The sequence below is a fragment of the Odocoileus virginianus genome, chromosome 11 (assembly GCF_023699985.2).
Source record: "Odocoileus virginianus isolate 20LAN1187 ecotype Illinois chromosome 11, Ovbor_1.2, whole genome shotgun sequence".
Classification (NCBI taxonomy): Eukaryota; Metazoa; Chordata; class Mammalia; order Artiodactyla; family Cervidae; genus Odocoileus; species Odocoileus virginianus.
In genome coordinates this window covers 1323699-1604025 of record NC_069684.1, presented here as the reverse complement: position 1 = coordinate 1604025, position 280327 = coordinate 1323699, and the positions used below count along the sequence as shown (strand labels likewise).

Genomic DNA, 280327 nt, shown 5'->3' with positions numbered 1-280327 from the left:
ACCTTTATCAACCCACACAGTAATAATGTACAGAAGTTTCACTGACAATACACAATAAAAATGGTTTAAGATGGTATAACAGATCACTTCTGAGCATTACTTCTATCGTGCTTTCTAATAATGTCCATGAGATTGGCCCCCGTAACCAGGTCGTTCTGCATCTGTCTGTCTTTCTGCTGCTCCTTTCTCTTCTGGTCGTGAAGGTAAGGGGAATTTAACAGCTGCGGGGGGAGCAAGGACCCTGTGGGTTTCACACGTTTTGCAATGTCCCAGAAGAGTCTTTTCGAGTTGTTATTGATGAAAGTGATCGCTGTTCCATGCTGACCTAATCGCCCCACTCTTCCAATCTGAAATGAAATGCAAAGGACGTTTTCAAAATGCTCACGAGAAATCCTCACATCTCTTGAAAGAAAATGAAGACTAGTATTTAAGGAGGCTTCACTAAGATGAACATTTGTCCAGATGGCATTTGCTGAGTTGGTCCTCTCAATATACCTGTGACATCAGTTTAGGGCGCTGCCATTAGCACAGCCCAAATAGAAAATAAGAAAATAGAAACAGTAAGAGTACTCCTGTGAAACTTGTGTTTCAGTCATGTGTGTGTGCGTACGTGTGTTTGTACATATATGCAGGAGGTAAGGACACAAAGACGTTTCTTATTTCGAGTGAGTTATGGTAAAAACTTTTCAAAAGCTACAACAATTAAGGTGAAAGGACTACCTTCTTCATAGTACTTAGATGCCTTGAAGTCTGAGATTGAAGCAAATCCATTTTTCATTTTGACAGAATTAAATACACACAAATTTGTGGAGACCTATGATAAGGAACAAAACTGACATGTCTCCAAATATACTGAGAAACTCTTCAAAAGGGAGAGAAATATACAATCTTGGTCAATTTCTGCTCTTTAATTGAAAATGCAAAACATAAAAGTATATTCAGATTATTTAAATGAATCGATTGTTCCTCCCATTAGGAATTTCTCGTACAGATATATTTGCAGGAAAGGCCTCAGCAGCTGTGTGCCTGGGTGTTTAACAACAACACACTTGAAACATCTGGTCATCCAGCAGTGAGGTATTTGTTAAATAAATGACAGGACATCCGTGTAATACATTCCCATGCAACCACAAAAATAGAATGAGCCAGATTCAACAAGAAAACCCTTTAAAGACCTTAGAAAACAGTGCCTGGCCTTAGGCTAAACACTAAATACATATTAACACTTAGTAAAGGCACCTAGGATGAGTGCTGATAAGGCATGATGTCTAAGATTTATTTAATGAAAAAGGCAGGCACCGACAGATGACTGGATAAAGAAGATGTGGTACATGCACATGTTGTTTAGTCACTCAGGTCATGTCTGATTCTCTGCATCCCCGTGGACGCTAGCCCGCCAGGCACCTCTGTCCATGGGACTCTCCAGGCAGGAATACTGGAGTGGGTTGCCAGGCCCTCCTCCAGGGGACCTTCCTGACCCAGGGATCAAGCCCACATGTCTTGCCTGGGCAGGTGGATTCTCTACCACTGAGCCACCGGGGAAGCCCCATGGAACACTCAGCCACAAAAAAAGGCAACAACGCCGTTTGTAACAACAGGGATCCAACTAGAAATGACCACATTAAGCAAGACAGTCAGGAAGACAAATGCCTATGACATCACTCGTGTGGAACCTAAAAAAGATATAAATGAACTTAGTTCCGAAACAGAAAGAGACTAGCAGAAAACAAGCCTGCCGTTACTAAAGGGGAAAGGGAGTGGGATGAGGGATAAATTAGCAGACTGGGATGAACAGATACACATTAACGTACATAAAACAGGAAAATAACAAGTACAGCACAGAGACGGCTCTTCAATATTCTGTAATAACCTGCAAGGGAGAAGAGTCTGAAAACGAACACACACACACAGAGCATCACAGCGGTGCCCATGACAGCTGCCAGAGTGGGGCTGACCTGGAGAGGGGAGAGGGGAGCACGCAGGTACAACCAGCACACTTCATTTAAGAAGCTTCTTGAGTATTTTAGTATTCCAGACAGACTTCCATCCAAAATTATCAAACTGAAAGTCTGGAAGAAAATAAGCTCCAGTCACTTGAACAGTCAGCCCTGTGGAATAACTAAGCGCCTGAGGCACAGGGAAATGAGGTGGTGTGGAGACAAAAGACAGGGAAGGAGGGAGGGAGGGCAGACCGGCCAGACAATCACGCCTTTGGGAAAATAAAGCGACAGCGCGGTGAAGGCGCTATGAGCGTTTCAGTGGGTGAGCCCCGTAACGGGACATTCAGAGGTGATTCTAAGAACAGCAGCAAAAGACTTCACCCCAAGAGGCGGTAAGTGATGCCGGGAAGGAAGGAGGCAGCGGTCAGCGAGATAACGGCGCTGAGAGAGGCTCTGTTCCTGCCGGAAAGAGGAGAGGCTCTTATCTCTGCAGCAAAGGGAGGGAACAGAACCTCGAGAGGGGAATGTCTAGAGCAAATAAGGACATGGAGAGATGATGGAAGACACGATTCCTGAGACACAAATGCCTCAACAGATTGATTTTGTTTTGGCCAGATGTAGCAGCTTAAAACAACCTTTTAAACAAAGCCCTCTTTTTCTCGTTATAAAGGCCATTTAATACACTCATTGAAGAAAACAAAAAATACAAAGAAAATAAAACTAAACCAAAAGCTAACACTTATATTTTTCTAACAAACATGTCAGGCTGCTATCTCCAGGTAGTTTTTAAGTTCTTATGTATTTACGTCACCGCCGCACAGGCTTTCCTCCAGAGGTGGGGCGCAGGGGCTGCCCCAGTTGCGATGGTTTCTCCTGCCGTGGGCCACGGGCTCCAGGGCGCCAGGGCTCGGGTCTGCAGCTCCCGGGCTCCAGGGCACCAGGGCTCGGGTCTGCAGCTCCCGGGCTCCAGGGCGCCAGGGCCCGGGTCTGCAGGTCCCGGGCTCCAGGGCACCAGGGCTCGGGTCTGCAGCTCCCGGGCTCCAGGGCACCAGGGCCCGGATCTGCAGGTCCCGGGCTCCAGGGCACCAGGGCTCGGGGTCTGCAGCTCCCGGGCTCCAGGGCACCAGGGCCCGGGTCTGCAGCTCCCGGGCTCCGGGGCACCAGGGCCCGGGTCTGCAGGTCCCGGGCTCCGGGGCACCAGGGCCCGGGTCTGCAGGTCCCGGGCTCCGGGGCACCAGGGCCCGGGTCTGCAGGTCCCGGGCTCCGGGGCACCAGGGCCCGGGTCTGCAGCTCCCGGGCTCCGGGGCACCAGGGCCCGGGTCTGCAGGTCCCGGGCTCCGGGGCACCAGGGCCCGGGTCTGCAGGTCCCGGGCTCCGGGGCACCAGGGCCCGGGTCTGCAGGTCCCGGGCTCCGGGGCACCAGGGCCCGGGTCTGCAGGTCCCGGGCTCCGGGGCACCAGGGCCCGGGTCTGCAGGTCCCGGGCTCCGGGGCACCAGGGCCCGGGTCTGCAGCTCCCGGGCTCCGGGGCACCAGGGCCCGGGTCTGCAGCTCCCGGGCTCCGGGGCACCAGGGCCCGGGTCTGCAGCTCCCGGGCTCCGGGGCACCAGGGCTCGGGTCTGCAGCTCCCGGGCTCCGGGGCACCAGGGCTCGGGTCTGCAGCTCCCGGGCTCCAGGGCACCAGGGCCCGGATCTGCAGGTCCCGGGCTCCGGGGCGCCAGGGCCCGGGTCTGCAGGTCCCGGGCTCCGGGGCACCAGGGCCCGGATCTGCAGGTCCCGGGCTCCAGGGCACCAGGGCTCGGGTCTGCAGCTCCCGGGCTCCAGGGCGCCAGGGCCCGGGTCTGCAGGTCCCGGGCTCCAGGGCACCAGGGCCCGGGTCTGCAGGTCCCGGGCTCCAGGGCGCCAGGGCTCGGGTCTGCAGCTCCCGGGCTCCGGAGCACCAGGGCGCCAGGGCCCGGGTCTGCAGCTCCCGGGCTCCAGGGCACCAGGGCTCGGGTCTGCAGGTCCCGGGCTCCGGAGCACCAGGGCTCGGATCTGCAGGTCCCGGGCTCCAGGGCGCCAGGGCTCGGGTCTGCAGGTCCCGGGCTCCAGGGCACCAGGGCCCGGGTCTGCAGGTCCCGGGCTCCAGGGCGCCAGGGCTCGGGTCTGCAGCTCCCGGGCTCCAGGGCGCCAGGGCTCGGGTCTGCAGCTCCCGGGCTCCGGAGCACCAGGGCTCGGATCTGCAGCTCCCGGGCTCCAGGGCACCAGGGCCCGGATCTGCAGCTCCCGGGCTCCAGGGCGCCAGGGCCCGGGTCTGCAGCTCCCGGGCTCCGGAGCACAGGCTCCACAGCTGTGGCGCGTGCGCTGCGCTGCTCAGAGCTATGTGGACCTCCCCGCACCAGGGACCAGACGCGTGTCTCTTGCACTGGCAGGCAGATTCTTAACCACTGAGCCGCCAGCGAGGCCCCCAACTAGTTTTTAATGCATCCAGGCATCCACATACTTCTTCTGAAAAAAACGTATTTAGTTTATATACATTTATCTATTTTTTTACCTTTTGGCCACACCGTAAAGCATGTGGCATCTTAGTTCCTCAAACCAGGCAGGGATCAAACCGGAGGCCCCTGTAGTGGAAGCGTGGAGTCTTAATCACTAGACCACCAGGGAAGTCCTTACATACATATATTTTAAAAGCAAAAATACATGCAGGTTTATGTTCTGCTTTTAAAAAAGAAAAAACAAACTTACGACTATACTGACAACGCCTTGCATGAGAAAATTTACGAGTAGGGTCTTCCCTGGTAGTTTGGTTAGAGAATCTGCTGCCAGTGCGGGAGACACGGGTTCGCTCCCTGCTCTGAGAAGAGTCCACGCGCCACGGGGCACGCGCCCCAACAACTGAGCCTGTCTGTGCTCTGAGCCGGGGCTTCTCAACGAGAAGCCACTGCAACCAGGAGCCTGCACGCTGCGACTCGGGAGCAGTCCCCACCCGCCACAGCTAGCAAGAAGCCCACCCAGCAACGAAGACCCAGCACAGCCGAAAACAAACATCTTTCTAAAAAAAGGAAATTCATGAGCAAAACGGTGCTGGTGAGTACACCCTTTACCTGATGTACGTACTCGTCCATGCTGGAAGGCATGTCGAAATTGACAACCAGCTTGACGCTGACCAAGTCCAGGCCTCTTCCCAGGACCCCTGTGCTCACCACCACGTCGCAGTCTCCTTCGAGCAGCCCCTTTCCAAAACAGCAACAAAATTCATTATGCAGAGTTTATCTTGAGTGGTTTTCTGTCACTCAGATGGCCCCTTCTTTTCTCAACACCGTCTTCAATACTGTGGCTGCACCACCTCTGCAAAAGTAAAGGTCTTGGTACATCTAGGTAACGTAGGGAGCCTCCATTCCTTCCGACCCCCACCCCAAATTTTTTCTATTAATTGATTCAGGTAAACCTTTTCCAAAAGTGAACTACTCTCTGCCCCAGCCCAACGTGACCTGATGTCACAAATGGCAGATTCTGAATGATTAATCTGTTTAGTAGACAATCCCGAGGGAACAGGTTTATTGCTCCCAAAACACAGAAGCCTTGGCAAGAGGGACAATTAACGTCACACCACTGCTCGCCTGAAGTTCTCAGAGTCATTAAAAAAAAAAAAGATCAGCTTTAAAAACAGCTGCAAAAAAATTTTAATAAGTAAATAAAAATAAAAAACAGTTGATAATATGGTATCTCTTGAAAATGAGGCAACACAAAATTTATGGGCAAGAGAACAAAGCAGAAAGCTGGGTGTCACCTTCAGTGTGTTTTTCCTTTCCATCTGTGACTTGTCCGAGTGCATGGAGGTGCTTTTCAGACCCGTGATTTTCTGAACAGCCTCGCTCAAGAGATCTGCTCCTAGCTTGCAGTCCACGAAAACTAACACTGGAGGCTTAAAGAGTTTCTTATCCTAAAACAGTAACAACACATACTGAAAATTACTCCTATAATTTACAATGGGATGCTTTTCTGAAAGCACTAGGATGAGCTAGTTTTCCATAGGTTTATCAACACTGTCAGGGAGGGAAAAAGTACATTCTGTTCAAATGAGTGCCTTCCTTAAAACATGCACAGACAGAAGCCAAACAGCATCTGTCCTTCAGACTTCCCCATCACCGCGTTAATATTACAAAAATAGTTTTACAACTTAAAGTGCAATTTACAATTTCCAATACTGTTCATAAATCAGTACAAACCACATTTAACACTGTGTCTTTAGGTAACTAGGCTAGTACATACCACTCCCTTAACCTGCTGCTGCTGCTAAGTCACGTCAGTCATGTCCGACTCTGTGTGACCCTATAGACGGCAGCCCACCAGGCTCCCCTCTCCCTGGGATTCTCCAGGCAAGAACACTGGAGTGGGGTGCCATTGCCTTCTCCAACTCCCTTAAGCTAGTTACTGTCAAAAAATTCTATTTCTCAAGGACGGAACAGCCAAAAGAGAACTTGTCTTTAGGTTGTTTTTTTTCCAGCCACTCAGTGCGGCACATGGGATCCCGCTTCCCCAGGCAGGGCCCGAACTCAGGTCCCCCACACCCCGCATTGGGAGTGACGAGTCCTGACCCCTGAGCGGCCAGCCCTGCAACACCCTTGATCTTTACATACTGTTCCATAAGACAGAAAAGAAAATTAACTTTGTGTCTACACTGCATGTTTTCACAAAAATGTATCTGAACCCCACAGAACTCTGAAGGAAGCCAAGCAGTTTATGATGAAACCCCCAGAGCAGGTTCCCCCAGAGCCACGTCTGAGCAGCACCGCCTCCAGAACTGCGAAGGGTGCCAACCACGTGTACGACGCAGGGCGGACCACTCTCCCACTCACGTTCAAGATTTCAAACAGTTTTTTCTTTTTGGCTGGCTCTTCCACCCACAGGACGATCTGGCGCACGCTGGGGCAGGGCAGGTTCCTCTCCCCGGCGGTGACCGTCACGGGGTCGCGCAGGAGCTGGCCGGCGAGCTGCTCTATGCTGGCCGGGATCGTGGCTGACGCCAGCACGGTCTGACAGTCACGAGGCAGCTGCTCCAGGACGTCAAGCACTTGCTGCTGAAAGCCCATCTTTAACATGGTGTCAGCCTGGAATAAAACCACTGCAGGTCAGTCTTATGTGGAAACACAGAGCACCCTGGGGGAAAACAGATGCAGTTAAGAACGTAAAACATTAACAACGCTTTACACGGAGAAATACACCACAATGTCAAAAGACACAGGATTAACTGCGGAAAACACACATTTATATCAAACTTCTATTAACTATGTTTACAGTGACATGCAAAGATTTCTAAAATTTATTTCTTCTATTTTTGGCTGTATCAGGTTTTAACCATGACCCCTGGGCTCTCTAGTTGAGACACGCGGGCTCCACTCCCTCAGCAGGTGGGATCTTAAGTTCCCTGACCAGGGATGGAACCTGCGTCCCCCAGACTGGAAGGCAGACTCTCAACCACTCGACCACCAGAGAAGTCCCTACAAAGATTTGTATTATGGTATTACTAATAGTGGCCAAAAAAGGCACAGACCTTAGATATGTATCGGTAGACGATTTGGTAAATAAATGATGGTAAACCATACAGCACAGTGCTATGCTGCCATGAAAAATGACCAGAGAGCTCTTTATTAAACGGTAATGAATCACTGCTAGAAGGAAAGAAGGGAAATACAGAGCCCTGAAACTTAACTGCTAACTCTGGAGAAAAGGTTCATGAGCTGGGGCTGTGAAAGTGAAAGTCACTCAGTGGTGTCTGACTCTTTCCGGCCCCATGGACTATACAGTCCCTGGGATTCTCCAGGCTAGAATACTGGAGTGGGTAGCCTTTCCCTTCTCCAGGGACCTTCCCAACCCAGGGATCGAAGCCAGGTCTCCCACATTGCAGGTGAATTCTTTATCAACTGAGCTATCAGGGAAGCCCAAGCTGGGGTTAGGGGTACAATTTAATTCTTCATTTTATAGCTTTTTTGGCAAAGTTTGACTCTCTTGTTTTAACCACGAACATGTATTTATAATAAAACATGATTTTAAATAAATTAAAGCATTTAATTTGTAGGCTTTCACTCCTGTATAAACCTTTGCATTGCTGACTTTTCAAAAACAATGAATGTATTACTGAAAAAATAGAAAAAAATGTTCAAGTTTTTAATTTTAAAATAACAAGAGATTAAAGCTATCTTGATTTTCAAATATAACCTTGGTGTCTATGGTTTTGGAAAATAAGATATTTAATCATTTTGGTGTCCACTAATGCGCTGTCAGTTAGACTGAAGCTTGATGACTTGTTTTAATATCGCTCACTCTGTAACATTTAAAAAATCTGAAGTAATCACGATGGTCTGGGTTTGATCCTGGCTCTACATGACCTCAAGCAAGTTAATTAACAGTTTTAAGCTGCAGTCTTTCCTCTTACAGGTGAAATTATAGCAGTAACTACCTCCCACGCTGTGATGAGAACTAATGAGTTAAAGTATATGAAGTGTGTGTGTGCGCACTCAGTCATGCCTCTTTTGTGAACTTTTGTGACCCTGTGGACTGAAGCCTGGCAGACTCCTCAGTCTGTGGGATTTTCCAGGCAAGACTATGAAGTGGGTTGCCATTTCCTACGCCAGGGGATCTTTCTGACCCAGGGATCCAACTTGTCTCTTGCGGCGGATTCTTTACTGCTGCGCCACCTGGGAAGCCCGTATAAAGCACCGGCTTGGTCCTTCTCGCGCTTCTATTAACTGTGAGACAGAGAGAAAACGCATCCGCAGGGCATGTGCAAGCATTCCCCCGCTCCTCAGCAGCCCTGCTGAGCCCCACTCATCTCAGCAGATGGCCCTGGTCTCCTGGTTCAAAAAAATAAGACCACGAGAAATGGACTCCTTCCATTTCTCTTCTCGCCTAAGCTTCCTGGAGGGGTTGCCCAGTGCCCCATCACCTTTCCTCGGCCTCCTCGCCTCCCCGCACTGTCCAGTCCAGGGCTCACCTCCCTCCCCTCCCCCTCACCAGCTCCTCTGAGTCATCCGTCACTCCCCAGGTGCCGAATTCTACAGGCAATCATTAGTCTTCATCTGACTCTATAAGATGCAATTATTACCCTTTTTTTTTTTTTAATACTAACAAGAGCACTGCAGAAAATCTGGTAAAGTATAAAAAAATAACTCACCCATCACCCCTGACCTGACACCACACCGCCTCCCTTAACTCCCATCTCCTCCCCTCCCTACAGCCACCGCTCAACACCCCCGCCCCCAATGCCTGGAAACCAGCCTTCCTGCTTAAAGGCTATCCTCCAGGTCGAGAATACAAGCCTGATTATAATACATGCAGGCCTAGATTCCTTTAAAGTTTCCCAATGTCTACAGAATAAAGTCTGAATTCTCAAGGCCAGGAGGAAATGAAAAAGAAATACAATCTCCATGGCTATATTTGGTTATTTCAATGAGAATATGGGTGTTTTTCCTCCTATTTCCAACTTGTCTTTAATGCATTTAATACATGGATTACTCACAGAATACAGTTGCTATTCAAACTGTAGAATGGACCATGAATAGCCTTTTTCAAAGCCACAAAATCGAACAGAATAAAAAATATAGGAATAGGAAAATCACATGTTGCAATGCTAAGTATTGTTTCATCAAAGTTCTGTTTCATTTACACACACAACCACATACACACAATATTCATGACCAGTTCCCACCTACACTGCATTTTTTGGAAACCATTATCAGCCAGAACTTGGGAAAATCTTATTCTTTCCACACCTCAGTTTCCACTCTATTTCCTACATACCCTGAAGGAGTGTTAACGGAGTGAAAAGTGTGGGAAAACGTACTTTTAAAAGCTCTTAGAATTAAAAGCACTACCTAAATTTAAGGTGTTTCGAATACTAGAACTGCTCACAATGAACACAGGCTACTCTAAAGTGGCAGAGCCCCCGGGGGAGACAGAGCTTGGGTCCAGAGTAAGTGGGGGGCACAGATCGAGGAGGAGGTGGACATGGGCGCCCCCGAATTAAGACCAAGCCTGGCCTCGTCTCCTGGGAGCTGTCCCCCGCGTCACCTGAGTGGACGCCCTCGCTCCCAGACAATCTGACTTCACTCCCGGGGGTGCCCGGGCAGCACGCTCGGCCACTCACTCAGCGAGCCTGAGCTCGTCGTCAAGGGTGGCCGACTGTCCCCGTCCGCCCGGCACTCCCTAGGCGCCAGGCGCGCTTCAGGGGAGGACTCTAGGGAGACGGGCACTGGCAGGCCATCTTATAGACGTAAAACCTGAGGCGCGTGACACAGGGCCCCACAGTGCTGAGGAGCTGGGGCCTGGACCGGGGACACGGGCTCCAAACCCACGTCTGCGGTGTGGTGTGGCCGCTAATTACTGGGGCCACGGAGGCAGGCAGGCTGCTGTCACGGGTCAGCACCCAGCACCCCGCATTTCTGATCACTGCTGGGGAACCCCAGGGCTCTGCCCCGTCGCTGCCAGGGGATGAGCATGCAGGCAGGCGACCCTGCCCCTCTGGCTGGCACGTGGTTTTGTGTTCTCACGCTTGTCCACATGGTGGAATAACATCAAACAACAACATGTTTAACTCATGTAGAAAAGTTTAAAAAGCTCCTCCTAGTAAGCATCATTAGCTACTTCCAAAATTCCTGCTAATCATGACTTTCACCAATTCTTTTTTTGTAGATAAATTTCAAGCCAGCATGTTTAAAAAGCTTATCACTGAGAATATAGTATACCTGATCAGTTTATGAGAAAGCCGAATTAAGAAAAGACAGCTGTGATTTAATTTCAGTTTAGCTGCAGTCTAGGCAAGAACTCCAGGAGTTGGTGATGGACAGGGAAGCCTGGCATGCTGCACTCCATGGGGTCGAAGAGTCAGACACGACTGATCAACTGAACCGAACTGATACAAGAACTAGCTTGAGAACCACTACCACCAATTAAAAAAAAAAAAAACAATACCTGCACTGTTTTCCTTTGGGGGAGAAATTGGTTAAATACACAATGCAATTATGTAACTATAATGTGCTTTTCATAACTTCTATAAAATTATGCTTCTAAACACCACCACTTACTTCATCCACTACTACAATTTTTATACTGCCGAGTTCTACAGATCTCTGCTTTATTATATCCAGAAGTCGCCCGGGAGTTGCTATGATAACCTGAATAAAAGAGAAAAAGTAAATTAGAGAGTCAGATGACATCCGTTTATTCATTCACTCCTTCGTTCTACACTTACTGAGTGGCTGAGGCACGCCAGATGCTGTGCAAGTACTCAGAACTCAACCATGAGTCAATCAGACTTCGCCCCTGCTCTCACCAAAGCCGTAACAGAGGGAGAGACAGAACAAACACGTGCTCACACGATCAGGACAGGCTGCAAACGGAGGGAGGTGCCGGCCCCTGCTCAGACACAAGCCGACACCCACAGGAACAGCGGGCGTGAGCACGCGGGGAAGGCCAGGGAGAGGGGAGGGCATCGTGGAGGCGTGGCTGGGGGCAGGGAGGTGACGGCAGAAGGGGGAGCACGGGGCCGAGGCGGGGGCCAGGCTGGGGGGACCTCTGACACGCTGACACCGATCTGGCTCCATGAACAGGGCACCTCCTTGACCTCTCTGGGCCTGCCACTTCACTTTCAAATTACGAGGCTGGGGATGGTGAGTTCTAAGGTCGCTCAAGGCTCTTGGCAGTTTAATACTATAGTATCTGAAGTCGTGGTCCACGTGGGGCTTTCAGGAGTTCCCTGATGGTCGGGTGGCTAAGACTCCGCACTCCCAGTGCAGGGAACCCAAGTTAAATCCGTGGTCAGGGAGCCAGACCCCACGTGGTGAACTAAGAGTCCACAGGCTGCGACTCAGGAGCCCATGTGTCACAACTAACACCCAGCACAGCCAAACAAGTAAATAAAAGCTGAAAATAAGTATTAAAGAAAGTAGGGGCTCTTCAAACTTCGGCAGGAGTGGTGGCTCCGGCCTTTAATAATGGCGTGGGTCTGTTCTCCCATCCATCCTAAGATGCAAACACTAACAGCCACTGTGAGGATTAAAGGAGGAGGGCCAGAGTGACCCTGGTGGAGCTGCCAACCACCTCACACACTCGGCTGTACCCACGTCTCCGGTCCACACCGCCCAGTGCTAACCCCGCTGCGGGTGATAAAAGGCCTGTCACCCCAGAGCACAGGGCTTGGCTTAGCTTGTGTGTCCTTCACGCCCACAAAATTTTAATTATGTTGATGTGACTTCACTCCTCTTCTTCCATTTTCCCCTCCGACGGTTTGGAAGTTATGAACTTTTTTTTTCATCCTTTGAGTGCTCCCCCTAGAATGCCAGTACATCTATAAGGTAACACAAAGTTAATGGACACTTTTAGCTTGTTCTCGAAGCACGGAGGGTGGTGCTTTACCGCGATCCCATCTCACCTGCCCTACGCACTGCTGCTGGACGGTGTCCACCCTGTTCTCTAAACACCATGCTTGCTCCTATCACTGATAGTCAGCCTGTGTCCATTTAGCTTCGCCCACATGCCCACTGCTGCCTCTGCACCAGCTTCCTTCTGCCCCCCACCTTCCTCTCTGGAATCTTCCTTATCTGCAGGACGGCTTCCTCTGCAAGTTCCTGCAGACGGTCCACTGGCAATACCCTCCCAGTTTTGTTTATCTGAGTAGGTCTTTGTCTCATCCTCACTCGTGAAAGAGCTTTGCTGAGCAGACAGACAGTTGTTACTTTTCCCTCCAGGGGTGCATGTCCACGAGGCCTGACACGGGGTGGGCAGGGAGGAGGAGGCCAGATGGAGGGGGTGGCGAGGCTGTGCAGCGAGCAGAGAGGAAGCACTGCTGGGTGGGGGGGGGGGGTGCTGGGGACACCGTGGGGGGGGGGTGGCAGGCAGAGGAGTGACGTCATGGATAAGGGCGGGGGGGGGGGCAGGCAGAGGAGTGACGTCATGGGTAAGGGTGGCAGGTTTCTCACGGTCAGAGTGATAAACATGGAAACTCAGAGCATTAAAGGAGCCTCGTGACGAACGAGAACTGGAACCATCAACAGGAACTCATGGTCTCCAGGTCCCAGAGCAATGACGGGCCCAAGAGCAAGGGGCCCAAGGAGAGCCCAGGTCTGTTTCCGAACACCACTCTCTACACAAAGGAGCCAGGCTCCTCGGAGCGCTCCGGGCAGAGGCAAGGAAAGGATGAGCTCCGTACAGGCCATCTTTTTCAGACAGAAAAGTAAGAAAGGACTCAAACAAGGACAGGGATATGATCAAAGCACACAGAAACCGACTTGAAGGTGCCTCCGTGAGCCACCCAAATAATAATCCTATAAATAAAAAAGGAACCATCAGTCCATGTAAAAAAATAAATACGGGGGGAGTCTGGTGAAGCTCAAAATATTTACCAACTGAAAGTACTCCCCCTAAAACACTTATTCAATATGAAAGGTACAAACTTTACTGCTCCTTGACAGATGAAAGCATCAGTGAAAAGGACAAATTGAAGCCGTGTGCCACGTAAAAGGATGTAATGAGAACACAGCACCTCTCCCGCGATGCTCCCATCAAAGACACAAGACACCAATCTCTGCAGCTGAGGGTTGTTCTTCAAAGGCCTTGTAATCCTTCAAAATGCCAACATCAGAAGAAAAAGAGGAACGACAGGTTCTAAACTGAAGATGCTGAGAGAGGCACGACAGCTACAGGCAATGAATGACTGAACGTGATGAAAAGAAGCTGATGGGACGGCCACCGAAACCTGGTGGGGGGGGGGGGGGTGCCTCAGGCCTGACAGCAACGTTTGCGCCTGATGCATTCCACCGAGGCAGCGGGAATTTCTCGTCTATCTCTGGACTGTGATTATGAAGGATGATGTCCTTGTTCGTAGGAATCACTCTCTGATGTGTACCAGCCATGATCCTGAGATGAAGCCCATCCTTCAGAGATCCATCTTCGAAACTAGGAGAGAGGGGATACGCCCACCCACCTCCAAGAGCAAGTTCAGGGCCCAAAGGAGATAAAAGGATGTGAGACCATTGGACAGCGGTCAACTGTGCTCCTGTCCTTTGTCACACACAGCCCAACTTGAAAATTAAGGCTCATGGAACAAGAGTTCCAAGGCTACCTAAAGCCACACTCCAAAGCTCCTCCTGGGGAGAAAAGCCTTGGTTCCTGCACTGTTTTGGTCCTCGGCAAAGGCGCCCTGTCCAACGGGCCCACCTGAATGCGCTGGCGCAGGCGGTGCCGCTGGGGGGGCGCAGGCAGGCCCCCCACCAGGAGCGCGGTCCTCAGGCAGGGCAGGCCGCTCATCAGCTCCTTGGCCTGCCGCTCGATCTGAATGGCCAGCTCCCGTGTGGGCGTGAGGACCAGCCCCGACGGCGATTTGCTCTGCAGAAATGGAAACACACCCACAATGAGTTGCCGCTGCTGCAGACTCCAGTCTGCAAGGCAATCCCAGGAGCACCTCCCCTCGGAAAGAGATCCCACCACCCCAACTGCCTCCTGCTCCTCCTCCAAAACCCTCAGAAACTACACCCATCTCCCACAGAACACGGGTGCACAAGGAAACATCAAAACGCAGACCAGGGAGAGGCGCCTGCGGTAACCAAGGCGGGAACGTGGACGCTTGGCTCCTTGTCAGCTGGACTGTGTGATCTCGGGCCATCCTCCTCCAAGGAAGAGAGGCCCGCTGGTCTCCATGAAGAGCCGGGTCAGGCCCAGCAGCGCCTATCGGTTTCCCCTTAGTGCCTTGTAGATTCACTTCTTTCTTTGTCCAAAAACCTTATAGTGTACATATATTCTATTGAGTTGGCCAAAAAATTCTCTGTGTTTTTCCATAAGATGTTACAGAAAAACTCAAACTTTTTGGCCAACCCAAAGTTCTGGGTTGAGTTTCATCTATATCTTGACCATCTAGTCCTTCCTTTTTATTTTTTTCTCACATTATCTTCTACTACGGTTTAGTTTTCTGAAATTCCCTTTCTCTCTTCTTCCATCACCTGTTATTTCTCACTCCTTTCCCTCTTGCCATACTTCAAAACTCACAAACTCACCAGTACTTGGTGAATAATCACACAGAATGTCTTTTAATCTCATTATGTGCAGGAATGCTTATAAACGAGCAAGGAAGGCAAGGTGGTATCATTTTCAAGGTGAAACAGAGATCACCCTTAAAGATATATGCTGAAACTCCACAACAGTCTTTTGACTTTGGTATCAGGTTTTTCAAGACACAAACTCAAAGGATGCTAGACTGACACCAAAATCACAGCTCATCTGGTCAGCAGGACTTTCCCCCCAAAGCCAAAGCATGCATGCTCCTTAAATAGAAAATTCGTTAAAAAGAAACCATTTTGGAAGTGATTTCCTTTTTCCAGACCTTCAGTGAAGACATTCGTTCAATATAATACAATTGAGTCCCAGTTACTAACGGCCTAGGTATTCAGTTCCAGCTTTTAAGGAGCTTGAGCCTCACTCTGGGTAAACCCCTCACCTGTTTGAGCTCGTACAGGTGAGCTCTGACTCACCTGAGACAGAGCTCGCACGATGACCGGAAGCAGGAAGGCGGCTGTCTTCCCAGAGCCGGTGTCCGCGCTGGCCAGCACGTCTCTGCCCAGAAGGCCCACCGGAATCATCTGCATCTGGATGGGGGTGGGCACTTCGTAGCCGGAGGCCTTCAGATTGCGGTTTAGGGCCTCGGGGAAGCCGCAGTGTTCAAAGTCAACGATGGGCCTGGGGACACCTCGGCCTCGGACCGTGATCCCCAGCTGCTGCCTGAGGTTCTCAATCTGGTCCTCCCGAAGGTGCGCGACGAAGGCGTGCTCGGTGTAGACATAGGGGGTAGGGCTCGGCGCCACCGGCTCGGAGCCCGCTTTCTGGGGGCGGCTCGGCTGGGACGCCGCTTCCGCGCCCCTCACCTGCAGCAGGTGCTTGGCTTTGCACTCCAGGCTGCACACGTCTTCGTCCGTCTCGTCGCACACGTACTCGCCGTACCGCCCGCACACCACGCATACCGGCTCCCCGGGCTCGGCCTGCCGCTGGGTTTTGGAGAAGGACTTCACCGGTTCTTCGGGGAGATCGCCAGCCTGTGTCCCTGGCTCGGAGTCGGGCAGAGTCCCTTCGGACGCCGGCCCAGTAGGCCCGGGGAGAGGGCGCGGCTGGGCCTCCTGGTGGGCCGCTGCGGCAGCCCCTTTGGTACCCGAGGCATCGGCGAGACCATCCCCACCTGCATCCAGCCCCCGGTCTTCTGCCTCGGATTTGACTTTCTTGGCTACACAACTTCCACTGTCATCGTTAGCGTTCCGCTTGACTTTCAGGGATCTTGGAACGAACATCCTTCAATACTCTGGGGAAAAAAATTATACCCTGGTTTATTTTACCCTCATTAAAGTCACGGATAAAGTACCCTAAAGTCATCACGTCCCTGGGCTATGCCTCCAAAGGACAGAGAAGACAGTGCTGACCTGAGGCTTCCCTCCCACCGTCCAAGTCTCCCTGGTGAAGACAGTCCTGGCTCCACGCTGCACAAGGATTCGCAGCACTGACCTGTCTGTGGGCTGCCTTGCACTCTGACATAACCAGACATCACAGAAATTCTGGGGTAGACCTTTCTGTTACGCGCACACACAGAAAATACAAGAGGGCTATTTCGCAACTGGAGTCTTTACAACAGAAGCGCAAGCAGCATCAGTAACACTCGCCCAGAGGTTACAAGATCCCAGCGTCGCCCCAGGGGCACACGCATGTTCTGTTGTGACCAGTGCTACAAGCTCAGGTCTCACCCGGGACTCAGCAGCGGGGGCCGAGGGACCCGGAGCGCACACCTCCTCGGTGCGTGCAAGCTCCCAACCACCGCTCTTCCCATTTACAACAGAAACTGGGTTTTGCAAAATGACAGCAATTGGGAAACAGGCATTTAACCTAATTTGCGGGCTGTTAAATATGCTGAGAAACAATTTTCCAAAAAAAAAAATTCTTAGGATACATTGCCAGGCTCCATTTTCCCGGAAAAATTCCAACAGAAAAGCAAGCGAGGGTCTAGTCACAACCTCAAGTTTCCGAAAAGGTCGAGGGGGCGGGTGAGGAAGGCGCGACTATACGGGAGCGCGGAGAGCTCGGAACGGCCGTCCTGCAGGCGGAACCGAGGCGGCGCGGGAGCGGCCGCCAATCCGCGGCCCCGCTCCCGGCCCGCGCCCCTTCCCTCCCCCCCGCCCCGACAGCGCCGCTCCCCTCCTCCGACGTCAGCCCCCGGCGGCCACGCACGCAGAGGCGCGTGACGTCACGTCGGCGCCCGCACGCGGGATGGGGGCGGGGACGACGGCGCAGGGGAGGGGACCGCACAAGGCCCAGCCTGCCGCCGCGGCCCGGCTCCCGCAGCCCGCACGAAAGGAGCAGGACGGGAGGCAGGCCGGAGCCGCGGAGCCGGGGCCACGCTCACCCGCGCGGACTGCGGCCGTGTCAGTTCCCGCTCGGGGCAGCTCCCCCTGAGGCACTGGGCCGGGTTTCCGGCCGACGAGCCCGCAGCGTGCGGCCACCCTGCTGCGTGGGGACGGCGCGGAGGGCGGGATCCACGTTTCCGGGTTTTGGGAGGTGCCGCGGCGCGCGAGGGGGCGGGGCCGGCGTGGGGGCGGGGCCCGGCTGGGAGAGGGAGGAAGGGAGGGAGGGGACGGGGCCCGGAGAGAGGGGGCGGAGCCCGGCTGGGAGCGGCTGGACGGGAGGGGGCGGGGCCCGGCTGGGAGCGGCCGAGGGGCGGGGCCGGGCGGCTTCCCGGCGGGCGGTAAGTTCCCGAGCTGCGCTGGAACGGGCAGGTTCCGCGGGGAGGGGCAGGCAAGGGCATCGTGGAAGAATTCGCGTCATCGGGTGGGCAGGGCGGGAGGGAAAGAGTCCGGGAGCCAGGAGTGGGGCGGGGGCGGGGAGCCCGCACCCTGGGAGGCGGGGTGGGGGGGTGCCGGGGAGGGCGGCGCCCGGCGGCCCGGGAGCTCCGATCTGCTTCCAGCCGGCGAATAACGGGAATTAACGGAGCAGCTTTGATCTGCGTGTGGATACCCTGGGCCTTTCCACACACGCCCCCGTCCCCGACGGCGAGGACAGGCGCGCGGTCCGGTGCTGGGTTGGTCCCCGGGGGGTCGCACTTCTCTGCAGCTGGTCCCCGAGCCGCTGGCAGTAAATGAAGGGCAAAGGTGGGGGGCAGGAAGGAGGGCGCAGAATCCAGGACTTGAGCTCTTGCAGGCTGCTACCGATGCAGTGAAATCACACTGTCTGAAAGCACACCAACGAAACACAAGTCCGTTACTCCATGACGTATCCGTACTGAGTACATAAGCCTGCACCTCCTACCCCTGCTTCTTCACTCGACCACCACTGTCCTGAACTTGGTCTCTCTTCGCCATTCTTAGTCGTTTTATCATGGTTGGAGGCATTCCCAAACGCTCTGTTTTATTTTTCTCTTTTTGAGCTTTATAAAGATAACACGTAGCCTTGTGGGATTCACTTTTATCATGGAACGTTTCTCTGATTCTTCCAAGTTGTTAAGTGTGAGGAAGCAGATGATTTATTTTCGCTGCTGTAATATTGATTCTGTGAAGTAGTTTGTGTCCTGTTTATCCATTTTTCTGTGGACGCTTCACTTGTCCTCACTATTTTGCTCCTGGAGGCAGGCTGGCCGTGAAGCTAATGCAATTTCCATGTAAGTCCCCTCACTCCCGTGGGTCCCTTCCATAGCCCTGAAAGGGAAGCGTTGGTAATGTTCCCATGGTCATGTTGTTGTTCGGTAGCTAAGTCTGTCAGACTCTTTGTGACCCCATGAGCTGTAGCATGCCAGGCTTTCCGGCCCTTCACTGTCTCCCAGAGTTTGCTCAAACTCATTTCCATGGAGTTGGTGATGCCATCCAACCACCTCATCCTCTGTCACCCCCTTCACCTGCTCTCAGTCTTTGCCAGCATCAGGGTCTTTTCCAAAGAGTCAGCTCTTCACATCAGCTTCAGCATCAGCATCAGTCCTTCCAATGAACATTCAGGGTTGATCTCCTTTAGGACTGAGGTGTTCTGATTTCCTTACTGTCCAAGGGGCTCTCAAGAGTCTTCTCCGACACCATGGTTCAAAAGCATCCATTGTTTGGTGCTCAGCTTTCCTTACGGTCCAATTCTCAACATCTATACATGACTACTGGAAAAACCATAGCTTTGACTATATGGATCTTGGTTGGCAAACTGATTTCTCTGCTTTTTACTATGCTGTCTAGGTTTGTCATAGCTATTCTTCCAAGGAGCAAGTGTCTTTTAATTTTGTGGCTGCAGTCACTGTCCGCATTGATTTCGGAGCCCAAGGAAATGCAGTCTGACACTGTTTTCCATATTTTCCCCATCTATTTGCCATTAAGTCATAGGACCAGATGCCATGATCTTAGTTTTTTGAATGTTGAGTTTTAAGCCAGCTTTTTCACTCTCCTCTTACACCTTCATCGAGAGGCTCTTTAATTCTGCTTCACTTTCTGCCATTAAAGTGGTATTATCTGTATATCTGAGGTTGTTGGTATTTCTCCCAGAAATCGTGATTCTAGCTTGTGATTCATCCCTGCATTTCACATGATATACTCTGCATATAAGTTAAATAGGGTTTTCTATTTAGAGGGTCACATTTTTTTTTAACTTTTTATTTTGTATCGGAGTATAGCCCAATACAATGTTAACAATGTGACAGTTTCAGGCAGACGGCCCAGGAATGCAGCCGGGCGTGTACACATGTCCATTCTCCCTCAAGCGCCGCCCGGTCCAGCCTGCCACGTGACACTGAGCAGAGTTCCCTGCATTGTGCAGGAGGCAGAGGGTCCCATGCTGAGTGATGACAGCTTTGCTTTTCATTTGCTTTTCTTTCTCGTACCTTATTATGGTGGCCACAGTCTCCAGTACAGAGTTGAATGTTTGTGATGATAGCAGACATTCTTGTCTAGTTCCTGGTTTTAAAATACCTTAGTTCACATGTTTCCCTGTTAGGAATCATGTATTTTGCAGGCTTTTTCAAATACCCTTTACCAAGTTAAGAAAGTTCTCTTTCAAAACAAACAGTTCTCTTTCTTTCTGAATTCGCTAGCCATCCCCTCCCGAGTGAGTGTTAAAGCTACCGCATGCTTGTTTCCTCTCTTACTCTGCGGAAGTCGGCGAAAACACTGCCCCTATCTGTCAGCATTGAGAATTCTATGTATAGGTTTCTCCAATGTTAAATACCTTTGTGTGCCTGCGATAAACCTAATTTGGCCATAATACATATATTATCTTTTAGCTGATATCTTATTTAGGATTTTTATGTTTATGATTGATTTATAATTTTCCTTTCTTACACTTTCCCTGGATTTACAGGCACCAAAGAATAAGCTGGGGAATATTTCCTTTTTTTTCCTCGTTTTTTCTTTGGAATAATGTACACAGTTCTGAAATGACCAGTCTCCTCAAAGTTTGCGGAACTCCCTATAAAATTGTCTGGGTGTGGAGTTTCTTTGTATGAGTGGGAAGATTTTTACCTTTAGATTTATTGTTTTTAATAGTCATAGATATATTCAACATTTTTTAGGAATTCTTGAGTCAGTTTTTCTAAGTTATGTATTTTTTAATGTTCTTTTCAACTGTTTTGTTTTTACTTTTAAAAAGTTTTTCATTTTATCTTTTAAAAATGTTTTATATATAATGTCTCTTTTTCATTGATACTAACTTGATGTTTCATTTTTTTCCTACTAGGTCTAACTAGAAAGTTTGTTTCATTATATGCTTTTCAAGAATCAGCTTTTGACCTTGTTAATATATATTGCAAATTTGTTTTCTGTTTCACTGATACATGTAATTTCTCTGTCTCTTACTACTGTCTTCAGATTATTCTGTTTTTCAGTTAAATGAATTTAGTATATTCATCTTTAATCTTTCTGTTTTTCTAATATAAGCATCTAAGGTTATAAGTTTTCCTCAAACTACTACTTTTTCTGCATCCCACAAGTTTCAATACACAGTGTTTTTACTCAGTTCTGTTATTTTTAAGTATTCACTATTATTTCTTCTTTAAACCGTCAGTTATTTAAAGACTTTTAAATTCAAAATGTATGTATGTATTTTCTGTATATATTTGCTACTCTATGGATGGAATCAAGGATCCTTGAGACTTGCTCTATTAGGTAGTCCATGGGCAGTTTCTAGAAATATCTAAGCCAGAGAAGAGTGTTGATCTCACCAATAGGTAGATAGGTGCAGTGATGTATATCAAGTAAATCAAGCTTGGTAGTTCAGATTTTCTACATTTTTACTAACACTCATGTTCAGATTTGCCTCTCATCCATTAATGCATAATAAAGTAGATCATACAGTCACTCATCAAATGATGAATTTGTCCATTTCTCCCTGTGGTTCCAGCAGTTTTGGTTTTGTGTATTTGGGAGCCATTTTACTTTAGAATCAGTATGTGCAAAGCAGTTTCAGCCTTGCTCTGCCTTAGAGTCTCAGATCTGGATGCATTCCCTGGAGCCCATTCTTGGTCCCTGCCGCTCTTCGACAGCACACGGCCAGTTGCCTCTAAAGTACTTTCAGAGGCAGTGAACTCCTTCCCTTACAAGGAAGTCCAGCTCTTCGTTGGTGATCTCTGCTTGATTATACTTGCCGTTTAATGAGACTCTAAAGCCAGCCTTATGCAAAGCGCTTTACAAACATCATGTTTAATTCTCAGTTGTTGTTTCGTCCCTCAGTCGTGTCTGACTCTTTGCGACCCCATGGACTACAGTCCACCAGTCTCCTCAGCCCATGGGATTCTCCAGGCAAGAGTACTGGAGCGGGCTGTCATGCCCTCCTCCAGGGGATCTTCCCGACCCAGGAATCGAACCTGCATCTCTTGCACTGGCAGGCGGATTCTTTACCATTAGTACTACCTGATTTTTACATTGAGTCTAAAACCATGCCCCTTTCACTTCCAATCATGGGACCTGGCTCTAACCATCATTTCAAGCATCCTCAGCACTGTAATCCCTTGGAAACCTCAGAAATAGTTGAAGCTAACGTGTTACAGAACCCTGCCCAACTCTCATCAGTGTCCTCATGGAAGCTTTGGACCCTTGCCATAGACATGCCTGTTCTTACCATGACTTTTGGAAAAGTAGTCAGTCTTTTTCTTGTTTTTTTCTTTTCCAAAAACAAGTCAATCTTTACATGTGGGCTGCTTCATTCTTAATGTGCAGCCTGATAAGTTAAACCATTTCTGCATGTGAGTCAGGCATGGTAGAGGAAGCCAGTATTTTAACATGAAGTTCTCCATCTCAGGGCTGAAAAGTCAACCTCAGGACCACTCAGGTCTCATATGTGGCTCTCCCCCACCGTACACTCTTGGATAGAGAGCTCAGATTCAGATTTCCTCTCTGGTGTCACCAGAGCACAGTCTAATCAACCTAAACTGAGACTCTTCTTTCTGAGTCGGCACCAGCATGGCTCTGGGGTGGTCTTTTAATTGTGGGGCCGTGGAAAGCCTTACCTGTGGTACTTCACAAGGGAATCAGAGGGCATGATGCACGCCAGGCTGTTACGCATATGTTTTATGGCAGGGAGGGACAGGAAAATATCCAGGGTGACTCGGTCAGACCGGAGTTGTGGAATGCACACACCCTGCACACCGAGCCCAGAGCTTGTCTGAGAACCGGAAATGCTTCAAGACTGTGAGCCAACCCGTGTGGCATTCTCATGCACTGCTGAGACACGTACCGGAATAAGAGTGCCTGGCATTGTCTCCTGCCAAGGAGCTTCAGCCTCACTCCTACTGCTTATAGCTCTCCTCACTCTTTTAATGTGAGAGGCTTGGAAAACCCGTAGAACTTACATCAAGGTGAAGACAGGGAAGCATTTGGCAGCCATGGATGTTTTTCTTTGCTTGTGTCGTCATGATGAATCAGACCACAACTTGGACTCAACTACTTTCTGCTTTCAGTGACTTCCCCTGAGAAGTAGTGTGGCAAAGCTTTCAGGTTCTAAAGATTGATTCACTCATGCAAGGGATTTACAGCATCTGCCACATGGCCGGCCGTGGTGAACGAGGAAGTCGTCGTGTCTGCCTCGCAGTGGACGAGGGCGACGGTTCTGTATTCAGTGCTGTGATGGGGGAAGTACAGACTGTGCCAGGAGTGTGTCAGAGAAAGAGAAGGGCTTGCAGAGAGAACGACATCTAAACCGAGATCTGAAGGCCAGGAGAGGCTAGGGCGATTCAGACAGGGAGAGGAAGGGAAAGGCCCAAAGTGAGAGAACAGCACATCCAAGGAGCTGGAGGAAGTTGGGTGTCGTCTGCTTAGGCCACGGTATGCTACAGTAACAGGTGACCCCAGGTCTCCATGGCTCTCGACAATGGCACAGCAACAGTGTATTTCCCACTCCTACTGTAATGTGGAGAGAAGATTGGGGGGGATGGAACTGAGGGAGGAAGCTGAGGCAGTAATTCAGACTGGAGAAGACGGTGGCCTGAACTCAGGTAGAGGCGCAGAGCAGTGGATGGAATCAAGATGCATAGAGGGGCTGCCATGGTGGCCCAGTGGTTAAGACCCCGAGCTCCCAGTACAGGGATTGATTCCTGGGTTCCACTCCTGGCTGGGGAACTAAGATTCTGCATGCTACAGGGCAGAGCCAAGAAAACAGAAATACATAGAAAGTAGAGTTGCTAGCTCTTTCTGGTTGATGAGACATGGAGGGTAGAAGAAAGGAGCCGTGATCGACACCCAAGTCGCTTTATACCAACCACAGAAAAGGGCAGAGAGATGAAAGCTTCTATAGAGATGAATTTAATATGCACAAGAGCATGATAAATATTTTATTGTTAATAATTTTAGAACCATTTTCCTTCCAATCTGGAACACATCATAGCGTTGATGTTCTCATTGATCTATATTATTTCTTCTGCCCAAATTCCTGGCACAGGTATATTCACAGAACTACATAATTCTTGACAGTGAAGTTTCTGGGACACCAAATGAGATGCCTACTTAAAACTAGGTCTGTATTACAAATCTAAAATTTCATCCTAAAACTTGAACTTACAAAGAGGCCACTAGATGGTTAGAAAAATCAGACTGGTACTGAGCTGTTGTCGAGGATGAAGAAAATTTTCTCTACCCTTCTAAGCCCTCTGGGTGGTCTAAGAATTAAATTGACATGATCCTGGGGCCTGTGGTTAAAACTCGGCACTCCCAATGCAGGGATTGCAGGTTTGATCCCTGGTGGAGGAACTAAGATCCAAAATGCCACGCACTGCAGCCAAAAGTGTATTAAAAAATAATAACAAGTGTTCTGTGGAGAAACTGGAACCTTCCCACATTGCTGATGGGAATGTAAAGTGGTGCATGCCATTCTGGAAAATAATCTGGCAGTTCCTCAAAATATTAAACACAGAGTCACCACGTAACCCAGAAATCCCACTCCTGAACGCCAAGAGACTCGACAACAGGTGTTCAAATAAAAACTTGTGCAGGAATGTTCGCAGGAGCAGTGTTCCCAACAGAACACGGAGACCAGTGTCCATTATAAATGAGTAAATAAAGTGTGGCCTATCCTTACAGTGGAATATTATTCAGCAATAAAAAACTAAGTACTGATACGTGTTACAGTGTGGAAGAGCCTGGGAAACACTGAGCTAAGTGAAAGAGATCAGTCAGAGAAGACCCACATATTATGACTCCGCTTATATGAGAGGTCTGGACTAAGCAGATTCAGAGAGACAGGAAGCAGGTCAGCGGTTGACCAGGACCGAGGAGCGGGGCTGTGTGGTGGGAAGAAATGGGAAGTGACTGCTCTTGGGTTTCTTTCTGGGGTAATGGAATGTTCTAACATTAGATTGTGGTGATTGTGATGTACAGCCCAGTACATATATCTTAAAATACTTAATTATACACTTGGAATGGGTGCATCGTACGGTATGTGAGTCTCCAGAAGGCTTTTTAAAGTGAACATAGCGGCTCTCCCTGGGTGCTGAGCTTTTTTGCTTTTTATCTTTTTGCTCACCTGTGTCTTCTACAGTGAACAAGTGTTTCTAGTTGTCAGAAGAAGGGAAGTTATTAGTTTAAACAGCTTGTCTTGGCAAGGTAACGTCTTAGAATTAAGTGTAGAAGTTTGTGGGTTTAAGACCAGTAACTGCAGAGGAAACTGCTCCTTTCTCCCCGACCATTTCCTGCATCTCATCAGCCTCTACTGTAAAGTAGAGGATGGTTTTTCTTTTTTTTTTTTTTTCCATCAAATAATGAAATCTGGTGGGTGTTCTTACTTTTTTCATCTTGTGTGGTGATTCATTCTGGCTGAACGCCTTTCCATTTTTGATTTTTCATTGTTTGCTGCAGCCCGAGAACCTCTGTGCTTTAAGATCTTAGTTTGGATGGGAATGCATTCATTGTGGTTTCACAAATTGGGTTTAAGACTTTAATCCACTTCAGCACATCCTTCCCTGACTCCATGACCAGTTAGCATTTGGGGTAATCCCTTCACAGTGATAAATACAAGCAACAGTGAATGTGTTTTGCAAAAAAAAAAAATCTTAAATTTCAATTTGACAGCATAATAATATACTGTGGGAATTAAAATGACTGTGTTAAAATAGATTATAAATAGTCTGAAAGATTATATAAAAGTATTTTGAAGAAATGGAGATTTTTCTCTTTATTGTAGCATAAGTTAATATGTTGATTAATTCTTTTTGGCAGGTGGGTGAATCAGTCAGTATCAGATGATAACTGGGTTTAAGGAAAATAAGTGTGGAGTCATACTTGCTTAAAAGAGATATACTTAGTCGAAAGGTTACATTGCTTAAACAGAAAAATCCATGAAGAGGTAATAATATCAGATTTTCTTCTTAGAAACCATGAAATTAGAAATGACTGCATTAATACTGGAGGGGGGCGGGGGACACATATCACAAAATCTGGTACAGTTCATCGAAAGACAATTCCAAAAGCTGAAAGCATTATAAAATATAATTACTAAAAGCATTATAAAATAGTATTATTATGTGAAGCAAGAAGATATATTTGTATGAAATTTTGCAAAAAACTTCAAGTTTAAGGTTTTTGCTCGTGTTTGAATTTGTATCCTTGAAGTCAATGTTGTGAAAAACAGCAGGAGTTCTGCAGAGGCTCCTGGAAATGGGGAATGTGCGTGGCAGCCTTCAATTTTCTACCAAGGGGTGATTTCATTTCAGAACTGGGTCAGGAGTTTAAAAAAAAGTGGGGAAAAAACTTAGAAAGCAGTGCTGGCTTTCAGTGGTCACTTGTGTAAACGTCTACATCTTTGCAGTTTGAATTGGTCAGTGGCAACCTCCCCCTGATCTGAGGTGGAAAAGGGAAGGCCCTTATATGGCGATGCAGGCAGACCACAGCTGGGCTCGAACCCGGGGTCAGAAGTGTTTACGACAGGATAACCCAGACACGTGTGGAGAGCCCAGACCGCAGCCGTGTGGGGGCCCCGGAGACTTGGCTTAAGCCAGGACCAGAGGACGGGGCGCGGGGGAAGTGCCAGCAGGGTCACACAAGTCTCACGTTCCCTCCCAGGACCACTAGGTAATAATTACTCCGGAGGAAAAGATGACACAGGCTTTATCAGAGCCCTTTGCTAAGATCGCCCGCCTGTGTCCTGTCTGCCTCACCCACTCTGCTCAGATTCCTTGGAGGCAAAGACCCTGGAGTTTCCCTTTGTGTCAACAACACCTTTGCAGTCCAAAAATATTTGAATGATTTGCAAGGATTTAATCATCTACCAAGTTACTGCCTACAGGATAGGAATCTATTTTCCAGTTGCACGTAGTCAGTCGTCGGCCCTCAGGAGAGAGAGCTGCGCACTGAGGAGCCTCTCTGGGGAGAAGACAACCAGGCTCCTGCCCCTAAATTCTCCGCCTTCTCACTCGTGTCCCTGCGCCAGGAGCTCCTGTTGCTGAGTCCCTTAGTCGTGTCCAACTCTCTGCGGCCCGCCAGGATCCTCTGTCCGCAGGATTCTCCAGGTAGGAATCCTGGAGTAGGTTGCCTCTCCCTTCTCCAGGCTCTGTGCCTTTTGCGAGAGTGTGTCATACAAAAGATGGCACAAATCTGGCCAACCTGTTTCTCTGGAAGATACTAGATTTAGATCAATGTGGACTTTTGGGATTATTCCCAAAAAAAGCATTACAAATATGTGTGGATTAGGATTGAATTTTGAGAACTGTGAAGATGCTACTAACACATTTCCTAAGTCAAATAAAATTTAATTATGAATATGGCCAATGCACTTTAGCTCACTTGCTTTTTAAAAATAGGCAAGTATCAGTCTGTATGTCTATAATCTCTTTAATTACAATTTTCATCTTGTTAGTGAAAAATCAGCATTTAGTTTATCTTTCTATTACTTTTTAAAAGTTACCATATGCTGTCATCTGAATGTTTGTGTCCTCCCCAAATTCATCTGTTGAAGTCTTAACGCCCAACATGACTGTTCTAGGAGGTAAGACTTCGGGGAGGCTCTGGGGTCATGAGGGGGGCCTTCGTGGATGGGATTAGAGTCCTCATCGAAGAGAGCCCACAGAACTCTCTCACCCCTTCTGGCCTGTGAGGACACGGTGAGAAGGCATCGTCTATGATCCAGGAACGCGACCTCCCCAGACACTGGATTGCGGCACTGTGATGGTCTTAGGCTTGCCGGCCTCCAGGACCATGAGAACTGAATTTCTGTTTGCAGAACAACAGTCTGTGGATTTTGTTAGAGCACCCAGAGATGGCTAAGACTCCGTAGTAGCTGAAATGTGTCCTACAGTAGGATGTAGAATCGATCCCCTTTTATGATGTAAAAAAGTAAAAACTGAGTGTGATAAATAATTTTACTTAGCCTCTCTTTTGTTTATCTTTTATGTAGATAGATTTCACGATGACAAAAAAAGAAGAAAGACTCGCGGGTCAACCACGGAGGATGCTAGGGAACTGTGACATAAGGAGAAATGGGTATTTGGTCCCTGCCCCGGCTTCTAGGCACAGGGCTCCTAAAACTTGGAATTTCTGGAGTGTTAGGGTAAAACAAGGCATCTTTGCTTGTTTATAACTAGCCTCTTTCAGCCATAATCTGCCATAATCTGAGTTTATGTCAATGCTGTGACTTAGAAAAGACCCTAAGGGTGGGACTGAGCAGGGCTGGTTGTCAGGGAAACCAGCCTTGGATGGGATGAGAGGGTCAGACCTAGGGGGAGGGGCGAAGGGCCGGAGCTGGCCTTCATCACCAACAGGCAGTGATTTAACCAGTTGTGCCCAAGGAAGGAAGCCTCCATAAAGCGCCCACACAGCAGGTTTCTGAGGGCCCCTGAGCTCTCTGAGTGGTGGCATTGATGCCCCACCCGCCCCCACGCCTGGCCTGTGCACCTTCTTCCTTCTGGCTGTCCCCGAGTTGTGTCCTTTATGATAAACAGCTTGCATGCTCAGTCGTGTCCAACTGTGACCCTACTCACCGTAGCCCCCCAAGCTCCTCTGTCCACGGGATTCTCCAGGCAAGAATATTGCAGTGGGTTGCCATTTCCTTCTCCAGGGAGTTGCCCTGATCCAGGGATCAAACCTGAGTGTCCTGCATTATAGGTGAATTCTTTACCACTGCACTGCTTAGGAAGCCCCCTTATAATAAAGGGGTGATAGTAAGTGGTTCCCTGGGTTCTGTGAGCAAATGACCAAGCTGAGGAAAGGCTTGTGGGGTCCCCACTGATAGCTGGTTCCTCAGAAGTACAGGCAGCTGGGATTTGCAGCTAGCATCTCAGGTTGGGGACAGTCTTCTGGGACTGAGCCCCTAACCCATCTACACTAACTCTGGGCAGTTAGGGTCAGAATTGCATGATAAGACAGAAAATCCCATACATATGGCCTCAGAAGTTTTGTGAGCAGAGAGAAATAGGCATACTTTCCTTTTAGGAACCAACTCATCATTCTATCAATGATAAATAAAAAGAAAGAGACTTGAACACTGTCTTTCCTGTACAAACTGTCCCTAGGGGAACCACTCGTTGTCGGGCTGGTTTCCCTTTGCAGAGACGGCCCAGCTGAGAGTAAGGGGCCCTACAGACCCAGAGCACCACAGGGCTGCAGCCTGCGGTGAAATCGTGGGTGTGAGCGCAGATCACCAATTGCTGCAAAAGGCATTAGGTGAAGACACGGACAGACGTAACCACGCATGAGTCAGCCTGGCAGGGCCCGAAGCCTCTGAGCATCCCATAATCGCAGAGTCACATGTTCCATGCTTCCCAGTGGAAGTACACAAAACCACTGACCGACACAGTGTCCACGCCAGAGAAAGGAGCCTGAGTCGGACTGAGCCTCTGGATGTATCATTTCCAGAAGATATCAGAGACAGAGGAGGAGGCTTTTAAACAGCCCCAGCCAGCAGTGTGCAATTACCAAAAATCAGACTGTGGAAAAACTTACGGGAAAAAAAATGACAAATACATTTCAGGGGAAAGTGAGAGCGACAGAAACAGTGGAGGAAGCCATGGTTTAGAGGGGAGGTAGACCTCTTTAGTGTATAAACTGAATGTTACATGTGACCCTTTCTTGACTCTTGACTTAAACAAACTGATCATAAAAAAAAAAAAAATTCGAGAACTGCCAAGAAGACTCTTCTACAGGCAAAAACAGGATCTCAAACCCCACCCACTCTCTTTGACTGTTTTTTTTTTGGCGTAAATCCTGTAATTAAAGAGCTGCACCTTTTAGTTAAACCTTCTTGCCCAGAGTTAACACCCTTTAAACCTCATCAATCACTGATTCTCAGATAGGCTGAGATTATGAGCTTGTTTCCCAAGGGTGGGTATCAGTGAAGCATTTAAAGCTTGAAGGTGATTTTTTAAAAGTCCCTGGCAAGGGGGCAATGATGCAAAAAAAAAAAGGAGAGAGAAAACTCAGAAATCAAGTATCACCGATTTCAGGAGTGTCCTGAGCTCCCTGGCCTTCTCCCTCTTGGTTCTTCAGAGCAGATGGCAGAAGACACGATAGGAGGGGGATGGAGCCGGCCTGGTGACGACGGTGAGGTTCTGGATTTTTGTTTGTTTTGTCTTTAGAATTTCTTTTTGCCTGTTTGTCTCAATAGGTATGAACATGAATTCAAAAGACCAAACATTTCAAACCAAACAGCAAAGCCATTTGAAGGCAGCCTCCTGGTGGGCAGCGCCTCGTGCCCTGGGGTCACTTCTCAAATCAAGGTGAAAGGTGAAGTCTACGTGGAGACGGGAGGAAGGTGAAAGGCCCTTCGCCAGCATCCCTGGTAGGCAACCATCCGCTCTCTCTATGGGAGCGCCTCCAGTAGCTGGAAATCTCAGCCACATTCCGCGTTTGGCAGGTGGGTATGAAGTTACTGCCGCATCTCCCAGGACAGTGTTCTCACCCCCAGAGGCCCTGACTCCTGCCTGGGGTCCGGGGAGGCTGCGGGGACAGCCCTCCGGTCAGACCATGTCAGCACCTGGGGGCAGGCAAGGCGAGCGGCTGGGGCTTTTCCGTGGATGCCGTGGGGCCCTGCTGGGCTGAAAGTGTGATTTCAGTGGTTAGAAAGTGAGAGCATGTGCTAATATATTTAAAACTGGTTCTGAAACCACTCTCTTAAGAATGAACTTAAGCTTGCTGGGGGGAAGGGATAGTTAGGGAGTTGGGGATGGACGTGTCCACACTGCCGTATTTAAAATGGATAACCAGCAAGGACCTAGTGTTGACCACAGGGAACTCACCCCGTGTCATGTGGCAGGCTGGATGGGAGGGGAGTTTGGGGGAGCATGGATACATGTGTATGTATGGCTGAGTCCCTTCCCTGTTCACCTGAAACTGTGGCAACATTGTTAATCAGCTATGCCCCAATACAAAATAACAAGGGCTTTAAAAAATAAATAAAATCACTCTTTTAAGTTTCGTCTTCCTCAGGGTAAACATTGCTTGTTCTTTGAAATAATGATAATACATGCTTATGTATATAAATATAATAAATAATAAGTATAAATATTTAAAAATATATGTATGTCATTAGAAAAGAGTACCTAACCCACGCTGACGTATGGTGAAACTGTACACGTCGCTTCTACTCACATGTCGGTGGCTGGGACGTTGCCGCGGGGCCTGGGCGAGGTAGTGTCTGGGGAGCCAGCGGGTCAAGCCTGCCCTGCCCTGGAATGGGGGGCGGGAGGGGGCCTGGGCGTCTCCGCCCGACAGCTCTGAACAGAAGCTGTGTGACCCCGTAGCGCAGCGACAGGGTGTCCTGGTTTTGTCCCCAGGCCCAGCGGCCCGGCCCAGGAGGGGTCACAGGGCTGGAGACACACGGGACGGAGCCAACCCTGACTCCGGAATTACAGGGTTCAGCGCGCACGGTGAGCGGCCGGCACAGGTCAGGCAGAGCAGCGAGAACAGAAGGGGTCCCGGCTGCGCCGAGGAGGTGTCTCAGCCCCGGCCGGGTCCCTGGTAGGTGATGGCCTCAGGACACGCGTGAGCTCAGACAGGGCCTCGGGCAGCACCCGGACCACTCAGCAACGGGGGCGCGGGTCCTCCAGCCGGTGTCCGACTCTGGGGGAGTCCGCCCAGGGCGGGGCTGGGGCTGCCCTGAGGCCTCATGTCTCTATGCCACTGAAGGTTTCCGTGATGTTGCAAAACCAAGTCCTAAAGTTCGTTCTTTAAGTCTATGCGTCTGTCTCTGTTTTGTAAATCAGTTCGTCTGCATCACTTTTTTTGGATTCCACACATATCAGCAATATCATATGATATTTGTCTTACACTGTGGTGTCATATGATCCAATATAAAATAAAAATTTTAAGAATAAATAAAAATTTAAAAATCAAAATTAAAACAAAAAGAAAACCAAAGTCCTCCTGTGAAGGGAGAGATACTCTTAGTTGAGACCCTCGCAGGTGTGACCACACTTCAGAACAGCTAGCCTGGGGGTTGACATCGGTGGTCACCGTGACTCCATGCTGACGGCTGAACAAAGCTTGAGTCCAAGGAGCTTCACACCAGATGAGCAGGAACCAGTGCACACAGCCCAGTGTGACCGCCCTCAACCGAGAGTTTCACTGAAACACTCAAATACAAGCTCCGGGTGTGAAGGACGCGTGTTCCTGGCGGCCTGACGCCCATTCACTGCACCGCCAGTCAGTTCTGTTTTGGTTTTTTTTGACTCTAGTCTTCCTCTCTGTGTGGTTGGGGGCGGGGGCGGCTCCGGTCTCAAGTCCAGGGGTGACTGGTGACCTCTGGAGCCTCTCAGAGCCCCGTCATCCCTGGACAGCAGGCCCTGGATCAGGAGTGGCACCTGACTCATCCCGGCTGCTGGGAAAGCAGGTGCTTTTCACTGTCCTGCCATCTTGGCACGTGGAACACGACAATCAAAGAATTTATCTTTTTAGCCCAGGATCCAGCCACATTTGATGTCTGCCGTACACTGCGGTTTCTTAGCCAAGAAACCTGGCAAATCCTCGTGCCCATCCCTGTCTCGTTTATCTCCTTATACCGGCTCGTAGTGGGTTTTTTGTGCACTAGAAAAAAAAATCCTAACCAATACATTTGAAATTGTTCCTGAGTCTCCTGAATGGAAAACTACACAATAAACAGTTAATTAATTAAATGAGACAATTAAAAGCCAAGTAACATACATGACTAGTTCATATAATTAAATGAGTGAGCTATTACCATATAGCAGAATAGACAAAGCCCCGTTGTTCCCTACTGTACTGCCAGAATGTGAAGCCCCAGTCTGATCACAGGCTGGAAGAACTCTTTCTCACACATTTCTATGTAATGATTTGTATTACTGTAGATTTGAGAGCTTAAAAATTCAGTCATTATCAAGAATTCAGTCTTAAATCTTTCTGGAATGAGGTGGGAATATAAATAAGTTTTAAAAGGCATCACGCCATCCCTTCCTCTTTCTAACAGCTTCTTTTCTAAGAAGTCAGACTCCTTTTACACAGACTCCTTGTCCTCATCCTGTGGTTCTTAAAAAGCACCAACAATAGTTCTTCTTACCACTTAGAGTGAATAAATAATTCAGAGTAAGATAATACCCAGTGGAACTTCGAACTAATAAACTTCTTCCAAGTCCTTGAAGACGGATCCTCAAAAGAGAACACTGAAGGACAATTTTTTGGATTCCTGTGTTGTTTCTAAATGATGTCAAAATAATACAGAACAGTCTTCTTGGCAAAGTCCCATTTGATCGACGGGGTGGTGCTGTTGGGTGCACACGAGTCCTGTGTGGCACCTGCCTTGAGCCGGGTGCCAGGACATTGGCAGAGGGGAGCCGAAAGTTCTTCTGTCCCAGCTTCTCCACTCATGCACGACCACAACAGTTACTGCAGAAACCCAGGCCTTACCTCCTCTCACAGACGGGGCGGAGCTCCACCCCTCATTAGTAACCCATGGAGGTACATAACATGCCTCACAAGAAATTAATCAGCCATGTTTTATTCAAATCCTTCGGGTTGAAATTCCGCTGTCCTTAGCGGAAATAGAAAGCTATTGACAGTCATCAATGTGAGGGTCCTTTGTGTATTTGGACCCTACAATTAAACGCTCCACTTTGGGCTTAATATCTTTTTTTAATGATTTATTTTTAAAAAACTATTTGTATATAGTTTTATGTGAACTATTTTTAAAGTCTTTATTGAATTTGTTACAATACTGCTTTTGTTTAATGTTTTGGTTTTTTGGCCACAAGGCATATAGGATCTCAGCTCCCCCACCAGGGATCAGATCTGAAGCCCCTTCACTGGAAGGCGATGTCTTAACCACTGGACCTCCAGGGAAGGCCCTAAAACCATTTTTTAAATGGAAGCATGTGACTCAGATGGTAAAGAATCTGCCTGCAACATGGGAGACCTGGGCTTGATCCCTGGGTTGGGAAGATCCCCTGGAGGAGGGCATGGCAACCCACTGCAGTCTTCTTGCCTGGAGAATCCCAGGGACAGAGGAGCCTGGCGGGCTACAGTCCATGGGGTCGCAAAGAGTGGGACACGACTGAGCAACTGAGCGCGGCACGTAGCTAATTCACAGCTTGTGTCGGTTTCAGGCGTACGGCGCGAGGACTCAGTACATCCAACTGTACATATGCACATGGATAGAGTCTTTTCCAGATTCTTCTCCCTCATTGGTTATCACAGGGTACTGAATATAGTTCCTTGTGCTATAGACTAGGTCCTTGTTTATCTCGTACTCGTTAATCCCAAACTCCTAATTTGTCTCTTCCCCTGAGGGGACTGTCCTACCCCCCTCATCTAGTCATCCTCAGCCGGGTGACGGGACGCTTGGCAACATCTGCAGACTGTTTTGGTTGTCACAGCTGGAGGGCAAATGCGACTGGCACCCAGCGGGTAGAGGCCAGGGACGCTGCTGCAGCGCGCAGATGGCGCACGTACGCACATGGGCACGCGCACGGACAACCCCCTACAGGGAATCCCCCACTGTTAACAGTGCCGATGCTGATGAACTCTGCTACCTTTCTTATTATAGTCATATTCTCCAGACCTTTAGTAATCCTCTAAATTTGCTTTGCGCCTCTTCTCCAACTGACATTACCCTAGTTGGATTTGGAGCTGTGACTTAACACGTGAGCCTGATTGTTACTGAAAACTAAGGACACTTCCTAATTCCCTCCATCTGTGATACTTGTTAGGGAATAAGCTAAAGTGACATGTCCTGCATGAAGGTTATAGACACAGAACTTCTCTGGGGATATAAATGACCCCCTTCAAATGCATGTGGGCATTTGGGTGAATTGCTAGGGGGGTCCAAATTCTGCTCCAGTAAGATCATCAGGATATCAGAGCCTGATAGGAAAGAAGAGAGGCTCGGGGTGGGGGCAAGAAAGGGAGGCTCCCTGAGCTGTAGCCGGGGCACTAGGGTGACGGGAGCAGAAGGGGGAGCCCCCCAAGGCTAGTGCTGATGACATTCTACATGACAACCGAAGAAAGGCCCGGGAGAGGCCACCCAGTCTCAGCTGCGTTTTACTGCAGCCCAGGGACACGTATTTAAGATAACTTTGGGCAAGTTCTTAAACTTCTGTAACTTTCCCCACATTTGTTTACTTTTAATTCCCTGTTTCTCAATAACATGGACCAGTGAAAACCCTTAAAATGAAAAGACTCGTGTCTGCCTTCAAAAATGGCAGGAGTAAGTCCCTTTGAGGGTAATCTCGGAAAAAAAGGATTTCTGGAAGAAGAGGCAGACTGGGCATGGCCAAGAAGGGGAACCCCCCGGGCCAGCAAGAGGGGGCCTGGGGTGGGCGGAGTGCTTCGGTCTTCAGAGACACGGCCGTTTTTCCTCCACACAGTGCTTCACTGGTGAGAGGCTGTAATGCACCGGTTTCTGACTTGATTAGCATTTTGCTCCTAACTACTGCTCTTAAAGTCAAATTATAGCTTTCTAGAGGATAAAAAAAAGGGGGGGGAAGAGAGAGAGAGAAAGAAATATGCTGAGGTTTGCACAGAGATCAAATAACCATTATGTTCTAAAACCATACATTCTGCCGCTTGTGCTGATTTTATGCCAGGTCCAACGTTTCTCATGATTGCTGTCTGCGTAGAAACCTCGGCCTCGGGGAGTCTGAACACAAGTCGTCTGGTTGGCTGGATGTCTCTACGAAGTCGATAGCGCGTTCCTTGGGGTTTGAGTTCCAAGTATGTTTTTATATGTGAATGACTCATGGAGACCTTATTTGCACACTATCCATTTGGCATGAAAGACTCTCTGGATGAATGTGAAAAAAATCATCAATTTCACATTTATGCAAGGGGAAAGTGGCAGCTTAGTGTCTCTCACATTCCCTCCACTTCCAACTCCAAATGAATTCTGACTGCATCTGCCAGGACCCCTCAGTCGCAGGAGGGGTGGGACCACTGGCCCTGTGAGCCCTTCTTCACTGGGGGCAGGGCCAGGCTGTGGGCGGCTTTATGTTCATAAGGTTGACAGCCTAAGAGAAATGGATCAATTTCTTTCAAATCTCCAGTTACCAAAGTTGAAACAGACAACCTAAATCATTCTATGTGTGCATGTGCTGAGTTGCTTCAGTTGTGTTCAACTCTGTTTGACTCCATGGACTGTAGCCCGCCAGGCTCCTCTGTCCATGGGATTCTCCAGGCATGAATACTGGAGTGGGCTGTCATTTCCTTCTCCAGGGGATCTTTCTACCCAGGGTTTGAACCCACTTCTTTTATGTCCCCTGCATTGGAAGGCGGGTTCTTTACCGCTCATGCCAACTGAAAGCCCACTAAATCATTCTATAACCATTAAAAAATTGAATTTCTAATTTAAAAGTCCCCTAAAAGAAATCATCAGTCTCAGATGGCTTCACTGGAGAGTTTCATCAAACATTTAAAAGGAATTAATACCACGGTCTTTTCCAGAGATAGAAGCAGAAGGAGTACTTCCTAACTCATGTGTTATGAGGTCAGTATTACTTTAATATAAAGTCAGACAAAGACAGTAAAACAAACAAAAACTGCAAAAAAATCTCTCTCATGAAGTGAAGTCGTTCAGTTGTGTCCGACTCTTTGCGACCCCATGGACTGTAGCCTACCAGGATCCTCAGTCCGTGGGATTTTCCAGGCAAGAATACTGGAGTGGGTTGCCATTTCCTTCTCCATCTCTCATGAACTTAGATACAAAACTTCCAATAAAATATTAGCAAATTGATTGCAACATAGTATTTTAAAAAATGATCCCACCATGACTAGTAAATTGGGATTTACTCTGGGTCTGTAAGACTGGTTCAGGATTTGAAAATCCACAAGGTAATCAGCATAGCAACAGACTAAAGAAGAAAAATCATATAATCATAATCATCAATTAACAAATAAGAGGTATTTGACAAAATCCATGATTAAAAAACAAAGAAACAAAAACACAAAAAAATCTCATCAAGACAGGAATTACCTCAACTTCACAAAGACACAGCAGACTCCTACGGCTAAGGTGATACCAATGGTGAAAGATTAAATGCTTTTTCCTTAAGATTGGGAACAAGACAAGGATGTCCACTTATTATTATATTATTATTTAATGTAGTACTGGAAAGTCTAATCACTGCTCTATGGCAAGAATAAAATAAAGGCATACCGTCTAGAAAATAAGAAATAAATTTATCCCTATCTGCAGACAGGGCTTCCCCGGTGGCTCAGTCGTAAGGAATCCACGTGCCAGGGCAGGAGACTCAGGTTCGATCCCTGGGTCAGGAAGATTCCTGGAGGAGAAAATGGCACCCACTCCAGTATTCTTGCCTGGAGAATCCCATGGACAGAGGAGCCTGCTGGGCTGCAGAGTCGGACGTGGGTGAGTACACACACACCATTTGCAACCACGTGATTGTCTACATAGAAAATCCACTCCCCCAAAGAAAAGAAAATCCCAAGGACGCTACAGTAAACAAACTCTAGAACTAAGTTCAGCAGAATCATAAGAAGCAAGATCAACACATGGAACCCTGGGTATCTTTATATACTAACAATGAACATGTGGAAAAGAAACTCAAAGTGGAATACCATTTACAATCACCCCAAAGAAAATGGAATACCTAGGTATATATTTAACAAAACATGTTCATGATCTCTACACTGAAAATTATAAAATGTTGATGAAATAAAGAAGACCTAAACAAATGTGTGATATCCTGTGTTCATGGGCTGGAGGATCAAACAGGAAAGACATCAATTCTCCCCAGTTCGTCTACAGCTTCAATGCAGTTCCTACTAAAATCCCAGCAATCTTTTCAGACATAGACAAGCTTATTCTAAAATTTATATGGAACAGGTTCTAGGATAGATAGACAATGTTGACAAAGAAGAATAAAAAGGGAGGAACCGCCCTGCCTGATGGGAAGGCCTGTAATCTAGCTACAGGGACCAGGAGAGTGCAGGACGTGGAGAGGGAAACCCACTCTGTCGGGTGGGTTAGAACGGAGAACCCAGAAACAGGCCCGCACACATGTGCCGGGCAGGCTCGACAAAAATGCAAAGGCAGTTCCATGGAGGAAGAATAACCTTTTCAATGAATGCTGCTAGAACAAATGGACAAGTATTAGAAAAAAAATAATTGGACCTAGATTCACACCTTACAGAAAAATTACTTCAAGCAGTCATCAGACATAAACGTAAAGAGTAAAATTATGAAACATTCTGGAAAAAATAGAAAAAAAAATCTTTGCGACTTAGGGCTAGGCAGGATGTATGACACCGGAAGTGTATAAATCATAAAAGCAAAAATGAATAACCAGACGGCAACAAAATTTAAAGACTTTTACTCTCCCAAAGCCCACATGAAGCGGATGAAAAGATAAACTATCTGCTAGGGAAAACTATTTTAAAACCATGTATCTGACAAAAGACTAGCAGCTAGAATGTATAAAGATCCTCTCAAACTCAACAGTTAAAAAAAAATCAAACAAACCAATTAGAAAATCAGCAGAGACGTGAACAAGCATTTTACTAAAGAGGATATATTTGTATCAAACAACCACATGAAAAGATGTTCAATGTCATTAGTCATCAAGGGAATGCAGATTAAAGCTGTGATGAAATTTCACTGCACATCCAGCATCGTCATGAAAATAAATATCAGTGACGACAGCGGATGCTGATGGGGATGCAGAGGAACTGGACCACTCCCCCACTGCTGATAGGAATGTAAGATGGTACAGCCACTTTGGAAAACAGGCTGGCGGCGTCTTATAAAACATGCAGTTACCATACAACCCAGCAATTGCATTCTTGAGCATCCATCCCAGTGAAACAAAAACTTATGGTCACACATAAGTCTGTGTATGAATGTCCATAACAACTTTATCCCAGACAGCCAAAAATTGTAAATAGACCAGATGCCCTTCAACAGGTGAGTGACTGAACAAACTGGTATATACATGCTGTGGAATAGTACTCAGCCATGAAAATGAATCAACTATTGAAACATGCAAAACAACTTGGATTGATCTCAAGGGAATTATGCTAAGGGCAAAAAAGTAAATCCCCAAATATTACAAACTATATAATTCCATTTATATATTATTTTGAAATGACAAAATTATAGTTCAGTTGTTGCCAGGGCTTAAGAATGAGAGAGGTGGGTGGGGAAGGTTGCAAGAGAATAAAATGAACATTTCTTATGGTGATGATTTATTCAGTATCTCCCCCCGACCATCTTGACCGTGATGGTGGATATGTGAATTTACACATGTAATAATATTATATAGAGCTAAACACACAAATGCAAGGACAACTGGGAACGTCTATATTGTACGATGTTAATGTCCTGCTTTTGATACTGTGCTACAGTTTTCCGTAATGTTGGCATTGAGGAAACTGGGTAAAAGTCTATCGGATCTCTGTGTATTATTGCTTAAAATAGCATGCTCATCTATCATTATCTCAATTAAATTTTCAATAAAAAAGAATCACTTGTAATATTTTTCAGTATTTCAAAGGGTACTAAAAATGAGAGAAATAGATACCACTTGCTATTGGAGACATGAGCTATATTTTTAAAGGCATACGACCTATATGAAGAAAAATAAAACCTTATTGAAGGGCTTAGATCACCATCTGAACAAAATGGAACAATCTATCACATCCTTGAGTGGGAAGACATTTTAAAAATGACAAATCTCTCAAAATTAAGACAGAAATTCAGCACAATTCCAGTTAGAATTCTCGCCAAGATTCGTAGTTGTTGTTTTAAGCGGGGGTGGATGTAGGATCAAAATATCTTAGAGCTCACAGGGAGGAATAAAGCTCCAGAACATGGAAAGCGTGTAAAAATGAAAGCTGGAGATGGAGAACTTGCCTCCCCCAGCGTCAGAATGCAGCCACAAGACCACTGCAGTCCACTCCCTGTGGCTCTGGTCTGGGACCAGTCAGGTCCCAGAGCCCAGGAACAGTCCCCGGGGCACGGGAGGACTTGATGTGAGCAGAGCTGGTATTTCCATTTGGAGGGCAAGAATTGTTTATTGCCATATGGTGCCGGCAGGACTGGTTCTGCATCTGGAAAGAATACCACCATACTCTATGCCATGGCGTGTAAAGTTGTAAAAGAACAAAAATTCCATGAGAATAGTTAGGCTACAATATGTGGACTCGGAGTGAGAGACCTTCTCGGCTAAGACAGGAAATCCAGACGTTGGTTTTCAAAAAGATACTTTCAGCAATACAAAGATTGGAAACATTTGAATGGCAGGCGATGCCACACACAAATCTACCAATAAATAATGGAGTAGAAAAACACACTCACTGTGCTTATGACAGGAAAAGGGCTAATGTCTATAGTATGCAAAGAACTATAACAAACTGGGGAGGAAATCCCTCACCACACACACATAACCCCCAGTGGGCAGTTTATGTTCCCCTCATCAAAGAGTAAATACAAGATGCCAAAAACATATGCAAAGATGCTCAGACTTTCTAATGGTCAGGGAAATACTGATTAAAAAATGCAAAGAGTTGACTCATTGGAAAAGACCCTGATGTTGGGAGGGATTGGGGGCAGGAGGAGAAGGGGACGACAGAGGGTGAGATGGCTGGATGGCATCACCGACTCGATGGGCATGGGTTTGAGTAAGCTCTGGGAGTTGGTGATGGACAGGGAGGCCTGACGTGCTGTGATTCATGGGGTTGCAAAGAGTCAGACACAACTGAGCAACTGAACTGAACTGACTGAACATAGTCTAGTCATTAGATTGTCAAATGTTAAAAGGTATGATAACACCTATTTCTGGTTGGGACTTGGGGAAAAATATTTCTGGTGGAAATGTGAAGTATTTTGGAAAGGAATCTGGTAATATCTCTTAAAATGGAAACTACAGAAGAAGGAAATGGCAACCCACTCCAGTGCTCTTGCCTGGAAAGTCCATGGACAGAGGAGCCTGGTGGACTGCAGTCCATGGGGTTACATGACTGAGCATGTGTGCACGAGCGTGGAGGGAGATGGGTTGGTAGCAAAACTGGTAGAACTGAAAAAAAAAAGAAAAAAGTGGAAACTACGCACATTTTCAACCCTGCAATCCTTCTGGGAATCTATTTTCTAAAAGTAAAAGTCCCCAGCACAAATCTGAAAAAGAATATATATATACACTCTGTGCTGTACATTGAAAACTAACACAGCATTGTAAGTCAACTATACTTCAATTTTTAAAAGTCTCCAGGGTACACATACAATGATGTTCATTGTAGCATCATTTATAGTGAAAAAGATTTGAAACAAAGTGTATGTCAACTGAGAGATGTGGCTACATATATTACATTCATCTACACTATGGAATATTATGCAGCCATGAAGAAGGATGAATTTGCATTCTGCCAGTGAGCATAAAGGAATTTGGATGAGACATTATTGCATGAGAAAACTAAGATTTGAGAGCAGAGTACAGAACAATCTCATTTTGGTAAAGGAAATAATGATTTTCAATCTACCTATCTTAGAATGGTTATATGAGTCTGGAGAAAAACACAGAAAAATATGTATCATCTTGTTTGCAAAAATTCCCTGGAGGAGAAATGGGTGGACAGAGGGATCAGGGAAGAGGGGAGGAGAAAAGGAGAGGATGCAAATAAATAAGATGGAGAGACTGAGCAGACTGGACGTATTCTAGACGATATGGAACATCTCTAATATATATGGAACACCTCCAGTATACACAGAACATACTCTAGTATAGATTTTTCTCTTCTATTGTAAAATGATGCATATGAGAAATAATTATGTATGAAGAAATTAACATTATTATAGATCTACTAACTTGCAGAGAAATCTATGATAAACTGTCTGATGAAAAAAGTAAGTTGGGGGACGTCCCTGGCAGTCCAGTGGTTAAGACTCCACTTGCCCATGCAGGAGGTGTGTGTTCAATTCCTGGTCGGGGAGCTGAGATCCCGCATGTGTCACAGCCAAAACATCAAAAAACATTAAACAGAAGCAGTGTTGTAACAAATTCAATGTGGTGGTGGTGACATCACTAAGTCGTGTCTGACTCTTACGACCCCATGAACTGTAGCCTGCTGGACTCCTCTGTCCACAGGATTTCCCAGGCAAGAATGCTGGAGTGGGTTGCCATTTCCTTCTCCAGGGGATCTTCCCCACCCAGGGATCAAATCCATGCCTCCTGCATTGACAGGTGAATTCTTTTACAAACTAAGCCATTAAAAATGATCCACATCAAAAAATGTTTTTAAAAAAGTAGGTTGGGACACAAGGGCTGGGGGTCTTCAAATGGGCATCCAGTTCTGTGAACATCTGCAGCTGCAGGAAGTATGATAAGAGATAGCCCCTCAACATATCTGAGTATAGATTTGTCTGTGTGTTAACAAAATACTGACATTGGTTATCTCAGGGGAGGAGCAGTGAAATGATGGCACTGGGACAGAGGTGGAAAAGAGGAGATAACTAGCTTTGTTTGTTCCATGTTATTTTATCTGTTATTAGAAGCATGGGCTACTGCTCTGATGCTCAAAAAATTTAGAAAATTTTTAAAAACACAAAGCCCAAGTTTCCCCATGACACCTCACATGTCTGCCATCAACTGCATGGAGAACACGCATCAACACACGTCAGATACTCATCTTGGTGACAAGATGGGATGCAAGCTTTCGTGGCTGAAAATGGATTTACTTTGAGGACCATAACTTAGGAGAGAGAATAATACCCAAATTTAGGTGCATAAATATTTATTTAAGCTCATCTTGAACTATTAGATAGCAACTGCTAGAAGATAAAACATCAGAACAATCCCCAGGCAAAGTCGGAACGAGGTAGATGGAGTCCTACTGGCGCAGAAATGCGATACCGATGATGCCAGGAGACAAAACCGCAGTCCCTGGGGCCTGTGAGTGCTCGCTTGAGTTCAGTTCAGGCAGCTGCAGCCCAACAAGCCAGCAAGTCAAAGGCGTCATTTAGGTCAGTGGGCAGAGGCTCACACACAGACCACGAGGCTCCCGGGCAAAGTGCAGAACATTTGTCTGTTCTCCGTTCCTCAAGTCTTCCTCTTCCTCAGACTCCCAATGCCCGTGTCACAGGATGTGGAAGGCGAGTTTTCAGCCAAAGCCTCAAGGCAGGGACAACGGAAGATAAACGCACCCATATTTAAGAAAGAGACTAGATACATCGTTTTAGGACTAACTAGGAGGTGACCAAACGGATCCATCAATAATCAATACCATCCCCTGTGTCCAACCTTTATAGGAGGTTCATCAGTGAGATTCCTGGCAGTCAGGGAACTCACGTGAGTAGAAAGTCTCGTCATGTTGCTTCCCCTCCCACCAAAGAAGGGATCTCAATAGACCCGTTTGCAGAGAGTGGAGCTGTCTGCAACGGGGTGCTTTGCGTCTCACACTCCAGCTGGAGGTTTTGCCACAACAATGGAATATAACTTTGGGGGAGACAATGTCTCCAGGAAATTGGATCAGACAGGATGATGGTGAGGAGGTGAGCTGGAACTGCCCCTGGAGTCAGGGCAGGGAAAAAGGCAACTTGCTGTCCTGGGGAGCGGTCATCCGTTTCTGGAGCAAAGATGTGCAGTGTTCCCTGTGGACCCCTGGGTGCCTCGGGGAGTAGCTGGGGAGGACGGCCTTGGGAGGACCCCATCCGAGAGAGCGGCCTGCTGGATGCCAGTGGAGGCGGGCAATGGGCGCTCAGCCAGGAACACTGCTGTGTCAGGACCTCGCTGCCGCTCCTGGGGAGGAGTCAGCCTTTGGATGCCGGCCACGTGTTAGGTGGCCAAATGAGAACTGCAAACATCCCGGCGGCGGAGGCCTCCTCCGCTCTAAGCCTGTCTCCGCCCGGGTCTCCAACCCTGAAGCAGCCCAGAGCCTTGGCGGGGAGGGGCCAGAGCAGGCGCAGACCAGCCCCCCACCCAGGGCTGGCTCCCAAACCTGGGGTCTGGCCCGAGCTGAGGGCGAGAGACAAGCTCTGACTTGGATGAGGGACTGGCGTGTTTATTTAGGCTTAGTCAAAGCCCTAAGTCTGCCCTGAAAGCTGCTCAAAAAGTCCCTCAAGGGATGAAGAAGGGAAATCCTATTTGGAGCTTGTGATTTCAGGAGGTGCTGGTGAGTAAAACCGCTTGCTAATTGCAGCTGTATCCACCCAAGTTCAGCCCATTTGGTGCCCATGAAGTCGTCCGTCCTCAGGTGGCGTTCACAGACCTCTACCACCCAGCTCTTGCGTGCTCTTTAAGGTGATTTTCTTAATGATAGAATCCCTCTATTCCAATGTACATGGCAAGGATGCCATCTCCTGTTCCGACACACCTTCCTTACCGGCTTCCTGCTTGTCCACACGCCAGTGTTCTTTGAAGGCTTCCCCCCAAGCCACGCCTCCTCCACCGCGTCTAACCAACCAGCCCAGATGCTTCAGAATCCCTCCTTCCTCTGAGCTGCCTGCTGCTGATCAGCAATAGAAGAAATTCCACTCCCTTAGATCACACAACCCACATTTCATTTGACAAACGTGCTCGCCATACCCGTAGCCTTGTTACTTTGTCAGCTTCTTTCCCTTTCAGGCCCTGTGTCTCATCAGAAGCTCCTTGTTCATGTTGTGATTACGTGTTCGTTCATTTTGGTCTTGTGTCTCCAGACTGAAGGAGATTCTCGGGACTGTTTGTTGGTGGTGTTGGTGTTGCTGGTAATTCAGGGCTTTCCCACCTCCTGGGAGCAGGAAAGCGCTCATTGCCCCCAAGTTATCATCTGGACCGCCCAGCTCTGAGATATACCAACACAAGCCCAAACACAAGGGCCGGTCATTTTACAACTGCTTCCAAAAGGCCAGGCTGACTAAACTGTGTTTCCAGTGGAGGAATTTCCTGGCTGAAGGCGCGAAGCGTTTCAACACAGAGGAGCCAGGAAATAGGAAAGAGGGCAGAGCTTCAAACCATGGGAGGCAGGGCAGAGAGCCACCGGCTCACTTCCTGTTTGGCCAGCGATCTGTGGGCAAGGATTCTGAAGGGCTTTGTGCCATTTTCTCTGTTTTTGAAATGGGAACAACAACATATTTTCGTGGCATAATCACTAAGCTTATTAGTAGAACCAAATGGGATAATGTGAACTGCTTTGCTCTGTAACTTAATGTCATTAGCCCTTTAAAACATCATTTCAGGAGAGAGACAGGAATGACCTAAAAGAACATCAATTTTTCTGAGAAAGACTTTCACTTTTCACTGCTGTCAATTTAAAAATCGAGATGTCGGGAACTTTCCTAGCAGTCCAGTGGTTAAGACTCTGCAGTTCCAATTCAGCAAGCTTGGGTTCAACCCCTGATGGGGAACAAGGATCCCACATACCTCTGGGCATGACCAAAAAAATTAAAATAAAAAATACAGTCCTGATAAGTTTTATAATAAAGAGACCTATAAAAAATCAAGATGTCAGTCCTTTAGAAATCAAATAGCTGGGCCATGAATCAATAATGACTCATTTCAAAGACTGAAATAAATGTAAAAAACCTTAAGCCAAAGGCTCCGCTTTCTCTAAAGGCTGAGACTTGTGTACTGACTTCCGTTTTCCAGTTCTCCCTCTGGTAGTCACCAGGAGCCTTCTGTGCCCTTTGCCAGCCCAGGCAGGTTAAGTACAAGATCAACATTCTTCCCCAAAGAAGCAAATAGCCACGCTTTGTTTCTAGAAACTGCCAAATGAAAGCTGATGAGATTATCTAGCTGAGATAAGATTATCTAGCGGGTCTTAATCTTGGTGGGTTTTGATTGCCATGCTAATTCTCTGGCTACTTTAGGAAGACGGGACCAGAAATGGAATTGTCTAGATTATCTGTCATCACCTGAATCTGAATTTGCTTATTCCACAGATAAATCAGCCAACCCTTTATTTCCCCTTACTTGTTTAAAATGAATTTGGACGGTTTAGAGGAACCTGTCCAACATGTGATCTTTGTCCCCAGTGGTGAAAAGCCCAGGTTCTGACCTCAGCGAGGAGCATGGGAGGGACCAGGCGTGCCGAGCAGGCAGAGCTGCCTGGGATGTAGCCGAAGAGCAGTTGGGACCAGAGGCCGGGGACCAATGAGGGGTCCTGAGGAGAAGGGATGGACAGCGAGGCAGGGTCAGTACAAGTATGATGACAAGTATTTAATTTTCCTGGTGAAAGATTTCTTTGTAAAATTGGAGCCTGTCTTATATTTCCAGATATGGTGGTTTGGAAAAAGAACTCATCATATCCCTCAGACTTGCATTTAATCTCACGAAGCTCCAGTGATAAATCAACTCAGAAATTAATAGTTTCTTTCCTAAGAGCTTGGTGAGTGAAAATGATTCTAACTTTTCAGATAACTGTTGGGAAAAAAATCACCTGATCTTGAGGCTTCACCCTAGTTGTTAGATGTGAATACAAAACTAAAGAGTTTCTTTTCATGCATGTTCATGTTTTCGCTGTAATTAAGCTAGAGATGTGGAAACATAAGCACCTGAGGGTGACAGGCAGCTGTTTAGACCCCACTGACTGTGGACTTCCCACATTCAAGTCTCATTTCTGAAACTCCTAACAGCACTGTGTGATCTACACACGTCATCTGAGTGAGTCTACCTTTTCCAAATGAAAACAACCCCAAAGCCCCTTTTATTCCTGGAAGTCAGCATGTCCACTTGTGGGGACTGCCCCCGCCCCCCTCCTCCTGGCTCACCCCTGACGTGTGCAGCCAATGAGAGTCTCCCTCTTAGAGATTTGAAGTTAAGCATCAGGTCAACCTCTGTGAGATGCATGCAATGAAGCGCAGTCTGAAGGCAGCACTGGGAGCAAATGCTTGACCATGAACAGAAGGAAAGAGGTCTGGGGGGAAAGAGAGAGATGTAATGAACACAGGAAGCTGCAGAGTCCCTGAGTACGAATGTAGACACTTATTTTTCAGTTTTCCTGTTTAGTTGTCTAATTCTTCACATTGCCACATTCTTGAGGTTCCTTGTGATAAACGTAATAATACATATAATAAATCCTTTATACAGCTTATTTTCAAGATAGCTTGAGTAGATTTGTGTTGCTCAAAACCAAAACATCTGATTAAGAAATCCTGCCATGTCATTGCAGCTGAACATTGAGAAGTTGATTTCACCCAAGCATCACTGAAGGACTTATGACAGTTTTTATTGCTAGTGTAAATGTTTTGTAAGCGAAGTTGCACCTAAATTTAAGTATTGGAAGTTGATTATTAACAGAATGATTATCATTTCATGTATCTTATTTAAAACACTTTCTATAAAATATTTAAAACACTATGTTATTGATATGTCTACAAAATTTTCCTCTCTGAATACTGAACGAGTTCTAATTTCACGTTTCCTTTAAGAGATACTTGGAATTTAGGCAAAACAATTATAATTGATATTTAATTTGTAGGAATGAGTTACAGAATGCATTAAGATGATTTCCTCATCTACTTTACATTGTAGATGCTATGCAGGATGAAACCCTTCTTGCCGTACGTTAGAGCAGTAGCAGAATGATAGCCCTTTGTGTGGGCCTCCCCAGCGGCTCAGACAGGAAAGAATCTGCCTGCAGCGCAGGAGACCCGAGTTCAGTCCCTGGGTCGGGACGATCCCCTGGAAGAGGGCATGGCAACCCGCTCCAGTCTCCTTGCCTGGAGAATCCCAGGGACAGAGGAGCCTGGTGGGCTGCAGTCCATGGGGTTGCACAGAGTCAGACACGACTGAGCACGCACTCACCGTGCTTTTTGTAATGGTTGCCTTGGTTCATTATCAGATCTTCATACCAAATTTATTAGGAGGTGTTTGACTAAATGCTTCTGATAAATTCTCTAAATTTAAATAAATATAAAAATAACCTTGCGTCATTTACCTTACCTCTCACTGCTTATATTGCAGTTTTTCCTCCAGCCTTTTTTATGGCTTATTTGAAGATGGGGTCTTTAGGGAAAAATTAAGGTTAAATGAGGTCATAAGGGTGGGGCCCTGATCTGATGGAATTAGTTTCTATTTAAGAGGAACATCAGGGGGCTTGCTGTGTGCGTGTGCGCACGTGTGCGTGTTTGTGCACCGAGGGAGAGCTCATGTGAAGATACAGCAAGAAAACGTCTGTCTGCAGGCCAGGTAGACAGCCCTCACCAGAAGCCAAGTCATCTGGAGCCTTGATCATGGACTTTTATCCTCCAGACCTAGCAGAAAACACAATTCTGTTGTTTAAGCCACCGAGTCTATGGTGTTTGTCCCGGCAGCCTGAGCAGACTGACACAGGCCACGAGCTACACACGATGGAGAATTAACGCTGTTACTGAGGAGACTTGGGGCCAAGAACGACAGAGGACGTGATCATCCATCGCTCATATCCTATTGTATTAGAAATTTAAGCCACAGCACTCAGAGATGAAAAAAGAAAAGTGAAAAGTTGGGAAGAAATAAACTGTAATAACTCCCAAATGACCAGTTATCACAGTCATCACGGAAAGTCCAGAGAATCGACAAATTGCTAGAACTAACGATAGAGTTTTTAAAAACTGAATTTATTTCTTCTTCCATGAAACATGCTCAGTCACATCTGACTCTTTGCAACCCTATGGCCTGTAGCCCACCAGGCTCCTCTGTCCATGGGATTTCCCAGGCAAGAGTACTGGAGGGGGTTGCCGTTTCCTCCTCCAGGTTATCTTTCTGACCCAGGGACTGAACCCTGGGTCCTACATCTCCTACATTGGCAGGATGAGCCACTTGAGAAGGCCTAGTACCCAAACCCATAAGATTCTTAGTCGTAAATCTAACAAACACGTTGGGCACCTTTTAAAAAAATCTGAAGCTAGTTAAAATAAATAAAAACATCATAAAAGTAGAGCTATATCTTATTTACTGGAAGATTCAATATTGTAAAAATGTCTCATTTTCACCCAATTAATCTCTGAACTCACTATATTTCCAACCAAAATCTCTATAGAGTTTTTGCAAATGAATTCTAAAATTTACATGAAAACATGCTTTCTAATATTAAAGAACAAGGTAAAGGAATTTCCCCTGCCATGTAAGAAAGCTTGTTATAAGCTATGATAATTAAGTGTGGCTATTACAATTAATATTGGTTTAGTAATAAAAAATAGATCAATAGCAGCAAACAAAGGTTTACCAAATGAAATCATTCCTACATGGAAACTGTATATGACATTACAAATTTGGGGAGGGAGGACAAATTCAATAAAGGATGATGTAAAATCTGATTAATCATGTGGAGAAAAAATTACATACCTAGCTCATGCAATGCACAAAGGAAAAATCTAAGCAAAGACAACTCAAAAGCAAAATGGGCAGAAGATACAAATAGGTCACAGAAGAAATTCAATTAACATGAAGCAAAAGCACTCCAACTCACTTGCAATCAGAGAAACACAAATTAAAAGGAAAATGAAGTAGCATTTTCATAGTTGGATCAGAAGAAATGTGAATGTCAGATGATGTCAAGTGCTGGTATGGATGCGGAGCAGGAGAAACCCACACTTTGGAGAACATTGAGAAATACATATTTAGGTTGAAAATGTGCATCTTCATCTCAGCAACTCTCACACATGAGCCTGAGGAAAGAAGTATAAGAACATTGTGTTAATAACACTGTTTGCAGCAGCAAGCAATTAGAAACCATCTAAATATCCACTAGTAGTAAAATGGATTCATAAACTGAGGTTGTTTTTGTTCGGTAGTTCAGTCATGTAAGACTCTTTTCCATCTCATGGACTGCAGCACATGAGGCTTCCTTGTCTTTCACTGTATCCAGGACTTTGATCAAACTCATATCCAGTGAATCAGTGATGCCATCCAACCATCTCATCCTCTGTCATCCCCTACTCCTCCTGCCCTCAATCTTTTCCAGGATCAGGGGCATTTCCAGTGAGTCAGCTCTTCACATTAGGTGGCCAAAGTATTAGAACTTCAGCTTCAGCATCAGTCCTTCCAGTGAATATTCAGGACTGATTTCCTTTAGGATTGAGTGGTTTGATTTCTTTGCTGCCCAAAGGACTCTCAAGGAGAAGGCAATGGCACCCCACTCGAGTACTCTCGCCTGGAAAATCCCATGGACAGAGGAGTCTGCTGGGCTGCAGTCCATGGGGTCACGAAGAGTCAGACACAACTGAGCGACTTCACTTTCACTTTTCACTTTCATGCATTGGAGAAGGAAATGGCAGCCCACTCCAGTGTTCTTGCCTGGAGAATCCCAGGGACGGCGGAGCCTGTGGGCTGCCGCCTATGGGGTCGCACAGAGTCGGACACGACTGAAGACTTGGCAGCAGCAGCAGCAGCGAGGGACTCTCAAGAGTCTTCTCCAGCACCGCAGTTCGAAAGCATTTATTCTTTGGTGCTCAAACTTCTTTATGGTCCAGTTCTTACATCCATACATGACTACTGGAAAAACCATAGCTTTGACTATAGGGACCTTTGTTGGCAAAGTGATGTCTCTGCTTTTTTAACACACTGTCTAGGTTTACTCTAGCTTTCCTTCCAAGGAACAAGCGTCTTTTAATTTCATGGCTACAGTCACCATCTACAGTAATTTTGGAGCTCAAGAAAATAAAATCTGTCACTGTTTCCATTTTCTTCCCATCTATTTGCCATGAGGTGATGAGACTGGATGCCATGATCTTAAGTTTTTGAATGTTGAGTTTTAAGCCAGCTTTTTCCCTCTCCTCTTTCACCTTCATCAAGAGGCTCTTTAGTTTCTCTTCACTTTCTGCCATTGGGTACATAAACTGAAGTACATTCACATAAAAGAATGCTGTGCAACAAGCAAAATGAATGAACTTAAGTGGGTTAACATGGGTAAATGTGAACATTGAAAGATGGTCTGGTATCATCAATACAAAGTTTAAAAGTATATGTCAGTAATGTGCTTTATTTGTTACATATTCATATGTATTAAAATTACAAAAATATGTAAGGGAGAAAACATTTGTTGCATAATAATTCATACGTGGGAGGCAGAGGGTGAGGAACAAGATGGGGAAAGTAGATAGAAGGCTTTAACTGCACCTGTAACATTTTATTTTTAAAAAATTGAAGCAAATACAGCCAAATATTCAGATTTGACAAAGATCAAATGTCTGTACTTTATGTTATTTTCTGTAACTTTCTGTAAAGTTATTGAAATAGTCTAAGTTTCCTAGGTGGTTTAGTCACTCAGTCATATCTGACTTTCTGTGACCCCATGGACTGTAGCCCACCAGGCTCCTCTGTCCATGGGATTCTCCAGGCAAGAATCCTGGAGTGGGTTGCTATATTCTTCTCCAGGAGATATTTCTGACTCAAAGATCAAACCAGCATCTTCTGCGTTGCAGGTAGAGTCTTTACTGGTGAACCACCAGAGAAGCAATATTTTAAATCAAAGTAAAACTAGTCCTGCCTGATTTATATCCTCAAATAGTTGCAGTGGTTGCTGAAGACAAGTCCTGTTATTCTAACACTTTGAACTTGAGCAGGAGTGTCTTATGATACATTGATTTAATACCAGCATTTTCTACTAACAACACAGCCCATGAATAAATCATTTAAAATCAAGCAGTGTTCTCTGAAATTGCTTCACTAGGTTGAAAGCCTGAGGACACGGTAGTATTTCATAAAACTGGGGGAACGATGAAGCCAAAAAGTGAACCATTGAAGTATAATTGATTTACAATGTTGTGTTAATTTCTGCTGGGCAGCTAAGTGGTTCAGTTATATGTATATATATGTTCTTTCTAAAAATATCCTTTTCCATTATGTTTTATCACAGGATATAGAATATAGTTCCCTGTGCTGTGCAGGGGGACCTTGTTATAATTCTATATGTAATATCCTGGATCTACTCACCCCAAACCCCATTCCATCCATCTTCCAGTGCCCCCCCCCGACCGGCACCCACAAGTCTGTTCTCTATGTCCAGGAATCTGTTTTATAGAATAGGTTCATTTTAAGTTCCACATGTAAGTGACAGCATATAGTATTTGTCTTTGTCTCTCTGATTTGTTCACCTTGTATGGTAACCTCTGTTTGCATGCATGTTGCTGCAAATAGCTTCATTTCACTCTTTTTTGTGTCTGGGTAGTATTCCATTGTATATATGGAGTGGGTAAATCTTTATGGAATTATAGAGACCATGTTAGAAGGCAGACTTAGATGCCAAATGTGATTTAATTTAGCCTAGGCCATTCCTAATGCCTTCTTCAACATCCTACTTCAAAATGGGGAAACTGAGTCCCAGAGAGGTGAGTCGCTCTGTGGTGAGTGCAGAGCCGGAAGGACTCACAGCCCAGGGCCCCTGGAAGCAGTGCTTCTGTCTCCACCCCCGCCCCCGAGGGGTGCCAGGGCAGGGGGGCGCGAGGGGTACACCCAGGCTGAGAAGGACCCCCAAATGACCGCAGAGTGGCGCAGAGTAAGGCTTTTTTACTCGTGTGGTCTTCATCTTGTATTATTAAGGTTTTTTTTTAAAAATAGGCTAATTAGACATGCTTCTTCCATATTGGGTACTATTTAAATGACAGTTGATATAGGGAATTAAAAATGGGCACGTGAGAATAAAAGATGTTGAGAACTGTTACATTAGTCCATTCTTAGGCTATGTTTATTTCTGCCTCCCCGGGAGAACACGCACTGTAACATCCCCTGAAATCCCGTGAAGTGCCAGCGAGGAATCGTGTCTACCGAGGCCCTGAGAGGAGACCACAGACTGCAGGGAGACACTGGGCTCCGCACAGCTCCAAGGTGAGCGCAACGACGGCCTTTTTTATTTTTAAAGAGTGGACTATATTTTTAAATGGTAAACCATGGTTTTTGATGACTGCTTGATTTCGATGGTTAGGAAGTGGTTCTGTGCTTTAAGACAGAATGTGAAGTTAAAGGGGAAACACAAACAAAGCCCAACTGGGACATGATACAGTGAGCTTGAAGTGCCTTAGTTCTGTTGAACGGCAAAAGCTCGTTATTAGCTGATGAAATTCACGTGCCAAAATAATATTTGGCCTCTCAGAAGCCCAGTGAACAGACAGATGCCGGGTACGTTTTAATGTGTTTCTTTCTGTGCCCTTGAGTTTCTTGGGCAAACTCCCCTGACAGCCCGGCAGCCTCCTGTTCAGCTGGCGACCGGCTGGGAAAGGAGAGGCCGGAGTCTCCTCAAGGCCCCTTTGTTCTCCGGTTAGGGTTCGTCCTGCCCAGCACTTGCCGTTCAAACCTCTCTTTGCTGAGATGTATAACTTGGCTGGAACACTTTATGCATCACTCAACTTTACTCCAAAGGATTGTCGTTATGGTGTTTTGGGGTTTTTTTTTTTGCTTGTCTTTCTTTTTTAACAAGTTCCGAAAATACACGCAACCAAGTAAAACAAATCAAACATGTTATGTAGAGCTTGACGCTCCCTTCATTAGTTGTGTTCTTCTTTTTTATTTTAAGATGTTTTGGAAAAGGATGCTGTTGAGAAAGTGTGTGTTTCAGTAAGGCCTTTGATCAAAAACCGATCATACTCTTGGCAAGCATCTTTTACATAATGTACTTTTAGTTCCATTTGGAATTTAGAAAGAACTAGGATATTTGCCTGGGAAAACGGTGGTAATTTATTTTCTTTTAAGAATTTCCTCTGCAAAAAAGTACCTGGAACTCTACCGAATCAGGTAAAAAACACCTTGTAGTAAAGTTCATATGTAGTGTTGTTCTAAATTATAATGACTAATTTATATTTTAATTATTTAATTAAGAATTTTTTAAAGAGTGCTATAAAACAATTTTAGGTTTTTATTTTTTTGTTTTAAGTTGGGTTTTTTTTTTTTTAGTTTTTTAAAAGGTTTTTGAGGAGCCACTGAAGTGTCACAGAAGTCCAGGGTTGTTTTATTCAGCATTTTCACTAGTTCCCTTGGACTGTCCAAAGCAACACAACATGGTCCTTGGAATTACCATTGTTATTCCAGCATTTCATCAACTGAAGCTGTGCTGAGTGGTTTTTCTAACTGAGTCTTTGTTAGCTTTAAAATGAAACCAGTGACCCTATTTCCTGATGCTGAAATTCTGCCTAGGCTTGGGCGCTAGGCTGGTGTGCAACTCATAGACTAGCACAGTTCAAACATTTCCTGTGTTTGGTCATTATGTCTCAGACAGACAGTTGTGTGTAACGTCATGCCATAACAAGGTCCTGCTAAAACACATCACTACTTTGAGCTTTTATTGCCATATCACATATAATTATTCTGTAAAACGACTGTTGTTTTGGATGTTTAGTTGGAAGTGATTGGGGGAAAACAGTTTGCTGAAAGAAAGAAATGACCTCAAGACACAAAACATATTGTAGCTGATGGACCCCGGGAAGTATTTGTCAAGAGACCTATTTAAAAAAGGGGAAAGTGTGAAAGTGAAAGTCGCTGAGTCGTGTCCAACTCTCTGCAACCCCACGGACGATACAGTCCATGAAATTCTCCAGGCCAGAATACTGGAGTGGGTAGCCTTTCCCTTCTCCAGGGGATCCTCCCAATCCAGGGATCGAACCCAGGTCTCCTGCATTGCAGGCGGATTCTTTACCAGCTGAGCTATCAGGGAAGCCCCCAAAAGGGGGAAGAGGCAATTAAATGGTTTATTTGCGTGGGTGACAGGAGTGAACGTTGAAACTCTGATTGTCAGGCATCTGTTGCTGTCTCGGACTGCCTGCTCCAGCGACTCCCGCTGCCCCGCCGGGAGGACACGCGGGCGGCCCCGGGTGGAGGGCCCAGGCTGACCGAGCCCCACGAGAACGGACGGTTCTATGAGCCATCTCGCCAGGCCAGAGGCAATCTGAAACGCGGCACAGGCAGGCTTCACTTCTGAGGTTTCAGCTGTTCACCGTGTCTCCGTCAGCAAATTCTCTTCTTGGCAAAAGGCATTTTAGGCCTCCTGGCTCTGCTCTCCTCCTTCCGTTCATCAGTGAAAACCAGGTATCTGAACTGGCTCAGATCCCTATTTTCCTTTATGTAATCTCTAGCGACCACTATGTTTTATCCTATTTACTGATTTGTCTTTTGGCCCTTGGTACACAGAGTCTTAGTCCTCTGCCCAGGCCTGGACCCATGCCCCCTGCAATGAGAGTGCAGAAGCTTTACCATGGGACCACCAGAAGTCCCAGTCACGACTTTTGTATTATGGGTCCTTTTAAACATCCCTTGGACTTTAAATAAAACACCTGTTTCCCAAGGCTTCCTCTGAAATCCTGTGCTTCCCGCCCACAGTGGGCGCAGTGGTGCACGTCTTGGAAGGATGGAGGGCACCTCTGTACCCACGGGAACCTATGCCGTAGAAGTGAACACCTTCAGTGGGGGTAGTGCATAATCACCAAAGCTGGGTTCTCCCTCTCGAACATCCAGAAGCCTTCCCATTGCTGTGGGATTGGGAAGAAGAAAGGGTGGGGGCCAGTGACGGGGGAGGGGAAGGGAGGTCAGGACAGGAAGGGAGGCGGTGAGGCTGAAAGAGAGGCGGGCTGAGGGGAGGGGGCGTAGTGTGGATGCGGGCGTTAGCGGAGCATCCCTGAGGGAGAGCAAGCCGGGGGCCCCGGGGCCACCTCCCGTGGGCTCACTGTCTCTCCAGAACAAACCGACCCAAAGCGTTCTCACAGTCTCTGGGGGTCGGGACCCAGGCGCAGTTTGGCTGAGTCTCTGCGGCTCAGCCCCCCAGGAGGGGACCCGGGACCCGAGGGTCCACTCCCCAGGTGGTGCCCCCACAGGACTGCCACTGAGCGGGCTCCCCCAGAAACTTCGGGGGTGTCCCCACCACCGGGCAGCAGGGCTCCCAGGAGCGGGAGATGAGAGCGGGCAGAGGCTGCCTGCCTCTCGGGCCGCGTCTCCAGGGACTGGGCCATGGGCACTGGCCCCATACTTCCTCCTGGTCTTTGGAACTCAGTCCCTTGCTCCAGCCCACACTCTGCGGAAAGGGCATCATGCTGCGTGTTTTGGAGGGAGTATCACCTGGAGAAGAAGTCGTGGTCATATTTTAAGCCACCACGTCACTCACCATCCCTGGGCTGGCAAAGGGGACCCACTGCCTGGGTGCTAAATGGTGAAACACTGCATGTACATCTGTTGTCACCCATCAGCCTTTTTCATCCACCTCATTATGAAAAGAGTTCCAGAAAAACATCTATTTCTGCTTTATTGACTATGCCAAAGCCTTTGACTGTGTGGATCACAACAAACTATGGAGAATCCTGAAAGAGATTGGAATACCAGACCACCTGACCTGCCTCTTTTTTTTTTTTTAATTAGTTGGAGGCTAATTACTTCACAACATTTCAGTGGGTTTTGTCATACATTGACATGAATCAGGCATGGAGTTACATGTATTCCCCATCCCGATCCCCCCTCCCTGACCTGCCTCTTGAGAAACCTGTATGCTGGTCAGGAAGCAACAGTTAGAACTGGACATGGAATAACAGACTGGTTCCAAATAGGAAAAGGAGTACTTCAAGGCTGTATATTGTCACCCTGCTTATTTAACTTATATGCAGAGTACATCATGAGAAACACTGGGCTGGAAGAAGCACAAGCTGGAATCAAGATTGCCGGGAGAAATAGCAAGAACCTCAGATATGCAGATGACACCACCCTTATGGCAGAAAGTGAAGAACTAAAGAGTCTCTTGATGAAAGTGAAAGTGAAAGTGATGAGAGTGAAAAAAAGTTGGCTTAAAGCTCAACATTCAGAAAACTAAGATCGTGGCAACCAGTCCTGTCACTTCATGGCAAATAGATGCGGAAACAGTGGAAACAGTGGCTGACTTTATTTTCTTGGGCTCCAAAATCACTGCAGATGGTGACTGCAGTCATGAAATTAAAAGACGCTTACTCCTTGGAAGGAAAGATATGACCAACCTAGACAGCATATTAAAAAGCAGAGACATTACTTTGTCAACAAAGGTCTGTCTAGTCAAGGTTGTGGTTTTTTCAGTGGTCATGTATGGATGTGAGGGTTGGACTCTAAAGAAAGCTGAGCGCTGAAGAGTTGATCCTTCTGAACTGTGGTGTTGGAAAAGACTCTTGAGAGTCCCTTGGACTGCAAGGAGATCCAACCAGTCCAACCTAAAGGAAATCAGTCCTGAATGTTCATTGGAAGGACTGATGTTGAAGCTAAAACTCCAATACGTTGGCCACCTGATGTGAAGAGCTGACTTATTTGAAAAGACCTTGATGCTGGGAAAGATTGAGGGCAGGAGAAGGGGACGACAGAGGATGAGATGGTTGGATGGCATCACCTATTCAATGGACGTGAGTTTGGGTAAACTCAGGGTGTTGGTGATGGACAGGGAGGCCTGGAGTGCTGCGGTTCATGGGGTCACAAAGAGTTGGACACGACTGAGCAACTGAACTGAACTGAACTGAGTGAAAAATCATGAAAAGAAATAAGCCACACAAAACTTCAAAGACAACAAGCCAGACTACATAGAGTAAAAATTGCAATAAACAGCTCTTTGGAGAATCCCATTTTTAAACAAAATTAGAAGTATTAAAATGTGATTCAGGAAAGTTGAACTTGTTAAAAATGTAGGCCACAAAAGAAAACTTAAAGTTGCAGGCTGCTGTTAGAATTTGATTTGGCCAAAAATGTCTTACCAAAAAATAAAACCTTGGTTGTAAATTTACATGGAAAAGAACTAAACCCAATAAAAATAACCTCAGTAAGAGATCAAAAAGAAAATGAAAAAAGATGAGAGTGGTTTAACTGCAAAGTGGGGAAAATTGGTCAAAGATGTAGATTAGCTTAATGGCACTCACTGTGAAAATATCTTCATAATCAACATTGTTGGTATAATTCAGACTAAAATGCTTGCGTTTCTACCTAGAATAAAAATTTTCTTAATAATTATCAAAACAGTAAGTATAGTCTCAGCATCTCTGCAGACAACATACCTGTAACGATTCATGTATTCATTCATATGTGTGTATTAATACAGCCTTCAGTGGGGAGGCAGAGGAGGAAGGGCCTTTTAGAGTTTAACGTTTCAGGCAGAAACTGGAAAAGACTGACAGAGTGACTGCAGAAAAACAAATACATCAAAAAATGCTATAAGTAACATTAAAGAGAAAAAGATAAACTTGGAAAAATGATGATGTTTGAGAGATAAAGATCTAATATATTTAATATATGTCTCTCAGAAATCAATACAGGAAGATCATAATAGATAAATGGGAAACTTGTCTTATAGGAGGAAAAAAGGGCAAACAAAATTATGAAGCAATGTATAACGTCATTGTTGTTGCTCATGTTCGACTCTGTGACCCCACGAACTGCAGCATGCCAGGCTTCCCTGTCCTTCACCATGTCCCGGAGTTTATCCAAACTCATGTCCATTGAGGCAGGTGATGCCATCCAACCACCTCATCCTCTGTCACCCCTTCTCCTCCTGCCCTCAGTCTTTCCCAGCATCAGTACACTCTACATATTGCTGGTATATATGAAAATTTATAGTTCTCAGAAGAGCATTATAGCATATATACAAAAAGACTTAAATATAAACTGACAATTCACATTCAAGAACTTATCCATATTTAAGAATAATCAGGGAAGTAAGCAAAGATTTGTGTTCAAGTTTACTGCTTAAAGCATTATCATAAGAACCAAAATTATCAAAATAACAAAAATATCCTATAACAGAGGTTTGGTTAAAAACAAACGAAAATGATACATCCAAACAATGAAATTCTACTATGCATTAAATTGATGTTTTGGATGAATATTTATTAATATCAAGGTATATTAATAATAACCAAGTGAAAGAAACAAGTTACAAATGGAATATACAGTAGAATCTCACTTTGGCACAAAATAAATGGAAGGATAGACAAAGTATATCTCTGGGTGGTGAAATTAAGGGTGTCTATTGTTCCATTTGTTTTTCTGTAGTTTCTAAATTAAACAAATAAACATGGATTGCTTTTACCATATGAAAAAAATGTTGAGTTTTAAGTACCAAAAATATACTCAGTTGCAATGAGAATGTATTCTAATTTGTTTTTAGTATTAGCCTAGGGTTCCTTGAGCTATCTGTACTGTTTTCCCTTTTCCTAATGAAAGAATAACATACTTTCCGAAGTGCTGCCAAGATCTGGGGACAGGCTGAGCCTCCCAGCATCTAGTCCTGACTCCACTCCCACATCCCTGCTACTGCCCCCGCCCTCCCTCCAAACAGTCAACCGAACTAGCTAAGCGGCCCATGAAAGGTAAACAACAACATTCATTTCAAATGAAATAAAAACTTAGATGAGGTGCAGGTGTCAGGCTTGCTTGAACCAGCCCCGCTGTGTGAATATTAACATGGATCCACTGGATCTGTGGCAAAAAAATGGTTTACCGTCTGCTTGAGTCCAGGTGGTTCTGAGCATTTCCAGTCTTATTTACCTTCAAATAAAAATCTCCTGATATCCTCTACAAACTGTTGTTATTATTCTGAATTGTGTTCACTATTGTAACAAAAACATTTTAAAATGCAACAAGAACTAGGTTTAAGCAGAATTGGGATGGATTAGCTAAAGCACCAAGTCTTCTGTTTTCCAAGACACCTCCTTCATGTGGCAATCGTGGAGGACAAGTTCTGCACATTTTTAACACCCTGGGCCGTTTTTCACTTTTCCTTCCTTTTCAACTCCAGGTTTCATTTTGAAGACCCTAATCATAAAGCGTTTCTCATGTGGGATAAATAATGTTGAGTTATCCAAGTTCCATAAAGAATATCATTTTGGATGTCACAAGCATTTGCCTTTTCAAATGCTCAAGCTCAAGCTGTAATTTCCTTCTTCCAGTTTATCCAGAACCTTTAAATCAAAACAGACGAAAGTAAACAGGAAGCTGTGTTTCTCTGATCTAGAAAGTGAGGAGGAAGATGGGGAGCAGATGAGAAAATTAAATCTGGAGAAGGAAGCCACCATATTTTGTTCTGGTTAATCAAAATCATATCTTCAGCAGGCTCCAAGTAGCCTGACCCCAAGGACCACACATCAGAGAGAGGTGCAGTACATTTTTCTAATTGTCTGTAGGGCATAATGAAAGAATGACCATTGCCTACATTCAGCAGTTCAACACCCTTTTAAAAAGAAGTCCGCAAAAGTTGAAGCATAGCTCCTAACTAGCACTTTAACGGAAGGCTTGATTTATATTTTTAGTGACTGGAAAAAAAGGAAAATTTAGCCCATATGCCACAACTTGTTCAAATACCAACATATTTGAAATGAGAGTAATAGCTGTTCCCATAGCAAATATGATACACAAAAATAACACATATGTGTTTTGTTTTTCTGAATGCTATTCGGAGCCAGTTTTGTTTAAGAAGCGAGTCAGGACTAATTCACTTATTTGATCAGAGTGGTGGTCTCCCGCCAGGATGTCACAGAGCAGGGATGGTTCCCAAATGAATGAACAAGCAAATAAACGGGAGAGGAGCAGATATTGAGTTATCAACTTCTCATTTCTCTAAATGAAGATTCAAAAAGCTCAACCACCATCAGTAATCACGACTGTTTAATAAGAGAAAGTACATTTTAACAGAAAAAAATCAGGAAGGGAATAATCTCATAATAAAAATAGTCCTTCAGAGGAAAAAAATTAGTTTATGAAGAAAAAACCCACTACATTTTCTCAGTATAAATTCTAATAAAACATTGTAAACTAGTATTTAGGAACCATTGGAAATGACTTAGTATAGTACTAAGGAAATCAACCTTTCATTTTTAATTTCCATATAAGCTAGTTAAGTTACATGGGTGTGTTTAGGTATATTTTCTGCAGTGTGTGTTAAGGTATATTTTTTGTTAGCTATTAATTCACTGATTCTGTCTTCTATTCAACAAATACTTCCTGTGGTCTATTACATATTAGGCACTGATGGTGGTTGTGACGCAGTATACAGAAAGAATTTTAATTCAAGAAAAAATGTTCCATAAAAGGACACAGATTGATCAGGGAAGCCAAGGGTGGGGGCAAGGAAGGCTTCATGGAGGAGGGGGCATTTGAGTCAGATATGGAAAAATAAGAGAATTTTGATAGCTCATGTTGGTCTGGTAGAGGGTGCTATGGCAGGAGGTTAAAAAAATTATCCAGACCAATAAACCTGGGGAAGGATTAAATATGCTCGATGTCTTGACTTGATATGGACTGTAGAGTATTGGAGAAATACAAACACAATGAAGGGCATTCTGTAGGGGATCCTCAGGGTCAAGGCAAATGTTTAGAGCACATCCAGTAAGCCAGACAGAGCCAGCAAGCAGGTGTGGGGACAGACGGGTTCCAGACCCTGAGATCAGGAGCTCAGACCTTCGAGTGTCAGCTCTGTTCTCCCCACAAAACCTTGAGCAATTCTCTTATGGGTCTCCATTTTCCAGCTGTAAGATGTGATTAATACCTCGATGATATCTATCCTATTATTAAATTCAATCAGATGCCGTCTGTGAAAGGCCTAGGACAGTATGACACACAGTCTGAAATCATGAAAGTTTACTGGTTGTGGATATCTATTGAATCATCAAAATTCAGGTTTAGGAAGATTCTCGCATTGACCTGTGGGCTCAAAGTGAGAAACAGTGGGAGTGGATGAGAGGGGTTGGTAGTGAGGGGCATTTGGGTTGCTCGGATGCAGGGCTCAAGAACGATGACACAGGTTAGCAGAACCGGGCAGTCAGAAGATGAGATCCAGACTGGGAACCATCTGGTCCAGGGGTGAGGGGTGAAGCCATAAAGACATCCTTGTGTCGCCAAGGGCAGGAATGCAGAGGAAGCAGGGGCCTGAGGATGAGTTTGACCATCTCCTCTGCTAGGCTTGGAATGACAGCAGGGAAAACAGAGCCTGGAGTCCATGGAACATGAGAGACAAGACTGTCTTAGGAACAAAGGGGCAGTCATAAGTGCCACGGGCCACAGGTGCCAGAGAAACAGGAGCAAGGCAGTCACAGCAGGAGCTCGGAAGGACTTTGTGAGCACAGCTCCGGTGGTTTGGGGGGGGGGGGGGCCGAAGCCGCCTTGCAGGAAAAAGTGAAGAGGTGAGTTTAAAATAGATCAAATTATATTTAAACTATTAATTTATAAATGTATTTATATTTAAATTATATTGAAAATGAATTAAGTTATATTTGGAACAAGTAAACATGCATATGAATCAAAAGCTACCAAAGCATAAAAAGAGAAACCTAACTCTCTCCCCTACTCCTCCAATCTCTTGGTCAAACTTTCAGGAATACTCAGGCAGAGTCAATGAACGTGTATTTTGTTTGTTTGTTTTAGACTGAGAATTTTATTATTACTTTATGATAGTTTCACACATTTTAAGATATACTTGATTGTTTATGACCTAAATTTATAGTAATACATCAGGTATGTTGGCAACCCACTCCAGTATTCTTGTCTGGAGAATTCCATGGACAGAGGAGCCGGGCAGACTACAGTCCATGGGGTCACAAAGGGTCGGAGATGACTGAGCGGCTGACACTTTCACTTTCATGTTCTTTAAACACTGCCTGAAACCTATTCCTCTGTACCTTTTTTTAAAAAAATGATTTTTTGATGTGGACCATTTTTAAAGTCTTTATTGCATTTGCTAGAGCATTGCCTCTGTTTTATCTTTTGGTTTTTCGGCCCTGAGGCACATGGGATCTTAGCTCCTAACCAGGGATCAAACCCCCATTCCCTGCACTGGAAGGTGAGGTCTTAGCCACTGCACCTCTCTTTTTGCCTGGCCATATGATGTCCTGGGGCTCCCAAGATGGCTCCGTGGTAAAGACTCCGCTTGCGATGCAGGAGACATGGGTTCGATCCTTGGGTCAGGAAGATCCTCTTGAGAAGGACATGACACCCCACTCCAGTGTTCTTGCCTGGAGAATCCCATGGACAGAGGAGCCTGGGGGGCTGCAGTCCACGGGGTCACAGAGAGTCGAATACGACTGGACCAAGCACGCACCTGATGTCTCACAGACATACAGACGTACAGATGTCTCCGTACAATCCCGGAGTACATCATAATTTATTTGACCAGCCCTCCCCTCTACTGGTAGCTGTGTGGGTTGTTTCTATCAAGAACCAGATACAAAGAACAAAAGCTTCATGAGTGACTTGGTGATGTTTTAAAACTCTAGACTTTTGATGACTCAAGCAGCAGAACTACTGGATTTAACCACAAACAACTGCATCCATCCCCCTCCGACCAGATTCCAGGATCCCATTTCCTGCTCTGTAACCTCCCCTAGCTTTTCCACACAATCCCATCGGAGTGCTTTCTGGAAATAAAAAAGTGACTTCTGCTCTAAAGATTACGATCCCGAATGCTAGCCACAGACTGCTTAAGCCTTCAGTTAAGATCTGGTAAAGTACAGAGATGTCACCCTCCCACTATGACAGATGACACTGGAAGCACCTGAGAGGTTGCCTACCCCCACCTCCTGTTTTACAGAAGTGGAAATCCGAGAGTAGAGACGTGAGGTCACGTGGCTGAACGGTCCTGGACCCCAGGGTCCCCGCTCCCAGACCATGTTCTTTCTGTTTCCTCCAGCATCCTTACTTGTCTTCAGTGATTCTAAAAGTGATGGAGGCGCTGCCTGTTACAGGAGACTCAGGTTTGACTAGGAAACACAGGACAAATGTCTTGGGGATCTGGGAAACAGGAGTGCCATCCCTGGGAAGCCAAGGGCCAGGCTTCACAGTTGGGTTTAGGCTCTGACGCACAGCTCCATGCTGGGAGGTTCCGTGGCCTCCCTGAGTCTCAGCTGCTCCAGCTCCACACTTGGCATCAGACCACACAGGCCTTGCTGGAGTCGTTGTGAAGGTTGATGTAATCCTTATAAAACTCTGTTAGCTATGTAGACGAAAGCCACAACTGTGTCTAGCAATGACGGAGTGCCAGCCACTCAGCCACACTCCTCCGCCCAACTTGGTTTATCAGATGCTGCTGTGCTTCAGCCATTTCAACAAATACTGTCATCAGTTAACTAAGCATTCTGTCTTACCAACCCCTCGTCATCCTTAACTCGGTTGATTCAAAGGTGACTTAGTCTAGTCTCTCGCGTTTCAAAATAAGATCTTTACCACTTAAGGTCTTTGTACCTTGGTTACTCCATTTGCTGAATGAGAGAAATAGGACTGTGGTGAGGACTAAATAAGTTAATATATGCAGAACAGGGTCTGATACACAGAAAACGCTCAGTAAGCATAGTACTATTAGTGTAACTAATTAAAGGTGGATGAGAGCGTGTGAACATAGGCACTCAGTTAAGGAAGTAACTCGCATTCTTACTGAAGTGCTCTACAGTTTAGTGTTTCTTTGTTTCCGAGGGACACGCTGATGATTTCTCAGATGACGTAACAAGGCTTCAAGGCTAAAGAGCTACAGTCGTGACCACAGGAAGAGGGCTGGTCCATCCAGGCCTTGAGAGCTCTCAGGTTCCCATTCAAAATTTGCTTTCTGGGCTGTCTTGTTCGACATTACAGCCTCAGCACCCAGGTACTCAGTCAATACTGGCTTATGAATGAATGAAAACATTTATGAATCTAGTCAAAGACAGAGAAGTGGAGGATGGCCGCAAGGAAGGAAGTTTGGCTGACGTGGATTTTCCAGGAAAAAGGAGATCAAGTATAATTGCTTTACAATGCGGTATTAATTTCTGCTGTACAACGAAGGGAATCCGCTATAAGGATACATATGTCCCCTCCCCCTTGGACCTCCCTCCCGCCTCCTCACCCACCAATCCCACTCCTCTAAGTCATCACAGAGCACGGAGCTCCCCGTGCTCCACAGCGGCTTCCCACTGTCGATTTTACACATGGCAGTGTCGCAAGTCAGTCCCAGTCTCCCAGGTCTCCCCCCACCCCCATGTCCACAAGTCCCTTCTCTACGTCTGCGACTCTGTTCCTGCCCTGCAAATAGGTTTATCTGTTTCATTTTTCTAGATTCCACATATATGCGCTAATAAACAGCATTTGTTTTTCTCTTTCTGACTTATTTCACTCTTTGTAACAGACTCCATGTTCATCTGCGTCTCTACAAATGACTATTTCGTTCTGTTTAGTGGTTGAGTAATACACCCAAGCAGAGACATTACTTTGCCAACAAAGGTCCATCTGGTCAAGGCTATGGTTTTTCCAGTGGTCATGTATGGATGTGAGAGTTGGACTGTGAAGAAAGCTGAGTGCCGAAAAATTGATGCTTTTGAACTGTGGTGTTGGAGAAGACTCTTGAGAGTCCCTTGGACTGCAAGGAGATCCAACCAGTCCATCCTGAAGAAGATCAGTCCTGGGTGTTCATTGGAAGGACTGATGCTGAAGCTAAAACTCCAGTACTTTGGCCACCTCATGCGAAGAGTTGACTCACTGGAAAAGACCCTGATGCTGGGAGGGATTGGGGGCAGGAGGAGAAGGGGACGACAGAGGATGAGATGGGCTGCATGGCATCACCGACTCTATGGGCATGAGTTTGAGTAAACTCCGGGAGTTTGTGATGGACAGGGAGGCCTGGCGTGCTGCGATTCACGGGGTCGCAAAGAGTCAGACACGACTGAGTGACTGAACTGAACTGAACTGAATACCCCATTGTAAATATGTGCCACATCTTCTTCATCCATTCAGCTGTCTCTGGACATTTAGGTTGTCTTCATGTTCTCCTGGCTATTGCAAATGGTGCTGCAGTGAAAACTGGGGTACATGTGCTCTTCTGAATCATGGTTTCCTCAAGATAGCAGATCAACTTTTAAAACAGAGAGGAGGAGGAATAGACATGTAGGAATAGTGTCACTGTTGCTTGAGGGATAGATTCCAAGCCTGGAGATAAAACATAGAGGGCTAGCTGTGCAGCTGGACAAGCTGGCCCAAAGAATCTCTGGGTTTTGTTTCTGTTTTTAATGAAGTCAGATACCTCAAGAAGGCAGCGGAGAGCATTTCTTTTTGACCGCGATAGTCTGCAGAGATTTCCAGTCGTTAAAAGGGATCATTCTAAAGGTATCACAAAGAGCACCCTATTACAGTGTCTGTCTCCCTGAAAGCGAATCCTTCTTCTTTGTACTCAGAGTGTTTCTCTGTTAATAACAGCCTCCTCCGATGACCCCAGGTTTCACAGCCTCCCTGGAAGTAAAAGCTGCTCTTTGTATAGGCATTTTATTCCGATTCATACACACACTCCTCCCCAATTGGGGTCATAGTTGGGCCACCGCTACTAAATGCATCAGCACTGAGTCAAAGGACAAGTCAGAGCAACTGTCTGTGCTGCCTTCTCTTCCTCATCGTGTTTATTTAGGTTGACATCGCTATCAATAAAATTCAGCGAGCATTTACACAGCGCCCCACTTGTGCTCAGTCACATATGCGGCATTGAGTTGGTTGGGCGTGGTTTCTGGCCTGGAGCATCTTGCATCGGCTTCCAGATGGTTTTGGAGATTGGCAAAATGCTTTGGCATCTCCCTTCGACCCTTGCAGGCTATGGTGGTAGTAGTTTAGTGGCTCAGTTGTGTCTGACTCTTGTGACCCCATGGACTGACTGTAGCCCACCAAGCCCCTCTGTCCATGGGATTTCCAGGCTGTAAGTTTCTCTTAATTTGACTTGTCACTTTATGATTTGGCTGAAGGTGAACTTGAGTACATTCAATCAAACAGAAGTCTCTATGAAACCGATTCCCCAACCTGTATGTTCCTTCTGTACTTCATGTGCGCTTACCTCTTTTATCAAGTCATGTTATATTTATTTATGAACATGTCAGCCTCCATTATCTGGGGAGGGAGAAAAGGTGCTCAGGGAGTGGAGCCAGAAAGCTTGTGCTTGTTTTTGAAGTCAGACTTAGGTATGAATCAACCATGAAATTTTGCCCATGCAAGTTAATCTCTCTGATTAGTCCCTCAGTCCCTATCTAGAGTTGAAAGATAATGCCTTTGTCACAGCATGGATGTGAGAATGAAGGTATTTATCATATGAATGTGCTTTGTTAACTATTACCCATATGCTGATTTTATTATCCCCCCCAAGTGATCTAGCAAAAGGCCTTGCCTATGAGAAATACCTTATTAATATTCATTAAATTATAGAAAAATGACACCAACCACCCTGTGATGTATTATTCTTGTCATTCACATTCATTTTGTAGCCCACATCCTTAGCTAGGCCTATCTGTAATGCCCTCTATGTTTGGGGAGGGTATTTGTAGGAAACAAACAGGATCAAAGGGGCCTGCTCACCAGTGAAGCTATCCTTTTGGATAGTAGGGTCCAAAGCACTGTTCCCTACCCCCTACTTCATATGTCCTGCTTCTACCTTAAAGGGCAGAAAGTACCAGAGAAGCTCTACTAGTTAAAACATGGTATCTAAGGACTTTCCTGGCAGTCCAGTGGTTAAGACTCCATGCTTCCACTGCAGCGGATGTGGGTTCCAGCCTTGATTGGGAAAGTAAGATCCCACATGCCACATGGCCAAAATAAAAAAAAAAGGACTCTGGAGTAAGACAGTCCTGGGTTCAAATCTTTACTAGTTGTGTGACATCGGGTAATCTTCAAGTTTTTCTTAGCTTTCCATTTTGTGTGTGTGTGAAATGAAGATAACACAGGATTGGACAATGACTAAAATTAGATTATACCAACATTGCAATCCCAAACAAATGCAATATCAAAGAATGCTCAAACTACCACAAAATTGTGCCCATCTCACATGCTAGCAAAGTAACACTCAAAACTCTCCAAACTAGGCTTCAACAGTACATGAACTGTGAACTTCCAGATGTTCAAGCTGGATTTAGAAAAGGCAGAGGAACCAGAGATCAAATTGCCAACATCTGTTGCATCATAGAAAAAAGCAAGAGAATTCTAGAAAAAACATCTACTTCTGCTTTACTGACTATGCTAAAGCTTTTGATTGTGTGGATCACCACAAATCGTGGAAAATTCTTCAAGAGATGGGAATATCAGACCACCTTACCTGCCTCCTGAGAAATCTGTATGCAGGTCAAGAAGCAACAGTTAGAACCGGACATGGAACAACGGATTGGGTCAAAATTGGAAAAGGAGTACATCAAGGCTGTATATTATCACCCTGCTTATTTAATATGTGCAGAGTACATCATGCGAAGTGCTGGACCGGATGAAGCCCAAGCTGGAATCAAGACTGCCGGGAGAAATATCAAATATCTCGATATGCAGATGACACCACTTATGGCAGAAAGTGAAGAGAAACTAAAGAGCCTCTTGATGAAGGTGAAAGAGGAGAGTGAAAAAGCTGGCTTAAAACTCAACAATCAAAAGAATTCATTTGAATCAGTTCTAATGAGATGGATGAAACTGGAGCCCATTATACAGAGTGAAGTAAGCCAGAAAGATAAAGACCATTACAGTATACTAACACATATATATGGAATTTAGGAAGATGGTAACAATAACCCTATATGCAAAACAGAAAAAGAGACACAGATGTATAGAACAGACTTTTGGACTCTGTGGGAGAAGGCGAGGGTGGGATGTTTCAAGAGAACGGCATCGAAACATGTATATTATCTAGGGTGAAACAGATCACCAGCCCAGGTTGGATGCATGAGACAAGTGCTCAGACCTGGTGCACTGGGAAGAGCCAAAGGGATCGGGTTGAGAGGGAGGTGGGAGGGGGGATCGGGATGGGGAATACATGTAAATCCATGGCTGATTCATGTCAATGTAGGACAAAACCCACTACAATATTGTAAAGTAATTAGCCTCCAACTAATAAAAATAAATGAAAAAAAAACTCAACAATCAAAAAATGAAGATCATGGCATCCAGTCCCATCACTTTATGGCTAATAGATGGGGAAATAACGGAGACAGTGATAGACTATTTTCTTGGGCTCCAAAATCGCTGCAGATGGTGACTGCAGTCATGAAATTAAAAGACACTTGCTCCTTGGAAGAAAAGCTATGATCAGCCTAGACAGCATATTAAAAAGCAGACTTGACTTTGCCAACAAAGGTCTATCTAGTCAAAGCTATGGTCTTTCCAGTAGTCATGTATGGATGTGAGAGTTGGACCATAAAGAAACCTGAGTGCAGAGGTTTGGAAGAATTGATGCTTTTGAACTGTGTGGTGTTGGAGAAGACTCTTGAGAGTCCCTTGGACTGCAAGGAGATCCAACCAGTCAATCCTAAAAGAAATCAGTCCTGATTATTCATTGGAAGGACTGATGCTGAAGCTGAAGCTCCAATACTTTGGCCTGAGGCAAAGAACCACTCATTAGAAAGGACCCTGATGCTGGGAAAGATTAAAGGCAGGAGTAGAAGGGGACGACAGAGGATGAGATGGTTCGGTGGCATCACTGACTCAGTGGACATGAGTTTGAGTACACTCTGGGAAATGGTGATGGGCAAGGAGGCCTGGCATGTGGCAGTCCATGGGGTCGCAAAGAGTCAGCCACGACTGAGCGACTGAATTGAACTGACCATTAGATAACGTTCTGAAAGGAGATATTGAGAGAAATGAAGAATTAAAGAAGCCCAACAAGCGTGAACATTACTTGAGCAACTCCTAATGGGCTGGGCCCCACGCGCGTCGGGGAGACAGACGCTGTCACCGGCGGGAAAGAGACGACTGCGTGTAGGAGCCGGTGCGGAGACGACAAGAACACGGGGCTGGGTGTGAGGGGGGCACCAGGGGAGCGCCCGCCTGACAGCCCCGTCGAGGAGGGCTTCCAGCAGGAGGTGATTCCTGTGAGAGATGGGCGGGTCGTGTGGGTGAGCCGAGCGGCCGGAAGGAGCACAGGGAACCGGGACGCAGACATCTGACAGGTCCCCGTTCTTCTCTGACAAGATGGAGCCACGAGGGTTTGCGGACGCTAGCCTTGCGCTCGCAGGAGCTGACACGCCGGGTCTTGACGCGCCGAGGCTGCGCCCCACCCCCCCACCCCCGAGGGAGGCCGCTTAAGCGGAGAGAGCGAGGCACCCCGGAGTCCTCGACCCCGCTCAAGCCCCTAGTCACCCCACTTGAGCTCTGTACCTCTGTGGTCAGCCAGCGATGACACCCACCCCCAGGGTCACTTCGAGGACGAGACGGGACTCTGTTGGCGGCCAAGTGTGCGTCCCCGAACAAGTATTTCAATAAACATCAGCTCTCTCGGCCTCAGCACCGTGTCGCGAAAGCCCGAAAGCCCCAGCGAGGCCCGCGTCCCCGCTTCCTCCCTCCCGCGCAGGGAGGGCCAGCGGGTGCTGCAAGCCCGGCCCGGACGCCAGGACGCGCACTGGCGAGGCCAGCCGCGCGGGCGCGCCCACCGCGCATGCTCCGCGGGCCGCCGGGACCCGGCCGGGCGGCGGGCGGGGCGGGCCGCGCGAGGGCGCATGCGCAGACGGCGCCGCCGCGCGGTCCCAGTGCGGCAGCCGGAGAAAACCGCAGCGGCGGCGGCTGAGGCGGCGGCTGAGGCGGCGAGTGCACGGGCGGCCGCAGGCGGAGCGCGGGCCGGGGCTGGCCGGGCGGTGCCTGAGCGGCGGGCTGACGGCGTCCGCGCGGCGGTGGAGGGCGAGCGCGACGAGGGGCGACTGCCGGCGCCGGCGCCGCAGGGACTTTGACGTTCTCGGCTCCATCAGCGCCGGGCGGGGGCCGCCCTAGTCCCCCGACCGCGTCCCCCCGGCGAGGCCCCGGGGCTCCGGCCGGCGGGGCGCCCCTCGGGCGGGCCGCGCTCGGAGGGCGGCGCGATGGCTGGACGGCCCCCGCGACGTGACCGCTGAGGACGCCCCCGCCGCGCCCGGGCCCGGCCGCGCCGAGACAAAGGGGAGGCGCCCGCACGCGCGTTCGCGGGAGGCTCGCGGGGCGGCCGGACGCGGCGTCGCCTCGCCTTGGGCCGGGCGCGCGGGGCCTGCCCGATGCTCTGAGCTGCCCGGGGACTCCGGCCGGGACCCCGACCCCCCGGCCCCGCGGCCGGCCGCGCCATGTGAAGGGTGGGCCGGCGCCCGGAGCGCGTGAGGATGGGGGATGCCGCGGACCCCCGGGACGGGAAGAGGACGTTCATTGTTCCGGCCATCAAGCCCTTCGACCACTACGACTTCTCCAGGGCCAAAATCGCCTGCAATCTGGCCTGGCTGGTGGCCAAGGCCTTCGGGACAGGTAGGCGGTGGCCGTCCGTGCCTCCCTCCCCCGCAGCTGCGCGCATCCCGGTTTTGTTTCCGTCCTCTGGTTCCCCCCCCCCGCCCCGCTCCCCGCCTGACTCGGCGCACAGGCTCGGCGACGCGATGTGCGAGGAGGAGAAAGGAGGGGGGTAATAACGCCGGCTTGCTCTTCAGTCAAGAGCCTCCGGTTTGGGCAGGTGGGATGCTCCAGATTTCTTTTATTGGATAGCAGAAGTGGGTGTTTGTTGTTTTTGTTTTTTTACCTCGTTCCAGTGACCAATTTTGTCACGTTTTTACACGGGGTGGTTTTAATTTGTGGTATTTTTCTCATGGTGCTGCATTCATTTCCCCCGCAGTCATAGCTGTGATTACAGCTGAGTTGGTTTCGTTATTATTGGAAGGAGGTGGCTGGCACACAGACTACATTGATTCTGACATTTGTAACCATGGCTGCGAGTCAGGCTCCGTGGGCTGTACGTGGCCCGCGGCCGAGTGCAGGTTTTTAGTTTTTGTGGTCCTTCTTTAAGCCTTTGTCCTCCTGTACACGGTCCAGGCTCTGTTAGACCAGTTATTTAAACCCAGTATTTAGCTTGCTGACTGTCACGTACTGTTTTCATTTCGTGTTCAGACACATTCCTTTTCCCAAACATTTTGGCTTCATAAATTAAGAGAAACAACAACTCCCTACTGTGGGATTAAAAAAAATTTTTTTTAATAGAAGAGTTTTTTGAGGGCATGTGCTGTTGACACAAACTGTATAGTCCAGTGGAAGTCAGACACTCCCGCCTTAACCCAGTCTTTGCAAAATAACAGGAAAAGGGCCTCCTGTGTAATTCCTTGGCTGGTGCATTAGGAGCCCCTGTTGTGGAGCTCTGAAAGATTTAGCTTTTCACTGGGAGATTTTTCCATGCAGCTGGTTTCTTCTGATAGCTTTGAGTCATTCTGTAAGATTTCTGTGCCCTAGTTAATAAATTTTGGATATGTAAAATATCTGTTGAAAAGTTTCTTAGTATTTACAGACTTTTCTTCAGATGTTAAATACAGGTTTTTTTTTTTTTTTTTTTTTTTTTTGAGGGGAAGAGGATGGCTTCTTTCCAGTTTTAGGACCATGAAAATATGTGGGTAAATGGTTTAATTAATTCTTAACTGTTCAAACATACACAGTTGACTAGCAGGACTGCATATTTAGTTAACTAGCGAATGAATCTCAGCGTTTAGAAAATTGTTTTAGTTAGTTTTGAGGGAAACTTCACCTTACTGGGATTTGATGTTTATGACAGCTTTTGTCTTACTTGAATTCTCATGCTTTGTATTGAAGCAGAAACATGTTAAAGGTTTTCAAACTCGCATCAGGAGTAAATATAATAAAAAATTTACTTTGAAATAATTTGGCTCTTAGAGATTTTGTTGAAACTGAATGTGTAGAGTAACACATGGGAGGAAACACAAAGTGTTAGAGTATTTTTGTTTCCTGACACCACTGAAGCTAATATCCATTTAGAGGAGAAATGGAAGCTACTTAAGTGTTTGGAAAAGATGGAGAAAGGGAAATTTATATTTCCACCTCTGTGGAAAAGCAGTGTGTACGAAATGGAATGCAGAGGGGATAGCAAAAATATTTCCTTTCCTCCTGAAACTGAGGGAGAATCTTGTAGTACAGATGTCCTTGTTGCCCTGGATTCATGAGGATTCCTGACCACAAAAAGGCCTGCTCTCTGGGTGTGTGTCAGGCAGGTTTAATAGATCCTGGGCCTCTTGAGGAGCAGGCGTTGAGGAGGAGAAGAGGAAGAAGCAGAGCCCGGGTGGAATGTGTTGTGTGTGGGAGGCGTGTGAGATGCTGTGCGTTCTGTTGTACGTTCGGGGCCCACGGCAGCTCTGTGATATAGGTAGCCTGCTCCTCATCTAAAAAATGCGAGGTCCCCAGTGCAGAGAGAGATTAAACAGTTTCCCTACGGTCACACTTTGAGTGAGGGCAGACATGAGCTTTGACTTGAGTGTCTGACTCCGAAGGGCTCGGTGTGGGTGGAGCAGGCACACCTCTTCTGTGTCTGATACTTCAAACACACTGCTCTGTTAGTAGTCCCACAGAATTCCTCCAGAAGGGTAGTGTTCTCGTTTCACAGATGAGGGAATGAGCTCAGACCCGTTCGCTCAAGATTAAACATCTGGTGGGTCCTGCAGGTCTTTACTCCTGCTGCCACTCTGCAGAGTAAGCCTCTTTATCCGCCAGGTGTGCAGAATGTCCATGTAGTACATGTTCAAAGTCTTCTTTACTCACTTGTTTTCTTTGAGTAATGGCAGATCTTACTCCCAGATGGCTTAGATGAATGACGTTGGCACTTATATTTGTCTTGGGAGCGATTGGCCTGGACAAAAGTCATATTCAAAATGGAATGAAAAACAAGCTTAAAAAAAACATAAAGTCACTTAATAAGGAGAAATTAATGTATTATTAAGAAGGTTATGTATGTACATTTTGTTTGTTCTTATTCAACAGTCTTTCAAAATATACATTTATATGGGGTGAGTAGAAAAAAGGTAAGATTTCATTTCTTTGAATGTAAATTTTCTGCATTTGCTGCAGACACTGTTTTATGACAGGTATTAGTAAACAGCGTATTTCAGAGGTATTGCCTAGGGGTATTCAATGAATCATTCAAAACACTAGCCCCCATTTAAGTTATGACTTATGAACATCCCTTCTTTAACGATGGCATGTAGGATTCTTAGGTTCTGATTTAGTCTTTTTTTGTGAGAAACGTTCTAACTTTTGACAAATTAAATTTTAGAACTGTATATCGGAAAACTCATTTAAGAGGATAGCTGGAAATCAGTTGTGGGCTAGGATGAAGTTATTGAACTTTAAAAAAATAAATAAAGCACTGGTATTTAATGCCTAGAAAGCAGGTAATACCTAGGTTATACCTAGAAAGCAGATGGAGTATTTACTTAATTCGAGATTGGAATCATATTTTTTTTCTTTACACTGAAAATGTTCCAGATAACCCAAATCTTAATAGCTTATTTTGTGGGAGGAGGCAGGTACAACTTTGATCAAATGGAGAAGTTTGTTTAGGTGAATTTTAGTCAGTAAGCAGGTAAGATGCTCTAATTACTTGAAGCAAATTGCAGAAGGGAAAGTTGAACTGTGCTGTGTCTGGTGTATTTGAATAGCTTCACCCATTTATGCAATAGTATAACTTTGCTTTAAGTTTGCGAAGTTCTCACACTTGGAGTTCTTTTTTGTTGATCGTGTAACTTGGGCAATGGCAGTGAAAATGCCTCTTCTTTACTATAACACTAGAGTCCTAACCACTGGACCATCAGGGAATTGCTGGCATTTGTTCTTCACGTAGAACATAAGACCCACTTCCTGGTGTCACTTTATCATTTCAACCTTATCAACTGTCATTCTTCCTTTTGTACCATGAACTACAGAATATATATAGCAGAGTATAAAATCATCTGCTATTATGTGTGTGTGCTGAGTCACTTCAGTCATGTCCAACTCTTTGTGACCCCATGGACTGTAGCCTACCAGGCTCCTCTGTCTATGGGATTCTCCAGGCAAGAATACTAGAGTGGGTTGCCATGCCCTCTTCCTAGCCCAGGGGTCGAGCCCGCATCTCTTATGTCTCTCACATTGACAACCAGGTTCTTTACCACTAATGCCACCTGGGAAGCCCATCTGCTATTATCAGTTCAGTTCAGTCGCTCATTCGTGTCCAACTGTTTGTGACCCCATGGACTGCAGCACACCAGGCCTCACCAACTCCTGGAGCTTGCCCAAACTCATGTCCATCAAGTTGGTGATGCCATCCAACCATCTCATCCTGTCATCCCCTTCTCCTCCTGCCTTCAATCTTTCCCAGCATTAGGGTCTTTTCTAATGAGTCAGTTCTTCAAATCAGGTGGTCAAAGTATTGCAGCTTCAGCATCAGTCCTTCCAATGAATATTCAGGACTGATTTCCTTTAGGATTGATTGGTTGGATCTCCTTGCAGTCCAAGGGACTCTCAAGTGTCTTCTCCAACACCACAGTTCAAACACATCAATTCTTCTGCACTCAGCTGTCTTTATGGTCCAACTCTCACATCCATACATGACTACTGGAAAGACCATAGCTTTGACTAGATGGACCTTTGTTGGCAAAGTAATGTCTCTGCTTTTTAATATGCTATTTATCTGCTATTTTTATTTAATATGATTTTTCATCTGTTACTATAAATACTCTTTATTATGTTTCTTTGTATATCCCAATACATTTTGTCAAAATCCTGCATGAGACCCGACTCTCATGCACATGTGGTCTCAGTGGCCAGCACTGTGGTGAAGGGAGCCTGGAACAGAGGGGCCGGTTTGGGAAGTTCTCGCAGGAGTCTGGGTGTCAGGTGGCCGCATGAAAACGCCGGTATTGTTTATTGAGTTCCTCCTTTGTGTCAGTCTCTTTCTGTGTTCCATCTCATTTTGATCCTCATAACAGCCTTGAGAGGTGCAAGCTGTCCAGGATCACTGGTGAAGAAATGAGGCCCAGGGGTTCGGGGACTCACCCAACACCACCTAGCGTACGGCCATGTGTTCTCAGCCTGTTTTCAGCTGCCCTCTTTACCACTGTGCTGTACGGGTAGGAGTTGGATTAACGGAAAAGAGGCAAACATAGAAGAAACACTGCCGAGACCTAGTCCCTGGTGTTTCTAAAGGGCTGAATTTGGGATGCCTGGGGAGGGGACGAGGTCACCTGCGATTATAAGGAGAACGGGGTTGCTTGAGCTTTGCCATCGGTGACTGAGAGGCTGAGTCAAGTGCCATTGGCTGAGCTGGGAGCGGCCAGTGGGAAGGGAAGTCAGCTTTGTTCTGGGGAACCTTGAGCTTAATGTGTTGGCCAAATATGTTATCTGAGAAATCCAGTAAGGTAGGCAGCTATAAGTGTGGGTATGGAGGAGGGTTGACTAGGCGAGGCTACAAAATAGCAATTTGGGAATCTTCTGTGTATGAAGTGTCATTGATCTGGGAAGGAGATGAGGCATAGAGGGAGAGAAGCTTTGAGACAAAATCTAGGGTAGCAAACGCTGAGAATAGTTATGGGAGGAGGCTGAGAAAGAGAAGTCAGAATTAGAGCAATCCGAGTCAGGAGGAGAATTAAGAAAGTGTGCAAACACTGCGGCCCTGGAAGGGGCAAGTTTGCAGTGGGTGGTCTTCTCAGCCGGGTCAGAGGCTGCAGGTGTGTAAACCCGGCCTGTCTTCTGAGAGCTTGTCCTCTAATACAGAGGTGCGGTCAGTGTGTGACCATAGCCGAGCTCAGGAACAATCCTGGAGCCGCGGAGCTGGCCAGTGCCCTGGGGAAGGGGAGGAGCTCTGTGGGAGTGCTGTGGAGGGTTCTCTCCTTCTCAGCGGGGCAGTGGAGATGGTGGAAACGGGGAGGGGACCAGGGAGTGGAGAGTAGGCTCGGCAGGCGGAGCCCCCGGTGTGGTGCAGGCAGGGAGCTCAGAGCGAGGTGTGTCTGCGCAGCAGCAGAGACCTGAGCCTTGCAGGAGGCCTCTGTGCTGGTTGCAGGAGATCCAACTTGAAAGGTAAGTTGGGATTGCTTGAGGGGCCACGTTAAGGAATTTGGTATTTATTTAGTAGATAAGTCAATTATCCTAGGCACATTAGATTTTTTTTAGAAAGCCACTATAATTTATTGAACACATACTTTGTGTCAGGTATAGTTTTGAGCATTTTATATGCGTTTTTAAAAAATTCTGAGAACGACCCTCTTAAGTAGATAGTATGTCTCTTCGTTTACAGCTGTGAGGCAAGGGCCCCTGCCGCAGCACAGCTGTCTGGGGCTTTCCTTGTGGGCAGCGGCCTGTGCGTCATAGGAGTTTAGCAGCGCCCACTCCCAGCTCGCTCTTTCGGACCACTTTCTAGCTCTAAAATGGGGAGTATGAGCAATTTTTAAGTGCTTTAGGCTCTTGAAGTAAAATATATCTGAAATGACATTTGTCCTCAGTAAAGGAAAGTTTCAAAGTAGATGGTTTCATTTTTTTCTGCTGGCATTTTACTGCTTCTTTCAGTATTCTCTTTCAGCTTCTTGTTTTCCATTCTCTTTCTTTTTTTTAAATGACATTCAAATTATGAGATTGCTGACTTGTAAATTTTTCTCTGGTGCATTTTGTAGAATTTTGTATTGTAACAGATTCTGAAACAGCAGAACTAGCTTTTTTTTTTTTTTTTAAGCTATTCACTTTTTTTAAATGGGTTTTAGAGGGCTTGACTGTAAGTCCTTGAAATTTTATTTTTGACACCTCATATTTTCTGAAGAGGTGAGACAGGCATAGATTCATGAATCCAGAGGTACAGAAGGCAGATTTAGTGGGAAGTTGGCTGGACACAGAGAAGGAAAGATGATATTGTGGGGAGTGTTAAGGGTGATTTTTTTTTTTTTTTACTTAGGAATGGACCCTACTCCAGGGCCCTTTCATGTCCCACACAGGCCAGGGCCCTTCCCAGCATCACAGAAAGTGCTCCACTCTTCTCTTAAACCCTTCTTTCTTTTTAAACAGACAAAGCTGCTCAAATATAGGAGATCTCAGATACATACATCAACAGTAAGCTTCCATGTACTCTTTACACAACCTCCACAGTCAATAGCTCATGGCCAGCCTTGATTTATCTTTTCCCTTGCCCGTTATTTGAAGCACATCCCTGCCATCCAGTCATTTCATCAGTAAATATACGAGTGTCTCCAAAGTCAGGGACTCCATTTCTTCTTTGTTGGCGTTGCGTCGCTTGGCAGTGTTGTGTTGGCTCCTGCTGTACACGAGCACTGAGTGGAGACCTCTGCTCGCAGCCGGTCTCAGCGCCTCCCTGTTTCAGGCCTAGTGTGAACAGTGTGTCCATGTCCGTCCCATCCCCCAGTTCCTGCAAAGACTCAGTTTCTTTCCTTTCTGTGGCTGAGTAATACTCCATGGGCTATATGTGCCACATCTTCTTAACCCATTCCTCTGTCGGTGGACACCTAGGTTGCTTCTGTGTCTTGGCCATTGTGAATAGTGCTGCCATGAACACTGGGGTGTATGTAGCTTCTGTTATGGAGGGGCTCTCTTTTTAAATGTAACTGGAGTCCTGCCATCATCACACCACTTTGCCTCACCACTCATGTTTTCACTTCCATTCTCTTCCAGTTCATTTGTTCCAGTCAGTTCCACCACTCATGTTTTCACTTCCATTGTCTTCCAGTTCATTTGTTCCAGTTCATTTGTTCCAGCCCTATCAACATTGATAGGGCTTCACTTCAAATAGGGCCATGTTTGCAATTTGTTATCTCCTCCCCCTTTTTTTGGCCCCCTGTGTTTCTTATATACTGACAGCTAAATTTAGAGAATTAAATGGATTCATGTTTGATTTTTTTTTTTTTTTGCATACTTCATAGATTTGTGTACTTCCACCAGGAGGCACTTAATATCTAATTATTTTTCTTTCTGTCATGACTTCTTCATTTGTTACTTGGAATATTCTTCCCTGAATTAAGTGTCTGGGTACCCTGGAGGAGAAATTTCCTCAATGAACCCTAGTCTCCAGGTGCACTGCCAGGCACCTACCCCAAAGGTCGTGGAGCAGAAAAACTCACAAACCAGATCAGAGTGCTTATATCACATGGTTTGTTAAATCAGTTTACAGTGAGAAGCGAGGGGAAAGGTGGGGTGGGTTGACACATGTAAGACAGAGTGGATCTCCTGTCCTCCGTCCTGAGCTTTGTCCATCGCTTTCTGCTATACCAGCCTCACCTATGGATGGTGTGGTCACACCAGTCAGAGTTGAGGTTGGAACAAGGAGGCCCACAGTGATGCAGGCCACATGCTCGCTCCATCAGGGACTCAAGGGACAGCATGCCTGCCACAGCTTCCCCACGTGTCAGGCATGTCAGGAAGCCTAATGAATCTGTATGGGTCTCATGCTTCTAGGGCAGAAGACGCACAGGCCAGAGTGAGTGTCACCAGTGGGTGGCTCACTTAAGCATTCAGACTGTGAAGTGTTCATGTATATGTAGTGTTCATTGCCTGTTGTTTGTTTAGTCTTATGCATATTTAATGTATCATAAATATTTATAGAATTCCAGCTGAGCTATTTAAAATCCTAAAAGATGATGCTGTTAAAGTACTGCTCTGAGTATGTCAGCAAATTTGGAAAACCCTTCAGTGGCCACGGGACTGGAGAAGGTCAGTTTTCATTTCAGTCCCAAAGAAGGGCAATGCCAAAGAATGTTCATATGATAGTACATTTGCACTCCTTTCACATGCTGTCACACTCAAAATCGTTCAAGCTAGGCTTCAGCAGTACCTGAGCCAAGAACTTCAAAATGTACAAGCTAGATTTAGAAAAGGCAGAGGAACCAGAGATCAAATTGGCAACATCCGTTGGATCATGGAGAAAGCAAGGGTGTTCCAGAAAAACATGCTTCATTGAAAATTCTTAAAGAGTTGGGAATACCAGACCACCTTACCTGCCTCCCGAGAAACCTGTATGTGGATCAAGAAGCAACAGTTAGAACCAGACATGGAACAACTGACTGGTTCCAAATTGGGAAAGGAGTACGTAAAGGCTGTATATTGTCACACTGCTTATTTAACTTATATGCAGAGTACATCATGCAAAATGCCAGGCTGGATGAATCATGAGCTGAAATCAAGATTTCTGGGAGAAATATCAAAAACGTCAGATATGCAGATGATACCACCTTAATGGCAGAAAGCAAAGAGGAACTAAAGACCCTCTTGATGAGGGTGAAAGAGGAGAGTGAGAAAGCTGGCTTAAAACTCAACATTTAAAAAACTAAGATCATGGCATCTGGTCCCATCCCTTCATAGCAAATAGAAGAGGGAAAAGTAGAAACAGTGACAGACTTTACTTTCTTGGGCTTCAAATCACTGCGGACGGCGACTGCAGCCATGAAATTAAAAGACACTTGCTCCTTGGAAGAGAAGCTATGACAAACCTAGATAGCATGTTAAAAAGCAGAGACATCACTTTGCTGACCAAAATCTGTATACTTCAAAGCTATAATTTTTGCAGTAGTCACGTACAGATGTGAGAGTTGGACCGTAAAGAAGGCTAAGCACCGAAGAATTGATGCTTTTGAACTGTGGTGTTGGAAAAGACTCTTGAGAGTCCCTTCGACAGCAAGGAGATCAAACCAGTCAATCCTAAAGGAAATCAGTCCTGAATATTCATTAGAAGAACTGATGCTAAAGCTGAAGCTGTAATACTTTGGCCACCTGATGCAAAGAGCTGACTCATTGGAATAGACCCTCATGCTGGAAAAAAATGAAGACAGAAGAGGGCGGCAGAGGGATGAGATGGTTGGATGGCATCCCTGACTCGATGGTCATGAATTTGAGCAAACTGTGGCAGGTAGTGAAGGACAGGGACGCCCGGTGTGCTGTAGTCCACAGGGTCGGAAAGCGTCGGACACGCCTGAGCGACTGAACAACAGCATTGCCTTTCTATGTTTAATGTACATATGCTGCTCACCACTTAACTTTACGCGATACATTCCTTGAGTTCTGTAGATGGCTAACAGACTTTTTATTTCCTAGTAGTTAACCTATACTTCAAATATCTTTGAAGTTTTCACATCTATTTTACAAACGTATGCATTTTTTTAGTAGAACTGAATAGCCTTTAAAGTAAAAGTACATTTTCTAAGGTACAGGAAAGGCAGGATAACTGCTCTGTTCTTTCCCTTTACTGAGGGGAAATTGGACCAAAGTGATGGGTCAGTGACCCACAAGAATCTGGAAGGGAGTGAAGAGTAGGGAGAAAGAGCACTTTGAGCAGTGGTGACCGGGATGTCAGAGGCTGTGCAGGGGACGGGAGCATGGTCCCGAGGCTGCATGGCTGGCGGGGGCACTGCGCCATCCAGGGATGCAGGCAGGCCTGGGCCACTTACCTGTGGGTCAGAGGAAGGCTCTGAGTCCTTGAAGAAGTTGGACGTCATAGAGAACCCTGAGGCTGGGTGTGGTGGGTAGCTCGGTCAGGTGTGCCCGCGGGAGTAAACAGATTCTGGCTACAGTAGAGAATGGTTTGGAACAGGGCGAGGGTCAGCACTGCAGAGACAGGTGTAGGAGAGAACTGATGCTGAGTCCCGAAAAATGGATGCTTTCGAACTGTGATGTTGTAGTTCAGATGAAAAGTCCTGAGAGCTGGACTGGAAGGTGTGCGCTGAGACTGAGAAGGCAGGGCTTTGGGTTGGGTGTGGTGATGGGTTTGGTCTGGGGCTTGAGGGGCGGGGAGGCGGTAGTGAGGACTCCCAGGCCCCAGGCTTGTGCACCTGGATGGTGCTGTGGAACTTTGATGTAAGGAACACTGGGAGAATATTGATTTTGGGGTTTCATGACTCTTCTCGGCATAATTTCAAATGTCTAAAAGTAGTATGAGGAGCTCCTGAATACCCTTCACCCAGAGTTATCAGTTGTTGACATTCTGTCCCGTTTGTTCTATGATTCCCTTTCCCTGGCACAAGTGTGTGTGTGTGTGTGTGTGTGTGTGTACATACATAGTATTTCGTGAACTGTTTGAGAGTGAACTAGAGACACTGTATCCTCTACCTCTGAATGCTTCAGGCTGTCTTCTGAGATGAGCGGTAAGTCTCTGATAATCTGAAAAGTTTGAGAACTGGGTAATTGAGCGCGTTGTATTATCTAATCCCGCGTTCAGCTTTGCCGTTGTCTTAGTACCCCTTGTTGCTACTTCTCCTCTTCCCAGAGCCACCCAGGATCATGCACCGCGCGTAACTGGCTTGTCTCTGCCGGCTCTGTAACCTGGGATGGCTTTTCAGCCTTGTCGTCACGGTGCTGATGTGGGGAAGTCTGCGCACCCCGCCACATGCGGGGTTGGGTGTCGGGCCCCTGCCTCGGGTGCTGTCTCTTTGCCCTGTGCCGCCGGCAGGAGCAGGCTGGTCCCCACAGGGCCGTCCTCGCCCCCTGGTCTCCTGCCCTCCATGACAAGGTCTGGCTGCTGTCAGTGTCCCAGGAGGAACCCCTAGGTAGTAAGAAGAACCAGTGCACAGACCCCTGCCCCGGACAGGAGGCGATGGAGACCCGGGAGCTCAGACGCTTCCCAGCGCCCCTCCTGTACCTGCTGCCAGCCCGGCGTCTTTGGCTTTCTTCCCTCTAGTCCTCTGACATTACTCTCTTTCCCCTCCACCCCCCTCCCCCCGCCCCCTGCACCTTTTCTCACCTTGGTGCCCCCTGCCTGCCTGCCTGGGGGCCTGGGCCGGGACACCCAGGAGGCCCCGAGGGGCACCAGCGGCAGCCAGGCCACCCCGCCCTCTGCCCGCCCCCCCTCTGGTCCTGACCCCCTCTCTCACACACAGTGAGGCTGGGGGCGGGGGAGACGTGGCAAGTCCCAGGTCTCAGCACCCCGGGAACATCTGAGCCTTCAGTGTCCGTTTGTTTCCTTTATTGAAATGTGTTTTTATCCTAGAAAAATAGTAGGCCACTTATTTTACAGAAGGTCCCTCGATTTGGGTCTGTTGAACGTGTCTTCATGATAGAGTCAGTTACGCTGATCGGGCAGGATGACCACAGAAGGGGCGCTGTGTTTCCGGTGGGTCGTGTCGGAGTCACACGGTGTGCACTCAGTTGGTGAGGTGGACTTTAATCTCTCTCTTTAAAAAAAATACAGTTTATTTAGTTTCGATCGTGCTGGGTCTTTGTTGCGGCCTGTGGGCGCTCCAGCCGTGGTGCTTCTCTCATGGAGCACGGGCTCTCACTGCACGAGCTTCAGTAGCTGTAGCACGCCGGCTCAGGGGCTGTGTCTCGAGGGCCCTGGAGCATGCAGGCTTCAGGAGTGGTGCTGCAGGGCTTCGTTGTTCCTCCTCAGCGTGTGGAATCTTCCCAGACCAGGGATCGAACCCATGTCCCCTGCATTGGCAGCTGGGTCCTTATCCACTGTGCCACCAGGCAAGTCCAGACTTTGATCTCTTGCTTTAGGTGGTATCTACGACTTTTCTCCACTATGAAGTTATTATTTTCCATTTTTAATTAAGAAGCAGTTTGCAGGGAGATACTTTGAAACATCCTGTTCATCAAACTTTGGCCTACCGACTTAGCACCCACAGTGATCCTTGCTTGAGTCAGTTATTACCCTGTTTACTGTATCCCATTTTTGGTATTCTGCTATGAGGAAGAGTTTTCCCTTCTTTTTCTTTCACAAACTTATTCATTTAATCGCTTACATCAGGATGGACATTCTTGTTTATTCAGTGGGTTATAATCATTTGTTGTCATTATTTATTTGCTGTCCAGATTGTCTCAGGTTTGGCTGGTTGGAATCTCCTTCTCGCTGAGTCCTGCGAGCTTCTGACACGGTGCCCTCGCTTGCTGGCTCTGAGCCTTCTTGGCATGCACACACACACGCACGCATTGGCAGCCGAGCGTGTACTTTGCTGTTCCAGCTCGGGAGGAAGCAGCCATTTCTTAAGGAGTCCTGGTCGCTCTCGCGGGAGGGTCTTAGAGACCATGATGCAGGTGCACTCTTGCTGCTGCTGGGGTTCAGCAGACGTGACCTGTGGCTCCGGCGCTCTGTGGCTGCCACAGGTGCGTGTCACTCGCCGTGTGCTCATGCTGACACTTCCCACCCGAGGCCGACTCCACGGAGCTCGCCCTCACCTTCGCCTCGCCCTGTGCGTTTCCATCCCTGTCCCCCAGGAACCTGGCTCTGGTCTTGGGGTTGAGGCTTCCCTGCATCCTGGAGGATGGTGAGGATCTGCAGCTCAGAAGAGGCCCTTGTGTCTCTCAGGGCGGCGGGAGGGGTGGAGTGGGGACTTCACACCTGAGGTGCGGCGTGGAGGGACGGGGAGGCCCTGCCTGAGCTGTGCTCCTGGCGCCCTTCCGGGTGCTGCTGCCGAGGATGGGGAAGGGCCCAGTCTCCTGGAGGCTGCAGTGCGGGGTAATAGCAGACCCGGATATTGTGGGCCAGCAGTCATGAGAACAGGATGACTGATGGGAAGGGGGGTCTGGGGCTCCCGTGGGAGGAGGATGAGGGCCGACTGGGCGGCTTGGAGCCCAGAGACTCGTCTGCGGCGCGCCGGCCTGGCCCAGAGGGGCGGAGGTTGGGGTCCAGAGCTGGGGAGGTGGACACATGACACATGTGGGCAGCAGGGGGTGGCCTGAACTTGGGGAGGGGATGCCTGCACTCAGGGGACCCCATCAAGTAAGACAGGGCTTCAGGGCGCCAGCCTTCCCTGCTCTGCCATGCTGACTCCTGCTGCTGGTGAACTAGGCTACCTGAAGACGACTCAGGTTTTGAGAGGGAATGCTGCTGCAGAAGTCAGGTGGCCTAGAGGGAATTCTCAGGGCTTTCAAAGCAGATAGGAGGAGTATATTGGGGTTGCTAGTGCAGAATCTGGGACTTGAGGGGAAATTTGAAATCTGCGTATCTTTAGAACAAGGCCAGTGACTAAACTTTTATAAAGTAACGTTTTCAACCATCAGACGTCCACTGCGCGCTCCTGTGGGTCAGGCACTGAGCTGCTGGGGTGAGTGGTGGGAATAAGAGGCCTTGGCCTGGGTGAGCGCCTGCTTGTCAGCTGTGGGCTTAGCAACTGCTCCTTATTCTGATAGGCAGACTCTTTGTAACTTAATCTTTGATTACTGGTACTAGGATTTTTTTTTTTTTAATGTTACTGACCATTTTTGTGTCTTTTGCTTAATTTAAGAGTTCAAGGTCTAGGGTTTACTTTCACTTGGAGTTTTTGATACTCACAAATTCTGTCTTAGTAATTAATTGTTTTAGACACAATTTTTAGATTTGGAAATTAACGCAGCATTCCCCTGGCTGAGTAGTGACATTTCTGAAATGCATTCCCCTCATACCCCCCAACCAGTCATTGTTTAAGGAAATTTGAGTTTTTTGCTGGTGTATGGATGCAACTTTTACTAGTACTAACTTAGCTTCTTAGAAAAGGGCCTTGAACAGGACTGTTCTGTGCTCTCTGCCTGTGCCCAAGCCTTTCAGCTGATTGTGAATTTCAAAGCTTTGCTCTAGCCAGGATTTATTTATAATAACATGAGTATGGTAGGTTCTTGCTTAAGTCCTGGTACACAAGAAAAACTTGTCTTTGCCCCTTTGCAATTCTGGGAGTGGAGTTTCAGTTTTCTGAAGTATTAATTTCTTATCTTGTACTCTGGAGATGAGGGGGAGGGTGAAACTTCTTATCTTTGATTTTGCCTATTTATTTTTCTAATATGCGGTTTCAGTTCATTTGTTTTAAAATGTGATACAACTCCAAACTGTTTTTTTAAAGAATGACAGTTTTGTACTGTTTGCAAAATGATAGACATTTTTGAAGTTGTCTTTTCAGCATATGCAGTTCTTGAAGTCTTATTCTTAAAAGTGACCTACTTTACAATACTCAGTATGCAGTTTTGCATTCTTTAGGGATGGAATGATCTGTTTTTGTCATATTCTTAAAACATTCTGAGACTCGCTATGGCTCCTTTCCCTTCTCCTTGCATTGAAATCTTTTTGAAACTTATGCTTTCATAATTTAGACTTGTGGGTACATCATAGCACAATGAAAATAGCCCCTAAGCTGTCTTCTTCCACCTTCCAGTTTGGTGATCCTGGCAGACCATTGTTATTTTTGAATCTGTTTAGCTACATGGTTTAGGGTTAAGATTCTGTATTTATTAGCTGTGTACCTTTAGCACAATACCTTTCTTGAGTTCCTTATATCTAAAATAGGGACAAGTGGATTGGTCGTATTTAAAGACAGAATGCATATTTATGACAGCCATAACAACCCTTTTTAAGTATTAACGCAGTCCTAATATTTTTCTGTATATTGTCTGATTTGACAGTTTCACCGAGTTGTAATAAAGCTCATGGGTGGGGAAGGATGTAAATGTAGTATGTAAATGTAAATGGATGTACAGGTGTGGTGGAGAAGTTTGTAAACAGATGGTGAGCAGTCAGTTTGCACAACTGGTGTTTAGGTACTAAGTTACCTGTATTAATCACTTTTCACTGTTGAGAGGAAAAAATCTATCATGTATACATTTTATAATAATCTTAAAATCAAATGATTTCCCTTTTAAATTTGTTCTACTAGTAGCTTCCGTTTAGTTCCTGGGATACAAGAATTTAAATGAACACTGACCCTGCATTCCGTAGTTTATGACGAAGCTTACCATCACCCTGCGGAGTCTGTCAGGTTTAAGGCTGGCTCACAGCTGGTTAATGCGGCTCTGAAGGAAAGGAAAGAGTTTTCGATTATTAAATGAGGATGATATTTTTAGATGTCTCCAAAATCCCAAATTGGTCCATCTACTCTTGACCTCTTTCCACAGTCCAGTATCCCCAGGGTATTTTTGCTGTTGTTCCAAACTCAGCATGTCTGGAGCTGAGGTCATGGTCCTGCTTTTGGCGTGGATGCTTCCTCTGGCTTCCCTTCGTCTGTCCAGTGATGCGCCTCTTTCCCTGATCATCTCTGGGTGCCGTCTGACCCCTTCTCTCTGCTTTGTGCCTGGGCCCTCGGGGTTTGTCCCTGTCCTTCCCTTCCTGTTGGTGTCGCTGCCCTGCCTCCTTCCCACGTCATTTCCTAGTCTCTGCAGCCTTCTGTCTCTGATTTTTATCACCATCAGTATTGAATACTAGATTAACTGTCCCCAGACATCAGTCATAATGGGTCACTTTCCTCCTGTACAACTGTCGGCAGTTCCTTGTTCAGTTCAGTCGCTCAGTCGTGTCTGACTCTCTGTGACCCCATAGACTGCAGCACGCCAGGCCGCCCTGTCAATCACCAGCTCCCAGAGTTTACTCAAACTCATGTCCATTGAGTCAGTGATGCCATCCAACCATCTCATCTTGTCATCCCTTTCTCCTCCCGCCTTCGATTTTTCCCAGCATCATGGTCTTTTCCAATGAGTCAGTTCTTTGCATCAGGAGGCCAAAGTATTTGAGTTTCAGCTTCAGCATCAGTCCTTCCAATGAATATTCAAGACTGATTTCCTTTAGGACGGACTGGTTGGATCTCCTTGCAGTCCAAGGGACTGCAAGTCCAAGAAGTCTCAAGAAGTCCAAGTCTCAAGAGTCTTCTCCAACACCACAGTTCAAAAGCATCAATTCTTTGGCACTCAGCTTTCTCTATAGTCCAATTCTCACATCCATACATGACTACTGGAAAAACTATAGCTTTGACTAGACGGACCTTTGTTGGCAAAGTAATGTCTCTGCTTTTTAACGTGCTGTCTAGGTTGGTCATAACTTTCCTTCCAAGGAGCAAGCATCTTTTAATTTCATGGAATTTCATGGCTGCAGTCACCATCTGTAGTGATTTTGGAGCCCAAAAAAGTAAAGTCTGACACTGTTTCTACTGTTTATTTGCCGTGAAGTGATGGGACCAGATGCCGCAATCTTAGTTTACTGAATGTTGAGTTTTAAGCCAACTATTTCATTCTCCTCTTTCACTTTCATCAAGAGGCTCTTTAGTTCTTCTTCACTTTCTGCCATAAGGGTGGTGTCATCTGCATATCTGAGGTTATTGATATTTCTCCCGGCAATCTTGATTGAAGCTTGTGCTTCATCCAGCCCAGCATTTCTCATGATGTACTCTGCATATGAGTTAAATAAGCAGGGTGACAATATACAGCCTTGACGTACTCCTTTTCCTATTTGGAACCAGTTTGTTGTTCTATGTGCAGTTCTAACTGTTGCTTCCTGACTTGCATACAGATTTCTCAAGAGGCAGGTCAGGTGATCTGGTATTTCCCATCTCTTTAAGAATTTTCCTCAGTTTGTTATGATCCACACAGTCAGAGGCTTTGGCATAGTCATTAAAGCAGAAAAAGATGTTTTTCTGGAACTCTCTGGCTTTTTCGATGATCCAACGGATGTTGGCAATTTGATCTCTGGTTCCTCTGCCTTTTCTAAAACCAGCTTGAACATCTGGAAGTTCTCGGTTCACATATTGTTGAAGCCTGGCTTGGAGAATTTGGAGCATTACTAACGTGTGAGATGAGTGCAATTGTGCGGTAGTTTGAGCATTCTTTGGCATTGCCTTTCTTTGGGATTGGAATGAAAACTGACCTTTTCCAGTCCTGTGGCCACTGCTGAGTTTTCCAAATTCGCTGGCATGTTGAGTGCTGCACTTTCACGGAATCATCTTTCAGGATTTGAAATAGCTCAACTGGAATTCCATCACCTCCACTAGCTTTGTTCGTAATGATGCTTCCTAAGGCCCACTTGACGTTACATTCCAGGATGTCTGGCTCTAGGTGAGTGATCACACCATCATGATTATCTGGGTCATGGAGATCTTTTTTGTACAGTTCCTCTGTGTATTCTTGCCACCTCTTCTTAATATCTTCTGCTTCTGTCAGGTCCATGCCCTTTCTGTCCTCCTGCCGAAACCCTCTGTCCGCCCGAGCTGTTGGGTCTACTCTCTTCCTCTTCTCTCTGTCCCCTCCTGTTTAGAGACCCTCTCTACCCCCTCTGATGCAATTTCTGCTTGCTCTTCCCCTCCTGTTTTTCTGGATGCAGTTGGGTCAGCCTACCATGGTGCTTACTGCTTTGAACTTGAAGCACACACTTGGTTTCTTACATTTTGTGCTGGGTCGTTTGTTGCTTACTGTTGACTCCAGTTTCCAAATTGACAAACTTGACTTGTCTAGACTATTTGTAGATTATTAAGTCCTTGGGTATTGGGATTATTTCTAAATGCTTGAATTCCCCAGAACCCATACTGGTATAGAAAATGAACGTGCAGTAATTATAATACTATTATTTGATGAAAATATTTTTCTAAATGATTGGACTTCAAAAGCTTTAAGGTAAAATTGCTACAGAGTATATAAATATTTGTGAATATGCTCTTTGGACTTCTGTTCGTGCTGTGACATTACTGAGCTTACACTAAAGCTGTCTCTTCAGGAAGCTCCTGAAATTGGCAGTGGGTGGCTGTGAGCCCTGGCTCTCTGGAGAAGGCAGATGAGGCCTGGCTGGCAGCTGCCTGGGTTCTGTGACTGGGGCTCCACATGGGCCTCCTGCTCAGATGCCTGCCTTTCCTCAGGGGTCCGATGCTCATTCTCGCCGGGCCTTCTTCCTGGGGCATGGCCTGGCCTCCAGAGAGATGCTCAGAGACTGGTCCCATTGCTCAGCTACCTGTCTCCCTCCCCAGAACAGATCAGTCAGGCTTCCGGGAGGGTTTCGGTGGGGTCGGACGGAGGTGGTCAGTGGGTTGGTGTAGTGACCGGGTTTTCTGGTGTTCGGGATGTTTGAGGGTGGTTCTTCCTGAGCCTCAGCTCTAACTGCCCCTCAGCAGGCCAAGCAGGGCGGGAGAGGCAAGGGGACAGTGGGCGGTGGGCAGACGATGTTACACTCTCAGGTGTCGAGGCCTGGGTCCCCGAAACGGCTGTTACACCGCCTTTCCTGGTTAGCCGCTTGAATGGGAGGGGATTCACTGAGACGGGGTTTTCAGACTCTGCACTCATCCTGCGTGTCCCAGTGTGCATGTGGGAGTGCTTTCCCCCGAGTCACTGGGCTCAGCAGACGTGTCTCCATGATGCTTGGCAGTGGCTTTTCGTCATGTACTCGGACAGCATCTTCCATGAAGGAAAGTTCTCTCTCTTTCTCATTCCAGATTGTCTGCCCTGGTCAAATAAACCATCTTTTCAGTTAAAGGGTTATTGTTGTTTCTAAAGGAAATCTTTTAGGACATAAATGATACTGTTAAATAAACTGTGTTTCTTTTATGCAAATCTTGTAAGAACATCTCCCCCTTAATCTTTGTAGAGAATGTGCCAGAGGAGCTCCGAGAGCCATTCTACACGGACCAGTATGACCAGGAGCACATCAAGCCGCCTGTGGTCGGCCTGCTGCTCTCCGCCGAGCTGTACTGCCGCGCCGGCAGCCTCATCCTCAGGAGCGACGCCGCGAAGCCCCTGTTGGGTCACGACGCCGTCATCCAGGCCTTAGCTCAGAAGGGCCTCTATGTCACCGACCAGGAAAAGCTGGTGACAGAGCGAGACCTCCACAAGAAGCCCATCCAGATGGTGAGTCTTCTGTGCCCACAATGATGGTGTTTGACGTGCGTGCTTTTTTTTTCCTTTCATTTTTTTATTAGTTGGAGGCTAATTACTTTACAATATTGTAGTGGTTTTTGCCATACATTGACATGAATCAGCCATGGATTTACCTGTGTTCCCCATCCTGAACCCCCCTCCCACCTCCCTCCCCATCCCATCCCTCTGGGTCATCCCAGTGCTCCAGCCCTGAGCACTTGTCTCATACATCCAACCTGGACTGGTGATCTGTTTCACACTTGGTAGTATATATGTTTCAATGCCGTGTGTGCTTCTGAGCGCAAATCATGTCACACAGCTGAGGGACCTAGGTTTACACTTGCACTGCCATCTCTGCCTGGAGTTTAAAAATCATCTTTTCCTCATAAACCTCATTTTCAAATGGAATTTTTTTTTTAAAGAATTGAAGTATGATTGATTTACAGTGTTGTAGTTCAGGTGTGTAGCAAAGTGATCCGATTAAGGAAGAGGTTAATGAACTATTTTGTAACATTTGGTGCCGTTCTAATACCCGGGAGAAACAATCACATAATTTCCAACTAAAGTGATTTTTCTTTTCCCCCCAGTTTAAAAGCTTACTTTTTTCCATCCCAGAGACTGTAAGAGATGTAAAGGGCATCCTTGTCTTCTCCTTAGGAAAGAGGTGGGAGTTATGAGTGTTCATCTACATGCTTGAATGACCTCTTGGTAGATTTCTGTGTGCTCGGTATTTGACTTTATTTAATAACCGTGAATGCATTCTTGTGGAGAACACGCAGTGCAGGGCTGTGTGCTGGCCTGGGCCGAGCAGGCAGGCCCTTCCTCCCCGCAGCTCCAGGGACACGCAAGTGCTGGGGTTTGCTGTGTCCTGCGTCAGTCTGTGGTACTGCTTGAACTCGAGTTTACAGAATCCTGAGTGTCGAGAATGGCATTAGAATAGTGACTCATTGGCACATTGGGTTAGATCAGGCTCTCGTATGAGACTGGTTGTCTTCCTTGGAGGAGAGGAGAGAGGTATCTGTAGGAGACTATGAAGTTATGAGATTGCAGAAGGATGAGTGAAAATTAGTTTACCAAATATAGCACTAGAAGAGGTGATTGACCTACCTTTGCTTTCTGCCTGTTTTCTCTTTAAAACAACCTATTATTACCTTCAAGAAATGTAGAATAACGTCTCGAGAAAATTTTAGTTAATTTAGTAATAGATTTATTAAACTGCAGAATCATTGAGGAAAACAAAGAATGTTTCTTGTCAGGTAGGAGATCTTGACCTCCTGCTGACAGCTGCAGGTTCACCTCACAGTTCCCTCTGAGGTTTGCACACCTGCGTGGTGCCTGTGAGCAGCTTGCAGGTCCCAGGACTGAGCAGAACTCTGCTTAGGGGACCCCGCGATAGCTCACCATCCGCTCTCTAGAGTGGCTGCACTCGGTGGACACTCCTGCTCTGACTGCTTTTGCTTCCACAGCTCAGGCCAAGGGGATGGTTACAGAGCATGTCCATGATGCTGAGTCTGCATCTGTGTTTGCCCACTACCAATTCTTTCAGGTACCAGTGGTACACGTCACACGGCCTGCTCATCCTCAGAGAAGGTTATCTACTTTACATCCTCTCTAATAAGAATGAAACAGACTTACCACACTATCTTCATTATTTTTCCTAGTGCAGCTTGTGTGTGTGAAGATACAGGTTTGGTAGACTACTCTTTGCATTCCCATTAGGTTACTTTCACTCTGTATTGATCTTGCTATTAAATCTGACTCCAGGAATTGAGGGCTTCCCTGATAGCTCAGTTGGGAAAGAATCCGCCTGCGTTGCAGGAGACGCCAATTTGATTCCTGGGTCAGGAAAGTCCGCTGGAGAAGGGATAGGCTACCCACTCCAGTATTCTTGGGATTCTCTTGTGGCTCAGCTGGAAAAGAATCCACCTGCAATGTCGGAGACCTGGGATCGATCCCTGGAGAAGGGAAAGGCTACACAGTCCAGTGTTCTGGCCTGGAGAGTTCCATGGACTGTATAGTCCATGGGGTCAAAAAGAGTTGAACACGACTGAGCAACTTTCACTTCAGTTTCACTTTCCAGGAGCTGAGGTTTAAGGAACGTGATGTAAAGGGTATGGCCGCTGCCTCTCTGGGTCTGGCTTCTGTCTGTGGGCCTCAGACACTCATGCTGGACTACGTCATTTTCCCCCTTGCTGTGTCACACCTACTGATCTGTGTTTTAACTGTATACTTTCAGTTTTTCTTACAACTGGATTTAAGGTTTTCCAGTTGCTATGAAGTTTTGATTGATGACGTTATACTATTACTATTTTTCTAAGATCTGTGTGAGAAAATTTCTCAAGAGTTCTAGTAAAAACTTTGTTCTTAAGAAATCATTCTTTTTGGTTTTAGAGTAATAAGAATCAGTATCCTTCCTTGTCCTGCATTTTGAGAAGTGTAGTGAAAAATAGTATGTTTAATTGCACTAGATACAATGACCCCCACTGCACCTCCCACTTCTAAATTATCTTGCTTTGGAGTCTTTTATTTCTATATGCCACCTCTCAGCCAGGGAAAAAATATGTAGTGGTAGCAGAAATGTCATTACAAGTATGAGGCAGGTTCGACTAAACAGATATTATGTTTGGGGGTGGGTGGGGTTTGAAAGAAATGCCTCTTTTTTTTTTTTAAAGAAAAAGTGAGAACACCTGTTGGAGAATATATCCTTTCCATTAGAGTGCATTTAAAGACAGATTTTGAGAGTATACCCTTTAAAATATGTTCCTTTATATTTATCTCAATGGAAAAGTATTTTCAGGAATCGTGTATTTGAATAGCTTGGATGTATACTGGCTGTTCTTCAGCACACACTTGTAACCTGTAAGGTGGGCGGAGGGGCTGAACCTGTGACACAGCGTGCCTGTTACACGTCCAGGAGTGGAGCCCAGATGGAACGTGTGCACTGTCGCCCGGCGGAAGCGCAGGCTCCGAGACCTACCGTCAGTGCTCCAGTCGGCGTTAAACCTATGGCGACTTGTGTGCCCTGGAACCACAGCATGCCCTAACCTGAAGCAGGCCGTCTGTCGGATTGCCTGTCCGCACAGGTGCTAGTGCGTAGGAGGACTCGGAGGTTGAGGGACTTGAAGCCAGTGGAGCCAGATGGGGCTTGTAGCTTTTGAACTTTCCTCTGCAGCAAAATGAAGTTGCATGTGTCCTGCGTTTGCTCTCATCGGGTTGGGCTGGTGGATTTGATCCGTGTCATAAAATCTTAAATTCTATGAATTTCATAGCTGGAAAGAGCCTCAGAGATCAGAGCTGACCTGTGTGCAGTAGAAAACTTGCCAGTCCGGAGCAGCCTGGGGAACACAGTCCAGGGGACTTTGAACGCAGACTCCCCGGCGCTCCAGGTAGAGCTCCTAGCCTGGGGCCTTAGAAGAGGGTCGCGTCACCTCGAGGCATGCAGGATCCCCAGCCAGGGATCGAACTCATGTCCCTTGCAGTGGAAGCATGGAGTCTTAACCTCTGGACCACCTGGGAAGTCCCTGGGACGTGTATTTTTAAACAAGTGTTCAGAGTGACTTCTGTGATCAAGAATGTGATCTGAGAAATTTGATCTACTCCAGAGTCATTTCAAATATGTAATACTTAGAATTTAGAGGTTAACCAGTTTGGCTAGGGTAGAAGCATTGTTATTTAGTAGCATGACTGGAATTAGAATCTGAATAAGCTAAAACTGACTTTCTAATTTATAATGCTGTAATCTAAAGCAAATTTGAGCACTTAAATATTTGGATTCATGCTGTGTAAACTGTAGACTGGTTATGAATCAAACTGTTGGTTGTAAATCAGCTTTCCAGTCATGTTTATATATATATGAAAAAGAGTTGATATTCATAAAGCTCTATTAAAGTAAATGTATATGTATGTAGTATGTGTGATATGAAATAATGAGATTGATTTTCATGTTTGATTTACAAAATAACCTTTATTACTTAATCAGATCTTGTTTTGAAGCAGTCATATAAAGAAAAATTTTATTTTGAAGTGCTTTCTTTTAATGAGTACCAGAAAGAGATTTAGTACTCTGTTTGCTTAATGGGAACTAAAGTGTGCTGATAGATCATTTGATAAGGAAGGCATGAAATGTTCTCTCGGTAAACTGTCAGCATTGTCATAATGGATGTTTTGGGTAGTCACACAATATAAACTAAAAAGTTATACTGCATCTCTGGTTCTATCCATGAGGGCTTCCCTGGTGGCTCAGATGATAAAAGAATCCACTACAGCGTAGACCAGGGTTCGTTCCCTGGGTCAGAAAGATCCCCTGGAGGAGGGAATGGCAACCCACTCCAGTATTCTTGTCTGGAGAATCCCATGGACAGAGGAGCCTGGTGGGTTACAGTCCATGGGATTCACAGGCAGATACAACTGAGCGACTCACACACACACACACACACACACTCACACACACACTCACACTTTCCATTACCCTGCCTTGATGTAGTGTAAAACCAGTGAAGCTGTGTTTAAAACAGAGGGATGATGGAAACATCTGTTTACCCTCAGGAAGGATATTACTGCAAGTAAAGGAGTTTTACTTTATCGTGTTTTGTCGTCCACATTCTCCTGACCACGAATGCCTGCACTTGGATGATGTGGACCTTAGAATCCAGAGAGAGAGAAGACTGGGAAAATGCTCGTTAGCATGAAATAGGTGCTCCCTGTGGGCGTGTACGCCGTGGCGTTGGGATCATACAGTCAGGTGTGGTGATTGCTGCCGGCCGGTGAGGAAGGGCGCTGGGGATGCATGACTCACAGGGCTTCCGTGGGTGGGAAAGGATCGGTGGAAGGCGGCAGGCTGAAGAAGCTCCTGACCCAGTCTGAGCTGTGCAGGCATGCTGTGCGTCACCAGCGACATCACCGCCTGCACAGGGGCACCCATGTGAGATGGGCCTGGAGAATTGGCCGGCTTCCTAGACTGTGAAGGGGCTGTGAGCCTGAGTGGGGATTTCTAACTCTTTTGTGTGTTACAGGATCATGGGATAAGTTTTCATGCCGTTTTCCTGGGGCTTTGTTGTGGCAGTAGTGCTGCATGGACTTATTTTTATCCTGCCTGCATCAAACAAACAAAACAGCACAAACGCCCACTGGTCCCTCTTCCTCACTGCTGCCCCGCGCCCAGCACACTGGCCCTCTCCACTGCTGTCCTTGGGAAGCCCATGGCACCACCGTCGCTGGGTCTCATTCACTTACCCATGTAGAAGCTTGAAAACCTTGTCCCCATGTAAGAAGTTTAAAAATTGCCCTTTAGAGAAAGAGGATTATATAAATGTAAGATTTATTACAGTGGTGGTTGAGGAAGGACTTATTTCTAGTCACCCGTGTAGAATAATGTCTTGCAAACTATAAGCAGAGCTTACCTATGAAAAATTATTCTTAATTCTCCTGGCATTTGTTGAACAGGATTTTCTTCATGCATAGTGCTGGGTATTTCTGTTCCATGAATCATTGACCTGGTTTAGATTCCATTAGTATTTCAAGGCTCAAAGTCACATTATCTTTTGATATAACCATTTTTTTACATTTGACTTAGCATTTATTTGTAGTTGTTTATTTAGAACTCTAGATTACTTTCTCCTAGAAATAACTTGATGAATGTGTGTTCGTTTTACCAAATGATCTCACAAAGCCTTTATGTTTATAATAAACCTGAAGTCAGGGCGTTTATTAATTTATTCAGTTTATTGACAGCGCTTCTGCTGCATACTCTGTATTACCTACTGTGACTGGGAGGAGCCTCTGTCCCCCAGAGACTCACATTCTCCTGGGGGTTAGAAAAACAAGCAACTTATAATACGTGTGTTTCAGGAGCGTAGGGGTTCCAGACTCGCTCCTACTCTTGGGCCAAGTCTTGACGGCTGTGAAGGGGCTTCCAGGCGGGCACAGAGCTGCCGCTGGTGTGTGGGAGCGTGCCGTCGGAGCGCAGCTTCAGCCCCAGGCACGTGTCCGGAGACGACGAGCACTGAGGCTGGAGCACTGGGTGGGGATGGGCACGATGACCCCGCGTGTCCTTCATCCCGGAGGCACTGGCTCTGCACCAGGCAGGGCAGCATTGGGCTTGCAGAGCAGACGGTCACTCTGCTGGGGCAGCGAGCATGGAGGCTGTGGCCGTGCTGGAGGGGCGTTGCTGAGGTGGGATCCCCTGAGGTGGGATCGAGGTGACTCTTTCTGTCTGTCCCTCCCTGCACCCTCCCCCCTTGGTAACTGTAAGTTCATTCTCTAATCTGTTTGTTTCGTCAGTCAGTCCATCTGGATCTGATGTAAGCGATACCAGATGATGCTTGTCTTCCTCTGTCTGACTTCATTTAGTATGATGATCCCCAGGTCCATACATATTGGGGCAAATGGCATGTCATTCTGTTTAATGGAGAATGTTCTGTTGTCTGTCTGTCCCACATCTTCTTTATCCATTTGTCTGTCAGTGGACATTTAGGTTGCTTCTCTGTCTTGACTGTTGTGTGTAGTGCTGCTGTGAATGTTGGGGTGCATGTATCCTTTCGAACCAAGTTTTTCTCCAGGTATTTATATGCCCAGGAGTGAAACTGCTGGGTCATATGGTAGTTCTGTGTTTAGTTTTTGAAGGAGCCTCCATACTGCAGTCCATAGTGGCTGCCCCGGTTTACATTCCCAGCAGCAGTGTGTGAGGGTTCCCTTCTCTCCAGCCTTTATTGTTTGTGTATTTTTTGATAATGGCCATTCTGACCCATGTGGGGTAATACCTCATTGTAGTTTTGATTTGCATTTCTCTAATAATTAGTGCAGTTAAGCATGTTTCCATTGCCTCTTGGCCATCTGTGTGTCTTCCTTGGAGAAATGTCTGTGTAGGCCGTCTGCCCACTTTTGCCTGGGTTGTTTGTTCCTTTGGTATTGAGCTGCGTGAGCTGGTGTAGACTTTGGAGACTAGCTCCTGGAGGTGCAGCGGCCACCCCGGCTCTCCCCGACTCCTGACCTGGTGCGTGTTTTTTCTGCACATGCTGTGCTGCCACCCTTGTTCTCATCCTTGTGGATTTTGCTCTGTGTCAATTCTGGGGAGCCTGGCAGAGAATGTCAGCATGAAGCAGGGTGTCCTGCTGAGAGAAGGGTGTGCGGCAGCCAAGAGGAATATGGTGAGAGGAGCAGGTGGGAAACCTGAGAGCAGGGGACGTTGGCTGGAAGGGGACCAAGTCTCTTTGGGGTGCTGTAATAGAATCCCACAGACTCTGTGGTTTATAAGCAATCAAAATTTATCCCCTGCCCCCTGTTCCGGAGTCTGGGAGGCCAAGGTCAGGGAGTCATCATGGTCGGGTATTGGTGAAGGCCTCTTCTGGGTTGTAGGCTGCCAGTTTCCTGCTGTGACCTCCTGTGGAGGAAGGGAGGGAGCCTCCCTGGGGCCCCGCCTCCTGACCTATCCCCTCCCTGGGGCCCCGCCTCCTGACCTATCCCCTCCCTGGGGCCCCGCCTCCTGACCTATCCCCTCCCTGGGGCCCCGCCTCCTGACCTATCCCCGCCTAGGGGCCCCCCTCCTTACACCATCACCTGATGCTTTCTAGTTCCCACATTTGAGCTTTAGGGGGACACAAACATTCAGCCATGAAATTAAAAGACGCTTACTCCTTGGAAGGAAAGTTATGACCAACCTAGATAGCATATTAAAAAGCAGAGACATTACCTTGCCAGCAAAGGTCTGTCTAGTCAAGGCTATTATTTTTCCAGTGGTCATGTGTGGATGTGAGAGTTGGACTATAAAGAAAGCTGATCTCAGAAGAATTGATGCTTTTGAACTGTGGTGTTGGAGAAGACTCTTGAGAGTCTGTTGGAGAAGACTCTTGAGAGTCCCTTGGACTGCAAGGAGATCCAACCAGTCCATCCTAAAGGAGATCAGTCATGGGGGTTCATTGGAAGAACTGATGTTGAAGCTGAAACTCCAATACTTTGGCCACCTGATGTGAAGAGTTGACTCATTGGAAAAGACGCTGATGCTGGGAAAGATTGAGGGCAGGAGCAGGAGGGGACAACAGAGGGTGAGATGGCTGGATGGCATCACTGACTCAATGGACATGGGTTTGGGTGGGCTCCAGGAATTGGTGATGGACAGGGAGGCCTGGCGTGCTGCGGTCCATGGGGTTGCAAAGAGTCGGACACGACTGAGCGGCGGAACTGAACTGAAACATTCAGATCTCAGCAGGTACTCTTCTTGCATAGGGATGTCTCATTTAGTGACAACTGACTTAAAAATATAACAGATTTTTTAAAAACAGAGTGTTTCACTTTGCAAAATAATTTTTAAATTTTAAAAGTGTTTTATACCAGGATTCATTTTCACAACACTGATTTAGAAAAATATGACTTTTAATAACCCAAGTTTTCGAGAATACATAATGTGAAATGAAAAATGTCACGTTTATTGCAATGTTCAATGTAATGTTCATTATTTTAAAAGACTTGCTCTTAATGCAGTCTCCTTTAGCTGTTGAAAACATATTTTATATATCTCATTTCCCCCAGTTTTACTGATAGAAAATGCTTATATTTAAGCAGTACAATGTAATGTTTTAATATGTACATATATTGTGTATATTTATCATATTGAACCAAGTATTATGCCTAGTATAGTGCTTACAAAACGAAATGTTGACTTCCGGCCATAAAAATCAGATGTTTTCGATAGACTGGGATGGTGGGGAGTTTGTTTCCCCAGAGACCACGTCTGTGCTCCGTGCCCGCCACTGCCGGTGTATCTGGGCATTGGCCCCCTGATGGCAGAGGCCACTTGCCTCGTCCAGGCAGCATAGGAGTGGAGCTTGCGAGCGCCCTGCCAGGCCTGGAGGCGCTCTGTGTCTGTCTGTCCTGAGTTGGCCCTTCTCCCAGAGCCTGTGCCTTGCCTCAGTGTCCTCTCAGTAAGTCTCAGGTGTTTAAATTAGCGCAGTTCATTCAGTAGACTGATGCCTGCCATTAAAGGAAATGTAGTGAAACACTATATAAAGAATAAGCCACCCACTTCTCTTTGTTCCCAGTTTAACTGTATCCTAGTTAACTCCGGGACAGAGTTAACCGTGTCAGTGAAGTCTGGAGTGGAGAAAGACCTTCGCTGCCGTCTGGGCTGGAACTCTGGGATTCTCCTGACTAAGGCTCACATGGATGTGTTGTGCCTCGGGACCCGCAGCCGATGTAGCTGCTGCACACGTGTAACAGTTCCCCTTGTAACCTGACTTTTTTCCTGTTCTGTTTGCAAAAAATGAGGACTGTGGTTGATGGGCCCTACTTCATGCTTGACCCACAAATGGGTTATAAACACACATTTGAAATCACTTGTTTAGTTTTTTTATAGGAAAGAGTGGTGAGGTGACAATGTTGGTACTGACAACTAAATGCCATACTTAAATTTTTCTTAAAAATGTATTTTAATCTATAAGTTACCAACTTATATCTGATTTAATGAAAAACAGAAAAGGAAACTATGGGACTGGAGTTTGTGTGTGGACTTGCCACCGTAAGATTCCCTTACCTCGGCCTTTGCTGGCGGCCTGTGGTCAGGGCTCGGGGCGTTCTGTGCTGTGGGTCCAGACTTAATCCCTGCTCTGGGGACTTAGATCCCACAAGTTGCACAATGTGGCCAAAAAAAAAAAATTTTTTTTATTTTATCTAATTTCAATAGTATATACTTCAAGCAGATTAATTTTCCTGAAATAATACTTTGATACGTGTCTTACTTTCCAATTAAAAAAATGTTAGTCATTTTATTTGATTTGAAATTTAGTATATATTGCAGATTCATATGCATATTCTTTTGTAAAAAATTTTTTTCAGAGCTAGTAGCTTCTGAAGTATGATATAACGAGTTACTTCAAACTTTGTCTGTAAAATAAATTTCACTTGTAAATAGTGAAAGTTTTATTGCCTGTTGGTAATCTCACCTTCATAACATATTCAAAGTAGCAAAAGCTAAATATTTAGAAAGTTGTCTGATAGTATAGACCTGCCAGCAGTAATTTTTGATGATTTTTGAAGGTGAAGTAAATGTATATTAATTAAGACTTTTCATCTGTTAAAAAGAGAAAAAAGGTAACTATTCATTGTAGATTACTAAATTTAAGGAAATAGTACTGTTGAGGATACTTTTTCTTTAAATAATATACAGCATTAGCATCAGTTCAGTCACTCAGTTGTGTCTGACTCTGCAACATCAGGCTTCCCTGTCCATCACCAACTCCCGGAGTTTACCCAGACTCATGTCCATTGAGTCTGTGATGCCATCCAACCGTCTCATTCTCTGTCATCCCCTTCTCCTCCTGCCTTCAATCTTTCCTAGCATCAGGTCTTTTCCAATGAGTCAGTTCTTCGCAAGCATTAGCATACATAATTGTATATAAACACATATAATTGGAGCACTAATCCTGAGCTGCTTTCGCAGGTTGGGTGTAGAGATGCAGGTTTCTGCACAGCTCCAGGCCAGCACTGCTGAGCAGTGCGTGGGCCCGCCGTGGTCTGCAGTCGTCCACACCCCAGTCTGTGCTGAACAAACTGACCCCCCACCCCGTCCCCATGATACCCAGCTGTTTTTTTAGCTTGGTAGACTGTAATAGTTTAGCAAATTGTTTTTAATTAAAGTCAGTGATGAGAGTTAAAGAAGGAAAATAGATGATTATTTAAAAACTGTATAAACTGTTCCATTTGGATGCTTGCCTGTGTTTAGACACCTGGATAAATGAGCTTCTGTGATTGGAAAGAAGATCTTTATAATACTCAGATTCCTCCTGTGCTTGCACTGTCCTGTGTTGAAAAGAGGGTTATAGTGAGCTGTGGTACAGAGTGACTGTGCTACAGAGCTGTCCCAGGGGCCTATCTTTTCAGGAAGTCCTCTTGCTCTACTTGCAGGCATCTGAGAATGCTGATTATGAGTTTTGAGTTTTGAGCTGATTCTGAGTTTTCCTGAAGCTCAAATCTTTAGTTTGTGGTAAATAGTCCACCTAGTAAACATTAAAAAGGTAACTTTAGAGAGTGATGAGGGCTATGAGGAAAATAAAAGTGGGAGGATGTGATGGAGCAACCTGAGGAAACGGTGTGCATCCCTCGTGGGTGGAAGGGTTGGGGAAGCCTGCCCAGGAGGGTGCTGTGAGCAGAGCTCTCCACGAAGGGCCACTTAGGCCGAGATGGGGGTGGCCAGCATCCCCGACAGGGAACGAGACTGGCCACCAAGTAAGTCAGCCTCATGTCTGGATGATGGAGTTCCCAGGGAGAGTTTCCTGGAGGGAATGTGTTCTGGAATTTGAGGTGTTCGGCTACATTTGTTACTTTGTGCTTTGTGAGATGTGAGCTACTTGATTCAGTAAGTGCTTGTTGAGGACCTCTGGGGCCTCCATGACAAGGCAGTGATGGGAAGACAGCAGCCTTACTTTCACACAGCGAACATTGTAGCAAAGATGAGCAGTAAAAAGCTAAACAGACTGTAACAGTTTCCGATAGTCATGAATGCTCTGAAGAAAAGAAATCAAGAAGCAAGAGGCAGAGGCAGTGAAGTGTGCTGTCTTCCTCAGAGGCGTCAGGGAAGGCCGGTCTAGAGGACTGACGCCTGAACTGAGGCCTAGATACTAGAAGGACGCAGCACGTGTGACTCCTGGGAAAAGAACAATCCAGGCAACAGAGATGGCAGGCATAGTAGCCTGCAGGTGCATCTCAGGAACTGGAAAAAGCCACCAGATTGGTCGTGAGCAAGGTGGTTAGTGGTGTTCAGCATCTTTCCATGCTGCCTGTTGGCCATCTGTGGGTCTTCTTTGGAAAAAGTATGTATTCAGGTCCTCTGCCCATTTTTTAATATTTTTTTGGGGGGGTTGAATTTGTTCTGTTTTTGATTTGAGTTCTATGGGTTCTTTGTTTATGGATATTAGCCCCTTGTGTGCTAGTAGCTCAGTCGTGTCTGACTCTTTGTGACCCCATGGACTGTAGCCCACCAGGCTCCTCTCTCCATGGGATTCTCTAGGCCAGAATACTGGAGTGGATTGCCATTCCCTTCTCCAGGGGATCTTCCCGACCCAGGGATTGAACCTGGGTCTGCCGCATTGCAGGTAGATTTTTTTACTATTTGAGCCACCCGGGGAGCCATCACTCAGTCGTGTCCGACTCTTTTCGACCTCATGTACAGTAGCCCCTGCTAGGCTCCTCTGTGCATGGAATTCTCCAGCAAGAATACTGGAATAGGGTGCCATTCCCTTCTCCAGGGGATCTTCCCGACCCAGGGATCGAACCCAGATCTCCTGTGTTACAGGCCAACTCTCTGCCATCTGAGCCACTTCCTGTATTCTCTTCTAGGAGTTTTGTGGTTTCAGGTCTTACATTTAGGCCTTTGATTGATTTTAAGTTTATTTTTGTGTATGGTGTAAGGAAACGTTCTAATTCTTTCACATGTAGCTATTCCGTGTTCCTGGTTCACTTCAGAGAGGCTTCCCTCCGTTGGTCTCCTTCCCTCCTGTGCTGCAGGTTGATTGGCTGTAGGTGTGTGGGGTTATTTCTGGGCTCTGTTCTGTTCGGTTGATCTGCGAGTCTGTTTTTGTGCCAACACCATGCTGTTCTGATGACTGTGGCTTTCTAGTAAAGTCTGAAGTCAAAGGTCGTGACACACCAATTTAGTTCTTTTTTTCTCATAAAGTTTTGCTTAAAATAATGATGAGGTACGTAGGTTCTGAAGTGCTCTGGCTACTTTGACAGCTGACTGATCGCAGTACTCTGCGTGGCACCACTGTTTATAATCAGCCTTTCCTTCCCCCTCTGCAGAGTTTGTGCCTCAGTCTTAGTTCCCATGCGGCAATGAGATTACTGAAAAAGGCCTGAAAACGCAGATGTTTTTATTTTTTTTTTTAAATCTTTTTTTTGTTAAACAGCATTGTTACTGATAAATTATTATTTCTTAGTGTTTTTCATGATCTGATTTAGAATTTGGATTTGAATAATCTCAGTATTTAATGATTCATTAAAAATCAATGTTTTAAAGGAGTTACATGTTATGGTCTACCAAAATTATAATGGGAGCGTTTTATGTGGACATTACTTCTCAACTGTTCGAAAAATCAATGCTCATAAGGTATTACCAGCTCAGAGGGTTAACAAAAAATCTTGATGGTCTTTGGACCCCTTCACACGTTTGTTCGGCTTCGTTAGAATGGACAAAGTGGGGATGTGTGTGTGACTGCAGTAGGAGCGCTTCTTGGGCTGTGTCACCAGGTTGTTTGGGAATTTGGGGGCCGACAGCACCCATTCTGCGTGCACTGACTCCTGGACAAGCTCAGACTCCTTTCTCGTGAGTATTTGTTTTCCAGCCAGTTAGCTGGTGAGTTGCCTCCCAGCTCTGCAGGTCTTTACCTCTGGCCGGCATCTGTGTGAAGAGGCCTTGATGCTGGCCTCAGCGAGTTCCTTCCGGCACGCCTTGCCCACAGGCCTTCAGCCGGGAGGGACCATGACCGCTGGGAGCTTGGCAGGTGGGAGGAGCGGTGTTCCCACTTCTTTCTTTGCTGATGGAGTTTCTGCCATGGCTGTGTTCAAACTTGGTGAAATTTTGCCTGCTGTTACTCAGGTTTAACTTGTCTTTGTAGTTTCCAGAAACCTGGGTGGTGACCTCCCGTGTCACCAAGGAGACCTTGCAGCCTTCCTCTCTCTGTCCCACAGACAACACTTGGCAGATGAATCTTGACTGCACGGTTGGAACAGCTATGATTATGTCATAACCTCGTGTGGCTCAATTTCTTTTCTTTTTTTTTTTCTGGTAAAGCTAGTACTGTCAGGCGCATTTTTCATACATACCCAGCTGAAAGAAATTTGCTGACAAATTTCCTTTCAGGCAATTTTTTGAGTGTTAACTGGAGCTTTTACTGATAGTTATTTTTATATGATAAAGCATATTTCAGTGTATTTTGTGCAACTCGTTTTAGATTTTGAGATGTGAAGCACAGTATTTGGCTCAAGATACATATGCCTGGAAAACCTTCAAATCTGGAAAGCTATAAAACACAAAAACACTTTGAAGTACACCATATGTGACTGGTTCAACTATATGAGGAATGTCGTACTGGTTAGCAAATGAAAGAACATAGCTGTCATTTTAGGTCTCTGGCATGAGGTGGCAGCAATTATGTTGAGTGCTGGTGATGAGCCTCAGCTGCCATATATAAACTGTCTTATAAATAAACCTTGCCCAGGTCACCATGGTTAGGACATTTGAAAGACACAGATGTTCCGTACTTGAGTCCTGATGAGCTGGATGCAATCACCTGCTTCTGGGGGTTTCCACAAAGCAGCCCAGGCTTTGCTGTCCCGGTGGTGGTGGTCATCTTTCTGCTTGCAGTCTTTCCTGGCTCCTTGCTGGTCCACTGTTAGTCAGCGGGGCACACTCCTGATTTAATGCCTTAAACTGTTGAACGATGTAGCATTTGTTTGGGGGAAACATAAGAATAAATGATTACAGTGGAGCTCGAAGATTATCTTCAGATGATACACTGCTCAGTAGGCTAATCCCAGAGTCACACACTGACTGATGCCTGAGGTGATAAACCACTGTAACTCACTATGTCACGTAACGTTTCGGGCACTTTGATGTACTTTGATCTCATTTGACCATTTAGGTATGACCTAAATCAAATCCCGTACCAATTGTACAGTGGAAGTGAGAAATGATTCAAGGGATGAGATCTGATAGAGTGCCTGAAGAACTATGGACAGAGGTTCGTGACATTGTACAGGAGGCAGGGATAAAGACCATTCCCAAGAGAAAGAAATGCAAAAAAGCAAAATGGCTGTCTGAGGAGGCCTTACAAATAACTGAGAAAAGAAGAGAAGCAGAAAACAGAAGAGAAAAGGAAAGATATTCCCATTTGAATGCAGAGTTCCAAGAATAGCAAGGAGAGATAAGAAAGCCTTCTTCAGTGATCAGTGCAAAGAAATAGAAGGAAACAATAGAGTGGGAAAGATTTGAAATCTCTTCAAGAAAATTAGAGATGCCAAGGGAACATTTCATGCAAAGATGGGCACAATAAAGGACAGAAATGGTATGGACCTAACGGAAGCAGAAGATATTAAGAAGAGGTGGCAAGAATACACAGAAGAAGTATACCAAAAAGATCTTCACGACCCAGATAATCACGATGGTGTGATCACTTACCTAGAGCCAGACATCCTGGAATGTGAAGTCAATTGGGCCTTAGAAAGCATCCTTACGAACAAAGCTAGTGGAGGCGATCGAATTCCACGTGAGCTATTTCAAATCCTAAAAGATGATTCTGTGAAAGTGCTGCACTCAATATGCCAGCAAATTTGGAAAACTCAGCAGTGGCCACAGGACTGGAAAAGGTCAGTTTTCATTCCAATCCCAAAGAAAGGCAATGCCAAAGAATGCTCAAACTAACACACAATTGTCCTCATCTTACACACTAGTAAAATAATGCTCCAAATTCTCCAAGCCAGGCTTCAACAGTATGTGAACCGAGAACTTCCAGATGTTCAAGCTGGATTTAGAAAAGGCAGAGAAACCAGAGATCAAATTGCCAACATCCGTTGGATCATCGAAAAAGCCAGAGAGTTCCAGAAAAACATCTTTTTCTGCTTTATTGAATATGCCAAAGTCTCTGACTATGTGGATCATAACAAACTGTGGACAATTCTTCAAGAGATAGGAACACCAGACCACCTGACCTGCCTCTTGAGAAATCTGTATGCAGGTCAGGAAGCAACAGTTAGAACTGGACATGGAACAACAGACTGGTTTCAAATAGGAAAAGGAGTACGTCAAGGCTGTATATTGTCACCCTGCTTATTTAACTATATGCAGAGTACATCATGAGAAATGCTGGGCTGGATGAAGCACAAGCTGGAGTCAAGATTGCCGGGAGAAATATCAATAACCTCAGATATGCAGATGACACCACCCTTATGACAGAAAGTGAAGAAGAACTAAAGAGCCTCCTGATGAAAGTAGAGAGCGGAAAAGTTGGCTTAAAGCTCAACATTCAGAAAACTAAGATCATGGCATCTAGTCCTATCACTTTATGGCAAATAGATGGGGAAACAGTAGAAACAGTGACAGACTTTATTTTGGGGGGCTCCCAAATTACTGCAGACGGTGACTGCAGCCATGAAATTAAAAGATGCTTACTCCTTGGAAGAAAAGTTATGACCAACCTAGATAGCATATTAAAAAGCAAAGACATTACTTTGCCAACAAAGGTCCATCTAGTCAGGCTATAATTTTTCCAGTAGTCCTGTATGGATGTGAGAGTTGGACTATAAAGATAGCTGAGCGCTGAAGAATTGATGTTTTTGAACATTGGTGTAGGAGAAGACTCTTGAGAGTCCCTTGGACTGCAAGGAGATCCAGCCAGTGCATCCTAAAGGAGATCAGTCCTGAATAGGACTGATGTTGAAGCTGAAACTCCAATACTTTGGCCACCTGATTTGAAGAACTGAGTGATTGGAAAAGACCCTGATGCTGGAAAAGATTGAGGGCTGGAGGAGAAGGGGATGACAGAGGATGAGATGGTTGGATGGCATCACCGACTCAGTGGACATGAGTTTGAGTAAGCTCCGGGAGTTGGTGATGGACAGGGAGGCCTGGCGTGCTGCGGTTCACGGGGTTGCAAAGCGTTGCACATGACTGAGCGACTGAAGTGACTGACTGACCTCATTTGATGTCTTGTGGGTGAGAAGGTAAGTATTATCCACATTTAATATATGAAGAAAAGGATGTTCAGTGAAATCTGAGTGACTTGCAGGTCAGAGTTTGTTTTTTTGTTTTTTTTTTTTTAAGTAACTTTGTTAAGATATTATATAAATAAAATGTACCTATTTAAAGTAAATAGTTGTTTCATCCTACCTGACTGAGCAACTGAACTGACTGATACTGACATAAACACCACTCCAGTTAGAATGTGAGTGTCTCTGTGGCTCCTTTACTCCGCATAGCACTTTTAAGACTCTTCTGTGTGTGGCATGTGGCCACACTGCTCCTTTTTATCGCCAGCAAGCCTTCTGTTCCAGGGCTAGGACACACTTATCTGCTTGTCAGTTGGCAGACACTTCTACTTTCCGGTTACTGTGAATAATGCTGCTACAATTATTCATTTACAAGTTTTTACTCGAGTACCTGTTTTCAGTTCTTTAGGGTATGTACCTAGCTGGAGAAGTGCTGGTCATAGTGGTCATTCTGTGTCTGACTCCCTGAGGAGCCTGCAGACAATTTTCTACAGGAATTTTGCACCATTTTACAGCCTACCAGCAGTGTCTGAGGGCTCGAAACTCTCCACATCCTCACCAACACTTGTTATTTCTCATTTTAAAAATTGTAGCCATCCTAAGTGGCTGTGAAGTGGCAGTCTCGTTGTGATTTTGTTTTCCATTTCACTAATGACCTCGTGCATCTTTTCATGTGCTTGTTGGCCACTTGTGTGTCTCCTTCAAAAAAATGTCTTATCGAATTCTTTGCCCGTTTTTAAGTTGAGTTGTTTGTCTTTTTGTTGTTTAGTATCAGTTTCAAATTTTAAGCTAATTTTTTTTTATTTTTAAAGTTTTTTATGTTAAAAAAATGAAAGAGCGAAGTCCCCCATGTTCATGCACATGTATGCTTTTTAGGTGCCCTTCATCCCTTTGAGTCAGCACGAGTTTCCATCTGATACTGCCTTCCTTCAGCCTGAAGACATTCTTTCAGCATGTTTGTGTGACAACTTCTCCCAATATTTGTTTGTCTAAAGATATCTTAATTTCATCTCCAGTTTTTGAAGAACGCTCTGTTGGTGATAGAACTCTAGGTTGACAGCTTTCTCCTTCAGAGTAGTAAAGGAAGCTCTTCGGGCCTCGTTTCTCTTCCTGTGTCCTCCCCCACTGCCACGCCTTTTGGTCCTCTGCTTGCATAACTGCTTGCTGTTTCCCACCGGTCACTGGGGCTCTCTGTTCTGGTGTTTGTTGTTGCTGGTGATGATGCTTGTTTCTTTTTTGCTTTAGTTTGGGTAGTTTATCTTGCTATGTCTTCAGGTTCACTTTGTGCTTCATCTGCTCGTAAGCCCACCCAGTGAATCTTTCAATTCCAGTACTCAAACACAGTACCGTGTTTTTAAGCTCCACAAATTAATTAAAAAGAAAAGTAACATATTTCTTTCCTCAATATGTTCATGTTTTATATTGTTTGTTTTAGAGTCTGTGTGATCATCTCTGTTAAATCTGCCTGGTTCCTCTCCTAATTATGAGACATTCCTGCTGCTATGTCTTGTAATTTTTAATTTAATCCTAGACATTGTAACTGTCATATTTTTCAGTGTCTGAATCTTTTCCACCTTTAAAAGTTTTGAATTTTGGTAAGCTTCTTGTGAACCTGTAATTATTTTAAACTAATTTTTTTTTTTAAGTTTTGATTTTTTTTTTTTGGTAGGCAGTTAAGTTACTTGCAGATCATCTTGATCCTTGTGAGCTTGTATTTGGCCTTTGTTAGGGCAGGTCTGAAGTGACCTTTGGTATTTTAAGCCAGTTGTTGTTCAGTGACCTTCTGGAGTCTCGTCTGAGGATCCTGGACAGTCAGTGTGGTCTCCCCATCTTGCTCTCCGGAGATTGAGTTTTTGCAAGCTTCAGTGAACTGAGGGAGTTAGTTCTACCTACAGTGCCTTTGTAGCTGTCCTTTCCCTGGTAGCTGTTTTTCGTCCAGCCTTTTCAAATCTCACCCTGCTCAGATGCAGGTTAGTAGTCTGCCAAAGGGCACCCCACGCGGGTTTCTCTGAGTGGCTTCCCCCTCCCTAGTCCTCTGCTCCGCAGGTGTCTGCTGCCTCAGCCTTCCTGCTCCCAGACTGCAGTTGTTGTGTCTTCGGCCCAGTGAGCCCAGCACACACAGCATAGGTTGCCTCTCCTGCTCCAGTGTTCCAGAAGCGCCTTTGTGTGTGCTGAGGGGACTGTGGGGCTTGCATTCGTTCTGCTTCTCTCAGGAGTCACACCCCTCTCTCATCTGTAGGCCAGTATCTGAAAGTAGTTTTATGCATTTTTCCAGTTTTGAGTTCTCTATGGCAGGAGGACAAGTCTTGAACCAGTTACCCCTTCATGGCCAAGAACTGCTTTTTTGCCATCAGTAGATCGTATCTGTAGAACACTAGGTGCCAGCACTGTTCCGTGCCTAAAGGCATGTTTATTAACTGATGTCGTCCTTAACACTTTGTTTGACGTCTGTGGTGTTTTATCCCTGATTTTATACAAGAGGAAAATGAGCTGCAGAGGTTTGGAGTGCCCTGTGGTGAGTTGCAGCTCATCACTGTGGAGCCGCGGTGTGCCCAGGCAGCCTGACTCAGAGCCTCCTCCTGAACCAGGGCCCGCGGTGCCTCCATGCTGTGGAGCCTAGCCTGGGAGGGTCCAGCGAGGGCTGGAGATCCAGGAGCTCACTGGCAGGGGACGGGGGCGGCCTCGAGAAGCCAGTCAGGAAGATGTGATTCAGGAGATGCATGTGGGCAGTAACTGAGAAGCGGGACCGAGTGTTCAAGGAGTTCAGATACAGGGCTTGAGAGGACAGGGAGAAACTTAATAGTGGAGACTAAGAGAGGTGATGTGTTTACAGGACAAAAGTACTGGTTATTGGGACTTCTTTGGTTGTCCACTGGCTAAGACTCTCACTCCCAATGCAGGGGGCCCAGGTTTGATCCCTGGTCAAGGAACTAGATCCCACATGCTGCAACTAAGACCTGGAGCAGCCAAATAATTAATTAAAAAAAATGAGAGTATTGATTATCATAATACCAAATAATCAGTATCTTAAGCACTTTATTGGAACACTACTCAGCAAGAAAAAAGAATAGCTGATAAATATAGCCCCTTGGATGAATCTCCACAGAAGATGCTGAGTAAAAAATGTTAATCCCCCAAAGCTTTGTAGTATAGGATCATAAGAGAGTTAATTCGTAGGTGGCTTGATAAGGAGTCCGGAGCCCTCGAGGACTTGCAGAGGAGAAAGGGACAAATGCTTTTTTCTACATTGCTTTGTCATGGTCACATAAGACATTTTTTCTTAAACTCTTAGTTCTTATGATAGTCTTTAAGACTAGCTTTCTTTAAGCCTAGAGCTGATGATTACACAACAGAACAACTCATCAGCTCAAGGGTATGTTTTTGCTTAAGCTCTGTGCTAATGATTATATAACATATCTGAACTGAATGATTATATAACAACAATGTATCTTTCTCAAGGACATGTTTCTCCTTCTTAACAAGAACCTTCTAACTGCTCTTGTTATCTTAAAAGGTACGTTGTGGGAGTGGGTCTGGTTCAGTTCAGTTGCTCAGTCGTGTCTGACTCTTTGCGACCCCCCTGGACTGCAGCAGGCCAGGCCTCCCTGTCCATCACCAACTCCTGGAGCTTACTCAAACTCATGTCCACTGAGTTGGTGATGCCATCCAACCATCTCATCCTCTGTCATCCCCTTCTCCTCCCACCTTCAGTCTTTCCCAGCATCAGGATCTTTTCCAATGAATCGGTTCTTCGCATCAGGTGGTGAAAAGTATTGGAGCTTCAGCTTCTGCATCAGTCCTTTCAGTGAACATTCAGGACTGATTTCTTTTAGGATTGACTGGTTTGTTCTTGCAGTCCAAGGGGCTCTCGAGTCTTCTCCAACACCACAGTTCAAAAGCATCAATTCTCTGGTGCTCTGCTTTGTTAATGGCCCAACTCTTACTTCCATACATGACCACTGGAAAAACCACAGCCTTGACTAGATGGACCTTTGTTGGCAAAGTAATGTCTCTGCTTTTTAATATGCTGTCTAGGTTGGCCATAGCTTTTCTTCCAAGAAGGAAGCATCTTTTAATTTCATGGCTGCAGTCACCATCTGCAGTGATTTTGGAGCCCAAGGAAATAAAGTCTGTCACTGTTTCCACTGTTTGCCCATCTATCTGCCATGAAGTATTGGGACCAGATGCCATGATCTTAGTTTTCTGAATGTTGAGTTTTAAGCCAACTTTTTCACTCCCTTCTTTCACTTTCATCAAAAGGCTTTTTACTTCCTCTTTGCTTTCTGCCGTAAGGGTGGTGCCATCTGCATATCTGAGGTTATTGATATTTCTCCCGGCAATCTGGATTCCAGCTTGGGCTTCATCCAGCCTGGCATTTCACATGATATACTCTGCATATAAGATAAATAAGCAGGGAGACAGTATACAGCCTTGATGTACTCCTTTCCCAGTTTGGAACCAGTCTGTTGTTCCATGTCCAGTTCTAACTGTTGCTTCTTGACGTGCATACAGATTTCTCAGGAGGCAGATCAGGTGGTCTGGTATTCCTGTCTCTTGAAGAATTGTCCACAGTTTGTTGTGATCCACACAAAGGCTTTGGCATAGTCAATAAAGCAGAAGTAGATGTTTTTCTGGAACTCTCTTGCTTTTTTGATGATCCAGTGGATGTTGGCAATTTGATCTCTGGTTCCTCTGCCTTTTCTAAATCCAGCTTGAACATCTGGAACTTCACGGTTCATGTACTATTGAAGCCTGGCTTGGAGGAAAATTTTGAGCATTACTTTACTAGCATACGAGATGAGTGTGGGTCTGATAAGACCTTTCTATATATATTGTTAGTTCTAATCTCGTTAATTGAAGATGTGTGTTGTGGGAGTGGGCCTGGTAAAAGTATATACGGCCTTGATAAGACTAGCACGGGGGGCGCTCTCTGTCCCCCTTCTGATGTCTATATCAGAAGCTTTCCTTTGTCCTTGTTCACTGTAATAAAATTCTCTGCTCACAAAAGCTCTGAGTGATGAAGCCTGGTCCCTAGTCCCGGAGATAAATTTTCTTCTTCGGAGATCACGAATCCAACATCATTCACGTAAGCTGTCAATGATATCTGTGTAACATTCTTGAAAGCACAAAATTACAAAAACGGAGAACAGATCAGGGCCTAAGGAGACGGAGGGGCTGGAGGGAAGTAGACTGGCTGTAAGAGGCCCTTGTGACGATTTGACTGTATCATTGTCTGTCTCTTGGTTTGACTTTACGGTTGGGAGAGGGCTTCGTGGCCCTCCTGTTACTCCTTACAATTGCATGTGAGCTTGTAATTATTACTTAATAAAAAGCTTAATTAAAAAAAAACTTGTGAGGAATGGGTATTTAAGGTTGAAAGGAGCAGAGAAGCTCTGTGAGGCAGCCTCGTGGCGGTGGAGCCCTGCGTCTGCAGGGCAGGACAGGCTCGGCCGGTAGCACGTCGCTGTCTGACTTGGGACTGCTTCTGAGACTCTGGCTCCAGTCTCTCAGCTGTGTCAGGAAGGACCCTGCCCTCTGCCCTGCACATGGCGAGGACTCTTTAGATTCAGCCGGGGAGCGTCTCATGCAGCACTTGACCTGTGATAGGGGGTCGGTAAACTTTAGCAAGTATGATCCATTTCTGTTGTCCCGTTTTCTCTTCCTAAGTCTTTCCTAAACTGAATATTAGTGTTATGAATGAATTCAAAATAATATATTTAAGTATGTATTGTTCTAAAAGTGTTTACTGAATGTGTAGTAAAGCAGAATAATGACTACAAAAGTAAAATCTATTGTCACTTCAGACCCTAACATTTCTGTGGCATGACTTGCTCCTGGAGGGGTCCCGCAGAGGCCTGCCTCCTCGGCGGCGTTCTAACCTTAGGGCACTTGTGTCCTTGTGCCCCGCGCACCGGCAGGTCGCTGCGGGGGCCCCTGCGTTTGCTCTGGAACCTCAGCTGAAGGCATGTCACTCTTTAAGGTTTTCATGTTGATTTTTTTGGGGCTTCCCTGGTAGCTCCACTGGTAAAGAATCTGCCTGCAATGCAGGAGACCCTGGTTCAGTTCCTGGGTCGGGAAGATCCGCTGGAGAAGGGGACGGCTACCCACTACAGTATTCTGGCCTGGAGAATCCCATGGACTATACAGGTCGCAGAGTCAGACACAACGGAGTGACTTACACTTTCACTTGATTTTATTTTTTTCTTTTTGGCTTATCGAAACCTCCTCAGTTTCTATATCCAGTTGTAGCAAAAGGACTGGTAAGTATTGCTTGATGAGAACTCCATGAAGGCCGTACACTCCCCTATTCCTATCTGATGACTTGCTTAATGGACAAACAGATATTTGGAATGCTTTCTTTATGAGGTATGGTTTGAGAAGAAAGCCACCAACAATTACTTAGGTGTTAAAAAGGTAAACGGGAACAGCTTATTCTGTGTGTGTATCAGCAGTTCCTGTTTAGGCTGAGTATCACGTAAAGTTTACTCTGCACACAGTATTTTGTGAGATAAAAATATCGATATAAGATCTGTATGTTCATCTTTAGACTTCAGTTGACTTAAGTGTAGTCTATACAAGGCTGCATGTGTAAGCGTACTTCCTCAGGTCTGTGGAAAATGAATATGGTTTTGTTTGCTTCTAAATTGCCTTTTCTTCAACTTTTCATTCTTCTGGACTTAAAGAATAATTGACACTCAGATTTTCCCATATTTGCTTCTCTCCTACCTCTTCCTTTCTTATCTCTCTGCGCGCGTGCGCGCACACACACACACACACACACACACACTCCTTTCAGTATCTTACGAAAACAAGGACATTTTTCTGTATAACCAAAATACCATGGTTACACTGAGAATTTAAATGTTGCTACACTATTATTATTTAATACATAATCCATAGTCTTATTTCTCCAATTATTGTGCCCAAAATGTTCTTTATAGCTTTTCTTTAACCCTTTTCGGACCAGAAGCCAATCAGAGATCATCTACTTCTGTTGTCCTGCCTTTTTTGCTCTTCCACTTCTAGAACAGTTACCTCTCCCCCCCCTTATTTTATTATTAAATCATGACATTAACATTTTTGAGGAATGCAAGCAAGTTGGCTTCTAGAATATACCCTAATCCTGATTTATCTGATTTGTTTCCTCCTGATGAGGTTCAGATTGCAATCTTTAGACACGAATGCCATGACATGAGTAGGTGGTGTGTGTTATATACATGAATGCTATGACATGAATAGGTGTGCGTGATATATACATGAATAGGTGGTGTGTGTTATATATACATGAATGCTATGACATGAACAGGCGTGTGTGTTATATACGTGAATAGGTGGTGTGTGTTATATACATGAATGCTGTGACATGAGTAGGTGTGTGTGTTATATACATGAATGCAATGACATGAATAGGTGTGTGTGTTATAAACGTGAATAGGTGGTGTGTGTTATATACATGAATGCTGTGACATGAATAGGTATACGTGTTATATACGTGAATAGGTGGTGTGTGTTATATATGTGAACACTAAGACATGAATAGGTATGCGTGTTATATACATGAATAGGTGGTGTGTGTTATATATGTGAACACTATGACATGAAGAGGTGTGTGTGTTATATACGTGAATAGGTGGTGTGTGTTATATATGTGAACACTATGACATGAATAGGTGTGTGTGTTATAAACGTGAATAGGTGGTGTGTGTTATATACATGAATGCAATGACATGAATAGGTATGCGTGTTATATGTGAATAGGTGGTGTGTGTTGTATACATGAATGCTGTGACATGAATAGGTGTGTGTGTTATAAACGTGAATAGGTGGTGTGTGTTATATATGTGAACACTATGACATGAGTAGGTATACGTGTTATATACGTGAATAGGTGGTGTGTGTTGTATACATGAATGCTGTGACATGAGTAGGTGGTGTGTGTTGTATACATGAATGCTGTGACATGAGTAGGTGGTGTGTGTTACATGACATGAATGCCATGACCTGAACAGGTGGTGTGTTGTAGGACATGAATTCCATGACATGGGTCGGTAGTGTGTGTTATACACCAGGGTGGTGTTGAATCAGTCTCATCGTGTCCCGTTACTGGAGGCTCTGAGGGTGACCATGTTTCCTTTGAAGCACAGAGGTGTCATGAGGGCTGATGCTTTGACATTTATTGGCATGTTGTGCTCCCCAGTGATCCTCCCTCTTGTGGTTCTAGCATCTCTGGGGTGGGTTCTGCCTGAATCAGTGACTGCATTGGTGGTTGTGATATTGTGATTGAAGAATTCTCTCATTCCTTGTCCATTTCTACCTAGCATTGCTATGTGAAGACAAGCTTTCCCATCCTCCTTTCCCCCTTTGACTGTCACTGTGGACTCATGGATTCTTTTTTCTTTTTTTGAGTGTGTTGTAATTCATTCTTGTCATTCATCTTTTTTATACTCATGTAGGCTTGTGTTTGGCCAGTGGGTGCCCCTTTAGGCCGGCTCCTGTATCCTTTTGACAGTTTTTAAATCCTTTTTTCTTTCTGACACAACTAGATATTCCAAGCTTCCTTTGGGCTTTTCTTGTCTCTGACTTGGAATCAGCTGTTTTCTAAAGAGGCTTGGGTTTATTTTAATGAGGAGATGTTATTTAGAAACCAGGATCTGGGTGCAGGCGCATTTATCGTGTTCTTGCTTCTAGGCCCTTTCTTTAAGATCCCAGGGGGGCTGCTGCACCCCAGTCATGGAGGAACACACAGGCTGTCCCGAGCCACACCACCCTGAACGCACCTGATCTCATCTGAACACACTGCGGTAGAGACAGGGCTTCCCAGGTGGCTCCATGGTGAGGGTTCCGCCTGCCGAGCCATGGGTTTGATCCCTGGGTCGGGAAAATCCCCTGGAGTAGGAAATGGCAACCTCCTCTTGTCTGGAGAATCCAGCGGACAGAGGATCTTGGGGGGCTACAGTCCATGGGGCCACACAGCGTCGGACACGACTGAGGCACTGAGTGCTGGAAGAACATACACGTGTCGCAGGAGTCCTCAGTCACCCAGAACTGACACCCGGCCTCAGTCTTCCAACGAGCGCCTGCCCAGGGCCCCGTCCGAGGGCAGCGCCGGCAGCACGCAGCTCTCGGCGTGGCCGTGGTGCCTCCCCCAGTGCCCCCTCCGCCGGCCCTCGTCCCGGCGCCTTTGAGTCCCCTCGGCAGCCCGCCTCCTGATGTGAACGGCGCTGCCTCAGACACCCCGCTTGTACGCAAGGACACCGAGGGCCCTGTCTGGGATGATGTCGCGGGTGTGGAGTCGGGGTTGAACACCGGCGCTCTTCCTGCCGTCACTGGCGTTGCGGGAGCGGAGGAGGTGCAGGCCCGGGAAGGGGGTGGGCTCTCGGAAGCCCCTGCTAGCCTCGGTTTTGGGGTGATGGCACGGTCAGTTTGCTGTGATGAAGGGCTGTGGAGGCGAGATTCCTGCTAGGAGGTGGGCCTGGGCCCTCTGAGGTTCGGGGCCAGGAGATGCATGATTTTAATGGCTGACCACACTGAGAACCGCTGCTGTAGCCCACTTTCTTTGTTTACCGTGTTTATTTGCTACTGGCTGTCCTTCCTGTCTGTGTCCACCTGACAGAGCCTTAGTTAACGTGTGTAAGTTGCCCTTTGAGGTTGTTTGTTTTGAATAATGTGTTTTTTTAAGAATTTTTTTTTTTGAGGTAGACCATTTTTAAAGTCTTAATTGAATTTGTTACAGTACTGCTTCTGTTTTCCCACACCAAGCATAGGGGATCTTCGCTCCTCAGCCAGGGATCAAACTCTCCCCCTGCACTAGATTAAGGAGTCGTGAACCACTGGGCTGCCAGGGGAGGCCTGCGTGAGGTTAAGTGTGGTCCAGAGGAAGTGCTGGAGCTGCTCCGGAGACACCACCGTGTCTCTCGTTGGTCCAGGACTTGAGTTTTGGAAGACAGCTGGGCTGGGCTGTGTCTCACATACATCCCTTTGCAGTAAAGCTTCATCTCAGTTTGGTTCAACGTTATCTTGGAAGCAGTTCTCCCCTGGGTGATGATGAGAGTCACCACATGGGAGTGACTGAGTGGAGTCAGGAGCTCAGTGCCCTTAGACGTGGACTGAAGAGAGCCCCGCCTGCTCTGCGGTGCGGCACGCGGTACTTGTCCAGTTGAGGCAGAATTAAACGGCCGCTGAGCGGGTATCACTGTGCTGAGTTACCTGCTGGTGACCCTATTGTTTGCCTTTCTCTCTTTCTTCACTTGTCTGACCCAGTAGGTCTGGGTGCAATAGCAGTGTCAGTTCAGTGTGGTCACAAGCAAATGTCACGTGAAGGGTCTGGCTCTCTTGGACGGCGCCTCCCTTGCCAGGGCCCCAGGGGTAGCGCGTGTTCCCCGCGGTGTAGCAGAGTGACTGCCCCGTCCATGTCTCGTGCAGGTTGGAGGCTGGGTGCGGCGTTGCTGTGCCTGGGACAGCCCCAGTCCTGCTGTAGGCAGGGCTCAGCCCCTTGCCACCCGGCGGTCCTCTGCCTCCGTCCAGGGTAGCCTCTGTCTGGGGGCCGCTAATGCTGCTCTGCCTTTGTTTGAAGGCCAGTGCTTTTTGCCCCTAGGACTAGCCTACGTTTGATAGGCCAGTTGTTTTTTGTTTCATTTTAAACTTGTGAGATCTTAGTTCCCTGACCAGGAATTGAACCCAGGGCCGTGGAAGTGAAAGTGCCGAGCCCTGACTTGCTGGCTGCTTGCGGATTCCCACGACAGGCTGAGCGTTTGGTGTGCTAAGATCTTGTCATACCGGAGGACAGAGATTATGATTGAAAATAAATCTGCTCTGGAACATTTCTACTCTCTTACCAACTATAGTAACCTCTCATTCTAGCTATTAAAATAATTAAGGTTATCTAAGAGAGATCATAAATGATAACCTTTTCAAGTAAACTGTGTATACCTTTTATGCAATTAGCTAGTGCCTTAAGAAAGTGAACATAAATATCTGTGGGAGGAAACTAGAATTAATTTAGCATATTTATTTTTATCATCACTTCATACATAAATATTTCATACTTAAATTTATATAGAAAGCAAACTCGTAATAAGCATGTTTAATTCACTTTTTAACAATGTCTAAAATATGAGGCTGTCTAAAAAAATCAGTTTTGCTTCACCTTGAAGTCCTTTTAAGGACACTTTGCAAACATGGATATGGCTGACTGCCTGCCTCAGAGCTCAGGTGGTTTATGAGGTGTTCACACTGGAAAGGAGGCAGGGAAGCATCAGAAGTTCACTTGATTGGGGGTAGCAGCTGAGATGTGACCGACAGTGCACAGTTCGTGCGTTCCGCGTGCACCGTGCCCTGGCTGGGGCGGCCCCTCAGGGCACGGGGGCATCAGAAGTTAATGTGATTGGGGGGGAGCAGCTGAGATGTATCTGACAGAGTGTGCCGTTCATGCGTTCCAGGGGTCCTGTGCACTGGCTTGGTGTATTCAGAGTGGCGTAAGCTCGACCGCAGTCCCTGTGAGAAGAGTTTCATCAGAAAGAAGCACTCTCCCGCCCCCAGCACCCAGCGACCCCTGACCTGCTCTGTGTCTCTCTGCAGTGGTCCGTTCTGGACATTTTATATAAATGGAGTAATAGAGTGTGTGTGTGTGTGTGTGTGGCTCAGCATTACCAGGTTCCCATGTTTGTCGGTCTTTACCAAGTTACATTCCATTCAGAATACCATGGATGTATCATTTTTGCTTACCCAGTCATCTGTTGATGCCATCTGGCTACTACAAATAATGCCACCGTGGATGTTTGTGTAGAGCTTTTGTGTGAATGCGTCTTGGTTCCCTCCGCTGTCCAGCTGAGGGCGGGGGCGCCGCGCCCGCGAGAACCCTGTGTTGCGCTCTCCCAGGCTCCGCCACCCTCACAGTGGCTGCGCGTGTGACGTCCCCCGCAGCGGAGCACGAGGCCTCCTGCCTCCCCACGTCCTCGCTGGTGGCTGTTATTATCTGACTTTTTAATTACAGCCTTCCTGGTGGGAAGTGGTGTCTCAGTAGGGCTTTAAGTGCTGTTTTCCTTGTGTCTCTGTGTAAGTTAAGGATAAATGAAAATTATGGTAAGCTTGTTTATATAAATAAGTGATGTGTAAAATTTCATTTTCTGAACCAGAATTCAGTTTGGCACACTGGTGCGATGTGTGTGTGCTGCTGTGAACCATCTCAGCAGCATCATTCCAGGTCTCAGCATTCCTGTGCGATGTGTGTGTGCTGCTGTGAACCATCTCAGCAGCATCATTCCAGGTCTCAGCGTTCCTGTTGGTCTGTTAGCTTTGCCCACGTCCCCCGTGCCCTTGCAGGGGGCGTGGGCCCAGGGCACTGGCCACTGTGCCATAGGGCTGGAGTTCAGTTCAGGAAATACTCTCTTGGTCCTGTATCTGCACCTGATCAAAGAATATCAAGAGCCATGAAGTAGTAGAACTTGGGTCTCATTCATCTTTGAGACTCGTTAATAACCGTCTGGCCAGCAGCACTTCAGTGCTCTTTATTTAGCAGCCTTAACCTTCATTTCTGATACATGCAGGTGACTGAGTTTTGTCCAGGCTCCACTGGTTGGAGGTAACGTGACCCTGTAACCCATCTCTTGAAGCTGCTAGCGGCTCCGTGAGCTCCCGGCCTCCTGTCCTCTCCTTTCCCTGAGATGCGGGAAGTACCCAGCCTTTCTGCCGCTGCTCCCGGGCCGGCTCTGTGCTGCCTCCTGGTGGCCGCCGCCTCCGGCAGCGCCCAGAGGTGCGCAGGCTGCGGGCGGGCGCCCCCTGGCGCTCTCACTGCGCGCCGGCCGTTCCCTGCTCTGGCCGGTGGCCGCGCGTCTCACAGCGCCGCTCTCAGTGCTGGCGGTCACTCTGCGCGACCCCATAGATGCAGCTCACCAGGCTCTGCCGTCCCTGGGATTCTCCAGGCCAAACAGGCTGCTGTTACTATTTGGCCTTAATTCTTGGGGTAAAAAATTGAACGTGTGTATTTAATTTAAAGACATAAATCAGTCCAGATGGATTGATTGTAGCCTACCATTTATTTTTCACTGTTGATCTTGTCTAGATTCATTATGTATACAGTTCCTGTTATACATAATTTTTAAATTACTTCTCCACATTATAAAATTAAGGGGTAAAAAAATAATACTCAAGTTTGAAGATTCTTAGGTTAAAAGTAGGTGAACATCTTATGGAAATATCTATAAACACAGTAGTGGAATAAGTTTTTAAATTTGTTCTTGAATTTAGGAGTATTTTGAAGTAATCAGTGAGATGACGTTTGTTCTGAAAATATATTACTGATTATATGTAATGTTCTGCATATTATTATAGGGTCATGTCTAAGCAAGTTTTACTTTTATTCTTGTCCTTTCTCTTCCTGTCTTATGTATATTATAGGTGTATTCAGGATGTGTATGTACACACATGTATCTCTCCCCATGTGCATGTTTGTCTTGTGAACATTATTACAGGTGTTGCTTTTTCCACTCAGTATTATGTTGAGCACATTTTCTCCTGTTGTTAAATAGCTTAGGAGAGCATGAATTCTTAATTGTGGCTGTACCATTGCTTCCTTTCTTCTTGCATATAATTGAGTAATGGTCAATTTCATTCATGCAGGTCTTTTTTTCTCTCTTAAATCTTATCTGTGGAATAAATTGCCAAGAGAAAGAGTCTTAGTAAAGAGGATGTGAATGGTTTTATAGCTCTTGAGATGTTTTTCCACAGTTTGTTCAGTAGAATTATGCTTTGGAATGCTATTAAGCCCTTGTGCTGGGAGCAGAGCTGAGAAAGACAGGGCCCCACCCCCTAGGGCTCAGGTGAGCAGAGAGTGCGCGTGAACCCTCGCGTGAAGGCACACAGGGTGGACACCAAGTCCCCCCGAGTCTGAAGGAAGACCTCGGGTCCCCGGACAGTAGCAGCCTGACAGGGAGGCGGAGTGTGTGAAAATACGACTGGAAGTTCATGTGCTTGCTTTTCTTTCTTGAATATGATGTCTGTTTATCATTTCCAGAACATCTTTCTTGCCTCACTAGCTGATTTAATTTCTGCCAACTGGATGACACAGTAGAAGCAGCGCATGGATTGGGACAGACCATTTTAACTTTCAGAGCTTTAGCTTCCTCACGTTAAGAGCATGAGTGATGCTTCCTTCCAAGCTTTAAGGGTTAGAAAAGGTGTATGTTATCTCCAGTCTTAATTCAGAACAGATTTGAAATGGAAGAGCTGGTATGTTAGTAAAGTACTCAGCACAGCATCTGAGTCAGCACTGGTTTTCTGTTGGCCATTATCAAGCATGCTGCTTCTGACAGGCCCCTGCCCTCCCGTCAACACTGCTGAGTCTTCAGTGCCCTGGTCCCCCACCTCCGAGTCAAGCCTACGTCCTGACCTCCAGAGTCGAGCTCATGCCTCCCTCTTTACAGTGAGCAGTAGGTTAGCTCCTTTCCTTCCTTCAGCCCCTGTGTGTTGCCAGGCGCTGTGTCAGATACAGGGGATGCGAAGGTAGCTCCGAAGATGCCCTTGCCCTTGGGGTCTCACTCTCTCACCAGGGAGCCAGTGCCCATCCTGTGGCCAGCCAGTCTGTGCGGTGCTCACTAGCCTCGTCCAAGGAGCTGTGTAAAGATGCTGTTGCTTGTGGCCACGCCAGGACTCAGTCAGGATTCGGTGCACCTGTCACTGAATCTCTTGTACCCGTCATTTCACAGTGCCGTGTGTCCAGGCTTAAACTCACACGGTGCGCTATGTTGGTGACGTCTCAGTAAAACTGAGAGAAAAGGCGGGTTTCATGCTAGTGCAAGCAGCACTCTGCGGGGAGCTGTCCTCGCTCTGTAGGGAGAACGAGCTGGAAAGCGAGTCAGAGGGGGTGACACTCAGACCTGGAGCAGGACTTGCCTGCAGTGAGGAGGGTGGGGCGGGAAGCCGGGCCACAGGCGTGGGGACAGCGGGGCTCTGCCGCAGCTGCTCTGAAGGGAGTGTAGACAGGGGAGGGAAATGCAGGTTGTGAAGCTGGATTGCTGGGTGGAGCCAGCTAATAAAGAGCACTCCCCTTTTTAAGGAGCTTAGACTTTACTGTGTAGAAGATGAAGTCGATTTTATGGGAGCATGAGATGATGGCATCTCTGATTTGGAAACATAACTTAGTCCCCTGTTTATAACGTCTTCAGAAGTCATTCCACGTGGATTTAAGGTAATAAAAAAAATGTATAGTTTTCTTATATTCTTGGGGGGTGTGGAGCCTTTTGTAAACTTGGGAGAAATTGCAGTCATAGAGGAGAACATTAAGATTGGCAGGTTTTACCAAGTAAATATTCAATATTTAGACCTTCTCTGCAATATAATATTCAGTTCAGTCAGTTTAGTCACTCAGTCATGCCTGATTCTTTGCAACTCCATGGACAGCAGCACACCAGGCTTCCCTGTCCACCACCAACTCCCGGAGCTTACTCAAACTCATGTCCATTGAGTCAGTGATGCCATCCAACCATCTCATCCTCTCTCGTCCCCTTCTCCCCCTGCCTTCAGTCTTTCCCAGCATCAAAGTCTTTTCCAGTGAGTCAGTTCTTTGCATCAGATGGCCAAAGTATTGGAGCTTCAGCTTTAGCATCAGTCTTCCCAATGAATATTCAAGATTGATTTCCTTTAGGATTGACTGGTTTGATTTCCTTGCTGTCCAGGAGACTCTCAAGAGTCTTCTCCAACACCACAATTCAAAAGCATCAATTCTTTGGTGCTCTGCTTTCTTTATGGTCCAACTCTCACATCCATACATGACTACTAGATAAACTACAGCTTAGACTAGACCTTTGTCAGCAAAGTAATGTCTTTGCTTTTTAATATGCTGTCTAGATTGGTCATAGCTTTTCTTCCAAGGAGTACTTGTCTTTTAATTTCATGGCTGTGGTCACCATCTGCAGTGGTTTTGGAGCCCAAAAAAATAAAGTCCATCACTGTTTCCATGTTTCCCCATCTGTTTGCCATGAAGTGATGGGACCAGATGCCATGATCTTAGTTTTTGAATGTTGAGTTTTAACCCAACTTTTTCACTCTCCTCTTTCACTTTCTTCAAGAGACCCTTTAGTTCTTCTTCGCTTTCTGCCCTAAGGGTGGTGTCATCTGAATATCTGAGGTTATTGATATTTCTGCTGGCAATCTTGATTCCAGCTTATGCTTCATCCAGTCCAGCATTTCTCATGATGTACTCTGCATATAAGTTAAATAAGCAGAGTGATAATATTCATTCTTGACATACTCTTCCCAGTTTGAAACCAGCCTGTTGTTGCCATGTCTGGTTATAACTGTTGCTTCTGAGTGTGCATACAGATTTCTCAGGAGGCAGATAAGGTGGTGTGGTATTCCCATCTCTTGAAGAATTTTCCAATTTGTTGTGATCCACATAGTCAAAGGCTTTAGCGTAGTCAGTGAAGCAGAAGTAGATGTTTTTCTGGAATTCTCTTGCTTTTTCTGTGATGCAACAGATGTTGGCAGTTTTATCTCTGGTTCTTAATATAATATTACATTCCAAATAAAGTAGAAAGTCCAAAGATAAGCTGGAAAAAGGTATTTGATGATTAAATGACACCTAATAAATAATGAGCTCTTACAGATCAAGAATACAGATGGAAAGGTGACCATCTCACAGAGAAATGTAAGCCAGAGGTATGAGCTAGCAGTTTTCTGAGGGGAAAAATACAAATATTTGCTAAACGTATAGAAAGATGCCCATCCTCATTAATCAGAGAAATGTGCTGTCTGAACAGGGGAAGGTTTTAACCTGCAGACTGGATAACAGATGATTAAAAGTGCATTATGTCTGATGTTGACCTAAAATGTGGGGAAACAGGCACCCTTGGCAACACTCTTGGGGGGAGATGAAAGCTGCCCCACCCTTCTAGCGAGCAGATTCGTGGTTGTCTCTCAGAACTGCACGTGTGGTTGCCCTCGGGCCCAGCAGCCCACAGTGAAAGTTGTCCCTGGAGAAATACAGGGTGGTGGTGTGTTTACGATGCCAAAGGGCAGGAGGCAGTGTGAGTGTCTACCTGGGGGGTGGGGGAGTACAGTTTTTGGTGAGAATACATTCCAGACCATGGGCACTGCTTGGGGAGTAGGAGAGGACAGGGTGCTTTCGACTTTAGGAAGTTTGTAATGTTGGGAAATTTTAAGACCTTACCCCCTGCCGCTGCCGCGATGTAACATTTCTGTATGAAACTACCCCTCTTGAAAGACAGCAGCAAAGGAAAGAGTAGCAGTCCTGTGATGGAGGCAGAGGATGGGGGGGAGCTGCAGCCGGGAAAAGCAGGGGCTTCTTTGCCTTGTTTGGGGTGAGAAGTGGTGGTGTCTGAGCTGGAATGAGCTGGAATGGAGGTGGGCAGACAAGGAGGCGAGACTCGAGGACACTTCAGGAGTGGAGTCTGTACACGGCTCCTTGCGGACGAGAGACAGCTCGCTCAGAGGTGATGCTGAAGTCTGCAGTCGTGTTGTTGAGTAAATGATCGTGACCTTCTCAAAACCAGGAAAAGCAGGACAAGGAGCCTCCTCTGAGTAGGAGATGGTGAGCGCCTTGCATGGAGATCCTCAGGGAGCATCTGAGTGATAAACTGGTTGGGTCACCTGAGCTCAGCCCTGGCCTGTGTGTGCCGTGTATGCTCTTATCAAGGCTTACTGTTCATGGCCTTTAGTCCTGCTCCCGTTTGTTAGGCAGTGTTAGTAACATTTAACAGTATAAAGGCAGCCGTCTCTCAGAGTGATTCTAACGGTCGTTCTCGGTCTGTCTCCAGAGCGCTCACCTGGCCATGATTGACACCCTCATGATGGCTTACACCGTGGAGATGGTCAGCGTGGAGAAGGTGGCCGCCTGCGCGCAGCAGTACTCAGCCTTCTTCCAGGCCACAGACCTGCCCTACGACATCGAGGACGCCGTCACGTACTGGATCAACAAGGTGGGTGCTCCCCTGGGTAGCAGTGGTCTTAGAACCATGGACACCGTGCCTCCCCACTCTGCACTGAAAGTCTGTGCCCCCCGCAGAGTTGTATGTTGACCTCATGACCCCCAGTGTGCTGGTATTCAGAGGTCCTGAAGGCTAGCCCTCACGTGGGAGTAGGGTTGCTCTCTTCATGAGAGAGACCCCAGAGAGCCACCTTGCCCCTTCTGCGTGTGAGGAAGCGGGCTCGCCAATCCCAGTCTGCTGGCACCTTGGACTTCCCAGCCTCCGGAATCCGATAAATGCATTTCCATTGCTCACAGGCCACCTGCCTCTGGTGTTCTTGTTGTAGCAGCCCGATCGGACTCAGACAGACTCCACTACTCTTTAGTTTTAAGTCAAAGTACAAATTAAAGTCACGCAGTCTTACTTAACAGTTCCCATTCCCTTTAGACTTAAAAAAAAAAAAAAAACCCAAAAAATGGTTAAAGTGGTGGAAACAGATTTTATGTATTCTGCAATATCTATCATTACATTTTATGGTTAACCTAGTTGATATCAGATTAGTACAAAATTCAGAGCACTCGCGAGTAGGGAATATACTCTGTGGGTGCTGCATAAATTTTTTTTGCATCCAGGAATGAAATAAGTTTTTCATATTGCCAATTAGATGATTTTTGGGTTTGCTTAAGTGACATGTGTAAGACCATAAATAAATAATGTAGTTAGAAAGGCTTGTGCCGGAAAGCTGAGCCTTAGAGAAAGGAGAAGAAGCTGTCAGGTGGGAGACCCGAGTCCGGCTACAGGCCTCACTGGCCTCTCGTTGGCTTCCAGGCCTCCGCTGGGCCTTGAGAGTCGCTTGGATGAGGCCGTGGTTCTGCCGGTTCCGGGAAGCTGGGACCCTGGCCTCTGTGTAGACCACGAAGAGCTCGTGCTCTCAGTGGAAGCAAGCACATCGACCACGGTGGGCTTGAAGCAAGTTTTCAGCCCTGCCCACACCGGGATCCTTGGGGACCTCCTCAGAGCCGTCATCCCCCAAACCACGCATGGAGTAGGTTTCCTTCAGACCAGCAACCACGCTCAGAGATACCAACAAATCAGGTCCTGGCTTGTAAGTGGGGGATTCAGAGTCAGAGCCAGCTCATTTCTGCTTCTGCCGTCTCTCAGGAAGTGTTTTACACAGCTGAGTGAGTCGATGCTCTGAGATGTGGCATGCAGCAGCCTTACACACCAAAGCAAGTGTGTGTGCTGTTAATTCCTTGTAACGCCTCGGGTAGTCATGGGTAGAGAAGACTGTTAATAGCTGTTAACTAAGTTTATCATAAATTAAAATTCTTCAGTCCTTTTTTTTTTAAGCACAGACCTGAATTTCAAGCAACAGAATTTTAAAAATTATTGATTTAGTTTACAATGGTTGATAACGGCATTCATATTTTCTAGATTGCCATTATTAGTTAATTTGAGCATTTATTTATTGTTGTTGGAATGACTCATCAGTAACTCAAAATCCAAAATTATCTAAACTATTCTCAAGAAATACTTGACAGATTGTTTCTTAGTCATCTTGAATTATAGGCTGTTTGAACAATCTGATAAGTTAGATCTTCTCCCTGAGAAGCTCCTATATACAAAAGTTTTTCATGTATTTTAACTGTGACCTGTGACCACACTAAACCCCACTCATGATCCAGGGACATGCCTAGGAAATCACAGGTTAAGAATTTAATCCAAACAAAGTGTTTTCCACTGATAATGAAAATATGAATTTTAAGGAAAATAGTTTTCACTTATTAATCCTGAAAGAGATTGTGAAAATTTTTACAGAAAAATAGTTGTATTGTTTCCTTAGCAAAAGGAGAAGAGGGCAGCAGAGGATGAGATGGTTGAATGGCATCATTAATTCAGTGGCCGTGAGTTGGAGCAAACTCCAGGAGATAGCGAAGGACAGGGAAGGCTGGTATGCTGCAGTCCATGGGGTCGCAAAGGGTCAGGCATGACTGAGTGACTAAACTATAGCAAGCATCAAAACTGAAGTTATCAAGTACCTTTTTTTCCCAGCACTCTAGCTAGCTCCTGACATGTAGTAGGTACTCAGCAAGTATTTGGTAAAGTAATGAATTAATTTTAGGATTTCAAACAAAACATCTGTAAATACTGTAAAATACTTTTTTCTTGTTGGGAAAATGAGGTTCTGTTCATTTGAGTGGGCTTGATATTTGACATCAGAGATCTGAACACAGGCGTTTCAAGGTAGGTGTTATTTTATTATATTTGACTATAAATTAAAATTAATATTTTTATATTTTAAGGTAAATGAACATTTGAAGGATATAATGGAACAAGAACAGAAATTGAAAGACCATCACGCAGTGGAAACTCCAGGCGGTCAGAAGGTACATACATGTTCCTAAGGGGGAAAAAAGTGCCTTTATGAGAGCCTGTGTTCACATGTGTGTTCTGTTTGGGGAAATGTTCATAGTTGTGTTCGTCAGATTATTTTTGGTGATCTTAACTGTACCCTAGGAAACCTTGCCATAAATGCCAGGTAAGTAGAAGTGCAGAATGAAGGTTAAAAACTGGGTGATGATGTTTAGGAAAGATTCTTAATGATTAGAGCTCAATTTCTGAGATTCTTTTGGCAAAAATAATGGTTCTGCCTTTGGTAGAGTTATGAAACAAGAAAACAATTTCCAATGTATCAACCGTATAGTGACTTGTAATAAGACCATCCTCTAAAATTATTCCAGGAATTGTAAGTTGTACACATGGTTATTCTGTGAAGGAAGAAGAAACACTGACGTGGATTTATTCTTTAAAAATTCTTGAACAGGGCTTTTACAGGTTTCTTCTCTGAAGACTTATGTGTTTGTTGTATACTTAAACCTAAAGTGTATTTCCTGCAATATAGTATATCTTACACTTTCTAATATGTGTTATAGGGAGAGCCCTTGAAACTTACTGTCCAGCATTTCAGTTGAGGTATAAGAAGTTCTATTATTCAGAGACTTTATTTTCCATTTCGGTTATTTTGAGTATCTTAATTATTATGCAGCACTTCTCTTCATCTTGGACAAAGGCTGCTGGCCACTGATGCTCTGTAGGAGGAGGGGAAGGGAGAGCTGCTTTATGTGTAAGCAGCCTTGCTAGGGAGGTTCTGCCCAAGACCAGCAGCTTTGCCTGAATTTGGTGTTGGGATCACCTGACCCGCTCTCGCCCTCTTGCTCCTGCGGCTGACCTTTCACCAGTGGAGGTGGGCCCCACCCGCTGCCTTCCCCAGCCCTTTACTGCCCCCTTCGCCCTCTCCTGCCCTCAGGAGTAGAAACCCTTGCATTGGAGACAGATCTCCTCCTATCTGCTGTTTCGCCCCCAGCTCTGATCAGAAATCAGGTTCAGCAGCATCCTGAGTCAAGGGGCTTCCGAGGAGACCTTGTTTGTTACATACAGTGGCTCAGTTCTGCCGTGTTGCACACACATTATGAACTAAACAGGTTTTATATTTTACAGAGGATCCAGTAAACATTGTTTCTATGGGAAAAGTTGCTGTTTGTGTTCCAGTCAACTGTAGATGAAGTTGTTGTTTTTTGGTCGCTAAGTCATGTCTGACTCTTTGTGACTCCATGAACTGCAGCACGCTGAGCTTTCCTGTCCTTTACTAACCTTTAAGAAAGACAAGCTGTATGGAATCCATACACAACTGGATCACCACTCTGACTTCACGGCACTTGGTCTCATGGAATTGTACATACACACTTCACAGCCAGGATTTGTTGAGCGAGTGAATGAATAAATTAGTGCGATTCACTTAAATATTTGGCTTAGTGCACATTTTTATTTAGCACAAACATAGCATTTGTGCCTTCATTTTCTTTTCTTCCCTTTTGTTTTTTATGTTTAATTTTTTATTGCAATACAGTTGACTTACAATGTTGTGTTAAATTCCGCTGCGCAGCAGTGGCCCTGTCACACACATGGACATGCTTCTCTGTTATTTCCCATTTTGGTTTATCCCAGGACCCTGAATATCCAGTCCCCTGCACTGTGCAGCTCAGGTCTCTGTCTGTGAGCCTGTTTCTGTTTCATAGACTGATTTTGTGCCATGTGCTGGGTGCAGTACCTTCATTTTCAAATGAATTTTATCCTTGTTCTCATTGTTAAGGTGTGTGGGGAGGTGTTCGTGTCACGGCATCTCACTGCGCCGGACAGGCGTCATGAGGAAACATGTGGCCACGCACAGAAGAGGCCGGCAAGTCTCGCTCTCTTACTGTGGGCGTGTCAGCTTCCGAACCGTATGGCTAGAAATAGAATCACTGTATTCTTGATTTTCATTCTTGCAAAGCAGATTCCCTACCCTTTTCTCCTTTTAGGGAAGAGAGGTCTAGTGGTTTGCTCTTTCTCCTTGCTGTGCCGTTGGTAAGAGGCCGCCGTGCCCTTTGCCCCCTCAGCTGGTGCTCTCAACGCAGAAGCCCAGGTGCCCCACCCTGGGGTCTGTCACTTCCCTCCTGTGGATGGAGCCTGGGGTGCTGCATGGGGACTGTCTGATCTCTTGTCCTGTTTAGAGATTCTCTGCTCAGATGTTCAATAGGATTCATTTTATGAGGCTTCTTTCTATATCTATCTTCTGGGTAAAATACACGCTCTGTTGAGGGATACTTGTACTGTATATTATTAGTGTTGGACCAAAATTAAAATTCCAAAGCCATTTCAGTAGATTATTAGACCATCATCTGACCATCTATTTCTGATTGTTGGACTGGGTGGTGCTTTAAGAGGGAGGCATTTTAAATAGTGTCCTAGGCAAATGTTCTGATGAAACAGGTTACTGATGTTATTTTCTTTATTTTCTTTCAAGTTTCTCTTTTGAAATAAACTGTATTGGGGAATAATTTTAGTTTACAGAGCAATCCCAAAGATAGTACAACTTTGTCCAGTTTCCCCCAGTGTTAACATCTTATTATTATAATCATGGCCCTTTTGTCAACAACAGGAAAGTAACGTTGGTGCATTATTAATATTGACTAAACCACAGGCTTTTTTTAGATTCCACCAGTTTGTGTTCTGCCCAGGTGTTCTATCCAGCATCCCTGAATTGGGGTTTGTCTCCTGTGTCTTGTGATGAGATTTGGTGTATAGGCTTTCAGAGAAGAACATCACAGAGGTGGTTTCACACCTCATCTCTTCGCATCAGGGAGCTTGTCACTGATGGTGTCCATGTGATCACTTGGTTCATTAAAGTCACATCCTTCATTGTAAAGTTTCTGTTTCCCCCATCAGCACTGTCTTCTTTGAAAGTGGGTCACTCAGTCCAGCCCATGCTGCAGGAGAGAGAAGTTAAGCTCCCTCCCTGCAGGGTCAAGCACCTGCATCATTTGGAACTTTCCTCTAAGGGAGACTGTGTCCTGTCCACTTCCTTCTATCCTTCAGTCAGTTTTTGTAGCAGTCTGGACTCTGTGTGTGTGTGTGTCTGTGTGTGTCTGTGTCTGTACTGGGGCTACAGTCCAGTCTGTGGTGTTCACTTGTTGCTCAGATTTCCCAGCGCCAGTCATTGGGAGCTGTGTCAGAGTTTTCTGGATTAGTAAAAAGTTCATGTACTGAATATTTTACAAGAAATACAGACTAACTCCTTTGCTCATCACCTGTTTTGAATAGTCCCTAGTAATTTCTATATAATGGATTCCTCTAGTATCAAACACAGGAAGACCCCCGTTTTGACATGCTGTCAGTCATCGGGGCCCGGACAGTCCTCAGGGCCCCCTGCCCTGTCTGGTGCTTTTCTCGCTGTTACAGGTGCAGCCGCCAGAGACTTTGGTTAAATGAGAGGTTAAAACACGTGTGACAGACCGTTACGGTTACTCTTCTGATGCAGCAAGAAAACTTTATTGGAAATGTTATCTCTTTGTGGGAAGCTGATAGTTTTCTGATTCTTAAGATGACTTTTTCAGATTTTTTTAAGTTCTTAAATGTATGTTATTTATGTTATTTTTCCAATTAGTCTTATTTTTACTGTTAATTTCTGTAAGAAAAACTTTATGCATAAAAGTTTAGTACAAATTTTAACTCAGACCCCATTTAGTTTGGTTCATTTTAACAAATATTTATTTAGGGCTTCAAAAAAAAAAAAAAAAGACGGGTGCTAGGAAACATAAACAATCACAAATTATTCAATTATTTGAAATTGTGAGTTTATTATATTAATCTTCTTGAAGACATAAAATTATATTCTTTGAGACACCCCTGGATAGTAAAAATAATAACATTTATAGTCTCTTTGTGTTAGTAGCTACTTGCTTTAGAGACTCTATAAAAATATTGATAGGAATTGCCAACTGTTTTTCTTTCCCATTAATTGAAAGAAATTCTTTATATCATTAAGGGAAATTATCATCATGTGCAATTCTACATTACTGTTTGCTCTTATCCATACGCTTATGAAATAGTCTTCTTTTCCTTTTGGGACAAAGACTTGGCTTCCTAATGTCTAAGAATTTCAGTGGTTGCAAGTCCAGCCTTGGAATCTTTCTACTCCCTCTTGTGTTATATATTTTATTTTTTAATATGATGTGTGATTCCAGAGCTGTGAAATAAAATTCTTTGCTGCCAAAGTATGCAGCAGGTCCAGGGTATCGTAAAAACGCATATCCATGTTGGGAGCGGAGTTGGGGGGAGAAGGTGGTGGTCTTTATCACTAGGAAACTCTATATTTTAAGCTAAATTTTCAAGTATTAACGGTTTAAAAGTGTTTTGAGGAAAAAAAAAGTGTTTTGAGAACTGTAAACTTGGAGCTCCACTAACAGAAGCTTTACTATAATTTGTTAATTTAAAAAAATGCTGATGTACTTTCCCTTTCACTTTCCCTTTTCTCCTGCTGCCTCCTTTGAAGTCTCCTTCCAAATGGTTTTGGAAACTGGTTCCTGTAAGTTTGCCCAGCTTTCTTCAGCTCACTCTCCAGAGACGTCATCGTAGAGTGTCATTGTATTGTTTGTGTCATGCTGGTACAGTCATTTCATGCAATTCCATTAGTCACAAGTGGAGATTGGATTGTAAGGTCTTTGATCATAGTGCAGAATAGAAAGACCTAAAAAATCTAGCCAAAGTTTGGATTAGCAGCTTTAAAGATAATTTAAAGTGTAAACTGGTCTGTCAGTACTTGCAGACTTGCAGTAACCAGGTAAGAAGAAGGTGTGGGTATAGATGTGTACTGGTTTTAATAATGTCAGTAAAATCAAGTATGAATTACACATGTAAATTATTTGTATTATAAAGTCATGTTTTTGAAAGAATCATTTCCTTTTGGCCTGACCTTTAGAAGATACTTTATGTGTAATAAAAAAAAGCGACAGATTCTGTGTCCCTCTTGTTACTGAATCTAAACTATTAACAGATTAAGTTCTTTTTTGACTTCAAGAGTTGATCTTTCTGGGTGAGCTCTGGGGGTTTGACCACTTAAATATTTTTCACCCTCAGAAACAGCCATGTAACTTAGAAGTCCACCACAATGTTGAGAGATCGAAAATACATCCCTCTTAAATGCAAGATGTCTCGGTTTGTAGAAAGAGCAGTATGTTTCTAAAGCACCAAGCACATTCCAGAAGTTCTGGGAGAACCACACGACTTCAAGATTAAAAGTTGGTTTCCCTGATAGGCCTTCTAGGCATAGTCTTCAGGAAGATGTTGCGGCCGGCCACTTAGAAACCGTGGATTGTCTGTTCCAGACTGTAGGCCTCTGTGGCTGCAGCCTTGGGAAGCTGTGTGCCTGTGCTCCTCGGGAGAGCACAGCAGGACACAGCACACAGCTCAGTTCTTTGTTCCGTGACCCTGGGTGCTCGGCTCAGTCCACTCCAGACCATGGGCCCTGGAGATCCGGGAAGTCTGGCGCGGAGCCCAGCCAGGAGAGCGTTTCCAGAGACTGCGTTCTGTCTCTCACCGGCCCAAGGAAGTGGGCCTGGGGGATCGGGAAGCCAGAGGGGCAGCGGAAGGCGGGCGAGGCCCCGGGTGCCACTCCCCCCACTCCTCGTTTTCGTTTTCGTGCTTGAGTCCTGAACTGTCCGCCCGCAGCAAAATGAGGATGTTTACCGAGGATCACATAAGCACAAAAACCAACTCAAGAATTTCTGTGGTGCATGGATGCGATTTTTTCTGAATATAGGTGCGCTATACCATTAAATACAGATTCTAGTCCCTACTGATTGATTCCTAAGAACAGTCTCCTCTGAAATTCTTCACAAGGGAAAATGTTCCATGAATCTTGTTCTTGAGTAGCCAGTGAGGGTGATATAGGAATAAATATTTCCCCTTGAATGTGTGTGCTTCACCACCAAATAGCAAATAGGAAATCTGACTTCACCACCAAATAGTAAATCTCTTTCAGTAAGTTATTTTTCTATTTTTATTCTCACCAGAATATTATATTTCATAATTATACTTTAATTATAAAATAGAGATGATTAGTTTAGATAGAAAAACTAGTTTTGATTTCTTAAAAACCTGTATTCAAACATCAGTAACCACTATAATTATAAATTTTGCTAATGAAATAGTTCAGTGTGCATTTTCATTAAGTCTTCAGCATGATTTTTCTTGGCTTGAGAAGAGCTAGTAGCTAAAGACAGCTGACCTCTGGTGACCGCTGACTGTGTGCCCGTGTACGCATCGCACTTGATGTTCATCATCTTTCTTAGTCCTCCATGTCCTGTGAAGTAGGCACTGTGATTATCCCCAGTTCACAGATAAGGAACCAAGAGATGACATTCAGGTAACCTGTCCGAGATCCCAGAGCTGAGAAGTGACAGCAGCAGGATTTGAGCCCAGGTATTCAGTTTGACTGACGAAGCTCCTTCTCGTAAACGCTCAGTTATAGAGCAGGTCTCATTTTTAGGGAGCTGTCTTACAAATTTGTATCAGCGCACCAGCGAGTCTTTAAAAAACAAGAGCTGCTTCTTTTCTGAGAGGGAGCGGAAACCGTATACTTGCTCTGTTTTGGGTTAATGAAACCTCATCCAGGAGGGTTTTCTCAGTTTCAGAGTGGTTACACTTTATTTGCATTGTCTCAGTATTCAGATGAGAAGCCAGGATTTCTTTGTGGTCTGATTCCAGTTCCTCAGAGTGACGTTTCTTATCGCAAGGTCTCCTTTAGGAGTAGTTTCACACTCCTCTGGCTGTCCTTGACGCTGACGACTCCTCAGTCTTTAAGCTCCAGTCTTAATCTTTTTATACAAGAGTGTGCGGTCTAAGTTAAGTCTAATGTTAAAGCAAATTTTATCGTCTGCAGAGCCACAGAACTGATAATTTGGATGTTTCAAATGTCCAAAATCCATTCTGTGATGCTTTTGTATTTAAATTCTTAGGCTAAGTGAATTCATATAAATGAGCCCCATGGCGTTCGGTTAAGCGCTTAGCTTCAGAGCCGTGTGCTGTGGGCGAGGACAGGCTAGCGGTGCTGGTCAGGAGAGAAGGTGTGGCTGAGAGCTGCCGTCTCTCCTGACTTGCGCTCTGTTACTGACACTGGGGCCTGCGGTACTGTGTCTGCCCTGCACGGTGATCAGCGCTTGTCTCCGTCTCTCTTTATGTCGTAGGCTCGTTACAGGAAGGAGCAGACTTTGCTCAGGCAGCTGCCTTGCATTCCGTTGGTGGAAAATTTGCTGAAGGACGGCTCGGATGGCTGTGCGCTAGCTGCCCTCATTCATTTCTACTGTCCTGGTGTCGTCAGGTTAGAGGGTGAGTGTTCCGTTGAGATGTTTCTCAAGTGTGCATAGATGTGACAGATATTTAAGATGGTGATATCTAATAAGTAATGAAGTCTTTTTTAAAAGAAGAACATTTATATGTCATTCTAGGAGGGCAGTTAGTTGAGTGAAGGAGTGTTTGGTTTCTAAGTCCTTCTGTGTGGTGACTGCTACATTTATAGGGATGTGTGTGTGTGTGTGATCCGATTCTACGTAGTTTTGTGCCGGTATTAAGTTACTAATTATAAAATGAGTACAAACTATGTATTATCAAAATTAATCCTTGTTCTTTTCTTATTTGAAGACATTTGCTTGAAAGAAACCATGTCTTTGGCTGATAGCCTCTATAACCTGCAGCTGATCCAAGAATTTTGCCAAGAGTATTTGAACCAGTGTTGCCATTTCACCCTGGAAGACATGCTCTACGCAGCTTCTTCCATAAAGGTACTCCCTCGGCCCCTTTGGTTTAAGGTTGTTGGAGAAACACACAGCCAGGCACAGAAACAGTCTAGCCGTGTTAAGCTTACAAAGTTAACTGTAATTTCAGTCAAAATAGTTTCCTTAGGTTTTTCTGCTGATTTTGTTTTGTTTTAATGGACACTGTTAGCTACAGGTGTCTTTGTCGATACAAAGCGTTAATCTGTGGTCCTGCAGTTGTCAGCGAAGTGGAGAAGGAGCCGGCAAGTGTTTCTGGGCCCTCAGCAGGGCTGTGGGCTCTGGGAAGAAAGAGTCCTCCCATCCCAGAGCTTGAGGCACAACCTTGGGAAAGAAACGGGGAAGGAAATACTAAGGTTGTCTAGAAATGAACCTTTTAAGAAATAACTCCTGGCAATATCCTGGTGGCCCAGTGGTTCAGACTCTGCACTCCCATTGCAGGGGGTGTGGGTTCGACCCCTGGTCAGGGAGCTAGGATCCTGTGTGCCGCACAGTGCAGCCAACATATATATAAAATTTTTAGTAGATAAATAAAATTAAAAGTACTTCCTTTTATCAGCTGTACACGTGTCCCTTGCTTCAGGACGATATCACAGGGCCTCTTAGCTTCACACCATTGCTTAGTGCCCTTCTTCCAAGAGCTGTTTATTGAGCACCTCGCACTGTTCCGGGTGGTTTGGGTGAATCAGCAGACGATCAGAGATCCATGTCCTTTCAGAGCTTACTTTGTAGTGAAGACAGACGCGTGTCTCAGGCGTGATGGCTTCTGAGCTGCGGGTTCCAGAGCTCCGTGGTGGGAGCGATGTCTTGCTGTTCCTGGCAGCTACAGAATTCCCTCCTGCCTCCTGGGCCCTTGCCTGAAGTTCGTCTCTTCTGTGTAATGTCTGAGAGGAGCAGCTTTGTGTCAGGCTTGACGCCTGGCCATATTCGTGGTGCCCAGCTCCCTAAAGGCTGCAGTGGGCCTCCCGCAGTGACGCTGCCACCCGTGCTCTCTGCCCCTTTACCTTTGCCCCTTTCTCCTTTGCCACAGGGCAGGAGACACAGCCAGCCATGCACTGCCCAGTGGCCAGAGCAGCACTCCCTCCCCGCTGCCCAGCACATCGGAAGAGAGACCTTGATTGACTTTGAACGGTTACACCGTTTTTACCAAAATGGAAGTTGGGAGATATTTTCATATTTATCTTGTTCATGCTTTTTCTGGTTCTTGCCTATTAAAAAGTTTAAATGCAACTACTATAATCTCAGGGGAAAAGATCATCTCATTAAATACGTTGAATTGTAAGATTACATTTGCTTAAGTCGTAGACCTTGGACTTCCCATAAATAAAGTGTAACCCTGATGTTTAGATCAACTTACTCTGGCCATGATCCAGATATAAAGATATTTTCTTAAATGAGGCATTTTAAAAATAGTTACCTGCAGAGAAGACTGTCACTTTATCTATTTTGGTTCTCTGCTAAATTATTAGAACCACAGTTTTGTCTTCAAATGAGTATTTTAAGACTCTGTGTCCTCAAGAAGTCGCTTGGCCCATGGTGCTGGGGATCCCATCATGTGTTGACTTGAGCAACAAGTATTTGTGGGGACATGGGGAATGAGCCCTCTTTTCCCCCCACGCTGGATGCATACACTGGTGTGCCCTTTTTAGAGGGCACTTTGGTGGCATCTAACCAGACCAAAAGTGCACAGACGGCTGCGTTGGTGTTGTTCCTGGTGGGTCACAGTGGGGAACACTTCATCTTAGAAGGGACGTGATGGAAGTGTCCTGTAATGTAGTTGAGCTGTTTAAGGGAAGGAGGCAGAGAGCTCTCGAGTTATGAAGAGAAGCACTGGGGAGCACACATTATATTTAACATGATGTAATTTATATCTATTTTTAAAATGCTTTTTCTATCTGTATGTACATCTGCACATATATATAGATGCACAGGAAAAGGTCTGTAGAGAGAGAAACACAAAACTGTTAGCGGTGGTTTCTTCTTGACTGATGTGGACAAGAGGAATTTGTGGACTTTTACTTTTTATTCTGTGTATTTGTATTCTTTGATATTGTTTATATTGTCCAAGATTGTTAATGTAGAGCCGCATGACTTTCTTAACTAAAAGAAGAGCTTTTAAATGAAATTAACTTGGTTTCATTCCTAGAATATGGTGACAGATTTGTTGCTGTTTAATCTTCGCAGATTCAGAAAGGAATTCTCTTCATAAACTTCAGTTACTGGGGAAATCATTTCTTACTGTGCTGACACCTTGTGGCCAAACCCAGTACAGTTATGTTATTAGGACAGTTATCTGACCAGGGTGCCTAAAATAAAATTTTTCCAGCTTTATTGAGGTATAATTGACACGTTGTTGTTTAGTCGGTCAGTCATGTCCGGCTCTTGCGACCTCATGGACAGTAGCCCACCAGGCCCCCCATCTGTGGGCTTTCCTAGGCAAAAATACTGGAGTGGGTGGCCATTTCCTTCTCCAGGGGATCTTTCCAACCCAGGGATCAAATACGTGTCCCCTGCATTGGCAGGCGGATTCGTCACCACTGAGCCCCCAGGGAAGACATGAGTGTAGAAGTCTGAGGTGTTCAGTGTGTTGATTTGATGCACACACACTACAGAGTGATTGCTGCCATAGGCAGCTGACTCCCTCGTCACGTCGCATAATTACCACTTCTCTGTTGTGAGCATTTAAGGTCTACTTTCAGCAACTTTCAAATCTGTAATGCAGTGTCATTAACCATAGTCATTCGACCCCCAGGACCTATTCATTTTCTTATTTCACTCACTGCAGTGCCCTCAGGATCCATCTGTGTTTTTGCAAATGGCAGGATTCCCTTCTTTCCTCACGGCTAAGTAGTATTCCATTGTATATATATACCACATCTTTATCCACCCACCGGCTGTGGACACTCGGCTTGCTTCCATGTCTTAGCTGCAGTGAGCATGAATGTACAGATCTCTATTCAGGGTCCTGTTTTCATTTCCTTTGGGTTTGTACCCAGATAGGCCTGCTGGATTCTGTGGTAGCTCTGTTTTTAATTTTTCAGGAACCTCCATACTGCTCCATACTGTTTTCCATAGTGCTTACACCATTTTACATCCCCACTGGTAATGCTCAAGGCTTCCCTTTTCTCCACACCCTCATCAGCACTTGATATCGCTTATTTTTTTGAGGATGGCAATTCTGACAGGTGTGAGGTGCTATCTCATTGTGGTTTTGATTTGCATTTTCCTGATGAGTAGTTTTGTTGAGCACCAAGGTCCTTAAATATTGATTAATTTCCTATAACAGACAGTTATGGAGCACTTAACAAGTGTTTTTTCAAAACATATACACAGCTTTCAGTTAATTGTACTAGCAGAGTAGAATCTAGTACTAGTACTTAAAATATGATTTTATACTTTGGCTTTAGAAAGTGTACTATGAGTTAAGTATAAAGAATAAATGTAAATCACAGCCATGTTACTGCCCAGAGATAATCCCTATTAGTGTTTGCCTGTGACTGGCCTTTTTTATTATGTGTTTACTTATTCATTTATATGTTCATTCAGTAAATATTTATTGGGCATTTGTTATGTGCCAGGCACTGCCTTGAACACTGAAGACAGAGTACTGAGCGTGGCATTGTCCTTTTACGATAGAGCTGGCCTGGGTAAGATGAGGAAGCCTGGAGAACATGGTAGTAGATGAAGCTGGGGAAATTGAAGAGGGCCCTGATCAAGTACCTACTTGTAACCTGTAGTCAGTCTTTCCCCAAGGGTGGGGAAAGTGGGGGAAACGGTGCTGTATTTTGAGAAGTTTGACTTAATAAGTCAAAGAAAGGGGGATTGTATTGCAACCAAGCGGTGAAAACATTTGAATCAAAGTAATTATGATGAAGACGGAGAGAAGTGGGTGGACACACTGTTCAGTGTGCAGACTCTGCAGCCCTGAGGATGACTTGGTGTGGGAAGGGAGAAAGAAGAGGACATGGGGCAAATCCCAAGTTTCTGGTTTGTGTCCGGTGATGGCGGTTGTCGTTCAGGGAGATAAGGCTGGAACTGGATCAGGTGGGGAGGATGACTGGCGCAGGCAGAGAAACACAGGAGGAGATGCTCGAAGGCCCCTGCATGTCTCAGAGCAGTCACGCGTCCCGGAGTCGCCTGATAGGGGCGTGGCAGTCTTCACAGAGGAGACAGGTCAAGAGTGTGGGTGCCACTGAGGGGTCAGGTATAAGGGAGACTACAGAATCTGTTTGATTCAGTACATAGTCGGCGACCTGAGCAGATGCGGTTTCGTGCCTGCGTGCTGTGTGGGAGTGGAATTTTTTTAGTTTTCTGGCCATACTGCATGGCATGTGGGATTTTAGTTCCCCAACCAGGGATCAAAGCCAATTCCCTGCATTGGAAGCACAGAGTCATAACCACTGGACCACCAGGGGAGTCCCTGACCTTTTTAAAAGCCAAGTAGGACAGGTTCAGCCCAGGGGGAGAATGAATGTGTCGGAGACAGAAATATAGTTGGGAATTAAAGCTGCTGAGGAGGTAAGGCACAGCACAGCCCATAGGGATTATAAGCGTTCTCACTGCTTTCTCTTTCTTTTTTTTTTTAATGACAAATTTTGATGAGTGACTGATAGTTAAAGCTGTATTTCAATAGGTAACACAGAATAAAATTCTCCTTATTATCGCTTGGTGGTCAAGCTTTACCTGACTTTTCTCCTGACTTTCTTACCTCTTTTCAGAGTAACTACCTGGTGTTCATGGCCGAGCTCTTCTGGTGGTTCGAGGTCGTGAAGCCCTCCTTCGTCCAGCCCCGCGTCGCTTGTCCGCATGGAGGTGAACAGTGTTCCGTGAGCAGACAGAGTGGAGAGTTAAAATAACCTTGCCTGATGTTCTTTATAGGAGAGCCTGTGACTGTTGCATGTTCTAGCTGTTAGCCTGGATAAATTCTGAATGTTTTAATATTTAAAGCCATTAAATTCTCTGTGCATGAGAATGCCTTAGGGGAGGAAAAGGAGGTGGCGAGAGTAGCCCTGAACTCGAAGGCTTGTGTTGTGGGACTTCTCTCTCTAACAGTTTTCCCTTTCTCCCCTTTGCTCCCATCCTTCGCTTTTGTTCCCTGTTAGAGTCTGAGTTTGTAACGTTGTTGGCCAGAGCTATTCAAATTATGGCTTGGTTCTCATCTGTAATCTGAATTTGCCATTAAGCCATGAAAAGACTTGGGTGTATATATATCTATTTTCAAACCTAGTAAGTTCTGTGATTGTTACAGCATCACAGTCTATTGATTGCTCAAGAAATAAAGGGGTAAGTTACCATAAAGATCTCTGGAAATAACAGGAAAAAAAATACTTCTTACACTTCCTGTAAAGCAAACCAAATTTTCCACTGGCTTCCATGATGAAACCAGAGGTTTCTTTCTGTGGGGAAAGAACAAGTCCACCTTCAGGCCTGACCCCCAGGAGGACTTCCTCAGCGTGGCGGGGCTCCGTCTGCTGCCAGCGCTCCGCCTCACGCACAGTGTGATTGCTCTGCCCATCCCCGCTGCCTGCCTGCTTTCCTTGCTGCCACAGTTTTTGTATTTTCCCCTATTTCTCCCCATCCCCACCCGCTCCCCCCCAAAAAAAATCAAAGGAACAAAAAGAGAAAGAGAAGGAAGAAGTCTGTACTGGGGGGCGTTGGGGGCGTGCTCTCTACCATTTCAGTGAGTAGGAACGGCATCCTTCAGCGTGCCCTCTGTGCCCGGGCCGCATTCTGTGGGACATGCAGTGACGGCTGTGAACCTGCCCAGGGCACAGGCCTCACGTAACGCGGCAGGCCTGTGCACACGCCCAGCCCCTTGTGAAGGCCACTGGGGAAAGCCAGGGTCTTCAGTGGTGATCAAAACCAGTGTGCCTACCACTTCTTACTGTTAGCACAGTTTTCATGCACATTGCTTCCTGTGATCTCATCTGTGAAGCCCACTATTCAAAATATTCAACAGTTGTTATATTAGGTCTCAAAAGCAAAAAGCTAAATGAGAGTTATTTGCAAAAACGTAAACTATAGCTGTGTTTTAGTTATTAACCAACAAGATTCTGTCTCTTTAACTGATTACCGAAACACCAACTATTTCGTGGATGTAAAAGTGACCATGTGTAACAAGTTCTGTGAAAGCTTTTGCAAAATTGAATACGTGTTTATTTTTAATTATCTGTATTTATGTTAAGCCTTTTTTTACTCCTGTTTAGCCTTAATCAAGTGAATTTTATAGGCCAGAATACTTCCAAGAAGTGTTTAAAGAAGATTTGTCCTTTTGAAAAATTATTTAAGGAGAAAACTAAATATACTATGATTCTCTATAAGTAATAAGGAAAACTGATAGTAAACATTTACTTGCAGTTCGGAATCCTTGAAGCAATGTTGGAAATGTGCTAACATTAATTCTGAGGTTTTTGTCTTTCCTGTAGCTGAGCCTGTGGAGGATCTGCCGTCAGGTCCTGTCTTGAATGCTACCCAGCGAGATGCCCTGGAAAGCTCTGACCTCACACCAGGGTGAGTCGGGATGGCCATCCCAGTCACTTAGGAGATCAAGATTATTGCTACATTACATGAGCATTTTTACATTTTCAGTTGGAACTTTGAGCTGAATAAGTTACAATTAACTTACCCTGTTAAAGCCTATTTTTATGTCACTGTCATTGAGATTTACATGAACTGAATGTGCCAGGGTCCAGCCCCGACAGGATCCAGGGGAACCCTCAGGATGAACGGCATCGGCGAGAGAGAGACACGTAGGACCGGCCTTGATAGGGCCAAGTCTGCTAGGGAGAGAGAGAGAAAGAAAGAAAGAGACCAGACCGGGAATATGCAGCAGAGTCTGGCAGTCGCTTTATTTTTCACCATAGCCTTTATACCCTAAGTTGGTACATTTTTAAGGGGCAGATAAGCATACAGACTTAGTTTAACATTATATCAGCTTGTCCTTCACGAAGCCAGGTGTGCTCTGTATATTTTTGTTTATGAGAGTCTTTTCCCATAGATTTTTGTACATTATCTTCTGGCCTTGAGGTTAGCAGAAAACAGAAAATTGGCAATCTCATGGTACAGCAAGTTGTAACATAATAGAAATACAATCCTGTTAACATAAAAGACAGTCTTTTTGCAGAAATTCTCAGCTAAATTTATCTAAAAAGTTTAACACACAAAGACTCTGTGGCTCTGGTGAGGCAGCCCCTGTTTAGCACTCCTGGTTAAAATTAACAATTATCTTATTGTTATTACACTAGGGCTAAACTCTTATTTTACTATATCTTTAACTATATTAACAATAGTTTCCACTGCACAACCTCAGCACATTAACATCAATCAAATGTTGATCTAATAACAACTTTTAAAACAATATTTTTTGTATTCTCTAATAGGGCTTCCTCACCCCCCAAAGGGCTCTGTGCCTATTAGGGCCTTTTTTATGGTTAATCTCTATGTATAATATCTTTTGGCTTTTAGGCTTGTTGACAATTTATGGCTTGCACCTGGTGCAACTTTAAGCAACTTCAGTAGCCGACCCTGTCTTACTTGTGGTTAATCTGTTTTCTTTCTATTAGGTGTCATCTCCAAGGGAACTAGATAGGATTACATTTTTTACAGAACAGAAATGCAAAGGATTTCAAAAACAGCAGATATGGCACAAAACAGGCTCTTAGTCTAAAAGTTAATTACCTGCAAAAAGTCGCCAGCTAATCTCTATCTAAACTATTTTCTATTAGGCACATTTGTGGCTATAATATTTGTGGAGCTTTTCTCACCCCGCGAAGGGGCCTATGCTTAATAGTTTCTTTTGTTAGCGTACTATGTTTAGGATGTTTAGAACAATCATGAGCATTTTGTGCAATGAGAGCACACATTTATCAAACAAGCCAGAATGCCAGCTAAAGGGTTTGAACTGAAGCATTTCCTTCATCCCTGGCCCCTTCATAGGGTACCAGCGTCCAGGAGATTTATTAATTAGGGTTTTAAGTTGGTCCTCATTCAGTGAAAGAGGAGCAGGAGAGCTCTCGGCAGGCAACACAAGAATCCGCAGCAGGGCGAACAAGACCAACAGCAGAAAAGGGGGGAGGACACAGGGTGGGGTAGAGGCCGAGGCCAACCTGGAGGGTCCCTTATCCTAGACGGCCTTGCCTGTCAGGTATTTTCCTCGTGACCTCGTCATGGATGGGGTCCCGGACGGCCTTGCCTGCCCGGTATTTTCTTCATGACCTCGTCACGGGCGGGACCTCCCATAATGGCTCCCGACATGAATGTTTCATAAATAGGCGTTTATGAGTCACACTGAAAAGTGGGAGAATATTATCCTAAGGTCCAAATAATCAGCCTAAAACTAAACTCTTGCTGCACACCTTGTTTATAATTGAGATCATATGAGGCTCAAATGATGGGTCACTCTTAGGCTTCAGGGGAAGATTTTTAAATCTTTGAGACAGTTTTCCCTGTTTGGTTTGCTAGTTACTGCAGCTATTGAGAGGTCACAATGGAATATTTATCGTACCATTGAATGTTAAACGCTTTAGTTCTTAATATCAGGAATTGAATTCAAAGCCAGGTAAACATTTAATATCAGGACAATCCTGACTTCTGACCCAAGTATGTGATACAGACATTAATTTGTTTCAAAATGTTTTTTAGCAGATCCTGTAAGCACCTTTAATGCATATTTTTTTAGAACCTAAAATGTGTATTGACTTTGGTCTGCTTAATTTATTAATATATGATTTTTTTTTAATTGAAAACTGAAGCACTTTGTGATTTTTTTTTTTTTAGAAATTCAAGCCGATCTATTTCAAATACATTTTTAAAATTATAAGTAATAAATTGAAAATAGTTTCTGCATGAATTCTTGGTTTAACCTGAAAATATGAACATGTACCAAAGCTGTCACCCCTCCTCACACCTGAGAAGTTTCTCTCTATTGTGTCCTGACCAGTGTGGACAGAACCCTCACGACCCTCTTACTGCCCTCATAGGGCTTCTCATTGCCATGAACTTCTGAGCCCTGTAAATATTTCCTATGAATCAGGAAAGCTCTTTCTTCCCTTTGCCCTCGTATTTACTCCCATGGATTTTGTTACTTCCCTTAAGTTCCCTATTTTGTATCCCTCACTGAGGTTTACCACGAAGAGGTGAAGCTAGACTGCGACTGGTCCAGGAACTTCTCTGTTGCGTCCCATGGGATACTTCTTTCTGCATGGTACTTCCTCAGTGCTTTCGTGGGTCGGTTATGTAGTGACATTCCCTGCCTTGAAATTTAGAAAACACTCAATATTCTAGGTCATGTCTCCTGTCCTGTTAAATCTTTAAAACCTCCTAAACTTTCCACTTAAAGACTAGGTTATTCCACAGGTACTATTTCTAGAAACTTGACACACAGTCCTCCACATTTCCGACAGTGTCCTACCCTCGGGAGGACTCGCCTCTCTGTCCCTCAGGTGTCTGAGTGGCGCCTCTCTCCTTTTCCAGCAGAACTTCCTGTAGCCAGATGGCTCTGACTTCTTTTCCTCAGTGGGTCACTGTGTAGTCCTCTCATGTCTGTGAATCTCCGTGTGGGCCATGTGAGTTGTCCCACTGTAGAACTTTTGAGGAAGGGTTCAAGGAATGCTCTTCTTCCTGAGAATGATGCAGCCACGTGTACAAGTGTTATTGTGCCTGAAGAGTGATCTCACAAAGGGAAAAGTCAGAGAAGATGGCAGAGCAAGACCTTGGTAGCAGCTGCTGCACACACGGCCACTAGCCTGTCCAGGAGCTGCCCCACCTCAGAGCCCTCTGTGCAGATGCGAAGTGAGACTTGGGGAAGGAGAGAAGAGTGAGGCTTGGGAAGGCCACCGGAGGGGACGAGACACCCGTGATGGGGAGCAGCGTGGTCATGTCCCTTGGGTTTCCCGCGACTGAGGACACGGGTGAGGGGACACGTGATGTGTGGGGGGGGGGGAGTGCGAGGGAGCAGACGAGACAGCAGAGGCATGCGCCTGCTGCAGGTGTTGCTTCTGGAAAGCTCTGCAGTAGGCGCTCACTGAGCAGCAGGGTGCACGCTGAGGTTCGCCTCTGAATCCTCTGGTGCTTGTTCGTCTTCTCGGTTTGCATTAGCTGAAAGGCACTGTGGTCACAGAGCCAGGTCACTGCGCCCTGCCCCCAGCTTGTTCGCAGCCCATCTGGGGGGCATGCTGAGTTTCACCTATGAAGGTAAGCCATGGCAGACTGAAAACGTAGGGAGAAAAAGATTAAAGTTTGGCCAAATGTCATCATAAACTGAGAAATAGGCTGTCTGATCCCCTCCATTGACTGGAATAGGGTGGAAGGTGGCATTGGGAAGACTCTTGAGAATCCCTTGGACTGCAAGGAGATCCAACCAGTCCATGCTAGAGGAGATCAGTCCTGGTGTTCACTGTAAGGACTGATGTTGAAGCTGAAACTCCAATACTTTGGCCACCTGATACGAAGACCTGACTTACTTGAAAAGACCCTGATGCTGGGAAAGATTGAGGGCAGGAGAAGAAGGGGACGACAGAGGATGAGATGGTCGGATGGCATCACCGACTCAATGGACATGGGTTTGGGTGGACTCTGGGAATTGCTGATGGACAGGGAGGCCTGGCGTGCTATGGTTCATGGGGTTGCAAAGAGTCGGACATGACTGAATGACTGAACTGAACTGACTGAACTGAACTGACTGAAGTAAGGAGAAATGTAAATGTGTTAGAGTTACACACAGGGCCGAGAACAAGCAGGTGTGTCAGACTCTTCTACGAGAAGTGATCATACTCGTACTTTTAGAAATTTAGATTTGACCAAAGTACTTCAAGCTGATGATTATTATTTTAGCTTCTTTCTCAGTTTTTCTACTTGTAAAGTGAAAATAATGTGGTATATCTTATCTCACAAGGACATTGAATTGTACTTGAAAGTAGTATTTCAAGTTCCTGGGCTTTTAAAAAACGTAAAATACATAAAGGTTCATATAATCACAGCCATTCTTTGGTTTCAACAGTGTGTTTCCTTAATTTTTTTTTTCACTTAGGATGGAGAATCAGAGGTGGCAGTGTTGTTTGTGACTTCAGCTGCTGTATGTTAAATTTGTGTGAAAGAGCGAGATGCACTGTGACCTTTTGCGTGTCTTTTATGTTGCAGTGGGGAAGGAGCTGCATTTACACATTCTCGTCTCCATTTGCCTTCCAGGCACTCACAGCCCCAGCCTCATCCTTCAGCCTCAGGTAACATGTCAGAAAGCCAGGAGAGTGCCGTGTGAGTGGTTAACAGGAAAGTGACTGAGAATAAGCGCAAATAAAAAATGTTGCATGTACACATCGAAGACTCTTTCTGTTTCTCTGTGCTTGCTTTTCTTAATAAGATGACCTTCATTTCTCCATGTGTATCTCCTTACCTTCTGTGAAATCTGTTAAAATGGTGTAAGTTAAAATTGTTTTACACAATGCCAGTGACTTTTCTTCTCATGCATTTGAAGGAGGAATAAGAAGGTCTTCATCTATGTCCTATGTCGACGGCTTCATAGGGACATGGCCCAAGGAGAAAAGGTAAACTGGAGACTTACTCTCAGTGTCCTCACCTTAGCGAGAAGCACTCGTTCCCCACCCCACCACCCCTGTTGCTGGCCAGATGCTGGAGTGACCATAGGTGACAGGTGTCCTGACAGCCTTACCCGCACCACCACCCACCCCCCCCAGGAGGATGTGATTGTGAGAAATGAGGGGAGAGGAAGTCACACTTCTCAGTGATACCAGATCCTGTCTTTTCTGGGATTATTTAAGGGTCTTCTCTCTCTTTTTTTTTTTGTAGATCGTCAGTGCATGGAGTTTCATTTGATATTTCTTTTGATAAAGAAAACACTGTGCAGAGATCCACCTCCAACCGAGGAATCACTCGTTCCATTAGTAATGAAGGACTCACCCTGAACAACAACCGCGTAGCCAAGAACATCCGGAAGAATCTGTCCTTCAAGCCGGTGAATGGAGAGGAGGACACGGGGGGCATCGCAGAGGAGCTCACGGGGGGCTCTCACGGTGACCTGACCACCTCCGTGCCCCGGAGCGCAGGCGAGCTGAACTCCAGTGAGAACCCGTGCTGCAGGTTCCCCAGCGGAGCACTGCACAACAGGGTGCTTCTCGACGAGCTCGGCAACCAGCTGGGGACCCCGAGCATCGAGGAAGCCTTGCAGATAATTCACGACACCGAGAAGCCCGCCCACACCCCGAGGCCGGACCAGCTTGCCAACGGCTTCTTCCTCCATAGCCAGGAGCTGAGCTTCCTGAACGCTGGCGTCCCGCGCAGCCAGTCCAGTCCTGAGAACGTAGGGGACACGCGAGGGGCCTTGAGTCCTGTCACAGACACCACGGAGGTGGACACGGGTATTCACGTGCCCTCGGAAGACATTCCAGAAACCATGGACGAGGACTCGTCCCTAAGAGACTACACCGTGAGCTTGGACTCCGACATGGATGACGCGTCCAAATTCCTGCAGGACTGCGACGTGCGTGCCGGCAGCGCCAGAGAGGCCTTGAGCCCCTGTCCCAGCACAATCAGCACCAAGTCCCAGCCTGGGAGCAGCGCCTCCTCCAGCTCCGGGGTGAAGATGACCAGCTTTGCTGAGCAGAAGTTCCGGAAGCTGAACCACACGGATGGAAAGAGCAGCGGCAGCAGCTCTCAGAAGACCACGCCTGAGGGCTCTGAGCTCAACATTCCCCACGTGGTGGCCTGGGCCCCAGCCTCTGAGGACGCAGGCCTCCCGCACGGCCGGGACACCACGCAGCTGCTGGCCTCCGAGGTGGTGCACCTGAGGATGAAGCTGGAGGAGAAGCGGCGGGCCATCGAGGCCCAGAAGAAGAAGATGGAGGCTGCGTTCACCAAGCAGAGGCAGAAGATGGGGAGGACGGCCTTCCTCACCGTGGTGAAGAAGAAAGGCGAGGGGGTCTCCCCGCTGCGGGAGGAGGCGGCGGGCGCAGAGGACGAGAAGGTGTACACGGAGCGGCCACGGGAGAAGGAGCCGCAGAAGGCAAATGGGCCGAGGAGCAAGTCCCCAGCGGACCCCAAGGAGGGCATGGAGAGCCCCGCGGGCAGGTGGCCATCGGGCCCGAGTGCGCCCGGAGACCCCGAGGGGCGGTGGAGCCCGGCTGGGCCCGCAGAGGAGCCGCCGCAGGACGGCGAGCTGCTGGAGCACACGCGCTCCATCGAGAGGCTCAACGCTTCCCTGCATGCGCTGCAGCGGGAGATGCGGCGCCTGGCGCTGCAGCAGGAGGCCCTAATGCACATGCGCGAGCAGCAGGCCTGGGTCATCTCCCCACCACCGCCCTCCCCACACCGGCCGGCACGCGATGCACCTCGCCCAGCCCACCCATCCCCGCAGGCCGTGCCCAGGAAGAGTGCGTCCTTCTCTGTCAAAAATCAAAGGACTCCCAGGCCCAGCGAGCTCAAGATCACACCCCTGCACCGCACGCTAACGCCCCCGCGGTCTGTGGACAGCCTCCCGCGGCTCCGGAGGTTCTCCCCGAGTCAGGTCCCCATTCAGACGCGGTCCTTCGTGTGTTTGGGTGACGATGGAGAGCCTCGGGCCCAGGAGTCCGGGCGCAAGGACGGGGCGAAGGAGGAGGAGGAGGGGTCGGCGGGGCCTCCGGAGCACGGGGAGGCCCGGCCCCTGCCCTCCGCAGCCCCCGAGGGCCCGGCCGCCTTGGCCTCGGTGGCTACACGCCCCGCACCCAGCGAGGACCCCCCAAGTCAGCCCACAGAGCTGCCTTCCAAACCCAGTGTCCCGCCGGCTGCTCCTAAAAGTGTTAATCTGATTGAAGTCTCCCTCTCAGATTTGAAACCCCCTGAAAAGGCTGATGTATCTGTTGAAAAGTATGATGGAGAAAGTGATAAAGAACAAGTTGATGAGGACCAGAAAGTATGCTGTGGATTCTTTTTTAAGGTAAAACTATCCGCACGGCCGCAGGCCTCCTCTCTCCATGCTTCTGGTGCACGCACAGGCCTCTTGAGCAGCAGGACCTCTGTTAGGGTCTGCCCTCGTCCTGGGTTATGTTCTGGTCCGTCCCTTGTGGACTGCGGTTCCGGGCAGGCACTCTGGTTTCTGGAGCAGTCTCTCATCACCTCGTGGAACGTGATGAGATGTGCTGTTTTTGCCCCCTGCTTGTCTCTCTCTCACTTTCACCAAAGCCTTTTGAGAACCAAGTAATTCACTCTTGCAAAAGATACTGTGTTGCCAGTTGGTAAAAAAAGGTTATAACTTGGCATTGCATGCAAATCTGTTTTAGTTTCTTTTCTTGGTATTGACTATCTTCCCATACACTTTTTTCTAATATTTTAAAAACTGACCAAATGGAATCTTGCAAGATGAAACATTAAAAATATAGTTTGAGCAGTTGTCATTGTAATACCTCTGGAAGCACTGATGAGAGTGTAGCTTATGACCCCAATCTCAGGTTTGGTGTTTGATGTAACCTACGTTTATAGGATACTGCAGCCAGCTAACCCAAGTCCTGCACAGTATCACCTTGTGATTGTAACATCTGGACACTTACCATAGGTACTAGAACAAGGAAGGCCTAGTGTTAAAGTTTTTCTCCCATCCTTTTTTTCATCTTTATATTTTTCTGTGTTTTCCAAACTCTTATAGGGAAGAATGTGGTTTTTTATAATCAGAAATGTGTATGTGTGTGCTACTCGTTTCTCTTTTTAAAAAGTTAAGAGACCAAGATATATCTTTTCTAATGCTCTGCAGTTTAGAATATAGATAGAAAGACAGCCTTCGGTGGCAACAATCTATACTTGCAGATTTTCTGGAGTCCTATTGGAGTCAGAACTAAGAATTTGGAAGTGGTTACAATCACTTTGGATCATTAAATACTGGGAACGGGTAACTTACTTTGAAGTTGGTCATAGAGAGATGGCTGTCTCGGCCCTTTTTAATGTTTAGAAACTTAAATGTGAGTTGTGCTTTTTTGTTTCCTAACTGTGTGAGACTACTGTTAATGTTTTTTAATGGACTGCTGCTATAGACAGTAATTGATGTGTTTAGTTTTAGAGACCTTGCTACCTCTGCTCCCGCAGGGAGAGGAGAGCAGAGTCCCCCATACCCTCCTTTCCTCACTTCTGTCTTCACCACCCGGTACTCGGCCCTCAGACCATGGCGACAGCTTGTCACGGGCTCCCCGCGTCTGCCTGGTCCCTTCACACTGCCTCTTGGGAGCAGAAGTCCACGGGGTCTCTTAGAGATGCCTGTTGGATAAAGTGCAGCCCCTCGGCGTGTGATGGGGGCCTTTCGCAGATGAATCCGCTAATCCGCAGGGCCACCCTCTCCCCGTCGCTCCGGTCGGGGTGTCCTGTCAGGCTTGCTTCGGTCTTCTCTGTGTGCTGCAGCCTTGCATGGTTCTGGGGGTAGACGGAGTATCTTCCCCTTGGGTCTCTTGTACCCTCAGTGTTCTCATGGTGACACTGCTGATCCGGGCTCTCCAACCACCTTGTGACTTGCTTCTGTCACGGTTTCTCTTAGACCATGAACTCCTGCACACACTCCATCTTCTTATCCGCAGAGTGAAGGAAAGGCTGGCAGGCTGCAGCCTGTGCAGCATGTCAGACGCGGACGTGTGTGTGTTTGGCCTGGCTGTTCACAGGCTGTCTTCTGACTCTCTACATCTGAGTGCATCTGTCGCTGAGTTTCTGTGCCTCTCCCTCTCCCCCAGCTGGTAGGGATCTAGCAGCCCCTTAACCTAAGGAGCCCTGTCTTTTTCACATCTTAGTGTCTTGTGTGCCCAGCACTGTGCTGGGAATGTATCAGAACCACTTCTCCAGCTGGTTACTCCTGACTTCTGAGAACTCGGGCCCTGAGAGTTTGCTTAGGAGCCAGGCAGGCTCAGGAGGCCCAGGGCCCACCTTCTAGCTAGCCCTGGGGTCAGGAGTGTAATTACACCCGTCTCCTCTTCCGTGGGAGAGCCCGCAGTGCAGTGCAGAACCCAGCGAGCAAACTGTCAGAACCTCCACCTAAAAAAATCGTGCAGCAGGAATTTCATTTATGTGATACAACTTTGGGTAGCTATTTTTTTGGTGCTTTTTCTTGACTTTTCTACATTAAGTATGTATTCTAAACACAAGTTAAATGCAATTTTAAAATGTGTGGGGAAACTCTCCACTCTATAAATTATCAGGGCCCAGAAAACTTTTTTTTTTTTTTTTTTCAGTTTTATGTTGTTCTTTGCTGACTTCCTAAGTTTTGAAAACATGTAATCAAAGAAGTTTGTGTGCTTTGTTATTTGATAAAAGTATTGCCTCTTTAATTCATTTCTTCCTTCATCATTTTGGAACATGTCCATCTGTGGTGGGGTTGGAATAAGATTTTTCAGTGGGTAATTTGTATTCTCAGTTCTAAGAGTAACCACTGCATGTGGCCTCAGACATTGAAAATGAGGATATTGGTACCTTAAATGTTTCCTCCTCCTCAATGGAATTCATTCCCTAGGATGATCAAAAAGCAGAAAATGATATGGCCATGAAACGGGCAGCTTTGTTGGAGAAACGATTAAGAAGGGAGAAGGAGACTCAACTTCGGAAGCAGCAGCTGGAAGCCGAGATGGAGCACAAGAAAGAGGAGACCAGGTGGGGCCGCCGTGGCGGGAGGGGCATCCTGCTGACTTGTTAACCGGTGTTTGGAGGAACCTTCGGAATGTGACACAGCTAAATCAGTGCTGGTTTGGGGTGCTTCTTAGAAGTTTATTTAAGTACTGGTTGCATGTTTTTATCCCAGGCTTGAAACATTAAAATCATTTCCCTGGGTTTTTCTCACACACACACACACACACACACACACACACACACACACACACACTTTTTAAAGTAGTTATTAATGATACAGTTAATGGCCGCGGTTGTCCCAGGTGCTGACTTCGCTCGCCCCCTCACGCACACTCACCGCCCCTCACCACCTTCACGCACGCTCAACCCGACGCTCACCACCCCTCACCCACCTCACGCACACTCACCGTCCCTCACCCCCCTCACGCACGCTCATCCCCTCACGCACACTCACCCACACGCTCACCACCCCTCACCCACCTCACGCACACTCACCGTCCCTCACACTCACCACTCCTCACCCCCCTCACACACGCTCACCCCCACACCCCCCTCAAGCACACTCACCCAGACGCTCACCACCCCTCACCCACCTCACGCACACTCACACACACTCACCACTCCTCACCCCCCCTCACACACGCTCACCCCTTCACGCACGCTCACTCCCCTCACGCACACTCACCCCCCTCACGCACGCTCACCACCGCTCACTCCCCTCATGCACACTCATCCCCCTCATGCATGCTCACTGCCCCTCACCCCCCTGACGCACGCTCACCCCCACAACCCCCTCACGCACGCTCACCGCCCCTCATCCCCTATGCACGCTCACCCTCCTCACGCACCCTCACCCCCCCTCACGCACGCTCACCCCCCTTCACGCACGCTCACCCCTTCATGCACGCCCACCCCTTCACCCCCTTACCCCCTCACGCACGCTCACCCCCACACCCCCCTCACGCACACTCACCGCCCCTCATCCCCTACGCACGCTCACACCCCTCACGCATACTCTCCCCCTCACCCCCCTCACGCACGCTCACCGCCCCTCATCCCCTACGCACGCTTACCCCCTCTCACGCACACTCACCCCCTCACCCCCTTCACGCACGCTCACCCCTTCATGCACGCCCACCCCTTCACCCCCTCACCCCCTCACGCACGCTCAGCCCCACACCCCCCTCACTCACACTCACACCGCCCCTCATCCCCTACGCACGCTCACCCCCCTCACGCATACTCTCCCCCTCACCCCCTTCACGCACGCTCACCCCTTCATGCACGCCCACCCCTTCACCCCCTCACCCCCTCACGCACGCTCAGCCCCACACCCCCCTCACTCACACTCACACCGCCCCTCATCCCCTACGCACGCTCACCCCCCTCACGCACGCTCACCCCCTCACCCCGCTCACGCACACTCTCCCCCTCACCCCCCTCACGCACGCTCACCCCCCCTCACGCACGCTCACCCCCTCACCCCCCTCACGCACGCTCACCCCCCCTCACGCACGCACACCCCCTCACCCCCCTCACGCATGCTCACCCCCACACCCCCCTCACTCACCGCCCCTCATCCCCTACGCACGCTCACCCCTCACGCATGCTCTCCCCCTCACCCCCCTCACGCACGCTCACCCCCTCACCCCCCTCACGCACGCTCACCCCCCATCACGCACGCTCACCCCCACACCCCCCTCACTCACGCTCACCGCCCCTCATCCCCTACGCACACCCTCACCCCCCCCTCACGCATACTCTCCCCCTCACGCACGTTCCGCGCCCCTCATCCCCTACGCACGCTCACCCCCCCTCACGCATACTCTCACGCATACTCTCCCCCTCACGCACGTTCCCCGCCCCCGTGCTGTGCGCAGTAAGCAGCGCACCCGCTTGGTCTCCAGGCGCAGGACGGAGGAGGAGCGGCAGAAGAAGGAGGACGAGCGGGCGCGCCGCGAGTTCATCCGGCAGGAGTACCTGCGGCGCAAGCAGCTCAAGCTCATGGAGGACATGGACACCGTCCTCAAGCCCCGGCCTCAGGCGGCCCGGCAGAAGAAGCAGCGGCCCAAGTCCATCCACAGGGACCACCTCGAGTCCCCCAAGACGCCCGTGAAAGGCCCCCCAGGTGAGGGGCGTGTGGTGAGGTGGGGCGCCGAACTGGGCAGGAAAGCTTCCTGCGAGTGGAGCCTGTTATGCGTGCGTGCATATGGCCAACAGCATCACTGGCGTGCTCACATCCAGCCTGGGGCTCGTCCTCACTTAGCATCTCTCTGGGTTGTCACTATAGTTATTCTGAAGTTAAGAATTACTATAGTTATTCTATACTGAATTCTATACTGAATTACTAGTTATTTTGAAACTTAAGGAAAATAATGTAATACTATTTAAAGAGAACTGTTAAAAAAAATTAAATAGACATAGAAAACAGTTGCCAGAGGGTAATGGGGTGGGGTAAGTGTTAGGATGCTGGGGTTAAGATATACGCATTACTGTATATAAATTAGATAAACAACAAGAACGTACTGTACAGCACAGGGAACTATAATGAGAAAGAATCTGGAAAAGAAGTGTGTGTGTGTGTATAATATAACTGAATCACTTTGCTTATACTAGAAGCTAACACAGCATTGTAAATTAACTATGCCTCAATTAAAAAAGTAAAGAGAACTCCACCTTTTGTAGTAAGTGAAAATTTTTGATACCTAGTATTGGTTGAAATTAACAAATTGATTTGCTACCTGGGAGTTCAGTTCAATTGGTCAGTCATGTGCGACTCTTTGTAACCCCATGGACTGCAGCACACCAGGCTTCCCTGTCCATTACCAACTCCTAGAATTTACCCAAACTCATGTCCATTGAGTCGGTGATGCTATCCAACCATCTCATCCTCTGTCATCCCCTTCTCCCACCTTCAATCTTTTCTAGCATCAGGGTCTTTTCCAATCAGTCAGTTCTTCACATCAGGTGGCCAAACTATTGGAGTTTTGGCTCAGTCCTTCCAATGAATACTCAGGACTGATTTCCTTTAGGATGGACTTGTTGGATCTCCTTGATGTCCAAGAGACTCTCAAGAGTCTTCTCCAATACCACAGTTCAAAACTATCAGCTTTCTTTATAGTCCAACGCTCACATCCACACATGACTAGTGGAAAAACCATAGCTTTGACTAGATGGACTTTTGTCGGCAAAGTAATGTCTCTGCTTTTTAACATGCTGTCTAGGTTGGTCATAACTTTTCTTCCAGGGAGCAAGCGTCTTTTAATTTCATGGCTGCAGTCACCATCTGCAGTGATTTTGGAGCCCCCCAAAATAAAGTCTGTTACTGTTTCCATTGTTTCCCCATCTGTTTGCCATGAAGTGATGGGACCAGATGCCATGATCTTAGTTTTCTGAATGTTGAGTTTTAAGCCAACTTTTTCACTGTCTCCTTTGACTTTCATCAAGAGGCTCTTTAGTTCTTCTTCACTTTCTGCCATGGGGTGGTGTCATCTGCATATCTGAAGTTATTGATGTTTCTTCTTGCAATCTTGATTCCAGCTTGTGCTTCATCCAGTCCAACATTACATGGGAATTAGATATTCCTAAACTATGTTTTATTCTTCTTGTTAATTTCTTTGTTCATTTTTCTTTTTGTTAGCTTTTTTCTTTTTTTTTAGCTTTTTTTCTTATAAGCACTCATTTATTACCACTTTGTTTTAGAATAATTAATTTTATCTTTTTTTCTCTCAGTTTTGATGAGATGTAATTGGCATATAGCACTTTGTAAGTTTAAGATGAACAGTCTAGTGATTTCATCTACATACATCATGAAGTAGTGCCCACTGTAAATATACTGAGCATCCATTATCTTGAATAGATAAAACATTTCAGGAAAAGAAAGATGCGTTTTCTCCTTGTGCTGAGAGCTCCTGGGGTCCCTCTCTGGGCAGCTTTCTTGTGGCGTCTCACACAGCAGCGTTGGGGAAGTTACAGACTGAGCACCCTGCTGTCACGGCCCCAGGACTGTGCGTCTGTAACTGGCAGTTGCACCTTTTGACCACCTTCATCCAGTTGCCCCTCCCCTCGCCTCTGGTAGCCACAAATCTGATCTCTTTTTTATGAGTTTGTTTCTTGAAATACAGTTGACCTACAACACTTGTTAGTTCCTGCTATACAACAGAGTGATTCAAAATGATCACCAGGCTTAATCCAGTTACCATCTGTCACTGCACGAAGAAGACTTTACGTAGTAACTGACTGCACTCCCCACACCATGCATGTCAGCTGCCTGACTCATTTATCTTATAACTGGAGGTTGTATCTCTCAATCTCCCTCACTTATTTCATTAGTTCTCAAAAGTAGGTTCCTTGCCCATTTTAAATAAATTATGCATATATGCATGCAAGCATGTTATGTATCTAAAAAGGAAAAGAAACTGTACAAGCTCAATTTTCATACACTGGTATTACCTAAGGAACTCTCTTCTCTAGTTGCTCCTTTTAAATTTCTAATTTTTATTCAGGATCACAAATCTGTCGTGTCTTTTCAGTCTCAAGCCTTTCTCTGGCGTCACTGAACATGGGCGATAATGAGAGCTTGCACTCAGGGAAGAGGACCCCGAGGTGAGTCACAGCACAGACGTCTTCCTGAGAACATAAATGCACCATAAACGAGAACATAGATGTTCTCAGTACGTACACCGTAGTCACAGACGGTTATAAGTTTTGCTGACTAGGACAGTTCGAGTGTCTATTTAAAAAAATATATATGAAGAGGTCTGTTCCTCTTTCAGTTTTTTATCTTTTGGATTTTAGGATAATGACATCAGCAGGATAGTACCCATAACTGTTGGTCAGCCAGTGTGATACAGTCGAGCTTGAAGTGGAAAGTCCTCATGTTTAGTGCACCAGCCTCTAGGCTTCTCCCTCTTGTGACTTAGGAAAGCTCCTTTGTATGCTCTCTCTTTCTCAAGGATGTGTTGAGTTGGCCAAAAAATTAGTTTGAGGTTTCAAACCACCTTATGGAAAAAAAACAGAATGAACTTTCCGACCAACCCAGTATATGTATTAGAAGCTAAAAAAATCAGTATTTAATGGTCTTATGAAGCATGTTATAATGTAGCACCCATATAAAAGAAGGTTCCTAGTGAAGGTCGTCAGGTCCTGTCAGTTGTCCTGTGGGAACGTCCATCTGTCCTCCACAGGTACTCAGGGGGTTGCCCACTGAGATCTTGGCTCTGCGGCTGTGAACGAGACAGAGTGACCGCCATCATCTTCTTTTTAAGCCTCTGAGTTGAGTTTGGTTGGCGCTCACCTATATTCTCCTGAGCCCCAAATGATTTTTCTTTATATGAGACATTACAGTGCATGTCTTCTATTATTCAGATCAGAGTCTGTAGAAGGCTTCTTGTCTCCGAGCCGGTGTGGCAGCCGGAACGGTGAGAAGGACTGGGAGAACGCATCCACCACGTCGTCCGTGGCCTCAGGGACAGAGTACACAGGTGAGTGCCCGCCTATCCTCGGGAAGCGGTTGGACGGGGGCTGAGACGCGATGCAGGGTGCGCTACACACGGAAGACTGGTGGGAAACAGTGGCTAAGGCAGGCGGTCACTTTCAGGTAAGTCAGTGTCTGTGATCCGGTTCTACTCAGAGTGGTGGCGACTTGTCCCAGATGAATTCAGCTTCAAACAAAGAGCAATAGCACTCAGCCCCCCACTTCTACCCTAAAAGCCCTGCCCGTCTCTGTGTGGTAGTCTGGGTCTGAGGCTGTCTCAGTTCGGTCTGCGGAGGTCCCTCCGCCCTACGTCAGTCATGAGCGCGGGGAACAGCCCTGCTCCTTCAAGTCCTTCCCCTCATGCTGGGCCTTCAGGGTCTGGAGCTGTGTGTCTGGAGCAAGTGCTGAGAGGCTCTGAAAGATAAAGGAATGCCTTAGGTCCAGGAGGGCACCCGGTCTCGCTCTGCTGGGGGAGGCGTCGTTGAAGGAGAAGCACGCAGAATAACATGTGGGTGAGAACTAAAGAAATGAAGCAGGAGAGGACGTGGGAGTGGCCGTGGAGAGGTAGGTGGGAGGAGCAGAGGTGACGGGGACCACCCGCATCTGGCCGGCATCTGGGTGACCCCCGAGTGGTCCCCGAAGGCCCAGGGGAGCAGAGCTTGCTGGCTCCTCGAGAGTTGTTTCCTCCCTACCCTGCGGTTCCAGCCGGCCCAGCAGCCTGTAAGGTCAGTGCAGGCCCCGGGGAGCCTGGGCCTGCGGGGCTGTCAGATGCATGGTGAGGCCTCCAGGAGGTACGTGGCTGTAGGGCCACGGGTAGCTCTGAGTCAGCCGTGGTGGGAGTAATTTACTCCAGATAGAGGTAAACATGACAAATCAGGGCTAATTTTTTTCTCTTCAGAGAACTGGTTTCTCTGCATACTTACTGAAGGCCTCCTGGAGGAGGTGAGTGTGAGGGAGGAGGGGCCTTCTTAGTGTAAACGTCCCAGGAAGGTGGCAGAAAGTGCTGCCCTCCAGGCCGCCTCGGGAGGCCAGAGGAGACCCGCGAGGTGTGACCCCGAAGGCAAGACCGGATCCCGACCGGGGCAGGGCAGTCAGGGGCTTTCACGTTAGAGTTTTAATCAGTGCAGGCACAATCGTGTCATTTAAACATAAGTAGTATTTCTGACTTAGGAATGTTATTTTTACTGTTATTGTTATTAAATTCTTATCATAGGACCAAAGCTCTTCAAAGAACCCAGTGCAAAATCCAATAAGCACATAATACAAAATGCTTTAGCTCATTGCTGTTTGGCTGGAAAAGTAAATGAAGGTCAGAAGAAAAAAATACTGGAGGTAAGCATGTTTGCATGAAAGTTAGGTTGGGCAAAAAAATAAAGGTAGGTGGGCAATGTCTTAAAATTGTAGGAGTCTTCTCTTTCAATTCAAGTAAAAGCACTCCTTAGGTACTTCTAGAATTTCAGCCACATCTGAAGGGTCTATAACTATGTTTTCATTATTCGACGGACTTAACTTTCAGATGGGCTTCTGGAAGACTGCACATTTCATTCAAGACTAGGCATAGACTTAAGATGAAAATATAAAATTATAAAATATTTTCTTGCCCAGAGAAAATTTTATTTCACTCGATCACATTTTATAAGCGTAGATTACATGATTTGCCTTTTTTAAAATGGAGCTGTGTCACAAAGGAGATGGCCAGTGCGGGGTTGTCAGTGGTAGAGATTTAGCAGACCCTGCAGACCTTGAAGTTCCTCTGGGATCTTAATCCCGGCACAGCCAGCAGTCCTCGGCCTGCACATGATTCAGCCCCAGTGTGCTGGGCTTGTATTACTTGCGCCTCATGTTAGCTGTTTTAAATTACGTGTGAAGAAATGTAACACAGCTATATGAATTGTGTTTGGCAAAGTGTTTAAGGGCTTTTATTGTTGTTTTGTTTTTGTTTCTAATCCTGAAGGAAATGGAGAAGTCAGATGCCAACAACTTCCTGATCTTATTCCGGGATTCCGGCTGCCAGTTCAGGTCTCTGTACACTTACTGCCCAGAGACTGAAGAGATCAGTAAACTGACTGGGATCGGCCCTAAGTCTATCACTAAGAAGATGATCGAGGGCCTTTACAAATACAATTCTGACAGGAAACAGTTCAGCCACATACCTGCTAAAACTTTATCTGCCAGTGTTGATGCAATTACCATTCACAGCCATTTGTGGCAGGCCAAGAGGCCAGTGACGCCCAAAAAACTGTTACCCACTAAAGCATAGGAACTGGGAGATACCTGCTTCTGAACATTCATGGTAAGTTTGCACTTCATTCCTCCTGCCTATAGAAACCCTTTCTAATTGCCAACAGACTTTATTCATTGAAACTGGACGTTCAGCCCTGTTGTCATGACAACTGGAATGTAGACCACAGTGTTGGAGTGCAGGAGACGCACCGAGGTGACAGGCCAGCTGATGGCGGGCGTCTGGCTCACAGGTGGAGGTTTGCCTGCTGCGTTTTCGATACAGCAAAGCACTGAGTTCTCACGGACACTAGTTGACGGATGGCTAGGATTACCAGTTGTGTGTTTTGTTTGTTGCTTGTCTTTTTTTTTTCCCAACTTGTTAATGTATATGAGTGTCTTCAGATGGTTTATTTTGCTATTTTTCTGCCCTGGGAGTTTGGTCCAGGATAATGTTTGTATTTGGTTTCATGTGGAGATCACGGGAGTAGGAAACAGGCCCGCAGAGACACCTTGCGCTGTTCTTTACGCGGGGAGAAACGCTAGTGCTAGTTTTCCAGTAACCCTCACGCCTTAGTGGTGTCAGAGCATTTGCCGAATTACCCTGCGAAGTGCTTACAGTTCTGTATTTATTACTCACTCAAGTATTAATGTTTTTCTATGAAACAAGAGGAGTTGTTGTAAAGAGCTGCTATAGTTCACTTAAAACCACACAAGCTTAACCAAGAAGATGTTATAAGAAGTTGCTGTTAAATCAGTGCTGTTTTTACACCACTTCTGGCCAACTCAGAATAATTTAGATTGTTCTTTTAACAAAAAGGCTTTCTGTCTCTTTTGAAGCATGTCACTTTATAAGCTGGCAGAAATGAACGACACTTTGAGAGTAGTCTGAACCTGAAGATGGAAGACTTCCTGCCACATGCTCTCAAGAGGTCTTTCCGTTGTATTTATAACTGATAAAAAAGTTATATTTAGAGTTTTTAAACATGTACAAAGGGCTACGTTTTAATTTTAAAATAGCTTCACATTCTTTCACTGATACTGAGTTTTTCTTCTTTTTTTTTCCTTTTCAAGTGGGACAGCTTAGATTAAGTACACACTTGAACTCTTCCCTACGTGATCTTTGTTCCTTTAACAGTGCATACCAGAGGGTTAGTTGGGGAAAAACTTCATTCTCAGGAAATGACTTGAATGATTCTGTGACCCTGTTATGTTTCAGTGTTGTGACAACATGTAAACTTAGAGGGAAAAGACAGTATTGTAGCATATATGAGATGCATAGTCTGTTTTCTTTAATGGGAAGTAGAGACTAAAATATATGCATTTCTCTAATTGAGCTGTTCAGAGAAATAACTAATATCTCATATGATGATGTATTCACTTGTTTTTTTAAAGAGAGTAGGAGTGAGGTGTCCCTGGACTGTGCTTCTCTCTTACTATGAGGCCTTTGGCGCCAGTGCACCTGGGCTATCAACATCTTCTCAAATGCTGTCAATATTTTACTGTAATTTATGTTCTTATATTTATGTATATTTGTTTAAACTGTAAAAAAGAAGATTTCACAGATTTTTTTCCAATACCTGTGCAAGATATATGTGTAGCTCAGAACTATTTGTGATCTGCTGTTTGCATGTAAAAGACCAGGATATATGTAACTCTTATATTTTAAGTGTATACATATTGTGTATATAATATATGAAGATTACAACTGAGGGATTGCACATTTTACCTTTCAGACAACCATTTCGGTCACAATTAGAAGGAAATAATTGTCAAATAGATTGACTAGTTTAAAAAAATCGTAAGTGAATCTAATAAAAATGTGGTAATAGTCAAAAGGAGAGTTAACAAGCCTTCAACATTACTAAATTTGTTCTTTTTAATCAGTGGAATTTCCCTTATCAAAGCAATCTTCTTGGTGATATTACTTGGCCATTAAATTTTTTTAAACTGGATGCAAGACAATGGAGGAAGTAACTGTGTAAGACCAGACAGGACCACCCTTTATTCTCAAATCTGTGTGTGTCCAGTGATGTCTGTAAGGTTTAAAGGTAGAATGTGAATATTGCCACAAAAGTTCCTTGCTCTCAGTATGATGTTTTACTTTATTCATGCAGAAAGAATATGGATATATTTAAGTCTGTGGATTTTTTTAAATTATGTTTTTAAAATTATACAAATGAGAATTATGCTATTTCATAAAGTCTGGAGATAGTCATCAACTTATTGAAACACATTGGTGCTTCTCATCATTGGAGGTCACGTTGGATAATTACTTAGTTAAGTTTGCGGCCTGTCAGATTCTGCCATGTGACAGGCGTTGGAAAGCTCTTCATTCCCCTCAGCTGCTCAGTTGTGTTATGACTGTTACAGTTCAGTTGGCTGTTTTTAAAGCCAAATCCAGCTTTTTAATTGTGGTTCCGTGGAACTTGGGGCGATGGACAGTGTGTGCTTGCTGTCCACTCTGGAGCATTGCTTACAGGTTTTTTTACGATGCTGTGCTGTAAAATACTGTCATATTTGCTACTTCCTAGTGCAGTGCAGTCTTTTCCCTTTCATTTGAATAAAAGCATGGCACCAAATGTCCTTTTCTGTTTCTCGATTAAAATACGGGGTCTTGGGGCTAATATTTGAACCTGAGCAAACACATCACATGGTTTTCCTGTCTCTTAACCTCTGTTTAAATTGAACAATTTAGGTATTCATGAGAGGTGATTAATACTAGAAGTTGTTTGAATCCTGACTTAGGCAGTGTTGAAAGTCTGTCGCTTTCTGTGCTTTGGCACAGTGGTGCAAAAACCTTGTGCTCATGTTGCATTAATTTTGCCTGTATTTCTTCCTTTTTTTTTTTTTTTTTGGTGAATTGATAATTAAAATGCCAGAATTAACCCTCTGCGCCTTTAGAAGTGAATGTCTGCTGAACTCACCCAGCTCCAGCAGCAGTGGGAGCCAGGTCTCTACAATTATTCCATAAGCTTCACTTTGATTTTGTGGATTGTCCTCATTCAGACCAGAGCAGTTACAGAAAAACCTAAAAACTGTGTGAAGGGAAAGCGTTCGTCGCTCAGTTACGTCTGACTGTGTGACCTCTGGACTGTAGTCGGCCACACTCCTCTGTCCGTGGGATTCTCCAGGGAAGAATGCTGGAGTGGGGAGCCACTCCCCTCTCCAGGGGATCTCCCATGGGTTGAAAACCTGCGTCTCCTGCGTTGCGGGCAGATTTTTTACCGCCTGAGCCACCAGGGAAGCCCACCCCTGCTTTCCAACTAGAGATAGTTTTGCCCTCAGAATAAGAACCCTGAGGTGGCTTTTCTGGTCCCACTCCCTCCGGTTGACGCACCCTGTTCCGTGAGGCCTGGGGGCAGCTTGAAATTCCAGACGCTGTCACCTGAGGGTGAGCCTCTCCCCCCCCTCTGGCCCTAGCTCCCCTCCACGCACTGGTCTCAGGGCTCCGCCCCAGGCCCTGCCTACCCATGCACTTTCTGCCAGGCCTGCAGTCTCCACTGGCGCAGACACCTCCATACAACCTGGCCTTCCCGCCACCACTGTGCGTCTCACCCCTCGCCCAGAAGTTCACGGCCTTCCGCAGCTCAGCCAGCTCAGAAACCAGTCCTTGACCTTCTGGGGAGGCCTGCACCCCCAGCCACCAAGGCCAAGTCTGCAAGGGCCTCCCTTCCTCCTCTCCGGTTCAGCACAGAGGTGCCCGGGCTTGGAGTCCCCATGCATTGCACCCCTGAGCCTCCATCCACCCCAGCCCCCTGCCCGAGCCTCCAGGCCATCTCTTCTGCAAGGGGGCCGGGGCCCCGATGCCCCCGCACCCCTGCACAAGCCCGGCTGAGCCTGGCCGTCACCGAAGTCCTCCCGGGCCAGCCTGCCCCGGTCACAGCAGCCGGCAGGGAAATCCCCAGTAGACGCTGTGAAACTCAGGCAAGTGTGGCATTTCAAGATAAGTCACAAAGTCGCCGTGAGAAAGATCCGACCGTCAGGACTTTCTCAGGTTCCTCGGCTCCTCACGTGTGTGTTGCGTTGGAGGGTGACTCCGGGCGTCGCCCATTCACCGCGGTGCTGGGTCTGCCCGCCTCCCGGCCATTCTGCACTAAAGCTTCAAGCTCCCCAGGAACGCGGGGGCAGCGGAGAGGGAGCACCCCGTCATCTTCTTCTGGTCTTTTGTTCACTGAGAGGTGGGCGTCCGCCCTGTTAGGACGGGCAGCGTGGCATGGGAAGGGCAGCGAAAGAGATGGCTCCCGCCCCGCACCCCCTCCCAGCCACCAGGCCTGCCTCGGTAACCAGAGACGGGCTGAGATCACTGGGAAGTAACGGTGCTGGCGAGCAGCTCTCAGGGGCTGAGTAATCGCCACCCAGACCTGCAACTTCCTCTCCAAACACGCCCGGGGCCCTGTCCTGCCGGGGGACTTCCCTGCCATCCTCTCGGGTTCCTGCCGCCTCAGTCTGCAGCCCCGAAGGAGGAGATGGAATCTCACTTTCCTTGAAAGCCGCCCTCTTCCTCTCACCCCTGACCCACCTCCCCCAGGCCCGCAGTGAGGTTGCGGCCCTGAGACATTTTCACTCTGAGTCACCAAAGCACTTCCCCCAGGGACGCTAAGACTCTCCTGCCCCTTCCCGGCCATCCGGTCTGGTCCCTGAGAGTTTCTGAAACCCTGTTCCACCCCTGCCATCCAGGGTGGGGCTGGCCCTGGGCTGGGGAGCCGCGGTGCGGGGGGACCACTGCCGGCCTTCCCCTGACACCCCTCCCCACTCCATATGCCAGCACAGGCACGCGTGCACACAGCCACACATGCACGTGCGTGCGCACGCAGGCACAGCACGCGGAGGGCTCGGGAGCGTGGTGTGTGAGGAAGCACCCTGCAGCCGGCGATGACCGTGAGTGAAGCCAGGGCTCCTGTTTCTAGCACCCTCGTTGTCCAGAGGCTGGGGACACACCCGCTCCTGCCCACCAGGGGCCCAGTCAGCTCACAGCAGAAGCCCCCTCGCCCGTGGCACTCGCCAGCGAGACCCCAGCCCCAGGGACCTGCGCTGGCCCAGTCCGAAAGCCCCCAGATGGGGATGACCTCTCAGGAGGTGTCCGGGGCGATCTCAGACCGTGGCCCCCCACCCGCAGTGTGCACAGACACCCGGGGCAGGGGTGGGGGCAGGGCAGCCGAGCCCGCAGCTCCCAAGGGGGGCAGGGCTGCTGTGGAGTGTTCCCCGGCTGTCCCACGGGGTCCCCCCGGTCAGATAGGCCCTGTCCCGCCTGCTCTAAGACGGGAGCTGGAGCCCAGCTGCACATGGCGGTCAGGTGGTAAAGCGGACGTGGAAGCCAGCGCCTCCCACCAGCAAGCCCCCGTTTGTTCCCCGGACACACGCAGACACGGACGCAGCGTGCTGGCTGAATACACAGGGAACTTGACATCGCGGTGCAGCGGGGTTCTTAGAAATATGTTTAATGTGGTGGTGGTGGGAAACTTAGAAATCTAAAAAAAAAAAAAAATGTGGATTTAAAAAGAGGATACAAAATTGAAGCGGTCTCCCTGGTGGTCCAGTGGCTAAGACTCTGCACTCCCAGTGCAGGGCTCCCAGGCTCCATCCCTGGTCAGGGAACTGGATCCCGTGTGCCGTGTCTAAGACCCAGTGCAGCCAAATAAATACATTTAAAAAATAAAAGTGAATGTTTTTAGATCATCAGAGAAAAAGTAACATTCTAAACTCTGAAATTGCTTAAAGCAATGAATTTGACTATGAAAATGTAAAACAAAAATTTTAAATAGCTAAGAAAAAAAGCCTGGGAACCAAATGGAATAATGATTTATTCTAAATAAATAGTTGATACAAATTATTAGAAACACAAAAGATTGTAATAGATAAACAAATGTCTGAAGGACATAATTAGTTCACATGAGAGGAATTACATCTGGAAACATTTTCAATCTTACTGTTTTCAGAGAATGTAAATTGAAGTGAGTTACCACTTCACCTCATTACCTGTTAAAGTGGAAAGACATATTTTACCAATAAGCATCTCTAAAAGATTGTGTTGAAGCTGTGCTCTCCTATGATGCCAGTTAGTGATCATTGCAAGCAATTGTATCAAGCCACAAAAAATTTCATAGTCTTTGTCCTTCACAAAGGCATTTATACTCAGAGAACAGTGTGAAAGAAGAAAAAAGTGGTAAGTGCAGTTATTTATTACAAATTTGTATAAATACAAATACTGCAAAAAAAAAAAAAATGCTACAAACAACCTAAATGACCAAAGCAGAGGGATCGGAAGACTTAGCAACATAGGAAAATGTGGATTTGCATTACTTGAGAAAAGCAGACTATGAAACTGTGCACCTTCTGGCTACAAACACATCTCTGAAACAGGTGTGTGAGAAATATGTACGTGGAGAACATCTGAAATGCAATGTTGACAAAACAGAAAACCCAAGAGCAATGGGATCACAAATTCCTTTTTGAAAATGTCCTTCACTGGTTAGAAAGAAGGTCACCGGCATGTCGTGCTGCCGGAGGGCCAGGACACCTTTTCTTATTCCACATTCTGCGACGTGACTAAGGCTTTCACAATGAAAAAGGCGAGAGAACTTTCAAAATTTTCCCCAAAGAGTTAAGATGATTGGACAGAAAAATTAACATTGAGGGGGAAAGTGGTAAAAGACTGGGGATAAAAAAAGAAAAACTTCCTGGAAGCCATCCAGTTCAAAGTCCTGGATATTTATGTATTTATACTCTCCTCTGATCTCAGCAGGCCTGTGCCAAGCACGATGACGGGGAGCCGTGTTCACCCCAGGAGCTGATGATCCTGTGGTTGGGCAAGGCTGACCCGGCTCACCAGGCCACTCGCCCTCTGGACGGCTGGAGCCCTGGGGGCCTGAGAGGGCCCTGGGGTGCGGGTGGAGAGAGGCAGGCCGTCTCCTCCCTGCGGGCCCCATGCCCGTCTGCAGGGGCCTGCACTCTCAGCTCACCAGGATGAGATGCATCAGGGGACTGGTTCCAGCCCTGTGGGGGTCCCCTGAGGGGGAGTAGAGGCTGGCATCATGGATTTGGCCTTGGTCACTGAACCCAGGCTGGCCATGTGGCAGGCCAGGCCCCGTGGCTTCCTGCCCCCCGGGCCCCAGCAGAGAGAACACGCTGCGCACCCAGGACCACAAGGCCACAGCCCCGGAAGCGCGAGGAGCAATCTTTCTGATAAACAGCCAGGTCTGCCCCCCCAGCCCTGCTTCAACGGCCCTTTGGGTGCCCTGCCCCGCTCTTCTCGTTCCCCTGCGGCTCCTGGGCGTTCATCTCGAGCTTTCAGAACCGCACACGCCCCGGGCCTGGGCTGCTGTGCGCCCAGGAGGCACGGCGCCTGTCCCCGGCTGCCCCTGGCAGTCCCCGCGTGGCCCCGCTCAGGACAGGCAGCACAGCTTGGGCTGGCCTTCCAGGGCTGGAGGCTGCGGGGCCTCCCAGGACGAGAGCGTCCTCCGCCAGCAGCCTGACCAGACCTGAGAAGGCAGCCCACTGGGTCTCCACACTGCGGGCGGGGGCCTTCAGGGGAGACCCGGGCCTGGGGGCGGGCACGGGGAGGGCGGTTCAGAGGCCCCCCCCACCCCCGCCTCGTGCCTCACCTGCCCTTCCCGTTGGCCAGTCACCCCTGCGGGGGAGTGCGCACACACCCCACGTGCCCCTGGCGCTTTCTTCCCCCGGGTGTCCCCGCAGACAGACGCGCCGTGGCTGCAGACACCTGACGTCCCTGGCACAGGGCAGGCCGACGGCCCAGGTCGATGGTCATAATGCTGCTTTCACCCTCAGAAGGGCCTGGTGTGGATCGCGAATTATTCCAGCACCCACTCCAGTCAACATGGAACAGAACACACGCACCTCTCCGCGGCCCCGACCTCAGTGGACGGACGGGCGGGCAGCACCTGCGTTGTTTCCTGCCGGCCGCCCAGGCCCACCCGCCTGCTCGGCTATGAGAGCCCCGCGTGTAGGGCCTCTTGGACGGGTCCTGTCCTCGCTATCCCCACTGCCAGTCCCCCGTCTGGCCCTCCCCGTCCCCCGCACACATGACCACTGCCCAGCTCGGGGCTCCGCTGTGGCCTCTGCGTGTCTGTCCACAGCCCGGCACTGCCCTGCCCTGGGGGTGCAGGTGGGCTCTGCCCCCCGCCGCGTGTCCAGGGGCCCCTCAGTCCCCTCCCACCGCCTCGTCCCGCCTCGGCTCTGCTGCTCAAACGCAGCCTCCAGCACCTTTCTGGAACCCACCTCGGGTGCCAGGAAAGACTCAGGACTTACTCCTCAATCAGAGGGGCTGCCCGCTCCTTCGAGCTCCAGGGGGACTTCGTTAACTTTTACGCCAGGATGTGTGACCTCTGGAACGCTGGCCACTGCACGTGGGACACATGGATCTGTCTCTGGGGCCTAATTAGTGACCGTCCAAGGTCAAAACCGGCATCTCTTGTGACACCCAAAATGGGGCCTGCCACACGGAGGTGCTTGCTGTAACAGGACTGAACGGAATAAAATGGAAGAATAAGCGGCCTTGAATTTCTAACGCCAGATGACCCAACGGCTCATCCTCTCCTGCTGAGAACGAGGCGGCGGCTCTGTGGAGGGTTCATGCCACAGCAGTCCTCCCGCAGCAGCTCACGGGAGGACATGCTAAGAGGAGCTGGGGCCTGACTGGATGCCCAGCATCCTCGGGAACCCCGCCCCCATCCTCGCCCTGGCCCACCGCCTCCTCCAAGGCCAGGCTACATGCCCACCCTTCTCTCTGAATCCTTCCCGCCTCTCAGTCCATGGGGGATCCTGTCCTCCTCCAAAACTCCCGATTCCTGGTTGAGGACAATGCCTCTGCCGCTGAGTCCGGCTCCATCTTGCGCTCCACGCCTAACACCCGAGTTTGGCTCCATACGTAGGTTCTGCCCAGGAAGGAAGGTGGGGAAGGGCTGGGGTCTGGACCGCAGGCTCTGCTGCCTCATTTGGACAGGCTGATGCTCCCTCTCCAGGTTCAAATCCTTCCCGTGACTCTCTGACAACCTGAGCTGGTCAGAAACGCCACCCTGGGCTAAGACCCAGCAGTTCAGGGAGCTAACGCCATCGAGAGTCTGGTGTTCAGTCCCTGATTGCAGGGAGGCTCCCAGGGGCAGGCTCCCTCCACCCGCCGGCTCTGCAAAGAGACCAGGGAAATCTTGGCAGCAGGCACCTCCCTGGGGAAAATCCTCAGAGACAGACAGTAGCCTGGAGCCAGGAGGGGATGAGACAGACTGAGCCTCTGAGAGCCTCTCCTACCGGCCCTCTGGCCCCTGAGACCGGTGACGGTCTTAGTTCATGAGTAAAACCAGGGACTGATGGACGGACAGGTCAGGCTTCCACGGGAGGCAGGGCGGCGATCCAGCCCACGGACTTTTCTTCCAAAGACCCAGCTGGGAAGCCACGTCCCCGTCCCCCGCCCTCCGCCCCACCCCGAATCTCGCCCCCTTCTCGGCCCAGGAGCCTACCCCTCCCCCTGCCCCCACCCCTTCCTGCCCACCCAGTCGCCTTGGCCCGGGGCGGCAGGAAGGGAGGTGCTGGGCTGGGCACGGGCCGTGAAGAGCCACCCTCCCTCTTGGCCCTGCGTCCGCCACCGGGCGTCTCCGGCCATGCGCCCCACGGAGCCCTGGAGCCCCAGCGCGGGGACGGCGCCCTGGGACTACTACTCGGGGTCGGGCGCGCCGGGCGAGCTGGAGCCGGGGGAACTGTGCGCTGCGCGGGACCTGCCCTACAGCCACGCCTACATCCCCGTGCTCTACCTGGCGGCCTTCGCCGTGGGCCTGCCGGGCAACGCCTTTGTGCTGTGGCTGCTGTCCGGGACGCGAGGCCCGCGGCGGCTCGTGGACACCTTCGTGCAGCACCTGGCGGCCGCCGACCTGGGTTTCGTGCTCACGCTGCCGCTGTGGGCTGCGGCGGCCGCACAGGGCGGCCGCTGGCCCTTCGGCGAGGGCCTGTGCAAGCTCAGCAGCTTCGCGCTAGCTGGCACGCGCTGCGCGGGCGCCCTGCTACTGGCCGGCCTCAGCGTGGACCGCTACCTGGCCGTGGGCCGCCCGCTGGCCGCGCGCTCCCAGCGCTCCCGGCGCTGCGCGCTAGCCGCCTGCGCCGGCGTGTGGGCCGCGGCGCTGGCCGCCGGCCTGCCCTCGCTGGCCTTCCGCCGCCTGCGGCCGCTGCCCAGCGGGGGCCCGCGGCAGCCAGTGCGGGGAGGAGCCATCGGACGCCTTCCAGGGCCTGAGCCTGCTGCTGCTGCTGCTCACCCTGGTGCTGCCCCTGGTCGTCACCGTCGTCTGCTACTGCCGCGTGTCGCGCCGCCTGCGCGGGCCGCCGCACCTGGGCCGCGCCCGGAGCCGCTCGCTGCGCATCATCTTGGCCGTCGAGGGCGCCTTCGTGGGCTCCTGGCTGCCCTTCTGCGCCCTGCGCGCCGTCTTCCACCTGGCGAGCCTGGGCGCGCTGCCGCTGCCCTGCCGCCTGCTGCTGGCGCTGCGCTGGGGCCTCACCGTCGCCACCTGCCTGGCCTTCGTCAACAGTTGCGCCAACCCGCTCATCTACCTGCTGCTCGACCGCTCGTTCCGCGCACAGCTGCGGCAGCGCGGAGCCTGCGGGCTCGCCGACCGCCCAGCGCGCGGGAGCAGCTCGGCGTCCTCGCTCTCCGGCGACGACGGCTCCCCGTTCCGGAGCCCGGCCCGCGCGGGCGGCCGAGCCCAGACGGCGAGCGCCCCCTCGGCTGTCCGCCCATAGCTGCTCGGCCCGCGGGCGGCGGGCGGCACGGGGAAGCGAAGCGGGCCGCCCCCCACCGCCACCTGCCTCCCCGACCGCCCCGAGCGCAGCGGGCCGCTCTGCCGGGACCGCGGGGCCTCCCGGGGTCTCCTTCACGAGCTTTCCCAGAATCTCAGCTTCTCCAGCGTCCCCCCCATCCCCGGCCCGGCTCCTGAGACCCGCTCTCCTCCCGCTCCGCCCAGTGGACACCTGGACGCTTTGTCTCCAGCGCAGTAAACGTCCTGGGAGATGCAGGCAACACCGACCCGGGCTCGGAAAGGGAAGTGGCCTCCCTGCTCTGCCCCCTGGGAGAGACTCCCCAGAGGCCATTCTTGTCTCGGTCGGCTCCCTTACCTTTGATTCCCTACAATCGCCGTTGCCTGCTGAGAAATACCTTCTCCAAGCCAAACTCTCTGGCCCCTCTCCAAAGAATCTGGACCTTCACGTTCTGCCGTCTTGGTGGCTGTGCTGAATCACGTGTCAGCCTCTTCGTTTTCAACGCTCACCAAAGCATGGGAACGACGGTGCTGTCGCCGCTTGCCCCTTCCTGCTGCCAGCGTCCTCAGGAAGCCCGTCCTGTATCTCCCCCGACTCCCAAGAAGCTGCAGGACTCACTCTGGACTTGGGCGGGCGCCTCCCTGCGGACAGACGGTTCCAGCATCTGTCCCCGGTCGCTTGGATGCTCTGACCGGCGTGAGTTCCCCTTTCTCAATAAACACTGTTGCTGCCCTCAGCCGACAGCTGTGTCTGCCTTTACTCGAGTGGAAGGGACTGAAATGAGTGTGAGCGGGTGACTCGAACACTGGGTCAGACAAAACTCAACCCAGTAGTTGAGGTTGACCTCAAAGCGCTCGGGATTTGGTGTGTAGTCGGGCCAAGAGCAGCGGCCCCGTCATGGGCCCCCCCTTGAGGGCAGCCTATCTTCTCTTCTTACTATTTTAAAGGACGTTTCCCATTTTGGAGGTTTCAGAGAGAGGGAGGGGGAAAGATTTAAGTGCAGCCGCTAGCCAGGTGTCACTTCAAAGCAGAAGTGTGGTGTTGTGGCTGTCAAACCCTGGCAAATTTTTCCTTACTCCCTTTGGGCGCGTCCAGGACAAATGCTGAAGGGCATCCATGTTCTGAGTCTGTGACATCCTTGGAGCTTTCCGGAGGGCTTGGGTATTCGGTCTTTATACTTTTAAGTGGATTTGGCCTAAAGAAACATCAGTCAGTGCAGAAAAGAACTCAGAAATTCTCCTGGAGAGCCCATCTCACCAGGCCCGCTCCTGGCATGGAGCGCAGCCTTTAGAGTAGATACACACCACCCATCAGCTGCCCTCGGCGGTCACACTGGGAAGAAACACACCCAGGCCTGTCCCCCCACACCCCAAGGGAGGCAGGCCTTGCAGCCCGTGGGGTTACCGGTCCGGCAGGACTGATTCCAGACGCTTCAGTCTTGGAGAGGTCAGTGCACCACGGCCCTTCGGACCTGCCCTGTCTCTGAGACAAGAAATGACCAAGTCACACGCCGAGGCCCCAGCTCACAGCAGAGGCACTCTCCTGGGCTGTTCCAATGAAGTCCCCATCTTAAGGCCTGCCACCTTGTTTCTCCCGATTTGCTGGTACACCGAGCTCCCCAAAGACAGGCAGAAAGGAAGCTTCTCCATCTCCGACCCCCCACCCTGCAAGTAGTTATCAAAACTCAGCATTTCCCTCCCACTGCTCGGAGACTGGAAAATGCTGGTAAGCAAAACAAAAAGGGGGTAACAGAACTGCTCGTGTTAAATACACACCCACACACTTCAAGCCTGGAGGATATAAAATCATTGTTAGCATTAATGGTGTTGATGCAGAACATTAGGAACCGCAGAGTCCTTTGGGTAAAAACCACCATTTGTTCTTTTCTTTCTCTGGCACAAGTTAAGCGCCATGGGTGTCTCTCTTCTCAACTAATGGGAAGCCTTGTTTTCTGCCTGTATTTGTTGTTTGTCTCTCCCATCAGAACGTGAGCTTCTTAAGTCAAGGGATTGTGTCTGGTCCCCTGCTGTGGCCCCTGTCCCTGGTGGGGAAGGGGACACGCATGAAGCCCCTGTGGGGTAGTGACTGTCGTGATCTGTCATAATGTGAAATCGTAAGAAATAGTGGGAAGGGTAAGGGTGGGGGGGTGTTGCGTTGTCTATATGATCTGCAAAAGGGCAACAGCAAAGGAAGGCTGCTCCACTTCTCTCTCTGGAAATCTTCTATGAGCTTTTTAAACAGTGTTATTGATCATTTATTGGCTGAGCTGCGTCTTCATTGCTGTGCGTGGGCTGTCTCCGGTTGCGGAGAGCGGGGGCTGTTCTGCAGTTGCGGTGGTGCGGTGCGCAGGCTTCTCCTGTGGCAGAGCTCAGTTCACCTGGCTTAGTCATCAGGACACACGGGCCCCGCTGCCCCGAGGCCCGTGGGATCTTCCGGACCAGCGGTCAAACCCACGGCCCCTGCACCAGAAGGCAGACTCTCAGCCACTGGACCCCTGGAGAAGCCCCTCTAGGAGCCTTCTTTAAGGGCAGTGGACAGAGAGCAGTCATGCTGCCCCAGGGCTGAGGCTAAAGGCGGACCCAGGCCTGAGCTGGTGTGATCCCAGCGGGGCCTTTCTGGGGCACCCCGGCCAGATGCCCCCAGCCTCTCTTTCTTCACATGGAGGGCAACGGTTCTGTCCGCTCTGCTCCGCGGACGGGTCAAGCGAAGCCGCGTCCTCGAACGCGCTTTGTGAGCTGTGGTGTTTAGGCCACAGGAGCCCTGCCCTCGGGGTGAGCCGGTCCAGGCCCACTGCCCCGCCCTTTGCCCACCGCCTGTGGCCTGCAGGGGAGATGGGGTGGAGTCTCTGGGTTTTTTTAAGGTCAACCTCTGGGCAAACGCCGGGCACGTTGGCCTGTGTGATTCTGATTTGAGCTGATGACTAATTCTGGGCTTTCTTGGGCCCTTTCTCAGGGCACCGTGTGGTCGCTGGGCCCTGGGGTGAGTGATCTGGAGAGTTCACGGGAATGGCAGGGCGGGCAAAGCCCGGCTCGCTGAGATGACTCAGCCCCGCACCACTCTGGACTGTGTGGGGATATCCTGCTTGTCGGAGCCACGGGGTCCAGATCCTGCCCTGCCTAGGCTGGGGTACCTGCAGGAAGTTACTGACCACTCCCTGCCCCCGCCAAGACCCCCACCTCAGTCCAACGGGGCACAGGATGGAAAGACCCCCGGGAGCCGAAAGCAGAGATGCTGGGTTGGCAGGTGGGAGGAGGAGCTGAGGAGGTGAGACCGCTCTTCCTCCTGCAGTCATCGCAGGGCTCACTGAAGGCGCCCTCGCATCTCGGGAGAGTGGGCGCTGCGTGAGACCCCTGTGTGCGTCCATCACGGGCCAGCAGGGCAAGAGGCCCGTCTCGCTCCTTCCAGGAGGGGGACGGGGAGAGCCAGGCCCGGGAAGGCGACCCTGCATCCTGCAGCTCAGCAGATGTCTGTCAAAGGTGCACAGAGGGGGCTTCCTCGGTCCCCGACCCAGGGGCAGGCAGGACTGATCAGTTCATTTTACGGAAGTTGGGACCCGGCTTGGAAGCAGCTCGGTCAGCGTCACAGAAAAGCACAGGGCGGCTCAAGCCTCTGTGCTCTCTCCTCCTGGCTTCCCCGGCCCTGCCACCCCTCCACGCGACACCCAGCTCATGCCGCTGGACACCTAGGCCCGGCCTTCCCCTTAGGAAGTGTAAGCTTCCCCCTGATTTTTTAAGTAATGCAGGTTCTTTGTTTTTTTAAAAAAGAAATCATAAGAAAATATAAAGGAAAAATATTGAAAACACTCAAATGTAACCACCTTTATTTAACAAGCTCTTGAAGTTTTTTTCAATTTTTCACTCTTTTAAGTAATTCTGTGATGAACATTCTTTTGTGTGTGTGTGTGATGAACGTTCTTGTACAGAAATCTTTATTTTCATTTCTGATTCTTTCTTCAGGACAAACTCCTAGCAGTGAGACTATTTATCAGATGTTATGAACAATTTGAGACTTTGGTGCAGTGTGCCAAATTGTGGAAAAAAATACATTCTCTCTGGAGGCTTGTGGGTGCCCGTTCACCACACCCTTAACAAACAACAGGCATTATTATCATAAAAAAAGTATTTGCCAATTTGGTGTCTTCCCAAGTTTAAAAAAAAAACACAATATGACCATTATATTCTTTCAAAGACCTTTGTTATACAAAGTATCATTACAATATTGCTCTGAAGTAGGTGTTAAAATAATGGCGAATATTCCATGAGAACTTATTACAGAGAGGGACTGAGGGTTTTACATCTCCTAATCACCCTCCCAGCAACTTTATGGCAGGTATAGTAGCATTCTGCCTGTTCACCAGACGAAAACACCGAGGCGTGGAAAGCTCGGGGAACTTGCCTTGAAGACTTGTATCATTACCCCCATTTTACAGATGGGAACCCAGAGGCCAAGGTTTCCTGACTCGCCAAAGCCCCGCACAGCATAGGACTTCAGAGCCTCACACCCTGGGCCACAGCCCGTGCCTGCGTCCACCTCCTCTGACTTGCTAGCTTGGCCTCCCCGCTTCTCACGCGTTAGCGCTGAACCAGCGCGTGCCCCGGGGGGAAGGCCACCCCGCGAGACCTGCTGCTTTTCTCAGAAGGTCAGTGCGACGGTTAACTTCCCGCGTCAGCTTGGCTGGGCCACTGGGCACCTAGTCACAGGCTGTTTGGGTGTTTTGGGTGACAGTTGAATCGAAGACCGAGAAGAGCGGACAGCCTTCCACCAGGCCTCCCCGACCGGCGGCGGACCCGGGACACCAGGCCTCTCCTGCTTCCAGCCAGAAGGGGACGGGGACGGGGACCTCCGGGGCCTCCAGCGCGCCGCGTGCAGACCCCGGGGGCCTCCCGGCCTCTGGGACCGCGTGGGCAGTTTCTTATAATAAGCGTCTATGTGTATATCCTGTTTCTCTGAGCAACGCAAACCAATACAACCAACTCCCCACCCCCCGACAGGAGATAGTTTGGGCGGCCGACTAAAAGGGGGAGTAGGCCTCGCCCCAGGTGTGCCGAGGTCAGGGTCAGGCCTGGGAGAGGCAGGTGCTGAAGCCCACCCCGGCCCTGGCTGCCCGGGTCTCTCCCACTGGGGGTTGGGGGGGTGGTGAAGGTGCTCGGCTTTGCCTACAAAGCAGCTGCAAGTCTGCGAGGCTGTGGTTTGCCCCAGGAAGACGTGCCAGACGGGGGGGAGGTGATTGATCCGCTGCCTCGCTCTGAGAATGACTGTCTTTGGTGCACACACTGCTGTCTCCCCTCTGATCTCCCGGCGCCCAAACACCCTAGAGCAAGTTGCTCGCACCCAGGCTGTGCCCACAAGGTCACAGGGCCGGGAGGGTTGCAGGCTCGAGGGCAGGCTCAATCCTGTCATCTTTTCAAAGTTCCGGTTTTTACAGCAGCTGTTGCCTCAGACCTTCCCAGGCCTGTGAGCCCCGTGAAGAGAGACGAGGGCCCGTGCAGGGTGAAAGCCGGCCCAGGGCCCGGCAGCCGGACCGTGTGCGTTCATGGTCTCACTCCCCCCGGCCTGCCTCCCTTGTGGCCCCGGGGTCTGCTGCCATGACGAGGGGCTCTGCCTTCCCTTCTCCAGGAGGTGTCACAAGCCGTGTTCTCAGCTCCACAAGGACGTCCTCACGGCCGTTTGGACCAGGGCACCCTGTGCACGAGCAGGATCCGCAGGCGACCGCGCTGGTCCGTGTGTGCCGCCCGCGGGCATCCCCTCCTCCTGCTTCAGGGCTGGTTTGGGTGGGGGTCCCGAGGCCACCCGAGCCGGCCCTCCTCGGGGCTTCCCACCCTCAGGCTGTGGGTGACCCATCTCACCCTCCTGCTCCTTCTAATGGGAAACCCCCCCACCTCCTCCAGCAGCAGCAGTTTCGAGAACAAAGCGCTTTGAAAAGAGCGCACACAGCCCCGTAACCAAGCGCTCGTCAGAGTTATCAGCGTTTTATTATTTTTTTCCCCAAAATTTAAACTCTACATAGATACCTGCTAACCAAGAAAAGTTCAAGAAAAGATAGTTGAGACTTAATATGCCTTCATCTGCTTCACTTCCTATTTTCGAACAGTTTATTGTTTCAGGAACCTTATCTGTTGTAGCCAGGAAAAAAAAAAAAACCCATAAAAACACTGGTAACTGGAAGGTCCTCTTCCTCCTTTACGATCGCAGGAGTAGAAATAAGTCATCCATTAATGGTAGGACAGTGGAGGCTGATGAATCTGCCTGATCTCATTTATTGCACAAGAAAATCAGTTTCCTTTTCTCAAGGTATGTAGGTGGTAGATTGTCAGAAAATCAAATAGACTGCGAATCTGAATTATTATTATTTTAGACCCGAGGTACTGCCGGGGAAACACCAGCTGCTCCATGGGTTCAGGCTCAGTCTCCTCCTCACCGCCTTTGTCCTTCGCCTCTTTTGCCGTCCAGAGCTTCCTATCACAAAGGGAGTGGGTTAGACGGGCTCATCTGTGAAGGGCAGCATGACCCAGCACAAGCACTGATTGCTTGCTGTAATTATTGGGAGCAAAAAAACCAAGAGAGACATTCATTAGATGGAAGTGAGTCATACCACCGTTTGGGATTTCTCTTCTCAAAATCACTGATTCAACGCGTTTTTATTTTGCGTTTACCATGTGCCGACCTGTGTGCAAGACCACGGGACTACAGAAATGAAAGACTCCTACCCCTCCTCAGGACAAGCTAATACCTTGAGTCTCCACCCCACACACAGAAAGATAAGAGCTGTAAACTCACGGGCGTCAGAGGGACATAAACCACGCGGACCTTCAATTTGGCTACAGCTCTGTTTTTCTTTTTTCTTGAAACTGAAAATCACATGAGGCAGCCTGTCCTGTGACCGAGTCACTTTTGTACATCACTGATTTCCAGGCATCAGTCAGTCACAGGGACCCTCTGGGGCAAGCCTGCCAGCAGACCCAGGAGGTGAGGTCCCTGGGACATGGAGTGTCCTGCGGAGGCCAGAGCAGCCCCTGCGGTGGGACGGACAGAGGGCCTCCCCACGGCCACCGCTCTGCCGAGGCGCTGCGTCCACTGCTGGAAGGCTGGGCAGCTGCGGGCAAAACCCCAGCCCGGGGGGGCTTGGGTGAGGGGACCACTCTGGTCCCTGTCAGCCTACAGAGTCCACAATCACATGATTGGGAGCCAGCATGTTCTTCAGAGACTTACCTAGCTTTTGCTCTTAAAAAGTTTATTTAAATATATATTTATTACATGTATGATATATATTTACTTATATATATTACAATATATAAATTTTAATAAAATGCACCCAGCAAAGGGTAGAAGCATATATCCATCAATTAAAAATTAATGTCCAGGCAAAACTATCCAGATACACACAGACCCAACCATACCAGCCACTGCTGTGAACAAGCCCACCTACAGGAGGCCAAAGAAAGACAAACAACTTACGCGGGGTCTTCAAGTAAAGTTCATGCCCAGCCACTTCACAAATGCTCTCTGACACTCAAGAAGCTGTTTCTCTGGGTCCCACGCCAGGAGATCACATGCACCCCGTGTTCTCAGACTTGTGCCAGAAAAGACATGTCAGCAGAGCCTGCTAGGGGCACCCCACTGTATGATGCAAACAGGGAGATTATTGTAAAATATAACAAACCAGTGTGGATGTCCTCTGGGGGTTTTCATGTGTCAGTCTGCATGGGGAAATGGATCACTAAGAAGGCAATTGCTCCCATCGTATGAAGTTTATCACTTTTTAAGAGAAAAAAATTATTTTAAATAGACGTAGGAAATCTCCTTTTGCAGGCACTAATGAAATAACACGCAGACCACAATGGTGGGCGTTGTTAGATGGAAAGATACTGAAGCCGTGCGGTGGAAGCTGATAGGAGCTGGAGGATGGCTGGGTGCCCCTAGGCCGCCTCACTGTGAGATTATCTCCCAGTGATGAGGGGGAAACAGAGTGGATGGTGGAGGACTGTGTCACCGGAACTCCCTGGTCAGCTCCACCTCTGGGTGAAGAGGGGGACGGAGCCCTCATAAGGTGTTCTCACCCAAAACAGAAGCGAGCATCCTAGTCAAGGCTAAACTTGCGCATTGCAGGAAACGCGGGGTTAGGAGCAAGTTAAACGCAACACAAGGAGGCAGCAGATGAAGTGCCAGATGTGGGGCCCGTTTCAAAACGCCACTGACATGATTAAGCAAAAACTCAGGGTGGGGAAGCGACCCTCACAAGCTTAAAAGAGCAGAATGCAATGTGCAGGCCTTGCTGGATCCCCAGACAAGCAGACCGACTTTAAAAAACACTGTGGGGGCAACTGGAGAACTCCGAATGGACGTGGTATTGGGCGACACTAGGAAGGAACTGTGTTAACAGTCATGTGATTATATAAGAAAACGGTCTGTTTTTTTTTTTTTTTCTGAGATGCACTCTGAAACATTTATAAGTGATAAGTTACTAAGCCTGGGATTTTGTTTAAAATATTTCACTAAAGAAAAAATAGACTGTGGAGATAGGGGTCAATGCCAGTAATTACTAAGTCTAGGTGATGGATAAACGGGAGTCCATTGTGTTATTATCAGGCTCTGCTTTATTAACATTGGGAAACTTTCACATTAAGCTTTGAGCTACTTTAATGCTTGGAAACTGCACAGGCACAGAGCACATTTCACAGCCCAAGCTCACGCAGACCTGGCGAAGCTCAGGTGCTCTGTCCCCTCACCCCCACCCTGCTGCCCTCTGGACGCATAGTCACTGCTTCTCACTTCTCATCCATTCCTGCTGGAAACCCCAGCTCCGCACAGTGGGTGCGAATGTGGAAATCGCTCACTTCTCAGCATCTAAGACGAGAGTGACGTATTTGAGGTTTCTTGAACAAACTGGGCAGCCTCTCCCTCTGATTTCAGCCTGGGGGCTTCTGCTTATCACGTGTCAAGTCACCAGTGCCCAGTAGCCTATCTGGGGCCTCTCCGCCACTCTTCGAAACCCACAAACCCCCCCAGAGCGATCAGAGTACCCAGAACACTTTGGTGAACGTATTTATGAACAAATCAATGGAGATGCGTTGACCTGCTCTCCCAGTCATAGAGGGTGGGGGCAGGAGCGGCTGCTACCAGCAGCTCCTGGGGCTGGTCTGGGGCGGGAGGGCAAAGGTCACATGTAGCTGCCTTTATGAACCATTTCAACAGCATCTGACCTCAATTTAAACCAACCTCCCTTCAAAACACTCCTTTCCCTTCCTTTCTCATCACTGAGTAGTTTGAGAGACGCTGAAGGAGTGAGGCACCAGTTTGTTTTCAGTTAACCGGTGCCAAGGCCACAAACCGGTGGCCTGGTCATTGGAGGAGGCTTGCCTTTTGAAGCCTGGAGCTGCTAAACCAGAGGAAGTGAAACCTGGTCACCAGTAAACAGGTTTGGAACATGAAAATGCAATTATCGTGCAGAAATATTATTAGCTTTTTCCTGAGACTCGAGTGTGAGAAAGAAAAGCTTTTTTTTTTTAAAGATAAGAATGTTGAGAAAACATCTTTTTTTTTGAGAAAACATCTTTTAATGAATCACCACCTTCTATTGGGAGCTTACTGTGAGCAAAGCATGTTTTATCCACATGATTTCTTCACCCTCATCACTGTCACATGAGTGATCCCATCACCCCCATTTAACAGAGCAAGAAACTGAGGCTGTTTGACTCCAGAACACAGGTATTTCAGCACTAGGCTCCTGCCAGGTCAAGTGATGAAAAGGGCCTGGGGGTGGGGGATCCAGTCTATTTTAGAGGCACCTCCAGTCCAGACCTTTGAGAAGGGCGGGGTCCCTGGAGTGCTGGCGACATCCAGCCCTGGGGAGAGGCGCAGTTCCTGCACCCCCGCCCCCGCCCACTGCCCAGTCCTCAGCCTTTTGCTGGGGCAGCACCCGGAGGCCCTGTGGCCGGGGTCTGCCCCCAGGGCCTGGTCCCCACGTCCCCCACCCCCATCCGGGAGGAATCGGAAGGGACCAGGCAGACAGTGTCTACCAGCCCCCGGCTGACAGGCAGACAGCGCTCCCGGTGCAGACCGGCGCAGAGTGCCCTGTGGACCCGCCCCAGGGCCCGGCGTCCTCGGGGCCGGACGCTGGTCTCCAGTGCAAAGACCTCCACGACGCCCGCCTCCCCTGCGCTGCTATTTAGCTTTATGTCTGTGGTTGTCTTACTTTTAACACAACGCACTCTTTTCTTCGAGTTCCCAATGCTCTCGGGTCTCTAGAAAGGAGAGAGGGGCTTGCCAGGGCGGCGGAAAAGGCTGGACACGTGGTCCCCGCGCGGGTGCAGGGGCGGCGGGGGACGGGGTCCCGGGGGCGGGGAGGGAGGCTGAGCCCGCGCGGGGTCCGGGCGCCGGGACCGGCAGGCGCTCCATCCGCTCCGTCCGCGGCGCACGGAGGAAGGCCGGGAACCGTCCGCCCTGGTGGTCGCGGCGGGCGGAGCGGGACCGAGGCGGTGCTGAGACCCCGCGCTGCGGATGCAGGGCCCGGAGAGGAAGGGGGACGGGAGACGGCGCGGGGATGAGCCGGGGAGAGGGGCCGGTGGGCGGGCGGGGCCCGGACCCGGCGCGGGGGTCCGCACCCGGGGCGGTGGGCTCCCTCCCCGCCCCGCCCTCCCAGCGGCTCTGCCTCGCGTCCGGCCCTGGATCGGTTCCCGTCCCTTGAGAACAAGAGGAATGAAGCCCCCGGGCTCGACCCCCAAGAGGGTTTTGTGCAGAGTCACTCACCAGCGAGGGTTCCGGCTTCTGGCGACAAAGGCTGCGGCCCGGGCGGCGCCCCCGCACCGGCCCCGCCGTGAGCCGTGAGCTGCGGGACGCGGTCGGGGGGCGACGCGGGGCCTGGGCTCCGAGGCACCACGGCGTCCCAAACAGATTAGCCGAGGGCGCCCGCAGGGCACCGTCGGTGCCGCCGAGGGGGCGCGAGGCGAGCCCGGTCCTCGTCCTCCGCTGGGCCTGAGGCCGCAGGGTCGAGTCGGCGGGGCCGGGCAGGGGCCGGGCCGGCCCCTCCGCCGGGCGCGCGGGGAGGGGTCGGGGTGCAGAGAGGCCCCGCCCAGCCACCAGACGCCCCCTGATCTGATGGCGGCCGGCCCTGCCTCTTCACCCAAGCGGGCGGGGACGAAGGCGGATGGTCTCTCCCAAGCAGCAGCCCCTCCCTCCACGGGCTGAGCGGGCCAGGCCCCGGTGAGACTCGGTTTCTGCTTCCAAGCCCAGCATCTCCGGGTGCTCGGGGCTCCTAGCGCGGCGGGGGGTGGGGTGGGGGATCAACACCTCCTACCCCCAGGTCCAGGACGCCTCTGGGTTTTTAATAAGATAACCGAAGGTGCACCAATCTGATTTCACATGGGAAACGAGCGTTTCCAGCTCTCTTTTTCTCGTGACCACGTTTGCAGTGCTGGACCCCTTGGGACAGAGCCCAAGTTTCCGACTTTGCCCTAGTCTCCACCACGGCTTCTGCCTTCGCCCCTCCGCTGCCTCGCACACCAAGCGGTGACCTGGAGACCAGAACTCTTGTCCCTGATGTGCATCCTGCCTCCTCTGTCTCGGGTCTCTTTACACATCTGGAGTTTTACAGCCACAGGTTACGGCTCTCTCTTCAGAAAGGTCCACCTTCCAGTCCCACATCAGTCCCTGGCTGATTGTGTGTCTTTAACTCAACTACTCAGCTTCCCTGGGCCTCAGTTTTCTTACCTGTAAAGAAAGATGACAGTATTGCTATAAATTCAACCTACAAATTCGGGTTCTCAAGACACACGTATTACTTTATTTCTTTTGTGCAATTAAGTCTTTATTAAATTTGTTACAATATTGCTGCTAAGTTGTGGTTTCTTGGTCCTGAGGCATGTGGGGTCTTAGCTCCTTGATCCCGGATTGAATCTGCACCCCCTGCATTGGAAGGTGAAGTCTTCACCACAGGACCCCTAGGGATGTCCCCTTTATTTCTTTCGTTGTTGTTCAGTTGCTCAGCTGTGTCTGACTCTCTGCGACCCTGTGGACTGCAGCATGCCAGGCTTCCCTGTCCTTCACTATCTCCCGGAGTGTGCTCCAACTCATGTCCCTTGAGTTGATGATGCCATCCAACCATCTCATCCTCTGTCGTCCCCTTCTCCTCCCGCCTTCAATCTTCCCAGCATCAAAATCTTTTCCAGTGAGTCAGCTCTTCACATCAGGTGGCCAAAGTATTGGAGCTTCAACTTCAGCATCAGTCCTTCCAACGAATATTCAGGGTTGATTTTCTTTAGGATTGACTGATTCGATCTCCTTGCGGTACAAGGGACTCTCTCTAGAGTCTTCTCCAGCACTGTAATTCAGAAACATAAAATCTTTGGTGCTCAACCTTCTTTATGGTCCAACCCTCACATCCATACATGACTGCTGGAAAACCACAGCTTGAACTACGACAGACCTTTGTTGGCAAAGTGATGTCTCTGCTTTTTAATATGCTGTCTAGGTTTGTCATAGCTTTTCTTCCAAGGAGCAAGTGTCTTTCAATTTCATGGCTGCAGTCACCACCTGCAGTGATTTTGGAGCCCAAAAAATAAAGCCTGTCATTGCTTCCACTTTTCCCCTATTCTGATTAAACCAGTCTGATTCTGTCTTGGGCCTGCTGGGATGGCAAAAAATTCTGTTTTCTCTTACAGTGTCCTTGAAGGCTTAGGGGAGCCCAGGAAGCAGGGAGGGCTGCCACCCGATTCATAGTTGCTCTGGCCCGCAGGAGTCTCTGGTAACTGGGGCTCCTGCCCCCTGGACGTGTGCGGTGCAAGAATCTGTTGAGGTCAGCAATCTGGAGCCCACCTCCCAACCCCCATCCCTGCGGTGGTCTTGTCCTCTCCCGGGGACTGCGCGGGGAGGCGCAGGGTGCTTGCTGCACAGGGCATCTTCTCTCCTGATCGCAGTCCATCTCCCCTCAAAGCCACATCCCTGCCCTTGCTCCTCAGGACCCCTGGCGTTGTCCCAGTGGGCTCAGAGCCTGCAGGAATCCACTGTCTCACACCCAGAGAAACGACAAAGGTGGATGGGGTGGGGTGGCAGGGCTACAAAGCAACATCTCAACAAACCATTCTGTTGTGTGAGAAATAATAATGCTTACCAACCTAAACATGCATTGATAGAGGAATGGATAAAGAAGATGAGGCACATATATATATATATATATATATATATATAATGGAATATTACTCAGCCATTAAAAAGAATTAAATTCTGCCATTTGAAGCAATATGAATGGACCTAAAGATCAGTCCTGGGTGTTCATTGGAAGGACTGATGTTGAAGCTGAAACTCCAATACTTTGGCCACCTGATGCAAAGAGCTGGCTTGTTCGAAAAGATCCTGATGCTGGGAAAGATTGAGGGCAGGAGGACAAGGGGACGACAGAGGATGAGATGGTTGGATGGCATCATCGACTCGATGGACGTGGGTTTGGGTGGACTCCGGGAGTTGGTGATGGACAGGGGGGCCTGGCGTGCTGCAGTTCATGGGGTCGCAAAGAGTCGGACACGACTGAGCGACTGAACTGAACTGAACTGAAAGACGGTCATACTGAGTGAAGTACATCAGATAGAGGAGAAATACTGTATGACGTCCCTTACATGGGAATCTGAAAAGACGTGACACAAATGAGCTTATTTACAAAACAGACTCACAGGCTTAGAGAACAAGCTTAGGTGGCTGGGGGCAGGGATAGCCAGGGAGCTTGGGGTGGGCGTGTACACACTGCTCTATCTAAAATGGATGCTAACAAAGTCCCACTGTACAGCACAGGGAACTCTGCTCGGTGTCAGGCGGCAGTCTGGACGGGAGGGGAGTTTGGGGGAGAAGGGACACATGTAAATGTTAGGCTGAGTCCCTCTGCTATGCACCGGAAGCTATCTCAACATTGTTAGCTGGTTACACTCCAACACAAAGTAAAAAGCTTCATGAAGAAAAAATAATACAATTTTAAAAATAAAAATGATGGGCCCAAACTGGTAACAACAAAAAAATAATAACAATAATGCTTACCACTGGAGGTACTTTACAACCTGTTCACCCCTTAAGCATTCCTGGAGTTTACCCGCTGGTCCTTCCTCATCCTGCACACCCTTCCCAGGCCGTATCACCTGGGACAGCAGCTGCAGCCATTCTATGGCTCCCAGGCCCTTCCTGCAGCCAGACTGCGATCACCACATGTGGCCTGAAATGAACACACCTATTCCTGAGCTCAAGCCAGAAATCCGGGAAACCCCAGCCCCTCCCCTTCCTCCTGCCACGTCTTTAGTAAGTCACTCAAGTCTCGCTCCCAGATAGCTCCTGACTCCCCCCATCCCCTCCCCACCCAAAGCCACAGGGCGAATTCAGGTTCCGTCACCCCTTGTCTGGATACTGTCTCTTGTGTTACCTTGTTTTGCAACCCTCCCCATGCCAATCACTTGCACCAGTCTGCCCAGCTTGTCCTAGGAAGAGCAGTCTTCAGTAGTGTGATGGTTAATTTTATGTGTCAACTTGGCTAGGCCATGGTACCCAGAGATTTGGTTGAACATTATTGCAGATGTTTCTGTAAAGGTATTTTTTAGATGAGATTAACACTGAAATAAACAATAGATGCTGGCAGGTCAAGCCCACGACCTGCCATGGTGTGGTGGGCCACGTCCAATCATGTGAAGGCCAGAAGGGCAAAAAGATTGACTTCTAATAAACAGGGAGTTCTGCAAGCAGGCGGCCTCTGGAGCTGGACTGTGACCCCTTCCTGGGCCTGCAGCCTGCCAGTCCATCCTACAGGCTGTGGCCCTGTCAGCCTCTGGAGTATCATGGACCAACTCCTCTCTCTCTGTATGTCTGTACACACACACACAGGTTGGGGGGGGGGCGGGGGGGGGGGCGGATCGTATTAATTCCGTTTCCCTGTAGCTTTTCTTCAATTCAGGATAAAAATCTTAAATCCTTAGCCCACATGGCTTTACAGCCAGCTTAGCTCACCGAGTGTGTGTTAGCTGCCCAGTCATGTGTGACTCTTTGTGACCCCATGGACTGCAGCCCACCAGGCTCCACTGTCCATGGATTCTCCAGGCAAGAATACTGGAGTGGGTTGCCATTTCCTTCTCCAGGGGATCTTCGGGACCCAGGGATCAGTCGTGCATGCAGGGATGCTTTACCTTCTGAGCTACTAGGGAAACCCAGCTCACCTACTGCCTCTGTACAAACTGGGAAGAACCACCGCCTGTAGGCAGATGTGGCTCTGGCCCAGGCCCAGGGCTTGGTGGGTGGAGCCTGGGTGCACTTTTCCTCCTAGTTTGATGCACAACCTGGACAACCGCACGGAGCGGCCCTGCGTCCCGGGACCCCTGCCGGCGGCTCCAGTCTCCTAGACCCTCGCCTCCTCCTCACCCCACACCCCAAGCTCCCTCAGCTCCCAGACCCTCCCGGGGTCCTTTGCCGTCAGGCTTCTGTGCATCCCGTCGCTGCTGCCCTCGGCTCCTCTCAGGCCCCGACCCCCGGTTCCCGGCACGGCCCCCTCGGGCAGGCAGTGCGGTCCTCGGCCGGGGTCAGCCCCCGGTCCCCCCGGCGGGTGCTGTGGGCCTTTCGTCTCTGACCCTGCTGCCGAGTGCCCGCGCCTCTAGCTCGGGGATGCCGGGGGCGATTGCACTTTGACCCGCCGGAGTCGGGGGCACTAGTAGGTGCTCCATCAGCGTGGCCCGAACCGGCGGGGAGCGAATGAATGACGGGCGGGGCGCTGGCTCAGTCAGCCGCAGGAGGCCCCGCAACCCCCCAGCGCGCCCCCCGCTCCCGGCCGGTCCGCCACCCGCGGGAGGGGCCCGGCCGCGGCCGCCGGGGGCGGGGGGCGGGGGCCCGGCGAGGGGGAGGGGGCAGGGTCGAGAGGGCCCGGGGGGTGGGCGCGGCGCCCCCCCCTTCGCTCAGCCTGGATCTCCGGGCGCGGAAGCCGCCGGGCCGGCGGAGCGCGCGGAGGGAAGGCGGCCCCGGGCCCGGGAGGAGCCTCCCCCGCCGGGCCGCGGGAACTGGCGGCGCGGGGGGCTCCCGGGGCGCGCGCGTCCGGAGGCGGGGGGAGGCGGCCGGCACCCCCGCGCTGGGGTCCCCGCGGGACGCTCCCCCACCGCGGGCGCCTCCCCGCCCCGCCGCGCGGCCCCGCCCAGGCTCCCGAAGCGGAATCTCGGGTCTCTGCGCGCGTCCTCCCCCTCCTTCCTCTGGGCCTTGGTACGCCCCAGGGGACAGATGTCTTGGGATCTTTAACATTTGGGATGCTGCGAATGCCGAAGTTAAATGAAATACCTCCGGGGCGGGGAGGCCGGGAGGAGTCGCGGGGGGAGGAGAGCCGGCCTGGACGAGCAGGTCCCGAGGCGGCGAGGCGCGCGCGGGGGGCGCGGGGGCAGGCGGGCGGCGCGGGACCTCCATGGGACAGGTAAGGGCAGCGCCGGGGCGCGGCGCGGGGGCCGGGGCGGCCGAGCCGAGGCGGAGGTGGCCCCGGCGGGCAGTGGGCGAATTCGCCGGGGGGTGGGAATTCCGAATCCCTACCGAAAAGGCGCGTTTCCGTCTCCTCGACCTTTCTCCTCCGACCTTCCCCATGCCTGCGGACCCCCTGGCAGGTTCCGGGAAGCCAGACAAAAGGAGCCGAGCCTCGGGCCGCCGGGACGCGGAGGGCGCGGTGGGGGAGGGGAGCGGGGTGGACCGGACAAAGGGGCTTTTGGAGGCGAGCCTAGAGGTCTGATTCCAGGGCGCATTCCAGGCCGTCGTGGAGTCCGCCGTCCCTGCCCACTCCCCCGTCGCTCGCTGGAGGCGAGCACCTTTCCCAGCGGGAGGGGAGCACAGGGGAAAGGAAACAGTTTAAGGAACCGTCTCCCACCCCCTGAGCCTGGAGGGTCCCGGGATGACTCCCGCCTTTCTCTTTTCACTACTGGAAAGGGAAGCCAGCCGCTGACCACCGGTTCGGTGACTGTTGAAATTTTCGGAGTCCCCAGGAGTGGTCTTTGCTGAGTGCTGGTGGGGATGGGGAGTGGTCACACCCCCTTGGTTTAATTTCCAACCTCGTGTGTCACACGGAACTTACAGGAGAAACTTTAAAAACATAATGGAGAATGGGGTGGATGCAGGAGGTGGGAGAGTCCTCTGATTCAGGATTTATCCTTAGGAAATGAAAACCCAACAAGGGTGCAGCTTCTTTCAAAGATCAGATTCCAAGTATAAGAAACCCCACTTCCTCACCGACTGGTGGACCTGGTGACGATGCTCTGGCATGTGGGTCTCGGGTGTTGGCTGGAAGCAGCACGCTGCCATCCAGCAGGCCTCTGGAATGCCCACCTCCCCCCGGGCACCATGAATTGAAGGACATGGAGTCCAGGGAGATCCACATCTCGGGGTTCTTGAGAGAGCTGTGTTGCCAGTCCCACTCCGTGCCTCACATCCTGCTGGGCTGGGAAATGCTGCGGGTGAATTTGAGGGAGCACAGGATCTTTGAGGCTTCAGCACATGGACTGATCCTCATCCTTCTCTTCCTGAACTCAGAGATGGGGCATTACTCAAGGACAGAGTTCTTAACTGGGTCCATGGGCATGGAAAAGACTCTGATGTTGGGAAAGATTGAGGGCAGGAGGAGAAGGGGACGACAGAGGATGAGAGGGTTGGATGGGGTCACCGACTCAATGGACATGAGTTTGAGCAAGCTCCGGGAGATGGTGAAAGACAGGGAGGCCTGGTATACTGCAGCAACAAATGGGCCCCCGGAGCATCGGTGGATAGCATGAATTCCAAGGGTCTTGTACTCAGATGGGAAAGGGTTTATTTCTCATCAGCCTTTACTGAAAGTTAGCATTGCCTTCAGTTATGAAGACAAGACGCCGTTGGCAGTAGCTGTGATTTGCCGTTAGTAGATGCCAGAGGGTGTCCTATCACAGAGCCGTTGTGATGGCTGTCTGGGAACCCGGGCTGCTGCCGGTGGTGCAGCGTCGCCAGACTCCCGCATCCTGTTTCATCTTAATAGAGAAACAAGTATAGTTCACTATGCTGTCTCGTTTGTAGAACTGCATTTCACTATGATCTATTCTCTTAGTGATTCTCTTCATCTTATTTAATGTATTAAAACATATGCTACAAGCTGATTCCAGAAACTTCCATCACCTCTCCTTGCTGGGGGGGGTGGGCAGGGTGGAGGCCGGGTGTGCCTCGGGTCACCTCCTCTGTTTGTCTGGGGAGACTGACAAACCTGGGGGGGGCCTGCCTGCTGCTGGAGCCCCTCAGCCTGGGAGAGACAGGGGTGATCAGCCTGAAGGGCGCTGGCTCGCACTTTGGAAAGAGGGTGTGTGCAGGAGCAGGAGGGGCCTTGGCGGTGTAGGGGCGGTAGGGGCCGCCTGTGTCCGTGACGCGGCTCCATGGGAGCCCAAGCATCCTTGGGGTGACGGCCTCTGTTGTCCCTTCCCAGGGGACTGGGGGAGGGAGGTGGTCTTGGGGCTGAGTGTTGGGGAGCCATCTGGAAATGTGTGTAGTGCTGGGACCAGGGGCGAGGGGCCTGGCGGGGAGGGTGGTGCTGAGGGAAGCCTTGGGGGTCTCTGGTGGGCGGCACCTGTCCAGCTTCTTCCTCCTGCACTCTGCTTGTGTGCTTAGGTGCTCACTTGTTCCTGCCCTTTGCGACCCGGCGGACTGTCACCTGCTAGGCTGTTTCAGTCCATGGGATTCTCCAGACCAGAGCACTGGAGTGGGTAGCCGTTCATCTCTCCAGGGGCTCTTCCCGACCCAGGGATGGAACCGGGGTCTGCTGCCTTGCAGGCGGATTCTTTACCAGCGGAGCCACCAGGGAAGGCCTTCTTCCTGCTGGGGATGGACCACTGGCTGCCTTGGCCCTGCTTCCCAGATGAAACAGGCTGAACTCCAACAGTGCTGGGTTTGCCTGAGGGTCGGTGGGGTGGGGACCTGGGGGTTCAAGAAGTTCCACTTTGGGCTCTGGCCCCCGGCGTTCGGGGCGTGGGCTTAGAGCCCGGGGTCCCAGCGGCCCTCCTGTGGACTGGGGGCAGGACTGGGGTTCAGGGCGGGCCCTGTGGGGCCGGATGTCAGTGACGCACGGGGCGGGTGTGGCCTTGATGATCCTGGAGACGTCTGGGGTCAGAGGAGGGAACAGCCTGGCCTCCTTTGGGAGCCCGGAGCCTCCCTGCTTGGAGTTTCAGGGTCACGGCCCGGCCTGGCGTTTCTAACCTAGCTTGGCCTGGGCTCCACTTCAGAGGAGGGGAGCAGGGACCCGTCTTGTCAGCGAGCAGGTTTCTCTCTGGTGCTCCCCACGTGTGGGCGCTGCACGTGTTGGGAACCTGGGGGGTGGGCAGGGCCCTGGAGGCCCTGAAGGCTTGACCCCGCTGCCTTCTCCTGGGGTTCCTGCGGGGAGCCCTGGGTCCCATCCCCCGCTGCCCCCGGAAGTGCAGAGGCCCGAGCTGCCTGGGCGGCAGGACTTGTGCAGGGAAGGGCTTGCTCACCGCTCCTCCCTCTGACTCAAGTCGGAACAAGTAACCTGGCTCCCCTGGCCCAGCAGCCTGGGAGGGACGCAGGCGGGCCCCGGGAGGGCCAGCCGTCGGCCGTCAGCGCGGAGCCACCCTGGGTCAGAGCGTGGGGCGGCCAGGGACGCCCTGAGGCCACACGCGGGGCCCCTCGGCCCCCTGACCGGGACCAGGGGGCGCTTCCCTGACACCTGGACGGAAACCTGGACGCAGGTGAGGCGAGGCGGCTGGCCTTTGGGGTGAGGAGCCAGCCGGCCGGGAGCGGGCCGTGCTTGTGTCTGGGGCGCAGGGGGCGGGGGTGCTCATGGGCTGAGACGAGGCCCCGATGCGCTGGTTCCTGGGCCTCGCTCGGTTCCTGCGGGGCAGGGGAGACAGGCCCAGGGCCGGGCTGTGGGCCACGTTTGTGTGGGAGAGGGTCCCCGTGGCTCTGCTGGAGGGAGAGTGAGCAGGGCGTCCCTTCCTCCGCCTGCACCCCTCCTGTCCTCTGCCCTCTCCTGGGGACACTGCTCACTGGGTGGACGGCTTAGGGCCCCGGCTGGGGTCGCCGCTGGGGCTGCAGGTCTGGAGCTCAGGGAAGGTTCCTGTGCGGAGAGGCAGGGATGGTCCCAAAACTGTCTTTCTCTGAAAGCCATGCGTCCCACCCTCGGGAGCCCGCAGGCCCTGGGGGGCCCCCACAGGCTTCTGTCTCAGCCTGGCGCTGGCGCAGAGGTTCACGTTCAGGGCGGGGAGTGGCCAGCACCTGGGGTGCTGTCCAGTGTTCCGTGGTGAGACGGGGGCCCCGGCGGGTGAGGTGAGATGAGCTCTCTAGATCCCAGCAGCGGCGGCAGGACCCAGGCTTGCATCCCAGGCTCCGAGGTCTATGCTGGAGTCCGGAGCCCCGAGTGCCTGCCCCTGACCTTGGACGGAGAGATGGAACCCCGAGGGGACTGTCTGGCCAGCCTATGCCCTTGGTCCCCACTAACCCCGCTCGCTCCCCACAGCAGGACGGGCCTGAGAAGCCGACCGAGTTGTCGCCACTTCCCAGGGCACTCCTGAGTGGCTAGTAATTAATTAGTAAGTGTGACTAATTGATAGCTTCCCTCCCCTGGCCAGGCAGGCGTGCTTGCCCAGACCGCCTCGCTTCGTCGCTCAGGCTGGCTGAGCCCAGCGTCTGGGGAGGCTCAGGCTGGATGGGGGTTGGGGGAGCTGCCTGCCCTCTGTCTGCCTCCAGCTCCAGGAGGAAGGAGCATCTGGGAAGGATGGACCGGGCAGAGCTCGCTCACCCTGAGTGCCCTGGTCTGAGTTCCTCTCTGCAGCACCTCTGCGGAGGGCCCACATGATCCCACCGTGCATTCTCTAGGCCTCCGTGGAGGACTGGAACTCCGACCTGCAGGCACAAATTGTGTTCAGGGGTAGGCTTAGCTGACGCCCAAGGTGCGCTGCTGGGCCGTGCTCTGACACAGGTCTGCGCGCAGGGCAGCGGGGTGCTCCCCGGCCTGCCGGGCGGGGTCCCTCCCCTCTCCTGCCCTGCAGCCTCCGAGGCTGCCTCCTCTCCCCCCAGCTGACGAGCCCACCTCCCCCGCGCTGCAGTGTGCCCCGAGGAGAGGCAGGATAAGCTCCAGACAGAAACTCGGAAGGACTTTTGGACTGTTGCTCAACGGCTGACTCAGTGAGGAGGTGGCTGGCTCTCCTTCCAGGCCGCCTGCCGGGGCCCCACCCGCCCTCCCCACCCCCGCTGCAGCCAGCAGCCCTGGGCTCGGCCGGGGGGGACAGCGGCCGCCTGCAGGGGTGGCGTGGTCACTGGTGCCGGCGGATGCTCGCCCAGGAGCACTCCTGAGCTGCCTGTGTGCTCCCGGGCCGGGGAGGCAGGGCGGCCTCTGCCTTCCTGCGCCTGCGCTTCATGGCTTCTGCTCTGGTCACGCTCCGCTCACATGCACAGAGACACACAGACACCCACGTCCCCAGACACAGACACCCACGTCCCCAGACACAGACACACAGACACCCATGTCCCCAGACACAGACACACAGACACCCACGTCCCCAGACAGACACACAGACACCCATGTCCCCAGACACAGACACACAGACACCCACGTCCCCAGACACAGACACCCACGTCCCCAGACACAGACACACAGACACCCATGTCCCCAGACACAGACACACAGACACCCACGTCCCCAGACAGACACACAGACACCCATGTCCCCAGACACAGACACACAGACACCCACGTCCCCAGACACAGACACCCACGTCCCCAGACACAGACACACAGACACCCACGTCCCCAGACACAGACACACAGACACCCACGTCCCCAGACACAGACACCCACGTCCCCAGACACAGACACACAGACACCCACCTCCCCAGACAGACACACAGACACCCACGTCCCCAGACACAGACACACACACACACAGACACACCCATGTCCCCAGACACAGACACACAGACACCCACGTCCCCAGACACAGACACCCATGTCCCCAGACACAGACACACAGACACCCATGTCCCCAGACACAGACACACAGACACCCACCTCCCCAGACAGACACACAGACACCCACGTCCCCAGACACAGACACACACACACACACACATATCCACAGACACACAGACACCCACGTCCCCAGACACAGACACACACACACACAGGTGTGCGCTGTGTCTCCTGGCTGGGGGCGTGATGCCCTGGACTCCTCCCCTCCGAGGGGTCTCCCAGGCATCGTGGGCAGCCCAGAGCTGGCAGGACGCTTCGGGCACCTGCCTCGGATGCACGGCCTGGTGCAGACCGAGCAGGGGGTCTGGCCGCGTGCCAGCGCCCTCCCCGGGGGCAGTGGGCACGGTGCGGCTCCTGGCACAGACAGTCCCCTGCCGATTTGTCATCTCCCCCGCCACCCCCGGCCCCGTTTCATTCGCTCCTTTTGCTCTCCTTACGGTTTTTCTGCCCGGTGTCACGGTCCCCGGGGCCAGCCCTGCTGTTGCCCCCCCGGCCTTCGAGGCTTCTCTGGGAGGGTAGCCGTGGCTGTCTAGGCTGGGCTGAGAGTCCACCCAGGGCCAGGTCACCCCAGCACCGAGGCTGCCCCACCCCCAGAGTCCCTCCCCCAGAGGCCGGGTCGCCACGCCGTAGCCCCACCCTGACACATCCGACTAATCAGCTCTGTCTGGAAGCTCAGGGCTTTACCTCTGTCATTTTTTGTTGTTCTTTTAAAAGCTGGGGAAACTCCAGGCCACCTCCGTGTCCTGGCCTGGGCTGGGAAGGGTGTCGGTCCCTCCTCCTCACTCCCTCCTCCCAGAAGCCCACCATGGACAGCAAGGACGAGGTCAGCGACACGGACAGCGGCATCATCCTGCAGTCAGGTGAATGGGTCAGGCCCCCCAATCCCCGAGTCCTCCAGTCCCCAAGTCCACGAGTCCCGGGCTCTGGGCCCCGAGGGGCAGACACCAGAAGGGCTGGAAGGCTTTCCTTGCTGGGCGTCTGGCCGGAAGCATGGGTCCTGTTTGGGCAGGTATCTGTAGCACTCTCTCTCGGCTCCACGGTCCCTCAGAAGCTAGAAAATCTTATCTGGTTGGGGTGAGGGGCTAAGGCTCTGGTTGGTGCAAGCTGGTGGGCCCAGTGGGGACTGGTTTGGACGGAGGACCAGAGAGAAGAGGTGTGGGTGGTGTGTGTGTGCGTGACAGAGAGAGCAGGAAAAGCAGCAGGGAAAGCAGGCAGTGGCCGTGGGTGGAGGGTGGGATGGGAAGGGGTGAGTCCGGATCACAGCCCGCCCCGCCCCACACAAAGCTGGCAGGGCGGCCTGTCCTCCGAGCTGTCACAGGGCCGTAGGGCAGCAGGAGACTAGCCGGTTTGCGGCTGTGACATGGGGCCGTGGAAGCCGGCCCACAGTCTGGACAGGCGTGAGACTGCGAGCCCGCGTGTGTACCCCCAGCCGGGACTGGCTCCCCTGAGCACATGGCCCTGTCCCCAGCAGGCCCCGACAGCCCGGTGTCCCCCGCGAAGGAGCTGACCCACGCCGTGCGGAAGCAGCAGCGGGCCCTGGAGGAGCGGCTGGAGGCCTGCCTGGAGGAGCTGAGGAGGCTCTGCCTGCGGGAAGCGGTGAGGGCCGCGTGGCTGTGGGTGGGGCTGAGAGCCGGGGGGCCGGGGGGCAGACAGCACCGCACGGGGGAGGGTCTGCAGGGGCCACGTGGACGCAGGCGTCCTGGGCACCATAGCCTGGCCCATACAGGTGCCCGGCCGCGGGGAGCAGGAGGGACAGCCCTGGACGTGGGGCGGGCGGAGGTGGCCGGGGCCGGGCGGGCACGGCTCACGCACGTCTGCTGGGCAGGCTGCTGCTGCTCCGCCCAAGGCTGGGCGTGTGAGAGCTGCCTGGCCCGACCTTGTCCTGCCCCCCGCAGGAGTTGACGGGCATCCTGCCAGCGGAGTTCCCCCTCAAACCCGGGGAGAAGGCCCCCAAGGTCCGCCGCAGGATCGGAGCTGCTTATAAACTGGACGAGTGGTCCCTGCACAGGGAGGTGAGTCTGCCGGGTGCTGCCCGGGTCCCTGAGGGAGATGGCCCTGTCCCCAGGCCACCGTCCTGCCACTCAGGGCGCTTGGCTCCTGGTGGACAGGTCCCCCGCCCACGTGTTACCCACAGGGGCCTCAGGGAAGCCCTGCCTGGGCAGAACTGGAAGGGCCAGGGCCTCAAGGGAGGACACTGGGCCAGTCCCTCCAAGGGCCAAAGGGCAGCCGGCCTGGACGGGTGGGTTGCTCGGCTCCCCCTGCTGTCCTCCCCTTGCTCAGCTCAGGTGGAGGGCTGTGGGGGTGGATCCGGCCCTTGGGCCCCGCCCTGTGCGGTGAGGTTGCAGATCCCCTGGGCTCGTCGGCCCTTTCGGTGGGAAGGGAACGCGTCCACCTCGGCCCCGCCCCCGCGGGGCTCGGCTGGAGGCTGCTGGCTGGGTCCCGGCGCGGGCGGACCGGTCGGGGGCGCTGCCCGGGGTCGCTGACCGCGTCCTCCCCCAGGACCCGCTGAGCGGCCTGGAGCGCCAGCTGGCCCTCCAGCTGCAGATCGCCGAGGCGGCGCGGCGCCTGTGCCGCGAGGGGAACCTGGGCCGCCAGGTGCGCCGGCAGCGCCAGCACGCGGTGCGCCTGGAGGAGGAGAAGCTGCGGCAGCTGCAGCGGTGCCTGGGGGAGCGACGGGGAACCCCGCGCGGCGCGGCGTCCGGCCCAGGTGAGGCCCCGCCCCCGGGGGGACCGCCCTCCCGGGCCACGCCGCCGGACCCTCTGCAGCCCCCGACCCCTGAGCCGGCCCCACCCCCCTCCCCGAAACCCCGAACCCGCTCCTCTCTTCTGCTTCCTTCTTGAAATACACCGCCTGGACAGGGGCCTCGCAGGCTGTCCGCTTATCTCCAGGGCGTGTTCAGCCCTGCTGCCCCCGGCCCACCGGCGGTGGCGCGAGGCTCCGCTGTCCGCCGCGGCCGCTCCCGAGGGCCGCGTTCTGAGCCTCTGTTCAGGGGACCGCTTCAGGGCCCGCGGCTCTGCTGGAAGTCCAGCCCCACCCGCGCACCTGCCATCCCCAAAGCCCCTGCAGAATCTAGACCCGTGGGGTCCGGAGCGGCCCCTGCTGTCTAGTTGCTGAGCCTCAGGCCAGTCCCTGGACGGCAGTTGGTCCAGCTCAGCGCCTCTCCCAGTGGGAGGATCTGGGCCCTCGGCGCGGCTCTTTCTCCTGATGGAGCCCAACTCGTCTAGTCGGTCCTTGGAGGCCTCCCTCCTGGGCCCCAGGCCTGCTGAGGGCCGGTGGCTCTGCGTGGAACTGGACTCCAGGCCTCACCCAGCTCCCCAGCTCCCGCCCCCAGCCCTCAGGGTGGGCTTCATGCTGGGCCTGCCTGCCGAGCCCGAGCCCGAAGCCTTGGTCCCTGGGCGGGCCCCGCGGCGGTGCGGCAGGCAGACAGTCGTCTCCACACGGTCCTCCCTGCTGCTGCGCATCGCCTCTAATTCAGGGGGAAAGGGTGTGCTAGACACCTCGCAGGTCCCCGCAGCCAGGAGTAGGGGGCGAGCGAGGGGGACCTCCACGCGATGGCTGAGTTGGTAGAGCCAGGAGACAGGCAGCCGGCAGGGCTGGACAGCGACCCCTGGGCCCTTCCCTTCCCGACCGCACCCGGGACATGGCCTCCCAGCAGCTGACCGGGCACCGGAGCCCCGAGGGCCCACTGGGCCGGTGGGGAGCGGCCACATCCCATCCGTGTGTCTCAGCGCCTCGTGTCCCTTCCCGCCTCGCACCGTCCCAGGAGCCCTGACCACAGGCCTGTGGTGTGGGCGGGGGGGGGGGGGGGGGGGGGTGGCCACCTTCGTGACGATGACGCTTGTCGGGAGTGCGGAGCAGGCCAGGACACGCCTGGGGCTTTGGCCAGCCGTCCCTGGGAGACGGCGGCAGGCATGTAGTCCAGGGGAAACAGCCACGGGGAAGGGACCAGCCCAGCGGTGCTTTCACCCTCCTGATCAGAGACACAGGCCTGCTCTCCACACGCAGTCCTGTCCCAACAAGGTGCTGAGGTCCTGGGTCTGCTGCCCTGAGGAGGCTGAGGTCCTGGGCTCCCGTGTCCTCTCTTGGGAGCCCAGGAGGGGGTGGCTGGACACAAGTCATTCCTGTGGCTCTGCCCAGCCGGGCTCGCCCTGAAACAAGGAAGTAGACAGGAGTTGATAATTAGTTAGTAGCTGAAAGGTGTTTTGAATTAAAGAGAAAAAAAAAGAGCAAACAGACTAACCAAAAAACTAACAGAAATCCACCCACCCTCGTGGTTATTCAGTTTGCAAGTGTAACTGTGCCAGGTGAGGAATTGGCCCTCTGCAGGTGCGGGGGTGCGGTCCCGTGCGGGACTGACTGCCCACGGGGAGCCTGGGAGAGCTGCCCCCGGCGCTGATCTAACGCAGCAGGTGCTCGGGACGCCTCTGTGGGTGGACAGCGCCCGCTTCTAGCGACACTAGTAGAATTTCTCGGGTGATGGAAACATTCCAGGCCCATGTGGGGCTGTAGGGCGCTTGGATTGTGCCTGTGTGGCTGAGGGACTAAATTTTCATTTCATTTAAAATAGCCACGTGCAGCTGTTGGCTGTGGGCTAGATGGTGGCGCTTTGAGGGCGCTCCGTGGGGGTGAATGCCCTCTGCCTGGGGTGTCCTGCTGCTGCTGCGGGGCCAGGGGCTCAGTGTGGCCAAGGCAGTGAGCAGCCCTCGGGAACCGCTTCAGGGGCCTCCGGGTCCCCCGCTGTGCTCTGTGCCGCTAAGTCCACGGAATTCCAATTATGAGGATTTGGGCTGACGGTGGGGGGATGGCTTTCTTCCCAGACCCTGTAGTCAAACCCAAAACACACGACTCTCACCCCACTGCACCCCTGGGCTGTGACAGGAGCAGTCCCACAGCGTCTCCAGCTGACATTGGTGAAACGGAAGTGTCTCGACTCCTCAGGTTTTTGTAAAAGATCAGAGAGGCTGGGAAGCAGGATTCAGGAGGAGGATGTCTCCCCAGGTGAACCCTAAAGCACAGAATGGTGTCAGCTGAGCTGGTCCAGCGGCATGGTTAACAACCTGCTCTGTCTGTGTGAAGGTTCTCATTCTTTTTTTTAAATGATGATATATTGATGGCATAATGTCCACAACAGTTTTTTCTTTTTTTTTGAAAAAAAAAAAAAAAAAAAAAGTTATTATTTATTTGGGCTTCCCTGGTGGTTCAGATGGTAAAGAATCTGCCTGCAATGCAGGAGACCTGGGTTTCATCCCTGGGTTGGGAAGATCCCCTGGAGAAGGGAAAGGCTAACCACTCCAGTATTCTGGCCTGGAGAATCCCATGGATGAGGGGCCTGGTGGGCTACAGTCCATTTTTAAAATGAATGATATATTACTGGCATAATGTCTGCAACAGTGTTTCTTTTTTAAAAAACGCACTATTTATTTGGCTGTGTTGGGTCTTCATCACAGCACACAGACCTCTGCCTAGTCACAGCCGGGAATCTTACTTTTCTGAACAGGGCTCAAACCTGAATCCCTGCATTGGAAGGTGGATTCTTAACCACTGGATCACCAGTCCCCCTGCTTCATTTAAACTGAGGAGCAAAGACTAACACACTTCTGTAGCGGTCCAGAGAGTAAATCTTTTAGGCTTGTGGGCCGTATCGTCTCGGTCACCACTGCTCAACTCCGCCCTCACATCTGAAAGCATGCAGACGTTACGTAAAGAAACTTGTTGCTGAGTTTCAACGAAACTTTATAAAATAGCCAATTAACTGGGTTTGTCCTGTAGGCTTGCCATCAGCCAATCCTTGTTAGAATTTTCAGATGGCTGGAAACTAAATCTCGACGTTTCCTGAGTGAGGACCTCTGCATGAGAAGCTAGCTAACAGCAGGGCCCGTGAGTGGTGGTGGTGGTGAGCCAGACGGGTCAGACTGTCTGGGTGTGAATCTGACTCAGCCACCGAACGCCAGATCGACCTGAGCTGTTTTATCAGCTCATCCAAGCCTCCGTGGCCTCAGCTATTACACGGAGACGGAGATGTAATCTCACAGGGTACAAAGCGCTGAGTAGAGCCCAAGAGAAATATTATTTGCCCTCATCCTTGTTCTCAGACGCGGTTGAAAACGCTTTGAGTTCCGTCCGGGTCATGTCAGGTACAGACCCAGGGTCTGAAGTTTCAATTTGCTCAAAGTGAAAGTGTTAGTCGCTCGGTCATGTCTGACCCTTTGCAGTCCCGTGCACTGTAGCCCACAAGGCTCCTCTGTCCGTGGGATTCTCCAGGCAAGAATGCTGGAGTGGGTTGCCATGCCCTTCTCCAGGGGATCTTCCGACTCAGGGGATGAACCCAGGTTTCCTGTTTGGCAGGTGGGTTCTTTACCATCCGATCCACCAGGGAAGTTTGTTCAGGGGCAGCGGCAAATTCACGTCCTCTGACTCCTGGGTCCCCGGGCTGTGCCCATACAGAAGTGCTCCCTCTGTGAGTTCCGGAGGCTGCCCCCAGTTCAGCCGGCCAGACCGCCCTCGAATTGTCCCAGGACCCCACAGTCCCACTTCCCACTCACACTGCTCTGTGGGTCTCAGGTTTGGGGTCCTTGAGTTGCCTTGTGCTTGTGGTAGCAGAAGACTACAGCAGATGAGTGGAACCGCTACAGCAGAGTCCAGAATGACCGTGTCTGCCTTTGCCCTCCGCAGCCTGGAAAGCCTGGCAGTGCAGGGAGGGTCTGGGTCTGCGGAAAGGGAGGCCCAGGGCGCTGACAGGATTCTTGGAGGCCACAAAGCTAGTGACAGGACCTGCATTAAAGGCAGATTTCCCGTCTCCTCACGCCGATCTTCAGACTCTTTTCTCCTTCCCAGTAATGAAGTCGCACCCGGCCGGTGTTGAGCGCTGGTCTGGTCGGTGTTTGCTGATAAGGGGTGCCCCCAGGAGTGGAGGGGCGGGCGGGGCTGCCAGCAGTGCAGGGGGCGCTCCTCACCCGCTCCTCTCCCCTTTGGCCACCCCAGAGCTCAGCGCCTCGGATGACAGCTCCCTGTCGGACGGGCTGCCCCGGGAGGAAGGTGAGAGGGGCTTCGGGACTCTGGTCAGCTGGGCTCCTGCGTGAGTGTACTGGCGAGTTCCCTTAGTGAGCTGGGGGGCGAGGGGTGCGGGGCGGCCAGAGTCTGCTCCACGGGGTCGCTGAGTCCCACGTGCACCCGCACACGTCTGCTGACCGCGGGGACAGCCGGCCCATCACCGGAGCCGGCGCTCAGTCACGCGGGTGGGAAGGTGAGCCCCACAGAGCCTTGGGCGCCGGGCCCCTGCTGCGGCCTGAGGCTCAAGTCTTCACTTCAATGTGCACCATTCACAGCTTCAGCCGCTGTTCTTTGTGGAAACTGGGCAGCACCAAGGGAAGAAGCATAGTTCATAGACTGAGCACCCTGCCTACAAACCCTGATGATGCTGGGGGGCGGGGGTCCTGGTGGACCAAGAGGGTGGTGCAGTCCTGCCCAGGGGAGGGCCCCGCCCGGTCAAGAAGACACACAAACACAGGCATGGTGTGACAGTGAAAATAGGGAGACAGGAGGTCAGCTGCAGACATGACACCAGGGGCAAAGGATAGAAGGTGAGTCCTGTGAGCCAGGAGAGTCAACCTGGGGAGGCTTCCTGGAGGAGGCAGCTGTACTGTGGAGCCGTGAGGGAGTGCGTCCCAAAGGGGAAGAAAGTGTTTCGGAGCATCTGGGCCCAGAGCCATGGCCTGGCACAGCCGGACAAGCAGCCATGGGAGCGAGAGCAGGGAACAGGCTGTGGAGGTTCTAGTTGGGCCGGTTCCCCCACTGCTGCCCTCACCAGGTTTCTTTCACCTGCAGAGGCACCTCAAGTGCCAAAACCTCCCCTGGAGGCCCCAGATCCACCCTCCCGGCCTCTCCCGCCCCAGAGCCTCGAGGGGCTGCAGCCAGCAGGCCCTGAGACGGGGAGCCTGGAGCGGGCCCCCATCCAGAACAGCCCCTGGAAGGAGACGAGTCTGGACCACCCCTACGAGAAACCCAGGAAGTCTTCCGAGGCCGGAAGCGAGTCCAGGTGAGGCAGGAGGAAGGGAGGGCTGGGGGCAGGTGGGAACTGGGGGGGGGGGGGGAGCGTGGCTGGCACTGTGTGAGAGGCTTCCCGCCCCCACCCCCCCAACCTTGTGATGCTGCGGGGCTGGCACCCCTGGGTGGAGACATTCCCGATGCTGACCCGTCTCCAATTCCTCCACTTCCAGCAGCCCGGCCAGCACCCCGCAGGATGGGCCGAGCGCCTCCAGCCTGTGGCTACTGGAGCCCGCCTCCTACTGCGTGGTCCCCATCCACAGTGTTCCTGGGCAGCGGCAGGGCCGTACCAGTGCCCCGGCCACCCCTGACATGCAGGGCAGGAGGGGCCATCCGCAGCCCCTGAGGTAAGAGCCAGGCCCCCCAGCCATCCTGGGAGCCTGGAGGGCGGCGGCTCCCAGGGCTCTGTGGGACACCCGTGGGCCACACCGGGCTTGTGTAGTGGCTTTTCCTTGAGACTCTTTCTCAAGCACCTCTCAGCGGAGGCTGCGCCCCGATGGGCAAAGCGAAGGGCGAGTCACTTACGAAGCAACTTGTTTTCTCCCAGAGACTCTGGTGTTGTCTCTTTGCATGACCTCCCCATCCAGAAGACCGCCTTGTTGGGGGAGGATAGTGTCTTGGTAGGGACTTTTGCAGTGGTCTGTGACTGTTTGGTATTGGTCCCTGATGATGGACAGGTCACGTTTTCGCTTGATGTCTAGTTGATTCTCACTCCTTGGGTACTTATGTTCTGTGAAGTCGCCACAAACCCCTGCTCCCTGAGACACACAGGGTCACAGCTGCTGGCCTGTCAACGGATCGACCCGTAAACTTATTTTATAGAGTTTCTGTTGAAAGACACCTTATCTAATATATAGCACTGACTGAACTCGGGGCCAGCAGCCAGAGAACTCACACCCGCACGGAGCTCATCTAACCTGTGTTTTCTCCGTAAATCATGCCCCAGCTTTCTCATGCTCCGGACACCCAACAGCCCTGCAGCATCAGCTTCAGGGCTGTCTTAATCAGTGAAATCACCTACAGAGGCATAAAAACAAGAAAGCATGACGTTAAATAGACTGTGGAAAGGGCCTCTGTGTGCAGGGTGAGAGCTGCGGTCTCAGCTGGGAGAGCCTGTCGGGCAGCTCAGAATCTTCACCACCCTGTGTGTGTCCACACGTGACAGAGTATGGGAGTGTTGATTTGGAAGTTACAAATCCATTCAAGCAGCAGGTGAACCCGCAGATACAGAACCCATGAACAACGAGCACCCACTGGGCCCTCCTTTCTGAGACCTCTGTGCTCTGGGGCTGGTTTCAGCCATCACCACTTGATCAGTGATGACGCCAGGGATGACGGGCAGTGCTGGCCACACCCTCCCAGGGGTCCAGGGTGGCCTCAGGACATGGCTGCGTTCTCATGTCAGGTTAACTGCCCATGGGCAGCACTGAAGTCCAGCAATGCATCTTATAGTGTACATACCCCCGCCTTTAACACACAGGGCCTGTGTGCAGATCAGTGAAAGGAACCCTCTGGATGGGCAGGCCTGCTCACTCCCGAGGGTCTGGCAGGGGGACAGTGGATTCTGGATGGGCTGGCTGTCCTGGGCTGGTGTCCCAGGGAGGGCCAACTGCATGCAGCCACCCTGTCCCAGCTGACTGGGGCTGCCATACAGAGCCCCTCGCCTGGAAAGAAGCCACTGTCTCCCAGTCTGGAGGCAGAGGTCCTGGCCCCAGGTGTCCCGTGGTGGTTTCTCCCTTGGCCTCAGCCCTGGGCTCTCTGCCCTCCCTCGGTGCCACGGGCCAGTTTCAGGCCTTCATCTCAGATGCTTGCGGGTGTCCACCTGGACAGATCATGTGGACAAAATGCCACTGGACCGCTTGCACCTGAGATGGCTGAGATCAGGAGGCAGCTGTGGCCTTCTCGCCCCAAATCCGGGCTGGCCAGGCAGTGGAGCGGGAGCGGGTGGGGTGCAGGAGGGGCGTGTAGGACTTTAGGTGGGCCGGGCGATGCCTCCGTCCCTAGACCCCCGGAGGCACGGCTGGCTCAGTGTCCCCCTTCTCCCTGCAGGAGCGACCCCTTCCGCGCAGGCCCCGACGGCCGGGGTCGTAGCGCCCTCCCGCGGCGCCGCCCCACTTACTACACGGTGACGGCACCGGAGCCCTGCTGTGCCCGCCCCGCGCCCGCGCCGCACGCCACCTGCCACTCGTGCTCCGAGGACAGTGGCTCCGAAGCGTCCAGCCTGTCGCACCCCACGCCGCCCGGCAGCAGCAGCCCCGACATCTCCTTCCTGCGGCCCCTCTCCCCGCCCGCACCGTCCCGCCCGCCCCGCGGCCCCGCCGGCCCCGCCGGCCCCCGGCTCCGGCCGCCCCCAGCCTGCCTGCGGGCCACGCGCTACGTGGTGCTGGCCGAGGGCCACCCGCCGCCCGCCCAGTGGGCTGAGTGGGGCCCGGGCCGCGGCGAGGACGTGGGCCCCCCGCGCTGGCAGCGCCCACCGCCCGCCCACAGCCGCGTGGCCCGGACGCCCTCGCTGCGCGACCACCCCGCGGGCCGCGGGCTCAGCAAGGCCGCCGTGTCCGAGGAGCTCAAGTCGTGGCATGAGCGGGCCCGGCTCCGGAGCGCGCGCCCCCACTCGCTGGACCGCCAGGGGGCGTTCCGCGTGCGCAGCCTGCCGCCCGGTGCCGACAACTTCGTGCGCGCGCCCGCCCCGCGCGGACAGGTAACGCTCCCTGGCCCGGCTCTCCGGGTCCTGCGGTCCCGGCTGGCCCAGCGCAGAGCCCAGAGCCGGCAATCCGGGGGCCCGGCAGCCCTCAGCTAGGAAGAACAGCCCCCAGACGTTTCCTTGCGGCTCTGGGAAGCCCTTGGAAGACTCGCCTGGGGGCCTCCAGAGTTTGCCTGCTCAAGAGCACATGCCCACGTGCGCCAGTGGAGGTGACCCTCCCAGACACCTAAAACATCTCCCCCTAATGGCTCCACCGAGGATCAACCAGACAGACCTCTATTCATAATCCGAAGTCCAATCCAATCACCCCCAGATTTCCTGACTTGAGGTCCCAGGACAAAGAGTCTGGAAAGGGTTTGCAGGAGGCGAACCTGTGGCCACCCATCAGCTCCTCCCCACCCCGACACCCTTCCATCACCCAGCTGAGAAGCAAGCTGACTCGTGGTTAAGTGCCCAGGCCCTGGTACAAGTCAGCCTTGCCCCTTAGCAGTCAGGATGGGGCAGGTTAGTCAGCACTCCCATCATCTGTCACCCCCTCTGTAAAGGGAGCAGCAAAGGACCCGTCCCCTAGGGGCAGTACTCCATGTGAAATGATCAGAGCCCTGTATGGTAAGCCCTGGATGAGAGGTGCTACTGTCACCCAGGCGCCTGAGGCCAGGGATGGGGTCGGTGGGCAGCTTGTAGGTGGAGCACCCCAACATGAGATAGGGTGGCCGCCCTGGTTTCTGTGCCCAGTTTCTTCCTTCTGCAAGAGGGGCATTATGCAGGAGCCTTCCTTTGTTCTTGCCCCCTGGTACAGAGGGCCATGCTCCTGAAGTCACGACAGGCTGCTTCCTGAGACCCGAGGTTCCGGCAGGTCCCACGGCGCCTCCCTCCCCGCCCCCAGTTCTCTGGGCTGCAGCTGGCCTCCCGGGCCTGGCAGCGCCCTGGCTCCAGTCCCAGCCGCACCCTCCGGCTGAAATGAAGTGCCTTCCCCTTCCCACGAGCTGGGACCTGTCCTTGGCCCAGGCCCAGCCAAGCCCAATGTGCCAGATGGGAGGGTGATGAGAACTGAGCCCAGGATACAGAGGCAGAGCAAAGGTCAAGGTGCCCGTCACACCCTGAAAAGAACTGGGGCGGAACTGGATAGGGCCATCTCTGGGCCCAGAGAGCCTCCGGGGAGGCAGGGGCTGGGTGGCTGGGCCGGTGCTGCCTCCGGTCAGCAGCCTCCAGGGACGAGGATGGGGTGGCCAGGCATGCTGTCCCGAAGCCTCTACTTGGTCTGCTCACCCGCCTCTCCTTTCCTCCTGGCCTGGCAGGTGCCCACGGTGTGCGTGCTCCGGAGATCACCTGAGGGGGTCCCCGTGCAAGTTTTTGTACCTGAGAATGGCGAGATCATGAGCCAGGTGTAACCCCGGGCTGCAGACGCCCCCCGGCTGGCTGAAGAAACTGTTTCCCAGCGGGGCTGGGGCCGTGACCGCCCCCTCTCCTCGCCCTCTTCAGCTCCCTTCCCCCATCGCAGGTCGATGACCTGGAGCTGAAACTTTTTTTTTATCAGTTTTCGTTCAAAAGCCCTGGCCTGAGGATTTATGTTTGTGGTTTGTCTGCACCATCCCTGTGATATAAGGATGCTTTATTCCCCAGAGACTGGCCTACTGGATGTGAGGCCTTGCCTCTGGCTGGTGGCATCTCTCCATGTGCCAGGTGGGTGGCAGGGGATGCCTGGAGCGGAGAGGGCCACGGAGAGTCCCCCCAGCACTCTGGAGAACAGCCCTCCTCCCCCACTACCGCTGGGGCGGCACCCCTCTACCCAGTTGCCAGCACCCCGGCTGTCAGGTGCAGGGCTGCTCGCGTCCTGGCCTCTCTGTGCTCTGTGATGCACGCGCGAGGGCGGGGTTAAAGGTCAGTGTGTCCCGGTGGAGTCTTGTCTTCCCAGGCCCTGGTTACTGTGCACCTGTGTCCTGAGGCCCCCAGCACTGACCCAGGCCCAGGAGCCTCGGGTCCGAAGCCTCTCTGATTGGGAGCATCAGGAGGCCCAGGCTGGGGCTGGCTACCTCCTCTGGGCCCCGTGAAGACTTGTAGGCCCCTGCCCCTTGACGTCTTTTTGTTGTAGTCCCAAGAGCCAACACTGCACACGTGCTTTAAGAAAGATGCCCCTTTTGGCATGTCCCCGGGGCAGGAGTGTTACTGCTTCTCCCCACCCATGTGCCTCTGTCCTGAGACCAGATCTTCTTGAAGGAGGGCAAGTCCTGGCTTTACAGACATGGGACACTCACCCTGCAGGTGTCACTGAACTGTCCTAGCACTGACTTGAGGCCTGGCAGCTGGCTGTGCCAAGCTGATCTGTGGTCCCGGGATCTTGTCCTAGTAGGGTCTCTGCTACCTGGTCAGAACCGCAAATGGGGACCCTGCTTGCAGGAGAGAGCCGCTGAGTCAAGGCCAGGAGGGGCGGGGCGCACTAGGCTGACTCTGCCCATGTGGCGTCCTCCGTCTGCAGGGTGGAAGTGGGGGAATTAGGCCCCGAGAACATCCTGACCTGGATGAGACCCACTTCTCCCACTGCCTGGGCCATCTGGCTGAGGGGTCAGGAGGAGGGAGAGGGCCTGCGGGGAAGCCTGCATCCCTGCCCTTCCTGGTCTGGGGCCACCTGGGCACAGTCACCCACCCCCTGGTCCTCGTGGAATACAGCACTCCTTGGGTTAGCACTCCACATACCTGCGCGCCCCGCATGTTAACTTATTGCTCCCATGTGATGCCCGGGGCACCTGAGAAGCAGCTGTGTCCTCGGCTGTGTGGCTGGAGCTGTGGGGTTCTGTGCCAGATACTCCAATAAACTCTGTGCTTTGTGAGGCTGAGCTGGTGAGGAAGGTTCTTATGCGCCGAGTTTCCAGCTGGTGGTCTGGCCAGGGCCCTGGGCAGCAGGTGGGTGGGAAGTGTCCCGGGCAGGACGGGAGGAGGAGTCAAAGCTCCTGGGTCCCCCCCCAGGTGCCCCACCAGGGCCCAAGAAACTGGCCTCTGAGGGTCCTTCCTGGGAAGGATGGGGCCGTGGCAGCCCCTGGTGTCCCAAGGCGGTGGTGGGCGTGGTTTGGCGGTGGGCGGTGCTCAGTGGTGGGCGTGGTTTGGTGATGGGAGTGGCTTGTAATGGGTGGGGTTCAGTGATGGGCGGTGCTTAGCGATAGACGTGACTCGATGGTGGGCGTGGTTTGGCGGTGGGCGGTGCTCAGTGGTGGGCGTGGCTTGGTGATGGGCTCCTCCACAGCCCCGAGTAGTGGCTCTTGTGCGTAACAACCCAGCGCCTGTCCCCAAAGCCGGAAGTGGGGGATCCTTCAGGCCGGGAGGACGGCTCTGCCACGTGACCCTGGGGCGAGGGGAGCCATGTCCACGCCCGCCCTGCAGGGGCCGCTCTGGAGCCAGCGCGGCGCCCCCTGGAGGCACAATCCCAGAACCGGGTGGGCCCAAAGCTGAGGCGCTTCGTCAGGTGAGGGCTCCCTTCACCGCCCTCACAGCATCCCCCGGGCAGACCGGGCAGGTGCCCCAGGCCCGAGGCGCCCCACGCTGGGGCGGGCTCCGAGGGGATACGGCCAGCATCTCTGGACCCCCAACCTCAGACCTGGCCCCCTTCGGCCGGGCTCAGTCACATGCTGTGGCTGCTGTGAGGAGTGAGGCCCGGGGAAACCGTGACCGGTGTCAGGAACCCCAGCGTGCGAGCCGAGGTGGGTGCGCCCCGGCAGAGGGAGCGCCGGAGTCCGGAGACACAGGCCCCCGGGTCTCCCCTGGGACGGAGGCAGGGGGCGCCCCGGCTGGGGGACCCGGCCTCCAGGGCAGGTGGCGGTTCCCTCCTGCTCCATGGGCAGGACCTGGGCAGACCTCGGGGCACTCAGTCCCCCAGCCGCAGGGCAGACGCGGACTGTGAATCGGGCCAGGGGTCCGGGGCTTCGGGATTTCAGCAGCAGGGCCTCCAGGAGGCAGAGGGCCTGGAGGCCGCCTCCAAATGAAACGTCCCCACTCAGGGAGAGCCCTGAATGAAGATTTGTAAGCAGGTCTGGGGCAGGGGGTGGGAGGCAGGGCCCTTCAGACGGTCCCCATCTTCCCAGGGTGGGGTGAGGGGGGCCAGGGTGGACCCAAGCTGGCACCGCTCAGGCACTTGACTCTTTTCTGGAAGCCTGACCTGGCTGCTGCCCAGGCGAGCCGATGGACTCCCCTCCTGACCATCGTCGAAAATTAAACAAAGTCACCTTTTTGGGACTGCCTGACCGCGTCTCTGGGAGCCCTCACTTGGCGGGTGAGTTACCCTGGGACCCGGCCAAGTCTCATCTTCCAATGCCTCAGACGTGATGGTACTGGATGGCCCAGCCCTCGCTGGGCACTTGTGGATGGATGCAAGTCTGCCCACTCCTGGCTGCCTGGTAGCTCAGAGCTCTGGTCTCTGCACGACGGTCCCTTTTCAGACCTGCCTCCCCAAGGGACCTGGAGCTGGACGGGGACCAGGATGTCGCCTGGGGCTCTCCACTGTTCGGGAGAGCCAGGGCAGACCTCTAGACCACCAGTGTGCCAGCAAGCCCCCGACCCCAGCCCTGACCTCCAGACTCTTCAATCCAGCCCCAGCAACATCCCCTGGTTGGTGCCTCGTCAGCTTCTCAAGGGTTTCCCTGGTGGCTCAGACAGTAAAGAACCTGCCTGCAATGCAGGAGACTGGGGTTTGATCCCTGGGTTGGGAAGATCCTCTTGAGAAGGGAATGGCAACCCAGTTCAGTATTCTTGCCTAGAGAATCCCATGGACGGGGGAGCCTGGTGAGCTACAGTCCTTGGGGTCGCAAACAGTCAGACACAACTGAACAACTAGCACACACACATGTATCTCAGATCCAGCACATCCCAGCTGCACTGCCAGCCCCAGACCTGCCCCACCTTGCTGGCACAAGTCCTCAGGCCCCAAGTCGGTCTGCACTTCTGTCTTTCTCTCACTTACACCCAGCGCACTGCTCTCCCTCTGGGGCCTACCTTCAACACAGTTGCAGAATCTGACCACTTACTCCTACCATCCTGGGTCCAGCCCCCGTTTCCTCTCCCCTGGATTATTACCATGTGACCTGGCCACCTCTACCCGCTTCCCCTTCCCCCACCACCCTGCATCTCTCTAGTCTGAACCCAACAGCCAGAGTAATTCTGTCTTACCTGAAACCTACCTAGGGCTCTGTCCTACACAGAGCAAAAGCCAGAATCCGCACAACTGTCCTTGCAGCAGCTTCAGAAGGCCCTCCTGACCAGACTCCTGACCGCTCTGCCTTCCTCACTGGCCACTCCCCCTGCAGTCCCAATCCAGGCTCTGGGTTTGTGGGTTGTTTCAGCTGCCACCAGGCATGGTCCTGCCCCAGGGCCTTTGCACCGACTGCTCTTTTGGCCTGGAAAATTATTTCCCCAGATATCTGTTGGGCTAGCTCCCCATGGCCTTCAAGGCCACTCAGGCTTCTCTGACCTGCTGTGAATGTATATATGCTGCTGCTGCTAAGTCGCTTCAGTTGTGTCTGATTCTGTGCGACCCCGTAGATGGCAGCCTACCAGACTCCGCCGTCCCTGGGATTCTCCAGGCAAGAACACTGGAGTGGGTTGCCATTTCCTTCTCCAGAATGTATATATGTACATACACACATCTGTACAAGCAGGCCCAGCGGTGACCCCATTGAAAGGGCGTGTGACAGTTTCCTGTGAAGGGACCCGTGTGTGTGTATGTGTGCTGTGTCTGTGAGCTCTGCATGTGATGCACCTTTCCCACAGAAAGTGCTTGATATATGTGGGCAGAAGAAGGCACTCACTGATTTCCTGCTGTGGGCCAGGGGTCATTCTACATTTTTTACATGAATGAATGAATTTAAACCTCATTAACAGTGACAGACCCTGTGATTACCAGTCCTGCGTTAAAGGAGAATTTAATTTGCTCAAGATTATGCCTTCATGTATCGTTGTTGTTCAGTTGCTCAGTTGTGTCCGACTCTTTGCGACCCCACGGATTGTAGCACGCCAGGCCTCCCTGTCCTTCACCAACTCCCGGAGTTTGCTCAAACTCATGTCCATTGAGTCAGTGATGCCATCCAACCATCTCATCCTCTGTTGTCCCCTTCTCCTCCTGCCTTCAGTTTTTCCCAGCATCAGGGTCTTTTCCAATGAATCAGCTTTTTGCATCAGGTGGCCAGGGTACTGGAGATTTCACTTCAGCATCAGTCCTTCCAATGAATATTCAGTGCTGATTTCCTTTAGGATAAACTGGTTTGATCTCCTTGCAGTCCAAGGGACTCTCAAGAGTCTTCTTCCTGTATAATTATCAAGCATTAATTATTTATTACTATAATTATTTGTTATTTATCTTTATCATGCATTCATTCATTTAATTCTCACAATAATAATAGGGGCGGTCATCCTCCCTATTGTATAGACAAGGAAACCAGAGCTGAGAGACTTTAACTTGGAAAGGTTGTGGGGCTTGTTAAGCGGAAGAGCTGGCCTGGAACTCAGGCATTTGAACTTCAGCTGCAGTGCTCCGGCTCTGACCCCATCATGCCCCAGGGCACTCCACACAGGGTAGTGAGGAAGGCCTGGTGACCAGGGATGCCACCCCTCCTTCCTCTTGCTTCACCTGCTCCCGACACCCTGGGTGGACAGGTGCTATTCTTAGCCTCACCCCCAGCCTCTGTCTACACCTGGGTTCCTGCTCCACAGGGTTACACCAGCTCAGTCATCCAGGGAGGTGCGTAGGCCCATTTGGGGTTTCAAATTCCCTCCCATTCAAGGGTTTCAGAGCCCACCCAGGACAGCGTCAGCACCTGCGGCTCCTGGGGTGACAGAGGACTCTGTCTCCATCTCCCGTCTCTCCTGGCCGTGCCTGATGCAGAAGGTCTCTTGACTGAGTCCCCCACGCAGTTCCCTTTCCATGGAGGCTTCTATGGTCCCCCTTTGGCCCCAGGCCTGGAGAAGCTGCTTCTTGGAGCCTGGGCAGTCACCTGGGACCCCAACAGCTTCTGAGCCCTCTTGAAAGAGGGTGGAGGGTGGGGGGTTCAGCTTTCCTGTTCCACCCAGAGAATCAGCCAGACTTCTCCCAACTACGTCCCCTTGCAGGACTGCGCCAGTCGGAAAGAGAAGCCTATGAGTGCATCCTGGAATTTCTAGAAGAAGAGCAGATGGTAAGGCAATTCCCTGGAGCTTTCTGAGAGCTGAGGAGGAAAGTAGGTAAAAACAAGGGCTTGGGCTTCCCAGGTGGCGCTAGTGGTAAGGAACCCACCTGCCAGTGCAGGAGACCTGGGAGACCGGGGTTCAGTCCATGGGTCGGGAAGATCCCCTGGAGAAGGAAATGGCCACCCGCTCCAGTATTCTTACCTGGAGAATCCCCATGGACAGAGGAGCCTGGCGGGCTGCATACAGTCCATGGGGTCACAGTGAGTTGGACATGACTGAGCACGCACATACAGGCTTCCTTCGGTCTGAATGCCAGCCCTGGCTCGGAAGCTGCCTGACATGGCCTGTTAGGTGGCCAGGCCAGCGACAGAAGTGGAACTGTGGGCCCCCAACCGCCCCCGCCCCCCGGTTTGGTCCCTGGAGAGCTACAGAGGGGTCAGGACACTGGCGGCCAGTGCTGGGCGTGGGGTGTGTGGAGGAAACGCTTCGGAGGTCAGGGATCTGGGCCCTGCGCGGGGCAGGGGAGGTAGGGGGGCTGCAGGCAGAGGGGGGGCTGCAGGCAGAGGCTGGGCTGCGGGCACTGTTGTATGTCCCTCTGTCCTAGCTCGAGATGGACAAGCTGAAGTTCCTGAGCGCAGTGGACACCTTGAGTGGCGCTGTCCACACCCAGGCAAATGGCAACATGGACGATTTCTTTCCCAAAACTGTCCTGGCCAAGAAAATCGAGGTGAGCAAGGCCCTGTCTTTCTGGGCATCGGTCCTCCAGGGACACGGGTGACAAACCCAGCCGCAGGGGGTCCCTCCCTGAGGGCAATCCTCCTTTCCTTCTCCCTTCTAGAAACTAATCCTTGAAGAGTCCACGGAGGCCCTGGTCAGCACCGTGCGGCAGCAAGCCATGCTCTGCGTCGTGGCCCTGAGGTGCCTGGGTCCCTGCGGCCAGAGCGTTAGGGTTAGGGGGCACACCAAGGCTTGGGGACCCGAGTTCTGGGCTGTGGGGGCAGGGCCCGTGACTGCCACCTCACCTCCCAGCCTTCTGTGGTAGGGTACCCCCAACTTTCACTGTTAGAAAGCTGTTAGGGCAACAGTGTGGGGAAGGCTGCTGGAGACGCCGGGACCCCCTGCCCTGCAGGGAAGAGTGTGAGGGCCCAGGAAGAGGGCAGAGCAGAGTGCCCCCCACAGCCCTGGACCTGCACTCCAGGGCCCCCCTGGCCTCTCCCTCCCCTCCGCACAGCCAGGCGAACCCGCCACTCCATCTGGCCCAGAAGCTGGACCTGGCCACCGCCGGCATCTCCAGCATCATCTCTCTGCCGCCCATCATGCCCAGCCTGGACCGCAAGGACAGCGCCAGCCTCTACTCCCAGGTGCTGCCACCGCCGCGCATCCGTGGCCCCTCGCACCTCCTCGGGGCTGGTTCCTGCTCCCACGCTGCCCACACCCTTCTCTCCCAAGCGCTCTGTTTCTCTACTTCCACGAGAGCCCCAGTTTCAGGAGGAGACAGTCTGGGGATAAGCCTACAGGTTCTAGGGAATTACTGGCCAATAGACTTGGTCAAACCTTCCCGGGAATTTTCAGCTTGAAAGATAGAGGTTTCCTTGGTCGAAGACGTCAGAGAATGAACCTCTGGTGGCAAGGGGCCCTCGGGGGCTGCGTTTGTTGGAGAGAACAGCCCGGTGCCCACTCTTACAGTCCGGCGTACAGTTGGAGCTGCTCTGGGGCTCAGTGAGGTCAAGCGGGGCTGGTGCTCGAAGGTGGGAGGGAGGCGACAGAGCCAGTCCGTGGGAGCGGGGGCGCCCTGGGAAGCGGTCTGTCATCTGACACCCTGTGTCCCCTGCCTGCCAGACGATCCAGGCCTTGGACGACATGTTACAGGCTCTTGTGATGGAGGATCTGGAGCCAAGCATGGTCTTCCTGCAGAGCTTCCTGGAGGTGAGGAAGGGAGATTGAAGCCGTGGGTGTGAGGGGAGGAAAGGAAGCTAAGGATGGCCGGGGCCCCGCTCTGGTTGAAAGCCATCCTTCGGTCCTCAGACCTCAGCAGGCGTGTCTGTTCCCTGGAGACAGAGTCCTGCATCTCTCCCCTCTTCATGGAGTCCCCGAACGTTCTCGGTCACGATACATTGTCACCCTGAGGGGTGAGTTTGAAATTTGAGAAATAGCCAGGAGTCATTTGAAATGAAGTTTTGTGACAAGGTGGTAATTAACAAAGATGATATAATTTTGGATAAAATACTAGATGTGACTAAAGATAAGGAGAGAAGATTGCCCAGATATCTTATTTCAAACTTTCACTTAAGCTCCAATACTTTGGTTACCCGATGAGAAGAGCTGACTCACTGGAAAAGACCCTGATGCTGGGAAGGACGGAGGGCAAGAGAAGAAGGGGGCGACAGAGGATGAGATGGTTGGATGGCATCACCGACTCGATGGACATGAGTTTGAGCAAGCTCTGGGAGATAGTGAAGGACAGGGAAGCTTGGCGTGCTGCAGTCCAGGGAGTTGCAAAGAGTTGGATGCAACTTAGTAACTGAACAACAACAATAAGGGCTGTATGTAGAGAGGAAATGAGTTTGTGTTAGGACATTATCTTGGGGGATGTATCATTTCTTTTTTTTTTCATTTTTAATGATATTCATTGTTTTCTTGTTAATTTTACAAGCAATGCATGTTCATCACAGAAAACTAGAAATATATAAACTTGGGCCGGCAGCGGCCACACTCCTGTTGTCTTTGTGATCAGGATGCTGCGTGCGTCAGGGGCATCTGCTTGGCTCCGAGGTGCTGGTCGGGGATGTGAGACTGAGCGGGGAGGGTGGGACCCCACGGAAGGTGTGGGGGGAATCTCCTTGCTCCCTCTGCAGATTATCCTGCCTTGCTTGGTGCAGTCGGATAAAGTGCATGAGCAGACCCGGATCTTGGGCGCCGTTTCCCGGATCCTGAGGTTTATCTGCAATTTCACCAAGCTGGCAGTGAGTGCCTAGGGCGCGTGAGGCCCTGCAGGGGTCCCTTGGTCCCCCTGCTCCTGTGAGCTCTGAGCAGGCAGATACATCCCAGCCCGGGTGGGGGGCGTTGGCCCAGGGAGCCAGGGGGTGGGCCCACAGCTCGCACTGGCCAGTGTGCCTGGGGGTCTGGCCGCCCCCCTCCCCTGGGTGCTGACTCAGAAGGTCTTCTTTGCCAGCACTGTGTGGAGCTGGTGAGGTGGGGGCACCCACAGCGGATCCCAAGCCGTGTGGAGGGGAGGGGAAGTCGGAGGGGACGGGGTCCCCTGGGCAGGCGGGGCTGGGGGCATGCCCCTGTGGCCCGCGGGGTGCAGCCAGATCCCCCTGCAGCACATGGCGAAGTTCTCCATGACGGGGACGCTGATGGGCACGCTGGGCCGCCTCTGCATGAGCTGCAGCCTGGAGGTCAGCGAGGGCGCCTCGGAGGCTCTGCACTACCTGTTCAAAGTCCTTGTGCTGCAGAGAAGTGAGTGATCTCGGCCTGGAGGGCCTCGGGGCAGCGAGAGGCGGGGGACCCACTGGGAGCCCCGCGCCACGAGGGCTGGCCTCTCCCCTCGGGGCAACGCCCTGAACACCCCTTATCCGGATGAGCCCCAGCCCAATGCTGACACCATGCCCTCCTGTGGGAGATTCCCAGGTATTCTCGGGAGGACAGGAGCCAGGCTTGCAGCCACCTGTGAGGTCCGCTTGGCCTCTTAGTGTTCCCAGCTGTCCCACCACTGCTGCGAGGGTCCAGGCTGGGAAACGAGGCTCCCTCCTCACGGGACAACCTGGAGAGCCCTGATCTGGGCTTCCTCTGCCCCAAGAAAATCAGAGATATGGATGCACACACACACAGAGGTGTCAGAGGAGTTTGCCCGTCTCCCCCAAAGGAGCTTCAGAGACTTGTCTCTTCTGATCAAACTGGGTCCATTTCCCAGTTACTTGGCTGGGGGTGGGGGAACGGCATGTGGGAGCAGCAGCTGCTGGAGGACCAGCCGCTTCCCCGGCCTCACTGACCTCCACCCGCCGGCCTGGCACCAGGGCCCGGGAACCCTCACATGCCGTGATGGGCCAGCGGCACTCCACCCTGGAACTCTCATGATCCGCTCTGAGGTTTACTGGGGAAGAGCGCAGGGCGTGTTCCTTTCTCCCCGTGGAGGCCCTGCCCTGCCGTTGGTTTTGGATCGCAGGTGTGAAACAGAAGACAGAGAACATCCTGAAGGATCTGCAGAAGCACTTCCGGGGGGAGTGGCTGGCCAGCATACAGGATCTAACGATGGTAACGCGTGCTCCCCACCCAATGCGGCAAAGTCCCAGGTCTCGTGGACAGTGTGCTGGAGGGGAAGGCGTATTGCCCTAGCTGCCCTGAGGTGGGCTGAAGTTTAAGTCATTGAGAGGGACTGTAAAGTGAGGTGCGGTCCCCTCTCTTCCCCGTGCACCTCTGTCTGTGGCCCGCCTTCCCTCTCTTCTCTCAGCAGAGGCGGACTGCTGGCCCCAGGCCCCGCCAGCTCCCGCCACTCCCACCAGAAGCCCAGACACCGCCCTGCACTCTCCTCTCCCTTCCTCTCCACGCCCAGCTCAACCCCACGCCCGTCCACTCTGCCTCCTGAATCCCTGGCTCGTCCACCTGCTCTGGCCCTGCCATGGCCGTCACCCACCTCCTGCCTCTCACTGCCGCCGTTTGCAGGCGGCCCCACCGAGGCACCGTTTTCTGCCCCGCAGTCCGAGAACCATTGCTCAGGCACAGACAGCATCGCCTCACTCCCCTTCAGACTCTGCGCGAGTCTGTGCTCACACCGACGTCCAATGTGGCACGGCGGGGAGGCCGTGGCGTCGGCTAAGTGTCACCGCCTCATCCCACATCCCGTCCTTCCCGCCGGCTCGGGGCTCCCTTGCGGGACAGGCCCAGGAGCCGCTCCAGGCCTTTGTGGAATCTGTTGCCTCCTCCTGGAAGCCTTCCTGCAGTTTTAGCAGGCGCCTCCTCTAGCCTCCCAGATCTGATTGGACGCCCCTCTCGGTCCCTGGCTGCCATCTGCACGCCGCCCCATGACTGCCCGCCTCCTTGCCTTGAGGGAGTCCCCAGCTCCCAGCCGCAGAGGCAGGCCCCGCTTCGGGGCTCAGTGCTGTGTGAGACTGGCCGTGTCTGCTTCAGACCTGGAAGCCTGCACCTGCTTTGTGGTGCGGTCTCCCCGCTAGACATCAGAGCTCACCCCAGATGCAAACCCAGACGCCTTTACCATCTCCCTCTGGGAAGATCCGCTGGAGAAGGGATGGGCGACCCACTCCAGTGTCCTTGGGCTTGCCTTGTGGCTCAGCTGGTAAAGAATCGGCCTGCAATGCGGGAGACCTGGGTTTGATCCCTGGGTTGGGCAGATCCCATGGAGAAGGGAGAGGCTCCCCGCTCCAGGGTTCTGGCCTGGAGGATTCCATGGGCTGTACCGTCCGTGGGGTTGCAGAGAGTCGGACACGCCTGAGCGACTCTCACTTCACTCACTTTCACTTTTATGCTGCTGCTGTCGGGACCGCTGGGCCAGCGGGGGCCTGGACAGCTGGTGACGCTCTGCCTCGGCGTCACCCCGTGGGGAGCCGGGTGCTGGCCAGGCTGGACCCAGGCCGGCCGGCCTCTCCAGGGTGTGGAGGCCACGGGCAGAACCAGAGGGGCTCAGCCCGGCTCCCCTTTTCCCAGTTCTTCAGGAAGTACCTGACCCCCGAGGAGAGAGCAGACCTGATACTGGTGTCAATGGAGGCCCTGACCGACCCCAGCAGGCATGACGTCCAGGCGGCCTCCAGGGTGCTGCGGATGATCCTGAAGTCTTCTGTACCCGACATCGGCAAGGTAGCCACTCCAGGGACTCCAGGGCCCGAGGGCAATTGGGCGTTCTTCCTTTCCATTCCATGTTGGATCTTGCTGTTTCACTTCCTATTGGTTGGGGTTAAGGAGTCGTGATCCTTGAACCCAGAGGAGAAAAAGTTAAATGAGGGGTGGTTTGCAATTGTGTGGAAGGCTCTTCCATGGGGATGGCCCTTCCTGGTCTCTGTCTCCACCGGGAAGGGAAGATGAGCATCAGAGCTCCAGCAGGAGACCCGCGTGGGCTCCCGGGACCAGGAGACACCTCAGACCTCCCTCCCGCGTCCAGACCCGGGGTGAGGCCTCTGAGTGCTTGTCAGGCCGGCGGGAGAATTCCCAGCAAGATTGGGAGATATCTGTTTCTGCGTCTTTACGTGTGTCTATCATCTACACCTGTATCTGTATCTGTGTATCTATATATCCGTATCTGTGCATAAACCTGGGACAGACTGACACGAGCTGGAGCCGGAGCACAGCCCTCTGTTGGAGGTGGGCCTGGTTCCCAGGGAAATTAAGCCAGCGCAGTGTCTCTTCATCAGTCCTTTTTGTTAGGCCACTTTCAGAGCTCCTATGGACAGACAGATTCGCTGCCGTTTCGGCGGCCTCCCCTGCTCCCACCTCACCCCGACACCAGTGACGCTCCATGAGCAGCTCCTAGGCTCTCCTTTCCTCTCTGGCCTGGGGCGCCGTCTGAACGCTCCTGAGCCGAAGGGCAGCCTGGAGGGCAGCCCCCCAGTGCCCACGTGGAATCCCTACCCAGCTCCTGGGCAGCCGGACTCTGCTCCCAACCCCACGCAGAGCTCAGGTCTCCTCCAGCACCACTTCCGTCATTTGGAACCTTCTCCCCGTGGTGAGCTGGAGCCTGCAGCCCCGTGGCCCCCAGGCCCGGGTCAGCTTCCCACGTTTCGCTAACTTCAGTTACTATTCAGGTTTACCAACGCCGGGCGCCTCGCCCCAGGCTGGCCGCAGTCACGTGCTGTGTTATTTAATTCTTACCACAAGTCCGCAGGGACGTCACTGGAGTCGGGGAGAAGCTCACGGGGGGCACGGCCTGGGTAACTGGACCTTATTGAGCACACTGGCACGCACGCGGCGTGTTCACTCAGACTCCACCACCAGGTGGAGGCTGAACCGGCTCTCGTTTTCCGATGAGGAGCTAGAGCACAAAGAGGGCTGAGCTGTCGCCAAGGCGCACAGCCGGGCAGTGGGGAGGAGGGTTCGTGTCCCGGCCGAGTGGCCCCGGCCCACGCGGCCCCCCGTCCACACGGCCGGGGCGGGGCCGCCCTCCCCCGGCAACAGTCTCTGCGCCCCGGTTCCCCGCTCTGATCTTTGCCACCTGGTTTCCAGACCCGACTCCTCAGCCTCTTCCCTGCTGCCCTCTACCCTGTGCTCATAAACCATGGTGGGGGGACAGCCCCCAGCCCAGCCTAGGCACCGGCGTCCGAGGCTCCTGCCGAGCGGGTGTCGCGCTCCCAGGAAGCAGGCTCTCCGCCCTCCACCCCTGCAGGTGCCTGAGATCATCCAGCACGTTTACCACCACGTGCACGGCGCCACAGACGCTGCGGCCCAGGAGACCGTCGGGAAGGTGCTTCACGTGCTGGCGCAGAGCTACACGGACGAGGTGGTTCTGACGCTCTTTGAGATGGACGAGCAGTCCCAGAGGTGGGTGGGCCCCCAGGGGCGCGGAGAAGCCCCCAGACTCTGCCGATCTGCTTATGCTTAGAATATGTACAACTTTCAGTACAACTAAATTCCTTAGTTGGGGCAAGGTGATTGTACGGTTAATATCTGCTTATTGCAGAAAACTTTGAAAGCATGTACAGTTTTTAAAAAGAAATAAAAGATTAAATCTCACCCCAAGGCAACCCCTGCTGTTACTTAGGTATAATTTATAGTGTGTCTACTTCTTAAAGATGATTTTGTTCAATTTTTACAAACACAACAAATGAACATACACAAAAAGATTTTAAAAAATGTACAGTCACGCTTGTATATACCAATCCCCACATTTTTTTCATAGCATTTTCTCAAAAGTAAAACTAGTTGTAAATAATTTTAATAGCTGTCTGATATTATATAGTATGGATGTACTAAGCTGTAAAACATTAAAATTTTTCCATGTAGTAAAATTCACCCTTTGACTACACAGTTCCACAAATTTTCTCAAAAGTATAGTCACAGTCATCACCACCACAATGAAGACTCAGAGCGCTTCCACTGCCCTCCAAACCCCTACTGCTGGAATCCACACCCCCCGAGCCTTGCCCCCCACTTGTTCTCCACCCCTGCCGTTGGGCCTTTCCCAGGACGTCCCGGAAGCAGAGCCGTGCGGCACGGTCACACTGCACGGAGCCGAGTCGCGCGTCTGATCCTGCTTCTCGCCTGCGTGGGTGTTTGGGGTTCATCCGGGGGTGCTGTGTGTGTCAGAAGTGCATCCCGCTCCTTGTTGAACCGCACCCCATTCTGTGCACAGACCGCAGTGTATTCATCACTCACCTTCTGGTTTTCCCAGTTCTGGGCCATTGCAAGGAATGCCGCTGTAAATATTTGTGCTTAGGCTTTTGTGTAAATATTAGCTTTCATCTCTCTTGGCTAAGTTCCTAGGGGTTGCGTTTCTGGGTAATATGGGAGCTGTCCATTTAACCTTTAAAGACGCCGCCAAACTTTTCCACCCGTGGTTGTAGCGTTTGCCTTTCTATCCGAAGCTTACCAAAGTGCTTTCGGGTGGCGTCCACCCTTGTCCACACTTGGCCTCGTCATTAAGGAAGACCTGGTCATTCTAATGAGTGTGCAGAGGCACCTTGTTGTTTTTCTTTGTGCTTGACTAACTTAACTGTAACTGTGCTGACCATGACTTCTTGTGTTCATTTACCTCCACATATCTGCTTGGCCGAATCTCCAAATCTTCTACCTATTTCTTTCTTTTTTTATAAGCATTTTTCGCTTATTTTAAAGTATTTTTTAATATTTATGTATTTGTTTTCATTTATCTGGCTGTGCCGGGTCTCAGTTGTGGCATGCAGGACCGAGTCCGTCCCCCAGGGGTGAACCCGTGTCCGTGTCCCATCTGGGCAGAAGGATTCTTAACCACGGGACCAGGGGAGGCGCTCAGTCTGTCATTTTAGGATTTGTTTTCTCTTTGCCTCCTGTAGGGTTTGCTGCTATGTTTCCACCTTCCTGAATTATTTTGCATAGTTTGTGTTTTTTTTTAAGGTACTCCTTCTTAATTTATCCATTGGATTTTGACTCCATCAATTTTTAGTGGAGTCTTAGGGATTTACAAACCTCAATTGTCATAGTGTACTGACATCCCTAAACTTTCATAGTCCATTTAGAATTAATATTTTACAGCCTCAAGAAAACATGGAAGCTTTCAACATATAGCTTCCTTACTGTATGGTGTGGTTGCCATACATATTATATCTATACACATGAAGAAACACCACCAAAAAAAGTTTTAGTTTTTGCTTGAATAGTCGTACATATGTTTAAACTTATCATGGAAAGCTATAAAGCATTTAACAAAAGAATTCGAAGGCTAGTACTAATTGAAAAAAAAAAAAAAACCTGTATTGCAGGAAAAACTTCCCTACCATGATGCAGAGCATTTATCAGAAATTAATAAGCAATCTTAATTTCCCAGGTGAGAAATTACGTACTTCCCTGGCCAGGGCTCTGCGGCCAGGACAGAAAAGGGCAACGCTGGTCTGTCTCTTGCACTGATTGACACTCGAAGCACTGGCCAAGCGCCCACGTTTTCTGTTTGGATTCTTCCCCTCATCTTTGTCCTGAGAGCCCGGAGATGCCACAGCAGGGAGACTGTCTTCATCCTCATCTTCAGTCTCTCTTTTATTTCTTCATGACCCTCTCCTCCTGTCTCGCCAAGGTCGTGGCTTCTTGGGTACAGCAAGCGGACTTTCCTGAAATCGTATCATGTTATTTGGAGAAATAATTTTCAGTTCTCTCCTCTTCCTCTGAGTGTGAATTTGTCAGGTCGGGATGAGTAGGGAACGGATCCCAGGCAAAGGAAAAACATAAGTGAAATGCATTCAGGCAAGGCTGGAAGGGCCTGTGCGGGGAGCTGACCGGCCGGGGACTGGAGGGTGACCTGCTGGGCCTGGACCGACAGCCGGAGCACCAGCTGGGACCCGGCCATAGCGGAGGCATCCGAACCATGGGCCTCACCGAAGTCGGGCCTCAGCTGTTTTCTCAAGTCAGGTCCACAGGCCGTGTGAGCACTTTCAGTCACCTGCGTGTGAGGTGGCAGAGGACAGGAGGTGCAGAGGTGACGGAAAGATGGAAGGAGTTGAAGGAGGAAAGGAGAGGGGAGAAGGGACAGGGGAAGGTAGGAAGAGGGGAACTGGCCCTGCGCAGAGCGGCAGAGCCCCTCCTGGGATGCTGACCTTGTGGGTGGGCTTCCACTCTGCAGGGGGGCTCACAAGCCCTGGGAGATCCTGGCGTCCTTCCCCAAAGGCTACGAAGTGATCATGGAGCACCTCCTGCAGAGGCTGACCCCCCAGCAGAGGGCCCGGCCCCAGGAGCCCGGCTGCAGGGCGAAGATCTCTCCGTTGATCGTACGTGGGCCCGTGATGGGGCCAGGGCGGGCAGGGTGCCCTGGGGTCCATCCCAGGCTGTCTGGAACTCTCAAGCGGCTGCTGTGGACAGAGGAGGCTGAACACCCTTGCAGCCTCCTCTCGCGTGGGGCCCTGGGGAGTTTGCCGTGCCGGAGAACTGGCTCCTCGTTCTCCTGGGCAGGGACAGTGAGACCAGCACCTCAGTCCCCTGACCCCCCAAGGACGGCAAGAGAAGCGAGCCACCAGTAGGGCCCCAGAGGGCTTTAAACGGCCCTCCGCTTCCCCGGGCTTGGCGGCGGGGGGCCCCGGGGGCTGGCGTGGGCTGTGTCGGGGCCCGGGGCTGGGCTGACAGTGCCCCCCGCCCTGCAGGCCACCAGAGCCCTGCGCGAGCTGCTGCTGGAGCCGGGCCGGAGGGTGGAGGTGCAGGCCTTCTTCCCGCACCTGTTCCTGGCCCTGCTGTTCCGCATCTCCTCCCTCCTGCGGGCGGGGGCTGCCCAGCCCCCTGTGAGCCAGGGGATGGACCCCATCAGGTACCCCCTCTCCGCTGTCGCTCGGGGACCTTGTCTGCTGTTTTTCACCTCCGCCAGGCCCGGGAGTGCTCCCCACACACCCTCCAACAGCTCTTGCCAAGGCTTTTTATTGATGATTTTTTCTTTCTTATTTTTGGTCATGTTGTGCAGTACGTGGAATCTTAGTTCCCCAACCAGGGATGGAACCTGGGCCCCCTGCCCCGGGAGCTCGGAGTCTTAACCACTGGACCACCAGGGAAGCCCCTTGCCGGGCTTCCTAGAAAGACTCTTTGTATGTCTGGCTTTCTGGGCGGATGCAGGGATCCGGTCCCTCCGTGACATGGGTGCAGAAGCTGACACGGGCACCAGAGTCTGCAGACCCCACCCGCCTCCCGAGTCCCCCGCCCCCACCCCGGTGCCCCAGCTGTCTTGGCCTCGGGTGCCTCGTTCGTGGAACGTCGCCAGGGTCCCTGAGGGCTGTCCTGCCGCCAGGAGGCGGCGGCTGTGCGGGAGGCTGGGTGGACAGGAGCTTCCCAGGTGAGGAGAGGACGACCTTCCTCTGCTCTCTGCCCCCCGCACCCACCAGCTGCTCCGTGGAGGCGCTGCAGACCTTGATGAGGAGCGCGGGGTACACCGACTACGTGTCCTATGTTCACAAACTGCAGGGCTGGGAGCTGCTCACCAGTCCAGAGAGACACCACGAGGGGGTGGCCCTGCTGGGCAGGTGAGCCTGGGCCGCGCCTGGCGGGGGACCCACCCCCCTTGGTGGAGCCCCGTCCCGCCCCAAGGCCCCCTGCACGCAGGCCTGACCCGGGCGCCTGTCCCCCTGACAGGGCCATGGTCGTCTGCAACTGCTGGCACACCCGCCCGGTCTTCCGCCTCACCGTCCGCATCCTCCAGGACCCCGACCACGAGAACCACATGACGGCTCTCGTGTTCTTCACCGAGGCGAGTGGCCGGGGCTGGGGGGCGGGGGGGCTGCCCCTCCGGGAGCAGTTACTGCGGGGGGCCGTGGCCTGCCTCACATCAGGCTGGGAGACGTGGCTCAGGACCCCTGGGTGGTCACCTGGAGTCTCAGGCCTTGCGTTTTCCCGGGGCGACTGAAGCTCGGCTCTGATTCCATAGAACAACGCAGCCCCTGCAGCCACCTCTGCCTCGGAGTCACTCTGCTCAGCTCCCTGGTTGGCTCAGGGTATTCTGGTCACCTGGCAGAAAAAAAGGTATAGAAATTTGGAAGTTATGGAAAAGAATCTTAAAAGCAACATAACCATGCTCAGAAGAAACCACTTCTAGATTTTGGTCTGAATGGGGAGGCGGGTTTTCCTGGAGGAGGAAATGGCAACCCACTCCAGTGTTGTTGCCTGGAGAATCCCGTGGACAGAGGCGCCTGGCGCGCTGCAGTCCATGGGGTCACAGGGTCGGACTTGACTACGCGACTTAGCCACCACCGTGGGTGTGTTTGTCATGGTTGAAATCACTGTTCACATTCTGTATCCTGTTGTCTTAGAGCATCTTCTTCGTCATTATGTGTTTTTTTTGGGGGGGGGGGGCGCTATACATAAATTTTAATGGGGCTGTAATATCTCATCACAAAGGTATTTTATGATTGATCTGACATTCAGTTTATAATTTTACACTATTATAATAACACTATAGTGAACATCTCTATGTGAAAGTTTTGTCCATATTCTAGATTATTTTCTTAACTACGAATCATAATAAGTGGAAGACTTGGTTCAAAAAATATGAATGTCTTCTCTGACTCTTGAGACAAGTGCCAAGTTAGTCTGATTTGTCTAATTAGACTAATGCCCTCCAGTAAAGTTGTACCAATTTACACTCCCACCGGCGGTGTTTAAAGGGAGTTCAGGATTTCTGACTCACCACAGCTTTAAATAAGCTCCTTTTGTAATTTGAAGCCACTGAGTTTTTTTCAGTAGGAGGGGGTTTCTTCTGAAATAACAGATAGCAGATTATACGGTGCTCGTCCTAGAACCTAGACGGGTAGAACCTGTCTAGTGGGCCGCGCTGTGTTTTGGGCAGGTTTCGGGCATCAGTGTCTGTGGAGCGCCCACCACCCGTGAACCTGGGTTGATTTGTGCACGGGGGTGAGGCTCTGACCCAGGCAGACAGGGAGGTGTGTTGGTGTTGTCAGACCCCCTGCTGAGGATGGAGCGTGTGGACAGGCATGCCCAGGCCCCTGGCCAGAAGGGGGCTCCTTGCAGGTGACCGGCCAGCACGAGTGCCCCTCATCTCTTGGGAGCTTGCCCGCGCCAGACCCCTGGGCCCCGTCAGCAGAGCCTGGACCTTGAGGGCCGGGGGAGGCCTTCGTTTTCTGGATTTACTCCAGTGGTGGTTGTCCTCTGGGAGCTCCTGGCGCCCAGCTTCGGGAAGCAGCACGAGGCACACGCTGGGGTGGCAGGGGGACCCCCAGCACGGAGGAGTTCTGGACTCAGGCTGCGCTGGGAATCCTCTGGGCAGCTTTTAAATACACAAAGGGCTGACCACCGCGCCACCCCTCCCCCGTCCTGCCTACACGTCCTCTCTGCCGGTGGTCTGGGGTGGGGTCCCCGTGGGCGTTTGCTTGAGAAGACCCCAAGCTTAGAGCTGTCTTCTAGAAATACAGCTAGGACAGAGAACCTCTCTAGAAGTTACCCCAAATGCATAATGTCTGCTGAAAACAGTGGAGATGGGCCTTTGCATCTCCCACCCTTCTTGCACTTTTGGGCTGGGAAGCAAGGAAGGAAGAGTCAGCATCTGGGGAGAAGGCTGGACCCCCACAGGGTTGGGGGGGTGAACTTCACTACCAGCCATCAGTTTTAAGGTGGAAAACCAGTGGGGCTTTAGGTACCAGCTGAAGAAGTAGATCAGGGTCTGTTAAGGGGAGAGAATGGCTATGAAAACTCCTGATAAGCCATGTGTTTTTCACCTGCCCTGTTTATTGTCCCCATCTGTTTCCTGGGCAGGATCATAGTAGAAATATGTAAAACCGTCAGGGCCGTGAGCTTTTGTCCAGGGTTCTCAGGGAGCTCAGTCATTTTAACTCTCACTGTAACTATGTGAAAAAAAGGTGTTATTACCTCTGTTTTCCAGAGGATGAAACTGAGGTTCAAAGAATCTAAGAAAATTGCTCAGCTAGTAAGTCTAAGAGGTGGGTCTGCCTGCCTGCCAGTCAGAGACAGTAGCTGTCCACAAAAATATCCCCATCATCAGGACCACATGTGGGGACCCAGACAGACATACATCACACGTGCGTGCACACAAAACAAGCTCATGTTGGTTAAATGTATCGGATTAGCTTTTGTCTTGTTTACTTTTATTTTAAATAATATAGATACATGTATAATTTACATAAATATACAAATAATATTTGCTATTTTCTTTTCATTGTATTTTGTTTTCTAAATTGAACATACATTCTATTGAAACTAGAATCTATTTTCTAAATTTAATTGTATTCTATTTTCCAAATTCTGAATTTCTTTTAATTATATTCTATTTTCTAAATCATTTGCGATTTTCTTTAAACTGTCGCCTTTCTTTCCCATTTTTCCATCTCCCTCCAACCACATCAGTCCTGCACCCATACTTCTCATAGGCAAGCAAGCAAACATGGTTCCTTCCGTGTGTAGACACCAGTGTTTCTTACCTTGATCCCCTGGGGTTCCCCTTGGCAAAGGTCCCCCGGGGAGACTTGCGGGCTGGAGGGACGGCTTCCGGAACGACAGCCTGTGACATGACCCTCCAGCTGACCACTGGCCCCTGTAGAAGTTCTTCCAAATCCTGAGGAGTGTTTCCTCACTCGCGCGCAGGAGCCTGGACTCCAGGTCGCCGAGGACACCTCCTCCGGGCCCGCCTTTTCCGACTCTGTCCGTGTCCTTGCGCAGCTGCTGCAGTGCCCGGACGTGGCGGCCGCTGCCGACGAGGAGATGATCAGGACCGTGGCCGACTGGTTCCAGCGCGAGGAGCCGGCTGTCGTGAAGCTGCTGCTGCGGGCGGTGGAGATCCTCTCGAGGCACAAGAACACGGTGAGCTGGCCGCACCGCGGGCCCGGACCTGCAGGCCCAGAGGGCCCACGGGCGGACAGGGTGGACCCCTCTCGCTGGGTCAGACCGAGGCAGTCCCCGTGAAGCTAGCCCACTGAGGACGGGGCTGGGGGCTCAAGCCCCTGCTGCTCTTACCATCCCCGGGAAAGGGGGAGGCTTCCCACAAGGGCCCCGGGTGGCCGACCCGCCGGGTCTCCTAGAGCCAGGCGTCCTCACCAGGGATGAGGAGGCGGAGGGGAGGGTGCTGTGGGCTGGGGGGTGAGGGGTGTCTCCTCCCTCCCCCGTGAGGAGAGGGGTGCTGTGCGACAGCCCCCGGGGAGGCTTCCCCCCTGCCGGCACGTCCCCGCCGGCACCCCCTCTTTGCCAGCACACCCCTGCCAGCACCCCGGGTCCGGGGACAGGAGGGGTGTACCCCCACGCAGCCTGTGTGCGGTGGGGCTTGGGGGCAGCTCCCTGGCAGGTGGGACTGTCCCCATCGCCCGGTCCGCAGGGGAAGCAGCTCCGTGCCCTGCAGCCCTACGTGCTCAGCTGCTGCTACTCCATGGACGGCAGCGTCGTGGCCGAGACCTTCCAGGTGCTCAGGGACCTGGTGGACCAGCTGCCCTGGCAGCACTCGGCCGCCTTCCTCATCCAGCTCACATTCACCCTTGCGCCCTTCCTGGAGGAGGTGCGTGCCCTGAGGCCTGTCTCCCTCTTGGGGCGTCTGCCAGTGATGGGGTGGCCAGAACTGTCTCAGAGGCCCTCTGGCCAGACGGCGACGCCTGCGATGGGGCTGACGGCCACAATGCCAGGCCTGTGGCTGGTCCAGAGGGCAGGGGGCAGTCGCAGTGGGGTCATGATGCCGGGGGGCCCTGCAGACAGTGGGGGGCTCAGGGCCGCTGTCTGGGAGGCCCTCGCATGCGTGCACGTGTGTGTTCTCCCCAGGAGGCCGAGCATATGCGTGTGATGGCCTTTGAGATCTACGGGGCTCTCCTGGCCAAGGTCAGCAGGGGGGTATTTGTCTTCCCCTTGAGGCACCAAGTCCTCAACCTGCTTATCCTCCTCATACTCCACCTGGAGGATGCAAACGGCAGAGTAGCCCAGGTGAGAGGCCACGGGCCGGAGGGTGGCTGGTACTCGCAGGATGTTAGTGAGCACTTGGCGAGGGGCTGAAGAGGCTGACTGGAGATGGGGTCCTGGGATGGGGAGACACCCACTGGGGGCAGAGAAGGCTGGCCCAGGTTCTGGAGTGGGTGAGCTGGGCTCTGAGCCTAGCCGCTGAGAAGCGCGGCGGCCAGCCTGCACACACCAGGCTCCTTTGCCCAGTGAGGTTCTCATGGGCACGGGTCAGGGTGCCCTGGGCCAGCCGGGCAGCTGGGATGTCCTCTTTCTGGGTGGGTCCGCCCCAGTCAGCTGTGCGGCCACCTTTCTGGCGGATCCGACCTTGATGAGAGGAGTGACCCCCCAGCTAGAGGATCCGGACTTCCGGGCAATCTCCAAGAGGCAGTTTTGAGGGCTTGGGGGCTGTGGGCTGGCAGGGTAAGTGAGGAGGTGGGTCTTGCTGCGGTAACATAGCAACGGGGCAAATCAGCTTCTCCTCAGCGGGAGGAGGGGCTCAGGAAGAGTCGAAGGACGGCCGGGCCTCCCCACGTCGGAGGCCCCGGGATAACTGAGTGCCGGCCCCGCAGGGCTGAGCTCACGGCCGCCTGTCTTCACCCCTGTGCCCTCGGGATCTCCGCCCGGCCTGCACCCTGACTCCTCCGGCTGGGCTTCCCTGTCTCTCCAGATCGCCCGGCCCACTCTCTGCCACCTGGCCACCTTGCTGGGCTGGTCAAAGCTCAGGGCGACTTTCGCTGAGAAAGACGTGTGGACCGTCCTCAGCGCCCTGGTGGGTCGCGGCCACGCGCCGCCTGCTCTTGTGGGGGTGGCTGGGGTGCCCAGCTGTCGGGTTCCTCTCCGTGCGGCCACAGCAGTTCAATAGCGAGTCCAGGGAAAGTGAACCCCGGAGCCTGGGCAGTCTGGGGAGGCCTTCGTGGAGCAGGAGCTGCGGGCGGGGTGCGGATGTGCGGGTTTCCCTGGGGGCTGACTCTGCAGGGCGGGGCGTGGCGGGGCGTGGGCGTGGCATGACGAGGACCGGGGCGTGGGCCGGGGCGGGGCGTGGCGTGGCGTGGCGTGGGCGGGGTGTAGCGGGGCTAGGTTGGGCGGGGCCTGGACCGCGAGTGGAGCCGGATCCGGGCCGGGCCGGGCCGGGTCGGGTCGGGCCGGGGCGGCAGGAGCAGCGGCGTCTCTCCTGCAGCTGCAGCAGGAGGCGGGCCGAGCCCTCTGGTTCCTGAAGCAGAGCGTGCTGCTCTTCAGGAGCCCGCAGGTCCCCATCCGCCGGGCCGCCGTGTGGTTCGCAGGTACGGCGGGCCTCCCCTCTGTCCGGGGCGCCGTGGCCCCCTTCACAGAGCCCAAGGAGCTGGGACAGCGGGCAGACAGCCTGGGGTAGTGGCCGAGCAGGGCGGAGCGCTGTCCGCACCTGCCCCCTCACGCCCCACCCCGCGGGGAGCCCCTGCCTGGGCTGGGCGGCCTTCTCCCGCGAAACAAGCCGCTTCCTGGGCGGTCAGCTCAGAGACTGGAGTGGCCGGCTCCATCAACGTCCCCAAACAAAGCACCGCCCAGCAGAGGCGATGCCCCATTTGCTTGAGACCCTTCAGAGAAGCGGGGACGTCATCCTGGCTTCAAGGAGAAAGTCTGGAGCCCTGGCCGGGTGTGGGAGGGACGGACAGAAGGAGGGCGGGCATGGTGGGTGTTCAGGGAAGAGGCGCAGAGCAGGTGCAGTGGGCCCCCTGGTCCTCTGTGGGCCAGTGAGGCGCTCTGTGCCCCCTGCAGGCCAGATCATCCAGACCCTGGGCGCGGAGGAGGCCGGGGAGGCTGAGGAGGCCCGCGCAGGTCAGTGTGAGCCCGGCCTGCGTCCTGTCCCTCAGTCGTGGCTGGTGGGCCTCAGAAATGAGGGCAAGTGGGGGGGGGGACAGTGACAGGGAGGCTCAACAGCGAGGGCTCAGCTTTGGGGCTCTGCTCAGGGTCCCCCTTCCCCAGCGTTCACTCTCGGCCCCTCCCCGCTGAGCTACAGCCAGTCATCAGCAGGCCGGGGGTGGGTGGAAGGGGGTCCTAAACCTCTTCACAAGGGGACACCAGCGTTCTCTCATTTGGGGGTACACGGGGGCTCCTGGCACCTTCTTTCTGCCTGGGCAGCTGCCCCGTGTCCCCCACCCCTCAACCTGCCCTTCCCTCTCCCAAGCCCGCACCCCTGCCTGGCGGGCTTCCCTGGTGCCTGCGAGTCCTGCTGCAGCCCTAGCCGGAGGCTCTGGCTCCCGCGGTGCTCTGGGGAGAGGAGGACGGAACCAGGCCGGGGGAAGTGGGCAGGAGCCCCCCCGGGTTGGTCCTGGACTGGATGAGCCCCAGCCACGCCTCCCAGAGCCCCAGCAGTGCCCGGTCCCAGGCCCAGAAATACTCTGGCTCCCCTTTCACAAGCCGCTGGCCCCCCGCCCACCACCCTCCCCTTCCTGCACAGCGCCCATCCACCCCCATGAGCCCCGCACCCCCAGGCCCTCTTGCTGAGCCCGTGTGTCTGTCATAGCCCTGAGACACATGCGGGCAGACCTGGACCCCACGGTCAGCTGCCTCGCCACGCAGACCTCCTACGTCCTGGAGGCCAAGGAGGAGATGTGGGTCGCCAGCTCGACCTCCTGCTTCTGCCCCAGGAGGCCGCGGAAGGCCTACTTCTGAGCCCGTGGCTCGTCAGACAAGACTGCAGCGGCAAGAGACCGTGGCCTGGCTTCTGAGCCCTGCTCTAGATGTGGGGTGTCCCTGCAGAGCTTCTGTAATAAAAGGAGAAGCGGAGACTTCCAGCTGGGGTGTTGCTTTGTCTTCCCTGGAGCCCACTCCCGCCCACTCCCCCTCCTCCAGGTCTAGGCGGCTCTCCCTGCCCTGCCTGCACTGCCCAGGGCCTGGCTGCCAGGGCGAGGGGGCTCTTTGAGCATTAGCTTGAACTGCTGATGGGAAAACTGGAGGAAAGTGATGATGGGATTCAGGGGGTGTGGGCAGGGCTCCTGGCTGTAGGTGACAGCAGCCTCCCTGGTTGACTTAAGCGGGAGGACAGCTTATGGGAGGGTGTGAGTCAGTTTCTGAAACATCCCGGGAGGTCAGAGAGCTGGACACTGTGCTCCAAACCCAGGGCGGCTCCAGAGAATGCCACCCTGCTGTCCTTGACCCAGCCAGACCAGCCTGGTGACAGTGCTCAGGCCCAGATCCAGAAAGCCTGTTCCCCCTGCCACCTGAGAGGTCAGCCGGGTGAGCGCCTGCCGTCTCCCGCTGCTCCTGCTGGAACCGGCTCTGCCTGGGACCATCCCACTGTCCCCTGGGTGGCTCTGTGTCCACACGGAGCCCCTGGCTGCTCCGCCCGCCGGACAAGGAGCTGGGGGTTCGCCTGTTACCCCCAAGCTCAATCAGCTGACCCTGGACAGAGCTCTAGTCGCATAATGACCTCTGTGACCTGCACCTGAGCCCCCGGGGACACACAGAGCACCCACACTTCTGTCTCAGCAGTGACCGTGCTCCCCACCTTGTCTGAGCCTGGGCAGCAGCTGGAGTCTCTGTCATGGTGACCTCAGAGGCAGAGCTAAAGCCCGCACTAACCGTGGCACCAGCCAGAAGCCTCTTCTGCCCACGGCCTTTGTCACCAGCTGGCGCTGGGGGCCTTACCGGCTGCACCCGTTGCAGGTGGAGGTGCGAGGGGAACCCCACAAGACTCGGGGAGCACGTGCCGTCCTGCCTCACTCTCCAAAGTGGCTCTGAGGTCACTGCTTTGTGTCACAAAGCAGAGACGGAGGGCAGATTTTATTTAAACCCATCAGCAGGTCACACTCACTGGTATAGGACCTGCTTCAGAGACCATCAGCCCCCTTGCCTGGGGCACGCCAAGTGAAGTGGCCCCGTGGGCAGAGACCAGCGGGGCAGTAAACGGACTCTAAGGCCCTCTTGTCCCGGGATGGTCTGGACCAAGTCTGTTGGCTTCTGGGCCTCACTTCCCTTCATCTGTAAATTGAGAGGGTTGGGAAAGACGATTTTTTAAGATGCCACTTAGCCCTGGCAATGAATGTGTTCGTGCTTAGTTGCTAAGTCATGTCTGACTCTGTGACCCCATGATCTGTAGGCTGCAGACTCTGCCCATGGGATTCTCCAGGCAAGAATACTGGAGTGGTTTGCCATTTCCTCCTTCAGGGCATCTTTCCAACCCAGGGATTGAACTCGCGTCTCCTGCATTGGCAGATAGGCTCTTTTTACCTGGGCTGGTATCAGATTTTGAAAAGTGACACTTGCTTGTCTGGAAAGCCACCTGGTAACTTACATCCCACACAGTGTTTCTCTTCTTGAGACTGGCTTGTTTCCCAAGTTTTCTATAACAAGCGGTTGTTACTCTGACAGTCTGGAGAGAAGAATCCCACGTGAAATGAATAAAAACGGCCGTCCCTTAATTGGCTGTTCCTGCCTCCCACCCCAAGTGCCTTGGCATCTTGAAGACTTGAGTTTGGAAAAACCATCTTTTGCGGCCAGCGTCTGGCTGCAGTCGGCTCCAGGCCTCTGCGGACAAGTTCAGCGGTGCCGGGGCCACCTCGGCTGGCCCACAGCTGGCGACGCCTAGTCACCGCCTTCCGTATGTCAGAGGCTCTGTCCCCAAGGCCAGATCCTCTGTGAAAGACAGTCTGTGGGGAGCAACGCGGAGCGAGACTGGGTGGGACGTGGCCTGGGTGGGGCTCCGTCAACCAGCCAGAAGCCAGCGCACCCGCCCCCCGCCCCCTGCCCCGGGGCTGGGGGCATGCGTCTCTATCACTGGCTCAGGGTTGCCCTGGCTTGGCAGGCCCCTTCCGCGTGAGGAGCAGAAACCTCCCGGGGTGACCTCCTTCTGACCACAGCATCTTTGCCTCCTGCAGACGCACAGCCCCGCCACCAGCCCGCCACCAGCTGCAGGTCTGGATCAGCAGCAGGGCCTGTGCAGGATGACAGCGCAGCTTGGACTGGTATTTGCAAAACAAAGCAAAGAGACACCCTTGTCTTCTTAATACAGACATCAGGAAGGAAAGCTTTGAGATAGTCCTGGAGGGAGGAAGCTGCAGGCGGCCCCGGCCTCCCTGCCGGCGGGCCTGGGGGGTTGGGGGTTGGTGTGGTGATGTGGGGTTTTCAAAAGCAAAAGTTAGGTTTAGGTGGTTTGTGACATCTGATCTCGCCACCCGCCAAGATTGCTATTCTTTCATTTTTTCCCACGCGCACTCTTTAAATGTTTGCTCAGCATCTGTGGCCACAAGCCTCCAAGAGGGAATACAGACAGAAACCAACTGAAGTCAGCACCCTTCCCCCCAAAGAGGGTAAATTTTGTGGTTCGGGAATTACATCTCAATAAAACTATTATTGAAATGTTTTCATTAGAGCTGAGCCTGACAAAGTAGAGAATCATACGCAGAGCGGGGCAGGGCAGCGGGGGGCCGCGGACTCTGAAGTGCACACAGGCCTGGGCCACGCGAGCGCCACGGAGGCTGCGGAACCCTGGCGACGGGCAGGACCTGGCGAGCTCCAGGCTCGGGGGCACCTCAGTTTTGCAGGAACAGCTTGTGCACCTGCACAAGAGGCGGAGCACAGAGGAGCCTGAAGACAGTCGGGGGGAGGAAACGGGAGGCGAGGCTGAGAAGCACTGATCTGGAGGCCAGTGTCAAGCCCGAGGGAGCCGTCCTTGACCCTGACGCTTGTTTCTGTCTCATCCTCGTTCCGTCCGAGTGTAGGGTCACCTTCCACCCCAGGGACAGGACGCACGCCAGCCCTGCCTGCTCCTCACAGCCGGACGCCGCCAAGCCACCTCTGCTCTGAGACTCTTCTCACTTCAGAAAGCGCCAACGGCGCCCGTCACACATGTCATGACTGTCCGATGGACGATGCCGGGAACAGTGTCAGGAACAGAGCAGGCGCCCTTCAGAAACGAACGACCTCGCTCCAGCTCCACACCCGTCCCAGGAGGGGATCCAGGGGAAGCTGGGGGTGTGTGCAGCTCCCTTGGTGGGCCCCCAGCCCACCACCTGTGCGGTGACCCTCATGCTGGGCCTGGTGAGTGGCCAGCCCCCACCCCCTAACCTGGGGAAGGACCACCCGCTCAGTGTCCACAGCCCTCAGGATCACACCATGGACAACGGCCATTCACATTTTATTCACGACAGCTTCTTAGAACACTCACATCCTGTCTGGGAACAGAAATGTACAACATGAGCTTAAATAACTCTCATACACTATGTACAGTCATTGGCCAACGTACAAAACATATACACACCTGTGCGACCACCCAGCAGAGGAGCTGAGCCAAACACAGCCCCACGCCCCGGCAGGGGATGGCTAGAAAAGCGCTGGTGGGTGGGGCAGGGGTCTTCTCTGACCCTCGGCTCCCCCGGAGCAGTCCCTGCTGCCCTGCAGGGCCCTCGGGACAGGCGTTCGGAGGGCCAGACCAGCGAGTGGTGGGGGCCAGAGCACCCTGTGAGTCCCGGGGCGGGGGGAGGAGAGCAAAGACGCTCGGAAGTGAGAACTTTCCCCGTGGGCTCTGTGCCTGCACATCAGAAGGCAGGGGAGGGCCTGGGAGCAGGAGAGGAGGGCTGCTGGGGAGAACCGGCCGAGCCCTGGTTCCTGAGCCCAGGCCCGAGGGCCACGCCCAGCTGAGCTCAGCATTGTTTCCTGCATGGGGGGCAAAGGGTCGGAGGCGCTGGCTCTGGGTCACTTTGGTGGGGAGGCGCTCGAGGCTCCGGCACAGCGGGTGAGGCGAGCCTCAAAGACCAGGATGTGTGCCCGCACCCGGCCCAAACCGATTCAGAGGATGCCGGCAGCCTGGGCTCCCCCAAAGGGCAGGAGAGGCCAGGAATCCCTGACTTCACAGGGGCCGCCCGGGGCACCTCCCCCGCCTGGTGGCACAAGGAGGCCCCAGGGACAATCCTCCCTCCAGCGATTTGTGCTTTCAACTCCCGGGCAGGCAGCAGGGCCAGAGCCCCCAGACCCGAAGGCGGCCCTTCCCAAACGGCGGCTCCCTGACTGCCTCAGAGGCCCGCGCGTGCTGGCCTCGGCTCTCAGCCTCCCTCCCCCCTGCAAGCTCCGGACGCGATGCCAGGTGCTGCCTGGGGGCTTCTGGCCGCTTCGGAGGAGCCAGCCCCGCTGACGGAAGAGATGCTGGCCTGAGGATGCTGAGAGCCGAGGTCTGGGTTCAGGACCCGGCTGAGAAGGCCGGAAGACGGGCCCGTTCGGGGAGCTCGCCGGCCAGCTACTAAAGCTGTTCCAGGGCTCGGCCCGGGGGTCGGGGGGGGGGGGGGGAGGGTGTCCAAGCTCGTCAGGGGGGCCGGGGTCAGGCATTCAAAGATTCGGGACGTGGGGAAAAGAGGGTGCTATTCCGGGCCCCAGCCCTCTGACGCGGCCTGCCTGCAGGGCCGGCCTCAAGCCTTGGGGCGGCTGAGAGGGGCAGCAGCGCGGGATGAGCCCTGGGAGGGGGACAAGCTGTGCCAAGCCCCGTGGGCGCGGGCCTGCGCGGCAGCCCCTGGGGCGGAACCTCCCGGCGGCCTCGCGCGGGTCGCCGGCCGCCAGCCACGCCTTGTGCTCTAGTCTCAACCACTGTGTGCTTCCGCACCGGAAGCTTGTGCAGGGAGGGGCACGGGGCCCCACCCGGCGCCCCGACAGCCCCGACGGCGTGCGCCGACGTCAGAGCTCCGGGACGCCGCTGGGAACCGCTCCCGAACCCCGGAGTCAGGGCTTCCCGCCAGGACGGCAGAGCCAGCCCACCATGAGGTAGCGGACTCGGAAACAGCGGGACACGGCGGGCAGGGACGCCGAGCACGTCTAGTGGGCCAAGGCCCCCCTCGAGCAAGGACAGGCTTGCAGCCACAGTCCAGGCCCCAGGCCAGGGCAGCCAGTCTCTTGTGTTTCTACAGTCTGTAAACAGTCATGCGGATTCTCGCGTACAGGTCGCAAGGTTGAGCTTTCTGTTGAGCTGGTAGACGGAGGGGCGGGGCGGGGGGGGGGGGGAGACTCGCGCCCACTTCTCCGCGGCGGAGGGGGCTCCAGCGCCCCTGGGGGCGCCCAGCAGGAGGGGCTTCCGGCCCTGAAGGCGCTGTCCCGGCTCTGCGCAGGTCCCTCTGCACGACCGCTCCCCGACGTCCGCTCCCAGCCGGGGCCGCTCACGGCGGGACGGCTTTCTTAGCTGGGGGAGGCTCTGCGCAGGGGGAGAGGCCCCATTCTCCTTCCCTCCGCCCCAAGTGCTGGGGCCCTGGCCGCGTGGGGAGGGGCGTCGAGGGCCGCCTCTCGAAGACCCAGAGGTCACCGTGTTCTCTGGACAGAGCTGGGGCTCCCGGCCCCCCAGACTGAGGCCGGGAAGCACAAGGCCAGGTCAGCGTCAGAAAAATGCGCGGAAAAAGGAAAAAGAAAAGAGGAACACCTTGGAGTGGGGGGGGGGGGGGGAGCAGCCCTCCAGGAAAGAGAAGCTCGGCAGACTCGGCCTCTCTGTTGGCCCCTTGGGGCGGGGAGCCCCGGCTGCGCCAGCTAAGGCTTGGACACGTCTCCTGAATAAGCAGAGAAGGTCGCCGGGCGCTTTCAGGCTGGGGGGGCGCGTGGGGGAGGGGGTGTGGGGGGGCTGGGCACATGTCCAGCCCCTTCCTGGCGGACTGTCTTCCAAGCTGCTTCTGTGTGGCCCGCGTGGGCCTTGGGGAGTGGGGGCCGCAGGCGGGAGACCCCACAGGCGAGGAGACCCCTGTGGGCGCGGCTGGTGTAAGGCTGCGCGGGTGGGCGCCCGGCCCCACGGAGGAAGGCACTGCGGCGCCCAGTGGCCGGAGGCAGGTCCCGAGAGCAGCCCCCTGGTGAGGTGGGGACAGGCCCGGGCTGCAGAGTCCCCAGGCGCCGCCCTCCTCTGCAGAGCATGCGGAGCACGGGGAGAGGTGGCCCTGCAGGGCGCGGGAATCCCGGCCCCGAGAGCTGCGGGAATGAACATGTGGGGAGGAACTTCAAGTCAGTTTTCCAGGAGGCAACAGCAAAAGTAAAAATAAAAAACAACATAAATAACTGAAGCGTTCTGACCATCTCCCCAAAGGAATCTTTCCAGCAGCTCCGCCAAGACTGTCAGAAAGGGACCCAAGGAATCGCCGGGGTCCGCGGGGAGAGGCCACTGGTGGCCGAGGGCAGAGGTCAACTGCAGGGCCAGCTGCCCGCACCTGGTTTGTATGGTTACCTGAGGGCTGTCTTTCTGGGCTCAGAGGCAGGTGCAGTGGCTAGGCCGGGGGACGGAGGGGAGGCCTGGTCAGTGGGGGCTGCCTCACCTCTCCGACAGGAGCCCCCCCGGGCCAAAGGCTGGAAGAAGGGGGTGGCCAGCTGGGCAGCAGAACTCGGGGCCAGGAGGAGGGAGAAATAGGAGGAATCGCCCTTTGGCTTCACAGCTTAATTTCCTCCCTGACCGCCCTGTGCCCACGAGGTGGGGGATGTGGGGGACAGCATCTCGTGGGAAGGTGGGGAGGGGGCATGAGAGGCCATGCCCATCGGCCACACCCTTTGTCCCCTCCTGTGTCCAGGCCGCTGGGCCGAGGGGTGGGCGTCCTCTGACCTCACTGCTAGCGGGGGCCGCTGGGCAGGCGCCGGGCACTCCAGAACTTCACGGTCAGGTCACTGGGTGGAGTGAGAGAGGGCGGTCAATTCTTGCCATGGGCCTGGCCGGCCACCCCCGCATGAAGGACGGGCTGGAGTCCCCAGCTCTCCAGGTGTGGCCGGGACCCAGGGCCAGGCGTCACCCAGGGTGAGGGTGACTGCTGGGGGTGGGGGCGGGCCCTGGGCAAGGAGAGGGGCCTGTGGCCACCGTGGCCCAACAGGAGGCTCTCTTGTCGCTATTGTGTTTTGTCTTGTCTGGGCCTGATGGCCCCCCTCTGCTCTCTGCTGCCTGGCACCCCTCTCCTGGGGGTCTGTGCCCCGTCCATGCTAGGAAGGAAGGAAGGGGGGCGGGCATGGCAATCTCGGGCAGGCAGGGTATGGGGCTAGAGAAAACCAATCTCATACCGTTAAGAAGCAGCTCAGATCGAAGTGGAGAAAGAGGGGAGAGGAGAGAGGGGAGGATGAGAGAGATGAGGGAGGGGGAGACAGAGGAGGGGAGGGGAGCGGGGGTCAGGGCATGGTGGTGGCGCGGCCCTTTATGGCCAGGACTCGGCGCGGAAGGCAGGGGGTGAGTCCAGGGACGTAATTCCACAACTTTACCCGGCAGTCACTGTCGGGCAGGAAGGGGGAGGTGGAGAGAAGAGACGAGGTCGGAACAGGAAGGAGAAAGAAGAGGCCGTCTGAGCGGCTGCCCGCGGGACAGGGTTGGGCATCCCTGGATGGGACCAGCGCTGGGGCGGGTGCTCCAGGGGCTGAGGAACCTGGACAGGGCGACCCGGGAGACAAGCGGGCAGTCCCGGCTGGGGCCCAGCACGCCTGGCCCCACCCCTGGGCAGTGTCCTGGGAAGGAAGGCAGGGGGCAGGGGTGCTGTGGGGTCTGTGCTGGGGGCTGGGCCCTCGCCCACCCGCCCGCCCGCCCGGGGGAGGCTGGGAGCGGGAGTGGAGTGCCCCCCGCCTGGCACCCACCTGGAGGCGGTGAAAATGTGCCTGCTGTTGGTGCAAATGGCATTGATGGGGCTGTCGTGGCCTTTGATCTCGCCGATGGGCGTGAAGTTGTCCACATTCCAGACCTTGATGACGCCCGCACGGCAGGCACTCAGCAGCATGGGGCGGCCTGGGACGAAGGCCAGCGCGCACACCCAGTCCTTGTGTGCAGTGGGGATTTGCTAGGGAAGGAGCGGGCCGTGAGGGCGGGAAGTGGGGACCCTGACCCGGCACGCTAGAGCCCCCTGGGGGGCGGGGGGCGGGCAGCATCACAGGGCCTGGAGCGGGGGTCGTCAGCCCCAATCTTGGGCTCGAACCTGAGGCCCCGCACCACTGAAGAGTCCTTCTGTCCTCAGAAGGGTCGGTGGAAAAGGGGGTGACTGGCCAGACGGGGCTGAGAGCAGACCCTTCCTTAGAGGGGGGAAGAAGGTGCAGGCCCAGCCGGCGTGGGGGGCTCTGGCTCCGGGTGAAAAGGCCCCAAGCCCTCCCAGGGGCCGGCCTCTCCCGCCCCCAGCACCTGCACGAGCTCCTGCTGCTCCAGGTCCCACTTCTTGACGCCGTTGTCCCGGGAGCCACTGAACAGGACGTCCCCCTGGATGGCCAGACACTCTATGCCGTCGTAGTGCGGGGGCTCGAAGTTGTGGGTGGGCCCGACGGTGCCCGTCACACCCTCACCCAGCTCGAACATCTGCGGAGGAAGGGCCAGAGGGAGTCCCGGGCCACCCCCGGCCCCTGCGGGGCCAGCCCAAGGTCCCCCGGGAGAAGGGGCTCCCGGGGGGTGGGGACTGGGGGCTGGGAGACTGACTCAACACGGGTCTGGGGGGGAGTCTCCTGTTAAGGTTTTTTACTTTTTAATAGATACAGTACTATTTGTACTTGAAATAAAAATATTCACCATAACTTTTCCTCTGCTTCTCAGTCTCTGACTTTGAACCTGTTTGCAGCCACGCAACCAAGGAGCAAAGACTGTCAGTGTCGGCCGCGCTCCTTGGGGCTTTCTCGTGTTTCTCAGGCCGGTGGTAGCCCGGCTCCCAGCCCTGCGGGTTTTCCCTATTTCACCGTCATTCCACCCACAGACACTTAGGTTCTTTCTGATGTTTCACCATTTACAAAATCACGCTGCAGTCGACCTCCTGCACAGACCTTGCTCCCTGGGAGGGACTTTTCTGTACCAAGCGGCAGGAGTCACGTTATTTTTCATTGAGTCCCAAGGCAGCGGAGGTAGGGAGCGCTGGAGAGGGCCCATCCCCCGAACCCAGCTTGGAGGTCAAGGCCGTCTCTGTACCTTAACGTAGTGGTCCTTGGAGCCAGTCACCACCAGGTCATGCTGGCTGGCCGTCTGGGTGACCGTCAGGCACATCACAGGGCCAATGTGGCCGGTCAGCTTGCCGACGGGCTGGAACCTGTGGGGGTGGAGACGTCCAGCTGGAGCGAGTGAACCGGGGGGACCCTGGGGTGGGACGGGGGTCGGCTCCAGGTGAACACGCTGGCCGGGGTCCTGGGGGCTGGGGGGAGCAGTGAGGTCCTGCCGCCCGGGGGTCACCTGCCAGCCAACCGCACTCCCCGGGCCCCCCACCTGCTGAGCTCCCAGACACGGACGGCGTTCCCCGAGGCGGCGTAGAGCGTGCTGCCTGCGGGGCTGAGTGCAATCTGGTTGATCTGGTGCTCCCCCTGTCCGCTGGTGACTGTGCGGGTGGACGCGGCCGCGCAGGCGTCCCCCGAGAACACCTGGCCCGAGGACCTGCCGGTGAGGGAGACAGGTGGGGTAGGGGGTGCGCCTGCTGGGCGGGCTGAGCCCTGGCTCCCACCCCAGCCCCGACAGCCTGGCGGGGAAAACTCACGTGAGCGTCCGGACGCACTTGGCCGAGTCTCGGATGTCCCACACCTTGATGTAGGAGGCGGACACGGAGAACACGAGCCCCGAGTGGCTGCAGTACTTGATGGAGACCACATTGTTGGGGTGGCCCTTCAGAGCCGCGATCTCCTGCCCCGTTACCAGGTTCCACATCTTACAGCTGCGATCTAAGGGGAAGCAGGGACCGCCCTGTCACATCCCCACACCCCGCAGGGCCGCCAAGATTGGGGGAGGTGTCGACATGCCCAGAGGAGGTGCTCTGGGTCTGGGGGGCCAACACGGGCTCACGCCTGCCCCCGAGCACAGATGGGCGCGTTGCTCCTGATGGGGGCCCAGCAGGCACTGCGGAGGTGCTGGGCCTACAGCAAAGCTCGACACGTGCCATCCACGGACCAGTGAGCCAACTAGGGCAAGCAAACCTCAGGGGAAAAACCCTGGGCTCAGCCAGCCTCATTGGACTCGCAGCTCTCCCTCCTGCCATGCAGGTCTGTGGGTACACACAGCTGCTTCCTGCTGGCACTAAGTCAGTGTGGGAAACGCGAGGCCCCAAGTGCTGGGGCGGGTGTGGAGGAGGCTGCTGACGTGAACGATGCTGACACGCTTCTGGGCGTTCCGGAGGCAGGTCTGGGTGGAGCCCCCGGGGCCAGCTAGGAGGGGAGGCCCAGGGTGGGGAGCCCTGAGCGCCGACAGGAGCAGGTTCCCATCTCCTCGGCCGCGGTCTCGGGCGGAGGGAGCAGGCGGCTGGGAGACCCTGAGCCCGTGGGGCAGGTCTGGGTTCCACCCACCTTTGGAGCCCGTGAAGAGCAGCTCATCTGTGGCATCCACGCAGAGTACAGGCTTGGTGTGGCCCTCGGCCATGGAGACGCACTGCAGCGGGGCTGTCCTGGCGCCCTTGGCTCCTCCAACCGGGGTGATGATGCCCCTTCCCGGGAGAGAGGGAGAGAGGTGCCCATCAGCCCGGGGCTACGGCCAGGCCGAGTGAGGCTCCAGGGTGCGGGGCACACGCAGGGGCTCCGGGGCCCCAGGCACCATCCCGAACGCTTCCAGGCAGCCAGACCAGCCAGGCACAGCCGGGGGTCAGAACAGACGGGCCCTGCCTGCGGGGGGTGCCCTCTGACCCTGCCTGACCCAGAACCTGAGGCGCAGATGCCCCCAGGCCAGAGCCGGGTGGGAGAGGCCCCAGAGCTGGGGGGCTCCTCTGCCACCTCAGCGACCCCAGGGAGGGTGGGGGGTGCAGATGGGGTGGGGGGCGCAGGCTGCCCAGCCCTTGCAGAGATGGATTCGTGTGCAGGCGTGCACACACGCCCGGTGGGACCAGCATGATCAGGCCGGTGACTGCCATTCGCACAGCCTGCTCAGAGCCGCAGGAAGGATGCCCCGGCCCCGCTCTGAGTAGCTACACCAGGCTAGAGCGACCCTGCCTGTCCGCAAGCCGACGGAGGAGGCCTGTCTTGAGCGGGCCCAGGAACCCAGCTACACCCCAGCCTGCGGAGGCCCAGAGGAGGAAGAGCTTGTTCTCAGCGGGGGTCTCTGAGAACAGGCCCCCAGCCCCATTAGGTGCACGTCTGAAAGCACGCCAGCCCTACGTCTGTCCTCTCCAAAGAGAGCGCCCCTGCGACAAGGACGCCGTGGCCTACAACATCCGACGGGACCCACGTCCTGCCTTGCCTGCAGCTGCTGACGAAGCCCAGGGCTCCGCCGGCCCACCCCGAGGACAGCGGTTGGCCAGGCCTGGCCACCCCAGGCGTCACATACGCACGAACGGCCCCCCGGCTCGCCCCACCCCAGCTAGCTGCTTCTGTTTTACAGGCCCAGCTGCGTGGCCAGGGAAGGAGCCCCAGGCAGCCAGCTTATGGGAAACCATACAGTGAAAGCATAAAGCTCCTTCCAGGAGCGAGGCCTGGGGGCGGGTTACAGAGGCGTCCCCCCCACCGTGTGGGAGGTGCAGAGAGCAGCGGTCGCCCAGGAAGGGCAGGGGAGCCTCAGCCCCGGGGAGGGGGGGGCCCTTCCCCAGCAGGGGCTCAGGCCCACCGGGTCTGGGGGCCTGCTCTGCTGTGGGGGGGCTGCACGGGGCTGGCTGGGGGACAGTCTTCTGGTATGCCTGGTCCTCGGGCCAGGAGACGTGGGCAGGGGCCCTCCTGGCTCAGGGCCAAGGTCATGAGCGAGCCCCTGACTTTGTGGAAAAGATCCGACCCTTCCAGCACCACCAGGCCTTTCTCGGGGGTCCAGTGCCCCAGGCTCCCGTGCCCGCCCTTCCCGCCCAGTGATGAGGCGCCAGCAGCCACGCCCTCCCCGAGCCCCCAGCTCCAGCCTGGCACAGTCAGAGGCCACGAAGCACCCACGAGGAAGGAGCCGGGGTGAGAAGGCAGGAGGGGTCTGGGGGAGTCACGGAGAGGAGGGGCTGCATGCTGAGGCCAGGGTGTTGGGGGGGATAAGAGGGAGCAGTGAGCCATTCTGTGTGTACCTCAGGACCTCCGACAAAGAGGAGTCGCTGTCATCAGACCTGGGGGCAGAAAATTAGCTGGATTAGGGGGGAGGGGACACACACGAGGGAGTGAGCGGCAGCAGCGTGGGGCGGTCAGAGGGCGGTTATTCTCCGTGGGGGGGCGGGAGGAGAGGAGGAGGGTGCTGAGGGCAGCGGGGAGGTGGCTGGGGGTGCCCCCAGCTAATGGGGTGGGGAGGGGCTTCGGGGAGACGGGCCTTGCTGGTCCCAGGCTCTTGGCTGCCTCACAAGCTGGGGGCCCCTTGGCCCCCGGAGTGACATTGTGACTGCTCTCACCCCTCCCAGGAGCTGCCCTCTCCCAGCAGGGACCTGCTGACCCCCAAACCCGCTGTCCCCGGAGCCTGGAAAGTGCCTGGGAGCCGGCTCTGTACATGCATGGGCCCAACACCAGAGCCACCAGACAGGACAGGGCTGGGATGCCAGGTCCACTCAGAGCTGCTGAGAAGGACCTGTGACCGTCAGGGTATGAGGGCTTCCCGCCCTGGATGATGTAGAGGTGTCTGGCAGGTGAGGGGGGCACCCTGGATGGTATGTAACCTAACTGGTATGTCGGGGTACCCAGGATGGTATGTGGGGGGGCACCTCGCTGGCCAGGGCACCCTAGCTGGTATGTGCAGCCCCCTGACTCATGTGGGGGTGCCCTGGTTGTTAGTGGGGGGTGCACTGGCTGGTGTGGGGGCACCCTAGCTGGCATGTGGGGGTACCCTGGATGGAATGTGGGGGGCACCTCACTGGCAAGGGCACCCTGGCTGGTATGCAGAGCTCCCTGACTCGTGTGGGGGTGCCCTGGCTGTTATGTGGGGTCACACTGCCTGGTGTGGGTGGCACCCTGGGTGGTGTGGGTGGCACACTGGTGGGTGTGAAGGTGCCCTGGCTGGAACAGGGGCGTCCTGGTTGGTGTGTGCAGCTCCCTGGTTTGTGTGTGGGGGGGTTCCCTGGCTGTTATGGGGGGGAGATACTCTGGTATGTGGGGGGCACCCTGACTGCGTGCCGGTGCCCTCCTCCCACAAGGGAAGACGAAGTGGGTTCAGGGGAAGAGCAGTATTTTGCCCCAGGAAGGGGCATTTCTGTGGGGAGGGGTGGATGCAGGCAAGGACTAGAACTCGGTAGCCTGGGCTTCCCCAGAGGACAGCGGCACCCCCCCCCCCACCATCTAAAAGGATAGAGGAGCTGTTAGAGCCAAGAGGGGCCCGCTGGGGCCGCAGAGTTGGGGGTGCCCGGGAGTGTTGGGGTCACAGAGCAGAGCGCGGGAGGCCCAGGCCTCCCCCTTCCCCAGGGCAGACCCCCACGTGTCAGAGGCCTCAGGTCTGGGCCCAGCTTGCCCTCTGGGAGCCTTATCTCCTCTTTGTAATACAGGAAAGACGGTCCTCACGGCTGGTTCACGGCTCAGTGGAGTCGCGTGTGTGCAAACAGAGTGCAACTTAGGGGCCATCACACTGGGAGGTGAGCGTCCAGCAGGGGCGGTCAGCGGCGGGCGCTGACCCCTCCGTGTGACCGTAACAGGGTCTCCTTCTGTGGGGACAGTCACCTAGGGGCCCGAGCATGAGCGGTGGGGAGGGGGCACGACTGAAGCTGGGGGAGGGGCCTCAGAAGAATCGGAGGCACAAGGGGCAGGCGGGCAGTTCTGCGGAGACCCCCGGGGTGCACGGCCACAGCCCCACGGCCTGCTTCCTGCCCTCTACCGCGGCCCCCGAACACTCGGGGACGGGAGAGGCCCAGGCTCAGCACGGAGCGGGGCCAGCGCGGTGTGTGCAGGGTCTCCTGCTCCCCGCCCGCCCGCGGCGAGGGCCCGCCCACAGACTCCTCGCCCCGCCCTCGACCCCGCCTGCAGATTCATCGCCCGGCCCCAGGCCCCGCCCACAGACTCCCCACCCCCGGCCGGCCCACAGACTCCTCGCCCCACCCCCGCCCCGCCTGCAAACTCCACGCCCCGCCCCGGGCCCACCTCCAGCCCGCCCGTAGACTCCTCGCCCCTCCCCGACCCCGCCCGCAGACTCCTCGCCCTGCTCCGGCCCCGCCCGCAGACTCGTCTCCCCGCCCCCTATCCCCCCCACCCCCGCCTCCAGTCCCGCCCGCAGGCTCCACGCCCCGCCCCGACCCTAGCCCCGCCCCCGGCTCCCAAGGCAGACTCCTCGCCCCGCCCCGCCCCGCCCCCGGTCCATCCTCAGACTCCTCGCCCCGCCCCCGCCCCGTCCTCAGACTCCTCGCCCCGCCCCCGCCCTTACTTGTCCAGCGCGGACCCTTGGCTCTGGTTACTGGTGAGACGAGAGAAGACGTTTCGGTCGTTGCGGGGTCGGGTGGGAGGGGACGAGGGAGGCGTGAACCCCACGTCTGAGGACCTGGCAGGCGAGCAGGACAGAGTACCGCCGTCAGGAGCCACACCGCTGCCCATGGGCCACTGGCCCCACCTTTGGCCTGGTGGTCACCTGGTTCCGGGGCTGGGACTCCCCTGCTCATCGCGGCGCGTGTGTCAGCCCGAACAAGACATGCGGGCCTCCCCGTCATTTGCAGACATGAGGACCCAAGCGCACATGTCCCCAGCTGACGTCGGAAGAGGCGGCCCTGCCCTCCTCACCCTGCACACAAGGGTTCTTTCCAAAGTGTACGTCATGTCGTGATTTTCATATTTCTGTGCTTTTGCTGGTGATGTCACTGATTAAAATGGCCCCAAAGCTGCTGCAGGCCTGTCTGGTGTGTGGAGTTCAAGGAAGCTGGGGCGTGATTGATGGAGAAAGCCCGTTAGATGAGCTTTCCTTCAGGTGTGAGCTCTATAGAGGGCTGCTGGCCCTGAGGTAAGTGCTAACGAAAGTGAAAGTTTAATTGCTCAGTAGTTTCAGACTCTTTGTGACCCCGTGGACTGTAGCCTACCAGGCGCTTCTGTCCATAGGGATTTTCCAGGCAAGAGTACTGGAGTGGATTGCCATTTCCTTCTACAGAGGATCATCCTGACCCAGGGAAAATGTGTCAGTAGTATATATTAGATAAAGTGTCTTTCAGCAGAAACTCACATGCCGGGGTGATGGAAATGCCGTGACCTGAGGCCCTCAAGTACTCTGCCCTGTACTTTGTGGGAACAATGGCTCGGGAATCACTAAGTCGGGTTCACAGTGAGGTGATAACACGACACCCACGACCTCTCTCTTCGGAAGGTGGCCCTCGGGTGCAGCTCATTCTCTGCAGAGGGGACTCTCCCTCTGGAGAGTCCTGCCGGAGAGTCCAGCCTGCACCCCCCCAGCCCACGGCGGCTCCAGTGTGTTGACTCAGTCACGGGGGCGGGATGGTTTCTGGGGTCCCAGGTGCACGGATGTCCTGCAACTCCTCCCACCAAAGGCCACAGGGTGGGGCGGCGGAGGGGGCCTGGACCAGAGGGACAGACCGGAGCACGTCTTTCTCCCCTCAAGGCAGGTGCACGAGGTCACCCTGCCCTCCACTGCTTCACAAGTGACCGCAAAGGCCACCAAACATCTCTGAGAATTAGGACGACCCAGAGAGGCGTCCAGCAACCTGCAGAAGCCCCAGGGGCCCCAGGAGCGGCTGAGCAGTTGGGGACCCTCCACTGTCCTGTGCCCCTTCCCCTTCCTGGACTGTCCTTATTCTCTCATGCCCCGCCATGCCCCCCCCACAGGACAAGACCTCCGAGGCCCAAGAACCCACGGCCCTGAGCGGGGCTGAGGCATGTTGGTCCCATGACCAGCCCAGGCCCCTGCAAAGCCGCCCACATCGAGCTCATGGCAGTCGGCAGTTTTTAGCCTTGGCCTTGGCCACCACCTCAGGCACTCATGGAGGTTGTTTTCTGAGCCTCAGCTGACAAAGGGGGGATGGGGCCACGACGGGGGGGGGGGGGGGGGGATGCTGACGGAAGTGTATACAAAGGGACTGGACGCTGCTGCAGGGTTCAGAGCACACCCTCACCTGATGGGCTGCCCTCGGTCGTAGGACTTCCTCCGGGTCAGAGGGGACGTCTCTGCACCGCGAGACTGTCGGGGGCTGGAACACAGAGCCCCATGAGGCCTGCACCCACCTCCCAGCCCCAGCCTCCCCCCGCCCCCCACCGCTCGCTCCCTCCTTACAAAGTGCTCCCTCTGGTGGGGAGGCTGATGGTCCGCGAGACCTTGTCCCGGTAGTAGGGGTCTCGGACTGAGAAGCCCACACCGTCCTCTTTGATCTCCACGAGGGATGCCAGGGACTTGGTGATGTTCTTGGTGGAGACGTCCAGTGGGGGGCCCAGGCACTCGGCCGACACAGCCTTCATCTGGGCGGACAGCTTCGGCTCGCCCTGCCACAGGAAGGGTTGGGTGGACCCACCTGCCCGGACAGGATGGTGCAGGAGGGGGAGGAGGTGGAATTCCACAGGGCAGACGGTGCTGCCAGAGGCAAAGCAGTGGACGGAAGGGCCCGGCAGACGTCACCCAGGCACGTCTTCCCGGGCGTCTGGAGAGGCTGAACCAACAGGAATGCCCTTCCCGCCCTAGACTTTGCAAGTAGAACTGCCCAGGCGGACCAGTGTCCCCAGCTCCTCAGTACATCCAGAGGCTGCGCTCACATCTCTGCTCCCGGGTCCCAGCGCTCTGCCTTCCCTCTATAATGCATCCCGCTGGGGGTTCAGTCTAGCCTAGAAACCGCTCCCTGACTGCAGACCCGCATGCACAGTGACTGAACATCCGGGGCGAGGCTCTGATCAGAGCTGGAGGTGGTTTGGTGAGGAAGAGGGGGATTTCTGAAGGCGGGGCCTTGAGCTGTGGTGATGTCACTCCATCCGCTTCAGAAGGAAGGGGCTGTCAGAGGTCACACACCCGCCCCCCCACCCTCGTTCCAGCTGAGACCCGTCTTGGCCCCCGCACCCCAGCTGGAGGCAGTACTGGGTTGGGGCTGGGGGTGGGGGCTGTGCCATGGGAAGGCGGGGACCAGGCTGTGGGGAGCAGCCTGTCTGCCTGCCAGTGGGGCTCACCTTGAACTTGAAGTCATCGTGGCTGGTGGAGCCTTTCATGGTGAATGACTGGGAGAAGCTAAGAGAGAAGCCGACAAGGGTCAGGGTGCTGACAGCTGGGATTCTGGCTCCTGGGGACTTAGACTCGTGGGTCCCCGGGAGCCTCCAGGCCCCGGTTCAGCCCTCGGCCCAGCCCGGGACATGTGCCCCCTCCCGACCTGGAAACTCACCTCCCCTCAGAGAACTCGGACACCTCCTCATCTGTGCTGGCATAGCCATTCTCTGTGGGGAAGGAAGGAGCTGGGGGTGAGACCCCAACCCACGGAGTGTGGGGAGGGCGGCCTCCCTCCCACTGTTCCTGGGGGTCAGACTGGGGCTTCTGGGGAGCACGGGGAAGCAAGGGCCTCCGGGGTGGGGGGAGGGAGCCCCGGGTGTCTGGGGGCCCCTGGGGGGCCCATACCCTGCTGCACATTGTGGATGAGGGCCTGCAGCTCAGGGCGGGCCTCGGCCTTCTCCCGCAGGGCGTCCAGGAGCACGTGGTTCTGGGAGGAGCCCGCTATATCTGTCTGCCGCAGCCGCCCCTCCAGCAGCCGGATCTGTGCCTCCTTCTGTGCCACCTGCAGCCCCTGAGGATGGGCAGCGAGGCCTGGGGTCACCCTTTCTGGCCTGGTGCTGTGGGGACCCCCATCACTGCCCTCCCAGCATCTGCGCCTCATAAGAGCTTGGAGGGCTTGTAGCCCTCACCCTGCCCCCATCACAGACCCAAGACGCACCCCGGACCCTTGGCTTCCCCCACATCCACACTAGGGGCATGCTCCCCGTGTGGCCTGAATCGTGTCCCCAGACGCATACGCAGATGTAACCCCAGGACCTCAGAAGGGGACTGCATTTGGAAATGAGGGGCTTTAAGAGATGATCAGGGCTTCCCAGGTGGTGCTAGTGGCAAAGAACCCGCCTGCCATGCAGAAGATGTAAACGATGTGCGTGGGTTCCATCCCTGGGTCGGGAAGACCCCCAGGAGGAGGGCACGGCTACCCACTCCAGTATTCTTGCCTGGAGAATCCCAAGGACAGAGGAGCCTAGCAGACAAGACTGAAGCACACTTGGCATACACGCAGGAAAGAGGTGATCAAGTTAAAAAGAAGTCTCTAGGGGGCCCTAATCCCTGTGGCTGGTGTCCTTTATAAGAGGAGATCAAGACAGACACACAGACACACACAAAGACACACAGAGACAGACACAGAGAGACAGACACACACACAGACACACACACACACACACACACACATAGACACACACACAGAGACACACAGACACACACAGACACACATAGACACACACACACAGATACACACACAGACACACACACACAAACACTCAGACACACAAGCTGCTGCCTCCCTCTCCAGAGGCTCAGGCCCTGCTGTGTGTGGTGACCACACCAAGCCCCTGGCCACATCAACTCATTAAAGCCGCACAGCCAGCCGTCACCCCCGCTTTATAGCATCCCCCCATGAGTGACGCAGCTGGGCAGCCGGCTGTGAGTGCTCCAGCCCAGGCAGGCCCCAGAGGCGCCCATCCCCTGGGTGGGGCCAGGAGGCCAGCGACCCACCCACCTTGTCGATGGACGCCTTGAGGAAGTTGTCCAGCAGGAGGCGGGCTTCAGCCAGGGAGCAGGAGCTGATGACCACCGACGTGTCCGTGGAGTCCAGCTCCTCCTGGGCGGGGAGGCAGAGGGCGCGTCACCCGCCTGCCCCGCCGCCCCACCCACGCCCGCCCGGCCCGCCCGGCCCCCGGGCACTTTGGTCTCCTCCAGCTGCACGATGGTGGCCTGGCAGTCGCCGATGCTGTCGTTGATGTAGTCGATGTTGGCCGCCAGCACCTCGATCTCCTCCGCCAGCTCCTGAAGCCCCTTCTCCTCCTCGGGGCTCTCTGCCTGCAGCCGCTCCCGCTTCCTGCGCAGCGCCTCCTGCAGGAGGGACAGCTCCTCCCTTTTCTGGGGAGGGGGCGAGGCCTCAGGCTGCTGCCCCGCGCCAGGGGAGTGGGAGGGGGACGGAGGGGTGGGCCCACCTTGATGAGCCGCTCCATGTCGGCTTCCAGGTTGACGATGGTCATCCTCTGCATGACGATGTCCAGGATCCTCCGCTCCAGCGACTGCCACTTGAGCCTGGCGGCCTTGCTGAAGCTCTGGCTGGCCCCCTTCTTCTGGAACTTCTTCCTGGGGGGGGCACAGGCGAAGGGGCCAGGGCGGGGCCACTCTCAGCCTCTGCACGGTGCGGAGCCTCTCACCTGGAGCCTCTGAGGCCCCATCCCGCAGCCCCCAAAGCTCAGGCGCCCGGCCGCCTCACCTGGCAGGGCGGGCACCAGGCACGGTGGGCGCGGGGTGGCTCCCCAGGAAGTGGTTGATCTTGCGGTCCCACTGGCGCACGATGCTGGAGACGGAGCGGGCCCCCGATTCGGCCTCAGACGAGGTGGTGCTGGCCGACACCTCGGCCCCCGAGTCCAGCATGGGTGACTTCGGTCCTACTCGCCCTGCCACCCGCTCAGACATGGGCTTGGCCAGACGCCTCAGTGCAGAAACCTGGGGGTCCAGAGGAGAGGGGCCCACTGCGCGGGGTGCCCCCAGGCCCACGCAAAGGCCCAGCCTGGGGGTGCTAGGCAGGGAGAATACCGGGGCCACTCTGTCCTGGCCTGGGTTTGGGGTGGAGAAAGGGCCAAGGAGTCTTTGATGTGAAATGAACAAAAAAGGGACTTCTCTTTTTAAAAACTAACATCTCGTGCATCCAGACCCAAACCCTTCCTCCCCTCGCTTCAGCGCCCCCACGGAGTAACCCTGGGTCGGCACTCAGCGGGGGCGGGAGGGGGGCTGCTCTGGGGGCTGGGCAGGGGCCTGAACTCACCTCCTGAGTCTTCCTCCTCAACACTATTTCCTGCTGCCTCTTCTGGGACTCCAGAGCTCGAATCTGAAACTGGGGGTGAGAAGGGGGTGGAGCCCTCGCTCAGGCCCTGAGCCTGGTCCCCCGACCCCGGGCCGGCTTGGGAGGGCAGCCTTGTGCTGCCAGAACTCGCAGGGAAAGGGGACCCAGCATTTGGAGGGCACGTCTCTCGGCCTCTTCTCCCCACCAGAGCAGGGGCGAGGAGCCTGGGGCAGAGGGCTGGGCCCCGCAGGCCTCTCTGCAGGCTGGACGCTGGGGCTGGCATGCTGGGTCCTGGCCAGCGTGGGACTCCAGGCCCAGCTCGGAACCACATGGGGACCAGGCTGGGTGCCTGTAGCCGTCCTGCCCTCCCGTGTGGGGCCGCACTCTCTTCCAGGCAGCTCCTCTCCACCGAGGACGGCCTGCCGGGGCCCGGGCGGTCAGGAGGGGCGCCAGTGCGTGGGGAGATGGGCCCTCACCTCCTGCCGCCGCTGCTCCTTCCGGAGCTGCGCGATCTCCCGGGTCCGCTTGGTCTCCACCAGCCGCCGCCGCTGCTGCTCCTCCCGCATCTGCTTCATCAGGGCCACCTGGGGGGGGGGGGGCGGCAGTGAGGTGGGGGGCAGCGCCTCGGGGCCTGTCCCCTACTCTCCGCAGAGCCTGAAGCCGACCCGCCCCCTGGCCAAGCTCCCAACAGGAATGGCCTTTCTGCCAGCCTGGCCGTGCAGGCATCACCACGCGGCAGGTCCAGCGCGGCCCCCACGGCTCTGGTCATGGCCCCTAGTGGCCCCCACTCGTAGCCACCGCCAGGGCCCGGCCGGTGTGGGCCCAGCCTGCGTGGCCGGAGGCAGGCGCTCCTGCCTGGATGGAGCTGAGCTGCTGTGGGGTGAGCCCCAGGCCAGGCTCACGGTGACCATAAAAACCAGGAGCATGGATGGAGCCCACACTGCATGCCCAGACCCTCGTAACAGTCAGATGAGAGAGGCGGTACCACTCCTATTTCATAAACAGGATGTGAACCTCAGAGAGACCAAACGGCTTAAAGTCAGAAATTCAGCAATGGGTGGCTAGACTTGTGGTCGGGGTCATTTTGCTTCAAAATCCAGCTCTTACCACGGCCGTGGGTCAGGGCAGGGTGGGCCCCCAAGCACAGAGGGCATGGTCAGGGCAGCCATGCCCCGGCATGACGGGGCACCCTTGGCTCGTCTCCCTCCAGTGCACAGGGTCAGACCCCTTCCACGAGACGGGCCATGAGAACTGGGCCGGGCGGTCCCTCCGCTACCACTGAAGCCTCGGGCACCCCAGGAACGTCACCAGCCTGCCCCGAGGACAGTCAGGAGAGGACCCGGCCCGGCAGGGAGGGAGGCTGGACGGGGGCCAGTGGCTGTGTCGGGGGAGCTACGGGGGGGGGGCCGGTCCTCCCTGCTGCTGGGCCTGTGGGTCTGGAGTGAATGCTGCCCCAAAGGGCTGAGGCTGGCTAAAGCGAGTCAAGCCTCGGCTGGAAGTGAACCCAAGTGTGGGGGTGCAGCATGCACCCCAACATGGCGGCCCTCTTCTGGGGCTGGAGCCAGAGCCCGAGGCTTCCTGAGGAGGAATGTGTCTTCCGGAACAAGGGCCATCTGCCCAACTCCGCCTGTGTGGCTGAGCCCCACAGAGGTCATCACAGGGTGGCAGTCTCAGAGCGGCGGGAACACTCCAGGCATGCGACATCAGGACCCCCGGTGGCACTACTCTGGGCGTCCCCGATCCCGAGGGCACCTCCGTGAGCACGGGCACCCCTCAACTTCAGTGGGAGGGTCCTGGCCACAGCGCTTGCGGCATCTGATCAGAGTCCATGCCTGCTGCCCTGGGTGCTTCTGACGAAGCCCTGCACTCCTCCTGGGCATGCCCCCTGTGGGAACACCCCTCCTGGGTACATCCCCCCGCAGGAACGGCCCAAGGGTGCTTTTCTCAGCCTCTCCCCCAGGCTCACAAGAGCTAAGTGAGCTGAGCAGAGCAGGCGGGGTCCCTGCTGAAGGGCCAAATGAGACTGAAGCCCAGGAACACGCAGGGCTCCTCTGTCCTTCCCACATGTCGTGGGCACTTTACATTAGTATTATTTTTCCAGGCCTCAGAGCCACAGGAGGATCCTCCCTCCTAGAGGTCTACAGTGGCGTCACCTCCCCTGAGATGACGGCCGGCCCGCACCTGCCAGGGCACCTGGAGAGGCTAACCAGGGGACCTGCAAGGGGACAGAAAAAGGGCGCACACAGACTTCGCGGGCGATCCGCTCAGCGAGCTCCAGTGAGAGGCCTGAAGGGCCTCCCTCCTGCCGCCAGAGGGCGCCCGCTGACCAAGTCTCCCGCATCCTCGGAACCCCGGTCGGCGTCCGCAGGCGGAGGCGGCCCAGGCCCGAGGACTCGTGCACTGCGCGCGGACGGGAGACCACGGCACTGGGCGGGGTCCCTGGGGGTCCTCTCCAGGCCCTCTACTGGGGAAGGTGCTTTCACCCTGGACAACGCTCAGGCTAAGAGGGCAAGGTCCAGGAGCAGGACAGTTGAACCAGGCAACGTCAAGTGTCCAAGACGAGCATCCACGCTGACAGTGATGGTTATTTTTAACACGGTAAATGGATTTTTAGGGCTTCCCTGGAGGCTCAGACAGTAAAGAATCTGCCTGCGATGCAGGAGACCTGGATTTGATCCCTGGGTCGGGAAGATCTCCTGGAGGAGGAAATGGCAACCCACTCCAGTATCCTTGCCTGGAGAATCCCTATAGACAGAGGGGCCTAGCGGGCTATACAGTCCATGGAGTTGCAGAGTCGGACTCTGAGCAGCTAATACTTTCTTCACTTTCAAATGGATTTTGAGACTACACCCCACCTCCGATGCCCTGAGCCCGCCCCTTTTAGCCTTCTTCCTTTCGGCCCCGCCCACAAGCCCCTCCCCGGCCCCACCTTGGCCCCGCCCCGCCTGCCGTGGCCTACATCTTGGCCCCGCCCCCAGCCCTTACTTTGGCCTTCTTCATCTCGGCCACCTCAGCCTGCAGCTTCTTGAGCTCCCTCTCGTAGCGAGACTGGTTCTTGAGTAGCCGCGCGTGCTCCTTCTGCGCCGCCTGCAGCTTCTGCAGGTCCCGGTTCATCTCCCGCAGCCTCTTCTCGTAGTCCGCCTTGATCTTGTTGGCCTTCTCCTCCGTGTAGCACTCCATGGTACCTGCGTGCCGGGGGGCAGCGTTGGCGCAGGTCCCCGGGCTCCGGTGCCCTGGGCTCGGACCGGGCGCGGGGGAGGTCTCACTGGGCGATGTTGGTGAGTCACACCCTCCTCAGCCTGTTCCGTCTGGTGAACAAGGAGGGGCTCGGACTAGGAGACAGCCAAGGATATTTTAGGGGCCTTGAAGAAGTGATTCACCCTGAGATCTCTGAGCCCAGCTCGCCAGCTTCCCATGAGGGCCCTGAGGACCAGGTCCGCTGGCTCGCTTCTGACCCATGATTGGAGGAGAGGGCTGGACCAGCGGGGAGGGGAAGGGTTAGTAAGAGAAGGCAGAGTGACAGGGACTCTGGCAGAAGAGACAAGCCTTCTCCACTCTTGACCTGATCTGCCAACAGACATGGCAGATTAACAAGTGCAAACCACCCCTTCACCCAGCAGTCTTCCTCATCTCAGTATCTACCATCATACTGGTACCTGGAGACATCCTTGGCTCCCCTCTCCTAATCTCCCACCAATCAACCAACAAAGCCCTTTGTCGGCATCCTCAAAATGTATCCAAAATTTGACGGCTTCTCACCACCTCCTGCCCACACCATCGCTCACCAGAACCTCTATAACAGGTGCCCAGCAGGTCTCAAGCTTCCACTTGTGTTTCCCTGCACAGCAGCTGGAGCGATCTCATCAGAATGCTTTCAAAATCTACATCACGTCTCTCAGAGCCCCAGCTTCCCACGTCCCTCAGAGAATAAGACAGAAGTCCTTAAAATGACTGGCACATCCGGCCACATCTCTCTTCTGACCTCCTCTGCTGCTGCCGTGCCCTTCCACTGTGCCCAGTCATCGGGGTGCCCCCAGGGCCTCAGCATCTTCTGTTCCCTCTGCCTGCAGTGCTCTTCCCCTCCCTCATTCTCAGACGCCACCTTCTCAGCGAGTCTTCCACGACTATCCTTTACAACACGTCCACCCCCTCCCAAGCACGCCCTGCCTCCTTCCCTGCTGCTTTCTCCCATGGCACTTGTCACCCCTGACACGCTATAGAGCCTGCCACTTCCTGCCGTCTGCCTCTCCCCACTAGAGCGCTCGCTCCAACATCTCTGGCACCTAGAACAAGGGCCACTCTGCAGGACTATTCCGCGGACTGTTGCTGAGTAAGTGAATGTGTGAGTGAGTGAACGAATGAATAGTAACAGGATGAACGGGCTGAGAGTGATGTACACTCTCACATTGTGAGAAGCAGATTTGTAAAGGGAACCAAAGGAAACATCCTAGGAGAGAATTAAGGGAAAAAAGACCGAGGGGTGTCACCTTCATGTACCTGGAGATGGAAAGGATTCTAATGGGTGTGGTGGGGCGGGGCCTCGCGGTGTGGGGCGGGGCCTCGCAGGGCGGGGCGGGGCCTCGCGGCGGGCGGGGCCTCGCGGTGTGTGTGGGGGGCCTCGCGGCGGGCGGGGCCTCGCGGTGTGGGGGGGGGGGCCTCGCGGCGGGCGGGGCCTCGCGGTGTGTGTGGGGGGCCTCGCGGCGGGCGGGGCCTCGCGGTGTGGGGGCGGGGCCTCGCGGTGTGGGGGGGGGGCCTCGCGGTGGGCGGGGCCTCGCGGCGGGCGGGGCCTCGCAGGGCGGGGCGGGGCCTCACTGAGGTTCTGCAGCACGCGGTCGCGCTCCAGCTGCGTGTCCCGGATCTTGTTCTGCAGCAGGATCAGCTTCTCCTCGTACTGGTGCTTCAGGGTCTGCAGCCGCCGCTGGCTGTTCTCGAGCTCGTCAATCAGCTTCTGCTTGATTTCTATCTCGCACGTCAGGTCGGCCAGGTCCACCTGATAGTTCACCTCTGTGGGTCAAGAGACAGGCTGGCTGCGGTGCCTGGGGCCCGGGGTGAGCGGGGACAGGGCCTGCCTTTGGCCCGCAGTGACCACTCAGTGACCAGCGGCGAGGGGAAATGACTCATCCCACGGTGGGCAGGGGCTGCCTGGTGGGGACACCCCGAAAGAGCAGCCTGGAAGTGATGGGCTGGCCCAGGACCTGGGGGAGCCAGGCATCTCACCCGCCCCTGCTGAGCCCCAGAGGCTGACGTCCACTCGCTGTGGACGACCCGGGAGCCAGCGGGGCTGCAGGGGGGGAGGACGCAGAGCAGCCAGCAGGACTCTGGGTCAGAGCCATGGGACACACGGCCTGCTTAGAGGAGTGGGCTTCGGAGCAGCCAGGCCTCGGTCCACGGCCCGGCTCTGCATCCGCCACACCCAGGGGTGGGCCACTAACTTTCGTGGGACTGCTCTCCAGTGGTGACGAAGGGAGGGGGTCCTAACATGTTCTTCCAGGGTGGACAGGGAGGCCGGGCACGTGAAGGGTTAAGTTCAGCTCAGAGCCCGGCACAAACGCGTGCTCAGTAAGTTTCTGCTATGATGGGTTGCATGTCTGAGTTCCTGCCTGGATGTCGGACATCCACTGCCCCAAGCAGTTTCTCTGGGTCCCCGTGGAAGGCAGCCCCTCCTCAGGGTTCCCCCGCCCGGGAGCACGCACCCTTCTCCTCTGGGTCAGAGTCGGAGTCCACCAGGCTCTCCTCGCTGCCCGAGTCCTCGTCCTCATCCTCGCGGCCCTCCTCCTCCTCACAGCCACTCTCTTCTCGCTCCTCGTCCTCCTGGGTGCCAGGCACAGGAAGGTGGGGAGTGGGGTGGGCCGTGGCTGGGGGGACTCCCTCCCCACCCTCACTCCTGGGAGAGTCCTGCCCACTCCTCCCAACAGCCTTGGCAGAGCCCCTCCAGAGCAGCCTCCCGCCTGCATCACCTAATTGGGATGTGGGGCTGAGGGAGGGACGTCACCACGGCGACCAGTCAGATACCAGGAGGCACACGGACCCACTGGAGGCCGGCCTGAGCCCTCCCCAACCCTGCACGAGCATGTCTGTGGGGACCTTCCCTTGGGCAGGGACATGGGGGCAGCTCGGGGGGGCGGGGGTCCCTCACCTCCTCGGCCTCGTTGTCATCCGTCTCCTCACTGTTCTCTTGTTGGAGTTTTGCCCTCTTTTTGAAGGCCTCTTTCTCTGGGCTGCCCAGGAGTGAAGGGTGGACAGGTTGGGGACTAACCTGCCCTGAGTGAGTGCGCAGGGTGTGGGCTGGGGGGGCAAGAGCTTCAGGAACTGGGTGGGGCTGGGCTCCAGCTCCGCAGGGGTCCACTGCTCTTTCCTAGCCCCCAGCCCAGCATTAAGCCAGGTGGGATTCTCCCTCCTCCTCCTCCTCCTGGGGGATGCCCAGCACTCGGCGGTGGGGGCCTCTGTCCACAGCGGCCTCGCTGGGTGAGCCCCCAGGCCACCTGGGTGCGCAGGGCCCCTGAGCATGGGGCCCTCGGGCCGCCCAGGGAGCGCCTCCCTCACCTCTTTCTCCGCTGCCTGACCTCCTTCTTCTTGAGCCGCTCCAGGTCCTGCTTGGCTCGGCGGATGACCTCAGAGGCATCCTCCATGGAGCTGGCCGGGGTGACTGGGGACGCGCCCAGGGAGTAGGGGCTCCGGGCCGAAGCCCGTGAGAGGCTGCGACGCAGGGACTCGTTCATGGCCTCGCTCTCCAGGAGCTTGGTCCTGCGGGGTAGGGGTGGAGGTGAGCGGCTCCACCTCGGTCCCGGGCTCCCAGGCGTGTGGGCGCCCACTCACCGCAGCTCCTCGATCTCCCGGATGTAGTTCTGGATCAGAGCACCGATGGCCTCGTTGCCGTCTCCTGTGGGGATGCGGGGACGCAGGGGGCAGGGACAGTTAAGAAGGTAAGTGCAGGGAGGCCCTTCAGCTCCAGGCTGTGGTCTCCTATCAGTGCCCCCAGCAGGGCAGGGCACACGCCCTTGTCCAAGGAGTCGCTATCAGAGAGGGGCTTGTCTGCGGGCACAGAGACCTGGGCGCTGCTGGTAACAGCGAGATTGGAAACAAGCAAATGTCCATCAACAGAGGCTGTTACGGTAAATCACTCATCACCACCACATATGGAACACTACACAGCTTAAGAGAATTAAGTGGGCTTGTGTGTTTAACACAGCATCATGCGAAGTGGAGCATCACAGTACGTGAGATTGCGTTTACAGAGAAAGGAAAAGTTGGCTGCCCTGTGAGCCCCATGTCCTGGGCTGCTGTGGGGGCAGGGCCTGCCTGCCGGCGCTCTGAGCCCGCCTGGTGCACCCAACTCACCGGCCTTGGCCAGGAGCAGGTTGGCCTCCTGGCTCATGAGCTGGGTGACGCGGTTGTTGATGGCGTCGATGGCCTCCTGCATGGCCTTCACCCGCAGGCGCAGTGCCCCGTTCTCCTTCTGCAGCAGGGCATTCTCCCGGAACAGGTCGCTGTAGCCCTCAGCGCCATCCTCCCCAATCACTCTCTTGCCCTGGGAGTGGCGGGTGGGGGGGCAGGGGGGGCAGTCAGGGATGGGGTGGGGGGTGGGGGGTGGGGGGAGGTGACGATGCTCTTCCCCACAACCCCTGCCTCTCCCCCTGCACGGCAGCCCTGCCAGCTCCGCCTGCGAGCTTTCATCTCCCAGGGCTCAGAAACCTTCCAGGGCCCCCGTGACAACAGAAAGTCCACATTTCGTGACTAGCCATTCCAGACCTTCACAATCTCACCCCACCTCCCTCTCCACTGCTCAGCTTCCTGTCTCCACAAACACTAACCCAAGGGCCAAAACCCAGAGTCGGGGGTGGGCATGAAGGAGGAGGGCAGGTGTAAGACGGCCGGGCGGGGGGACTGCGGCAAACAGAACTGCACTCAGTCTGAAAGGGGCCACCCCCTGGGCCACTCCAGCCAGCCTGGTGCCACCCTGTTAGAGCTTCAGAGTCTTAAAGAAAACAGAAACTCCCTAATTTTCAGAAAAGTGGCAACTACCCTTGCATTCTTTGAAAGCAAAGGGCCAGTCCAACCAAAACCCACTTGTGTGCCAGGTTTGGGCCAGGGGCCGCTGATGGTGACTTCTGCCTCCGTCACACAGAATGGGATGCTTCCCCAGAGCGCTTCGTTGGCCCTTCTCTGTTCCTTTGCTCCTAGCCTGTTGGCACCCGAGGATGCCCGCCCCACTTCCTTTTGCTGGTATCTCACTTGTTCCCATAATGCAGGCCCCTCTCCCCTGAGGCCCTCCCTGACCACCTGAATGGGGGCCAGCCCTCTCCCCTGCAGCATCCCCAGGCACGCTGGGCCACTCGTGTGGTCCCGTCAATTGTCCTCAGCTCCTGTGCTGTAGCCCGAGTCTCCTCGGGCCCAACGCAGTGCACGCAGCGGAGTAAAGCCCCACAGACGCCGGTCCTACGCGTGAGACCCTGCAGCCCGGACGTGTTTCTCTTTGTCTGACACCATAAGTCCTGAAAGCTCCGACGGTGCTCGGATCACTCGGTGAGCCCGGCCCTGGCCACCAAGACTGGCAGGCGGTGCGTGAGGCCGGGCGGGAGGGGGCGGGGCCTAGGAGAGGCTGGGCCTGTGGGCGGGGCCTGTGAGGGCGGGGCCTACTCACCGCCTTGTACTCCATCAGCTCCATCTGCAGGCGCGCGATCTCGGCCCGCAGCGCGCTGATCTGCTGGCTGGTCTTGTCCTGGTTCACCACCACCTTGTTCTTGATGTTGCGGGCCCGGTTGGCGTACTTGAGCGTGTTTAGCGTCTCCATGAAGTCGCGGTCCGAGGGGCTCACGCAGGCGATCATGATGGTCTGGCTGGGGAGTACGGGGGTGTGGAATGAAGGGCGAGGGCACGGGCCGGCCCGGGGGGCGGGGGCATCACTTCGGAGCAGATCATGCTCCAGGCAGGGGGCCCTAAGGACCTGGGCAGAACCTGGAGCTGGGGCTCCACACCACCTGGCCTGGGTCTCCACTGCAGCAGTGGTGACCGCCGCGATGCTGTGATGCAGCCCCAGCGTCCCCTTTGGACTCTAGCACCTCCTTCAGGACACCCCTCCCTGCCGTGCAGACGATGAAGCCGGGCCCAACCGTAGTGGCCGGGGGGCACCTCGAGGCCTGCAGCCCACAGGGCTGGGCGGGGCCCTGTCCACTGAGCTGCCTGCTCCAATCCGGCCACTGGCAGGCCCCTGAGCTCCCCTGCCCCTGCCCAGGGTGTCGGCGGGTACCTGTTGCCGCCCAGTGAGTCCTGGAGGAGCCGGGTGAGCTTGGAGTCCCTGTAGGGCACGTGCACCACCTTCTTGCTCTGGTCCCCCAGGGCGCTGATCACGTTGCCCAAGGCCAGCTGCAGAGACAGACGGGTGCTCGAGAGGCACTGGGAGAGGACCAGTGAGCCCCGAGGGTAAGCCTGGCCCACCGACCCCAGCAGCCCGCAGGCTCCCCGAGGGTTGAGAGGCAGATGTGAGAGTTGGTGACAGTGGGCAGTCAGGGGCAGGGCAGCGCACACCCCGGCCAGCAGCCGGCCCAAGGCGGGCCTGGGGAGGGTCCGAGGCTGAGCCGTGCTGGCCGCCGCATGCCTACCAGCCCACAGTTGATGGAGATGCCCTCCTTGGCCCGCTCGCCCGTGGCCCCCGTCCGCTTCAGCCGCTCGGAGCCGGCCAGGTCCACGAAGTGAAACTTGGCGGTGAGTGTCTCATACTCGCTCGCAGGAGGGGCACCATCAGGAAGCCCACTCACAGCCTCATTCACCTGCGGGGAAGCAGCCGGCATGGGCCCCTCTGCTCCCAGCCCCTGCCCTCAGGCCCTGGGGGGCAGCGTGGCTGGGGGGCCTCGCGCACACCGAGCATCAGACCGCGTGCACCGAGAGGAAGGCGGGTCCTCCAGGGGTAGGGTGAGCCGAGCCCGAGCCCGGGCCTGCTGCCCAGAGCCTGGGCTCCCGCCACACCGCCCTCCCGCCCACGGGTGTCTGACTCGGGCTGCTCACCAGGTCCGGCCGGGCACACACACGCATCTGACACAGGTGGATGGTGAAGATGGCGTGGGAGCGTGAGCTCTGCACGTTCATCTGGGTGCTGGCCGTGGTGCGGGACAGGGCACCCTGCTTCAGGCACTGGATCAGCTGCGGAGGGGCGGACATCAGGGCCTGCAGCCGTGTGGCCCGGGCGCCACCCCCCACCAGCCCCCTGCGGCTTCGCAGTCGCTCACCTCCTCCTGTGAGCTGATGAGGCGCGAGGTGACGCCTGTGGTATAGATGCTGCCACTGGCATCCTCGTGGATCTTGATGTTGGACTTGCGGTGGCGGGCATCGGGGTCACGGGCACTATCGAAGAGGTCGAGGATCTCCTCGTTGTAGAGCTGTGCAGGCAGGAGATGGGGCTGGGTGTATGCAGGCGGGGCCGGGGCCCCTGGGGCTCTCTCCAGCCACACACCAGCTCTGCTCTGCAAGCGTGGAGACTGGCCCTGGGAGGCTCCCTGGCCACCCCGGTTCTCCCGGGGCTTCGGTTCTGGGCTCTTTCCTCTGCACAGGGCGGGGGCAGCTGGATCCTGGGCAGAGCCCACAGAGGCAGCAATGAGTGCTCCGCCCCGGGGGCTGAGGACCTGGTGGGAACAAGAGGACCAAGTCCTCCTACAGACAGAGGATGTGATGTGACAGGGGAGTGGGGGCAGGGACAGGGGTTCCAAGCGGGGAGGTGGGGCTCGTGGAGAGCTGAGCTGAGCTGGGGGGGGGGGGGTGAGGGATGGAGAGCCGCCTGTGACCTGGCCCCCAGTGAGCCTGGGGACACCACTCTGGGAGGCGGCCTGGCCAGGAGTGTCCCCCAATTTCAGATGGTCTCAGCTTTGGAGACGCCTGTGCTTGGAACAGCTGGCCGGGCAAGTTTCACCTGCTGGAACTGTCACCAGGCAGGGAGCTGGGGTGGGAACAGGAGGGACTGGAAGTGGTCAGCAGCCAACAGAGGCCTGTGTGGGGCGGGGGCAGGTCCCAGCCCGCGGACATCTGAGGCTTTGATGGCCTTCAAGAGACAGAAATACCCCACAGGAAGGGGAAGAGGAAACGGAAGGCCCTGGTGCAGATGTGGGGCCTTGGTGTCTGTCTGTCTGTCAGGACAGATGCACGGCAACGTTTAGTCCCTGTGGGTCACCATTGGGTGTGGGCTTTCTAGGTGCTTAACTGCTCTTTGGGGCTCTCTATGCCAAAAGGATGGAGAAAGGAAAAAACAAAGAGAAGTTTATAGAAATATACAGTGTGGGACACACATACACACAAACATACACATATGCATATACACAAACACGCAGATATACACAGACATACACGTACACACACACACAGACATATACAGTGTGTGTGCTCAGTCGCTCAGCTGTGCACGACCCTGCAAGCCCCATGGACCACAGCCCGCCAGGCTCCTCTGTCCATGGGGTTCTCCAGGCAAGGATACTGGAGTGGGTTGCCATTTCCTCCTCCAGGGGATCTTCTTGACCTGGGGTTGGAACCCTTGTCTCCTGTGTCTCCTGCATTGCAGGCAAATTCTTTACCAGTGAGCCACCTGGAAACCCATACATACATACACACATACATACATGTACATACATACCCACGCCTGTACACACAGACACATACACACATACATACATGTGCATACATACCCACGCCTGTACACACAGACACATACACACATACATACATGTACATAGATACCTACGCATGTACACACAGACACATACACACATACATATATACATATACAGACACACATACACATGCCTACACACACATATAAATACATGCATATATAGACATATACATACACATACACATATACCTACACACACACACAAAGGCAGACTCTCTATCAAAAGCAAAAGTCCAGAAGGACAAAGAGCAGCGTCCAAGCCTAAAGCACAGGCCCCCTAAGGGAACAGCAGTGCACATATGCCTGGGAGGGAGCAGTGCTGGGGAGGCAGAGGTGGACAGGGAGACCTGGAGAACACTGGGGCCACATCCTTCCCTCTGAGGACACCCTGGACACGGTCAGAGCCCAGGGCGACCCCATACCCAGTGATCGCCCCGGGGCCAGGATCCCTGGAACTGACGCTGCCTGCACCAGACGGCTGAGAGCAGGAGCCTCGCCACACCTGGCCTTGAGAGAGGTACTGAGCCCACGGCCCTCCTGGAGCCGCTTCTGAGAGGCCTCTGGGCAGGCCAGGGGGCCCCTCCTCAGCCCCAGAGCCCTTAGCTGCCTCCCCGGGGCTCAGCACCATGACCTCCTCCCAGAGAGAGGGGGGCCAGAGGCCAGAAAGGCCGCCTCTGGAAAACCCTCCTGCCCTGGGGTCAGAGAAGACTCTGAGGGTCAGGAAGGACCTCGGCCAGAAAGGGAAGGGAGGGCCCAGCGGAGGCCAGAAGGGACGAGAGCCAGAGTTCTCACTATGAGCCAGGCCGGTGCGTCCTCGTCACCCTAAGGCCCCTAGGATTGGGTGCCATCGCCCCCACCAGGAGGCAGAGCTGTAATCCGTCCGTGTTTGCAGGGATCCTACAGGTTCTCCCTGACTCGAGCTCCGTTGGAGGCAGGGAGCCCCTTCAGGGCCTCGCGGGCAGACCTCCAGTGCCGCAGAGCAAGGGGCCCTCCTCCCCAGCGGGGACCTCATCCCTGCGATGCCTCCGCGGCGCCCCAGGCTCTTCTGCCGCCCCGCGGGGAGCCCGGCCCCCAAGTCCTGCCGCCCCCCCTCCCCTGACCCTGCCCCTGCCTATCCGCAAGGCCACGGACCTCCAGGAACTGGGCGCTGACTTTGAACTCGGGCCCGGCCACGCCCTGCTCCTGAGCCCGCCGCTTGCGCTCCGCGATGCCCCCGAAGAGGTGCGCGATGGCCCGCGGGATGATGCCCTGCTCCTCCTCCGCTGTGGCCACGTCGAAGCCGGTGCCCATCGTGTACGTCTTCCCGGCCCCCGTCTGTGTTGGCAAAGTGGGGAGGAGGGCGTTACCCAGCACTCTGGGAGGCGGGGCGGCGAGCCCAGGACCCTCCCAGCCTGTCCTCTCCGCCCGATCCCAAGTCTCAGCCAGCAGCGCCCCAGCACCGACCACGGCCAAGACCCCGGCTGCGTCCCAGCTGCCCTGCGGGCGGCTCTCCGCCCTCAGACGGGCCAGGCCAGAGGGACCGCAGGCGGAGACGGCGCTCACCTGCCCGTAGGCCAGCACGGTGGCGTTGTAGCCCTCGAAGCAGCCCTCCACGAGCTTGCTGACGCAGGTGCAGTAGACCTGCTCCTGCCAGGCGTCCAGGTCGAAGACAAAGTCATAGGTGAAGGCCTTGTCCTTCCCCAGGAGGACCTGCGGCTCCCCGGGGGTGACCGACGTGCAGATGTGGCAGCCCTCAATCTTCTCTTTCGACAGCTGGGGCCGGATCCTGCCCGGGGCGGGGGGCGGGAGGGAGTCCTGGGTCAGACGGGCTGGGGGTGGGACTGCTGCTGGCCAGCGTCTGCCCCCAGGCCCTCCTCTCCCGGGAGAGGGAGGAGGAAGCACAGCGAGGGGGCAGCTGTGTGAGGCCTCCCTGACAATGGCAGTGAGGGCAACGTCCACAGCGCTCACAGCGGCAGCTGCTGGCGCCCTTATGTATGCATGCATTCTGGCTGCACTGGGTCTTCCTGGCTGCACATGGGCTTTTCCTAGAGGCAGAGCGCGGGCTTCTCGCTCTTGTGGCGGAGCATGGGCTCTAGGCGCAGGGCTTCAGGATTGCAGCCCATGGGCTCAGAAGTTGGGGCTCGAGGGCACCATAGCTGTGACGCATGGGCTCAGCTGCCCCGTGGCATGTGGATTCGCCGGAGCAGGGATCGAAACATGTCCCCGCATTGGCAGGTGGAGTCCTAACACTGGACCGTCAAGGAAGTCCAGCAGCTGCTGACATTTCATAAGCACCCTGGGGATTGAATCTACGTTAAACGTATTTTACCTAACACGAATTCACGTATTCTTCACCATAAACCTGCGAGGTATGTATTATTTGCTGGATTTTTACTGAGAAAACAGAGGCTGGGAGAGTTTGACTTTCCCAAGACTGGGCAAGAACAGAACCTGACAGGTCTGACTGAAATCAAAGCACTCGCTCCTGACTGGTCAAGGAGCCCCAGAGTCCGGGTCCGTAGAGACGGGGAGTGGGGAGAAGACGGCTGGCCCCTCCTGGAGGCAAAGTCCAATAACAGTGAGGGAAGGAAGGGCCAGGCCTGGCTGCTCCCCGGGGTCGGGGGGGCGGCTACGTCCGGAAGAGGAAACCAGTGCCTCTGCCCAGCTCTGGGGGGGCTGCAGGGGGTACCCCCCGCTCCGGAAGGCCCACCCCAGATGCCAGGGGATCAGTCTCAGGCACAAGCTCTGGTTCCTTTCTCGGAGCCAAGAGGGCCAGACCAGGCAGGACCCTGCAGGGCGGGTGGAGGCAAAAGTCAGAGAAGGGCAGGGACCCCCAGTAGGGGCGTCCGCCACAGGAGGGGCCCCCATCCCAGGCCCTGGGGGCTCCCCGGCACAGAGGAAGAGAAGGGGCCCCAGGGCGAAGTGGGGCGCGGCGTGGACACTGGGCAGGGCCATCACCAGCCCCTGACCCTCTTGCAAGGAGCCGCTGCTGGAGGAGGTCCCCATGGCAACCGAGAGAGAGTCAGTGAGCATGTGCATGGATTGGCAGAGAGCACCTCCTGATGCCTGAATCTCCAAGCGGGGGGGGGTGCTCATGGGCTCACATAGCCAGCCCCTCAGCCAGACTCTCACAATGAGCTGCTTGTCAGCACCCCTGCCCTAAGCCAACATTTACGGAGAAAAGAAAGCATGTGAGGGCCAGCCCAGGGTGCCTCCCCGCAGAGCTGGCCCCCAAGGGCCATCCTGTCTCCACCTCAGGCTGCCCAGCCCCGAGCCCCCTCAGGGCCCGGTGAGAAGCCCCAGAGCCTGTGGCCTGCGTTCAGCTCTGAGGGGGGATAAGAGGCTGGGGGCAGGGTGGTGACATGGGCTTTCTCCAGGACCAGTCCTTACACCACCGAGGCTGCAGGGGCCGGACACCCACGGAGATGACCACCCTGCTCCCTGCCCCATCTAGCTGCTGCGGGCCAGGCTGAAGTGAGAGCTCAGCTCCCGTCTCCCCAGGCCAGCTTCTGGCTGGGAGGGGCGCTGGGAACCCCACCCATCCTTTCTGGACCTACAGACCAGACACTGGACCCGCCAGTAAGACGCCCGGGCCGTGGCACTCCCACCTGGACCGCTGGTGGCCGTGGCCGACACACACAACCATGCCCGAGCGGGACACTTTGGTCCCCGGGGCGGACAAGGAAACAGACGGTGCCGGCCAGGGGTGGTGAGGCCCGAGGGTGGGCAGGGAGGGTGCCAGGGGCGGCGGGGTCCAAGCCTGGGCCGGGCGGGCTCCACCCCCCACCCCCGTTCCTGTGTTTCGTGCAGCTGAGGGGCAGGGCCCAACGTGCCCAGGGGAGGGCAGGCAGCTAGCTCAGAGGGCACTGGGAGCTCAGGCCTGGGGGCCCAGGGTGTCCAGGGCTCCCAGGGGGACCCAGCCACCTCTGAGGCCCCTGCAGTTTCGTTGGCCAGCGCCAGCTCCCTGCCACGTGGGCTGCTTGCGATGGGATTTCTGGATCCGGTTCAAATACCATTTAATTACCACAGGCAGACGGCAATGTTGGTGATTGGAGGAAATCGAATCAGGGTCCCTGGAGACAGGAGGAGCCGTGGAGGGGGAGCCGTTGCTCTGCCCAGCTGAGCCCATCAACAAGAGGCCAGCTTCTGCTCTGCCCACCAGGCCTCCAGCCCAAGAGGGCGGCTGGAAGGACATCAGGAGTCAGGGCGTAGAGGAGAGGGCTCCAGGGTGTGAGGGTCCAGGCATTGCAAGGTCAGCAGGCACTCACCCTGGGACCTTCCCCGGTCCAGCACATTTTGGTGTGGGGTCCTCTGGGGTCAGAGAGCCAGCCAGCCCCACGCTGGCCCATTCTAGGCACCAATGTCCTTGGCAGGTGTGGATGGGTGAGTGCTCCCATCCAGAGAATGGGGTACCAGCTGGGAGCCAGGGGACACGGGCCCAGGATGAGTCACTAATTCCCAAGGCCACCGACCCGGACAGGGCACAGGGGAGTGTTCATCCTAGGAACGAGCTGTGAACAAGTAGCTGGACGTGGCAGCTTCGTGGGATGAAGCATGCATGCTTTCATGTGCCAGTGCTGGGTGGGGCACCTGCCTCAGACCATCTCACTTAAGGGAGGTGATGCACTGGCGACTTCAACCCACTGTCCAGAGAGAGAAGCTGAGGCGTGAAGCCGCTGAGTCCCAGTCAGTACAGGCAAGCCAGGAGTCCGAAGCCTGCAGCTTCTCCTTTTCCAGCTGCCTGGGACACTCAGCACCTAGACGGACGTATGAGCTCCCTGCCCGTCACCACCGAGGGAGCAGGGGGCAGCTGGGCGGGGGGCGGCCTGCCACAGCCGACACAGGTCCGGCAGGCTGGACCCAAGTGCTGGGCTTTCTGGGGCCCCAAGTCCAGCGGACGCAGTCACCTGGGGGCTCCTGCCCCCCACACCCCGCCCGGGGGAGAGTCTGAACCCAGGCCGTGTCCAGGAGATAAAGACAGGCCCTTGGCAAGGGCCTGCCCCACCCAGCGGGTCGGCCAGCCCTGCTTCCCTGCATCATCCGGCCCTCTCTTCCCAGCTTCAGCTTTCTAGGAACTTCGCAGCCCTCCCTGCGGCAGCTCCTGACCAGCCTAGCCCCGCCCGGGGCGGGTCACTTCTGTGGGTGGCCCTGGAGCCCCAGATGAGGGAAGGAGACAGCTTCCGGCTACACAGGGCGGCAGGATGGCACCCCTGCCAGCACCGTTCCTCCCTGAGGACGCAGGAGGGTGGGCAGGGGTGGGAACCAGGCTCCAGGGTCTTCCAAGGGAACCAGGGTGCAGGGCGCTGTGGGCCCAACCAGGAGCAAGGGTGAGGCGAGTGAGGTGTTCGCGCCTCAGATGCAAAATTTAAGGGGGAATGAAAAAACTCAGTGATCAAGATAAATTATGATTTACTGCACTATCTGGAAAACAAACTGGCAAACTGTGCTGCCTGTTTTTGTCAAACCCAAACGGCGGGGGTCATTTCTGAGCAGAGGACCCCCCCCCCCCACCCCAGTCCTGGAAGCCTCCCCTGGGCCCTCCCCCAACCCCCCCCCCCCCCCCCCCCCGCCCCATCCTTTCTCCTGGCCCGTCAGGGGGAGGGCGGCGCAGGGCCCACTGAGAAAGGCCTGGAACCTCCCAGAACACAGCCCGGTATCTGCCACTTGGCAACCCGCAGAGGGCCGGCAGGGGCTCAGAAAAGGCCCGGACTCTCCAGCAGAGGGGTCCAGCCGGGGACCCGCGGGGCTGCCTCCGCGCACTGCCTAGCGGCGCCAGGGCCAGACGCCGGAGCCCCGGCGCTGGGGATTCTAACAGCCGTCTGTACACTCGGGCCAGAGGGCTGCGGGCGCCCGGGCCGCACCCCACACCGGCTCGTGTCCCCCCCAGGCGGGGCACAAAGGCGGCGAGTCCGCGCCCGGGGCTGCAGGAAGCGCTGAGCTCAGCACTTCCCCGGCTCTTCGGGAGCCAGGACAGGGCGGAAGCGGAGGACGGCGGAGCCAGCGAAGAGGCAGGCCCGGGGATGCTGACTGCCAAGGCGGGAGGGTCCCTCCCCCAAAGCCTGGCCAGCGGCGGGCCCCTCCAGACCGGCCTCGGTGACGCCGCACAAAGCCGCCAACCACCCCTCAGGGCTCCGCCCCGCCGGGCCCTGGGGCAGGGCGCGTGGGTGTGGCTCCGCCCCAGGTGAACCCCGTCCCTGCCGGTGAGTCGGCTCCAACCCCTCCGTCGGTCCCTAACCGACCGCCCCCGCATCTTTATCCCAGGCTCCCGGGGTTGTGGCCCCCAGGTTCTTTCCACTTGAAGAAGTCTTTCTTTTCTCCAAGAGGTCGTGGTTTAGTTTTTAGGTCGTGTCCCACTCTTGCGACCCCATGCCAGGCTCAGGCTGTGATATTAAAATAACTAAGAACTGCTCCAGAATCCCAAAAATTCTTAAATTTGTGGGGTGTGGTCTGTGATTCCTGACATCCCTTTTTGCTGGTACCTGGAACCCTGTAGACTCAATTCCTCAGGAGTAATAACCGTGCACTTAAGGAGCAACATGCCTCTTTGCTGGTCACCGGTCATTGTACCTACCACAGTTTGCACACGTTCTAAGGGCATTCCTACCACACTTTGCACACGTTCTAAGGGCATTCCTACCACACTTTGCACATGTTCTAAGTAGGGGATTCCCACCACATTTTGCACACATTCTCAGGGGGGCACCTACCACGTTTTGCACACATTCTAAGGGGTGGTTCCTACCACACTTTGCACACATTCTAAGGTGGATTCCTGCCACACTTTGCACACACTCTCAGCGGGGCTCCTACCACACTTTCCACATGTTCTAAGAGGGAGGTTCCCCCACAATTTACAGATGAGGGCTCAGAGAGAAATAAACTCAGCTTCAGGTCACAGAGCTAATCAGTAACTAGGTCTTCTAGGAAGCCCGTCTTTCCTGGCCATGGGACTGAAGGGTCAGAGCGGGAGGAGGACCCGGGAGAGCCAGCCTGCAGGTGAGTCATGTCACTCTGGGGTCTTCCAGGCTGCAAGACACCCTACAGGCCCCACGTCCAGGGCTTTGAGAAAAACCGCAGCCCCCTCCGACAGCCAAGACCACCTTGTAACCAGTCCCTTCAGAAACAGCCCAGGGGTGTAAGCCCCTCCCGGACACCCTAAGGTCTTTCTAGAACCCTGAATAGGAGCCTGGGGGACTGGGACAGCCCAGGGGTGCCTGGAGAAGTGAGAACGCCCAGCACCCTGTCCCGGGGTGGGCTGCCCAGATCCTGTGACCCGCTCCTCACGCCACACCTGGCTCTGTCTGGCGCTGGGCTCTCGCGACCTCCGATGCGGAGGCGTGTGTGTGTGTGTGTGTGTGTGGTGGGGGACAAAGAGAGGAGCTGCAGGACCCCGTCTCCCTGGCACAGTGAGGCACTCAGCCGTGCCGTGACCGGCCAGGGGCCACGTTGGCCCCGTCACTGAAGGAGCTGGACCGGAGGGGAACTCAGCCACCGCGCGAGGGATTCAGACTGGCTAGCAGCGAGAGCCTCCTGCCTGCAGAGGCTGCGGAGCCCTTGGAAGGGAACGGGGGTCTGCAGGCCTCCCCTGCAGTCATGGTCACTGACGCCGCCCGAGCCGCCAGTTAGGACCGGACCCAGTATCTTTTGAGAGCCGATGCATGGAGCTCCTTTACATGCAGGAACACACGTCATGTGTAAGGACTGCCTCCTTCCTGAGGCTCAGAGGGAGAATCTGAACAAGTCTGAAGTCACACTCTCCTAATGCTGGAGCTGAAATCCAAACCCAGCCTGACTGTGGTCTGGCCTGCCGCATCCTCTAAGCAGCCCCAGCCCAGAGAGAGGTGGGCCGGGGAAAGATGATCCTGCCGACAGCTGCCAGAGGGCCAGAGCCGTCTGCTAGGGGAGCATTTTCACATTCACAGTGAAGATAGCTGAGGCTGGGGCAAGGGAAGTGGGGGCTAGGGACCCAGGAGGCTGCTTCCTCACAAGAGCATGGTGCCCGCCTCTGAGGCAGAGGGAGGAGGTCTGCACCCACATTCGTTCGTGGGCATCCTGTCCTCCTCCCCCACCCCCTCCTGGGCAGTCTGCCAGCTCCAGGAAGTCAGCTGGAATTGACATCCCTGCTGTCTCAGGGGAGTCTGGCTCCCAGACACCCTGGGGCTTCAGCTGACTTACTGCGTCCTGCAGGGGGATGCGAGGGGCAGTCCGCCCTGAAGCAGGGTGGCAGGTCCAGTGCGGGGTGTTGCCCCTCTCAGCTGCAGAGCTATGGCACGGGGAGCCCTGTGACTTCCCAGGCCCCCCCCCAGCCCAGTCCTTCTGAGGCTGCCTCAGGGAAAACACTGGCCTGCACCCCCAAACAAGAAGGCTTTGTACGGCGGGGTCAAAGGACATGGGTTTACGAGGCCAGGCCTGGGGAAAGGGGTCCACAGCCCCCTCTGCTTGATTTCTGCCCCTACACACATTCCCAGGAGCCCAGGGAGGGCTGCAGACACTCAAGGGGACCCACAGGAAGCCTGGGGTTCAGGACTCTGACCCTGTAGCTCCTGGGGATATCCTTCACCTCTCGCTCTCTCAGCTCATCCCCGGGTCCTGGCCACTGACTTCTGCGGAATTTCCGGGCAGGCTGTCCAGTGGGGTAGGGCGTGGGCGTCTAATGCACAACCCCAAGGCATCAGGGTCTCAGCTGGGCCCGCTCCCCGAGAAACGCTGAAGGAGGCCTGGCGGAGGAGGCGGGAAGGGAGAAGCTGGAACGCGGGTGCGAGGAGGGGGGGCCAACCCCTGTCCTGAGCTGCCCACTCCCCCTGCTGCGGTCCACCCTGCAGGCCCAGCTGTGGGGCCTGGGAGGGGGCGTCCCCAGCCCAGGGAAGCCCGCGCAGCTGCGCCCCAGCCTTGCCGGCTGGCCTGCCCCACCCCCACCCTGTCCTGGGGCATCTGGCAGGGGTTTCCCATGACCTCCCAGGAGACGCTGCAGAGCCCCGAGCTGTGCTGGCATCCGGGTCTGGGGGGCCGCTCGGCGGGGACTGGGCCCTGGGGACGCTCGCCTGCTGGGGAATGCACAGCAACAGGCGTAGGCCTGCACTCCCACCAGCCCCCAACCCCGGTCCCCAGGGGCCCTGCCCGGCTCGACCCCAGTAACGGTGGGCTTCCACCCCCCACGGTGGAGGGACAGGGGCTCGGGAGTCTGGGGGTCCGGCGATGGTGAACCATGGCCCTGCATCCCTTCCACACCCAGAGCAGCGAGGGTTGGGCAGGGGTGCTGCTGGGGACAGGACACCTGCCGCGGGCCCCACAAACCCATCCAAGCTCCACCGCCCACCTCCCAGACAAAGGAGCAGCCCCCGGGCCCAGGCCGCCAACCCAGCGCAGTCCCCGCTCCAGCAGGGAGGCTGCCTCCCCTCACCAGCCCGCAGCCTCTCAGGGCCCCCATTCCTCATGGGGGCTGCTTGTCCAGGGGGTGAAACAAGCAAGCAAGGAGCCCAAGGTGGAGGGGTCCGCGAGGAGGCGGGCGGGGACGTGGCTGTCGGGGAACTGCCCTGCAGGGCAGCGAGGTGGCCCTCGGGCAGGAAAGCAGGCTCCAGGGGCAGCTGCATGGAGCTCAGAAAAGGCAGGAGGGCGGCTCCCACTAGTGGGGGCGGGGAGAGAGCCCCACATCCAGGAGCACGTGGAGACAGGCGGCTTGTGCCCAGCCCTGAGTCTCTCCCCGCATGCCCTCCCACGTTCACAGTCACAGCCGTGACCTGCCTGCAGCATCAGAGCAAACGGAGGCACGGAGACGCTGGCAGAGCGCCAGTTAGCGGCCCGAGCAGGCTGCGTGGAGCAGGGCCTCGGGAGGGAGGCTGCCCTGGGCGCACGGTCAGAGGCCTTTGTTCGCCGCGGTGAGCCTGAGCCTGTCTCCACGGTGGGGTGGCACCTGGCTCCCGCGGGCCTGTGTGGGATGAGAAGGCGCGATGCCTGGCGCCCAGCGAGTGTGCAGGAAGTGACCGCGCCCAGGCCCCCTAGCCCAGTGCTTCCATTGCCGCCTGCTGCCTGCAGCCCGTCAGCCACCAGTCCCAGGGCTCCAGGTGAACTGTTTTTACCTAACAGTCACTGAGGCTTAACCCAGCGAGACACCTAGGTACGCTTTCAGCAAGTGCTTATTTGTGTTCACATTTTCTTCACGCTCAGCTCCTCCAGAGTCAGCCTTTAAGGACTGTCCACCTTCTGCTGCACCCAGACCACTGCTCCTCACAAAAGGACACGCCAGAACAGACCGCTGATCCCATTGTACAGGGAGGGAAAACTGAGGCCCAGGAGGAGAAACAGCAGCGGGCCCCAGCCCGGCCCTCTGTCCCCAGAGCTGTGGGAAGGAGGGTGCCGGGCACATGTCACTTCTGTCACTTCCTCAGCCCCTGCCCCCCCAACCCCAGCGCGGTCTTCAAAAGCTGACAGCCAATCAGGCGAGCTGGCTAGGGCAGAGGGTGGGGGGCACGCTTCCGGGGCCTGCGGTTACTACACTGCACTTCCTGGTGATGACATAAGCCCTATTTCTGCAGCACGAGACCGCCACCAAGACTCTTGGGTCTCCACCACCCCCGGGAGGCCCTTGCCTGGGCCCTCTCCCAGGTCTGGGAATCGGACAGCAGGCGCCAAGCGGGCACTAGTTGGTCCTGGCCGGCCTCGGACTCTGCCGGGGGAGGGAGGCAGGGGGGAGACGCTGAAGACACAGCCTCCCCACCCCCACTAAGTTTTTTCTGTCTTATCTCTGTCCCAAACCACCAATTCCTCTTGATTCAAAATTTTAGACAGACACTGACTAAGACTTCAGCACAGCCTGGAGCCAGGGGAGTAACTGCAGCTAGAGGACAAGAGGACAGGGCAAGGCTGCCCTCTGACTGTCCCTGGGCGCCTGGCTGCTGCTCCCCAGCCCCTTTCCAGCTCAGGTCTGACCCTGCAGTGTCCAGGGATGGATGCCCAGGGAACCGATGAAGCCCCCGGCCCCGCCCCAGCAGACTAAGGACCGAAGCTTAAGGAAAGCAGGCAAGGAGAAGGGGATGGGGTGGTCAGGCCTCCCCTCGTGCTGGGGGCTCAGACCTGGGGGCTTAAAAGGGTCTTAAATAAACGCACCCCGTGACTCGGCTTCCTTCCCCAATCTCAACTTTGCCAACTAGCATTTCTTAATAGCCGCCCCTTCCCCTTCTCCCCCCACTAGTTAGGCCTGCATTTCTGCAACCTGGAGCAGGTCTGTGCTCCCCATCACCCCCCTCCCAAGTAGGGACTGGCCTTAACCAGCCTCAGAGCTGAGAGAGCCCTTATCGGACAAGAGGATTAAAGGATAAATGGATCACAGGGCAGACTGGAGGGGCTGGCCCAGGAGTCTTGGAGCAGAGCGCAGGGGCAGAGGGCCAGCTCCCAGGGTGGCCCAGGCTGGGGGCAGGGGTTGGGGTTCTGCTCACATCTAGACCTTCTCCCTTCACCCACAGCTGCAGGTCCTGAAAGCTGCCCCCTTGTGGTCTGACCCTTCCATGGCCTTCCCCTCAGCTCTGCAGACAAGCCAGCTTTGATCCTTATCCGGAGATTACCGTGCCAAGAGCCCCAGGCCTGGCACTTCTTACCTAATCTAGTGGCCCCTGGGCCCTTACACACACAGACACACACGCACGCACATGTGTCAGACCACATCTGCCCCATTCCTGGCCTCCCTGTCTCAAGAGTTGGACCCTGGACTTGCCATAAGTCATTCTCACGGGGACACAGTTAGATATAAGAAAGGGCAACCAGGCTAGGCCCCTGGCAGTTCCAGATCCTTGGCTCATTCCAGCAATGGTCTACACTGCTCCAGCCTGCCACCCAGTCCATCAAGTGGGACCAGAGATTTCCGAGGGTGGGGGGGGGGGGGGTGAAGGAGACCCCAAAGAACGGAGAACTCTCCCTGCAGCCCCCCAGTGGTGCCACCTGCTCCCCCTCCAGCCTCAGTCCCAGTCCAGTCCCGTCCTCAGCTCTCTGATTATAAGCTGGGCTCTGTCCAGGCATTGTCTGCCCTCCGCGGCCAGCTGCCCACTGAGGTCTGGCGTGTGCGCTGGGGCTGGGGTGGGAGAGGAGAAGTGGACGGGCCCTCCTGGTCCAGGGGGCTTCTCCCCATCCAGGGGACCCCTCCCCGTCTAGGGGACCCTGAAGGTCTGGCTCTGGAGGTGTTCCAACCCCACCCTCCCTCCAGGCCAGTGGCAGAGGCAAGGAGTGGGGACACCCAGATCCCAGCAGGCAGTCTCAGTGGAGGCAGAGATGATGCCGGTCACGGGAGGGGAGCATGGGCTGGAAGATGCTCCGGGTGGGAAGGGTCCCGGGAAGCTCCTGCCACTGGCAGCGGTGGGGAGAAAACACCAGCTCTTCCCCGGCTGCAAGGGTGCCAAGGCCACGGGCTTGGCCACACCTCTGCAACCCTGGTCTAGCCTGGGGGCCCTGATGAGGTGGGGCTGGGGGCTCGGTTTGGCTCTTTTGTGTGAGACGGAGTCCAAAGGAAAGCTGCCTCCTTCCCAGCCCTGGTCCAGTTTCCTTTCACGACGCGCCCAGACTCCCACTCCGCTGCAGCTGTCTTACTGACATTGCCACTCCCCACCCCCCACCATGCCCCTGGCCCTCCTCCTCACCCCCCATAGGATCCTGCTGCCAAGAGCCCCGCCCTGCCAGCCCACCAGGCATCTTTGGGGCTCCTCTTTGTCTCGGGCTGTCCAGGGTCGGCGAGTCTGTGCCAGTGATGCTCCGAGAGCAGCCGGCGGTCCAGGGGGAGGGCACGCTGGTCTCCCTCCCTCCACTCCAGCCTGTGATCAGTGGTCCCCTGGCCCTCTCCACTGCAGAGGGATAGCCAGGTGGCTGGGGCTGGGGGGTGGGTACAGTCATCTCGGAGTGACTGCCCTGGCATTCTGGAATCTGGGTCACCTACAACCCAGGGAAGTCAGAGACCTTTCTCAGACCCACCCTAGACCCAGACTGAGACTCGCACCCTCGTCACGCAGGGCTGGGTGATGCTCTCCACCATCCCTGTGTTGGTGATGGGTCTCAGGCTGGCACTCTCTCAAAAACGGACTGTCTCAAAGAACTAACCCCAAATCAAGAACAGGGAGGGTGACGTGGAGCGGAGCGCCCCCACCCAACACAAAGAACACACCTCGGCTGTACCCTGTTCTCTGCCCACCTCGCTTCCGCCAGGATGTCCCTCAAAGTCCCAGGCAGGTCCACGGGGCCCTCCCTGCTGCTCAATTCTGTCTGAGGGCCTGAGGATGGGGCATCAGGGTCACTGCGGCCTGCCCTCTGCGAGGAGAACCCCTGACACCCCTCCTCCGTCCCCAGCCCAGCCGCTCTAGGGGCAGGGCCGACAGGGATCTCTCCAGAGCCTCCGCTTCCCTACCGGCCAAGGCCCCATCCCAGCCTTTCCACTCGTCCTTCCACGATCTTTGTCTGCGGAGCCGGCCGGGGAGGCGTGCTGCCTGCCCGTCAGTGCGGAGAGCGCAGGATCAGCGGGCTGGGTGGATGCGGGGAAATGTCCCCCACCCAGTGTCCCCGCGTGAGACTGCAGCCCGTGGGGGGGCAAAGAGGAAACACACAGACGCTCCCGCCCGGGCCCGGGCTGGGTGTGAAATACCGGATTTCCTTGTTTATTCGATTTTCTGATCATTAAGGGCTCCCGAGAGGGGCCCGGAATCACCACCCAAACAAAGCCCCTCCTGCCGCCCGCGGGGACGCCGCTCCCCTGGGGGCCTGGCCAGCGCGCGGCGCCCTCCAGCGCGGCCGGCTGGCCTTCCGCGGGGGCGGACTGCCGGTGGAGCGGCGGCCCCTGGACCCCCGAACCCCCGCCCCGTGCCCACGCGAGACAAAGCCGAGCCCTCCGCGCACGCGCCCCGGCCACCCGTCCTACCTGACGGCCACCTTGACGCAGCAGTCCCCCTGGCTGGCCATGGCGCTGCAGTGCCGGGGCCCGCGTCGATCAGGGGCGGGGGCCTGGGGGCCGTTGCCCGGGGCGACGGCGGCGGCCGCGGCTGCAGAGGGCGGGGGCGAGGGCGCTGCGGGAGGGGGCTGCGGCTCCTGGAGGTGACATGCTCGCGGGCGGCCCGCGGAGGGCTCACCCGCGGCCGGCTGAGGGCCCCCGGGGCCGGGCCCGCGCGCCCCCTCGCGCCATCGGGCGGCGACGCTGGGCCAGAGGACAGCCGGGGAGCGACGGTCTCCCCACCGCGCGGCTCCCGCGCGCGCACCTCGGGCCGCGCCGAGCCTCCTGCAGCCGAGCGAACAAAGGGGGCGGGGGCCGGCCCGGCGGAGGCCCCGCCCCTGACGCCCAGGCCCCGCCCTGATCTCCGCCCCCGAGGCCGTTGCGCCAATCGAAGGCCCGACCCGGCAGCAGGGGCGCCGCGGAAGCCTTTAAAGAGACCCCTCGATGATCCGGGTCCACAAGCTCGCTGGGGGCCTGGAGAGGTTGCCTGGGGTCTCCGGAGGGACACACCCCCAAGAGCTGATCACACTGGTGCCTCGACCCCGGAGCCGCAGACCCTCAGCCTCTGTGTGACCTCCCCCCTCCCCCCCGCCCATAAATACGGAAGCCGGGCGCAGGGAGGGGAACTACTAAGGTCACGCAGGAGTTAGTGGCTAAGCGAGGGTAAGCACCCGGGTGTCCCGGCCCGGCGCTTCCCTGTAGAGCGTCCCACATCGCCTGATGGTTTGTGTTCCGAAAGCTCCGGGAAAGCCTCTCTTCTGCATTTATTCCGGTGAATTGCCAACCTTTACTTAGGGGGGATTCTCGCTAGTGTCTAACTAAAATCCCCTGTCCCTACAACCCTGCAGCGTTTTTAAGTTCATCTTTGGGTTGGTTCCCGGTCAGGCTCCTAGCCTAGACGGCTCCTCCGTTCTTGGAGACCGCGAGGGCTCCAGTGACCTTTATGACCTACAGATGACTCCCACCCCTAGCCCCCCCACCCCCTTATCCCTGCTCACTCTCTGCCAATTGCGGCTGTGGGGGCAGAGGGTCGGCGTGGGAGGCCTGAGCTGCCCCAGGAAGACAGGGAACAAAGGGAGCCCTGAGCTCCAGGCACCTGGGTAGAGGCTGGGGGGAGATGGGAGGAGGTGGGAGGGGGAGGAGGCGGGGAGGGCAGCTGCCTTCATTTGGGTACGAAAGACAAGGGAGCCCTGAGGCCTTGAAGCACTGGGTGGTGGTGGAGAAGAAATCACATTTGCCTTTCCAGTCCCTCTCCCACCTCGGAGACCAGCCCCTTCTCCCTGCCCGCCAGCTCCCAACACTGGGGCTATTCACGGGGCCCCTCACCAGCTGCCTGCCCTCCCCTCACTTCAACCAGCTCCCTCCGCTGGACCAAGCCCAAGAGGAGGACCCAGCTGCAGCTCCAGATGTGGAAGGCGCATGCTGGGGGAGGGGAAGAAGGGGAGTCTGACTCCCAGCCTCTTGCATCACCCTCAGATGATGAAACCACGTCAGAGATTTAGAAAAGGGCGCAGGCTAGGGGTGGAGGGTGCATATTTGGTGCCATCCTCCTCCCTTCCCCTCCCCCACCCAACCAAAATAACTGCTCCACCATAGCCCACATCCCAGTTTGGTTTGGTCAGACCAAAAAGCAAAAGATAATTTCAAGGGCAGATTTCAAGGGCAAATCAACACCCTCTACCCAATCTGATGGAAAACAGCAGCACCACCTCGGGTGTCCTTGGGTACGAGGGGCAGGGGTGGGGGAGGGCTTGGCAGGACCCAGCACATCTCACTAGCATTTGAACCAAGAGGAAGAGCTCTCTGGGGTCAGTGTTTCCCCCATCCTGGAGCAGGAGACCAGCAGAGTGCTGAGGAGTCAGACCCTGGACATGCTCTTCCAACCAAGATGAGAACTGGGGAGGACACTGACATTTATGGACCATCTACATGAACAAGGTACTTTACACGCATGTTCTCATGTCATACTCATCACCTGTGAGCTAGGCTTTAGTAGCAGAGCAGTGTTAGTTGCTCAGTCATGTCCAGCTCTGTGACCACATGGACTGTGGCCTGCCAGGCTCCTTTGTCCATGGGATTTCCCAGTCAAGAATACTGGAGGGGTGCCATGTCTTCCTTCAGGAGATCTTCCTGACCCAGGAATCAAACCCAAGTCTCTTGCGTTGCAGGCAGTTTCTTTACCATCTGAGCCACCAGGAAGATCTTGATTCGTTTCAGTTTTGCTAAAGGGGCCCTGAGTGTCACCCAGCATATAAGCAACAGATGCAGGACTGAACTCGTGCCGCCTGTGAAGTGCATCCAGACTCACCAGGCCACCTCCAAACAGATGCCCGGGGAAAGGGTCTGGGCAGCTAGGCTCTAGACTTGTGCTCTCCAGACAGCAGCGTTGCATTTTGCAAGGCTGCTCTCCTGACCAGCAGAGTCGGCTTCTCCAGGGGCTGGCTCTGGTTTCCTGCCTACTGGAGGTCCCCTCTGACTTCCGAGAGTAGGTGACCTTCTGACTCATAGCTTCACTGCTTCACTGCTGGGAAACGGCGCCAGAGCCTTGCGCTTTCCCTTCCCCCATCCCTCCAGGGCACACGGTACTGAGCCTGGAGGAGCCAGGAGGTGCCCAGGCTGATGCTAGGGCCTCCTAGAGGTCAGGACCTCAGAGTGGCTCCCTCCTGGGCCACCAGGGAGCCGCAGGACAGCCTGCTGACCAGATCTTGCCTCCTGGAGCTGCCAGTCTGAGGCAAGAAGGTCAGATGGGGATTCAAGGGGTGGTCAGGAAGCTTAAACCACAGCCTGGGCAGATCTGGTTAGAGGGTTGGGGGAAGCCTGGGATGGACACTCCTCAGTGCCCCCAAGCCTCAGCTCAGCCCTGCTCCTTCCCTGGGTGTGTCCCCGCCGCCCCCCATCCTCCCACTGCTCTTCTCCCTTCCCTCCTTCCCACCCTCGGGGGCTGGTCTGCCTCAGCTGCCTGTGCACACCCCCCCAACCCCCCACATGCACACACGCATGTGCACACACCCACACACATGCACACACACATGTGCACACACCCGCACACACATGTATGTGCACACACACAATGCACATGTGTGCGCACAGGCACATGTGCACTAGTCATGCACACACGTGTGTGCACACTCAGGCACATGAGGCACACGCGTGCACATGCATGCGCACACATACACACACTGGACTGCAGTGTGAGCCTCAGTTCTGGCCCCAAGCCAAGACCCCCACCCCCCACTGGGCATCTTGGGCTCCATTATCTCTTCTGACCGGAGTGGTGGGTGTGTGGGCAGATGGAACCCTGGGGGCCTGTCCGTGGCAGGAGTCTCCCACGCTACTGTGGAGATAGTACTAGACTCCGGCAGCGACGGGGGCAGCCATCTGGCCCAGATCTCTCCTGCCCGACCCTGCTCCCCAGAGCAGCCTGACAGCAACAGGGCCTGGAAGGCTCCCCAGGGGTGGCCTGCCCTTGAGTCTGCTCTGTGGTTGTTCCTCAGGCGAGCACCAGGCCCTGGCTGTGGGAGGAAGTGTCTGAGCCTTGCTCTGGAGTTCTGGCGGTGGGGGGCCGGCCTCCGGCCACAGCACCGCCCCCCCCCCGGCCCCCCCGTCCTGCCCAGCTGGGCTCCTGGGAGAACAGGCCCTAGCCCACCCTGCTGGTGGTGGGCACCACCTGAGCCCACCTGGAGACAGAGCCTCCTGCCTGCCCACAGGAGCTGTGAGCCCCAGACATGGCCTACTAGTGTGCAGATGTGGGGACCTCCGCTTAGTGAGGGCCCAGCCTGACTTCCCCTGTTATAGAGAAAGACAGATTCGGTCATAGAGGAAACCAGAATTTGTTATAAATAGCAAGGAAGAGAGAGAAGTGCTGTGGATTACAAATAAAATCACACACACACACACACACACACTATTTTTGGTTTCAGATGTAGATGAGTTGAGGGTTTAATGCACCACATAACCTCAAACACAGGAGCTTCATCCCTTCTTCTCTGCAGTGCTTTCTAAGACAGTGTTAGAGCAGGTGTGGGCAACCTCAGCCTTCAGTCAAGGTCATCTAGTTCAGCAAGAGCCCTTTTCAGGTGAGGACACTGAGGCCCAGGGAGGTGAAGAGATGAGTCCAGGGTCACGCAGCGAGCTGCTGACCTGGCACCCGAAACCCCAGAGGGGGCAGTGCCCCCCACAGTGTGGTGGGACCCACAGGCTGAACACTGGACTGCCAGTGCGAGCTCATGGTTTGCAGAAGAGTCGAGTCTGCACAAAGGAACAGAAGACAGCCGGAAGCCAGAGTCACAGAGATGCGGCTAGGCCACTCGGGCCGAGTGACCCAGGCAAGTTAGGGAGCTGTGCCCATCATGCGTCCCCCCCACCCCAGAATGGGGACAGTCCTCTCCCTCATCGTGGACTGTCATGAGCTGGAAATGGGGTGACCTGGGCGGAGCACCCTTAACAAGGCTCCGCACAGAATGGAAATGAACTTCCTTCATTTCCTGTCTCTTCTTCTATGAGCCCCCGTCCTCTAACTGGACAGAGAACCAATCTGTCGTAAGATGGACAGGAAGTGGGAGATGAGTGTGCGTGAGGCTGGGTGCAGGGGGTGTGCTGCGCTTGCCTGCCCAAGCGGTCCTCGTCGCTGGGGGTGGGGAGGATCTCCGGCCTCTGTCGGTGGAGGGGCCAGGAGTCAGGTAGGTGTCTGCAGGGCGGGAGGGCCCCTGGGCACGCCAGACCCCTGCAGAGCACGGATGCCCCAGGTTCTGCCTCCCCAGGTGCCACCTGGAGAGTGTCTCCACTTTATTTTACCTGCCCAAGTTAATGCGCTTTCTCTTTCACTCCTCACGGTCTGTGAGGCAAACATTCATTGTCCTCATTTTGCAGAAGAGGAAATGGGCTCAGAGGTCACTTGGCTAGTGTCTGGTCATTAGTGTCTCCCGCAAGTATTTCCGGCTCGCTGCCTCTGGCACAGGGCAGGCCAGCGTGTCCTCACTCTGGTGTGAGCTGTGGCCCCGTGACTTCCTTTGACCAATGAAATGCGAGCAGAACGCACAAGTATCCCTTGTAGGTGGATGCTTTGCACACCCGGGCACCACACACAATTGCATGTGGTTTAGGGTGTCTGCAAGCAATGAACTTTCATTGTGAGGAGCCGCTGAGACTACGAGCTGGTGTGTTACCTGGGCAGTGCCCCCCCAACCTGTACCGACGCCCCCAGAAGGCGCAGAGCGGCGTCTGGTCGGGAAAGATGCCCTGGGCAGTGCCCCCCAGCCTGCACCGACGCCCCCAGAAGGCGCAGAGTGGCATCTGGTCAGGAAAGACGCCCTGGGCAGTGCCCCCCAACCGGTACCGACGTCCCTAGAAGGCGCAGAGCAGTGTCTGGTCTGGAAAGACGCCCCGGGCCCACAGTCTCTCGGGACTCCAGCTCTTCACGCAGACCCACAGACGCCACTTTGGGGTTCTGGCCTCCAGGCTACGTGGAGCCCTGCTGGCAGGTAGAAGGGGGCAGGCATCCTCAGGAACCACTTGGAGAAGCAATTAGGAAAACCCCAGGGCCTTTCTGCACCACTGGCTGTCACCTGGCGTGGAGTGGTCATGGAGGGGGTGTCAGGACACACCTGCGCTAATGTTGTGGGGAGACCCCTTCCAGGGCCTGAGAACGGACTCTTGTCTAACACTCGGAAATGAACCGTCCGAGGAGACGCATGTGCTGACAAAGCAAGAGGCTTTATTGGGAAGGGGCGCCCGGGCGGAGAGCAGGAGGGTGAGGCAGCCCAGGAGAACCGCTCTGGCCTGTGGCTTGCAGGCTCGGGTTTTATGCTGATGGGGTTAGTTTCTGGGTTGTCTCTGGCCGATCATTCTGACTCAGGGTCCTTCCTGGGGGCAGGCATCACTCGGCCAAGAGGGACTCCAGCCAGGAGGATTCTGGGAGGTGGTAGGATGTATGGACTGGTGACCTTTTCCAAATTCTTCTGGTTGGTGAGGGCTTGTTGGTTCCAAGTTCCTTCCCAGGCCCTCCTGTTGTCAGATCACTCATGCAGGTGGTTACCATGGTGCCTGGTCAGGGTGGTGGTCTTGGACAGTGGCTCCCCTAACACTGACCCTGGCCCGGCTCATTCAGCCTTCCCCACAGCACTCTGTCGGTCCTCTGTGAAACAGGGCCTCTGCAAAGGGCTGGGTAACTGCCTGGAGACCCCAGACAGATCTGTCTTCTCAGAGACAAAGTACCGGCTTCTGCCATTTCTGACCGTGGTGCTGGCATCGAAGAACGGATGCTTTCAAACTGTGGTGTTGGAGAAGACACTTGAGAGTCCCT

At 52.6% G+C, this 280327-nt stretch overlaps 6 protein-coding genes and 6 long non-coding RNA genes across 30 annotated transcripts in view; 8 read left to right on the top strand and 4 right to left on the bottom strand.

Annotated features, from left to right (window-relative positions):
- Positions 1 to 17488, bottom strand: part of DDX59 (DEAD-box helicase 59) — a 17626-nt gene extending 138 nt beyond the window's left edge. The window contains exons 1-9 of one of the 8 annotated variants that reach the window (XR_011490184.1): positions 17351 to 17488; positions 15441 to 16258; positions 14134 to 14301; positions 11004 to 11093; positions 6780 to 7031; positions 5711 to 5863; positions 5025 to 5153; positions 4472 to 4541; positions 261 to 347 (exon numbers count right to left, since the gene is read on the bottom strand). Coding sequence is in view for 7 of the 8 variants with exons in the window: in XM_020906972.2 (XP_020762631.2) it covers positions 84 to 347; positions 5025 to 5153; positions 5711 to 5863; positions 6780 to 7031; positions 11004 to 11093; positions 14134 to 14301; positions 15441 to 16247 (1863 nt within the window). In the remaining variant the exon portion in view is untranslated. Of the gene's footprint in view, positions 348 to 4471; positions 4542 to 5024; positions 5154 to 5710; positions 5864 to 6779; positions 7032 to 11003; positions 11094 to 14133; positions 14302 to 15440; positions 16259 to 16376; positions 16863 to 16897; positions 17132 to 17350 lie in introns of those variants that run through there. The other 7 variants (XM_070473815.1, XM_020906972.2, XM_020906971.2 and 4 more) reach the window with 7 other exon arrangements.
- A 387-nt stretch (positions 17489 to 17875) lies between these two features.
- LOC110146255 (uncharacterized) lies at positions 17876 to 30797 on the top strand. 2 transcript variants are annotated; one of them, XR_002316467.2, is made up of 3 exons: positions 17878 to 26899; positions 27784 to 27869; positions 29989 to 30797. It is a non-coding gene; the product is annotated as an uncharacterized lncRNA (long non-coding RNA). The 2 variants fall into 2 exon arrangements; XR_011490183.1 differs by having other exon boundaries at positions 17876 to 27869.
- Positions 30798 to 43552: 12755 nt separating this feature from the next.
- Positions 43553 to 55004, top strand: LOC139037403 (uncharacterized). Its single transcript, XR_011490181.1, has 3 exons — positions 43553 to 43946; positions 52440 to 52558; positions 54459 to 55004. It is a non-coding gene; the product is annotated as an uncharacterized lncRNA (long non-coding RNA).
- Positions 48333 to 69964, bottom strand: LOC139037404 (uncharacterized). Its single transcript, XR_011490182.1, has 2 exons — positions 69767 to 69964; positions 48333 to 49401 (listed from the first exon to the last, which is right to left on the bottom strand). It is a non-coding gene; the product is annotated as an uncharacterized lncRNA (long non-coding RNA).
- A 136-nt stretch (positions 69965 to 70100) lies between these two features.
- CAMSAP2 (calmodulin regulated spectrin associated protein family member 2) lies at positions 70101 to 161594 on the top strand. 4 transcript variants are annotated; one of them, XM_020906981.2, is made up of 18 exons: positions 70101 to 70867; positions 89646 to 89905; positions 124435 to 124596; positions 126888 to 126971; positions 131456 to 131488; positions 134148 to 134289; positions 134602 to 134741; positions 139451 to 139544; positions 141158 to 141242; positions 145917 to 145951; positions 146203 to 146272; positions 146535 to 148659; positions 151204 to 151340; positions 153224 to 153444; positions 155849 to 155921; positions 156684 to 156799; positions 158006 to 158124; positions 158747 to 161594. In XM_020906981.2, exons 1-18 carry the CDS (start codon positions 70729 to 70731, stop codon positions 159050 to 159052), a joined length of 4341 nt encoding a protein of 1446 aa, XP_020762640.2. In that variant the 5' UTR covers positions 70101 to 70728; the 3' UTR covers positions 159053 to 161594. The 4 variants fall into 4 exon arrangements, with proteins under 4 accessions (XP_020762640.2, XP_020762638.2, XP_020762641.2 ...); XM_020906979.2 differs by having other exon boundaries at positions 145869 to 145951; XM_020906982.2 differs by lacking the exon at positions 131456 to 131488.
- A 3203-nt stretch (positions 161595 to 164797) lies between these two features.
- LOC139037402 (uncharacterized) lies at positions 164798 to 168427 on the bottom strand. Of its 2 annotated transcripts, XR_011490180.1 has the most exons (3): positions 167281 to 168427; positions 166617 to 166806; positions 164798 to 166021 (listed from the first exon to the last, which is right to left on the bottom strand). It is a non-coding gene; the product is annotated as an uncharacterized lncRNA (long non-coding RNA). The 2 variants fall into 2 exon arrangements; XR_011490179.1 differs by having other exon boundaries at positions 166617 to 168427.
- Positions 168428 to 168516: 89 nt separating this feature from the next.
- GPR25 (G protein-coupled receptor 25) lies at positions 168517 to 170503 on the top strand. The gene is given in 2 exon segments (XM_020907014.2): positions 168517 to 169193; positions 169195 to 170503. Coding segments are annotated over 2 exon segments (1125 nt in total). The 5' UTR covers positions 168517 to 168626; the 3' UTR covers positions 169753 to 170503.
- A 15137-nt stretch (positions 170504 to 185640) lies between these two features.
- INAVA (innate immunity activator) lies at positions 185641 to 205321 on the top strand. Of its 4 annotated transcripts, XM_070473810.1 has the most exons (11): positions 185641 to 185973; positions 188374 to 189464; positions 192457 to 192602; positions 193214 to 193338; positions 193638 to 193754; positions 194242 to 194449; positions 198725 to 198778; positions 199568 to 199778; positions 199960 to 200133; positions 201836 to 202484; positions 203786 to 205321. In XM_070473810.1, the coding sequence occupies exons 3-11, from the start codon at positions 192548 to 192550 to the stop codon at positions 203876 to 203878; spliced, it is 1686 nt and encodes a 561-aa protein (XP_070329911.1). In that variant the 5' UTR covers positions 185641 to 185973; positions 188374 to 189464; positions 192457 to 192547; the 3' UTR covers positions 203879 to 205321. The 4 variants fall into 4 exon arrangements, with proteins under 4 accessions (XP_070329911.1, XP_070329912.1, XP_070329910.1 ...); XM_070473811.1 differs by lacking the exon at positions 188374 to 189464; XM_070473809.1 differs by lacking the exons at positions 185641 to 185973; positions 188374 to 189464 and adding an exon at positions 186002 to 186178.
- Positions 205322 to 205859: 538 nt separating this feature from the next.
- Positions 205860 to 232788, top strand: LOC110146270 (maestro heat-like repeat-containing protein family member 7). The gene is made up of 28 exons (XM_070474640.1): positions 205860 to 205944; positions 206629 to 206748; positions 209577 to 209641; positions 210238 to 210360; positions 210472 to 210551; positions 210865 to 210994; positions 211473 to 211559; positions 212489 to 212596; positions 212957 to 213092; positions 213799 to 213887; positions 215295 to 215444; positions 216964 to 217118; positions 219886 to 220030; positions 220400 to 220560; positions 221126 to 221263; positions 221373 to 221487; positions 224427 to 224567; positions 225076 to 225252; positions 225510 to 225668; positions 226351 to 226452; positions 226861 to 226963; positions 227436 to 227495; positions 228184 to 228271; positions 229217 to 229331; positions 230537 to 230623; positions 231609 to 231698; positions 232059 to 232118; positions 232606 to 232788. Exons 2-28 carry the CDS (start codon positions 206658 to 206660, stop codon positions 232786 to 232788), a joined length of 3138 nt encoding a protein of 1045 aa, XP_070330741.1. The 5' UTR covers positions 205860 to 205944; positions 206629 to 206657.
- On the bottom strand, positions 231779 to 274387 carry KIF21B (kinesin family member 21B). Of its 4 annotated transcripts, none has more exons than XM_020906984.2 (35): positions 273958 to 274387; positions 261633 to 261855; positions 261222 to 261404; positions 258661 to 258810; positions 258440 to 258574; positions 258037 to 258204; positions 257685 to 257800; positions 257079 to 257274; positions 255776 to 255965; positions 255254 to 255317; positions 254981 to 255181; positions 254574 to 254655; positions 254131 to 254248; positions 253250 to 253441; positions 251423 to 251622; positions 248914 to 249021; positions 248420 to 248488; positions 247868 to 248100; positions 247590 to 247737; positions 247321 to 247515; positions 247136 to 247237; positions 245980 to 246145; positions 245750 to 245801; positions 245541 to 245598; positions 244663 to 244868; positions 244505 to 244579; positions 242818 to 242931; positions 240554 to 240592; positions 238875 to 239011; positions 238076 to 238256; positions 237811 to 237975; positions 237520 to 237637; positions 236752 to 236922; positions 236217 to 236416; positions 231779 to 235860 (listed from the first exon to the last, which is right to left on the bottom strand). In XM_020906984.2, exons 1-35 carry the CDS (start codon positions 273996 to 273998, stop codon positions 235761 to 235763), a joined length of 4896 nt encoding a protein of 1631 aa, XP_020762643.1. In that variant the 5' UTR covers positions 273999 to 274387; the 3' UTR covers positions 231779 to 235760. The 4 variants fall into 4 exon arrangements, with proteins under 4 accessions (XP_020762643.1, XP_020762645.1, XP_020762644.1 ...); XM_020906986.2 differs by having other exon boundaries at positions 231779 to 235271; XM_020906985.2 differs by lacking the exon at positions 240554 to 240592.
- On the top strand, positions 241590 to 243268 carry LOC139037401 (uncharacterized). The gene is made up of 2 exons (XR_011490178.1): positions 241590 to 242035; positions 243104 to 243268. It is a non-coding gene; the product is annotated as an uncharacterized lncRNA (long non-coding RNA).
- Positions 274388 to 274813: 426 nt separating the features above from the next.
- On the top strand, positions 274814 to 277622 carry LOC110146261 (uncharacterized). The gene is made up of 3 exons (XR_011490177.1): positions 274814 to 275126; positions 275862 to 275964; positions 276195 to 277622. It is a non-coding gene; the product is annotated as an uncharacterized lncRNA (long non-coding RNA).
- The last annotated feature ends 2705 nt before the right edge of the window (positions 277623 to 280327 follow it).

Excerpts from the sequence above, each read along its gene's own strand:
- INAVA (XM_070473809.1), top strand. The coding sequence starts at position 186,018 with ATGCTGCGAATGCCGAAGTTAAATGAAATACCTCCGGGGCGGGGAGGC. Across the intron at positions 186,179-192,456 it reads GCGGGACCTCCATGGGACAG|CTGGGGAAACTCCAGGCCAC; the intron begins GTAAGGGCAGCG and ends TTCTTTTAAAAG. Across the intron at positions 194,450-198,724 it reads CGGCGCGGCGTCCGGCCCAG|AGCTCAGCGCCTCGGATGAC; the intron begins GTGAGGCCCCGC and ends TGGCCACCCCAG.
- LOC110146270 (XM_070474640.1), top strand. The coding sequence starts at position 206,658 with ATGGACTCCCCTCCTGACCATCGTCGAAAATTAAACAAAGTCACCTTT. Across the intron at positions 217,119-219,885 it reads ATGGACGAGCAGTCCCAGAG|GGGGGCTCACAAGCCCTGGG; the intron begins GTGGGTGGGCCC and ends TCCACTCTGCAG. Across the intron at positions 225,669-226,350 it reads CAAACGGCAGAGTAGCCCAG|ATCGCCCGGCCCACTCTCTG; the intron begins GTGAGAGGCCAC and ends CTGTCTCTCCAG.
- KIF21B (XM_020906984.2), bottom strand. The coding sequence starts at position 273,998 with ATGGCCAGCCAGGGGGACTGCTGCGTCAAGGTGGCCGTCAG. Across the intron at positions 254,656-254,980 it reads GTCAGGCAGCGGAGAAAGAG|CCCAGAGAAAGAGGCCTTCA; the intron begins GTGAGGGAGGCG and ends ACTCCTGGGCAG. Across the intron at positions 245,802-245,979 it reads CATCCACAATGTGCAGCAGG|AGAATGGCTATGCCAGCACA; the intron begins GTATGGGCCCCC and ends CCTTCCCCACAG.
- CAMSAP2 (XM_020906979.2), top strand. The coding sequence starts at position 70,729 with ATGGGGGATGCCGCGGACCCCCGGGACGGGAAGAGGACGTTCATTGTT. Across the intron at positions 151,341-153,223 it reads CACAAGAAAGAGGAGACCAG|GCGCAGGACGGAGGAGGAGC; the intron begins GTGGGGCCGCCG and ends CTTGGTCTCCAG. Across the intron at positions 156,800-158,005 it reads CTCAGGGACAGAGTACACAG|GACCAAAGCTCTTCAAAGAA; the intron begins GTGAGTGCCCGC and ends TTCTTATCATAG.